This window comes from Capra hircus (assembly GCF_001704415.2).
Source record: "Capra hircus breed San Clemente chromosome X unlocalized genomic scaffold, ASM170441v1, whole genome shotgun sequence".
Lineage (NCBI taxonomy): Eukaryota > Metazoa > Chordata > Mammalia > Artiodactyla > Bovidae > Capra > Capra hircus.
In genome coordinates, this window is record NW_017189516.1 from 38956337 (window position 1) to 39244694 (window position 288358).

At 39.9% G+C, this 288358-nt stretch overlaps 3 protein-coding genes across 7 annotated transcripts in view; 1 reads left to right on the top strand and 2 right to left on the bottom strand.

The window, feature by feature from the left end:
- The first annotated feature begins 98013 nt into the window (after positions 1-98013).
- On the top strand, positions 98014-189571 carry TAB3 (TGF-beta activated kinase 1/MAP3K7 binding protein 3). Of its 5 annotated transcripts, XM_018043803.1 has the most exons (12): positions 98016-98159; positions 132392-132476; positions 132713-132834; positions 137172-137261; positions 151722-151829; positions 154849-155040; positions 160265-161726; positions 162641-162801; positions 168055-168148; positions 171592-171675; positions 177311-177412; positions 185624-189242. In XM_018043803.1, the coding sequence occupies exons 6-12, from the start codon at positions 154939-154941 to the stop codon at positions 185770-185772; spliced, it is 2154 nt and encodes a 717-aa protein (XP_017899292.1). In that variant the 5' UTR covers positions 98016-98159; positions 132392-132476; positions 132713-132834; positions 137172-137261; positions 151722-151829; positions 154849-154938; the 3' UTR covers positions 185773-189242. The 5 variants fall into 5 exon arrangements, with proteins under 5 accessions (XP_017899296.1, XP_017899293.1, XP_017899294.1 ...); XM_018043805.1 differs by lacking the exon at positions 137172-137261 and having other exon boundaries at positions 98015-98159; positions 177311-177422; positions 185624-185792; XM_018043802.1 differs by lacking the exon at positions 137172-137261.
- A 74207-nt stretch (positions 189572-263778) lies between these two features.
- The window catches only part of GK (glycerol kinase), a 50767-nt gene continuing 26187 nt past the window's right edge, over positions 263779-288358 (bottom strand). Inside the window, exons 4-13 of the mRNA XM_018043696.1 lie at positions 287771-287897; positions 281357-281936; positions 280367-280445; positions 279178-279274; positions 278315-278399; positions 277103-277223; positions 276851-276994; positions 274560-274640; positions 271491-271577; positions 263779-269670 (exon numbers count right to left, since the gene is read on the bottom strand). Coding sequence (XP_017899185.1) covers positions 269660-269670; positions 271491-271577; positions 274560-274640; positions 276851-276994; positions 277103-277223; positions 278315-278399; positions 279178-279274; positions 280367-280445; positions 281357-281936; positions 287771-287897 — 1412 coding nt within the window. The 3' untranslated portion in view covers positions 263779-269659. The remainder of the gene's footprint in view (positions 269671-271490; positions 271578-274559; positions 274641-276850; positions 276995-277102; positions 277224-278314; positions 278400-279177; positions 279275-280366; positions 280446-281356; positions 281937-287770; positions 287898-288358) is intronic.
- On the bottom strand, positions 281070-281923 carry LOC102169948 (adenylate kinase isoenzyme 6-like). The gene has a single exon (XM_005700965.3). The coding sequence runs from the start codon at positions 281852-281854 to the stop codon at positions 281336-281338; it is 519 nt and encodes a 172-aa protein (XP_005701022.2). The 5' UTR covers positions 281855-281923; the 3' UTR covers positions 281070-281335.

Genomic DNA, 288358 nt, shown 5'->3' on the forward strand with positions numbered 1-288358 from the left:
TATATCACAGTTAATTTATAATGTTGTTAGTTTCAGGTATACAGGTAAGTGATTTTGTTACACATAATACATAGATCCATTCTTTTTCAGATTTGTTTCTCATGTAAGTTATTAAAGAATATTGAGTAGAGTTCCCTGTGCTATACAGTTCAGTTCAGTCACTCAGTCGTGTCCGACTCTTTGTGACCCCATGAATCGCAGCACTCCAGGCCTCCCTGTCCATCACCAACTCCTGGAGTTCACTCAGACTCGCGTCCATCGAGTCCGTGATGCCATCCAGCCATCTCATCCTCTGTCGTCCCCTTCTCCTCCTGCCCCCAATCCCTCCCAGCATCAGAGTCTTTTCCAATGAGTCAACTCTTCACATGAGGTGTCCAAAGTACTGGAGTTTCAGCTTTAGCATCATTCCTTCCAAAGAACACCCAGGACTGATCTCTACTGGTTGGATCTCCTTGCAGTCCAAGGGACTCTCAAGGGTCTTCTCCAACACCACATTTCAGAAGCATCAATTCTTCAGTGCTCAGCTTTCTTCACAGTCCAACTCTCACATCCATACATGACTACTAGAAAAACCAATCCCAGAGTTCTAATTTATCCTTCCCCTCACCTGTCCAATTTGGTAACCATAAGTTTGTTTTCAAAGTCTGGAAGTCTGTTTCTGTTTTGAAATAAGTTCATTTGAATCATTTATTTATTTATTATGTATTTTTAAAGTTAATTTTTATTGGAGTATAGTTAATTTACAATGTGTTAGTTACAGCAAAGTGAATCAGTTATATATATATATCCAATCTTTTTTAGATTTTATTCCCATATAGGTCATTATAGAGTATTGAGTAGAGTTCCCTGTGCCATACAGTAGTATCTACTTTATATATAATAACATTTATAAATGTTATCTACTTTTTATATAATAGTGTATATGTCAATCTCAATCTCCTAATTTATCCCTCTCCCCCCATTTCCCACTTGGTGACCATAAGTTTGCTTTCTATATCTGTGACTCCACTTGTACCATTTTTTAAGTTCCAGATATAAGTGATAGCATATGAAATTTGTCTTTCTCTGTCTCACTTTACTCAGTATGAAGAACCTAAGTCCATCCATGTTGCTTCAAATGGCACTATTTCATTTTTATGGCTGAGTAATATTCCATTGTGTATATGTACCATATGTTCTTTATCCATTCCTCCGTCTGTGGACATTCAGGTTGCTTCCGTGTCTTGGCTATTGTAAATAATGCTGCAGTGAACATTGGGGTATGTATATCTTTTCAAATTATGGTTTTCTTCAAATATATGCCCAAGACTGGGATTACTGGATCATATGGTAGCTCTATTTTTTGTTTAAGAAACCTCCGTACTTTTCTCTATAGTGGCTGCACCAGTTTACATTCTCAGCAACAGTGTAGGATAGTTCCCTCTTCTCTACATCCTCTCCAGCATTAATTATTTGTAGAATTTTTTATAATGGCCATTCTATGTGTATCTTTATAAGCCAATACTATATGTATATCTTTTGAGGGCAATATTTTTTGATTACTATAGCTTTGAAATATAGTTTGAATTCAGGGCACATAATGCCTCTGGTTTTGTTCTTCTTTCTCAAAATTACTTTAGCTATTTAGAGTCTTCTGTGATTCCATACAAATTTTAGGGATGTTTATTCTGTTTCTGTGAAAAGTGACATTGGAATTTTGATGAGGAGTGCATTGAATCTGTAGGTTGCTTTGGTTAGTATGGGCATTTAATTTATTTATTTGAAGTATTGTTGAGTTACAATGTTGTACTAACTTTTGAGGTATAGCAAAGTGACTCGGCCACACACATACATATATCTTTTTTATGTTCTTTTTTCATAATGGATTATCCCAGGAGATTGAATGTAAGGCCCTGAGCTATAGTGTAGGACCTTGTCATTTATTCATTCTGAATGTAATAGTTTGCATCTACTAACCCCAAACTCTCGCTTCATCCCTCTCCCTCCCCTACTTGGCAACCTTAGTTTTGTCATCATTATCTGTGAGTCTTTTTCTGTTTTATAGATAGGCTTATTTGTGCCATATTTTAGATTCCACGTATAGGTGATATTATACAGCATGTGTAGGGAGCCCAGAGACTTGCTTGCAGCCTGTGGGAGGCAGATGAGTCTGGGGCTCAGTCTCTGGATGGGGAACCCAGGCACATCACAGGTGCTTTCAGGTGTCCCAGCTGCCCTGCCTGCCAGCGCTTAGGCCAAGACCACGGGGTGACAGTGACAGTGCCTTCCTTCTCAAGGACAGCAGCAGGCTGCAGATGACCCCACTGCTTTCGTGGGCTGCCCTCCTCCCCTCCTGAGCTGGTCCTCCCCTGTGCCTCCCCTGTGGAGGTCTGGATACTCAGCTGCCTGAGTGTCACTGCACCTTCAGGGGAGCAGGTTGGATCTAGAGCTGGAGCCAGTATTACCTAACTTCTAGTGCTGTGTCTCCCAGTCTGTTTGGTGCTCAAGACTTCCCATGTTATTTGTACCCCCCTCCAGCACCCTTCCTGTGTACCCCATGTTTTGAAAATTCAGTTCAAAGAGACTGTGTCGCCTAAGTTTACTTACTCCCCCTACCTCCTTTTTCTCCCTTAATCAGAGATGTAGCTACTAGTCTGAGCTTCTGATTAACTCGACATAACCAGCGTCACCTGTGGGTCTGGTGTCACTGTATGATAGTATGATAATCTTTAGTTGCAGCTATGTTGCTGCAAATGGCATTATTTCATTCTTTTTATGGCTGAGTAGTCATTCCATCAAGAATCTGCCTGCAATGCGGGAGACCCGGATTCAGTCCCTGGGTTGGGAAGATCCCCTGGAGAAGAGAAAGGCTACCCACTCCAGTGTTCTGGCCTGGAGAATGCCATGGACTGTGTATAGTCCATGGGGTCGCAAAGAGTCGGGCACAACTGAGTGACTTTCACTTTCACTTCACTTTTAGTATTCCATTGGGTATATATATACCACATCTTTATCCATTCCTCTGCCAATGCACATTTACATTATTTCCATATTGTGGCTGTTACAAATAGTGCTTCTATGAACATAGGGTGCATGTATCTTTTTGAATTACAGTTTTGTCCCAAATGTATGCCCAGGAGTGGGATTGCTAGATCATATAGTAATTCTATGTTTAGTTTACTAAAGAACCTCCATACTATTTTCCATAGTAGCTATATCAATTTACATTCCCACCAACAGTGTAGGAGGGTTCTGTTTTCTCCACACCCTCTCTTGTTGTTATTCAGTCACTCAGTTGTGTCCAACTCTTTGCTACCCCATGAACTGCAACACACCAGGCTTCCCTGTCCTTCACTATCTCCCTGAGTTTGCTCAAACTCATGTCCATTGAGTCATTGATGCCATCCAACCATCTCATCCTCTGTTAACCCCTTCTCTTCTTTCCCTCAATCTTTCCCAGCATCAGGGTCTTTTCCAGTGAGTCGACTCTTCACATCAGGTGGCCAAAGTATTAGAGCTTCAGCTTCAGCATCAGTCCTTCCAATGAATATTCAGGATTGATTTCCTTTAGGGAATCGTTTGATCTCCTTGCAGTCCTAGGGACTCTCAAGAGTCTTCTCTTGCACCACAGCTTGAAAGCATCAGTTCTTTGGATATATATGGTTGGTCAGGGACCAATGGAGAAAGTCGTACAAGATGGGGATAAAGAAATCAGCTAAGGCCTGATCATGAAGATTGTGTAGGAGTTTGGATTTTATTCTAAGTACAATAGAAAGTCATTGGATGGCAAAACCAATACAGTATTGTAAAGTAAAATAAAGTAAAAATAAAAATTTTTAAAAATGGCTGAATCAGGAAAAAAAATAAATAAAGTGAACTATTCTGATTTCACAAAAAAAAAAAGAAAGAAAGTCATTGGAGGTTTGTTTTATTTTTATTTCTACCATGTCCACACGTTTCTTCCTTATAATATTCTGTTGAAATGTTGCCTACTTTTTCCATTACAGTCTTTTTTTTTTTAATTTTTTTGATGGAGCAAAGGTGTTTTAATCAACATGGTGTGGGCATATATACTGTAGTTATTCTCAGCAAAGATAAACATTAAAATTCCATACTTACAAAACATAGGCGATCCATATTAAAGAGAGTGAAGTGAAGTGAAGTGAAGTGAAGTCACTCAGTCATGTCCGATTCTTTGCGACCCGTGGACTGTAGCCCACCAAGCTCCTCAATTCATGGGATTCTCCAGGCAAGAATACTGGAGTGGGTTGCCATTTCCTTCTCCAGGGGATCTTCCCGACCCAGGGATCAAACCCAGGTCTCCCACATTGCAGGCAAATGCTTTAACCTCTGCACCACCAGGGAAGCCCCTTATATTAAAGAGAGAGAGAGAGTTGTAAACAATCACTTTTACCGTATGGTTCACAAGAAGGAAGAGGGTGCTTATCACCATATAGAAAAACTAATGAAGGAAATGCCTGGATTCCTCAGCCCCAATTCCTGAGTATTCAGGAATTATTAAAGAACAGAGAAGTCCTGACAGATCCAAAACAGCACACAGGAAGCCTCCTGTTAAATGCTTCCTGACAGTTCCCCCTATTTTATTATATTTGTAAAAAGGCTCTTGACCAAATGAGTTTGGTTAGTATTAACCAACCTTATAGAAAGGCAATGGTAAACAACAAATATAATTATCAAGACAGTCACCAAAGTTACAGTTCCAGACCCGATACTGTGGGTAATACTTTGAAACCATCCTCACAGGTCTAGCCCAGGTAATTTGTTCAGCTAAAGTTTCCAAATTAGGGGAAGAGGGCAGATTTTTAGAGAAAGTTTTGTTATTTTTTTTTAGTTATTTCCTTTTTTTTCTTTTTTAAAGTTTTTTTTTATTTTTTTTTTAACTTTACTTTTACTTTACAATACTGTATTGGTTTTGCCATACATCAACATGAATCCGCCACGGGTGTACACGTGTTCCCACTCCTGAACCCCCCTCCCACCTCCCTCCCCATTCCATCTCTCTGAGTCATCCCAGTGCACCAGCCCCAAGCATCCTGTATCCTGCATCGAACCTAGACTGGCGATTCGTTTCTTATATGATACTATACATGTTTCAATGCCATTCTCCTAAATCATCCCACCCTCTCCCTCTCCCACAGAGTCCAAAAGACTGTTCTGTACATCTGTGTCTCTTTTGCTGTCTCACATACAGGGTTATGGTTACCATCTTTCTAAATTCCATATATATGTGTTAGTATACTGTATTGGTGTTTTTCTTTCTGGCTTACTTCACTCTGTATAATTGGCTCCAGTTTCATCCACCTCATTAGAACTGATTCAAATGTATTCTTTTTATTGGCTGAGTAATAGTCCATTGTGTATATGTACCACAACTTTCTTTTTTTTTTTAATTTTTATTTTTACTTTATTTTACTTTACAATACTGTATTGGTTTTGCCATACATTGACATGAATCCACCACGGGTGTACATGCGTTCCCAAACATGAACCCCCCTCCCACCTCCCTCCCCACAACATCCCTCTGGGTCATCCCCGTGCACCAGCCCCAAGCATGCTGTATCCTGCATCGGACATAGACTGGTGATTCGATTCTTACATGATAGTATACATGTTTTAATGCCATTCTTCCAAATCATCCCACCCTCTCCCTCTCCCTCTCCCTCTGAGTCCAAAAGTCCACTCTACACATCTGTGTCTTTTTTGCTGTCTTGCATGCAGGGTCATCATTGCCATCTTTCTAAATTCCATATATATGTGTTAGTATACTGTATTGGTGTTTTTCTTTCTGGCTTACTTCACTCTGTATAATCGGCTCCAGTTTCATCCACCTCATTAGAACTGATTCAAATGTATTCTTTTTAATGGCTGAGTAATAGTCCATTGTGTATATGTACCACAACTTTCTTATCCATTCATCTGCTGATGGACATCTAGGTTGCTTCCAGGTCCTGGCTATTATAAACAGTGCTGCAATGAACATTGGGGCACACGTGTCTCTTTCAGTTCTGGTTTCCTCAGTGTCTATGCCCAGAAGTGGGATTGCTGGGTCATAAGGCAGTTCTATTTCCAGTTTTTTAAGGAATCTCAACACTGTTCTCCATAGTGGCTGTACTAGTTTGCATTTCCACCAACAGTGTAAGAGGGTTCCCTTTTCTCCACACCCTCTCCAGCATTTATTGCTTGTAGACTTTTGGATAGCAGCCATTCTGACTGGTGTGAAATGGTACCTCATTGGGGTTTTGAATTGCATTTCTCTGATAATGAGTGATGTTGAGCATCTTTTCATGTGTTTGTTAGCCATCTGTATGTCTTCTTTGGAGAAATGTCTATTTAGTTCTTTGGCCCATTTTTTGATTGGGCCGTTTATTTTTCTGGAATTGAGCTGCAGGTCTTTAACATACTAGTCATAATTATTTTAAATTCCTCATCTGATTTTTTTTTAACATATGTCATACCTGAGTTTGGTTCTGAAGATTGCATCATCTCTTGAGAATGTGTTTATTCTTGCTCTTTTGTATACTTCATTTGTTGTTGTTATTGAAAGCCAAATGTTTTGTATAGGACAAAAGATATCACTAGAGGAATTTAAACCCTGTGGTGGTCTAAGGGTAACCATAGCAACAACAAATCTTACATCCTGACCAGGTTAAAACAAACCTCCATGCTAAAGGCCTAGGAGAAGGAAAGGCATGCTCATGTCCAAGCATAAAAATAATCACCTCAGTATTCACTATCCTACACAAAGTATCTGGCTTTCAGATTTTAAAAAAAAATGAAGCCTTTCCTGCTGAAGTAGAGCTTCTTTCTTTCCTCTGTATTTCCTAACTACAACTGATTTCCACCCGTGCCTTGAAATAACTGTTTTTATTGCTCTTCGCCCAACAAACTTAGGCTTTTGTTCCAAGAATGACAGGTTTTGAGTCTGCATTTCTGACAACTTCCCAAGTGACCGCTCATCCCAGCTAGAGCCTCAACCCAGGGGCTGGTACACTGTTTCTAACAGCAAATATTTTAGGCTTTGCAGGTGACATACAATGTTTATTACAGCTAGTCAACTCTGCTGCTGTAGCTAGACAGTACATAAATTAATGGGTGTGACCAGGTTCCAATAAAATTTTAGTTACGGAGACTAAAATTTGAATTTCGTAGAATTCTTTTATATCACAAAATATTATTCTCTTGATTTTTTCCATTAGTTATAAATATGAACCAGTCAATCTTAAAGGAAATTAATGCTGAATATTCATTGGATGGACTGATGCTGAAGCTCCAATACTCTGGGCACCTGATGTGAAGAGCCGACTTATTGGAAAAGACCCTGATGCTGGAAACGATTGAGGGCAACAGGAGAAGGGGGCAACAGAGGATGAGATGGTTTCAGACACTGCTGAAACTCTGTTCAACCCACAGCCATAGGAAAGATGGGTTGAAAAAAGTTTCGATAGAGGCTGCATTCCCCCCATCCAGCCAGCAGCATGATGGAGCTGTATCAGAATTCTCCTTGGTCTTCTGTATGAATGTATTGTGGTGTTTGTGGAGGGAAATCTTGCAAAAGGATGAAGTTGTTAGCCCAAACCTGGCCCTGAGCAATTCATGGAAAACATTTGGCTGAATGGAATCTAGAAAAAAAGTACTGATGAACCTGCTTTCAGGGCAGGAATAGAGACGCAGACATAGGGAACAGACTTATGGACGCAGCAGGTGGGAAAGGAGAGGGTGGGATGACTTGAGAGAATAACATGGAAACATATACATTACCATATGTAAAATAGCTAGTGGGAAGTTGCTTTGTAACACAGGGAGCTCAGCACAGTGCTCCGTGACAACCTAGAGGGGTGGGGTTTGGAGGTGTGGAAGGAGGTTCAAGAGGGAGGAGATATGTGTATACTTATGGCTGATTCACATTGTTGTATGGCAAAATCCAACACAACTTTGTAAAGCAATTATCTTCCAATTAAAAATAATAATTTAAAAACATTTGACTGAATCTTCTTACCAGCTTATATGGATTCCAGCAGCATCTGCCCCAGATAAGCAGATGTTCAGGTCCTATATCTCCCTGTAGGAAATCTGGCTTTCCTCAGATTTGGAGTTATATCATAAGCCTATAGAACTTCCCCGGTTGCTCAGTGATAAAGAATCCACCTGCAGTGCGGGAGACATGGGTTCGATTCCTGGGTCAGGAAGATCCCGTGGAGGAAGACATGGCAACCCACTCCAGTATTCTTGCCTGGAGAATCCCATGGACAGAGGAGCCTGGCAGGCTATAGTCCATGGGGTTGCAAAGAGTCAGAACAACTGAAGCAACTTAGCACACACACATAGCCCTATAACCTCAGATCTCAGATTTATTCAAGATAAGTCATTATTTTGGAATTTTATCAGATTTTCCTTGTTGTATGAATGGGAGAGAGTCTCATTCCAGGTCTGTACATCTCTAAGCTAAAGCCAGAAGTCCTTATTGGAGGGTTTAAAGCAATATAGTAATATGATTGAATTTGCATCAAAAGCTTATTGTGGCTGTTATGTAGAGAATGGATTGCAGAGATCTGGGGGGAGGACAATGGAAAAGTAGAAAAAATAGATAAAAGCTATTGCATTTGTTTAAATGAAACATATTGGCAACTTAGTTTGGCTGCTAGCAGTTTTCTACTGGAAAAGGGTGAGTATTTCAGGACATGTTCTTGATGCACAGTAGAAAAGATTTGGTGAAGGAGGGTGTATTATTCAGGATGTAATTAAGAGACAAAAACCATATCAGTAATTTTCAAACATCCCTGTCTTCTTGTCCCATCAGCAGTTTGAACAGGGAAAATTTAATATAAATAATCTTAACTAGTAAAAGGGATTTAACTACTTAGAAGAGTGAAGCTAACTCTACAGGAATGGCAGTTGAAGGAAACAGTCACTACCTGTAGGACACTTTGGAAGAACAGCCAAAGAAGGAAAAAATTTAGAGGAGGGCATCAGTTCAGAGATTCAAACCTTGTTGGTGAAGGTGGGCTGTAGCCCACTAGATGGCAGAGAAGTTTGCTAAGATGCCCCAGGCTTAGGATGGGAAGCAATAAACCACGGTGTGTGTGCCAGAGAAGATCACTAGAAAGCTGCCCCCTGTGATGCTGGCAAAGCTCATGAGTTCTTAAATTTGGTGGTAAATTCTAGGTGAATATACCTACCCTTTGCCCCAGCAATTGCATTCTAAGTATTTACTCAAGAGAAATGAGGGACAGGAGGGACAAGACAAGGAGCTAGGGGTGTTTGCAAAAGAAGAGTGATTTTAGTGATGATCCAGTGGGCTAGCCAATGGATTATAAGTTAACTATTTAAAGACACAGAATGTGTGTTTCACATAGCATGGCTTCAAGCACAAACCAGTTATTTCATCTGGTGCTCAAAAGAAAATTAGCCATCTCTTTCAATGATGGGAGGGGGAAATGTTTGCTTTGATTATAATGGTAACTGCCTAAGAGATTTCCAGTGGTAATTTTGACTTTACATGATTTTTCCCTTACACGTTAACTGGAAAACTTAACCCTAAAGAAATACATGACCCCATTATATATCAGGAGTACACAGTTACCTATTGCTTCAAACCAAACCACCATAAAACTTAGTGACTTAAAAAAACAGCCATATTATTTGTTCATGATTCTGTAGGTAAGAAATTGGGGCTAAGTTCAGCTATGTGGTTCTTCTGCTCATCTTGCCTTATGCAGTTTCAGTTTCTGGTGGCTCAACTGGGACTGAATGATCTAAGATAACCTCATTCATATGTCTGGCAGTTGGTGTTGGCTGGGCCACTTGTCTCTAGCTGACTGGACTGAACTTGTTCATGTGGAAGTTGGGTATTTTAAGCAACAAAAGAGAAGGCAAGACCCAAGGCACAAGCACTTTACTAGTGTCTGCTTGTATCACACTTGCTTATGTTTCATTGGCCAATAGAAGCCACAAGACCAAGCCTAATGTTGATGAGGTACAGACAGTTACGTGTGGTGCTTGGAGGGCCATTAATTTAACCATCAACAACAAGGAGATTAGGAACAGGGCTCTCTTCCTGCAGCCAATAAATAACAGCTAAAAACTAAACAGAAAAGTAAACCACTTATTCTTCTGGAAAAAGTCATTTTCCAAAGAGTATTATAACCTAGTCTAGAACATCTGCAGTTTTTCTCAATGTCATAAAATTCTAAAGACAACCAAATTGAAAAATATATGTGTCATAGAATATTTTGAGAAAAGAAAGATCATACAATTAGATGATGATAATGTCTAGCAGCTTCAAAAACATGTTAGCTTGGCCCTTATGCTTTAAATGAATATATTTGTAGTCAGGAGATTGAACCATCTGACCTTTAATGTTCTTTTCCAATACTGAGATTTTTATGATAAACCATTTATTAATCAGTCTATTACAGCTCATTCTATCTTGGCTGAGAAAAATGCCCTTTTTTATTACAAGCACATACACATACGCCTCTGCAGAAAACAGAGCTCTGAGACAAATGACAGTTTTGTTTCATAATATTTATCTCCTGACAGAACAGGACCAGCTCATGAGCTCTTGCCTCGTTAGTGAAAATAAAAATCATTGACAACTCCCAGAATTATGGGAATGCACATACTGAAACTTTGGTTTATAAGGGTTATTTCTGACTTTCCTTTTTCTTTTTTTAATATTTATTTGTGTATTTCGCTGTGCTGGATCTTTAGTTGTGGCATAGGAACTCTTAGTTGCAATGTGTGGGATCTAGTTCCCCGACTAGGGATTGAACCCCAGGCCCCCTGCATTGGGAGGGTGGAGTCTTAGCCACTGGAGCACTGGGGAAATCCCTTCCTTTTTCTTTGAACACCAGAAATTTGGATTTTTCCGCCCTTCTTCCTAGTACAATAGAAAAGCTGTAAAAGGAAATGTTGAAGGTTGGAAGTAGGAAAAAAGTTAGTAATGGATGAAGAAGAAAAAAGAGGTCACCAGGATCATGTTTCGTGCTGATTAGATGAGAAAATATAAATAATTTTTACTGTCCTCTAAAGAATTCCCTCTTATAGTTGAAAATCTTACTTCATGTAACATCAGGAAAAGAGAACTCTGCTGACCCAGAATTAGATCTCCAAGTTTTTTATTGGCACTGCTGGCACAGCAAAACTTATGGGCAGCTAGTAATTGCCTGAGTGCCCAAAGGTTATGGATCAATCACCCGGACTACCCGTCATGCCAACTTGCAAGCCTGGGAATACTCAGAGAGGCTTGGGTTCTTTTTTCAGTAAAGCACAATGGCTTATTGTTAGATTTGGAGGAAAAGGAGAGTGAAAGGAAAATGCTATTGAGTGTACTTAGTGAGAAACATCATTTATATCTGACAGTAGCACATTTTTAATAATGAGGCCAGCAAGGAGAAGATAGAGAGCAGGAAATACCTTACAAGGAGAGCTTGGCTTAGCAAGGCAGCTCAGCTGGTGTGAAGTAGACCCAAAAGTCCACAAGAGAAAAGAATATTATTTTTTTTTTAAGTGCAGTGTGCAGCATTTACTCTTATTTTTAGGAGAAAAATGTTGGGGAGTCAACCCCACCCGTTAACTTCATCTCATCTCAACTCTCATCTCTCTCATGTCAGCTAAAATATACACACCTGAAATCTTTTTAAATTGAGCTGATTTTTTTTCAATTATTCAAATATTTGACATCATCCTTTAATAAAAGGAGATTTCACTTTCAGTTCAGTTCAGTCGCTCAGTCATGTCCGACTCTTTGCGACCCCATGAACTGTAGCATGCCAGGCCTCCCTGTCCATCACCATCTCCCGGAGTTCACCCAAACTCACGTCCATCGAGTCGGTGATGCCATCCAGCCATCTCATCCTCAGTCGTCCCCTTCTCCTCCTGCCCCCAATCCCTCCCAGCATCAGGGTCTTTTCCTGATGAGTCATCTCTTCGCATGAGGTGGCCAAAGTAACTGGAGTTTTAGCTTTAGCATTATTCCTTCCAAAGAACACCCAGGGCTGATCTCCTTTAGAATGGACTGGTTGGATCTCCTTGCAGTCCAAGGGACTCTCAAGAGTCTTCTCCAGCACCACAGTTCAAAAGCATCAATTCTTGGCGCTCAGCTTTCTTCACAGTCCAACTCTCATATCTATACATGACCACTGGAAAAACCATAGCCTTGACTAGACGGACCTTTGTAGGCAATGTAAGTTAATTTTAGGTTGAGTCATATGGAACTGCCATTATTCTACTATTTCTTTACTCTAAAACAGCAACTTCATATTGCTTAGCTTCCTACAGTACCTATAAGTATGCGATACATTTGGCATTTTATATTTGTGATAATAGGATGGATTATTTAATAGCTGGTCCTGGGACTATTAGATAAGCATTTGGGGAAAAGTAAAGCAGGAGTCCTACATCAATCCATAGACAAAAGTTAATTCTGAATACTGCTATTTAATTAAATGTTAAAATGACTGAAAATTGACAGTTTGGATGAATATTTACGTATTTAGGGGAGGGTACAGAAAGCATTTATCAAAAAAGCGTAGGATAAAGCCATAATATATTTAAATAAGGTTTTTAAGTTAAATATGATGTTGATGCCAAAACATCAATACCTATCTTTTAAAAATTCCACAGGGACTTCCCCTGTGGTCCAGTGGTAAAGAATCTGCCTGCCAATGCAGGGGACATGGATTCAATCCCTAGTCCAGCAAGATCCCACATGATGCCATGGGACAACTAAGCCTGTGTGCCACAACTACTGAGGCTGTGCTCTAGAGCCCAGGAGCCACAACTCATGAAGCTCATATGCTCTAGAGCCCATGCTCCCCAACCAGAGAAGCAACCACAGTGAGAAGCCCACACATTGCAACTAAAGAAAGCCTGTGCATAGCAATGAAGACTCAGAACAGTTAAAAATAATTTTTTTTAATTCCACAAATAGGGAATTGCCTGGCACAAATAGAGAGTAACCTCTAGACAGTGGTTAAGACACTGTGCTCTCACTGCTGAGGGCCCGGGTTCAATCCCTGGTCAGGGAGCTAAGATCCTGCAGCCACACAGCACAGCCAAAAAGATTAAAAAAAAAAAAAGGCAAAAAACTCCACAAGTAAAAATAAAGCACAGTTTTTAAACTAGGGGAAATATTTGCAATGACACTGCAGAAAAAAATCAGAGACCCTTAATATCTAAAGAACTCTTAGCTATCAACACGAAAGTGATACACTGCAATAAAAAATGAACAATTTCCTGGGGATTTCTGTAGTTTTCCAGGGGTTAACACTCCGCACTGCACATGCAGGGAGTGAGGGTTCGATTCCTAGTCAGGGAACTAAGATCCCACATGCCTTGGGACATGGCCAAAACATTAAAAAAGAGAACAATTTCCAAAAGGAGACACACAAATCCCAGTAAACCTTACAATCAAAGATAGGGAAATTGAAAACATTATTGAAATACTGAGTCCCACCTTTCAAATTAATAAAGTAAAAAGAATGACGACACAAGCAATGGTAAGAGTATAGGACAATGAACGTTCTCATACATGGTTGGAGAGGTGAAGCTAAATTCATGCTTTCTAGTGGGCAATTGGTAATTTACATCGAAGATATTAAAACTCTGCATAACTTCTGAGCCCACAGTTCTACTTTTTTTGCAAGTTATCTTAAGGAAAAACCCACAGATATGTCCAAAGTTACATGTATAAGTATTTCATCAACTTGAAAAATGTGGGAACTAGCTAAATATCCTAAAATAATAGAATTTTTAAATTGTAAGAATTTGTTAGAATTGTTTAGAATTGTTAAAAGTCACAACACATGCAAAATAAAACACTATGCCAGGGATCAAACCACACTATAAAAATATGTCTAGGCCTGAAGGAAAGTATGTCACTTACATAAAAAGTAAAAGCTCAGACCATAAGTCAGTATGTTGGGACCTCCCTGGTGGTCCAGTGGCTAAGACTAGATCCCACATGCCACAGCCAAGACCCAGCACAGCCAAATAAATCAAATTATTTTAAAAAGTCAATATGTTACATACCTACATATACACATACCCATACTAATTTGTTGTTCACTTTTTTCTCTTAGCACTTTATTCTGAAAATCTTTCCACATAAATAAATGGCATCATCAAAAAAAAGTCAGTATGTTTACTGTACAACCCAGGTTAGGGGCAAGATTCCCACCATGATTTGAACAGTGTACAACAGCCCTGGTGTCTTATTTCCTAGTCTTCACTGATTACCTGATACCCGTGAGGTACTGAGAGGCATAATGGTGATGTCATTTCCTGCATAGAACATAATGATATCCCAGTTTAGCCTCCTTCTCCACAGTGGGGAGTAGATCATCTAGAATCATTTTGACATAGTTCTAGGTTGCCATGGCAGTGGCAGTGGAGAGAGGGATGAGATAAATCCCACTTTATGGGCCAGGTAAAATCTGGCTTTTATAAACACTGATTTTAGTAATAGCTTATTATTATCCCAGGGGTACGTCCCTCCCTGCCCCTAACACTCCTTATTTCTTTTATCCTGCTTGTTTTCCTTCCCCATATATACCACCTTCTAATACTTTCTATAAGTTACATATTTATAATTTGTAATCTGTCTCCCCCTACTGGTATGAAGGTAGAAGTTTTTGTCTGTTTTATTCACTGCTGTATATGCTCAGTGAGGCTTCCTGGTGGCTCAGTGGGTAAAGAATCTGCCTGCAATGCAGGAGACATAGGTTTGATCCCTGGGTCGGGAAGATCCCCTAAAAGAGGAAATGGCAACCCACTCCAGTATTCTTGCCTGGGAAATCTCATGGACGGAGGAACCTGGTGGCCTGTAGTCAGTCCATGGGGTAACAAAAGAGTCAGACACAGCTTAGCAACTGAACAACAAATACCATGCACTGGATACATTAATTCAATTAGATAAGGACAAGTTTTTGGAGAAGATCAGAAATGAACAACATGAGGGGTATTGGGGAAGAGAGCAGTGGCAATCCACCCTTTTCGCCTTGATCCTGATTGTGAGGGTGGTGTTAAGACTTAATTAGTGATAAGTGAGTCAAATATCTCGTTTGTTTATTGTTGCCTGTCCTGGGTCTTTGTTGCTGTGCAGGTTTTTCTCTAGTTGTGGTAAACAGGAGCTACTCTCTAATTGCAGTGTGCAGGCTTCTCCGCTTCTCTTGTTGCGGAGCACAGGCTCTAGGTGCTTGGGCTTCAGCAGTTGCATCACACAGGCTCAGTATTTGCAGTCCACAGGCTTAGCTGCTCCGCAGCACGTGGGATCCCCGCAGATCAGGGATCGAACCTGTGTCTCCCTGTGTTGGCAGGCAGATTCTTTACCATTGAGCCACCAGGGAAGCTCCAAACGTCTCTTTTAATGAAAATTCAGAAAGCTGCCTCTATCTCCCTACCAACTGTCCCTGAAAGACGCTGCCCATTGAATCCACAGTGAGGACCCCAAAGTGAAAGGGCTGGGAACACCCCTCTTAGCGACTCTACCTTAGGTTTAAAGCTGATGAGCAGTTCTCCAGTAATCCAGAGTTCCTCATCCAGGAGCAGAAAAGTGTGTGACAAAACAGTGAAACCGTGGCATTAAATTACATCTCAATAAGAAGAAGAATTGCAGTACTGAGCAGATATTTATAATGATGGTCATTTCTAATGGATTTTTTCCTTAATCCACACTTTTGGCCTCACTGCTTAGAATTCTTCTTTTACTTTCTATATACAAATTCATCGTTCTCAGAAGGATTGTACATTCACCCTAGAAAAACTAGTTCTTTGAATCGGACTTCATAATCATGTTCATTATATTTTCCTGCTGAGCAAGATCAGCTTTAAGCTTGTTTAGGTAGAAGCGAAGTTTAAGAATGTATGTGCTGCCCTTCTTTCCCCCTCCCCACGTAATCTGTCACAGCTCCTGGCTTTTGCCTCTTTGCTGATCGTTAGTTTGAATGCGCCTACAATGAAGAAAGCCTTCATTTTTCTGCTTGAACAAAAGGGGAAAAAAAGATGTCTCCTCCTGCGAGTACAAAACAGTCAGGTTTCACAACATGAACAGGAACTTCAAAATTGTTGCCAGTTCCTGACATACAGATAATTCTTCCAGAACTGCAGTTTTTCCAGTCCAAATTATACTTGAAAAACTACCAGCTCCCTAGAATAAGCTCTATGTAATGTCCAGCTCATTCCACCCCTGCCATAACAGGAAGAACACTGCTTCATATTTCTCCCTTGAAAGGCAATGCAGTTTAGTTGATAAGAGATCAGAGCCGACACGGGAAAACCTGACTGTATTCTGCGCTTAGAAGCTGCATTTTTTTTTTCTTTTCCTGTCTTTGCATCTCTTCTCCCCTTCCTTTTTCTCGCCTCCCATTTCTCCCTCCTCAATCCCTGTCTCTCCATCTCTCTCTGTTTCCTTCTCTCTCTCCCTTTCTCCTACAATGAAATATCTGTTATATTATATTAGGACTTACAGTACTGAGTGATGGCAAGGATGTAAACAAACTTGACCTTTCATACATTGCTGGTGGAAGTATAAAACAGCACAAGCACTTTGGGGAAAGGCTTGGCAGTTTCTTATCAAGTTAAAACATGAGGACTTTTCTGGTGGTCCAGTGGTTAAGACTCCATGCTTTTAATGCAGAGGGCACAGATTCAGTCTGTGGTCAAGAAAGTTCCAGATGCCCTGTGGTGCAGCCAAAAAATAAAAACAGCATCAAATGTGTGGCCCAGTCATTCTATTTCTAGGTGTTTACCCAAGGGAAATGAAAACATGTATCCACAGAAAGACTTTAATAAGATGCCAGAACAGCTTTATTCATAACATCCCTGAACTGGAAACTACACAAATATCTTCAACAAATGAATGAGTACACGAATTGTGGTATGTTCACTCAATGCATTACTTCTCAGCAATAAAAAGGAATAAACTGTTGATACATGCACTAATCTGGATGAATCTCATCAATATTATGTTGAGCGAAAAGGTAGACACAAAGGAACACATACTATGTGGTTTTCATTTACACAGATTTAGAACATGTTCAACAAATTTATGGTGATAGAAATAAGACCAGCAATTCCCCAGGGAAGAGTGATGGCAGTGGCGGGGCTGGGGTCGGGGGGTGGGGGTGTGGATTGCCTTAAAGGCAAATAAAGGAACTTTCTGGGGAAGTGAAAATGAAAATGATTTTTGTCTTTATTGATATGGTTATTTTGAGGCTGTTTATATTTGTCAAAATTCATCAGACCAGGGGCTTCTCTGGTGGTCTAGTAGTTAAGAACCCACCTACCAATGTAGGGGACACAGGTTCGATTCCTGGTCCGGGAAGATCCCAGATGCCACAGGGCAGTTAAGCCTGAGTGCCACAACTACTGAGCCCACTCACCCTAGAGCCTATGCTCTGCAAGAAGAGAAACCACTCCAGTGAGAAGCCTGGGCACCGCAACAAAGAGTAGCCCCCACTTGCCACAGCTAGAGGAAGCCAGTGCACAGCAACGAAGATCCAGCACAACCAAAAAAAAGCAAACACTTAATACCCATGCATTACATTCTGTGTAAATTATATCATAATAACTGTGACTGAAAAATTCATACTGGAGTCTAGTCAAGGGTTTAAATTATCTTTTCCCAGAGCGCACTGGTGGATTGTATATCAGCCTCTCTGTGAATCTGCATAGTTGTAGACAGGAGGAGGTGGATTAAATCAATGAGGTCATGGGTCTATTGGTAAAACTTCTACTATCTGCCCCTATTAAATTCAACAGTCACTGAGCCCTTCAGTCTGCCAGATAACATGGTGGGCATTATTAGACATATAAAGACGAATTATTCAGAATTCCCACTCTCAGGTGATTGCTAATTATTTTTGGCTTAGTGGTGATTTAAAAAAAATGGCCATGCACTTAACTAACCACTGTAAAATAAAGAATAATAAGTGGGTAGCATAGGACCATATTTAATGCAATCTTACTTAATACCAAGAAATGTCATGACAGATGAGAGGTCTTATTTATATGTGGTTGCTAAGCCCTCTAGGAAGAATTTTGAGGGGTACTTTGCAGCCCAAGAATGGATTAGCAAACACTGACATTACAACTCTTCCATAAAGAAGTTGGGATGGAGTTGCCTTCCTTCCCCTGGGAAGGATGGACAGCAAACTAGAAAACAAGCTTAGGAGGATGAGTCAAAGGGCAAACAGCATCTGCCTTGAGACACAGGGAATGATAGAAGATGGTTAACATAATTATTAAGATCAGGAAGCAGAGAAGAGTTTCACATGGTCTTGGTCTAGTTCATACTAAATGGAAAGGAGAGCAGCCAAGGTGGTGGGGTGGAACACTAAGCTCACCTCCTCTTATGAGCGCACCAAACTGCAGAGTACTCATGGTTGAAAAATTCTTAAACCAGAAAGGGTTTTCTACAACTAAAAGCATAAAAAAGGAACCACAGGAAGACTGGTAGAGGAGCGTGGACTGGCAATATAATCAAATCATATAACCCTCCCCCATGGACGACCCACAACGTGGATAATGACTATATTACAGAGGTTCAATGACTATATTACAGAGGTTCTCTCATAGAAGTAAGAGTTCTGAACCCCACATGAAGCCTCCTAGCCCAAGGGTCCAGCACTGGGAGGAGGAACCCCCAGAGCATTTGGTCTTGAAGGCCAGTGGGGCTTGATTGCAAGACCTCCTCAGGCTTGGGGGAAATTCACACTTCATTCTTAAAGGACACACACGAAATTTCACATGTATCAGGACCCAGGGCAAAAGCAGTGATTTCATAGGAGCCTGGGCCGGACCTACCTGCTGGTCTTAGAGAGTCTCCTGGGGAGCTGGGAGGCAGGGGATGGCTAGTAGACAGTGGTGACCATCATTATCAGGGAGTATTCATCTGCATGAACTCTCCTAGAGGCTGACATCTTGTTTGGGCCATTAGCTATATGACCCAGCCCCATCCAGCAGTCTGTTGACTCCAGTGCTGGGATGCCTAAAGATTTCCTGTCCCACAGACACTCTAGACACACTGCTAGACAGGGTCCTGCCTACCAGGAGACCAAGACCCAGCTCCACCCACCACTGGGCAAGCACACCCCATTGGGCCAGGACACCTGCACAGGCCTCTAGACCAGCCTCATTCACCAGGGGCAGACATCAGAAGCCAGAAATGTATGGGCCCACAGGCTACCAACCAAATTGGCAAACACAGGCCAGAAAATACTCTGGGACTGTCTGGCCCCTGGCTGTTAGATGATAAGAGAGGAGTGCACTGCTAGGATGCATAGGACATCTCCTACAGAGTCGAGAAACCCACAGCTAACATCATACTCGATGGTGAAGAACAAGTCAAGTTTGCCCACTCTAGCCACCTTTGGTTCCATATGTTTTTTGGAAGTCCTGGCCACAGCAATCGGAGAAGAAATAAAAGGAATCCAAATTAGAAAAGAAGAAGTAAAACTGTCACTGTCCACAGATGACGATGTTATACATAAAAAATCCTTAAAAGGCTACCAGCAAACTACTAGAACTCATCAATTAACTTGGTAAAATTGTTGGAAACAAAATTAATATACAGAAATATGGTGCATTTTTATAGAGCAGGGGTCCCCAACCACTGGGATCTAATGCCTGATGGTCTAATGTAATAACAAAAGAAATAAAGTGCATAATAAATGTAATGCACTTGAATCTTGAAACCATCCCCTCACTCGCAGCCTATGGAAAAACTGTCTTCCACAAAACCCGTCCCTGGTGCCAAAAAGGTTGGTGACTGCTACAGTGTATACTAACAATGAAATATCAGAAAGAGAACTCAATCCCATTTATCATCACATCAAAAAGAATAAAATGCCTAGGAATAAACATATCTAAGGAAGCATAAGACCTGTACTCCAGAATCTATAAGACACTAATGAAAGAAATTAAAGATGATATAGTAATAAACAGATGGAAAAATAAACTTTGTTCTTGGATTGAAAGAATCAGTATTGTTAAAATGACCATACTACCTAAGGCAATCTACATATTCAGTGCAGTCCTTATCAAATTACCAATGGCATTTTTCAGAGAACCACTACAAAACAATAATGGTACTGGCTCAGTAATCAGAACAGTATGGTACTGGCACAAAAACAGATATATAAATCAATGCAACAAGATAGAAAGCCCAGAAATAAACCCCTGCATTTATGGTCAATTAATCTACAATAAAGGAGGCAAGAATATACAGTGGAAAAAAGGCAGTCTCTTCAACAAGTGCTTCTGGGAAAACTGGATAGCTGCATGTACAAGAATGAAATTAGAACATTCTTTAATACCATACACAAAAATAAACTCAAATGAATTAAGCACTTAAATGTAAGACTGAATACAATAAAAGTCCTAGAGGAAAATGTAGACAGAACACTCTTTGACATAAATTACAGCAATAATTTTTTGGATCTATCTTCTAGAGTAATGGAAATAAAAATAAACAAATGGGACCTAATTAAGCTTTTTCACAGCAAAGGAAACCATAAGCAAAACAAATAGACTATCTATGGACTGGGAGAAAATATTTGCAAAGGATGTGACTGACAAGGGATTAATTTCCAAAATATACAAACAGCTCATACAGCTTAATAAAAAAATCCAATCAAAAAATCAGAATACCTAAATACACATTTCTTCAAAGAAGACATAAAGATGGCCAACAGGCATGTGAAAAGATGCTCAGTATCACTAATTATTAGAGAAATGCAAGTCAAAATTACAGTGAAGTACCACCCCACACCAGTCAGAATGGCCATCATCATGAAGTCTACAAATAACAAATGCTGGAGGGGGTGTGGAGAAAAGGAAACCCTCCTCCACTGCTGGTGGGAATGTAAATTGGTACAGCCACTATGGAGAATAGTATGGGGATTCCTTAAAAAAACTAAAAATAGAGCTACCATATGATCCAGGGATCCCACTCCTGGGCATGTATCTGGAGAAAATTCTAATTGGAAAAGATACATGCACCCCAATGTTCATAGAAGCACTATTTTTAATAGCCAAGACATGGAAGCAACCTTGGAGAAGGCAGTGGCACCCCACTCCAGTACTCTTGCCTGGAAAATCCCATGGACAGAGGAGCCTGGTAGGCTGCAGTCCATGAGGTCGCTAAGAGTCGGACACGACTGAGCAACTTCACTTTCACTTTTCACTTTCATGCATTGGAGAAGGAAATGGCAACCCACTCCACTGTTCTTGCCTGGAGAATCCCAGGGATGGGGGAGCCTGGTGGGCTGCCGTCTATGGGGTCGTGCAGAGTCAGACACGGCTGAAGCGACTTAGCAGTAGCAGCAGGAAGCAACCCAAGTGTCCATTGACAGAGGAATGGGTTAAAGAAATGTGGTACATATATACAGTAGAATACTACTCGACCGTAAAACAGAATAATGCCATTTGCAGCAACATGGATAGACCTAGAGATTATCATATTTAGTGAAGCAAGTCAGACAAAGACAAATATCACATATGTGGAATCTAAAGTATGATACAAATAAACTTATTTAGAAAATAGAAATAGACTCACAGACATAGAAAACAACCTTATAGTTACCAAAAGGGATAGCAGGGTGGGAGGCAGAGAGAAATTAAGAGTTTGGGATTAACATATATGTACTACTATATATAAAATAGATAAACAACAAGTATCTACTGGATTAGCACAGGGAATTACACTCACTGTCTTACAATAACCTACAATGTAAAATAATCTGAAAAAGTATATGTGTGTGTGTGTATATATATATATATCTCAAATTGCTGTACATGTGAAATTAAAATGCAATGTAAATTATACTTCAGTTTTTTTAAAAAGTAAAAAATATATTAAAGGGTGATGTAAAACTGAAAGGGCAAATATTCATCAGAGCAGACAATCTCAGTGACTTCACACAATAAAAGTTTCTTTCTTTCCCCCCTTAAAGTGCTACGCAAACATTCTTGTTTGGGCAGTTCTCCTGAACCTGTGTCCTCCAAGTGATGACCTGGGGATCTAGGTGCTTTCATTTTGTGACTTCAAGGTAGTTTTAGTGCCATGTAGCTAACAGACAAAGAAACAAACACATGGATGATTGTGTGGAATGTTTTACAGGTCATGCCTGGAAGTGGCGTATATCAATTCTGCCCACATTTCAGGACCAGAACTGAGTCACATGATCCCATATAGATGCAAGGATGGCTGAGAAATTTAGCTTAGCTGTGTTCCCAGCATAGAAAAGAGCCAGACTGTTGAACACCAACAACCCTGACCACGGCGAGACTACTTATTGAGCAATTTGACAGCCATAAATGCTCAGCATTCAACTGTTCAAGGGAAGCTCAAAGAGATGACATAAAGTTGTGGGGAAGGGGAGGTAGGAAGTAGTCTTCTCTCCAGAAAATGCTGTGTTCCTCATTGAGAATAAGAGAGCAAATCAACAGTTGAAACCAGAAGAGCAGCACTATGCCACAAATGTCATAAGACCCAAGAGCCAGAGAAGAAAAACAGCAGAGTTCTGTGGTCAGAATAAATCTGTCAAAAGCATTGTACAATGGCCCCTATGCTTTGATGACCTCCAAGCCTGGAGTTGGCACATTGTTTAGAGCAGTAGGAGATTGAAGAGGGTCAACTGATTTGAATTATCAGTTGGTATCCCTAGTAGTTCAGCTGGTAAAGAATCCACCTGCAGTGGAGGAAACCCCAGTTCCATCTCTGGGTCAGAAAGATCCCCTGGAGAAGGGATAGGCTACCTATTCCAGTTTTCGTGGGCTTCCCTGGTGGCTCAGATGGTAAAGAATCTGCCTGCAATGTGGGAGACCTGGGTTCAGTCCCTGAGTTGGGAAGATCCCCTGGAGGAGGGCACAGCCACCCACTCCAGTATTCTTGCCTGGGAAAATTCCATGGACAGAGGAGCCTGGCAGGCTACAGTCCATGGGGTCACAAAGAGTCAGACACAACTGAGCGACTTTCAATAGATAGATCATTCTAGAAGTTTAACTGGGAGCTCTGACCAGATCTCTCATACGTTATTAGTTGGGCTCCTGTTTTGTTTTTTTTGTTGTTTGTTTGTTTTTTTAGGACTTCCCTGGTAGCTCAAACGGTAAAGCATCTGTCTACAATGCAGGAGACCCGGGTTCGATCCCTGGGTTGGAAAAATCCCCTGGAGAAGGAAATGGCAATCCACTCCAGTACTATTGCCTGGAAAATCCCATGGACAGAGGAGCTTGGTAGGCTACAATCCATGGGGTCGCAAAGAGTTGGACATGACTAAGCAACTTCACTTTCACTTGTTTTGTTTTTGGTGTTTTTTTTTTTTATTTGTGTAGACTAAAAAATGAGGGACACTTCCTCAAAAAGTTAAACATAGAGGTACCACCTGGTTCAGCAATTTCACTTCTGGATATTTACCCAAAAGAATTAAAGGCAGGGACTCAAACAGATATCTGCACTCCCATGTTCATAGCAAAATGATTCACAATGGCCAAAAAGTAGAAACATCCCAAATACCTATGAACAGATAAATGGATAAAGAGAATGCAATGGAATGGATTATGCATGCAATGGAATATTATTCAGCCTCAAAAAAGAAGGAAATTCTGACACATGCTACACTGTCGTTCATACAGTAAAGAATCTGCCTGCAATGCATGAGACTTGGGATTGATCCTGGTTGGGAAGATCCTCTGGAAAAGGGAATGGCAACTCACTCTGGTATTCTTGCCAGGAAAATCCTATAGACAGAGGAGCCTGGTGGGCTATAGTCCATGGGGTCACAAAGAGTGGGACACAAATGTGCTGCTAACACTAACTAGCACAGCATGGATGAACTAGGCCAACACAGATGAACTAAGTGAAATAAGCCAGACGAAAAAAACAACTATTGTATGATTCCACTTATATGATGTATCTAAGACAGGCAAATTCATAGACAGGAAGTAGAATAGAAGTTACCAAGTGCAGGAGTTCCCTGTTAGTCTAGTGGTTAAGACTCCAAGCTTCCAATGCAGGGGGCCCAGTTTCAATCCCTGATGAGGGAACTAGATCCCACATGCCGCAACTAAGACGTGACACAGTCAAATAAACAGTTTAAAAAATGCTTTAAAATAAAATAAAATTTTTAAAAAAAGATGTTACCAGGGGCTGTGTGTTTTAGCAGGGAAGGGAGTTAATGTTTAATGGGTACAGAGATGAAAAAAATTCCAGAAATAGATAGTGTTAATAGTTGGACAGCGTTGTGACTGTACTTCATGCCACTGAAATGACTACCTAAAAATGGTTAAAAGAGTAAATTTCATGTTATCCATATTATACCATAATTAAAACTATTATTTTAATGAAGGACCTGGACTCTCCAACAGAGAAACAAATAATGTGTGCTAAGAGCCAGATAGAGAACAATTCTAGTCTGTAAATGGGGGTGGGTGGATCCAAGTAAAGCTTCATGGTAGAAACAACGACATCATCTTGGCCTTAGAGAAGTTCAAGCTGGATGTTGGGAGGAAGGGGAGACAGGGAGGACATATTCCAGGCAGTGAGGCAATGTGAGCAAGCACAGAGTCATAGAAGTATGTAACATTACCTGAGAAATGCTGACCAGTCCAGTTTATTCATTGCATCTCCTGCCTTCCCTATTGGGGCCTCTGATGTGCTCCCATAGGAGCTATATTAGGTGACAGCTGGCTGCTCAACATTCCCTGGATGCCAGGCCCTGGGTCCCCATGTTGGGCACAGTAAACTCCTACTTGACTTACTTTGGACAGGCATAACCCTCAGTGACATACACATGAATATTTTCACTTGATTCATACTAAGGGAGTTTACATAATTATATAATACACCCAAGTCAACAACCTCAGATATACAGATGACACCACACTTTCAGCAGAAAGTGAAGAACTAAAGGGCCTCTTGATGAAAATGAAAGAGGAGAGTGAAAAAGTTGGCTTAAAGCTCAACATTCAGAAAACTAAGATCATGGCGTCTGGTCCCATCACTTTATGGCAGATAGGTGGAGAAATAATGGAAACAGTGTCAGACTTTATTTTGGGGGGCTCCAAAATCACTGCAGATGGTGACTGCAGCCATGAAATTAAAAGATGCTTGCTCCTTGGAAGAAAAGTTATGACCGCCCTAGATAGCATATTCAAAAGCAGAGACATTACTTTGCCAACAAAGGTCCCATCTAGTCAAAACTATGGTTTTTCCAGTAGTCATGTATGGATGTGAGAGTTGGACTATAAAGAAAGCTGAGCACCGAAGAATTGATGCTTTTGAACTGTGATGTTGGAGAAGACTTTTGAGAGTCCCTTGGACTGCAAAGAGATCCAACCAGTCCATCCTAAAGGAAATCAGTCCTGGGTGTTCCTTGGAAGGACTGATGTTGAAGCTGAAACTCCAATACTTTGGCCATCTGATGGGAGGAACAGACTCATTTGAAAAGATCCTGATGCTGGGAAAGATTGAAGGTGGGAGGAGAAGGGGATGACAGAGGATGAGATGGTTAGATGGCATCACTGACTCAATGGACATGAGTTTGAGTAAACTCCAGGAGTTGGTGACGGACAGGGAAGCCTGGCATGCTACAGTCCATGGGGTCGCAAAGAGTCGGACATGACTGAGCGACTGAAATGAACTGTCACCTTTTTTAGGTAGACTTACTTTCTGAGGGATTTTGTCCTGTGAATCTGTTTATATATTGTCAGATGTGTGGATGTATAATATTTCTGAAATGTTAACTAAAATTTTTCTTCTCCTTGCTTCCTCCTTTGTTTCTTCCTGCTCAAGTAGGTAGGTGAGTGTGTGTGCACTGCTTCAAGGGAGGAATGTGACAGGTGGTCTTTTGTTTTGTTTTTTAACTGAGGTGTAACTAACATACCAGGGCTTCCTAGGTGGCTCAGTGGTAAAGAACTCACCTACCAATGCAGGAGACATGGGTTCAATCCCTGGGTTAGGAAGATCCCTTGGAGGAGGAAATGGCAACCCACTCAAGTATTCTTGCCTGGAACATCCCATGGACAGAGGAGCCTGGCAGAATACAGACCATGGAATCACAAAGAGTCAGACATGAATTGGCAACTGAATAACAGTTGACATACCATATATTCATTTCAGACTGGGTGGTGGTTGACATCCTTCCAAAAGTTGGGCATGGCTCTTTTCTCTGAACAAGGCAGCACTTTGATCCTCTTCAAATCAACATGATAGAAGTTTCTGAACACCAGTAGTCAGGTTTGCCTATTTGTGTGTGTTGGGGGGGGGGTGGTAGGGGTAGAATTTAACTCTTTATTCCCTGTCCAGGACAATTCTCAGTAACATAACGTAATGTATTGTCTGTGCAGTTTCCAACCTTCTGCTGAAGATGGCTTCATCATCGCACTCCTGGACTGCGCTGCGTCACAAGCTGCTGTAGTTCATTAGGTCTAGGGAGTGGACTGACCCCACCCCACAGCCAAGCCCTGCAGGCCCACCCAGCACACTGTTTGAAAGGAGGGAGATCTCTGACCATTTTATTACTCGTCCTGGGGCAGAAATGAAGGGCTGAGGGGACAGCCAAACTGACATCCATGCATAATCCATGGACAAGGATGAGGGCAGTCTCTCCCTAGTAACTGCCGACAAACAGCAAGTGGGCATAATTTCTCAACGCATATTTTCATAGTAGAAAACTCAAAGTGTACTTTAGCCAAGTGATCAAAAACAACAGCACCAGGAAAGGGCAAACAGACATGCTGTACCTCTAGCTGAAACACCCTAGGAAGACACCTTGTTAGTGTTAGTTGCTCAGTCGTGTCCGACTCTTTGTGGCCCCATGGACTGTAGCCCACCAGGCTCCTCTGTCCATGGGATTCTCCAGGCCTGAATACTGGAGTAGATTGCCATGCCATCCTTCAGGGGATCTTCCCAACCCAGGGACTGAACCCAGGTCTCCTACATTGAAGGCAGATTCTTTACTGTCTGAGCCACCAGGGAAGCCCAGGGAGACACCTTAGCTCTTCTGAGAAATATCCCCAGGATGCTTTCAGGGAACTTGGGAGCCTCCTTGTAATTAGTTCCCTTGGTAGAAAGATACACCCTCCTTGTAGCTCCCAAAGCAGTGCTTCTCAAACTTTACTGTGCTTGCCAATCACCCGGGAATCTTACTCAAAAGCAGATTCTGGTTCAGTACATCTGAGGTGGGGCTCAACATTCTGCGTCTCTCTTTTTTTTAAATTAATTCTTATTGGAGCATAGTTGCTTTACAACGTTGTGTTAGTTTCTGCTGTTCAGCAAAGTGAATCAGCTATATGTATACATACGTCCCAACTCTTTTTGGATTTCCTTCCCATTTAGGTCACACAGAGCACTGAGTAGTTCCCTGTCCTATACAGTCAGTTCTCATTAGTTAGCTATTTTACACATAGTATCAATAGTCAATCCCAGTCTCCCAATTCATCCCACCCCACTCCTTTCCCCCTTGATGTTCATACATTCTACTAACACCTATCGTTTTGAAATTCTTCCAAAAAATTGTAGAGGGAGGAACACTCATTGTACAAGGCCACCATCACCCTAATACCAAAATCAACACTCTGCATCTCTAATAAGTTCCTAGGTAACTTGAGTGTGGCTGATCTTGGAGTAGCAAGGCCCTAAAGCAATGTTTCTCAAAGTGCACCAGCAGCGTCTATAGCACCTAGAAACTGGTTAGAAACGCAAATTCTCAGGTCCCGTCTTGCTCCCCTCAGCCTAACCCAGATCTCCTCCTTTTCTGAATCAGAAACTAGGCGTGGGGGCCAGTCCCACTGATGCCAAACTCGCCCTTCCCTGATTAACACCTGCTTGAACCCGCCCTTTGGAACTCAGGGGAAGGTCACAGGAGGCTGAATAAAACCTAATTCGTGCAAACAAGAAACCGGGTCCTGCTCAGTTTCACAGCCAGGGCTAGAACTAGGATTAGGCAAAATTGAAAGAGGTACCTGCAGGGGTGGGGTTGTGCAAGTGTAAGGTCAGCCCTCATGAGCATCTTCTGTGCCCTCCAGGAGAGTCTGATGAAGCCAGAAGTAGGAGAACCATTGTCTCCTTTCTTTTCAATGAATCACCTCAGTGCAGAGCAGCTTATGGCGCCCCACTCCAGAACCCTTGCCTGGAAAATTCCATGGACGGAGGAGCCTGGTGGGCTGCAGCCCATGGGGTCGCGAAGAGTTGGACACGACTGAGCAACTTCACTTTCACTTTTCACTTTCATGCATTGGAGAAGGAAATGGCAACCCACTCCAGTGTTCTTGCCTGGAGAATCCCAGGGACGGGGGAGCCTGGTGGGCTGCCGTCTATGGGGTCGCACAGATTCGGACACGACTGAAGTGACAGCAGCAGCAGCAGCAGAGCAGCTTAGTTGTATTTAAATTATTTGAGCCTGACCTCAGATGCATTGAAATAGAACCTTTGGGGGGTAGAAAAATGTTCATCTGGCCCATAAAGGGATGTGGTGTGAATGAGAATGCTCTTCAAAGCCTGTTTGCCCTGGGAAGGATTTGAAAGAGAAAAACAATGTATCAAGCATGATGCACCGGGTAAGCAAAATGTGGGGAGGCATACTGCAGTTACAGGCAAGGAGCCAGAGGTACCGCAGAGCAGTGTGGCAAGGGCAAAAAACAAAGCATTGGATGAATATTGCAAGAAGCAATTCAGAGCACAACACCATTTGCATAAATTTCAAATGCATACTTTTAAAAAATACACTATTGGGGGGCTTCCCGGGTAGCTCAGTGGTAAAGAATCTGCCTGCCAAGGCAGAGGACATGGGTTCCATCCCTGGTCCGGGAAGATCACACATGCCACCAAACAGCTAAGCCCATGCACCACAGCTGTTGAGCCTGTACTCTAGAGCCTGAGAGCTACAACTACTGAGCCCACACGCTGCAGCTACTGAAGCCTGCGAGCCCTAGAGCCCATGCTCTGCAACATGAGAAGCCACCACAATGAGAAGCCTGCGCACCACAGCTAGAGAGTAGCCCCTACTTGCTGCAACTAGAGAAAGGCCGGTGCAGCAATGAAGACCCATCGTAGCCAAAAATTAATAAATAAATACGCTGTTTCTTTTTAAGCAAAGATCCAAGAACAGAGAGGGTTGCAGAGGGGGAAGTGGAATAAGAGTGAGGCCCAAGAATAAGCGGGGTGGGAGGGGGACATGGAAAGGAATAAGCGAACAAACAAGCATAAAAGACGAACTTAGCATGGAGATGACAGCATGCTCTGAACTGGGGACTATGAGTCACTCACCTCCAGCGCAAGGTCCACAGGTTGGCAGGGTGTGTAGCAATCACTGCCGATGATTGCTCTGCCGAACAAGAAATCCGTTGAAAACAAGAACCCAGAGGAGTCTTCTGCACACCGTGGACATCTTTAATTCCAAAGTGTTTTATTTTCTAGCACATCCATAATTTGGCTACCACATAACTTTCCAGTCCCCCTGTCTGACACTTTGCAATCCAGTAATCCAGCAAATGTCAGTTTCCCACCCCTAGATCTTTATTCATATCATGTCTCCTGCCTTAACACTTTTTAACTCTCTTCACCTGGGTAACTGTCATGTATTCTTTACAACTCAGCTCAGGTCCCGTCTCATCAGGACAATGTTTCTGACCCCTCTAGCTGGGTTAAGTTAATCCATGGGCTTTTGCAGCACTGGGTTATTTGGTCGTGGAGTATTATACTGTAATCACTGATTTGTATGTTTTTTAAATGTCTCTAACCCAAGAATATGCTCTTATCACCTTTGGTTTCTCAATGCCTGTCAATATGGTACCTGTAATTCAGTAGGTTTTCAAATGTGGTAGGGCTTACCCATAAAGCAGGTGTGATAGGGCTTAATCAGCTTTAGGAATATTATTTATGTATTCATTCACTTGAGCTTCCCAGGTGGTTCAGCGATAAAGATTCCACCTGCCAATGCAGGAGAATCCTGGAGACCTAAGAGACACAGGTTCAGCCCTTGGGTCGGGAAGATCCCCTGGAGGAGGAAATGGCAATCCACTCCAGTATTTTTGCCTGGGAAATCCCAGGGACAGAGGAGCCTGGCAAGCTATACTCCATGGGGTCACAAAAAGAGTTGGACACAAATTTGCAACTGAACAACAAAACAAAAAACAATTTACAAGACCTTGTTCAGAAAGCACTTAAGGCAGCACTTGAGAACTAAATTTCCAAGAAGAAGGTGGAATTTCACTGTAATAACCACCCCCAGTATCAGCTCTCTGCGGTCACAAGGATGCATCATGGCTGGCTGTCTGAACAGACAAAGATCCGGAGCAAGAGCCGGCGTTCTTGCTGTGGCTGGTTAGCAAAATATCTCAATCCCTGCCTGCTACTGCCATCTCCAGGGGACTGGTTGATTTTCACCCAGCTGCAAGCCTCCAGCTGCTAGGAGAAAGTCACAACTCTGAATTCTTCCTTTGTCTCGTTCAGGTTTCTGAGGGAGGGGTTGTGAACCTTTGTCCTCCAGTCAGGTAGAGACCAGAAGACCATTTTATGCTGTTTCCTCATCTACATCAACTATTTTCTGAGTTTATAGCCTCACATGATTGATGTAGAAAATTGGAAAGTTATGTCTTAAAAGATTCACAAACCCTTCATTGAGAAGAAATTTGTAATCATAGCCATGCTCCCCTCTCACAGAAAGGAAAATAAATCTTTTATTTAAATCAGTTATGTTAAAAAAAAAAAGCTGAAACACTGAGTCTATAATGAATTTGCCTCCAACATTGCTAATCATCAGGGAAACACAAATCAAATCACAATGAATTATCACCGCACACCTGTCAGAATGGCTATCATCAAAAAGAACACAAATCACGAATGTTGGCAAGAATGTGGAGAAAAGGGAACCCTAGTAATTTTGGTGGGAATGTAAATTGGTGTGGCCACTGTGGAAAATAGTGTGGTTTCTGAGGTTTCTCAAAAAACTAAGAATAAAACTGTTAGAGGACCTAGCAATTCCACTCCTGGGTATATATCTGAAAAAAGAAAATAATAAAGACACTAATTTGAAAACATATGTGCACATCAATGTTCATAGCACCATTATTTACAAATGTCAAGATCTGGAAGCAACCTAAGTGTCCATCAACAGATGAATAAAGATGTGGCATGTGTGTGTGTGTGTGTGTGTGTGTGTGTGTATATACACTTATATATATATTTATATATGTATGTACTAAGTTGTAAAAAAATAATGAAATTTTACCATTTGCAGCCACATGGATGACTTGGAGGGTATTATACTAAGTGAAATAAGACAGAGAAAGATAAATAATGTATGATATCACTTACATATGGAATCTAAAAAGTACAGTAAGCTGATGACTATAACAAAAAAGAAACAGACTCACAGATTCAGAGAACAAACTAGATGTTACCAGAGGGGAGGATGGAAGGGGCATTATAGGGGTAGGGGTTTAAGAGATACAAACCGCTATGTGTATAGTAAGCTACCAGGGGGAATTCCCTGGTGGTCCAGTGTTTAGTATTCTGCACTTCCACTGCTGAGGGCCCAGATTCAGTCCCTGGTGGGGGAAGTAAGAGCCTGCAATCTGTGAGACACCATCAAAAACAGTTTTAAAATAACCTGTAAGGATTTATTGTACAGCACAAGGAACATAGCCTGTATTTTATAATAGCTATAAATGGGGTATAACCTTTAAAAACTATGAATCACTATATTCTATACCTGTAACATGTAATACTGTATATCAAGTACATGTCAATAAAAAATAAAATAGAATGAATTTGCAGCTTGTATCCAGAATTTTCTTCAGTATATAATTATTTTCAAATAGAATCATCATAAACGTTTGGCTATTTTTTAATAGACCAAATTACATTTGCTTAATGATAAGAAAACATGATTTGATAAAATCTAAATTCAACTGGCTGGAAAACCTTTCCTATAGTCTGTAATAGACTGTCCTGTGCATGTGTGTGCTCAGGCACTCAGTCGTGTCTGACTCTTTGTGACACCATGGACTGTAGCCCGCCAGGCTCTTCTGCCCATGGGTTTCTCCAGGCAAGAATGACTGGAGTGGGTTCTCCAGGGGATCGTCTCAACCCAGGGATGCATCCCGCGTCTCCTGTGTCTCCTGCATTGGCAGGTGGATTCTTTACCACTCAGCCACCTGGGAAGACCAGTGTACTGTCTCAGGAGTCAAATAATCAAGGGGAAAAAATAGTATACTCACCAGAACAAGATTTCCCAGCGTTGGCACTATTGACATTTGGGGTGGGACCATTCTTTATTTTGGGGGTTGAAAATGTTCCTTGCCTGATAGAATGTTTAGCAGCATCCCTGGCCTCTCCCCACCAGTTGTCAGTAGCACTCATCCACCCTCAGTGATCGACAACTAAAATATCCCCTGGGAGGAGGAGGGGAGCCAAATCACCTCTCCATGGAGTACCACTGCCCAACAGGAAGGCGCAAAGCCACTCATGGAGACGTGTGCTGTGCTTAGTCGCTCAGTCATGTCTGACTCTCTGTTACCCCATGAACCGTAGCCCACCAGGCTCCTCTGTCCATGGGGATTCTCCAGGCAAGAATACTGGAGTCGCTTGCTATGCCCTCCTCCAGGGGATCTTCCCAACCCAGGGATCAAACCCAGGTCTCCCTCATTGCAGGCGGATTCTTTACCAACCAAGCCACCAGGGAAAACCATGGATAAGATAGAGTCTGTAATTAGAACTTGAGACAGAACACACAGGCCTTTCCTCTAACCCAAAGCCCAAGCATTGAACTCTCTTTAATTCAAAGGTGTCAAACTTGCCAACGCTGTGTGTGCATGTGTGTTCAGTCATGTCCAACTCTGTGCAACCCCATGGACTGTAGCCCTCCAGGCTTCTCCATCCGTGGGATTCTCCAGGCAAGAATACTGGAGTGGGTTGCCGTGCCCTCCTCCAGGGGATCTTCCTGACCCAGGGATCGAGCCCATGTTTTCTGCATTGGTAGGTGGGTTCTTTACCACTTCAGTTCAGTCAGTTCAGTCACTCATTCGTGTCCGACTCTTTGCAACCCCATGGACTGCAGCACGCCAGGCCTCCCTGTCCATCACCAACTCCCAGAGTTCACTCAAACTCGTCCATTGAGTTGGTGGTTCCTTCCAACCATCTCATCCTCTGTTGCCCCCTTCTCCTCCCACCTTCAATCTTTCCCAGCATCAGGGTCTTTTCCAATGAGTCAGCTCTTCGCATCAGGTGGTGAAAGTATTGGAGTTTCAGCTTCAACATCAGTCCTTCCAATGAATATTCAGGGCTGATTTCCTTTAGAATGGACTGGTTGGATCTCCTTGCAGTCCAAGGGACTCTCAAGAGTCTTCTCCAACATCACAGTTCAAAAGCATCAATTCTTCAACACTCAGCTTTCTTTATAGTCCAACTCTCACATCCATACATGACCACTGGAAAAACTATAGCTTTGACTAGATAGGACCTTTGTTGGCAAAGTAATGTCTCTGCTTTTTAATATGCTGTCTAGGTTGGTCATAACTTTTCTTCCAAGGAGCAAGCATCTTTTAATTTCATGGCTGCAGTCACCATCTGCAGTGATTTGGAGTCCCCCAAAATAAAGTCTGTCACTGTTTCCACTGTTTCCCTGTCTATTTGCCATGAAGTGATGGGACCAGATGCCATGATCTTCGTTTTCTGAACGTTGAGTTTTAAGCCAAAGTTTTCACTCTCCTCTTTCACTTTCATCAAGAGACTCTTTAGTTCTTCGTTTTCTCCCGTAAGTGTGGTGTCATCTGCACATCTGAGGTTATTGATATTTCTCCCAGAAATCCTGATTCCAGCTTGTGCTTCATCCAGGCCAGCATTTCACACGATGTCCTCTGCATATAAGTTAAATAAGCAGGGTGACAATATATAGCCTTGACGTACTCCTTTCCTGATTTGGAACCAGTCTGCTGTTCCATATCCAGTTCTAACTGTTGCTTCTTGACCTGCATATAGATTTCTCAGGAGGCAGGTCAGGTGGTCTGGTATTCCCATCTCTTGAAGAATTTTCCACAGTTGTGATCCACACAGTCAAAGGCTTTGGCATGATCAATAAAGCAGTAGATATTTTTCTGGAACTTTCTTGCTTTTTTGATGATCCAACCGATGTTGTCAAATCTGCCTTTTCTAAATCCAGCTTGAACATCTGGAAGTTCACAGTTCACGTACTGTTGAAGCCTGGCTTGGAGAATTTTGAACATTACTTTGCTAGCATGTGAGATGAGTACAGTTGTGCGGTAGTTTGAACATTCTTTGGCGTTGCCTTTCTTTGGGGTTGGAATGTAAACGACCTTTTCTAGTCCTGTGGCCACTGCTGAGTTTTCCAGATTTGCTAGCATATTGAGTACAGCACTTTCACAGCATTATCTTTTAGGAATTTAAATAGCTCAACTGGAATTCCATCATGTCCACTAGCTTTGTTCATAGTGATGTTTCCCAAAGCCCACTTGAGTTCACATTCCAGGATGTCTGGCTCTAGGTGAGTGATCACACCATCATGATTATCTGGGTCATGAAAATCTTTTTTGTATTGTTCTTCTAAATGGCAACCCACTCCAGTATTCTTGCCTGGAAAATCCCATGGACAAAAGAGCCTGATAGGCTACAGTCCATGGGGTCGCAAAGAGTCAGATACAACTGAGAGACTTCTCTTTCTTTCTTTCTGTGTATTCTTGCCACCTCTTCTTAACATCTTCTGCTTTTGTTAGGTCCATACCATTTCTGTCCTTTACTGTGCCCATCTTTGCGTGAAAGATGTCTGTGTCCCTGGCTCAGAGTGTAAAACGTCTGCCTACAATGTGGGAGACCTGGGTTTGATCCCTGGGTCAGGAAGATCCCCTGGAAAAGGAAATGGCAACCCACTCCAGTACTCTAGCCTGGAAAATCCCATGGACAGAGGATCCTGGTAGGCTATAGTTCATGGGGTCGCAAACAGTCGGACATGACTAAGCGACTTCACTTTCTTTCTTCTTTTGCATGAAAAGTTCCCTTGGTATCTCTAATTTTCTTGAAAAGATCTCTTATCTTTCCCATTCTGTTGTTTTCCTCTATTTCTTTGCACTGATCACTGAGGAGGGCTTTCGTATCTCTCCTTGCTATTCTTTGGAACTCTGCATTCCAATTAGTATATCTTTCCTTTTCTCTGTTGTCTTTCACTTCTCTTCTTTTCATAGCTATTTGTGAGGCCTCCTCAGACAACCACTTTGCCTTTTTGCATTTCTTTTTCTTGGGGATCACAGGGGGTCTTGATCACAGCCTCCTCTACAATGTCTTTACCACTAACGCCAGCTCTGTTTGGGAGGAAATCCTTTTCAAACTTTTTTTTTTTACTTAGTTATTTTTGGCTGTGCTAGGTCTTCGTTGCTTCGTGGGCTTTTCTCTGGTTGTGGAGAGCAGGGGCTACTCTCTAGTTGTGGTACACGGGCTTCTCACCAAAGTAGCTTCTCATGTTGCAGAGCACAGGCTCTAGGGCTCTTGGGCTTCAGTAGTTGCAATTCCCTGGCTCTAGAGCACAGGCTCAATAGTTGTGGAACTTGGGCTTAGTTGCTCTGCTGCATGTGGGATCTTCCTGGAATGGACCAGAGATGGAACCTGTGTCTCTTGCACTGGCAGGTAGATTTTTACTACTGAGCCACCAGGGAAACCCACAAATTCTTGTCTTAATCCATTTCAAAATCAAACCAAGAGACATCTGACAGAAGAAATCTATTTTTTCAATAGTATTTTTTCATTCAAAAACCTGACCCTTCAATTTTGGCTTCTGACAGACTAGTACCCAAGAATAACAGAGAAGCTATGTTGACCTCAGTGATCAAGCGCAACCATTCTTGCTAAGAAATAATTAAACATTCTTAATGTAGCAGCTAATTAATAAGTGACTACAATAGGCAGCATAATGCCTTCCCCCAAAGATGTCCATGTCCTCATTTCCAGAACCTGTAAACCAAAATGCTGTGCTGAAATTAAGGATCTTGCAAAGAGCAGTTATGCTGGATTATCCAGGCAGGCCTAATGTAAGGTTAAGGGTCCTGATAAGGGAAAGAAGGAGGCAGAGAAGGAGATGTGATGACAGAGGTCAGAAGAATATTATCCTTGCCTTTGAAGGTGGAAGAAGGGGCCATGGGCCAAAGAAATTGAATAGACAAGGAACAGATTCTCTTATAGAGCCTCCAGAGGGAACACAGCCCTGCCTACACCTTGATTTTAGCCCAGTGCAACTCTGACCTCCAGAACAATAAGATAATAAATGTGTATAGGTAAGCCAACTGAGGAGGAGGGCATGGCAAGCCACTCCAGTATTCTTGCCTGGAGAATCCCCATGGACAGAGGAGCCTGGCGGGCTACAGGCCATGGGGTTGTAAAGAGTCAAACACGACTGAACGACTAAGCACAGCCCAGCACAAGCCATCTAAACTTCTGGTGATTTGTCACAGCACCAAATAAAATCAATACAGTGACAGTCTATGGACACAGCACCATCATGAGGAACATCCAACAGGAATATTGCTGCCTGTGAAGCCAGGAAAGGGAGATCATTTTTTTTTTCATTTTAATAAGCAGAATTCATATTTTAAACAATAGTTGATTACCTCAGACCATATGACAACATACTATCTCTCCCTAATAATAGCTCATATACCTTGGAGGAGGACAGGGCAACCCACTCCAGTATTCTTGCCTGGAGAATCCCATGGACAGAGAAGCCTGGCGGGCTACAGTCCATGGGGTCACAAACAGTTGGACACAACTGCACAACTAAGCACGCACACACATATAGCTCTTGGGTGTCAGACACTATTATGAGGCTTTTTAATGTGTTAATTCATTTGACTATCATAAGAACACTATGATGAAAGCAATTTTCATTATCTCCTTTTTTCCAATGAAGAGACCAAGATCCAGAGAGGTTAAGCAACAACTCCAGGCACACACAGGTTTGAACACTGGAATTCAAATCCAGGCAGTCCGGCTCCAGAATCTAAATAAGTGCCACCCAGTGAAGTTCTGTGAACTTGAGGGATGGAATGCTTGAAAACCAAAACCGAGGATTTCTACACCCAAAGAGGATGCTTGATCATGAGCACTGTGGCATCTATGATAATATGTTTCAAAATGTAGGAGCATCTGCTGTTTTTGTCCACCCAGCATTCATGCCACATCATTTGGTGAGTAGTGTGTCAAGTTTCCTTGAACAATAACCTCCTCCCACATTGCATAGTCATGTGGACTGTCTATGAAGATGCCCCACACTCCCCCTGGCCAATGCAATACAAGCCAGACCAATGCACTCCCCTTCTCCTCCCACTTCTGGAATTTCTCCAAAAAGTGTCTTTAATTCCTGTTCCTGGTCCCTATGTTTTCTAAAGCCCATCAAGTTCTGTTTTTTTCCTCTGATTTGGTGAGCAACCCCATATCCTTCCAGTAAAGTCTATTTTCATATAAATGTAGAAGAGTCAGTTACTTTACTTCCAAACAAACAAACCTCAACTGAAGCTGAGAATTCAAAAAAGTTCATATTTGTTAAAAACCCAATCTGTAAATTCTTTCCCATCAACTGAAGAGAGGCTGGAACACTCCTCTCATCCCTAGAAGAGGCAGGTCATAGGAGGCTGATCAGAGAACAGGCAGAGCTGGTAGTGAAGGCAACTGAGGACTGCAGAGTTCTGCAAATGAATGAAGCTGCAGTCCGATAATCAGAGGCAGTTTGGGGAGCAGGCGATTTTCCTTAGCAATTACTGTCGCATAGACTGTATCTAGAGTGAAATGTGAACCATGCTTTAACCATCCTAGCATCCACTAGCCTGGACCCAAACAATAAAGGAGGCACTGAACCCAGACGACATAGGAGGTGAAGTGAGGACCCCACTGGCATAATTAATCCTTGTGTTGTCTTCATATATGGCTTTCAGCAGCTATCTTGATCCAGTGAACATTCATGACTGTTGCAGTCGAAATACTATTGACGGAGTTGACAGATCAACTGAGGATTACTTCCAACAGAATGCTACAGTAATAGGGCTCATTTCTTTTGTAGCTACCATATAAAAGTAGGACATGAATAAAACTTATTTTGGATTCCCCAGGCTTCTGCAATTCTGTGCATCATTGCACTCTAAAAGTGTTTCATTGGAATGCATTTTCACTCGGCAATTTCCCTCTGCAGTACCTATTACATGTGTAGCTAAAAATCCACAGCCTCCAGTCTCTCAACATGAAGAATGAAAACTTTGAGATCAGCAGCAGCTTCACTGACCTGATTTTAACAGGTCTTAAAGTCACTTTCAGTTGTCAAAACTTTTTTAATTACAAAAAGCTACATTTTTCCAATAAATGAAACGTCAAATGTTTTGAGATTGCCTGAGGCAGACTTGTTTAAGTGTTGTAGGTTTTCTTTTTTAACCTCTCCATTTGTGACAAATTCAGGGACACTGAAGTACTTATGTATATTGTCATCACCCCCTCATCTTTTTCAACAATTTTGTCCTAGATTCAGCCTATGGAAGACAAGTTTTACTGTCACTCTTTAAGAATGTCACTAAGAAGTCATTCTACTTTTCAGAGATAGCTAACTCCATGATTAGTTGAGCTTATGAGAAAAAGCTTCACTTTAGTCTTTTAACTGAATGTCATGCATTTCTAAGGACATTATGAGAATAAGAGCATATCAAGAGTACATTCAGATTTCAGTGTCTTTGTAAGAACAAAAATGTATTGCTCTGGGTCTAGAGTCAACAGTCATCAGAGTTGGCTTTTGTTTGTTTGCTTACATCCTCAGTATTTATCTTATAACTGGAAGTTTGTACCTTTTAGCCACCTTCATCCAGTTCCTCCACATTTCACTTTCTGCCTCTCATAAATACAAATCTGATCTCTTTTTCAATGAGTTTGTTTGTTTTTTGGTTTGGGTTTTTTGTTTTTTGCTTAAGATAACAACAGATAAGTGAGTTTCAAGGTTTATCTTTCTTTCTCTGAGTTACTTGAGTTATTTCATTTAGTATAATGCCCCCAGTGTCCATACATGTTTCCATGTTGTTGCAAAAGGCTGAACTTCCTTCTTTTTGTGGCTGAATAATATTCCAATTCTATTGAGTGTGTGTGTGTGTGTGTGTGTGTTGCAGAAACAGTGGGCAGCAAAGTATCAATCTAGTGTGTGCCCTTCCAAACATATATTACATAAAAGATTATATTATATCTTACTTGTTGCAGATATTATATGTTTTTGTTTTACACAAATGAAGTAATTCTAGATCTATTTTTTGCAGTTTTCTCTTTCACTTACCAATATGTCTTGGAGATCTTTCTATATCAGGCCATGTAGATCTGTCACATTTTTTTCAAATTGCAAAGGGAGTATGTACCATATTTTATTCAATCCTTCTCTTATCCCTGGACACTTCCATTGTTTCCAATATTTTACTGTAACAACATAATTATTCACATACTTTTTTTAAAAACTGCCTCAACAAATGTAATTATACATAATAGGGTTGTAAACATGAGAGCACTTCTATTTATAGAAATGGACATAGTTTTAACTTCCAAAAATACTCCCAAATTTACTCTCCCCAAAAAAGCTATTCCAAAGGGACCCCAGGATATGAGGGTCCATTTCTACAGTACAAGTGAATATCAGATATTACAGGTATTTTTTTTCCTAATCTAATTGGAGACATATAGCTTAATTTACATTTTCCTGATTTCAAACCATGATTATATATTTATTAGACAATTGATTTTCTTTCCCAGTAAATTACTAATTTATTTCCTATATTCAGTTTTAATTGGATTGTTTTTCTATTGCATATATATATGTATATGTGTGTGTGTGTGTGTGTGTGTGTGTGCGTGTGCGTGTGCGTGTGTTAGTTGCTCAGTTGTGTCTGACTCTTTGCAACCCCATGGACTGTGGCCCACCAGGCTTCTCTGTCTATGGGATTCTTCAGGCAAGAATACTGGATTGGATTGCCGTTCCCTTCTCCAGAGGAACTTCCCAACCCAGGGATTGAACCCTGGTCTCCTGCATCGCAGACAGGTTCTTTACTGTTTGAGCTACAGGGAAGTCCTATATATATATATATATGTATGTATGTATGTTTGTATGTATGTATGTATGTACGTGTGTGTGTGATGGGTATTGACTCTTTGATTTGTGTATTTAAAATATACTCCCAGACTGTCATTAATCTTTTATCTTTGTTTATGGTATGTTTCAATGTATAGAAATGTTAGATTTGCATGTATTCAAATAAGTCAGTAGTTTCCTTTATAGCCTCCAGGTTTTTAAAAAGAATTTTCTCCAGTCTGAGATTGTGTGTGTGTGTGTGTGTGTGTGTGTGTGTGTGTGTGTGTGTGTACCTCTAGTACTTCCTAAGGGTTTTTTTTTTTTAAAGAAAAAAAACAATTAGGTATTTAAGTCATCTGGAATGTATCGAGTATTCTATGTACAGAGGGCTCTGCTCTTTTAAAAATTGTTTCTTTCTTTCTTTCTGGCTGCATTGGGTCTTCGTTGCTGCATGAGGGCTTTCTCTAGTTGCTGTGAGTGGGGGCTACTCTACATTGTGGTGTGTGAGCTTTTGTTAGGAAACATGGGCTCTAGGGTGCATGGACTCAGTAGTTGTGGCACATAGGCTGTTACCCCAAGGCATGTGGGATCTTCTTGGATCGAACCAGTGTCCTCTGTATTGGCAGGTGCAGTTTTATCTACTGCACCACTAGGAAAGCCCAGAAGGCTTTACTTTTAACCCAATGAATTTTCAGTTTTCATAACACCATCTATCACTCACCAACGCCAAAGTATTTTTTATTACTTTAGCCATACAGCATGTTTTATGTCTGGTAGAGCAAGATCCCAAGATTATTTGTATGTTTCAAAAACCTCTTGTTATTTTTGTCCATTATCTCTTTTCCATGATATTTAGAATTACCTTATCAAGATTCTAATAGACACTGCATTAAATGCATAGTTAATTATGAGGGGAAATGACAGTTCTATGTGGTCGGCAGACTAATGAACCTCCTTGCCCGAAGATGTCCATGTCCTAATGCCTGGAACTTGAGAATATGTTATTTTACATGGCAAAGGGGAATTACGGTTATAGGTGGAATGAAGCCTGATAATCAGCTGACCTTAAAACAGAGAGATTTTTCTGGATTACCTGCTGGACCAAATATAATCATAAAGACCCTTAAAAGTGAGAGATAAAGACAGATAGAGATTGAGATTGTTGCAGGAGGTCAGAGAGAGGACATGTCCACCAGTTGACCCTTAAGGTGGACTCAGGCAATTGGAAGCTCCTCACCTCCGGCTTTGTCCTTGGAATGTGTCTTCTGCTTGCCTTCCCCACACAGAAGCTGCCCCAGGGACACCCCCTTGCGAAACTAGTGTGTTGTTGCTACCATCTGGATAGTACCTGTGACAGAACCCTGTTAAGGCCACCTACCAATATGGAGTGATCTTGCTCTTCCTTCCATTGCTCCATGCCCTCCGTGTATGAGGACTAGTTTCATATTTTACCTGGAAAGCTCCTGAGTTTGTGAACCAACAGGTGGAGACAGAGATGGTGATTTATACAGATACATCCTGCCTGCAATCTTTCCAAAAGCAGAAGACCTTTTCCCATGAGATAAGGAAATGGGTGACTTATTCACACAAAGGTCATGGATATTAAATTCAAAATCTCAAAATGTGAGTGTGTAAAGATGTAACATTTAAATCTAATGTGCAAATATGAGAAAACTCAAATATGAGACAGTGTATTTTTTGTAGGACCTCAGTTCCCTGACCAGGTATTGAACCCGAGCCCCCTGCACTAGCAGTACAGAGTCTTAACCACTGGACCACCAGGGAAGTCCCAATTATGAGACAATTTTCTTTATTGTTTAGAGTAATCACTATAAAAATCTTTTAAATAATGTATTTTATAAGTGAAAGTGAAGTCACTCAGTCATGTCCAACTCTTTGTGACCCTATGGACACCAGGCTCCTTCGTCCATGGGATTTTCTAAGCAAGAGTACTGGAGTGTGTTGCCATTTCCTTCTCCAGGGGATCTTCCCAACCCAGGGATCGAACCCAGGTCTCCTACATTGTAGACAGATGCTTTACCGTCTGAGCCACCAGGGAAGTCTTTAAAATAACTAAACTTTCAAATAACCTAGAAAAATGTAACTTTCTTCTTTTCTCCTTAACTATATTTAACATAGCTACTGATACTCCAAAGCAGTCAGTAGTGTAAAACTTACTCTTGCTGGGGATGGGTGGGGAATGGAGTTAGGGGGGTGGAGGTGGGGGAGGGATGGGTTGGGAGTTTGGGATTAGCAGACACAAGCTAGTACATACAGAATGGATAAACAACAAGGTCCTACTCTGTAGCACAGGGAACTGTATTCAGTATCTTGTGATAAATCGTAATGGAAGAAAATATGAAAAAAATATATGTATAACTGAATCACTTTGTTATACAGCAGAAATTAACACAACATTGTAAATAAACTATACTTCAGTAAAATTTAAAAAAGAGCCCTTACCCTTGCCAATTCAAGGTAACAGCTATTTTCAGCTTGAAACTGCAGCTCTTAAATAACTTTGTATTCACCATCCTTTGTTTTCAGAAATAAGCTAGTTCTTTCTGGTGACTTATTACAAATTAGGCTTTGATCTGAAGAGGGTTCTTGATATAGAGGTCCTATCTTTTACACGAATTAATCAGAATTTAGCTTGCTCATCTAATGTTCATGGTTGAGTTCTGGCATTCACTGCTTGAAGTCTCTAATCCCATCATGGCCTGTGGTCACCAGGACATAGTTCTGATTCTTCTCCACCCTCAGACCCACTGGTACGCTCTGAGAGGTTTTAAAACACTTCACCTCTTGTCCCCACAGCAGACTGAGGCACATGGGCCTCGGTGAAGGCTGACCTCAGGGCCATCTGCTGGGGACCTCTCTTAGCATGGTGTCCTCTTCTCTGGAGCCTGGCTATGTGAGAACCTTCTCTTAGAGGCTTGCAGTCTCCTGGATACATCTGAGATGTGTGGCATGCTTCCTTCCTTCCACCCTCACATCACCTCAAACCCATCAGAGGCTGGCATCACTCCCCAAGGGCCCAGGCCCACCCCAGAGAGTGGGGGCCAGGCCCCCAGCAACTCTCAGGGACACCCACTGATCTCTAACTCCCTCATTTCCCCTCTAGATTTTGAAACCAAGCAAGACCCTGTGGGGCTCCTGGGCAAGGAAGACTTTCCATGTACCCCATTTCTTGTTTGTAGGGAACAGACTCCAGCCTCTTAGATCTTCCCTGAGTCCCAAAGGGCAGATTCAGACAGTTGCTCATCAAGGAGGGGAGGGGATGCAGAGACAAAGGAGAAGCAGTCAAGAAACCACCTAAAACCAGATTATAGAAACCTGAGAAACTCATCAAGATTAGGAGAGGCAAGATTAAAGGAACCTGGAAATTCATCAAGATTAGCAGACTATCTGAGGCCAGATTAAAGGAGTGCAGGCCCTCCACACACCCTAATCTTATCAGCAATCCTTCCCTTGAACTATTGCTATAAAACTCCTCACCACATTCCCACAGGTTGGGACACAGTTTTCCAGGGCAGCAGCCCTCTGTGTCCCCCTTTGCCTGGTAAGGCAATAAAGCTATTCTTTTCTACTTCACCCAAAACTCTGTCTCTGAGATTCAATTCAGCACTGGTGCACAGAGGCCCAGTTTTCAGTATCAAAATCACTCTGTCCTTACTCTAATAGAATCAACCTGGTCTGGGATAGGAATTACTCTTACATCACCATGCATTCTTACTTACCTTGTAGTTTATGGCTAAGCTTCATGCTCTGGTTCACTTAGGAGTTTTTAAAGAGAGTGAAATGGAAAAAAAATTCTTTAAAAACTCTAAAGCTCTTTAAAAATAAAGGGTGACATTTCAACTACTGCCTTCATAATGGACAATATCTTCTTAATTTGAACGTAGTCTTCTTCAAACTTTTAGGGGAAAAGTAAAAACAAAGCAGTTTGCAATTGATGATTCTAAAATCTGAATTTGTAAACTTGTTTGGGCATGATATTCTTTACCAAAATACTTTGTTTCTCTAGGGCATGATTCCCTTTTGCAGAAATTTGCATTAGCTATAATAGCAGCTAATTTTTCTTCTAGGCATCAAAACTACTTTTAGGCTTCATTTTTCTTTTTGTGTCACACATAATTAGTTATAAGATGACTTCCTCAAAAAACATTGATCATACCATTAACATATTCAGGTCAGTCAGCCCAGACAGTCCATGGTTTTAAATTAAAATGAAAAGGAAAATGTGGACACTCAACTTGAGATCAGGAAGAAGGTGCCCAGAAAGTGTCAGGGGGCTTCTATAAGTTGGGAGAACTTTTCTTAATCCTTTCTCACTCTTGATCATGTATCAGGCTATCCCTAGGGTGGTTGGACCCACAACGCTTGATATTTGATGCTTCTTCCTTCTACTTTGAACAATTTTACCCTAATATAAGTGGATTTTAAAAAATCAGTTACAGCCTTAAAGAAAAACTGTTACTGTAAAGAGAGTGCACCAAAGATAGAAGGGATAAGTATATCTACCTGCTTTACTTTGATGATGACATCCTATAATAATAAAAGATCCCATTGGAGGTTACAGACATTGAGGAATTTATCCAGCTATTCCTATTACCCCTGGGTTGGGAGTTGTCCCTGGGGCCATCAGCTGTCCCCTCATAGGTTGTGCCCCCATAAAGCTGAGCAAGCTTTTGCAGTGCCAGAGAAAGCCCCAGGCAAAAGAGCAGAGATATATAGATACTTGGCAATGGGAAGCTGCAGCTTACTGGGAATGTCCATAGCTTCAAGTGACTCAGGCAAGTCCAAAGAATATTAAGCAGAATATCAAGGGCATTTATTATATTAGATACCCTATCTCCCCTAATGGCTCCTGTTCCAAGATCTCCAAGCAAATGTCTCATCACTTCCAAATTTAATATCTCTAAACTTATCATTCTCAATAACTCAGAAAGACCACAGTTCACCCCCACTTTCATGACTTTCCCCACCTTGACACCATACCTGAATAACTAGGAAAATGTTGTTTATTTTGTTGTTATATCCAAGTTCTTGAGGAGGAAATGTGGCTTTATTATTTTTTTAATATTTATTTATATATTTACTTATTAAGCTGCTTCAGGTCTTAGTTGTGGAACTCAGGAACTTCGATCTTCATTGCAGTATGTGGGTTTTTTCAGTTTTAGCATGTGGAATCCAGTTCCCTGAACAAGGATTGAACCCAGGTCCCCAGCATTGGGAGCTCAGAGTTCTAGCCACTGGACCACCAGGGAAGTTCTGGAAATGTGGCCTTAAAAACTCAAAGACTGAGATTCCTACTCCCAGCTATGATGGAATAACTGGAGCTCAAAATACCTTCCCATCATAGACCACAAAACTGGTCAAAATATATGAGGCAATAATTTGGGGACATTGAATAACAGGCAGTACAGGATCATAAGGATGTAAAAAAAAATTAAGGTAAGACATACAATTGCTTCAACTTTCTTCCTAGAGGCAATTTGCTGACTGTGAGATAGAATTCCAAGCATAGCTGGGAGGTGCTGCTGAAATTAAAGAGACAGTGAGTGTTCAGGAAGACTTCAGATGGCTGGAATTTGTGGGGAGAATACCAGGGAAGAGGGAGATGTTCAGAGAAAACAGCTGCAAAAATAAACTTCGGAAAACCACTGAATCTGTTGCTGAATACTAAGGTGAAAATACTTGATGTTGGTTAAAAGAGAAATTGGAGCTATAATCTGAATAATTCCCAGAGATCACATAGAACTGTGAGATGCTTAAATTCTGGGCAGCTAGAGAAGTTTCATGTTGAACATCCAGGCCTTCACTGAAGAGCTCAGAGGATCATGCTTTAGTAGAGGCTAAACTAGCCGTAGAGTAAAAGTTACTCTGCTGCTGTGGCTACTGCTATGTCGCTTCAGTCGTGTCTGACTCTGTATGACCCCATAGACGGCAGCCCACCAGGCTCCTCCGTCCCTGGGATTCTCCAGGCAAGAACACTGGAGTGGGTTGCCATTTCCTTCTCCAATGCATGAAAGTGAAAAGTGAAAGTGAAGTCGCTCAGTCGTGTCCGACTCTTCGCGACCCCATGGACTGCAGCCTACCGGGCTCCTCCATCCATGGGATTTTCCAGGCAGGAGTACTGGAGTGGAGTGCCATCGCCTTCTCCTAAATCCACCCTAATAAAGCCAAAAACAAGCCCCGATGGGATCAGGCTGATTTGTAAGTGATTTACATGTCTGTTAGTACAATGCCCAACACACTAAAGAAAACCATGACCTAGCATCCCACAATGTAATATCATAATATACCTCAACCAATCAAAAATTATTAGACATGCAAAGAAGCAGGAAGATGTGATTCATAACCAGGAGGAAAAAAATCAGTCACTAGAAATGGAAACAGAAATGACAGCTGTGATGGATTTAGCGGGAAAAGACTCTAAAAGAGCTGTTACGACTATGTTCAACTATTTAAAGTAAAACATGAACATAGAAGAGAAATGAAAGATATGATAAATGTCCTACCAAAATTTTGAGATGAAAAGTACACTATCTGAAAGGAAACATTATAGATACTGAAAGGAAACTCAATACATGGGGCACCATAGGTTGGACCTGAGACAGGAGGTAGATGCCCATCCCCTACCCCTGGGTGAGCGATTGGAGTTCATTCCTTGTGGACAGAACACCAGAATATCAATAGTAGGACAGTTGAGAACAAGATGGGCTCTGCCCAGATAAGAGATAAGAGACCACATATTTCTCATTCTAGAAGTCAAGAAAACCTTTCAACTAGAAAGCTTCTTGGAGGTCAAAAGGGGAGTGATGCAAAGCTATCCAAAAGCCTCTTTGCTGGAATCTATCTTGGTTCAGAGATGTACCTGCACACATGGAAAGACCCTGAGATGTACCAAATATGGGCTCTGAACCAGGCAAATCAAAATGACTGGTGAAAAGAAACCCAGAAGAAATGCCCCATAAAAGTGATCGATTTAAGGGACCCCAAGGCGCAACTCTGAGTCCACCCACTTTCTGAGTCTACCCATGTCTATCCTCACGTACTGTACTATTTTCCAACTGAGTGCGTGTGTACTGTCACTTCAGTCGCGTCTGACTCTTTGTGTCCCCTATGGACTGTAGCCTACCAGTCTCCTCTGTCTATGGGGACTCTCCACGCAACAATACTGTAGTAGGTAGCTGTTCCCTTCTCCAGGGGCTCTTCCGGACCCAAGCATTGAATCCACATCTCCAGCAGCTCTTGCATTGCAGGCAGATTCTTTACCACTGAGTCACCAGGGAAGCCCCCTTTTTCCTCCTAACAAACACCTGTTTCAGTACTTCCCATCTTCGTGGGAATTCTTTTCTGCAAAGCTGAAAAGCCAGGGCCTTGTCACTAACCACTGGTCTCCCAGCTAAGATTCAGTGCCCTCACCGCATAGATCCGGCTTCAGTCCCTGGCCTGGAACTGATATCCAGCTTCAAGCCGCTGCAGGCTGAGGCCACCCAAGATGCTTCATAGGGATCTCCTCAGTTGGGGGTGGGGGATGAGAGGAGGCCTTCTCTTGAGGCAGGAACAGCCACAGGTGTACCCCAGATCAGTCCTGGATGCATCGTCTCTGCGCACCGGCCACGGCCATCTTGAATGACAGTGTCGGGGCTGCACGAGGCCGGCAGAGCTGAGACATCAGCGCAGCCCTTTCTCACTGCGACCCAGGTCTGAAGAGCCAGGTGGAAGGGCTCCGCGCACGGCCTCCTATGAGCAAGCAGAACTAGACAAAGCACAAAGGCAAAGCAAAAGGTTAGACTTTGTTCCTCAGACTTTATTTTTATTTCCTGGGCTTGGTTAACGGGCTGGGCATGTGACAACCCCCTCCTCTGCCTTTCATCCTGCTCCTTGTGCTCGAGGGGTGCTGAGGGGTGCCGGTCAGGTCCGTTTTGTGTCACTGCCCCCTGATGCACGTGACCATCCTCCTGTCTGCGGGTGGAGGAGCAGAACTTCTCCCACAGCTTCAGTTCTGTCTGCTCATCCCCAACGGTTCATAGCTCTGAGTGACCCCCAATTTAAGATACATGGCCCAAATGTTAGCAAGAGAGCAATGGGCACATGGCAAAGTGTTCCTAAAAATGAAGGTCTCTAGTTTTTTGCCTGTAGGCAAAAGTGTGCTCTGGTGTCAAGGCTCTCTGCTGTTGCCTGAATATCCCTGCTCATGCTTTTGTGGATTTTCTGCAGAGAAGCAACACTGAAGAGAGGTAAAATATATCAGAGAGAATATATAGAGTTCTACAACTCAACAACCAAAAAATCCAAACTACCCAGCTCAAAAATGGGCAAGATTTGAATAGACATTTCTCCAGAGAAAATATCCAGATGGCCAATAAGTACTTGAATAGATGATAAACACTATTAGTCACTAGAATATAAATCAAAACCACAATGAAATACCACTTCATCTGGATTAAGATGGCTAACATCACACATACACACACAGAGAGAGAGAAAATAATCACTGCTGAGAATATGGAGAAATTGAAATCGCAATCCTCATGCATTGCTGGTAGAATGCAAAATGTTGCAAGCACTGCAGAAAACACTTTGATGGTTCCTCAAAAAGTTAAACATAGAATTACCATATGGTGTAATAATTTAACTTCTCAATACATACCCAAAAAGATTCAAAGTGGGAACTCAAAGAGATGCTTGTATATCAATTTTCATAACAGTATTATTCACAATAGCCAAAAGGTGGAAACAAACTAAATGTGTGTCCACAGGTAATGGATAAGCAAAATGTAGTATATACATAGAATGGAATGTTATTCAGCTTTAAAAAGGAAGGAAATTTTGACACATGCTACAACATGGATGAAACGTGAAAACATTTTGCTAAGTGAAATAAGCCACACACAAAAAGACAAATATTGTGTAATTTCACTTATATCAGGTACCTAGGATAGATAAATTCATAGGGGAAAAAAGTAGAATGGAAGTTACCAAGCGTTATGGTAATGGGGAATTACTACTTAATGAGTACAAAGTTTCTATCTAGGATGATGAAAAAGTTTTGGAGATGAATATTGGTGATGTTTGTGCAACACTGTGAACAAACTTAATGCCATCGAATTGCACACTTAAAAGTAGTTAAAATGTCTTTCCTGGTGGTCCAGTGGCTAAAACTCCAAATTCCCAATGCAGCAGCCCAGGTTCGATCCCTGGTCAGGGAACTAGATCCCACATGTCACAACTAAGAATTCAGGTGCCACAACTAAGACTCAGAGCATAAATTAAAAATAAATAAAAATATTTTACTTATTTTTTATTTATTAAAAAATAAATAATATATTTAAAAGTAATTAAAATGATAAGTAATTTTTCATTATGTATATTTTACCACAATAAAGTGTCAGAGAGAGGATAAGAGACATGGAAAATAGATTGTAAAGTTACATGATTTGCTTGATAGGGTTAGAGAAGAAGAGAAAAAGGGTATAGCAAAAAGGACAATATTTGAAGACATAGCATTTGAGAATTTTCCTGTGTTTAAAGAATTGAGTCCTCCATTTTTAAAAGAGTGTACCCCAAGTACCAAGCAAAATAAAGTGAAATCACAATAAAATACAGCTATATCTCATATGTATTGCACTTTGCATTTATTATGTTTTTTTTTTTTAACAAATTAAAGGTTTGTGGCAGCCCTGCATTGAGCAAATCTATCAGTGCACTTTTCTAGAAGCATTTGCTCACTACACGTCTGTATCAAATTTTGGTAATTCTCACATTTCAAAGTTTTTCATTATTATTTTATTTATTATGGTTATCTGTGACCGTGATCTTTGCTATTGCAAAAAATTATTACTTGCTGAAGGCTCAGATGATGGTTAGTATTTTTAGCAATAAAGTATTTTTAATTTGAGGTATATACATTGTTTTTTTAGACATAGACAGTATGTCTATGTTATAGAAATAATGCTGTTGCACTCTTAAAAGTTACACAACTTAAAAGTTGTATAAACACAATTTTATATGCACTGAGAAACAAAAGTTTGCGTGACTGCTTTACGTGATATTCACTTTATTGTGGTGGTCTGGAACTGAACCTGTAATATCTCTCAGGTACACCTGTATATTATAGTGAAACTGTAAAATATGAAAGATTGAAAGAAAATTTTAGCTACCTACTGTCCTACTCCAGATAAATAAAGCTAGATGCTAAATATAAATGCATGTATAAATTTAGGGACATTGTGCTAAATGAGATAAGTCAGACAGAAAGGACAAATACTGTATGATATCACTTGTGTGTAGAATCTAGAAAAGGTAAACTAGAAACAAAGAGTAAAATGATGCCAGGGGCCAGTGGGAAATGAGATGTTGGTTAAGGGCACAGACTTACAGTTATAAAGTGAATAAATTCTGGGATCTAATGTACACTATGGTAACTATAGTTAATAATACTGTACTGTATACTTGGAAGTTGCTCAAAGAGTTGATCGTAAATGTTCTCATCACAAGAACAAAAAGGCAGTTATGTAACATGATAGAGGTATTATCTAACACTGTGCTGGTGATCATTTTGTTGTATATAAGTGGATCAAATCAACACATTGCGCATCTTAAACTTACACAATGTCACATCTCAATTATATCTCAAGAAAGCTGGGGGAAAAAAGAAAAGCCTCTCACATGACCTTCTAAAAATCCTATATCTATTTGCTAGATCCTTGTGATCCTTGTGGTCTTCCACTAGGTACTGCTTTATCCAGTCAGGAGATAAGAAAAGAGCATAGCAGGTCTCAACTACATCATATCAGAAATGATCCATCACTTACAGTCACGTTACAGGGGCAAGAACTACTAGTCACATGGCTCTGCTTAGATGCAAGGGGACTGAGAAACGTAGTTTAGCTTTGCACCCAAGAAGAGAAAATTGGGTTGTTAATCATGTAGCTAGTCTCTGCCACAGCTATCAAAGAAAGAGAGAGAGAAAAGATCTACTTCTGAATGACAGTCTGATGACAAATTGCAAAACTAAAATTCAAGAGTGGGAAATAGTTTGACACAGACTTACAGACTGGCCCTAAAATATTAATACATAGTAAAGGAAAAAATTTGGCCCATCAGAAAATGAAACTAAAGAGAAGTAGTAAATGGAAAACAACAGTGATCATGGGAATTACTAATATTTTGGTAGATTTGTTATGGTTTTTTAAATATATATACATGCACACACACACACATATATATATATATTACCCATAAAACTAAGAAGTATTTAAAAAGAGAGATCTCATTAGCAACAATAACAAAAATGCTTGTGTCACTACCAATCAGTTCAGCTGTTATTAAAGGATGTAAAAAAGCGACTTCCCTGGTAGTCCAGTGGCTACAACTGCACGATTCCAATGCAGGGGACCCGGGTTCAATCCCTGATGGGGGAGCTAGATCCCATATGCTGCAACTAAGACCCAGCACAGCCAAATAGATAAAGGATGTAAAAGAATATCTAAACAGAGAGAGAGAGGGTGTTCAAGGATGTTGCATCAGTCAGCTTAGGCTAAATTGTGCTGATCTTACAGGTAGGAATCTGTTGCTTCTTCTATTCCTACAAAGTCCCAGAATCCAGGCCTCACTGTATTCTCTCTCATTCTTGATTGCAAAGTAGACCACATCTTGGTCAGGTATATATCTCTTACTTGTAGTATCTCCTCAGATGCAGCCAGTAGGTGTGAAGCCACATGGCTAATATTGTCTCCTGCCCTCTCTTCCTAAACCCACAGGCTCATTCAGCACAGTATCTGCCTCTCTGAAGGATCACTAGTGATTCTTTACTGAATGTTTGCCACTGCATAATATGAATGCTCTTTCCAGCCTTTAATAACTGTATCCTTTCCAAACACCACTTAACTCCAGAGCCAATGCCCCATAATTGGATGTGTTTTATGGCAGCACCCTCACTTTGGGTCCTGATTATCTCCTTTTGTTAGTTTAGGCTGAGTTTTAAAGCAGTAGCAAATGGCTCACAGAAAACTCTGTGCCTTACAACAACAAAGTGGACTTTTGCTTTTGTGCCATTTCTATCACAGGACAGCTGTGGCTTCACTCAAGTTCCTCTTCATTCTGGTATGCTGGCTAAAGGGGCAGCTGCCATCTGGGGCATGGCTGCTTGCATTGAAAGAGTGAAAAGAGACGTGACAACTAGAATTTTTGTTCAAATATGGTACAGGTCACTTCTCACATCAACTGGGTTAAAATAAGTCATATGGCCAAACTTGATCTCAAATGGATGTGAATGTATGATGCTGTCCTAGAAAGAGGAAGTGAACATTTTGAATAATTGTGTCATCAACCACACATAGGAAAAGTCAATTTTGAAAAGATGTCAGTTCTTCCAAAATAAAGTGGTTAGTTTGATGCAATTAAAAAAAATTCCAACTTGGTTATTGCTGCTGTTGAGGGTAGGAGCTGGGGGAATGTATGTATATGTATGTATCCAGTTTTGGTTTCTCTCATCTGTTTTGATTTTGCAGAACCTGCAAAGCTGATTCTAAAATTCTTATAGTTGTATACAGTACCAAGAATTGCTGAAGTCATTTGAAAGGAGATGATCAAGGAGGGGAGATTTCTTTTGTACAATATCCTTCCTTATTATAAAGCTATATAAACTGTGAGATTGGGACACTGGAACAGAAATAAACTTAGCAATTTCACTACTAGGAATATAGTAAAAAGATATTATTACACAGATGGTTGCGAAGAGATGTTGAAGAATTTTTATCTGTGATTTGAATTGTATTGTTTATAATAGCATAAAATTGGAAATAACCTGTATGTGGTAGAAATAACCAATAGTTAAATGCATAAATAATTTGTGGTACATCAAAAAGCAGAATGCTAGATTGTTTAAATGATCCAGAGTGACATATATCAATATGCCTAAATCTCAAAAACAGACTATAAATAGACAAAAGGAAGTTGCAGGACCCATTCTTTATAACAACATTTATATAAAGTTTTTTAACTGCAAGAAATAACACATATACATATATAATAATTACATTTATACATATATGGAGTTATCATATTCATATTATTATGTGTAATATGTAATTCTGGAAAGCACAACATTTTAGCAAATTCAGGGTAGTGGTGAACTTGAAGGGAGAGAGACGAATGGGTTCAAGGAGTCAATACAGAGGCTGCATTTGTCTCTAGTGTTTCATTACTTAAAATGTATCTGAAGCAAATACAGAAAAATGTTAACATTTGATAAAGCCAAGTGTTAAGTATGCAAGTATTTTACTTTCCATAACTTTGCATATTTGCAATATTTCATAATAAAATATTCCTAGTTTACATTTTCTGCTGTAAACTTCTAGACATTTACTATACATATATATACAAATAACTTGGTTCATGTTTTAAACAATATTGAGCTCCTAGTCTTCATAGTACCTTGTTGCATTCTGTTTTCACTCCAAGTATCATAAATAGCTTTTATGTTAATACATGTTGTTGTCATTCAGTCACTCAGTTCTATCCGACTCTTTGCAACCCCATGAACTGCAGCACACCAGGCTTCCCTGTCCTTCACTATCTCCCGGAGTTTTCTCAGACTCATGTCCATTGAGCTGGTGATGCCATCCAACCATCTCAACCTCTGTCAGCCCCTTCTTTTCCTGCCCTCAATCTTTCCCAACATCAGGATCTTTTCCAGTGAGTCAGCTCTTCGCATCTGGTGGCCAGAGTATTGAAGCTTCAGCATCAGTCCTTCCAATGAATATTCAGGACTGATTTCCTTTAGGATGGACTGGTTGGATCTCCTTGCAGTCCAAGTGTCTCTCAAGAGTCTTCTCCAGCACCATAATTCAAAAGCATCTATTCTTGGATGCTCAGCCTTCTCACATCCTTCTCACAGTCTTCTTACATCCATACATGACTACAGGAAAAAACAAAGATTTGACTATACAGGCCTCTCCTCTCTCATGCCTCCTCTCTCCTCTCGCCCATCTATGGTTCCTCTGCCTCTTCTAAATCCAGCTTGTGCATCTGGAAGTTCTCAGTTCACTTACTGTTGAAGCCTAGCTTGAAGGATTTTGAGCATTGCCTTCCTAGCATGTAAAATGAGCTCAATTGTGCAGTAGTTTGAACATTCTTTGGCATTGCCCTTCTTTGGGATTGGAATGAAAACGGACCTTTTCCAGTCCTGTGGCCACGGCTCAGTTTTCCAAATTTTGTGACATATTGAGTGCAGCACTTTAGCAGCATCATTTTAGGGTTTGAAATAGCTCAGCTGGAATTCTTATCACCTCCACTAGCTTTGTTCATAGTAGTGCTTCCTAAGGCCCATTTGATTTCACATTCCAGTATGTGACTGCTGGAAAAACCACAGCTTTGACTATACTGGCCTTTGTCAGCAAAGTGATATCTTTGCTTTTTAATATGCTATGTAGATTTGTCATAGCTTTCCTTCAAAGGAGCAAGCACCTTTAAATTTCATGGCTGCAGTCACCATCTGCAGTGATTCTGGTGTTCAAGAAAACGTCACTGCTTCTACTTTTCTACTTCTATTTGCCATGAAGTTATGTGGCTGGATGCCATGATCTTAGTTATGCATATATATTAATGCATATATATCTAAAATACCTTAATGGCTTATAATATTTTGTTATATATTTGTATCATAATTTCTAACCAGTCTTGTCATATATTTGTTTCCAATTTTTGCTGTCATAATCAAAACTATGACTTCCCTGGTGTCTCAGTGGTAGAGAATCTGCCTGCCAATGCAGGAGATGCGGGTTTGATCCCTGGATCAGAAAAGATCCCCTGGAAAAGGTAATGGCAACCAACTCCAGTATTCTTGCTTAGGAAATTCCATGAACAGAGGAGCCTGGCAGGCTACAGTCCATAGGGTTGTAAGAGTTGGGCATGACTTAGCAACTAAACCACCACAATCAAAACCATAATAAATATTATTTAATAAATGTCTTTTTTCAGGTATGTGATTATACTCTTATAAAAATTCCTTAAAGTGAAGGTACCTAGAGAAAATGCACTTTTTGAAGCTTCAACATATATTGCCTAAGTTGTCCTTCAGAAAAATCTATTCCAACTTACACTTCAAGTGTGCCTGAAATTGTGTTTTTCTCTATGTGTCTTTACCAATTTGAATATTCATTATTATTTAAAGATCCATTTTGTAAACCTTAACTTCGCAACTGACAAAGGGAAGCCAGGGCTATGTCTCCATAGCCTAGGAGCACTGTGTTTGCTTAAATGTAAAATTTCTCAACAAACTAATTATAAGTTACATTTTGCTGAGTGATAAGAAATGTGACACGTCTTGGGAAAGTATTGTCTATACCCTTGAGGCCAGTGCTCTATATTTTATTATAAGTATTTGGAGCTCTGTAGAACATGTATAGTTCTCTTTCACTTCAACTGATGACTTGTCTGGAAGTCTTAATTAGTCTAATTGGATAGGGAGATTCAAACATTGAGAAAAGTATTCCAAAGCAAGAAGGTTTTTGTTTTTAATTCCACTGGCAATTTCCTGCTGTTTCTTGAAATTGCCCTCAGTTCCTGAGTGACACTTCCTCTTTCATTTCTAACAGTAGACCAATGAAAATTAAAATAATGTTCTAGGTTTTGGTAAATGTGGGCCTCACCCTCCCAGTTTCTGGTTTGACAAGTACTATTGGGATGCAACAAAAGAAAACAAAACTTTAACCTACATGGTGGCATGTGAAATGAGATACAAAAGAGGTCACCTTGGAGTGTCTTATTAAAGTTACCCTTATTACAAACTTCTTATTGCCTGAGAGAAGTGTTTTAAGTAAAAAAAAATTATATAGGTAAAATATGTCCTTAAACTCACACTGTAAAATAGAAATATCAGTATTTTTTTATTGATATGAACTTAGTGATATCAACAGACAATTAGTTCTGTTATCTAATTATCATCAGAAATACTTCTTAAAACCATTTACTCTAAAACACCATTATTTGGGGTCCTATATCAAAATTAAGCTTAGCTGGGAGTGATAGCAACTCTAGAAACATTGCTTGAACCCAAATGAAGTTTCTCTCCCTCTCATATACTGAAGTATATCACTAATCTCTCACACTCCGGAGTGCATGAGACTTACCTTGGCCTCCAGCTCACTAACCACTTTCTTCCTCATCCTTCCCAGTTCAGCATATGTCATCAGTGTGATGGATCAATGCAGTATGCTGTGGGACTACCCATATCAGTTTGGACTATGTGATTATATAGGACGGGCAAGTTAATATAGCCTTGTGGCAAAACTGTGTATGTATAAAACAGTGCATATGTTTGTCCATTTCCACTAAATGAGAACTGCTTCTGATCCTCTTTACTGATTGGGATAGAAAGGAACACATTGGTCACATCAGTGGCTGCATATGATGTACCTGACATGTCAGTTTGTGATAACATATATACCAGGTCTGGCATGGCAGCTGTGGATGGGCCTGTTATGCAGTGGTCCAAGATCATTCCCCAGGATCTATCCAGTTTCTGCAGGCTTCAAACTAGCAAATTAAAGGATTCATGAGATCCTTTTAGATCCTTAAGGGTAGCAATAATCTATGCCATCCCCTAGGATACAATATTCTTTCTGAGTTACTACTTTAACTACTGGGGATGAGAGTGAAGGAGTGTTTCATCCACTTGATCGGCCCCATTATAAAAGCTCTTACCTCACACACTGGCCAAGTTCCAGTTAGGGTAAAATCAATTGCCAAATCTGTCCATCCTAGGAAAAATGAGGGAAAAAATCCCCCAAGATGGCCCAAACCACCACCTTAAATACCATCTTCAGCTAAAGACAAAAGATGCTGGGGGATTAGGGAGCCAGTTATGGGAAGTTCTCAGAAAAAGCACAGTAAATAAGGGTAAGGTCGTTATGCAGATGTAAGTCATTGCCTTCTCCATTGCTAAGAGTTCCTAGAGATTTAGTCATTCCTCTCTTCCTGAGGCATAAAGGGATACGCCCTAACAAATGAAGATTTCCCTGATAAATGTAAATGTCTCTTACAAAAGGATAACTTCTCTGTTTTCAGAGATTCTTCTTTGCCTACCATTTCTTAAAAACAATCAGCTCAAGATAATCCTTATGCTAAGGAGGCATATATTGGGTGGGCAGGTTCTGTCCCTCTTCAAAACCAAAGTGAGCAAGAACAAGGAAGTTGTACTGGGCATTTGCTGTGTGAGTAAAGCACGGTTACTTCCCTTATATGGCACAAAAGGAAGTCTTAGCGCTTAGTCAGGTAACTTGTGCTGAGCACGCAGGCACTGATTGGTTGACCCAGACCTTCCTTTTCTGGGAGAGATAGCATAGAAAGTTAGGAAAGCTTTGGTTTGCTCATGTGGGGCTTAGCATGAGCAACTCCATCTTGGGCCTAATCTTTTTTCTTAAACACTGGGAAGCCAGAATCTTTAGGAGCATCCCCCATACATCCTCACCCCATGTATCAGATTCCAAGACTGCCCAAAACAAGACTCTGACCTTGGTATCACATAATGCCTCAGTTGAGCATTCAATCATCTTTGAAGGTTCGGTTAATATAACTATTAAATCTGGAGTTTTGTCTTCAGCTTTTTTGGCTTTTCCACTGCAGGAGATAAGCGCCTCTTTGTAAACTACTAAAGAGGGCTTCAGGCCTTCACACCTGTATTTCAGCTATTTACTAACTGCCCTCAGTTTTGCATTATCTCTCTATAGAGTGTCACTGAAACTTAATAGCAACCAGAGAATTCCACAGCTCTACTTTCCTTATGTGCATTGCCACCTCTCCCCCTCTCCCTACTCCCACTCAACATCTCTGGACTTGTCAAATCTATCCTGGTACCAGCCTGAGTATTCCCCTCCCAACAGAACCTCCCTAATCACCACCAGTGTGAATGTTAACAATTAGACCACAACATGAGGCCTTGAACTGTCCATGTCCTACATACAACCCAAAATGGGGTCTTTATTGCCAGACAGGCAGTAAGTGACCAGTCACAAATTCCCATCTTTTTTTTTTTAATTTTGGCTGTACAGCATGTGAGATCTTAGTTCCCCAACCAGGGAATGAACTTGTGTTCCCTGCAGTGGAGGTGCAGAGTCTTAACCACTGGACTACCAGGGATGTCCCAACCACTTCCGATCTTTACTCCTGCTTTCTCAAACCACTTCCAGTACCAACTGTGTCAGGTGCCCTGGGGAGCAAATGGTGAGCCAGAGTTTATTGGGGCTGGTTGACACTTGGGGAAAATGAAGAAAGAGGAAATAGAAGCCACAGAGAAAGCCTTTGTTGCTAACTAGCATTCTTGGCTTCCTTAATCAATAGAAATTGATCAGAGGCCAGAGAAGAACTTTAGGCAAGGCTTTACTGGGGCCCTGTCTGCAGCAGAGGGGAATGAGAACAAAGGGCAGGTTCCCTTGCTTGCTTTGATGGCTAAGGGGGTGTGGGGTGGGGTAAGCTTGTTTTTCATATGGGGTGAGGGTAGGGAGTGTGTGCAGAGTGTGACTTCAGTGGTTTGCACACCCTTTAGGTGGTGTTGTATGCAGAGGACATGTGTACAGAGTACCCTGCTTTTGCTCCTGACCCCCTGCTTTTGCTCCAGGCTCTTCAAAGTGACAGTTGAGCAGTTGAGTTTTTTTGTCTATTTGTATCCTTTGTCCAGAATTTGTCCCAAATGGGCAGGCAGATAATTATTTTCAGTCCCATACAGTTCCTTTGTATTTTGTAGCTCTAGGAGAAATGTGTCCAGGTGCAGGCACTGCAACTCATCAGCAAAGGGTCCCAGGTTCCAGTCTGTGTCACCTTTAAACTGTGATGCAGATTAGACACCTATAGGGAAAAAATATGAAGGCAAAAGTATTAATAGAATCAGAGTGAGAGCACCTCAGGCTGCAATGCAGATCTGACAAAGTCTCAGTCAACCCATTGCAGAGCTCTGAACAAAGATTGCCTGTTAGTGAACACCTATGTTTGGCAGCAGTGGCTGGGTCCTTGTAGCCACATGATGCTCAGTCACTGGCTAGGGCTCAACCTGGAAGAGCTGGGCTTCACCATGATGCGCTGAGGCACCTGCTGTAGACATTGAATTTGGAGGCTATCAGCTAATTGCAGTCTTTCTTTTTTTTGCAGTATGTGGGATCCTAGTTCCTGAACAGGGATTGAACCTGCATCCCCTGCTGAAAGCACAGAGTCCTAACTACTGGACCACCAGGCAAGTCCCAGAATAAGTTCTTTCTTGATAGAAGATACAAGTTTGCCATCACAGGAGAAAACAGATGTCTCCCTCATTTTCATCAATAATATGAATACCTTCTATGCTAAACAAGTAAGTTACAGAGAATTTTATTCTCATAGATCCTTTTTAGAGAAAACTGCCTCACCTACAACCTGCACAGGGAGAAACATAGACCAAAACTTTGCAATCAGTATTATAATATGCATTAATACTATTTATTAAGCACCTGATATTTTTAAATACTAAACAACTTACCCAGTAGAAATTCTCTTTAACCTTTATACTATTCATTGCCCATCAGATCAGATCAGATCAGTCGCTCAGTCATGTCCGACTCTTTGCGACCCCATGAATCACAGCACGCCAGGCCTCCCTGTCCATCACCATCTCCCGGAGTTCACTCAGACTCACGTCCATTGAGTCGGTGATGCCATCCAGCCATCTCATCCTTGGTCGTCCTCTTCTCCTGCTGCCCCCAATCCCTCCCAGCATCAGAGTCTTTTCCAATGAGTCAACTCTTCGCATGAGGTGGCCAAAGTACTGGAGTTTCAGCTTTAGCATCATTCCTTCCAAAGAACACCCAGGGCTGATCTCCTTTAGAATGGACTGGTTGGATCTTCTTGCAGTCCAAGGGACTCTCAAGAGTCTTCTCCAACACCACAGTTCAAAAGCATCAATTCTTCGGCACTCAGCCTTCTTCACAGTCCAAGTCTCACATCCATACATGACCACAGGAAAAACCATAGCCTTGACTAGACGGACCTTTGTTGGCAAAGTAATGTCTCTGCTTTTGAATATGCTATCTAGGTTGGTCATAACTTTTCTTCCAAGGAGTAAGCGTCTTTTAATTTCATGGCTGCAGTCACCATCTGCAGTGATTTTGGAGCCCAAAAAAATAAAGTCTGATACTGTTTCCACTGTTTCCCCATCTATTTCCCATGAAGTGATGGGACTAGAAGCCATGATCTTCGTTTTCTGAATGTTGAGCTTTAAGCCAACTTTTTCACTCTCCTCTTTCACTTTCATCAAGAGGCTTTTTAGTTCCTCTTCACTTTCTGCCATAAGGGTGGTATCATCTGCATATCTGAGGTTATTGATATTTCTCCCGGCAATCTTGATTCCAGCTTGTGCTTCTTCCAGCCCAGCATTTCTCATGATATACTCTGCATGTAAGTTAAATAAGCAGGGTGACAATATACAGCCTTGACGTACTCCTTTTCCTGTTTGGAACCAGTCTGTTGTTCCAAGTCCAGTTCTAACTATTGCTTCCTGACCTGCATATAGGTTTTTCAAGAGGCAGGTCAGGTAGTCTGGTATTCCCATCTCTTGAAGAATTTTCCACAGTTTATTGTGATCCACATAGTCAAAGGCTTTGGCATAGTCAATAAAGCAGAAATAGATGTTTTTCTGGAACTCTCTTGCATTGCCCGTAGGTAACCCTTATTTCCAAGGATGGACCATCCCACACTATTGGCAAAAGTGAACAGATCAAAAGCTGCCACCTTCCATGACTCGGGTTCAGATTCACTCTGGTCCCTTCTCTCCCACCTCTTTAGTTTTTGAACTCTGAATCTATATACAACTTTGGCTGACACATGTTCCTGGTTTCATCTCCGAGTTTCTTCTCCTTTTGGCTACACCTGACTTTCCTTCTTGGCTCCTCACTCAGATACTGTGGTACAGGCCTTGGTCTATTTCCTGACCCACACCCTGGTACCCTCAGGTCTCTGCTCCCAGTCATGACAGTAAAAGGCACCTAGCTCCATCTTCTGCCTACACAGAGGTTATCCCTGCTTGGTCTCCTCTAGTTGGGGAACAAGAAAAAATAATTAGGCAAGATATATATTGTTATCCCAATTTACAGATGAATAAACTGAGTCCGAGGGAACTTAGGTCATTGCTCCAAAGATGCTATACTGTGCAGCTAGGTGTAGTCGTTATTAAGACACATTGTTTAAAACTTGAGAAACGAGAGGAAAATTGGGTTGCCTGTCCTTTCAGTGCTATCCTGGGATGTTGACAGGATCACCTGAGGATCTAGGGGATGTATGTGTATGCATTTGCCATTTACTATTAATTAAGGGCTCAGACAACAAAAGTTGTATGGTAATTTTTCTGTCTAGTAGAAATTATAAACTCAAAGTTATACTTTCCTTGCCCTTCCTTTTGACATTAACCATTTTTTTCTGTTAGTAAATTTATTTCAAACTACCTTTCCTGGTGGACAACAAATATGCTGCTCCTGAAATTGTCCTTTGAACCAGTATTACTTTCTTACTGATCCCCTCATTAACAAGTTGAATAAAATCATTGACATATGTCCATTCTGGATTGGTCTGAGAACCATGTTTTTAGCTTTGAAAAATCAATCTTTGGCACTATGGTATTTGACTTCAGTGTCCTCGGTCTTTCCCCATATTAGATGATCTTTCAAGATGAGCATTCTGGTATATATTGGAACAGAAAAAGAACTGTGACCTTCTGAGGTTAATTTTCTTTAGAATTGAGAGATTTTATACTGCATACCTCTGCTCACGACAAGGGTAGACCCCCATCTTGGGTCGTGAGTTTGAGAAGAGTTTTCCTCTTCCAATGATTTTAGAGGAGAGACTAGCTCAGGTACATTGACCATGTTCGGTTCAGTTGTTCAATCGTGTCTGACTCTTTTTGACCCCGTGGACTGAAGCATGCCAGGCTTCCCTGTCCATCACCAACTCCCAGAGCTTGCTCAAGCTCATGTCCATCGAGTCGGTGCTGCCATCCAACCATCTCATCCTCTGTCATCCCCTTCTCCTCCTGCCTTCAATCTTTCCCTGCATCGGGGTCTTTTCCAATGAGTCAATTCTTCACATCAGGTGGCCAAAGTATTGGAGCTTCAGCTTCAGCATCAGTCCTTCCAATGAATGTTCAGGACTGATTTCCTTTAGGATGGACTGGTTATATCTCTTTCCAGTCCAAGGGACTCTCAAGAGTCTTCTCCAACACCACAGTTCAAAAGCATCAATTCTTCGGTGCTCAACATTCTTTATGGTCCAACTCTCACATCCATACATGACTACTGGAAAAGCCATGGCTTTGACTAGATGGACCTTTGTTGGCAAAGTAATGTCTCTGCTTTTTAATATGCTGCCTAGGTTTGTCATACCTTTTCTTCCAAAAAGGAAGTGTCTTTTAATTTCATGGCTGTAGTCACCATCTGCAGTAATTTTGGAGCCCAAGAAAATTGACCGTGAGATCAGACTAAAAAAAATTGTTCCTGAGATTTTTGAAACCTTGAATCAAAGCCTGTGTGTTTGAAGCAGAGGCTTGAATTCCTCTTTGAGGGCTCTTTTGCTTTGGGAAGTCTTAGGGACACATAAAGGTAAAGCCAGGATCTTATTCCCGAGTGGACTATGAAGAATCAATCTATTCTGTCTAATGCAAAAAGAATTGTTTTTCTTGTGGGCAGTGTGAAATGCTGAGAGTTTATGCTGCTTTGTGTCATGGGAACTATTGATGCCTAGCAAGATACTGGAGCCTCTTCTACTCCTAACATGTAGAAATGCTAGATTAAATAGGAAAAAATTATTTTTTAAAGCATAGCTGAGTTCAAAAGTCGATTTCCAGGTGTCAGAAGAACAAGGAATTTTAGAGTCAAAGCACTGAGGAGGAATTGAAGGCACACAACTTTTCAAGTATTGGGCCTGAAGATATAACTCAGGGGCTGTACTGTCTACATGAGAACTGGACTGGATCCCAGGCTAAATGAGCCCGTCAAATCAAGAACTCAGGCCTAGGCTCTCTAAACAAAGGTGGGCATTAGAAAAGGGTTTCTCTGTCCTTAGTCAGGGAGTAGCAGTAGAATGTACAGAAGTGTCCACCGTGGGCCACTGGAGGAAACAGAGCTACTGCAAGAAACTAGAACCCTGCGCATGATCTGTGCCTGGAAGTGGGTACAAGTTTGCGCTACTTTAGAGTATGAGTTTCCTCTGTTGAAAAACTTATTGTTTGAAACTGATCTGGCATCTGTGAATTTCGCAAGGCCAAAGCAGAGGCAAATCTTAAACCATCTAACTGAGATACTTCCTCAGCCATGGCACACAGAGGACTCTCACGGAGGAGAATTCCCACTGAAAATGAGCTCAAAATGAGCAACAACAACAACAAAATAATTACAAAGTACATGAGGATACTCTCTGCCTGGAGGGTCTGCTCTGAGTGGTGCTGATAATCAAAGAAACCCTTGCAAGGAGCCACAGAGAAATGTAATACATGTGAGGGAATTATCCTGTCTGTTTTCCTTATTCTTAATGAGCATGTCAAAAAGGAACATTTGCAATGGAAAGGGTTGTGCTTTTGTTTGGGCACCATCAGAAGGTGATTCTGAGACATGCAATTTAGTGCAAGCAGGTCATTCCAGCTATACAGAAATCACCTGGGGGTAGGGATATTGATGAAGAGAAGGCAAAGCAGATACGGTCCTATTTTTTCCCACCACTTTTTGGCTGAGGTGAGGTATGTGGGATCTTAGTTCCCTGATCAGGGATTGAACACCCACCTCCTGCATTAGAAGCGCAGATTTTTAACCATTGGACCACCAGGCAAGTTGGATGAGGTGGATTTTTAAACCAACTACTATGAGGGCAACTCTGGAGAAATGGTATCAAATACATAGCTCTGAATTATCCCACCCAAGGGAAGCCAGAGCTGGAGTATTAATAATGAGATATGACTTATAATAATTTCAGTGAGAGTTTTGGCCGAGGGCTGCTGGCAGTGAGTTCATTCCTTGGCACTTCTGCCCTGCTGCACCAAACAGAGTAGTTCCAGGAAAAAGAAAAAAACAGAACAAAACCTTTAGACATAGAGATGCAGCTGCTGACCAGTGGAAGTCAGAAAGAACACAGTGAAATGATTAGGATGGGAAGGTGATGGACGTGGCACTGAGAGTGGGGCTGCGTCTCTGTCTTTCACTGGACTGTGGAATGTCTTTCATTCCCTTTCCCTAGGTGGGGGTGGACACAGTACAGGCAGAGTATAGAACCCCTTCTCAGGAGCACATTTATGAGTGTCTTTTTCCCCCTCTGACTCTCCTCTCTTCTAGTCCTGGGAAGCCTTTATATAGCTTTAGGTAATTCTGATTGATCTGGTTTCCTAGATATTTCTGTGTCTACCCTGAAGCCTTCAGGGCCTTGACTTTTGATACCCAAACCACTCAGGCTCTTGAGATCCAGACTCTTTTCTCTCCTAAATTTATATCAGTTCTGCAGAGAGCTTCAAAAGCATATTTTTGTAGCACAAAAGTAAATGATTCTTTTCTCTCTTTCTGCACCGAAAACGAAGATCGTGGCATCCAGTCCCATCACTTCATGGGAAATAGATGGGGAAACAGTGGAAACAGTGTCAGACTTTATTTTTGGGGGCTCCAAAATCACTGCAGATGGTGACTGCAGCCATGAAATTAAAAGACGCTTACTCCTTGGAAGAAAAGTTATGACCCACCTAGATAGTATATTCAAAAGCAGAGACATTACTTTGCCGACTAAGGTCCGTCTAGTCAAGGCTATGGTTTTTCCAGTGGTCATGTATGGATGTGAGAGTTGGACTGTGAAGAAGGCTGAGTGCCGAAGAATTGATGCTTTTGAACTGTGGTGTTGGAGAAGACTCTTGAGAGTCCCTTGGACTGCAAGGAGATCCAACCAGTCCATTCTGAAGGAGATCAGCCCTGGGATTTCTTTGGAAGGAATGATGCTGAAGCTGAAACTCCAGTACTTTGGCCACCTCATGCGAAGAGTTGACTCATTGGAAAAGACTCTGATGCTGGGAGGGATTGAGGGCAGGAGGAGAAGGGGACGACTGAGGATGAGATGGCTGGATGGCATCACGGACTCGATGGATGTGAGTCTGAGTGAACTCCGGGAGATGGCGATGGACAGGGAGGCCTGGCGTGCTGCGATTCATGGGGCCGCAAAGAGTCGGACATGACTGAGCGACTGAACTGAACTGAACTGAACTGCACCTGTTAATAAGGGAAGTGATGTGAGGTTATAAAGAAATTACTAATAAAGAAGATCACATTGCTTTAAATTGCAAAATACTATTCTGCTATAGGAAATATGGCACTGCTTTGTTGTCTATAGGTAGGTTTAATTCCTCAGTTGTGTCCAACTCTTGTGGACCCATGGAATGTAGCCTGCCAGGCTCCTCTGTTCATGGGATACTCCAGGCAAAGATATTGGAGTGGCTTGCCATTCCCTTCTCCAGGGGATCTTCCTGACCTAGGGATTGAACCCACATCTCCTGCATTGCAGGCAGACTCTTTACTAACTGAGCCACCAGGGAAGCCCTGGTTGTTGTCTTTAAATCACATTAAATTCTGTTTTGTTTCCATTCCCACTGGGCAGATAATCTCAAGCATTCCTGTGGCAACTCCCCTTTTGCCATTACATCAGAATCCAAGAGTCTTACAGAGAAAGAGGGGAAAGTCCTTTGCAGTAAGGAATTTGATCTTTCCAAATGAGTGGTCAGGTCTTTGTCCTGGCTCTTGGAGTTAACTATTGAGCACTGGGAAATTTCCCTGTGATAGGAGTGTCTTTGTTATGCATAGTGATCTCCTTGGACCACAGCTAGTATTTTATGCTAATAACTTAGGGTGGGAGGAACTAGAGATCTCTTCAAGAGAATTAGAGATACCAAGGAAACATTTCATGCAAAGATGGGCTCGATAAAGGACAGAAATGGTCTGGACCTAACAGAAACAGAAGATATTAAGAAGAGGTGGCAAGAAAACACAGAAGAACTGTACAAAAAAGATCTTCACGACTTAGATAACCACGATGGTGTGATCATTCACCTAGAGCCAGACATCCTGGAATGGGAAGTCAAGTGGGCCTTAGGAAGCATCACTACGAACAAAGCTAGTGGAGGTGATAGAATTCCAGTTGAGCTATTTCAAATTCTAAAAGATGATGCTGTGAAAGTACTGCACTCAATATGCCAGCAAATTTGGAAAACTCAGCAGTGGCCACAGGACTGGAAAAGTTCAGTTTTCATTCCAATCCCAAAGAAAGGCAATGCCAAAGAATGCTCAAACAACCACACAATTGTACCCATCTCACACGCTAGTAAATAAATGTCAAAATTCTCCAAGCCAGGCTTCAACAGTACATGAACCGTGAACTTCCAGACGTTCAAGCTGGATTTAGAAAAGGCAGAGGAACCAGAGATCAAATTGCCAACATCTGCTGGATCATGGAAAAAGCAAGAGAGTTCCAGAAAAACATTTATTTCTGCTTTATTGACTATGCCAATGCCTTTTACTGTGTGGATCACAATAAACTGTGGAAAATTCTTCAAGAGATGGGAATACCAGACCACCTGACCTGCCTCATGAGAAACCTATATGCAGGTCAGGAAGCAATAGTTAGAACTGAACATGGAACAACAGACTGGTTCCATAGGAAAAGGAGTACGTCAAGGCTGTATATTGTCACCCTGCTTATTGACTTCTATGCAGAGGACATCATAAGAAATGCTGGGCTGGATGAAGCTCAAGCTGGAATCAAGATTTCCAGTATAAATATCAATAACCTCAGATATGCAGATGACACCACCCTTATGGCAGAAAACAAAGAAGAACTAAGGAGCCTCTTGATGAAAGTGAAAGAGAAGAGTGAAAAAGTTGGCTTAAAGCTCAACATTCAGAAAACTAAGATCATGGCATCTGGTCCCATCACTTCATGGGAAATAGATGGAGAAACAGTGGAAACAGTGACAGACTTGATTTTTGGGGTGTCTAAAATCACTGCAGATGGTGACTGCAGCTGTGAAATTAAAAGACGCTTACTCCTTGGAAGGAAAGCAGAGACATTACTTTGCCAACAAAGGTCCGTCTAGTCAAGGCTATGGTTTTTCCAGTAGTCATGTATGGATATGAGAGTTGGACTATAAAGGAAGCTGAGCACCAAAGAATTGATGCTTTTGGACTGTGGTGTTGGAGAAGACTCTTGAGAGTCCCTTGGACTTCAAGGACATCCAACCAGTCCACCCCAAAGGAAATCAGTCCTGAATATTCATTGGAAGGACTGATGCTGACATGGAAACTCCAATACTTTGGCAACAATGAAGACCCAGCAGAGCCAAAAGTTAATGAATTCTTTTTTTTTTTTTAAGAAAAATGGGAGTGGGAGATGGGGGAATTGGATGAAGATGGCCAAAAGTCACAAACTTCCAGTTTTAAGATAAATAAGTAGAGATAGTCTCTGACTTATGATGATTCAGCTAACCATTTTTTGACTTTACAATGGTGTGAAAGTGATAAACATTCCACAGAAACTATATTTTGCATTTTGAATTTTGATTTTATTCCCAATTAGGGATATGTGCAACAATCTTCTCTCATGTTGCTGGGCACCAGCAGAAGTGATCCATGGCTCCCAGTCAGCCACATGATCATGAGAATAAACAAGGAGAGCACTAACAGTCATTCTGTGCCAGTGTAGCCACTGTGTTTTCCACTTTCAGTAGTGAAAGTGAAGAGTGAAAGTGAAAGTTGCTCAGTCATGTCCGACTCTTTGTGACCCCATGGACTTTATAGTCCATGGAATTCTCCAGGCCAGAATACTGGAGTGGGTAGCCTTTCCCTTTTCCAGAGGATCTTCCCAACCCAGGGATCGAACCCAGATCTCCCGCATTGCAGGTGAGTTCTTTACCAGCTGAGCCACAAGGGAAGCCCCACTTTCAGTAGAGTATTCAATAAATTACATGAGATTATCAAACAGGCTTCGTGTTAGATGATTTTGCCTAAGTGTAAGCTACTGTTAAATGTTCTGAGCACGTTTAAGGTAGGTTAGACACAGGTGTGATATTCAATAGGTTAGGTGTATTATGTGTATTTAATTTAATTTATTTATTTATGGTTGTGCTGGGTCTTCATTGCTACATGGGCTTTCCATAGTTGTGGCAAATAGGAGTTACTCTCTAGTTGCAGTGTGAGGGCTGCTCATTGCAGTGGCTTCTCATGTTAAGGAGCATGAGCTCTAGGGTACACCAGCTTCAGTAGTTGTGGCACAAGGGCTCAGTAGTTGCAATTCCCTGGCTCTAGGGCATAGGTTCAATAGTTGTGGTGCTGAGGCTTAGTTGCTATGTGGCATGTGGGATCTTCCCAGAGCAGGGATTGAAACCATGTCCCCTGCATTGGTAGCTGAATTCTTAACCACTGTGCTGCTACTGCTACTGCTGCTAAGTCGCTTCAGTCATGTCTGACTCTGTGCGACCCCATAGATGGCAGCCCACCAGGCTCTGCCATCCCTGGGATTCTCCAGGCAAGAACAGTGGAGTGGTTTGCCATTTCCTTCTCCAGTGCATGAAAGTGAAAAGTGAAAGTGAAGTCGCTCAGTCGTGCCCAACTCTTAGTGACCCCATGGACTGCAGCCTACCAGGCTCCTCCGTCCATGGGATTTTCCAGGCAAGAGTACTGGAGTCGGTTGCCATTGCCTTGTACCACCAGAGAAGTCCTAAGTGTATTTTCAACTTACAGTGTTTTCAACTTGCAATGGGTTTATCTGGAAATAACCTCATTGTGGGCTTCCCAGGTAGCGCTAGTGGTAAAGAACCCGCCAATACAGGAGATGTAGGAGACGCCAGTTCAATCCCTGGGTCGGGAAGATCCCCTGAAGGAGGAAATGGCAAACCACTCCAGTATTCTTGCCTGGGAAATCCCATGGACAGAGGAGCCCGGTGGGTTACAGTCCATAGAATCGCAAAGAGTTGGATACGACTAAAGCAACTTAGAAAGGCAAGGCAACTTCATTTTAAGTCCAGGAGAACCTGTATCAGAGATGTAATGTAAAACATGATAGTTTTCACTGTTTTATGATATATTTGAAAGTTACTACAAGCTGGAATCAAGATTGCTGGGAGAAATATCAATAACCTCAGATATGCAGATGACACCACCCTTATGGCAGAAAGCAAAGAGGAACTGAAGAACCTCTTGAAGAAAGTGAAAGAGAAGAATGAAAAAGTTGGCTTAAAGCTCAACATTCAGAAAACTAAGATCATGACAATCTGGTCCCATCACTTCATGGTAAATAGATGGGGAAACAACGGTAACAGTGTCAGACTTGATTTTGGGGGGTCCAAAATCGCTGCAGATGGTGACTGCAGCTATGAAATTAAAAGATGCTTGCTCCTTGGAAGAAAAGCTATGACTAGTGTAGATAGCATATTAAAAAGATGAGACATTACTTTGCTGACAAAAGTCCATCTAGTCAAAGCTGTGGTTCTTCCAGTAGCCATGTATGGATGTGGGAGTTGGACCATAAAGAAAGCTGAGCACTGAAGAATTGATACTTTTGAACTGTGGTGTTGGAAAAGACTCTTGAAAGTCCCTTGTACTGGAAGGAGATGCAACCAGTCCATCCTAAAGGAAATCAGTCCTGAATATTCATTGGAAGGACTGATGCTGAAGCTGAAACTCCAATAGTTTGGCCACCTGATGTGAAGGACTGACTGATTGGAAAAGACCCTGATGCTGGGAAAGATTGAAGGCAGGAGGAGAAGGAGACGACAGAGGATGAGATGTTCGAATGGCATCACTGACTTGATGAACATGAGTTAGAGCAAGCTCTGGACTTTGGTGATAGACAGGGAAGCCTGGCATGCTGCAGTCCATGGGATCACAAAGAGATGGACATGACTGAGAGACTGACCTGAAAGAGAGTGCTGCTAAGCTGCTAAGTCACTTCAGTCGTGTCCGACTCTGTGCAATCCCATAGACGGCAGCCCACCAGGCTCCCCCGTCCCTGGGATTCTCCAGGCAAGAACACTGGAGTGGGTTGCCATTTCCTTCTCCAGTGCATGAAAGTGAAAAGTGAAAGTGAAGTCGCTCAGTTGTGTCTGACTCTTAGCGACCCCATGGACTGCAGCCTACCAGGCTCCTCCGTCTATGGGATTTTCCAGGCAAGCCCTGGAAAAGTACTGGAGTGTGGTGCCATTGCCTTCTCCTGAAAGAAAGTAGTAGATCCTAAAGGTTTATATCTCAAAAAAAATTTTTTTGGTAATTATATGAGGTGATGGAAGTTAATTAAACATTGTAGTGATCATTTTGCAGTATATATATGTCAAGTCAGTATGCTGTACATCTTAAAATTAGCCAGTATTGTGTGTTAATTAGAGCTCAGTAAAACTGCAAAAACAGAAAAAAGAAACAAACTTCTTCACTTGTAGTTAGTGTCAGAGTTCTTGGGCAGAATTGGCAATCTCTTAGACTATGTCTTTAACCTTGCAGTCTGGCTAATTCCAAGTAGGCCCCTAGTCTTCATTTCATGATAGCTGATTATTCTGTAGTCATATATTGAGTTACCCTTGAGATACAACAGTTGTTTGCTGTTTTTATAAATGCTTTTGTTAAATACCTTTATATGTGTGTGTATGTATGTATAGATATATAGAATATATATGTAAGTTGTGTCCAGTTCTTTGCAACCCCATTGACTGAAGCACACCAGGCTCCTCTGTCCTTCACTGTCTCCCAGAGTTTGCTCAGATTCATGTCCATTGAGTTGGTGATGCTATCTAACCATCTCATCCTCTGCTGTCCTCTTCTCCTTTTGCCTTCAGTATTTCCAGCATCAGGGTCTTTTCCAGTGAGTCATATATATATTTATTTATTTGGTTTCTCCAGGTTTTAGTTGCCACCATGTGGGATCTTGACTTGAGGAATTAAAACTCTTAGTTGCAGCATATAAGAACTAGTGTTCTGACTAGGGATTGAACCTGGGCACCTTGCATTGGGGTCATGGTGTCTCAGCCACTGGGCCACCAGGGAAGTCTCCAGCCCTTTGCTCTTGTGCCCTGCATGTGTCACAGAATTTGCAGAGGTAAGAACCACACCCCCATGGCTATGCCCACCTTGCACTAACCTCTTTGAATGTTGCTGCCTCCCTGAGATTTTGCCAAATCACTGCTCCCTTTCTCTCCTTAGCAACAAAAGTTTTCACAGTAACACTGTCCATAATAGCCCCAAACTTGAAACAGTCCAAATGTTCATCAAAGGTAGAAAGGATAAGTAAATTGTGGGATAGTCACACAGTGGGGTATTATACAGCCCCAAGAGTGAACAAACCGACATGCCACACAACAATATGAATGAATTTCACAATGTTAAATGAGAGAAACTAGAAATAAGAACATTTAGGTGAGTAGAATTTGTCACCATAAAATATGTCTCTCTGGCATATTAATTGTTTTAACAACTTATTGACCAGAGATATATTAACATGTCTTTTGTTACCCAAAAATTATTGACCAAAGTGTTTCAATATTCACTTATATAACAAATCACTGGCCACAGGCATTAGTTTCTATAAAAATCCCCTAGTCAATATGTGTTAAACTATTATTTTCTGAGAAACAGCAGGCATAGAAAGCTTCCATCTCTGTACTTGGAAAAGGATGACCAAAAATCTAGAAACCTATCTGTGGAGAAGGCAGGGACTTAAATCTGCACCACAATCACCCTTGTTTACTGTGAAGGGAACCTTCCAGGGAACCTCCCATAACTGACTCGCCCACCCTTAGTCATCCTCTTTTGTGTTTAGCTGTAGATGATATTTAAGGTGAGGGCTTTGGCCATCTTGGTGAGTTATTCAGTATTCCTGGGTCTCTCCCATGTCTACCTTTAATAAATTTGTGTTTGATTGTCTCCTGTTAATCTGTTTCTTGTCAATTTGACTTTTAGACCAGCCAGAAGAACTTGGAATTGTAAAGAAAAATTTCTTCCTCCCTAACAAGTAAAAACTGTATGGTTTCATTTATATAAATTTTAAAAACAGGTCAAACTAATCTAAAGTGTTTAAGGATACTAGTTGAAGGAGAGCAGAACATGCTACCCCCAAATATGCCTCTTTGGCATAAAGATTATTTTGAGTTGACATATTTTTGAGAAAAAAGTAGACAAAGGAGAGGGGCTTCCTAGGTGGCCCTAGTGGCAAAGAACCTGTTTCCCAATGCAGGAGACATAAGAGACGCAGGTTTGATCCCTGGGCCGGGAAGATCCCCTGGAGAAGGAAACAGCAACCTACTCCAGTATTCTTGTATTCTTGCCTGGAGAATCCGATGGACAGAAGAGCCTGGCAGGCTACAGTCCAAGAATCACAGCGTCGGACAAGACTGAAGCGACAGCAGGACAGACACAGGAGAAGCTCTAAAATCAGAGGAGAATTTACTCTTTTGTGAGGAAAATTTACATTCCGAAGGTTAATCTCCATTTTTAAGGGTGTCTCTCTCTGTACCAGGAAGAAGAGGATAACTTAAAATCACAAGGAACTCTCATTGTGGAGAAGGCATGAACTTAAATCTACTAACAGTCTGTGTTTTTCTGGTAACCTTCCAGAACCGGTCTCCTTGCATACGTGTTCAGTTGCTTCAGTTGTGACCCCGTGGACTGTAGCCCACCAGGCTCCTCTGTCCGTGGGATTCTCCAGGAAAGAATACTGGAGTGAGCTGCTGTGCCCTCCTCCAGGGGATCTTCTCGACCCAGGGGTCGAATCCAAGTCTCTTACATCTTCTGCATTGGCAGGTAGGTTCTTTACTACTAGCACTTACCCACTCCTGAAAATGGTATTTAAAGTGGTGTCTTGGGCCATGTTGGATAGCTTTACTCAGTTTCCCTGGGTCTCTCCCATGTACACAGAAGAAATATATATAAATAAACTGTTTTTTTTTTCCTCCCGTTAATCTGTCTCTTATTACTGACAGTCTCAGCCAAGAGCTCAGAAGGGTAAAGGGAAATTTATTTTTCCTCACTCATGTGGTTTATTCAAGGGAAACAATGTGCAAGAGGGCTTCTGGAACCCTGAACATATTCCCTTTCTTGATCTGTATACTAGTTACATGTATGTGTTCACTTGGTGAAATTTTGTATAGCTACATGCTTATGATTTGCACCTTATATATGTTATATTTCAATTAAAAGTTTACATTAACATGGTATCCCACTCTCCCTGGCCCCTCAGGGCTACTTCTCTTCAGTGAACTTGGAATTTAGAAAAAATTCTGGGACGGGAGGTATCTTGTACTAATGTTTGCCTGGGGTGACCAACTTGTCCCAGCTTGCTTGGGACTTTCCCACTTTTTGTACTGAAGTTTCACATGCCAGGAACTCCCTCTAAGCAAGTCCTGGACAAACTGAGAGAGTTGGTCCCCCTATCTCAGTCTACAAATACAAGTTTGAGAAGGAGCATAAAAAGAATTGACTAATCTTCTGGAATGAGGGGAGGAAGAACATACATTATGCTGTCAGTAAATTATCTCACCACAATATTTAGAGTTTACTCATGCCCATAATTAACAAAAGTTCTCTCTGTTTGGGCAATCAAAGGAACACTGTATCGCTTTAAAAGTAAGAATCTACATTAATCTAAAAGCTCAGGGCACACATACACACAAAACCGACGTCTGAACCTAGATCCAGAGGGAGATATTCAGCTGGAAAGTTTACTTTTAGAAAGGTCAAGTAATTCTCCCTGAAGTCCCTGTAGACAAGTGATTTTAGAGATAGAGGCCCCCTGAGATCTGAAGGAAATGCTGTTATAATACAAATAAACCTTCATGCAACCCAGCTGTGACATTTGATACCAGAGAGAATATGAATGAAAATATCCAGCACCACTCTGGCTTTTCTCAAATGCAAAGGGAATTGTCAGAGACAACTATAATTTGCAAAGACAAAAACCGAAACGTGAATTTCCATCTTTAGGTCAAAGGATGAAGATGCAGCTACCAGAAAGATTGAGTTCAATCCTGGCCAAACAGTTCCAAAATGAGAAGGCAGAGAAGAGAGGACCTAGTTTAAATGAACTTCTCAGTCAGTAAGTCCCTTAAACAAAGTATTGTTCCTTTAACGTCTTCCATTGTCCAGTGATTAAATAGGCTCCCACACAGCCCTGATTAAAAACATTTTCTGGGGCACATTTCTCCAATTCCAGTTCTATAGCACTTAATGTTCCCTCCAAAATTGCTTTGGGAAGAGCAATCTCATGTCAGCGAAATGAATTCAAAAGTGCTTCCTTACAAGGGCTGAAGGAAATTCGTACCTTCAATCCCCAACTTGCAAAATACCAAGCTTTAGATTGGTTTTGGAAAAAAAGTTCACAAAGTAAATTCAAGAAGCCTGATATTGAATGAGATAAGTTTTAGTGAGTCTATACACACATTTAGTCTTTAAAACTATCATTTTAAAGTGATTACCAATATTTTTCAACAGAATGTCCCTTTTTACCCAAGTAAACTATTTGGAGAGTGTGTTTTATAAGCATTAGCTTTTATAGACTGTCTCCTTTTTAGAGGCAATACTTTAAACTTTTGCCTTCACAACATCTTGACACACTATATATTTAAATCCTGCAGCCACACAGCTTAGTATTCAGACCTCAAAGGGACCCCATGTGGGTTTATGGATCTTTTCTGTCTAATGCCTTCTAGTACTCTGCCCAGCATACACATCTTCCTCCACTGGAGAGTCTTTCTGGTTTTGGTTTTTTGATGTTGTTTTTTATTTTTGGCTGCATGACACACACAAACCCATGCCCCCTGCAGTGGAAGCTCAGAGTCCTAACCACTGGACAGCCAGTGAAGTCCCTGGACAATTTTTCTCGATTCACGGGTGAAAGGAAACAGAATTTGCCACCCCAACATATGCCTCTTTGGCATATTGATTTTTGAGGGCTGATTATCATTATGTTTTCTCATTTCATAAACTTCCTTTCTTCTGGGGTAAAAAACACGACTATCCGCAGAGGTAAGGGTCAGTATGAGCCTTATTTCTTCTAAGGAATCCTGTAAAGGTTACCTTTCTAGATGTATAGCCTCAATTCTCATTCTCACCTGGCTATTCAGCTTTTGACTTAGACTTCAAACTGAAGATGTCCAAAACTAGGTTCCTGCTCCCATCTGCCAACCTCTGTCTGTGTCCTGTGCCCTTTATCTCAAAGGGAAAAACAGGCTTATAGCTGCTCAGGCAAATTCTAGGTTCAGTCCTTTATCTCTCACCACCTGACTTAAATAGTGGCTGGGGAGAACATACCTGGATCCAACCAGTTTTCTCCAGCCCAGCTCCACCAACCAGTCCAAACTGGCCCATGCCTGAGTGGCCGCAGCCACCTCCTCTGGCGTCTCCTTCCTGCCCATCTCTTTTCCACCAGGTGCTTTTAAAAGCAAGTCCGAATGTTTCTTTCCCCAGCTCAGAACCTTGGGAAGTCCCCATCCCCTTAGAAGAAAACTGATTCTTACTGCTTCTTCCTTTTACCTGAAGCTGCAGAGTAGGACTAACCTGGGAGCCCTTAAAAATAGTCATGCCATTCAGCTGAGCTGAATGAAATCTGCATCCTTAGTGAAGGCGTCTGCAAATTGTTGAGCTGATTATTTTTGAGAGACTTCAGTCAGGAGAATCTCTGAAAACAGAGAAGATACACTTTTCTAAGAAACGTTTACATGTATAAAGGAAATCTCCATTTGTCAGGGCTCCTTTTTCTTTGCTTCAGAAAGAGGAGGATGACTTTGAAGTCTCTAGAACCTGTCATCAATGGAGAAGGCAGGGGCTTAAATCTGCAGAACAAACTTATCCTTGATTCCTTACCCTTGATTCCAGATAGCCTCTCATAACTGGCTGCTCTCCCATCCCCCCAACATCATCCTTTCTCTTGACTTGGAGATGGTATTTAAGGTGGTGGCTTAAGCCATTTCAGGGAGTTACTCACTTTTCCTAGGTCTCTCCCATGTATACAGGAGGAAGATATGTTACTAAATTTATGTTTGTTTTTCTCCTGTTACTCTTTTATTTACGGGGGGGGGGGTGGTTCTCAGACAAGAACCTGGAAGACTAGAGGGAAAATTAGTTTTCTTCCTCTATATGCACAATGATGTGACTTGGGACAGGTTGCTTCGCCTGTGTCCACTTTGGAACAGATCCCTCACAGCCTTTTTCATGTGTGACTCTAATTCTTCCCTCCAAAGGGATCCATAGCTTAGCACAATTCTGGGGAGCATCATTCACATACTTGATCCAAAGAGTGCCATTCAGTTAGAGCTATATGCTGTGTAGACCCTGCCTCACCCTCCAGTTCTATTTCTGTGCACTCAAAATGGGTCACTTGTTCACATTGCCTTTAAAGCCATGGCTTCCATGACTTTTTTTTTAATATTTAATTTTTAAAAATTATTTTTGGTTGCACTGGCTCTTTGCTGTAGTACACAGGCTTTCTCTAGTTGTGGCCAGCAGGGGCTACTCTTCATTATGGTGCTTGGGCTTCTCATTGTGGTGGCTTCTCTCAGCCTCTAGAGGGTAGCTCAGTAATTGTGGTGTGCGCGCTTAGTTGCTCCGTGGTTTGTGGGATCTTCCTGGACCAGGGATGGAATCCATGTTCCCTGCATTGACAGGTAGATTCTTAACCTCTAGACCACCAGGGAAGTCCCTCCATAAATTTTTTATTGTTTACCCTATTACTGAAAAGATTTTTGATCACACTCTCTAATATATATGTGTGTCTGTGTGTGTCTCTTTATAAAATATATGCTTAGGCACACAAACACAGTAAAGCATTTTTAAATGCTTAAAATAGAAAATAAGCATGTGTAGAACTTCTAACAATTTTTGAGATCATCAGATTGGATGCGAAAGCAAAGTCCAAATATGTGGCCTTCAAAACCCCAGTTTGGATTTAAAGATTATTTTTGTTGCTGTTCAGTTGCTCAGTCGTGTCTGACTCTTTGCAACCCCATGGACTGCAGCACAGCAGGCTTCCCTGTTCATCACCAACTCCTCGAGCTTGCTCAAACTCATGTCCATCAAGTTGGTGATGCCATCCAACCATCTCATCCTCTGTCATCCCTTCTCCTGCCCTCCATCTTTCCCAGGATCAGGATGTTTTCCAGTGAGTCAGCTCTTCATATCCGATAGCCAAAGTATTGGAGCTTCAGCATCAGTCCTTCAAATGAATATTCAGAGTTGATTTCCTTTAGAACTGACTGGATTTAAAGATGCAAATAAGTTAAAAGTGTAAGCAAAGCATAGAGAAATACATACCATATCAAAATAACACTTATCAAAATAAAGCTACAGTGGTTATATTCATTGTTGTTGTTTAGTTGCTAAGTCATATCTGACTCTTTTGCTTCCTCATGGACTGTAGCCCACCAGGTTCCTCTGTTCACAGGATTTCCCAGGCAGAAATACTGGAGTGAGTTGTCATTTCCTTCTCCAGGGGATTTTCCTGACTCAGGGATAGAACTCACATCTCCTGCATTGTCAGGCAGGTTCTTTACCGCTGAGGTACCAGGGAAGCTCAATTATATTAATATTAAAGTAAATTTCAGGGAGAAAAATAGTACCAGCGGTGAAGAGGGAGACAAACCTTCGGTCTGTAATACAGTGTTTGTACTAAACAGCTTTCCCAGAAATGTGTAACATGGCAGATTGCTTGTGGGGAATTCTGGGACTTTGGCTCCCATCATCATTATTTCCTTCTTGAGGACGCGGAAAATACTGTGTATCACTTTGGACATTAAGAGGAAAGAAGCCCTTTATTAACTTAGAGCACATAATGACAGTACAACATTAATACAATATTCTTAACAAGAAGAAAGGGAGGTATGCTGCAGAAGTGGGTGAGGGCAAAGAGAGAACCACAGAATCGCTGCATGCCAGTGGAGCAAAAGCATGAATTTTATCAAACATGCACTTGGTTGTTAAAGACCTCTGGATCTTGGCTCTACCAATCATGAGCCATTATGGGACTTCAGGCAATTTATTCTCCTGTGTGAAGCTCATTTTCTACATTTGTAAATACGGATAGAATAGTCATAGAAAGCACTTCTCTAATTTGTTGTGAGACCAGGAGACTATATGAAGAGCATGAAAATGTGAAGTGTCATATTAATGTTGCCAGTCGTTTGGTCTGGTGTCTTCTCAGCCATTATCTCCCACCAGAGATACAGAACTGAGATGCTGTATCACATAATTGTGTTTCCACAGTTTGTATCCTTAGTCCTCTCTCTTGGTTGAATATTCAGAGACATTAAAGTGAGGTTAAATGTCTTTTTACCCAGTGTGACTGCCTTCATGAATTTTAATAGTCTGAATTATATAATCCCACCATGCCTTCTCCTTGTTAGACTAGAAAAGATCCAACTCTCTTGCAACTACTTTGGTTAAATATATTCCGGTATATTTTAGGATTATTAAAAGGAAATACATTAATTCATTAACCAAATAAAAATTTATTGAGTGTCCACCAAATAACGTTATAGGTACCAGGTATAGACCAGTGAACAAAATAGACCAAGTAGACCCTTATATGTCATACCAGTATAAATAACTATAATAATGCAAATTTCTTAAAATCTGTTGACTTTGTTCCAGAACTTCCTTTTAGAATGGTCATTGTCTCCATTCTCAAATAAAATTGGTATTTAATTTGTATTTAGACAGTGCAAATTGATGAAGCTATCTTTAGTACGAGAAGAGATAAAGGAATCTAGGATATATTTAGCATACAAAATGAACATCAACAAAATAACATATAATAAAAATGAATGTGCTGAGAAGAGAAAGAAAAATCTCTTTGTGACAATCATTAATTTTTCATCCTTTTTAAAGGTTTATTTTATAAGAAGGGAGGAAACATTATCAGGTACTTGGAATGTGTTCCAAGCTCCAAATTTGCATCAAATATATCTGAAAGAGAATAAGACGATTTTGGGAAGTAATATCAGCAGTCTGACAAGCATATTAAAAACTTATAACGGTGCATGTCTTTCTTATGTTTACAGTTACTGAAGTCACTGTGTTGCTGTTTTACTCAACTTTCAAAATCAAGTTTTTGACAGAGCCCAGAGAGTCAGTTCCATCGCTAGTTTATGAGACACAATTTGAGCATTTATACCAATCATACCAAAACTAGCAAAAGTTTAGCTGCAATTTTTTTTTGTGGGAGGAGCTATTTCCTTTTTGAAAGTGAGTCCTTTGCTACTGTATGATATGGCAATCTATGGCTGCCAGTTTTCTATTTTGCTGGCCCCTGTGCCTTCTGCAAGTTGCTGACTCACTTTATGGGGTGAAATTAAGAACATTTCTGAATCAATAGGTATTTGTGGCAGAAAGTGCTAGTTCTCCCCTGGCATGTATTTGCTCTTTCTTTTAAGGAAATAGAATCTTAGCTGGGCACAGCATTTACCAAGGTTGGCAAGATCTTGGAAAGCAGCTCACAGGCATCAGAAGCAACAGCATTGGGGTAAATAAGAAAGATTTACAAGCTGAGTAGTCTGTGGCTTCTTCCTACTTTTAGCAACATCCTATAGAGGGATGGACCCCAAGTCAGAGCTAGCCAGACAACAACCCAAAATGGAAGAAAACCTAGCTCAGTTAGGAGTCATTCTTTGCATATGGCCTGTGATTTCAGAGTCCCACACAATTGAAAAAGTCATCTGCTTTCTGCAACTCCACAGTGAAGCCGTTTAAAGGGGCTGCTGAAGAGGAAGACTTGGCCAGAGATAATACTGTGGCTCCCCAAGGACCTTCCCTCTCAACCAGTAAATGAGAGCCAGAGCAGAGGTAAAGACCATATACCTCAACTGCAGGATCTGTATCTGTGGATTCAAACAATCTAGGATAGAAAATTTTCAAGGAAAAAAAAATTCCAGAAAGTCTCAAAAAGCAAAATTTGAATTTACAACACTGGCAAATATTTATGTAGCATTTTACATTGTATTTGTAACTATTTCCATAGCACTTGCATTATATTAGATATCATAAGTAATCTAGAGATGATTTAAAGCATATGGGAGAATGTGTATGCTGCTGCTGCTAAGTTACCTCAGTCATGTCCGACTCTGCGCGACCCCATAGACGGCAGCCCACCAGGCTCCCCCGTCACCAGGATTCACCAGTCAAAAAGGGTTACAGGCAAATACTATGCCATTTTATATAAGGGATGTAAATATCCATAGATTTGCATATCATGGGGATCCTGGAACCAATCTCCCTAAGGTACTGAGAGACAACTGTATTAAGGATGACAATTGCCCACCCAAACCTATTAAGAAGAGCTTAAGAAAGCAGCTATCAAGTTGAAGGAGAGGAAGATGAGTCAGCACAGAGAAGAGTGGCATAGTTAAGAGAATTTGCCTGGAAGAGATCTTGGGCTGTGGTTACTTCTTTCTTCTTTAACTTTTCTGTTTTGATTATCTTTTTACATTTTTTAAAAAGTGAATGTATTATTGTTGGATCAACCTTTTCCCTCTGGAGCTGTGCTTGGGGCCACTCTGACACTGTCTACTCATTACCAGTCAAGGAGAGAGGCTTTGACATAAGGCATAGCTGCAGCGCCTTCTGGAAATACTTGGGAAACAGGAAGGCATTAGCATTCCCTGGAATCAGGATCACCACACTGACGGAGAGGAAGAAGGGTATTTCATCTGCCAGGGCCAAGGGCTCATTAATGAACACGGCCGCTTCGCAGTTTGGCTGCATGCCACTGACGACACCATGATCCCCAGGGAGCGTGAGGTGAGGCAGATGCATCTTCCCCAGCAGGACGGGCCTTTGAGCAGGATGGATGGCCAGTAGTGCCACAGTGTGCTATAAGCAAGCATCCACCGCACGGCCTGTGGGGTTACCAAGGGTATCAATCAGATCCAGACCCAGATTGGCCGAGATGAGAGCCAGTGTTGGGGTCCCCCAGCTGCAGGGGGGACCACTATTTCCCCCTGGTGTCCACTCATTGCTACACATCTTCAGCTGAGAAGCTGCAGAACTGGGACAGCTGTAGGAGGGTGCCTGGGACAGGATGGCTGTGGATCCATTGGAAGTGCAGCTCCAGAGGGCCATGACAGGTCATAGGACCAGGCCTTGGGCACTCGCACCTTGTGGTCTAGTTCCTGGGGACTGTGAGCCCATTTATCCCTGGGCTGTTACTTCCTTCTGCCTCCTTCATCCAGAGAAGTTCATGGTCAAGACAGACTTCTGCTGCCTAGCAGCTCCTTCCTTCTATATGTAATTCACAAGCAGCAAATAGAACAGAAGCCTATTAAGTGGTAGAGGAATTTGAAAGCCAAAGAAACCAGAAACCTGGCAAATGACCATGATTATTATTAAGAGTCACCGTAGGGGAGGAAAAGTCATTTTCCCTCTAATCTTCTGGTTCTTGGCTGAGACCCTCCTGTAGTAAAAGACAGGTTAATGGGAGAAAACTGGAAGTTTAGCAACATGTGTACTTCCCTGTATACATTTGAGATACCCAGGAAAACTGAGTAACTCCCCCCAAATGACCTGAACCATCACTTAAATACCATCTTCAGCTAAAGACAAAAGAAGATGGGGCTGGGGCAGGTGCACGGGGGACAGAGCAGGGGCAGTCAGATTGGGGAGTTTACCAGGCAAAGCAGAGTGAATAAGGGTATGCTGGGTATATAGATATAGGTCATTGCCTTCTCCTTTGATTACAGTTTCCAGATATTTAGAATCTTTCTCCTCGTCCTGGTACAGAGAGGGAGTGTGTTTATGTGTATGTGTGTGCGTGCGTCATCGTGTCTGATTCTTTGCAACCCCATAAACAGTAGCCTGCCAGGCTTCTCTGTCTGTGGAGTTTTCCAGGCAAGAATATTGGAGTGGGTTGCCATGTCCTCCTCCAGGGGATCTTCCTGACCCAGAGATTGAATCCACAACTCTTTCCTCTTCTGCATGACAAGCAGATTCTTTACCACTGTGACACCTGGGAAGCCCACAGAGTGGGAGACACCCCTACAAATGGAGCGTTCCCTTATAAATGTAAATATCTCTTTAAAAAGGATAAATAACTTCTACTTGGTTTTCAGAATTTTTCCTGTATCTGCTGTTTCTTGAAAACAATCAGCTCAAAATAATCTTTATGCCAAAGAGACATATTTGGGGATGGTAAATTCTGCTCCCCTTTACCTCCAAGCTTCCCGGGTGGTGCTATTGGTAAAGAATCCACCTGCCAATGCAGGAGACACAAGAGATGTGGGTTCAATCCCTGGGTCAGGAAGATCCCCTGGAGTAGGAAATGGCAACCCACTGCAGTATTCTTGCCTGGAAAATCCTGTGCACAGAAGAGCCTGGCAGGCTATGGTCCAGGGAGTCGCAAAGAGTTGGACATGACTGAGCATGCTTTACTTCCAAGCAGTGTTAAGACCCTCAAACTGCTCAGCAGGAAACAGGCTGTAAAAATTGAACAAGCCCCAAGAAAGACCCACTTCAGATGTGGCCGTAATAACCAATAGAGATGAAACTTCCAGAGGGCAAAGACAAAGGCCATAGAGGAAAACAGACATGGCGTTCCTTTAAGAGAGTAAAGCTAAAGATTGTTAGATGAGCTAATTAAGGGATTTAATCCAATGCCAGGACAAGCAGCTTTTGCATTTCCAAACCAGGACTCAATAATTGCCATGAACAGATGACTGCTGAGTGGTTCCACTTCTCCCTTTCTCCGTTGGTGTTTCTGTGTTTGTCACCTTGCTCCTACTCCACCATGATGATATGGATGGGGCACATCACTATCTTATTTTTTACAGAGTTTTTAGAGATTTCAGGATCATAAGGAAACACATCTGCTCCTGACATTGGGGGTCACATATCACTCAGAGGTCCTGGATTTTGACCTGTATGTAGTTTAGGGGAGGAAAAATCACTTTCCCTCTCTCATTCTAGGTGCTTGGCTGAACATCCACCTCCCTGAATAAAAGACAGATTAGCAGGAGAAAAACAGAAGTTTAATAACATGGATACCTCCTGTAGATATGGATGAGACCCAGGAAAACTGAGTAATTCCCTGAAATGGTCCAAGCCACCAGCATTTTCAGTTAAAGACAAAAGAAGGATGTTAGGGAAACAGGGAGGCCAGTTACGGGAGGTGACCAGGAAAAGCACAGTAATCATGGGTAAGATTGTGAGGCAGATCTAAGTTTTTGCCTTCTCCACTAGAAGACTTAAGTTTTAGTCACCTTCCTTTTCCTGGTACAGAGAGGGAAAAACCTTTACAAATGAAGATTTCCCTTATAAATGTAAATATCTCTTACAAAAGAGTAACTTCTACTCTGTTTTCAGAGCTGCTCCTATCTTTTCCCACTTGAGCTTAACTAGCTCAAGATATTCATATTTTGGGGGTAGCAAATGTTGCTCCCCTTCAGTAGAATGGGATTGTACTTGAGAGTTTCCCTTGGCAATGGGTATGTTCCATTAATACATATGGGAAGAAGAGCACTCATAAATGTTCGCATGGCCAGAATGGCAGAATGGGAGAGGCCAGTAGTTCCCCCCACCCCATGCCTGTTTGCCACTTCTATTATCATAATAGAAGTTTGAGCTGAGTAGATGGCCACCTAAAATAAAAAGTTCATTTCCTAGCCTCCGTTGTACTTAGATGTGGTCATGGAACTAAATTCTGGCCAATGGTCTATGAGAGGGAGGGGGAATACCAGTTATAGGGGAATTGACATCAGGTGGGTTCATTATTAGTTACCAGGGAAACAAATAGAGGGGCACACCAAAGATGATAAGATAGGGTAAGAACAATTATTAGCTGGGGCCTGAGGCAAGTATCAATACAGAAGGTCAGCTTGTGTGTAGGGTAGAAGTGAAGCAGGCACAGTGGTCAACCAGGGGATGTACAGAGAGCAAGAGAACAGCTATCATGTGTGGCCTGACCAAACAAGCTATCTCATGCTACACATTATGCTAAGTGTTTTGTATTTATATTCATGTATTTAGTCTTCACATCTTGTTTTCTGACCGGGCCACATGGCTTGCAGGATCTTAGTTCCCTAACGAGGAATCGAATCCTGCAGTGCAAGCATATAATCCTAATTACTGGACACCAGGAAGTTCCCATCTTCACAATATTTTCTTTTCTTTTTTTTTTTTTTTTTTTGCCATGCTGCATGGCATGCAGGATCTTAGATCCCCATCCAGGGATTGAACCCATACCGCTTGCAGTGGACGCATGGAGTCTTAACCACGGAACTGCCAGGGAAGTTCCTTCACAACAATTGTAAATAAGAGAATCTGAGGTTTAGCAAATCACCCAAGGTCATGTAACTAGGAAAAGCCTTGAGCAGGTTTCAAATCCAAGAGTGACTTCAGTGTCGGTACTCTTAGCTACTAAATTACATTGCATCTCATGCCATGATAGCTACTTTTATAACAATGATAATGCACAATGCTGGGAAGACTGGTTAAGTGGTTTACTTATCCATTACTGTCCAGTTTGCTTTCAGACACCTCACTGCCCTTCTCTTGCCCTCTGTGTCATAGAAAACTATATTTTCCAAGTTCCTTTGTTCTCTGGCTTCAGAGTAGGTTTGCTCAATGGACAATACTTGCAGAAGATTGGATAGAAGAGTCCAAAGTATTTTTCTCTGTCACTTTTTCTGTTTTCTACAGCATATCTTCCATGGGTCCACCTTTTCCCAAGCCATACCTTCCTTGATGATCCCAGCTACTAATGGAGAGTCTGACCAGACAGACTCCATCATAGTTCTATTTCTGTTTAGATGGTCCTAGTTTCTGGCCCCGGTAATACCAGCTCATCCAAGTGTTCCCTCCATCCCTAAGTTTGGCAGAATCTTTCTGCTATTGCCAATCTCTGGGTTATTTCACTCTTGACTTCTTAGCTTCCCCATTACTTATAAAGCCAATTTTCTGCTTTATTTTCCCTCTGTTAAAAGTATTAGAGTGGTTTTCATGACTTTTGCTGAAATGTGACTCAATACACAGACAATATACCCCTTTGGGGAATAAGAGCTGTAATGATGTTCATACATGTTGATCCAGTTTTCTGTGCTGAAAACTGTTTCCTAAGGAAATAACTGAAGAGAAACAACAACAAAAATTGTACATAGGTGTCCATTTCTGCATTATTTATATTAATAATACAGTATCAGAACATTGAAAACCACCAAAATGTCCAATATTGGAAGAGTGGACTAAAAAATCAGGGTACGTAACACAATGGAATAATAAGCAGTTGTTATTGTACCAGTCAGCTTTTGCTAGATTTTGCTGCAGTAGCAGATAATCCCCAAATCTCAGTGATTTATCACAGTTATTTCTCACTCAGTTACCTATCCTTTGCAATTCAGTTGCAACTCTGCTTCATCCCAGGACCCAGTTGGAAGGACTAGCTCCATATTGGTCTCAAGGCAATGAAGAAAGAGCAAGGATAGATTAGTATAATAATTTAATAATAATTTAATAATTTAAGAGCTAAAGCTTATGCTCAGATGTGGGATATGTCAGAGTCCACTGACCAAAGCAAGTCACATGACCAAGCCTGATATCAATGGGGCAGATTCCATGTCACTACTGCAGGGAGGCCCACCAGGAACTGGCTCTGTTAGGGATGGCCCCAGAGGAAAAGGATAACAAATATTTTCAGAAATAATAACATCTTCCATGATAATGAAGACTGAAAATAACAGAAAATGTTTGATATAATGATAGGTAGAGTAAGAATCTACAAAAATACATATACTAAAATCCATTTCTAACCTGCTTCATGGGCATATGAAGTTAGACGTCATATGACTAAGTTCTAGCAATGACACCATCTACCTGGAGATAGTGTTAGATCCCACCAGACTGTCCCATCCCTTTCCACTTCAGATACCAATTCAAAGTCCAGGTTATCACCTATGCTTCTGAATGACTGACTGTGAATTGGAAGTTCTCATAACCCCCTCCTTGGGTTTGATTAATTTTGCTAGAATAGATCACAAAATTTAGGGAGACTATTTACTAGACTACCTGTGTACTACAAATGGATATAACTCAGAAACAGCCAGGTGGTAAAGATGCCTAGGGCAAGGTATCAGGAAAGGACACGGGGCTTCTCTACCCTTTACCAACTTGGAAGCTCTGCCAACCCTGTCCTTTTGGTGTTTTATGGAGACTGAATTAAGTTGGCGTGGTTGATGAAATCATTGGATATTAGTGACTAATTCACCTCCAGTCCTTCTCCCCTCAGCTCCAAAATCACTGTGGACAGTGACTGCAGCCATGAAATTAAAAGACGCTTGCTCCTTGGAAGAAAAGCTATGACAAACCTAGACAATGTATTAAAAAGCAGAGATATCACTTTGCCAACAAAGGTCCATCCAGTCAAAGCTATGGTTTTTCCAGTAGTCATGGGTGGATGTAAGAGTTGGACCATAAAGAAGGCTGTGCACCAAAGAACTGATGCTTTTGAATTGTGATCCTGGAGAAAATGCTTGAGAGCCCCTTGGACAGCAAGGAGATCAAACCAGTCAATCCTGAAGGAAATCAACCTGAACATTCATTGGAAGGACAGATGCTGAAGCTAAGCTCCAGTACTTTGGGCACCTGATGTGAAGAGCTGACTCACTGGAAAAGACCCTGCTGCTGGGAAAGATTGAGGGCACGAGGAAAAGGGGGTGACAGAAGATGAGGCAGCTGCATAGTATCATCAACTCAATGGACATGAGTTTGAGCAAACTCCAGGAGATAGTGAAGGATAGGGAATCCTGGTGTGTTGCAGTCCATGGGGCCACAAAGAGTCAGACAAGACTGAGTGACTGAACAACAACACAGGTTGGGGGATGGGACTGAAACGTCCAACTCTCTAGTCGCTGTTGTTGGTTTCCTTGGGAACCAGCCCTGGTGACGGAGCTTCACTTAAATTCCAAGGGTTTTAGAGTTCTGTGCCAAGAATGGGGACAAAGACCACATATATTCCTTATTATAAATTGCATTAAAAAATAAAATTTGAGGACTTCCCAGGGTTTCCCTGGTGGCTCTGACAGTAAAGACTCTACCTGCAAGGCAGGAGACCAGAGTTTGATCCCTGGGTCCAGAAGATCCCCTGGAGAAGGGAATGGCCACTCACTCTAGTACTCTTGCCTGGAGAATACCATGGACAGAGGAGCCTGGTGGGCTACAGTTCATGGAGTCACAAAAGAGTCAGACACAACTAAGCAACTGACACACACACTGGTGGCTCAGCGGTAAAGAATCTGCCTTGTAGTGCAGGGGACATGGGTTCATCCCTGGTCTGGGAAGATTTCACATGCAGCCATGAGTAAGACTCAATACAGCCAAATAAATAAGTAAATTTTTAAAAAATGAACAGATATTAGCTAACAAATTTTAAAAATAAAATTTGGGATGTCCCTGGTGGTCAGTGGTTTAGACTATGAGTTTCCACTATAGGGAGCCTGGGTTTGATCCCTGGCCTGAAAAATTCTGAATGCCATGCAGTGCAGCCAAAAAAAAAAAAAAACCACCACACCAGATGCATCAGAAAGAATAAAATATGTATGGGTAAATTAACAAATAAAATTCAACTGAGTAAAATTGTCTTTATTCAACAATTTTTGGGGGATTTCCGTGGCAGTCCAGTGGTTACTCCACACTTCCAAAGCAGGGGGCACGGATTCAATCCCTGATTGGGGAACTAAGATCCAGTATGCTGTGGCATGGCCAAAAGGAAAAAGAAAACAAGGCATGCCTTGGGCAGCATCCCATCTAGCAGATAGAAAGGAGCTCCAGAATGCTATAAAAAGTGGAAGACTTACAGGCAGAAGGAGGCAGGACTAGGCAGTTATTCTAGCAAAGAGCTGATTGTTTCAAGCCAGGTCATCTTTCTTTGGGGGACAGAACGGGATCTATCAGATTACCTCACTACTACCGACCAGGTAGTTCTAGATTGACTGGTTTAAGGTTCCATTTCTGAAAGAGGTTGAAACTGCAATTTAGATATTAAGTCTCGGTTTGGTGTTGTGAGCTTAGCACAAGTGACTTCATTTTAGGCCTGTTGTTCCCTTTTTAACAATCACAGTATCACAAGAACTCACTGTCATATACCCTGATTTATCATCTCCCAGCTATCACCTCCCAATTTGGTATGCCGATAACCACAGGTCAGAAGATTATACAATGAGAAGTTAAGGAAGAGTATCTTCTGATTGGGAACATAGGATTTGAGAGACAATCAGTGATCTTTCTAGGTATGAAAAGGACAAATTCTAAAAAATTCTCCATACAATTTCTCCTTGGTAAAATTAAAATAACAATATACTTTAACTGAATATTTATTGTTTCATTTTTAAGAACTGAGCATATATTTACTTATTTTGAGTTTACACATGACCTCTTTCAAGACAGTCTCCCCAAATGTCTTCTTCCTGTAACTTTTCCCAATTTTCCCTCTCCCAAACACTTTCTCTAGACCCATAGTTTCTAGAACACCAAAGGCATGAACTATGGCTTCATTTTCTACACTCCATTACGTTTATTGGGCTTCCCTTGTGGCTCAGCTGGTAAAGAATCTGCCTGCAATGTGGGAGACCTGGGTTCAATTCCCGGGTTGGGAAGATCCCCTGGAGAAGGGAAAGGCTATCCACTTTAGTATTCTGGCCTGGAGAATTCCATGGACTATATAGTCACAAAGAGTCAGACACGACAACTGAGCAACTTTCACTTTAATTATATAGTTATCTGTTGATGTGATATTTTTCTCCAAAAGACTGGAAAATACCTCTAAGTCAGAAACTTTGCCTTCAGTTAAGTTCAGTCCCCGACTCGTGTCTGACTGTGCGACCCATGGACTGCAGCACGCCAGGCCTCCCTGTCCATCACCAATTCCTGGAGCTTGCTCAAACTCATGTCCATTGAATTGGTGATGCCATCCAACCATCTCATCCTCTGTCATCCCCTTCTCCTGCCTTCAATCTTTCCCAGCATTAGGGTCTTTTCCAGTGAGTTAGTTCTTTACATCAGGTGGCCAAAGTATTGGAGCTTCAGCTTCAGCATCAGTCCTTCCAAATTCAGGACTGATTTCCTTTAGGATGGACTAGCTGGATCTCCTTGCAGTCCAAGGGACTCTCAAGAGTCTTCTCCAACACCACAGTTCAAAAGAATCAATTCTTCAGCGCTCAGCTTTCTTTATAGTCCAACTCTCACATCCATACATGACTACTGAAAAAACCATAGCTTTGACTAGATGGACCTTTGTTGGCAAAGTAATGTCTCTGCTTTTTAATATGCTGTCTACGTTGGTCATAGCTTTTTTCCAAGGAGCAAGCGTCTTTTAATTTCATGGCTGCAGTCACCATCTACAGTGATTTTGGAGCCCAAGAAAATAAAGTCTGTCATTGTTTCCATTGTTTCTCCATCTATTTGTCATGAAGCGATGGGACCAGATGCCATGATCTTAGGTTTTTTGAATGTTGAGTTTTAAGCCAACTTTTTCACTCTTCTCTTTCACGTTCATCAAGAGGCTCTTTAGTAGTTCTTTGCTTTCTGCCATAAGGGTGGTATCATCTGCATATCTGAGGTTACTGATATTTCTCCCAGCAATCTTGATTCCAGGTTGTGCTTCATCCAGCCCAGCATTTCTCATGATGTACTATGCATATAAGTTAAATAAGCAGGATGACAATATACAGCCTTGATGTACTTCTTTCCCAATTTGGAACGAGTCTCTTGTTGCATGTCCAGTTGTTGCTTCTTGACCTGCATGGAGATGTCTCAGGAGGCAGGTAATTCCCAGCAAGGGACATAGATGTAAGCTGTTGGAAACCGGTAGCTCCAGTAACTCAGGAACACATACATTGCCCTGAAGAGGGGATCTTGGTGGCATCACAGTATTCGCTACATATGTCCTGTACCATTGCTGTAATCTTAGTGAGGTCGCTCCATATGAAATTCTTCCTAATTTACCTATCCATTCATTCTCTTCTACCTGTCTAGTCAGAAATGGTGTTTTCCTCTCCTGTCTTGGTAGGATCCTGTATACCATTTATCAATGCACTGGATCTGTAGCAAACCTACCTTGCTGGCTTTCTACAGAAGGGATTTTTTTTTTCCAAAAAAAAATCTATTTGTGATTCTTTCAACCTAATGGTTTGGGAAAGTGAGCTCTCTCAGCCTGTGTTATGAGGATTCTTTTACAGCATCATTGAGCTGATCTAGCATGAAGGAAAGTCACAATACATTTATTTAAGAGTAAATACAGAGCATATATTCTATTTGAAATGGACTTTAGGGAAATGAAATTAGAGATAACTTTTTACTGGTTTAGAGAACTGACTCCCTAAATGTTTTTATTCCTATTATTAATTGACTTTTGACTCCAGACAAGAAAAAGATGATGAGCCAGTTTTAATGAGACTCTTTCTTCTGAGAGAAAGGTTATCACTGCTGAGATGACTGGCTTGGTAGAGATGATCCAGTGAGGAACTGACTGCTGGATAGGAGCACTGGTGTTTAGAAATGGGGGCTAGCAGAGAAAGGGGGGAATGTGAAAGGATTGATCCTGGTCACCAGCTGAAGTTGCTGAGATTGCTATACTATAGGCATCCAGCTCAGGTCACATCCTGAGATCCAACTCTATTCCTCTGGGTTCTTCCAAAAATAGTCCTTGTGAGTGTAGGTGAGTCATGTTCCAGGAGGAGCACTAACCCACTATCCATCCCCAGATACACAACTGTCAAGTTAGAGAATTTTGAAACAATGAGTACATTCTGCCCTGGGATCAGGGGTAAAAGGGTGGGGGTGATGGGCAACTGGTGTCTCTTCGTTCTTTGTCTTTTGCACTTCATTGATAATTTTCCCCTCTTTAGGTGTCTTGTTATAAAAAGGCTCAATTTTGTTGTTCATTGTGGTTATGATAGGAAAAGTAAGTATAGGCTACCTTTAGTTCTTTCGGCAGGCTCAGAAAGCATTCTGACACCCTCATTATTAGGATGCTGGCCAATACCGAGGGAAGTGCTAAGTGAAGCTTAGGTGGGAAGCAAAGTAGATTATAGGGGAAATTTTAGATTATAAGGAACTCCTTTCTCATTGAGAACCACCAAATCACAAGGTAAAAGTAAATCAAGGGCCTACACAGAAGTGAAAATTAAACATTTTTTAAATACAGTACTTTTAATACAAATTTGTCTGAAAGTGATTCTGAAAATTCATGCTAGGAGAGGACATATGTATACCTATGGCTGATCCACGTTGGTGTATGTCAGAAACCAACATAGTATTGTAATTATCCTTCAATTAAAAATAAATTTAAAAAAATTCATGCTGGGTTTCAGGCATAAAGCTAACTAGAACCAGAGACCTGCCCTTCTCCCAGAGGGGTGGGTTGCACCGGAGCTCAGTTTCCCATGGGACTTCTTCTCTCACAGGACTGTCACGTCTCTTCAGCCTCAGAGTCCCAGACAATGCCTCTAAGCAGCTGGCACCCCAAATCCAGATTTCCTGGCACCCAGCCACCTATCACCAATGTTTCCTCATAGGCTTGCTCTACGAGGACGTGGAGCCAGTGATCCTGTCAACAGAATCCAGGCTGGCTCTTCAGGTTCGACAAGGGTTCCCTCTCACTCAGGCACAATTAGCCACTGCTGGCCCAACCCACCACCTGCAGAAACCAACACTGAGCCACATTATGGCACCGTTTCTCAAGGAGACCAGCCAGCCACTTGAGCAAATTGATTGCTTTGGATCCCTTCCACATGGGGTGTGTGTGTATGACTGTGGGGCAGAAATTCATTCTTTCCAGAACTGATTCATACTCTCATTATGAGTTTGCCTTTCCTATTCACAGTTGCCCCAGCAGCACCACCATTCAAGAGTTTACAAAACGGTCACCTATTGATGTGGTCTCCCACACCATATTGCTTAAAAGCAATGGACCCATGTTAACTGCAAAGAAGTTGCACATGACCATCAGAATCACTGGTCTCATCACATACCTTAGACAGCCTAATGACATGGCCCATTAAAGGCCCAACTAACATTTTAGCTTTTAGACCATACTCTGTACAGTTGGGGTGACTGGGTGAGAGGGAGCCCTTGTTGGTACTATGAATTGCCTCTATTCTTATCACCCTAAGTGACCTTGGGTGAGACCAGAAGTGCTGCCAGCTGAGCCCAACCCAAATTGCAAATCTATTGCATAATGAGCAAATAAAATGGTTATTATTCTAGGCTGTTATGTTTTAGAGTGCTTTGGTTACGTGGCAATAGTTTATTAATTCAATAAATGAAGCCAAAAATATCTTAAATGGTACATGTCTCTGAAACAACTGAAGAGGATATATTACAAATTCTATCACATTCTTTTTTTAAATTAGTTTTTATTGGAGTATAGTTGCTTTACAATGTTGTGTTGCATTCTGGTGTGCAGCAAAGTGAATCAGTTATACATATACATATATCCACTCTGGTTTCTTTTATTATTTATTTTTATTTTTGGCTAGGCTGGGTCTTTGTTGCTATTTGTGAGCTTTTTCAAGTTGCAGCAAGCAGAGGCTACTCTCTAGTTGTGGTGTGCGGACTTCTCTTTGCAGTGGCTTCTCTTGTTGTAGAGCATGGGCTCTAGAAGGTGGGCTCAGTAGTTGTAGCACACAGGCTTATTTGCTCTGTGGCATGTGAGATCTTCCCAGCTCAGTTCAGTCGCTCAGTCATGTCCAACTCTTTGCAACCCCATGGACTGCAGTACGCCAGGCCTCCCTGTCCATCACCAACTCCCAGAGTTTAGTCAAACTCATGTCCATTGAGTCGATGATGCCATCCAACCATCTCATCCTCTGTCATCCCCTTCTCCTGCCTTCAATCTTTCCCAGCATTAGGGTCTTTCCCAATGAGTCAATTCTTCACATCAGGTGGCCAAAGTATTGGAGCTTCAACTTCAGCATCAGCCCTTCCAATGAATATTTAGGACTAATTTCCTTGAGGATGGACTGGTTGGATCTCCATGCAGTCCAAGAGACTCTCAAGAGTCTTCTCCAACACCACAGTTCAAAATAATCAATCAATCTTTAGTGCTCAGCTTTCTTGATAGTCCAACTCTCACATCCATACATGACCACTGGAAAAACCATAGCTTTGACTAGATGGACCTTTGTTGGCAAAGTAATGTCTCTGCTTTTAATATGCTATGTAGGTTGGTCATAACTTTTCTTCCAAAGACCAAGTGTCTTTTAATTTCATGGCTGCAATCACCATCTGCAGTGATTTTGGAGCCCAAGGAAATAAAGTCTGTCACTGTTTCCATTGTTTCCCCATCTATTTGCCATGAAGTGATGGGACCAGATGCCATGATCATAGTTTTCTGAATGTTGAGTTTTAAGCCAACTTTTTCACTCTTCTCTTTCACTTTCATCAAGAAGCTCTTTAGTTCTTCTTCACTTTCTGCCATAAGGGTGGTATCATCTGCATCTCTGAGGTTATTGATACTTCTCCTGGAAACCTTGATTCCAGCTTGTGCTTCATCCAGCCCGGCATTTCTCATGATGTACTCTACACATAAGTTAAATAAGCAGGGTGACAATACACAGCCTTGACATACTCCTTTCCCGATTTGGAACCAGTCTCTTGTTCCATGTCCAGTTCTAATTGTTGCTTCTAGTAAAGTTGTGGGATCTTCCCAGACCAGGGATCAAACCTGTGTCCCCCGCATTGACAGGCAGATTCTTAACCATGGACCACCAGAGAAATGCCTATCCACTCCTTTTTAGATTTCATTCCCATTTAGGTCACTACAGAGCACTGAGTAGAGTTCCCCATGCTATACAGTAGGTTCTCATTCTCTGCTTAGTCACTTAGTTGTGTCCAACCCTTTGTGACCCTATGGACTGTAGCCTGCCAGGCTCCTCTGTCCATGGGATTCTCCAGGCAAGAATGATGTAGTGGATTGCCATTCCTTCTCTGGGGGATCTTCCTGACTCAGAAATTGAACCCGGGTCTCCTCTATTGCAGGTGGATTCTTTATCATCTGAGCCACCAGGGAATAGTTACCTATTTTATACAGAGTAGTGCATATATGTTAATCTCAGTCTCCCAATTCATTCTGTTTCCCCTCTTGGTAACCATACATTTGTTTTCTATATCTGTGACTCTATTCCTGCCCTGCAAATAAGTTCACTTGTACCATTTTCCTAGCTTCCACATACAAGCAATCTTATAATATTTGTTTTTCTTCCTCTGACTTACTTCAGTCTGTATGACAATCTCTAGGTATACCCACATTTCTGCAAATGGCACTATTTCTTTCATTTTTATGGCTGAGTAATACTCCATTGTATATATGTACCACATTTTTATCCATTCCTCTGTGATGGACATTTAGGTTGCTTCCTGCTGCTGCTGCTGCTGCTAAGTTGCTTCAGTGGTGTCCGACACTTTGCAACCCTGTGGACCATAGCCCGCTAGGGTCCTCTGTCCATGGGATTCTCCAGGCAAGAATACTTAAGTGGGCTGCCATGCCCTTCTCCAGGTTAGGTTGCTTCCATGTCCTGGCTATTGTAAATAGTGCTGCAATGAACACTGGGGAGAGAGCTTCTAGGCCCTTCCCTTAAGGCTCATCAAGAGGTGGCAAAACTGGTTCTGTGACTAGGTATAACTTAAACACTTCCTGTAGCTTAAATGAGAGAAGACTAGAAGGGAAATTTTTATTAGTTATCACCTTTGAGAGTGTTGTAGATTTTCTCTCCCATTGGGGAAAGCAAAGCTAAGTGAGGGGACTTCTGAGAGCTGAGCAAGAGTGTCTTCAAGATGTATCATTGTCCAGCTGCTTGTTTACTGAACTGTAGCTGTTAATACCTATAGGTCCAATCTAGAGAGAATTTTAGGGAGAGTCAACCACGTATCTTTGGGGTTTGGAGACCTGTGGCAACATAGACAATACTGCCTGCTTCTTGCCAGAATTCTGAAGGCTGGAAGCTTGCTGAGCAGCAGTGACAGGGTACCACGTCTGTTGTTCAGCATGGCCAGGACATGTGAGTTTCTCACAGATCTAGTGACTTTCACAGAAAGCAAAAAAGGTTGAGTCTCTTGCTTGTGCCCTGCCAGTGGATGAGGGGATACCGGAAGTAAGAAGTTGTGGGTATTCTACAGGAGGCAGGAAGTGAGAAATTAGAAATGCTTGATTCATATCAAAGAACCAAGTCACAAGGAAGGTGCTGAAGAATCGTACTCACCCCCTGAGAGAGCATTTGGATGAGCCAGCATTTGGATGCCTGTCACATAAAAAAATTGACAGCCTAGAGAGGACTTAAAATAGCATCAAAAAGTAAAAGAGACAAGGGGCTGAGGAGAGAGAGGCCAAATAGAAGAAAGAGCATCATTTATGTCCTAGGATGTGCTATCACATCTTCTCAATGGGAGCCTAAGAAGAACCCCCAAATGAAACAGAGAAAGAGCTAATTTTAGACATCTGTCATATCCAGAAAAGACAAAGCTATCCTATGATTGTACCTGTAAAGCAATAATTTACCATCTTCATTGCCACTCTCTTCCCTAGAAAAGGCTGTGGTTAGCAAAACAAGGGGAGAAATAGAAGCCTAAGGAACAGAAAGATAAGGCTTATACCTGCTTCTTTGACTTTAAACTCCCCACTGAGGGCGGGACCAAACTGGAGAGAGAGGAAACAATTTTAAATCAAGGTCTGAGTTTTGATCATTTTATGGAGCTGCTGGTTGTGTTCCCAACCTTTTTTCTAAAGTCATAAGACTGCTTAGAATAAGACCCCATTTTCCAGTCTACCCTGCATGTAGATAAAATAACATGGTTATGTGATGGTAATAACCCATGGTAGTGGCCTTAAAAGAAATGAGGAGGCCTTCCTTTTCCTAATGTCTAGAATGTCATGTGGTGCTCAGCCATACTGGACCAAATATACCAGGATGGCAGTCTAGCGATGGTGAAGAAACAGGATAGAAAGAAACTAACTCTTGCTCAGGGCTTCCCAGATGGCCGGGTTTGATCCCTGGGTCGAGAAGATCCCCTGGAAGACGGCGTGGCAACCCACTCCAGTATTCTTGCCTGGAAAATTCCATGGACAGAGGAGCCTGGTGGGCCCAAGTCCATAGAGTGTCAAAGAGTTGGACACGACTGAAGTGCATGAAGAGCATGCAGCTCTTGCTTACTTTTGTGGGACAGAGCTGCTGTATTAGTCCACTTATGACATGTAATAAACAAAAGCCTCAGTGCTGTAGTACAATACAGGTTTATTGCTCACTCATGGTTTTGTGAGTTGGCTGAGTCAGTTCTGTTTGGTATGAATCCTTGAACTTGAAGCAGGTTTGCTAAAAATGTTTTAACACATTGGTTCCCACTATGTGTCGGTGTGACCTGACTGAATGGCCCCCTTTCTGACCACACCCAGCTTCCAAAATAAGTGGTTCTCAACACCGCAGCTGCTCTGCTTCAGAACGTGGATCAGGTTCAGCTTTGCACTATGTGTCTCATTCTCATTCCCAGGCTGGAAGGATTCTAGAAGCTCTCAGGACACTGGCTCCTTCCCATAGCAGCAGTTGGAAGCAGTTTGCCGTTTTCCCACTTGCAGACATAGCATCTCAAGCCTCCCTCAGAGATTCCAGCGTCAGGAGATGCTGCTTCCAGCTCAAGAGGTTTCAGCTCCACAATGCCCCTGGTCTAAATATCCAAGTTATAATGACTGGAATAATCCTAACCGCTTTCTTTGGTTCCACCAGCTCTAGCCATAGGAGCTGCTTCACGCAGTTGCTACATCAACAATATATTAAAAGAGTTCTCTTGCCTTTTCAGTCATCTAACGATCAATTCTTTAAATTCTCTCCGTGAAAATATTCGGGATGGTTTGTTTCCTGACATCTCCCCGACTAATTCACTGGACTAAATCCCATGACTGTGAGACACCCCTCAAGAATTTTCTCGCCCGGAGTATCTGTCTCTCCTCATTTTTATCACAGAATTCACTTTGCCGAACTATCATAGTTTTTTTCTTGCCCGACTCCATCCTAGGCCAACAAATCCATGAGGTCAGAGCACATGTTTCCTCAGTGACTGGCACATAGGAAAAACTCTCAAAAACACTGAGTTTGAATTAATGAATAAATGAAAGAGCGAGGAAAAATAAAACAGGAACAAAAGCAGCTGTTTTAGTATGAGATTTGGAAGGCTCCTGTAGCGCCCAAATGAAAGAGAAAGTTAGATGGTGCCGTGGGAAACAGGAGGACTGTGGCTGCACACAGCAAGCGAACCGAGAACAGGATAAAGGGGCAGCTGGGGCTTTTTGCAAAGAATACTCGGTGACAGGGAGAGTAGGGAGAGGAAAGGGTTGGAGGATTCCCAGAGCCTCCAAAGTGTGCAGGTTGTTTGAGCTCTCGAGGGATGACCAAGCCTTAAGTGACGTCGCTCACTTCGCCTCCGGGTCCCGCCCAGTCCTTGCCCGGGTTTCAGTTTAGGTTACTCCGCCCCCTCCGTCTCTGCCCCGCGCCTCCGGAGGAAACAGGTAAAACACGGAGAACCGGGTACTAGTTCAGGAGTTGTTTTGGGCATGCGTCCTCATCGTTCCGCGCGCAGGCGCAGTAACTTTCGTCTGGTGCTGCCGGTTTCCGATTTGGGGTAGACTTTGAAGTCAGTTCAGGCTATCCTCATTGACCGCCTTTCCCATGGGTCCCCGCCCTCCCGTGTGTGTGTAGGAAGCCTCGCGAGATCGCCATCGGCCGTCCCCGGCGGCGCCATCTTTGTGCCTGGCGAGCGACGGCGCTCAACGCGAGCCCTGAAGCTGGAGGTTCGCTTGCCAAGCTCTCGCCGAGACCGGATCCAGGAAATACGAGGCGGGCCTCGGTGGGAGGGACGCACTGAAGGAGGAGGGAGGGAAGGGGGCGGCGGCGGCTCTCACCGGACTCGGGCCCCGCTCGGCGCGCACCCAAGGGGGGTCGGGCGGGGAAGCGGCGCCGGGCCCGGACCCCCCGCGGGAGCTGGCGACTGGTGTGAGGGCGAGGCGGCGGCAGCGGCGAACAGGGAGCAGCGGCTGCGGGTGAGTGTCCGCGAGGAGGCCCGGCACCTGCCCGAGCCGGGGCGTCGGGAGTGGCCCCGGGGTCGTCTCGGTGACCCCGCTCCCGGGCGGTGGGCGTGTGCTGGTCTGCAGGTGTCCCGGGGACTCGTCTCGGCCTGAGGCTGCGGCGGACTCGGAGCACTGCAGGGCTGCCGGAGGTCTGCGCAGGGCCTGGCGCGCCCGCCCGGGACGCCCCGGGAGGCCGAGAAGAGAGGGAGTGGCCGGGGGCCTGGGTTGGCCTTCGCCCCCCAGCAGAGGGGATGATGTCCTTCCTTGCCGGCACCCTGTGCATTGCAAATAGTGAACCTCTGTGTACTGGCTTCAAGCCCCCCAAAAGCGTTTGGGAATGAAGACTAGCAAGGTTGGGGTTGTTGAGGGTGTTGAGAGAACCTGGGGAAGACTAGTAGCGATAGGAGTTAACTGTTCGAAAAGACGTTTGCCAATGATTGTTGGCAGGTGTGGGGTAAGGCGAACATACTGTCGACATTCTTTTAAAGAAGATCACACAAGCAGTCCTCTGAGGTCCAAAACAGAGTTATTCCCAGTTGGAGTTCTATAGTTTAGTGCTGTGTGGCAGCTCATTAAAGTGCCTAAATAAACTCAGGACTTGGCGGGGCGGGGGGTGGATGGGGGACAAGGTAGGTTAAAAAGTAAGCTGCATGTAAAATCAAAAGTTCATACTGTTGATGCAAAGCATTTTTGTCCTTACTGAAACGTAATTTATTTTTAATTGTTTAAGAAAACTTGTCACCTTTGGTCCAGACACGGCTTGTCAATTCCATGAGTTCCTCAGTGACATTTGTCAATCAGACAATAATTTTGGCTTGTCATGCATTCTGGTTTGTAAAAGAACAAGAATGAATGGGAAAGAAGAACTACTTGACAAACTTCGTTTCTTTTACACACTTTTTCCTTTTGGAACGATAAGGGGATTTAGTTTATGTCTTTGCTTTGCAGATATTTTGCAATAATATACCAGAACATTTGTAAGAAGAAAGAAACATTTCTGTTAAGAAAGGGCTTTTGAGAGGAGAGTTTAATGTTTCACAGTATTCGCTTTTAAAGGCATCATCCTAGCTTTTAAAAGCTGTACCATAGGCATCACCCCTGGTAAGGTTTTTTTTTTTTTTTTAACGAACCTAAAATTTTTTTATTGGAGTAAAGATGATTTACAGTGTTGTATTAGCCATGGTAAGTTTTGTGATGGTATCTTTTATGAATACCTGAAGGATGCAAACATATATACATACATAATTTTAAATGCCTCCATGATAGGAAGTGTTTGAATTTTAGCACGTTCCCCCTTACAGCTTTCTTAATCAACGGACTTTAGTGAAGGTAAATATTACATAGGTGATTTTTATCTTTACGTTTGACAGGACTTAATAATCTGTGTTCTGTCACTCTGAATTTTCTTCCACATGTTTCTTTGATACTGTCAACACACTCTGTACAGTTTGTATTGGAGCAAAGGGAGCAGACATTGAGTACTCAGACACTGGGCTTGGTGGGTTATGTATGTTTGCATTTAATCCTCATAGCTACCGTGTGCTAAAGGTAATAATATTATCTTTGTTTTACAGATAAGGACACTAACCTCCAGTATTCTTCAGTAACTTTCCTGAGTAGGTCATATAGCTGGTAAATTGTCGAGCTAGAACTCAAAATGATGTGTGTCTGATTCTAGAATATGTGCTTTTTCTGCTGTACTCTGCATAAGTATATGTGCTGACTAATACACATTTTGGGAAAATGGAAATTTTTATTGCAAAGAAATCTTTCAGTTCTGTTGGTAATCTTGAAAGCAGTCAGTGTCCTTGGTTGAAAATTATCTGTTTTTTTTTTTTCCTTTTCATATGTGACAATTTTCTAGCCAGGATAACATTTTAGCACAAGCCTGCTGATTAGTGAGAATTCCTAGTAGCCGGTAGTGACCTATCTGAAATTCAGATGTTTTCAGTAACTTTGCCTTCAGTTTCAGCCTGCCAAAGATACTTCAGAGATCAAATATCTTGTTTATTCTGGTCCTGAGTAGTTTTTGAAATTATATGACTACAATAAAATATAAACTATTTATAAGGATTTGAATTTGCTTTATCATAACTTGGAGGTTTATGCACACATATCCACACACCTACTCACCCAACCACCTATCTTCTCCAGCAAGTGAAGTACTTGATAGCAGATGCTGTTTTTCTTCTCTTTAATTTAGTACAGAGGTTTTGGACTGAGTTTGTATTTTGCAGAAAAATACAGCAGCTGTTCTGGGATCCAGCATAATCTTTAACGGGGCTAGGGAGTGAAAGACCATGTTGGTGAAACAGTAGAAACATCTTCCCAGTGGCCCATTGTTCACTTTTGTCCCCCCACTGGTCTGTGCTCTGGCATGTTTGTCATGATGCTGAGCTTGCCTACCTGACCGTTATCTCTGCTCAAGAGAGAGTTCAACTGGAAGAGTAACCACTGAAAGCTGAAATTAAAAAAAAAAAAAAAAAAAGAAAACAAATGCTAAGTGCTGGCACTCATCTTCTAGCAGGTCATTCGGTTAAGTTTACCTGTCAAATTAATTAACCCAGGCTGGAAGTTCTGGAAACATGGGCATAAGAGGGTGGAGGAAAAAGAAGTCCTGTGCTCCTCAGCATCTGTTCATGTTTTATGGAGTTTGGAGCTTTGCTTGTAATAAAATATCTTGAAGTCTTCATGGGTCATATTTGGTAATGATTGAGCAAGTTTTTCTTAATAGGTACACTCCCAAGAACGGGTTAAATAATTCCTTATTTGTGAAGGTTAATTACTCATGATATTTGGGCTACTGGGCCAAAAAAGTCAATAAATGATAATGTAAGTGAGTGCTCACCAAGTAAATAAAAAAGCCTTTCTGAAATGATTTATATTGCCACTGTATTAAAAAAGATACCAGGAAATTGTCTTATATGTATTTAGAAGTTTAGCTTCATACCTTCTTCATAATAAGCCTCAGTTTATTACCATGACCACAAATATTCATGTCAGAAAGTGAAATGGTCCTGATGAAATATTTGAAACTGTCAAAATGAATTCTAAATATTTAAGAACATATGATACTTTGATCCATTGGCAGCGCTGTTAATTTATTTGTCTGACCCTCCAATATCTTACTTCCCCCCTGCTTCAAATTTCTGTCCTTACTTTCCTTCCTCTCTTTCTGACCCTGTTTTTGTTGGTACCTGGAGCTTTCCCTTAGTTCTCAGTTGACACTGAGGTCCTCGGCAGAATGGATGATGACAAAGAAGGCAACAAAACTCTTGTAGGTCCACTCCCCTTCTCCAGATCCATGTGCTCTATGAGGTCAAGAGGGACCTGGTCAAGACCCCTTAACTCACTGCATTCTTGCACAAGAGTAGCCAGAAAGAGGGAGGCTTTGTCAAGACTCTTCCTGTGGTTTCTTTCTTCTCCTGGTCTCTCCTAAGCATTAGGGGGGAAAGCTTGTAACAGCCCATCTGCTGTGGGAGTAGCTGCTATTCCCTCATTGTCTTTTGCAGTCCAGCCCAACCCTCACAGGCTTTGCCTTGCTCCTTTTAGCTGCCATCCCACCCTTCTTCCTTTACTCCCAAGTAGGTGTTGCCTTCTCATCCCAGGATCTCCTTCCACCACAGCGCTGTCTTTTTGTCTTTCTAACTCTGGAGCCTAGTACACTGTCCACTGCCCTCTTTTATACCTTTCCTCTTGCTTGGCCTTGATCATGGAAGCCTACGCCTGTGGTTCTAGGGGAGCTGACTCAGTTAAGAGGAGGGAAGAATTCTTTTCTACTCCCAAGGTTTAGTGGGGCAAGGATACTCTTTTAAAATTCTTGACTGCTAAATGAGTTTTCTGATAGAAACATTGCTCATGAAGGTTCAGTATTTTATTATACGTCTGTATCCTTATGGTTAAGATTTAGTGGACTGTCTTGGAAGCTTGGCACATTGGATCTTTGTTTCCTGGGAAGGCAAGTTCGAGGCTCAGGTAGATGACTGAAAAAACCAGCTTGCGCTCCAGAAGTTGTTTGGGGTGGTGTGCTTTTTGTTACTCAGTGGAATGGTAGGGAGCAGATGTTTAGCTATCCAAAATTACATGTTAGGGGAATCAGGTGGCTCTTTGCAGAGATAAGCTGATAGTCTTTTTAGATGGTCAGTGGAGAATTTCTGAATTTAGACACGTGTTTTGAAATACAATTGAAGTTCAGTCTGTCCGGGATTAATGTTTGTCCTTGGAGCAGATGTTACAGTGTTGTGGAAAGAACAGAGTTTTTCTCTATCATGAAAGAATATCTTGTTCCCACTATTTCTTGCTGCTGTTCTGAAACTTTTCAAGGGTATTGGAACTATTGCAGTTATTTTACCCAAGTTTCTTTACTTAGTGATAAACACGGACAGTGTGTTTTAAGTTTACTAGTTTGTTGTTAAAGTTGCATGCTGTTACCACCGTTTGTATTGTTCAAACAAGGAATTTCAAAGTGATAAAAGCAAAGCAAAACACATTTAAATTTTGTTATTCCTAAATGTGTTCAGTCTTAGCTTGTTTGAAGGACATATTGCTAATAAGTGCTTCCCTGATAGTTCAGTTGGTAAAGAATCTGCTTTCAATGCAGGAGACCCGAGTTTGATTTCTGGGTTGGGAAGATCCACTGGAGAAGGGATGGGCCACCCACTGCAGTATTCTTGGGCTTCCCTTGTGGCTCAGCTGGTAAAGAATCTACCTGCAATGTGGGAGACCTGGGTTTGATCCTTGGGTTGGGAAGATCCCCTGGAGAAGGGAACGGCTACCCACTCCAGTATTCTGGCCTGGAGAATTCCATGGACTGTATAGTCCGTGGGGTTGCAAAGAGTCAGACACAACTTTCACTTATTCCTACTAAAAGGCAAGATGGGCCCTGCTTTTTTGTCTCCAAGCCAGTCGTTTAGAAAATGAATTAGAGTTAAGTGCCCTTTGTTGAAGGTGGTGAAGAATCCACCGACCAGTGCTGGAGACACCAGTTTGATCCCTGGGTCGGAAAGATCCCCTGGAGGAGGGCATGGCAACCCACTCCAGTATTCTTGCCTGGAGAATCCCATGGTCAGAGGAGCCTGGCAGGCTACAGTCCACGGAGTCACAAAGAGTTGGACATGACTGAGCCACCAGGTGCACTCTCATGCCCTTTAAGAGTTTACCAAATTATTTAGTTGCACACAGATTGCAGTGGTTAAAATATACTCTCTAGGGGTAAAATGCTCAGATATTCAAATCTTACTTTTCAAACTAACTAGCTCTGTGATCTTGGGCAAGTTGCTTAATCTCTGACCTGTTTCCTCATTTTTGAAATTGGGATAATGTAATATCCACCTCACAGGACTTTCATGAAGGTTAAATGAGCCAGAGGATGCGTAGTATTTAAAACATGCCTGGCAATGGCAAATGCTCAAAAAGAGTTAGTTCTGTGTTACTTTATCATCATCATTATTGCTGCTGCTATTACTACTTTAACTACCTTCTGATATGATTCCTGTTCTGTTCTGTGGGTTTGTGTGTATGTGTAAGATATATTTGTTTATTCTGTAATAGTTTTTTAATGCAAAACTTGGGGGGGAGTGGCAGTGAGAGCAGTATATTCAATGTTGGATACGTCCAAAATCGGCCACAATGCAGAAAATCCATAAAATATTAAACTAATTTTTTCCAGTAACACTTTCTATTATGTTAGATAAAAGGAACTGTGCCACTTTGACATTATGAGCAAAACTGGGTTATTTGAATAACCACAGAGTCTTTATTAAAATTTGTGTAAGTATAAGGCCAGAATAGAGAGAGCCTTAATTTCTAAATGGTTCATTTATAAGTATTACTTTTTGAAAATCGGCACCAATTTCCCACAGAAATAATGTCCCATATGGCCTTCTGATTCCCAGGCCAGCCCAGCATATCTGAATCTGAGGACTGATAGTACTATAAAAACGAACTTCTATGTATAACAATGTCTCAACAAGAATATGCACTGAGTTCATCGGGTACAGAGAGATTATGAGCACAATCTTGAAGATGGTGTGTTGGGGTCACATTCGTTCACAATTCTTGCAGGGACTCCCAAGCCTTGGGCAGAGAGCTTTCTTTTGTGGTGGAAGCTAAGCACAGGGTAAGTAGTGGGACCTGGTTTCTAGAAGGGAGGAGGTTTTTCTTGGCTTGCCTCCTCAAACAGCTGTGTAGTGTAGTTGTTGTTCAGTCGCTAAGTTGTGTCTGAATCTTTGTGACCCCATGGATTGCAGCATGCCTAGTGGTTGCCATCAAATTTCTGTTCTGTCATGGAACCTCTCATGTAAAATGTAGATGTAAGTACTGCTTACTTTACAAGGTTTGGGGCAGTGTTAAATGTGTTAATAAATACAAAGCAATTAAAACAGCACCTGGCCCATTGGCCCATTGGTGAGTACATAAGAAATGTTATATATGTGTGTGTGTGTGTATGTATTATTAAACTTTGGCTGTTCATTGTACATATCTGCTGTAGTCAAATAAGATTATTCTCCTCCTTTTCCACTGAAAAATACTTTCATAACTTTTCATTTTCATCCCTGCCTAAAATAAGCATCTTTTTTTTGAGGCTTTTCTGGGAGTTTATTTTATAATATTGAAGCATTGGAGAAATAGGTGACTCTTTACTCTTTAAGTAAAGAGTCCCTTCTGTGTGTATCTTCTCATCCCCGTTTTAGGCCTTGTAGGGATGTGGAGATGCATTGCCTGAAAATACTGACTGGATCAGAATTGAGGTATAAATTTTTTGACTTCTGGTAGTTCTTGCTAAGACATTTTTTTAAAAATAGGCAAAAATAGAACAGAGTTCCCATATACTCTTCATCCAGGTGTATGTAGCAATGGTACGTTTGTCAAAACTAAGACACTAACATTGGTATATTATTATTAGCTAAACTGAGATTTATTTGATTTCACAAGTTTTCCCACTAATGTCCTGTTCTGTTTTAGGATCCATTTGAGGGTACCATGTTGCATTTAGTTACTAGGTCATTTTTAACCTTTAGGGGATAAGTTTCTGTGGCCATAAAACCATTTTCTGATTTAATCTTTCTGCAGGTCCTCAAAAGGCCAGGTGTTTCCCCTGGGGATGTCTAGTTCAGGGATTCATCTTGGCAGTGAACTTTATAGTTTGAAATAAAGGAAGAGTCCTATGATAGAGGAAAGAATGCTGTGGTGTTAGGGTGGAGACTAAAGCATTTTTATAATTTAGAAATATGTTGAACTGAATGGGTTATTTCATGTACTGTTTGTTGGATTTCAATGGATTTAGCTTCAGAATGACAAGACATCTTTTAAAATCGTTAAAGATATATAGAAGACATACTTCATATTAGATATAGAAGCTAAGTGGAATGAATTGCAGAAAGTAGTTGTAATTCTGGTTGAGAAATTAATGTTAAGTTTGTACAATAACTTGTTAATTTAGCACATTTGTTTATTTATATGTATTGACCTCAGTGTGAGGTCATGATTGATCATTATTTTGTCTTTTTCAGGAGTACTGTATGCTATAGGTGCCATTGTCATTCTAAATTATCACTTATGCCTTACATTTGATGTCACAGTCATCATTTAGTGTAAACAGAAAGTTATCTGTTAGGTTGCACATCATGAACTTTACTTTAGGAAGTCTTATCTTTTCTGCCCCAGAAATAGTATTTGGCTATTAGTCATGGATGGCAAACAAATTAATTTTGTGTTGGTAACATTTGGATGAGAATGTTTTCATTGAATGTGGTATGTATTAAGGGACCCTGCCAATAAACAAACCCTTGGTGGGTTGAAGTGCCCTAGAACTTATGGAAAACTGGGAGAGGGGAGAACTTAAATAGCTTCAGTTGTTTCTACTTATCAAGAGCTGCTTATGACCTTGGGCAAATCACCCAATTTCAAAGGACCTTAGTTTCTTCGTTTGTGAATTTAGGAGATTTGACTAGATGTGTCAGTCTATTCATTTCTAAGATTTGAAAGAACCTCTTATTTAATGAAAAGCTATATTGCACAGGGAACTATATTCAGTATCCTGTGATAAACCATAATGGAGAAAAATGTGAAAAAGAATGTATATATAACTGAATCACTTTGCTGTACTGCAGAAATTAAGACAACATTGTAAATCAACTTACTTGAATAAAATAAACTAAAACCCTTATAAGATCGTGTTGCTTGTCTTGCATCTTTATGAATCAGCATTAGTCACTAATCTAGATATAAATCAATTTATCTTTTGAGGTTTGAATAATTACAAACGACTGTCACTGTAAGTTTAAGAATCTCCAGTTGGTTTGAGAGCTCTAGCAATATTTTTTGGTAATTAGCATATTGTATGATACCTGCTTTTTAAAATTTTTATTTAATTTCTGTGCTTTGCCCTGAAAGCAGTGGACTTCAAACTTTTTTGCTCTCATATCCTCTAATCAATTTTGAAAATTAGGTACCCCTTTTTGTACCCTTTTGGTCACTTACTGCCCTCTAACCATTTCCCTGACTTTAAACATCAGAGATTTTTTTTTGCCTATTTTGTATTTTATATAAATAGAATCCTACTATAGTCTCTTGTGCAGCATTAGAATATAGATAAACCTCAAATTATGAATAGGAGATTTATCTACATCGTGTATAGTTGTTACCTGTTCTTTATCCATCAACTAGTGTTGATGGGTATGTAGGTAGGTCTCAGTTTTTGACTTTGGAGTAGGCAAAATTTCTTAAATGGGACTTTTTCAATGATACATATTTGTTTTAGAGTTGTGACTAGAGGATGAGAAAACTGGCTTGGCATCTGACAGTTTTGCAACCGTTAATATATGGTAAAGTGTTTTACTTTATAAATCTTAAAGTGTCAATATTTATAACTAGATCTAGGCGTTGTGCTTTTATAACTGTTTTCAGTAGAATTCCTTCAGAAATGTGTCATGTACGTCCTTGCTTATTTTGACTTGCTGATTTGTAGAAGTTCTTTACTATATGCTAGAAATGAGCTCTCCCTGTGTATATATACCATAGTTTGCTTCGTTCATTCCTTGATGGACACTTAGGTTGTTTCCATATTTTCACCATTATAAATAATGCTGCAGTGAACATGGGGGTGCATATAACTTTCCAAATTAGTGGTTTTGTTTTCTTTAGATAAATACCCCAACAGAATCGCTGTACTATATGTTAGTTTTATTTTTAATATTTCTGAGAAACCTCCCTACTGTTTTTCATGGTGGCTGCACCAATTTACATTACCACCAACAGTGCACAAGCATTCACTTTTCTCTACATCCTTGCCAGCATTTGGTATGTCTTATCTTTTTAATAATAGTCATTCTGATAGATGTGAGATGGTCTCTCATTGTGCTTTTGATTTACATTTCCCGATGGTTAGTGATGTTAAGCAGCTTTTCATGTACCTTTTGGCCATCTGTGTGTCGTCTGTGGAATAATGTCTATTCATATCTTCTGCCAATTTTTTAATCAGATTTTCTCCCATGCTATTGAGTTACGTGAGTTCTTTGTCTATTTTGAATCTTAGTCCTTTATCAGAGACGTGATTTGAAAATATTTTTTCCCATTCATGTTGATGTATGGCAAAACCAATACAATATTGTAAAGTAAAAATAATAAATAAATGATAAATGGTTTAAAAAAATAAAAATTCTCCCATTTTATAGGTTGCTTTTTCATTTCTTAATGGTTTCTTTCTCTGTGTAGAAGCATTTTTGTTTTGAAGTAATCCCACTTGTTTTTTTGCTTTTGATGTCAGGTCCAAAAATAATTACCAAGACCTATGTCAAAGAGCTTACTGCCTATGTTTTCTTCTAGGACTTTTATGGTTTAGAGTATTATGTTCAAGTCTTTAATCCATTTTGAATTAGTTTTTGTGCATAGTGTAACATTAGTGGTCCATTTATTGTTTTGCATGTGACTGTCCAGTTTTCTCAACACCATTTCTTGAAGAGACTATGTCATTTTCCCAATATATATTCTTGGCTTCTGTGTTGTAATGGACTGTCTATCTGTTCCATTGATCTATATGTCTGTATTTATGCTAACTCCATACTGTTTTGATTAGTATAGCTTTGTAATATAGTTTGACACTGGGAAGCATGATGGTTCCAGCATTTTTATTTCTCACAATTGCATTGATTATTGGAGGTCTTTGGTGACTGCATGTAAATTTTAGGATTGTTTGTTCTCTGTGAAAAATACCATTGGAATTTGGTATCTGTGGATTGCTTTAGGCAGTATGAACATTTTAACAATATTAATTCTCCCAATTCATGGGCATGTACTATCTTTTTTTCTGTCTTAAGTTTCTTTCAACAATGTCTTGTAGTTTCAGGAATATACGTCTTTAACCTCCTTCATTAGATTTATTCCTTGGTAGTTTGTTCTTTTTGATGTGGTTGTAAATGGGATTGTCTTAATTTCTCTGTGCTGTGCTGTACTTAGTTGCTCAGTCGTGTCTGACTCTTTGTGACCCCATGGACTATAATATAGCCAACTAGGCTCCTCTGTCCATGGGGATTCTCCAGGCAAGAATACTGGAGTGGATTGCCATGCCCTCCTCCAGGGGATCTTCCTGACTCAGGGATCTAACCGAGGTTTTCTGCATTGCAGGTGGATTCTTTACTGACTGAGCCATCATTTTATTAGTATAACAAATGTTTTTTCTGTATTGATTTTGTGTCTTTTAGTTTTATTGAATTCATTTATTGGTTGTAACAGTTTTTTGATGGAGTCTTAAGAGTTTTCTATATATGATGCCATGTCATCTGCAAATATTGATAGTTCTTCTTCGTTTCCAGTTTGAATGCTTTTTATTTCTCGCCTAATTTTTTGGCTAGGTCTTCCAGTGCTAGGAAGAAAATGGCAGAAAATGGAGAAGGAAATGGCACCCCACTCCAGTACTCTTGCCTGGAAAATCCCATGGACAGAAAAGCCTGGCAGACTACAGTCCATGGGTTCACAAAGAGTCGGACAAGACTGAGCGACTTCACTTCACTTCCAATGTTACATTGAATAAAAGTGATGAGAGTGGACATTTTTAGCTTGTTCCTGATCATAGAGGAAAAACTTTCAGCTTTATACTTTTGAATATGATGTTAGCGGTAGACCTGTACATATATCTTTCCACTCCCTCTGTACCCACTTTCTTGAGAATTTTAATCATGAATGAATGTTGAATTTTGTCAAATGTTTTTTCTGCATCTATTGAGATGATCATATGATTTTTATCCTTTATCTTGTTAATGTAGTACATCGTATTGACTGATTTGCAGCTATTGCACCATCCTTGCCTCCCTGGAATGAACCCTTTGATTATAATATATGGTTCTTTTAATGTACTGTTGATTTTCATTTGCTAATATTTTGTTGAGAATTTTTCCTCTGTGTTCATCAAGGATATTGGACTGTTGTTTTCTTTGTTTTGATATCCTTGTCTAGTTTTAGTATCAGCCCAATTCTGGCCTTTTAAAATGAGTTTGGAAGTGTCCTCTTCTGGTTTTTATTATTGTTGTTGTTGTTTTTTCTCTCTTCTGTTTTTTGGAAAGAGTTTGGGAGGGATTTGTGTTAATTCTTTGAATGTTTGGTAGACTTCACCAATGGAGCTCTCAGATCCTGGGCTCTTCTTTGTTGGGAGATTTTTGGTTACTGATTCAGTCTCCCTAATAGTAATTGATCTATTCACATTTTCTATTTCTTCATGATTCACTCTTAGAAGATTGTGTGTTTGTAGGAATGTATTCATTTCTTTCATGTTGTCCCCTTTATTGGTATTTAATTGTTCATTGTGATCTCTTATGATCTTTTGTATTTCTGTGGTATCCCTTGTAAAGGTTTGTCAGTTTTGTCTACTTTTTCAAAGAACCACCTCTTAGTTTCATTGATCTTTTCTGTTGTCATTTTGGTCTCTATTTCATTCATTTCCACTCTGATCTTTGTTATTTCCTTCATTCTACTAACTTTGGACTTCATTTTTTCTTCTTCTAGTTCCTTGAAGTGTAATGTTCTGTTGCTTATTTGCATCTTTATTGTTTCTTCAGGTAGGCCTTTGTTACTGTGAACTTCCCTCTTAGAACTACTTTGTTGAACCTCATAATTTTGGTGTATTTTATTTTCATTTGTCTCAAGGTATTTTTGCATGTGTGTGTTAGTTGCTCAATCGTGTCTGACTCTTTGCATCCCCATGGCCTGTAGCCCACCATGCTCTTCTGTTCATGGAATTCTCCAGGCAAGAATACTGGAGTTGGTAGTCATTTCCTTCTCCAGGGGAATCTTCTCAACCCAGGTCTCCTGCATTGCAGGCAGATTCTTTATCTGAGCCACCAGGGATTTTTCTGTTGACCTATTAGTTGTTCAGTAACATGTTTAATCTCACATGTTAGTGAATTTTTCAGTTTTCCTCTTGTGATTGATTTCTAATTTATACCATGTTTGGGAAAGATGCTTGACATGGGTTTATTTCTTTGTAAAACTGTTTGGTAAGTTACATTTTTTAATGGCTGAGTTATACTCCATTGTATATATGTACCACATCTTCTTTACCCATTCCTCTGTTGATGGACATTTAGATTGCTTCCATGTCATAGTTATTGATAATAACAGTGCTGCTGTAGACACTGGGATGTATGTATCCTCTAAAACCATGTTTTTCTCCAGATATATGCCTAAGAGTGGGATTGCAGGGTCATATGGCTTTATTTTTAGTTTAAGGAATGTCCATACTGTTCTCCATAGTAGCTGTACCAATTTATATTCCCACTAACAGTGTTGGAGAGTTCCTTTTTCTCCACACCCTCTCCAGCATTTATTTGTAGACTTTTTGATGATGGCTGTTCTGAGTGGTGTGAGGTGATACCTCATTGTAGTTGTGATTTGCATTTGACACCACTCTTATGGCAGGAAGTGAAGAGGAACTAAAAAGCCTCTTGATGAAAGTGAAAGAGGAGAGGGAAAAAGTTGCTTAAAGCTCAACATTCAGAAAACTGAGATCATGGCATCTGGTCCCATCACTTCATGGGAAATAGATGGGGAAACAGTGGAAACAGTGTCAGACTTTATTTTGGGGGGCTCCAAAATCACTGCAGATGGTGATTGCAGCCATGAAATTAAAAGACGCTTACTCCTTAGAAGGAAAGTTATGAACAACCTAGATAGCATATTCAAAAGCAGAGACATTACTTTGCCAACAAAGGTCTGTCTAGTCAAGGCTATGGTTTTTCCAGTAGTCACGTATGGATGTGAGAGTTGGACTGTGAAGAAAGCTGAGCGCCGAAGAATTGATGCTTTTGAACTGTGATGTTGGAGAAGACTCTTGAGAGTCCCTTGGACTGCATGGAGATCCAGTCAGTCCATTCTGAAGGAGATCGGCCCTGGGTGTTCTTTGGAAGCAATGATGTTAAAGCTGAAACTCCAGTACTTTGTCCACCTCATGCGAAGAGTTGACTCATTGGAAAAGACTCTGATGCTGGGAGGGATTGGGGGCAGGAGGAGAAGGGGCCGACAGAGGATGAGATGGCTGGATGGCATCACGGACTTGATGGACGTGAGTTTGAGTGAACTCCAGGAGATGGTGATGGACAGGGAGGCCTGGTGCAATTCATGGGGTCGCAAAGAGTCAGACACGACTGAGCGACTGAACTGAACTGAATAATTAGCAATGTTGAGCATCTTTGCATGTTTCTCTTGGTTATCTGTGTGTCTTCTTTGGATAAATGTCTATTTAGGTCTTCCACTCATGTTGCGGTTGAGTTTTTTTGGTATTGAGCTACATGAACTGTTTGTAGATTTGGAGATTTATCCCTTGTTGGTCACATAGTTTGCAAATATTTTCTGCCATTCTGTGAGTTGTCTTTTCATTTTGTTTATGGTTGCCTTTACAAAGGCTTTTGAGTATAATTAAGTCCCATTTGTTTATCTTTGTGTTTATTTCCATTACTCTAGTAGATCGAGAAAGATACTGCTGTGATTTATGTTAAAGAGTGTTCTTCATATATTTTCCTCTAAGAGTTTGATAGTATCAGGTCTTGTATTTAGGTCTTTGATTCATTTTGAGTTTATTATTGTAAATGGTATTAAAGAATGTTCCAGTTTATTATTTTTATTCATTTATTGATTGACAGTTTATGGCTGTGTTGGGTCTTTGTCACATATGGAGTTTCTCTGGTTGGTGTGAGCAAGGGCTACTCTTCATTGCTGTGTGTGGGCTTCTCATTGCAGTAGCTTCTCTTGTTGTGGAGCACATACTCTAGGTGTGCAGGCTTCATTATGTGCAGCTCATGGGATCTAGAGTGCAGGCTTAGTAGTTGTGATGCATGGGCCTAGTTGCCTTGAGGCATGTCGGATCTTCTTGGACCAGAGATCAAACCCGTGTTGCCTGCATTGGCAGGCAGATTTGTAACCATTGGCCCACCAGGGAAGTCGCAAGAATCTTCTAATTTAATTCTTTTACATCTAGCTGTCATGTTTTCTGAGCACCACTTACTGAAGAGACCTCCATTGTATATTCTTGCCTCCTTTGTTGTAGATTAATTGACCATAGGTGGGTGGGTTTATTTCTGGGTTTTCTGTCTTGTTCCATTGATCCGTATTTCTCTTTTTGTGCCAGTACCATAATACTGATTTGATGACTGTAGAAGGCAATGGCAACCCACTCCAGTACTTTTGCCTGGAAAATCCCATGGACGGAGGAGCCTGGTAGGCTGTAGTCCATGGGGTTGCTATGAGTCAGGCACGACTGAGCGACTTCACTTTCACTTTTCACTTTCATGCATTGGAGAAGGAAATGACAACCCACTCCAGCATTCTTGCCTGGAGAATCCCAGGGATGGGGGAGCCTGGTAGGCTGCCATCTATGGGGTCTCACAGAGTCAGACACGACTGGAGTGACTTAGCAGTAGCAGTAGCAGCTTTATAGTATAGCCTGAAGTCAGGGAGCCTGATTCTTCCAGATCCGTTTTCTTTTTCAAGATTGCTTTGGTTCTTTTGTATCTTTGTACAAATTTTAAGATTTTTGTTCTAGTTCTTTGAAAAATACTGTTGGTAATTTGATAGGGATTGCATTGAATCTGTATATTGCTTTGGGTGGTATACTCACTTGACTATTAATTCTTTGTATCCAGGAACACCATCTATCTATCCATCTTTCTATGTCATGTTAGATTTCATTCATCTTTGTCTTACAGTTTTCAGAGTATCAGTGTTTTGCCTCCTTAGGTAGGTATATCCCTAGGTGCTTTCTTCTTTTTGATGTCATGGTAAATGGGATTGTTTCCTTAATTTGTCTTTCTGGTCTTTTGTTGCTAGTCTGTAGATATGCAAGAGAGCTCTTTATATAAATTCTGTATCTTGCAACTTTATTGAATTCATTGATAAACTCTAGTAGTTTTCCGGTAGCATCTTTATGATTTTCAGGGCTTTCCGGGTGGCTCAGTGGTAAAGAATCCTCCTGCCAATGCAGGAGACTGAAGAGATGTGAGTTCAATCCCTGGGTCAGGAAGATCCCTTGGAGTAGGAAAAGGCAACCCACTCCAGTATTCTTGCCTGGAAAATTCCATGGACAGAGGAGCCTGGTGGACTATAGTCCATGGGATCGCAGAAAGTCAGACATGTCTGAACATGCACACATGTACATGTACAGTTACCTGTAAAGAGTTATCATGTTATCTGTAAAGAATGACAGTTTTACTTTTTTTTTTTCCAATTTGGATTCCTTTTATTTTTTCTGTGATTGCCATGGCTAGGACTTCTAAAAGTGTTTTGAATAAAAGTGGCAAGAGTAGACATCCTTGTTTTGTTCATGATATTAGAGGAAATGAGTATGATATTTGCGGTAGGTTTGTCATATATGGCCTTTATGATGTTGAAGTATGTTCCCTCTATGCCACGTTTCCAGAGTTTGTTTTTCTTTTAATCATAAATGGGTATTGGATTTTGTCAAATGCTTTTCCAGCATCTACTGAGATCATTCAATTTTTATTCTTCAATTTGTTGATGCATTATACCACACTGATTTGTGAATATTGAAAAATCCTTGCATCCCTTGGATAAATTCTTCTTGATCATGGTGTATGATTCTTTTAATGTGCTATTAGATTCAATTTGAAGGTATTTTGTTGAGGATTTTTATGCCTTTGTTCATCAGTGATACTGGCATGTAATTTTCTTTTTTGTTGTTGTTGTATCTTTGTCTAGTTTTGGTGTCAGGGTGATGGTGGCCTCACAGAATGAGTAACCATTTACATTTAAGGTTAATTATTGATGTCTATTTTGTTAATTGCTTTGGATTCGTCTTTGTAGGTCTTTTTTCTCCCCTTCCTCTTTTGTTCTTCTGTGATTTCATGACTATGTTGTATTGCTTTCTCTCCCTCTTCTTCCCCCTCATTGAAGGGTGTTAGTTCCTTGACCAGGGATCAAAGTGTGTGTGTGTGTGTGTCTCTGTGTGTGTGTCTGTGTGTGTGACCAGGGATCAAAGTGTGTGTGTGTGTGTGTGTGTGTGTGTGTGTGTGTGTGTGTATCTGCTGTAGATTTTTGGTTTGCGGTTCCCATGGATTCTGATATAGTGGTCTGTATATATAAACAAGATCATTTTAAGGTTCCTATTATCTGAGTTTGTACTCTCCTCATGATTGTCGTTTTGATACCACATTTATGCATAGATGCTGTCCTATCTTTACTGTATGCTTTCCTTTACCAGGGAGTTTGTAGTATTCTTGTTTGCAGTTGTCCCCCCACCCCTTTTTTCCCCACCTAGAGAAGTTCCTTTAGTATTTTGCAAAACTGTTCTAGTGGTGCTGAATTCTTTTAGTTTTTGCTTGTCTGTAAAGCTTTTGATTTCTCCGTCAAATCTCAGTGAGAGCCTTGCTGGGTACAGTATTGCTTGCAGGTTCTTCCCTTTCAGCCTTTAAATGTATCCTGCCACTCCATTCTGGTCTGCAGCTGCTGCTGCTAAGTCGCTTCAGTCATGTCCAACTCTATGTGACCCCATAGGCGGCAGCCCACCAGGCTCCCCAACCCCTGGGATTCTCCAGGCAAGAACACTGGAGTGGGTTGCCATTTCCTTCTCCAATGCGTGAAAGTGAAAAGTGAAAGTGAAGTCGCTCAGTCGTGTCCGACTCTTAGCGACCCCATGGACTGCAGCCTACCAGGCTCCTCCGTCCATGGGATTTTCCAGGCAAGAGTACTGGAGTCTGGTGCCATTGCCTTCTCCTTCTGGTCTGCAGAGTTTCTGCTAATAAATCAACTGATAATCTTGTGGTAATTCTCTTATAGCTATTTGTTGCTTTTCATTTTTTTTCTTTTGTCTTTATTTTTTGTAAATCTTATTACTGTGTACCTCTGCATGCTTCACCTTAGGCTTATCCTGGCTTTAATGCTCTGTACTTCCTGAACTTGGGTAATTGTTTCCTTCCTGTGATAGGGAAGTTTTCAGCTGTTATCTCTTCAGATATTTGCTCAGGTCCTTTCCCTCTCTCTTCTCCTTCTGTTACTCCTATAATGCTGCTGTTGGTACATTTAATGTTCTCCGAGAGGTCTCTTGGCTGGTTGGCTGGTTTGATCAAACCTGTCAACCCTAAAGGAAATCAACCCTAAATATTCATTGAAAGGACTAAAGCTGAAACACCAATACTTTGGCCTCCTGGATGCAAAGAGCCAACTCACTGGAAAAGATCCTGATGCTGGGAAAGATTGAGGGCAGGAGGAGAGCAGGTGACAGAGGATGAGATGGTTGGATGACATCACCGACTCGATACTCATGAGTTTGAGCAAGCTTTGGGAGATGGTGAAGAACAGGGAAGCCTGGTGTGCTGCAGTCCATGGGGTCACAAAGAGTCAGACATGACTTTTAGTAACTGAACAACAACGCAGAGGTCTCGTAGATGGTCTTCATTTTTTTCCATTCTTTTTTTCTTTATCATGTAGCCGTGATTTCCACCATTCTGTCTTCTAGATCACATATCCTTCACTTACTTTGCTGTTGGTTGCTTCTAATATATTTTTTTTTTATTTTAGGTATTTGTATTATTCATTTTGTGTGTATGTTCTTTAGTTCTTCTAGGTCTTTGTCAAGCATTTCTTGTATCTTCTCAATCTGCATCCATTCTTATTCCAAGACCTTGGATCATCTTTACTATCATGACTCCAGATTCTTTTTTGGGTAGTTTGCCTGTCTCCACTTAGTTGTTCTTCTAGAGTTTTATCATTTTTCTTTTTATTTATTTTTAAATGAAACAAAGATGAACATTTTTAATGATAAAAAGTACAATTCACAAGGAAGATAGATCTCATAAACCATTAGACACCTTATAACTAAGAAAGGTACATAAAGCAAAAATCAGAAGAAATATAAGGGAAAAGAAAATATATATATATATATAATCATACTGAGACATATTAACATTCCTCTGAGAATATTTTATCAAGTGCAGAAAAAATAAGAATTGGAGCATCTTGAATGATGTCACTAATAATTTAAATATAATAGATTTGTATTTACATCAATTTATATTAATCTTCTGTCCTACACAAATATACTTAAAATATTGTATCTCATACCTTGTTACTAGATTTCCACAGGACATTTTGAAAAACTGGCAAAAAAATAAACACTCCTAAATTTCAAAAAGTAGAATTCTTTTTCTTTGTGATTTAGTTATACATATACACATATATTCTTTTTGAAATTATTTTCCATTGTAGGTTATTACAAGATATTGACTATAGTTCCCTGTGCTATACAGTAAATCTTTGTTGTTTAGTGTTTATCTAATTTTTAAATTAGAAATCTAGCATTCTGGCAATAATTGAAACAGGTGGAATCAAAATGTCATAAATTGCTTAGCTAGGCAAAAATTAATAATTCTTCTAAAATACATATATAATACATATTATTCATATATGTCTACAAAAGCTTTTCTAGTATGCTTGATAAAGACTTGAGAAAGAAAAATGAAAGTCTCTCAGTCATGTCCGATTCTTTGTGACCCCATGCGCTGTAGCCCACCAGGCTCCTCTCTCCATGGAATTCTCCAGGCCAGAATACCAGAGTGGGTAGCCATTCCCTTCTCCAGGCGATCTTCCCAACCCAGGATTGAACCCAGGTTTCCCACATTGCAGCTGGATTCTTTACCAGCTGAGCCACCAGGGAAGCTGGAGTGGGTAGCCTATCCCTTCTCCAGGGGATCTTCTGACCCAGGAATTAAGTCTCCTGCATTGCAGGTGGATTCTTTACCAACTGAGCTATCAGAGAAACCCTAGAGAAAGAACATCAAAACAAAAGAGATGGAGAAATTGGAAAACATAAACTAAGTGAAATGGGAACACTGAATATGAAATAGATAAAGTGAAACAAACTAGATAAAACTAAAAGATCCTTATATAGTCTAGTTGTTTTTAAACATAACTGCTCTCTAGAAACATATCTGGAGCTCTGGTGAAAAAAAGCGGTATCTGGGCATTTATATTTTTCAAAAAATTCCAAGATAATTCTGGTATGCATCTTGTTTTAAAAAGTGATTACAGATTTTTCTATTGAATGGTAGTTTGGTGATACAGAGTTCTATTATTTTTCTGTTGACCAGTCATGATACAATGGTATTGAGTAATAGTAACATAATCACAATAGTAAAGTGAAGTCACTCAGTTGTGTCCGACTCTTTGCTACCCCGTGGACTGTAGCCTACCAGGCTTCTCTGTCCATGAGATTCTCTAGGCAAGAATACTGGAGTGGGTTACCATTTCCTTCTCTAGGGGATCTTCCCGACTCAGGGATCGAACCCAGGTCTCCCACATCGGAGGCAGATGCTTTATGTTTATTATTTTTCACAATCAATAGCCAGACAAAAAATAAAAGATAATTACAACTGCAAGCCATAATAGGAACATGATTAACCTAACAATCTAAAATAATTACATACAATTTCAGGGGTCAAGCAGAGCGATATGCTAAGTGGAAGTTCATACATACACATGTTTTCTTCTTCTCAGCCAGTCTGTGTCTTTTGGTTGGTGCATTTAATCCATTTACATTTAAGGTAATTATCGATATGTATGAGACTTCCCTGGTGGCTCAGATGGTACAGTGTCTGTCTACAAAGCAGGAGACCCGGGTTCAAGCCCTGGTTTGGGAAGATCCCCTGGAGAAGAAAATGGCAATCCACTCCAGTACTATTGCCTGGAAAATCCCATGGACAGAGGATCCTGGTAGGCTACAGTCCATGGGGTCGCAAAGAGTTGGACATGACTGAGTGACTTCACTTTCACTTTCATGAGCCTATTACCATTTTTCTTAATTGTTTTGTGTTTATTTTCTATAGGTAAGTCTTTTTCTTCTCTTGTTTCCTGCCTAGAGAAGTTCCTTTAGCATTTGTTGTAAAGCTGGTTTGGTAGTGCTGAATTCTCTTTAACTTTTGCTTATCTAGAAAGCTTTTGATTTCGCTATCAGATCTGAAGGAGAGTCTTGCTGAGTAGAGTATTCTTGGCTGTAGGTTCTTCCCTTTCATCACTTTAAATATATCATGCCATTCCCTTCTGGCTTGTAGTTTCTGTTGAGAAATCAGCTGATAGCCTGATGGGAGTTCCGTTGTATGTTGTCATTTTTCCCTTGTTGCTTTTAGTATTTTCTCAGTGTCTTTAATTTTTGTCAGTTTGATTACTGTGCGTCACACTGTGTTCCTCCTTGTGTTTATCCTGCCTGGGACTCTCTGTGCTTCCTAGAGTTGGTAGGCTATTTCGTTTCCCACATTAGGGAAATTTCAGCTATTATCTCTTCAAATATTTTCTCCGGTCCTTTCTCTCTCTCCTCTTTCTGGGACCCTTATAATGCAAAGGTTGGTGTGTTTAATGTTCTCCCAGAGGTCTGTTAGGCTGTCTTCATTTCTTTTCATTCTTTTTTCTATATTCTGTTCTGTGGCAGTAATTTCCACCATTCTGTCCTCCAGGTCATTTATCCATTCTTCTGCCTCAGTTATTCTGCTATGGATTCCTTCTAGTGCATTGTTCATCTTTCTGTCTGTTCTTTAGTTCTTGTAGGTCTTTAGTAAACATGTCTTACATCTTCTCAGTCTTTGCCTCCATTCTTTTTCTGAGATCCTGAATCATCTTCACTTATCATTTTTCTGAATTCTTTTTCTGGAAGGTTGCCTATCTCGACTTCATTTAATTATTTTTCAGGGGTTTTATCTTGTCCCTTCATCTGAGACATAACTTTCTGCTTTTTCATGCTGATTAATTTTCTGTAATGTGGCTTTTCTTTTAGTCTCTCTGGGGCTGTGGTTCTTGGTTCTTCTGTCTGCCCTCTGGCAGAGGAGGAGGCTCAGAGGCTTGTTAGGCTTCCTAATGGGAGGGACTGATGGTGGGAATAACTGGATCCTGCTCTGGTGGACAGGGCCTTGCTCAGTAAAGCTTTAATTCAATTATCTGCTGGTGGGTGGGGTTGCAGTCCCTCCCTGGTAGTTTTTTTGGCCCTGCGACAGCCGAGCCCTATGGGCTCTGTGGTCTGTGGGCTCCATTTTTGGGTTAATGGCGACCCCTAAGAGTGTTAACACCGAGGGGAGTCTTCCAGGACTGCAGCTGCCAGTTCCCCCATCCATGTGGTGAGCCCCTGTTGACCCATGCCTCCACAGGAGACCCTCCAACACTAACAGGTAGTTTTGGCTCAGTCTCCTATGGGGTCACTGCTCCTTTCTTCTGAGTCTTGATGCATGCAAAGTTTTATATTTTCCCTCCAAGACTGGAGTCTGTGTTTCCCCCAATCCTGTGGAAGTATTATAATCAAATCCAGCTGGCCTTCAAGGTCAAATTCCCTGGGGATTCCCAGTCCCTTTGTCAGATTCCCAGGCTGGGAAGCCTGACATAGGGTTCAGAATCTTCACAACAGTGGGAGAAGTTATTTGGTATTGTTTTTCTCCAGTTTGTGGCTACCCACCTGGCAGGAATGGGATTTAATTTTTAATCATGATTATGCCCCTCCTATCGTCTTGATGGGGTTTCTTCTTAGACTTTGGATGTGAGAGTATCTTTTTTTGGTGGGTTCCAGCATCTTGTCGATGGTTGTTCAACAGCTAGTTGTGATTTTGGTGCTCTCATGGGAGAAGAAAAGTGCACTTCTTTCTACTCCACCATCTTGAACCCGAAGCCTGGGGTTTTATCTTATTCCTCCATTTGGGACACACTCATCTACCGTCTCATTTTGTCTTAACTTTCTGTGGTAGTAGTTTCTATCCTGCAGGCTGCAGAGTTGTGGTTCTTGCTTCTGCTGTCTCCTTTGGTGAATGAGGCTGTCTTAGATGCTTCTGCAGGCTTCCTGGTGGGAGGGACTTGTTCCTGCCCATTGGTGGGTGCAGCTGGGTCTTGTCCCTCTGCTGGGCAGGGTCCTGTCAGGTGCTGTGCTTATCAGGCAGCTGTGGGCTCCAGAAAGCTTTATAAACAGCCTGTCTGCAGATGGGTGGGGCTGTGTTCCCGCCCTGTTGTTTGGCCTGAGGCATCCCAGCACTGGAGCCCATAGGTTGTTGGGTGGGGCCAGGTCTTGGTGAGAAGATGGCTACCTCCAAGAGGGCCCATGTCAACGAGTACTCTCCAGAACTACTGCCCCCAGTTTCTTTGTCTCTGCAGTGAGCCACAGCCACCCTCTTCCTCCACAGAAGGCCCTAAAATACCAGCAGGTAAGTCTAGCTCAGGCTCTTATGAGTCACTGATCTTGTGCCCTGGGTCCTGGTGTGCACAGTAAGTAAGTAAGTAAAGTCGCTCAGTCGTGTCCGACTCTTTGCGACCCCATGGACTGTAGCCTACCAGGCTCCTCCCTCCATGGGATTCTCCAGGCAAGAGTACTGGAGTGGGTTGCCATTTCCTTCTCCAGGGGATCTTCCCAACCCAGGGATCAAACCTGGGTCTCCCGCATTCCAGGAAGACACTTTAACCTCTGAGCCACCAGGGAAGCCACAAGATCTTGTATTAACCGTCCTCTGGAAGTTTCTGTTTCTCCCAGTCTGGTGGAATTCCTACAGTCAAAGCCCTCTGGCCTTTAGAGCTAGATTCTCTGGGTGTTCTCCTGCTGCCCTACTCTCAGGCTGGGGAGCCTGACTTGAGGCTCAGACCTTTCATGTCTGTCGGAGAGCTTCTGTGGTATAATTTTTCTCTTAATTTGTGGGTTGTCCACCTGGCCGTTAAGGGATTTGATTTTATCACGATTGCATTCCTCTTACCATCTTGTGACTTCTTTGTAGATGTAGGATATCAGTTTGGAAGGTTCCAGTGTTTGTTTTTTTTTGTCAATGGTCATTCAGCAGTTAGTTGCGATTTTGATCTTTTTATAAGAAGAGGTCAACTCTTTCTTCTACTCTACAATTGTGTCTCCCTTCCCTTGCTTTTCAGTCTTGATTCGTATTTTCTCTGCATGGGAATGAATACTAGGTTGGCAGTTGTTTTTCTTTTTGCTACTTAGAGATTCCATTACACGTGTTTTTAGCATCCATATTTATTGTTGAGAATTAAGTATTGTTGCTTCTTTCAAAGTAATCATCTTTCCACCTTAGGATGCCTTAGTGGCTTTTTCTTTGTTCATTTTCAGCTAAGAACTCATTGATATTCTTAAATTTGTGGCTTGACACCTTTCATCAGTTTTGGAAATTTTCAGCCATTCAAATGTTGCCTCTACCCCATACTCTCTCTCCTTTCCTTTTGGAATTCCAGTTCACTGTACTGTATGTTAGATCTTCACACCATTTCCCCATGTTTCTTTCTGTCTTTATTCTGAGGTTTTTTCCTACCAGCCCTTCTCTGACTCACTCAGCTGTGTCCATTGGCTGTTAAACCTGTTCATTGAGTGGTTAATTTCATTTTCTGTATTTTTCAACGAAAAAATTATTTGCTTCTAATGAAAATCTGGTATATCAGGTTTTATGGTTTCACATTCATTGTTGAGATTTTAAAGTTTTCATCTCCTTGAACATGTTAAGTATAGTATAAAGTCTTTGTTAATTCTATTTAATTTGGAGTCTCTGTGAGCCTCTTTTTGTTATTTTATGTTTCTTTTGCTTTTGATCTTATGTGTCTTGTTTCCCTAAGTGCCTGGTTGTCATTAATTGTTTACTGGGCATTGAAATTGGAAAAATTACTTGAGAAATCATGAGCCACAAATGATATCTTCCAGGAAGGGTTTTTTGGGGTGGGGGGGATTGGGGGTAGTAGCATCTGCTTGAGGGAATCTAGGATTACTTAGACAAATCTCTGCTCTCAAGATATTTTTGGCCTAACCAGATGACTCAGGGCCAAATTGCTTTCAATTTATGGACTGTTTAATTTCTGGCTCACCTGTATTTTTAAGCTCCCTTCAGGTTTCTAATCTGAAGTTAGTGAAAGGGATTTTCCTGTTGTCCCTCTGGGCCTACCTAGCTGTAAGGTACAATTTAACTTTTAGTTTCTTCTGAATCGCTGGTTTCACCTCTCTGAATTCCAGTCCTTTAATGGATCGGAAAGCACTATCCCATTTGTTCTTTGATCCTTTAAGAAAGTCATTTTTTGTATTTTGTCCAGCTTTATTATTTGTCTTTAGGGGGAAGCTTGGTTCAAATTAGCTAATATCCCATAACCAAGAGAAGGAGCCTTCCCATTGGCTCTTATGACAGAACATGGTTTTGTCTTATTTTCTAGGCCAGACTCAGACCCTTGTTTTCATTAAATTTTGTTTTATGTAGCTGTAGTCACTTGGTTAACTTTGTTCATTTTAATTAAAAGGTTACAATCCATTTGTGTGTGTGTGATTATAAATAAGTACTTGAATAGTCAGCAGAATTTTAGTCCCTTCCACCTAGGCAGTTTCTAGTCCTTGACAATGGACAAATTAAAGTTTCAGCTAAAAATAAGTCTCTGGAATGACAGAACATGAAGTCCCTTTTAATTGATATTGAAATTGGGGTATACAATATCAATTAAGTTTTTTTCCCTGCTTGTTGATAAGAATGGTTTTCTGGTTCTACTATTACCATTTGACTTCTGTTTTAGTGTGCCCATTTGTAAATATAATATGTGTTTGTCATGGTGAAATAGAAAAAAGGCAGTTCTGTTGAGATTCTTGTTTGCTGCATTATTAAAGCTCTCAAGCATCCTCTCGGAGAAGGCAGTGGCACCCCACTCCAGTACTCTTGCCTGGGAAATCCCATGGATGGAGGAGCCTGGTAGGCTGCAGTCCATGGGGTCACGAAGAGTCAGACACGACTGAGCGGCTTCGCTTTCACTTTTCACTTTCATGCATTGGAGAAGGAAATGGCAACACACTCCAAATTCTTGCCTGGAGAATCCCAGGAATGGGAGCCTGGTGGGCTGCCGTCTATGGAGTCGTACAGAGTCGGACGTGACTGAAGTGACTTAGCAGCAGCAGCAGCAGCAAGCATCCTCTTGAATGAATATGGTACTTTACAAATTACAGACATTTTCTTTCTGTGTAAAACTAATTTCTACAACATCTTGTGAGGTGTGGTATTAAGCAAAGAGTTTGGAAACAGGAGCTAACAGAGGTTAAGGAACTTGTCTGTGGCCCCACAGCTGGTGAGTGGTTTATGTCGTCTGTGACTATTGCAGTGTTTCATTTCAGCTATTGTGGCCAGTTAACTCTTGCCTATAGATGTCACTGATTTCCCAGTTTTGTCACATTATGCTTTCTTTTTTCTGTGCACCGTGTAATATAATGATCTCATGACTTGTATCCAAAGACTGAGATAATTGGAACATTATTCTCTCATATCCCATCCTCACTGCCTCTCACCTTAGCGCGTTTCTAGAATATGGTCATGCACTAGAGTTTGCCAACCCCTCTGCCCTGTTGTAAAGTTTGCTTTATCACCCTACATGTATAGTTAATCCCATTCCCTATTTACTCATGCCTCAATTTTTCTAATTGTAAAAAAGATGCCTCTTTTGTTTCCAATGTATCTTTCTTGTCACTCATGGTTAACCTCAAAGTCTCTAACCTTACTGGGTATTTTCTGTAAGCTTTCCTTTCTTTTCTAATCACTGTTTATGTGATCCTAGCCTAAACCTTACTTGTTTTGATCCTCTGAATCTTACGGAAAGCAAAAAGCTTTTATGCCTCAGAAGCTTTTCCTAGCTGTAGTGTCAGTGTTTCTATATGTCTGGTGGTGCTTCTGCTTCTGAATGGTGCTCACATCTTATTTTTAGCATCCTTATAATGAAAGCCTTGAACAGTTATCTTACATTTTCATTGTTCTTGCTCAGTCGCCAAGTTGTGTCTGACTCTGCGACCCCACGGACTGTAGCACACCAGGCCTGCCCGTCTGTCAACATCTCCCGGAGTTTGCCCAAGTTCATGTCCATTGAATCACTGATGCCATCCAACTGTGAATGTCAAATGCCCTTGTTTACTTGAAGCTGTTTCATTTACATAGTGTTCAGTTATTACTTGTTAACAGGTATGAGGATGCATCCTCTTCAAATTTAGTACTACTCCATTTTCTCTTGAGAACTGTTGTCACTGTAATTTTTTGTCCCTATCCAAGGATTTTTTTAATGTTTAATTAAATTTATTTATTTTTAATTGAGGGACAGTTACTTTACTGTGTTGGTTTCTCCCAAGCATCAGCACGAATCAGTGGTTCTGGTGCTTCTCCTAAGTCACTTCAACTCTTGGCAACTCTTTGCAACACCAGGGGCTGTAGCCCGCCAGGCTCCTCTGTCCATGGGATTCTCCAGGCAAAACACTGGAGCAAGTTGCCATTTCCTTCTGCAGGGATCTTCCCAACCCAGGGATCAAACCCATGTCTCCCATATTGCAGGCAGATTCTTTAGAGTCTGTGCCACCAGGGAAGCCCTCCCTCTACCTATCCAAGGTTTTCTTGGAAGTTCATTCATTGGGTTTCTTCCCCATCTCATTCACAAAACTGTCATGCTTTAAAATGTTGATAGAAGGTACCAGTATCTTTTGAATGTCCTCCTATTTCAGACCTTTACACTTTCCCCTCTTCCTTCTCTTTTAATCCTGTATCTTTTCTGTTGTCTACTTTGTTTTTCTTCAGTATACTTGATTTACTTGAATGCATCTCTCCTTTCTCTGAACTCTTTTTGTTATCAGGGTACAGAGTGTGTATGTTGTTTTTCACCAGCTCAAGAATAAGCTTTAAGACATGGCATGGGCAGCTTAAAAAAATTAAAAGGGCATGGGCTTTACCGTTTTGCCTTATCACTTATTTATTGCAGGGCCTTGCATATAATAAGATCCAGTAAGTATTTAAAAGTTTGAATTTAACATAACTATAAACTATGCTTATAATTTCTGATTAACATAATTATTAACCATAATATTAGTTAATATTAACTGACTTTAAATATAATGGTTTTGTCTCTTTAAGGATTTATCATCTCTGGACTGCCTTAAGAATCCTTTCAGTAGTTTTATATTTTTAGCTTCTTTTTTTGTGATCTCTATACAAAAGAATGAAAATCATCAGCTTTTAAGTATTATTTTGAATACATTGTTTTTTTTCCTTCCTTAAAGGACTTTGTAGTGACCTTCAGTTGATCATTTTCTTTTGAAATTTTGATTTGGAACATTTTGAAATGTACAGGAAAAAAAGTTCAGTGAACATCTATGCTACATTCATCGACATTTCACCATAGTTGTGTCATAGTCCCCTTACCACTCTTTTTTGCTGAGAATTTATGGCATACCCAAGACATTATTTCATCCTTAGGTAACATGTATGTAAAACAACACATTTTCATACGTGACTGCAATGTTTTGTCATATATAACACACTTGATAGTGATTCCTTAATTACATGTATAATACTTCTTAATCCATGTTCAGGTCTTCCCTGTAGCTCAAAGGGATAAGAGTTATCCTGTAGTGTAGGAGACTGCGGTTCGACTCCTTGGTCAGGAAGATCCTCTGGAGAAGGGAATGGCAATCCACCCCAGTATTCTTGCCTGGAAAATCCCATGGACAGAGAAGCCTGGCAGGCTACAGTCCGTGGGCTTGCAAAGAGTCGGACGCAACTGAGCGACTAACACTACTACTGCACCATCAACACTACTAATCCATGTTCACGTGTTCCTAGTTATCTAAAAAAAATTTCTTTTTGTAGTCAGTTTGTTGAGAAGGTTCAGATGTTGACAGCCTGATCCCTTCACGAAGCCCCAATTTTCACCTAATGCTTTTACGATTCATTATCTGCAATTGCATGGTGGTGGTGGTTGCTGTTTAGTTGCTAACTCATGGCCGACTCTTTGCGACCCCATGGACAGTAAGTAGCTCACTGGGCTCCTCTGTCCATGGGATTTTCCTGGCAAGAATACTGGAATGTGTTGCCATTTCCTTCTCCAGGGGATCTGCCTGATCCAGGGATCAAACCCTAGTCTCCTGCTTGGCAGGTAGATTCTTTACTGCTGAGCCACCACAGAAGGAAGCCCTACAATTGTATGGATTAGTTATTAAATTAAAAATTGCAAAATAGTGTTGTAAATTGGTCACTTCTGCCATTATTAGCTGAAACTTTTATCTCAGAGAACTTTTTACTCATTCACTTAAACTAGTTGGTTAACCTAAAATATCTCGGTAGTTCTTGAGTTGTTAATATCCTCTGTGGGGAAAGAAGACTGCTTTCTTTTTTAGCTAAGACTTTATGTTATTTCACTAAGGCTTATAATAAAGTACTTTTCTTCCTTCCTGAGGAAGTTAAAAGTTATTCTTGAGTGGAAGATTAATGATTTTGTGGATTGGATTATTGGGAGGGCCTCCCAGTCCTAAGTGAGCAGTCACAATTCTCTTAAGGTATAGTGGGGTGTGGGGGATGGGGAGACAAAGGGGAAAAAAAACCCCAAACATACCCTATTCACTGTTGGGTCTTGCACTGAGGATGTGGTACTCACTTGAGGTATGGAAATTTTTAAACATTCTTCTATTTTCCCAGAGAATAAATTAGACTCAATGTAGAGTCTGTATAGACTCATATAGAGTCATTTAAAGATCTCTGGCCTTTAAACTGTCTTGGCACAGTTTTGTAATCAAACACATCAAAATTTAATAATTAGTATATCATGCAGTGCTGCAGGGACCTCTGCTGGTCTGCCAGGGATGAAGCAGAAACCTCAGAAAACCTTTGGCCATTCCTTCAGCTGTTGTGAGCTGTGCCTTAGGCACTAGAGGTGACTGACTGGGAAGGGGATCAGAGTGGCTCAGGCAGTCAGATGAACATTTTGTTACTGATTGAATATAAGCATCGTTCATTGAAATTTCAGGTAGTAAATATGTACACATGGCTGCTTTCCTTTTTCTTGATCTTTTATTTGTATACTGTATCACTTGCTTATGTAGCCTTCCTTAAGTCTTTCATAGTTTGAATCAGACCTCTTCAGTCTTTCATTTGTTTAGGACAGTGTCTACAGCATTTTCTTTATTTTTTTTTATCCTGAATTGTTGCATGTCAAACTGGACAAGGTGTTTTAGTTGAAGTTTCACCAGTTCAAACATTGAAGATAAGGAATGTATTATCTGTGTTTGTGTATTTTTATGATCACATTAGAGCAGAAAAGTTTTGAAAACTAATCTGTATTGCTATCAGCATGTTTGTTTACTCTATCTCCTTGCCCCCATCCCTTTTGTACATTTAATAAAAAGGATGAAAAAATAAAAATAGATGTCCAGATAGGTTCATATGTTAAAAATTAGGCCCTAAATCAGGACTCAAAGCAAGTTCTTTGTCCATTTCATTTGCTATTAGAAACTTCATCAACAAATGAAAGAGTAACGTAGCCATTGATTTTGAATAAAGAGGACTAATCTTACCCATGACGTTAAAAGATACTTGCTCTTTGGAAGAAAAGCTATGACCAACCTAGACAGCATATTAAAAGGCAGAGACATTACTTTGCCTACAAAGGTCCATCTAGTCAAAGTTCTGGTTTTTCCATTAGTCATGTGTGGATGTGAGAGTTGGATTATAAAGAAAGCTGAGCGCAGAAGAATTGATCTTTTGAACTGTGGTGTTCGAGAAGACTCTTGAGAGTCCCTTGGACTGGAGATCCAGTCCGTCCATCCTGAAGGAAATCAGTCCTGAATATGCATTGGAAGGACTGATGCTGAGGATGAAACTCCAATACTTTGGCCACCTGATGTGAAGAACTGACTCATTAGAAAAGACCCTGATGCTGGGAAAGATTGAGGGCAGGAGGAAAGGGGGTCGACAGAGGATGAGAAGGTTGTATGGCATCACCGACTCAATGGACGTGAGTTTGAGTAAACTCCAGGAGCTGGTGATGGACGGGAAGGCCTGGAGTGCTGCAGTCCATGGGGTCGCAAAGAGTTGGACACAGCTGAGCGACTGAACTGAACTGAATCCTACCTAGGTCCCAGAACCCCAATGGTTTGAGCTGATGACATTTAAAAGACATTTTGCCCCAAGGAATAACTGGGTGTGTGCACCTATGATTATCTTCCAACTTGCTGGGTTTTATTGTAATATTTCTAGTCTCAGATATGTGTTCAATAAATGAGTTGTATAGATGAAAAGTCTAGTATTATGGAAAAAATAAGGGTATAATTTTAAAATGGTATTATAGCCTAATTCCGTTAGTACATCTATATTGAGAAAGACTATATAACAATATGGCAGAAAGTGAAGAGGAACTTATGGGCCTCTTGATGAAGGTGAAAGAGGAGAGTGAAAAAACTGGCTTAAAACTCAACACTCAAAAAAACAAAGATAACGGCATCCAGTCCCATCACTTCATGGCAATAAAAGAAGAAAAAGTGGAAGTAGTGACAGATGAAAAACTGTTTACTCCTTGGAACAAAAGCTATGACAAACATAGACAGTGTATTAAAAAATAGAGACATTACTTTGCCAATAAAGATCTGTATAGTCAAAGCTATGGTTTTTCCAGTAGTCATATATGGATGTGAAAGTTGGACCATAAAAAAGGCTGAGCACTGAAGAATTGATACTTTTGAACTGTGGTGTTGGAGAAGACTCTTGAGAGTCCCTTGGACTGTAAGGAGGTCAAACCAGTGAGTCCTAAAGGACATCAACTCTGAATATTCATTGGAATCACTGATGCTGAAGCTGAAGCTCCAACACTTTGCCCACCTGATGCAAAGAGCTGACTCATTAGAAAAGACCCTGATGCTGGGAAAGCTTAAAGGCAGGATAAGGGTACGACCGAGGATGAGATGGTTGCATGGCATCACTGACTCAACACACAAGAATTTCAGCAAGCTCAGGAAGATGATGAAGGGAAGCCTGATGTGCTGCAGTCCATGGGGGTGCAGAGTTGGACACGACTGAGTGACTAAACAACAAGAGTATAATAGTGTCAGCTTTGATGTCTATGGATAGTTTATTTTTCTTCCTTGTAATAATGTTCCTATTCTTTTTAACATCTGTTTTCTAATATATAATAACATATGTGGGTGTGTGTTGTGAATTAAACACTGGAGAGGTTATGAGACCTGTTTTGTAGTCTTAGCTTTCTAGCAAAGTTTTAAATCCCTCTAGCCTTCAGTTGTCGTCTTGTGTAAAACAGGAGCATTGAATGGAGGTTGGGTTTAGGATTCTTAGCCTCGGAACTCTTGACATACTGGGCTAGACGATCCTTTGTTGACAGGGTTTGTCCTGTTTACTGTAGAATGATGAGCAATATCCCTGGCCTGTGCCTGCCACATCCCAACAGCAACCTTCCCCAGTATGGCAAACAGAAATGTCTCCAAACATTACCAAATGTGCCTTGAGAGGCAAAACTCATCCCCAGTTGAGAAACACTATGTTAGATGATGTGTAGATTTCTTTCCAGCTTTATAATTCTATGGTTTTTATTTTTAAAAATCCTGCTCTTTGCAACCCAGTTTAAATGTCGTCATCTCCATGAAGCTTTGCCCACACACATCCCCCCCCCTTTTTTTGGTTCATTCTTAATTCTTTTACTGGCAAGTTATAGGACTTATGGAGAAGGAAATGGCAACCCACTCCAGTATTCTTGCTTGGAGAATCCCATGGACGGAGGAGCCTGGTAGGCTACAGTCCACAGGGTTGCAAAGAGTTGGACACGACTGAGTGACTTCACCTATAGGACTTAACCTCACTCTATTGTCTCTCTCAGTGCATTTCTTTCACTTTGAGGGCATGGGCCTTCTTTATCTCCAAGCTGAGTGCTCTGATTTTATTAAATGAATGAACAGTGGATTCAGGAGTATTGAAGGTTAGACATTGTAAAATAAATGATTAAAATGGCATTTTTTTTTTGGTTATTCTTTCAAATCTCTGCAGTCAGAAATTACCACAGTTTCTGATCTTTAATTTCTTGGTTAGTGAGATTGACAACTCATGTTTCTTTAAGAAAGGCAGGAATCTCCTAAAGTGTTTGTGGGAGCTACACAAAACAAATTGAAGTTGCTTTTGTGAAAAATAAAGTCTCATGAAAATTCAAAATAGAATTGTTCCAACTGTCATATCCAAATGTGTTTCAGATGACTCCACTTTGTTAATTAGAAAGGTGCCATCTATTCAGATAATAGAGAAAAAGAAAGGTAGTAAATAATTTTCCTACAGAACCTAGAATATCTCATCATCATTCATAGTCGAAGTCAATATTTCTCAAAGCAGCCCATAGTAAGAAATACATTTTAATCTTGATCTAGTACACACATACCAGTTTTTTGAGTCAGTATTTACTGAACTAAGTGAGAAGCCATGTCCAACTCTTTGCGACCCCATGGACTGTAGCCTGCCAGACTCCTCTGTCCATGGGATTCTCCAGGTGAGAACACTGGATTGGGTTGCCATTTCCTTCTCCAGGGGATCTTCCTGACACAGGGATCAAACCTGGGAAGCCCCAAGTTTGAAGCACTCTGATATTTTCTATTATATTTTCTAATTTAAATATTTCTGATACTTTATAGTATATTTAATATATTAAACTTATTATACAGTTGTCACAGCCAACCATTGGTAAAACACTGTTCAAAGTAAACTCTTGAAGTAATAAAATGTCAAGATGATTTGCCTCTTGTATACGTTACCAGTAGGTTGTTCTGTGTCTTTTTAGATGATGTCTTTTAATAATTGACCTAATGAAAACGTTGGAACACCTCAACCAAAGCAAATTAGATTTGCACTTATTTGGAACTTTATACATTTATTTATTTAGTGTCCACAAGGCACTGTAGGTCAAAGAACATGTTTGGTTCTCTTTCTCAAGGTTTACAGTTATAAAACCCAGAGGAAAATGAAAAGTTGATAAACAGTATTTCAAGTGCTCAATATGGTAACAAACACACAATAGCTTTTATAGTCATTTAGGAAGGAGAGAAAACCGTTTTGATTAAAGTCAATGGGGATAAGGTTAACATGAATGTAGGTTGGATTTTTGTCATGTCAGAGATCTGAAAAAGTTATTTCATGTGGTAGAAAACAGCCTTCACCTAGGTACAAGCACTTCTTGCTCATACTTGAAGTTAAGTTTTCAGGTACTATTTAAGATAAAGTAACTGAGAAGTTAAAATTTTTTTTTTAATAGAGTAAAACACTGAAAAAAATACATTATAAACAGAAAATGCTATTTTAACTCTGCTGTGGTTATAAGGAGTTTGAGTCAGTAGATTAATTGGAAACATATGCATGATGGCTCTGATATGTAATACAAGCCAGTATTTGCCCTAAAATGATAAGGTTAATGTTGAAATATTAGATTTACTAAGAATGAATATAGTTTCTAAATGACGGAGAGAGAATGCTCATCTTTGTCAAAATAAGCCAGTAAGATCACTATTGTATATAAAAATTGTTCTTCATGGAGCAGAAATGGGTTATACAGTAGCAGTGTTTTAAAAGTTATATACTATTTTGCCTGTGCAATTGAAAATTTTGTACATGCTTGATAGGCCTGGGCTGCTTCATTTCTACTCTTGATGGAATGGGGACCTCAAGGTGGTAAATCACAACCAGGTGTGTTACAAAAGCCTTATGAGAAAACAGGCAGTGGACTTTTTGTCTTTCTGAACTGCTCTATTCTGTGGGATAATGTAGAATTTACTGTAGAAAATATTTGTGACCTAAAGGAAAAGAAGAGTCTAATTGTGATGATACTTGGAAAAGAACCACTTGCCCCCAAAGTGTGGTCTAGCACCCTGTCTGCTTAAGTCACTGTATTGAATTAGGAAGTTAATAAAAGGACAACTTATCTCCTCATTTTGTCAGATTTCCAGTCTACTGAAAAGAATGTGCTTTGAGAGCTGGAGATGTGAATAAGAGTCCTGTGCCACGACTCATAAACCATTTTGAGGTAATTTAAAATCCAAAGTTTATTTTTTAGAACAGTTTTAATTTTTCAGAAAAATTGCAAAGTTAATAGACAGTTCCTTTATACCCTGCACTCGATTTCCTTTGTTACTAATAACTTACAGTAGCATGGTATACTTGTTACAATTAATTAACCAATATTACAACTGTTATTAACTAAAATTTATATTTTATGCAGATTTCCTTAGTTTTTAACCTAATGTATTTTTTCTCTTTCAGGATCCCACCAGGGTACCCTATTTCAGTTATCGTCATGTCTGTTTAGGCTCCTCTTGGCTGTGACAGTTTCTCAGACTTTCCTTGTTTTGATGACCTTGTCAGTTTTGAAGATAATTGATCAGGTATTTTGTAGAATGTCCCTCAGTTAGGATTTATCTGATGTTTTTCTCATGGTTAGACGGGTTATTATGGGTTTGGGGGAGGAAGACCATAGAGGTAAAGTACCATTCTCATTACGTTATATAAAGGGTACAATGCTATCATCATGATTTATCACTGTTAATGTTTACTCTGTAACCTGGCTAAGAATATGCTTGTCAAGTTTCTCTGCTCTAAAGTTAACTTTAAAAAAAAAAAAAAAAACCTCTGTTCCATGCTGTGTTGTTTGGAAATAAGTCACAAAATCCTGTCTTAGTCCTAAGGAGTAGGAAGTTTGCTCTGTCTTGAGGGTGTTCTACATAAATTACTGGGAATTCTACATGGGAAATTTATTAACTTTTTTATTTATTTAGTCATTTGTTTATCAGTTTGGGCTTATGGATATTTCTTTTCTATGGTGGGTGATAATCCAATACTACCTTATTTATTTTGTTGCTCAAATTTTTTATGTTTTGGCCATTAGGAACTCTTTTGGTTGGCTCCTGTTTCACTCTGGCATGCCCTCATCTTCATGTGTTTCTTGGTTTTTCTTTGTGTTTTTTGTTTTGGGAACATGTCCTTACTTTCTGGTACTAAAAGACCAGGTTTCTTTTATTAGAGAATGCTATTGGAAATGAAGATCTAGATGCTAGGTGTGCGTGTGGCTACTAGGGTTTTCCTGTTTCTAGGCCCTTTTAGCTGAAATCCTATGTATATGTTACCTGTATATTTATGCATATCTATAAGTATTTCTATGTATTCATTTCTCTCTCTCTCTCTGTGTAGGTAAACATGAGTTCATATTGATGTCTCCAAGTCTAATCCATTACCACATAGGTCATTCTAGCCTCCTCCCCTTAGTTTTCTGCAACCTCCCACTCCAACAGTGAGAAATATGGCTCCCACCAGTCACCATCCATTTACTTAGTTGTTTAATCCCATTGTGCATGCATAGTTGTGTATCAGTTTTGTTAACCTGTACCCGTGTGGCAGCTTGATCACTGGAATACAATACTCATGTACAGTTCCTTTTCTCTTTAGCTTTACAGACTACTCCAAAGTTATTTAGATTGGCAACTTTCCTCCATCCCCTGCAGTGATAACTGTTTCGTATACTAGTAATACAGTTAGATTTTATCATATGGTCTCCATTCCTTCGTGGAACTCCCTGACTTTCTAAAAGATTTTTAAAAACTTCTATACTTTAAGGTTGGTTCTTTGTGTTAAAAAGTCCTATGGGTTTTGACAAGTGCATAATGTCATGTACCTCCCACTAGAGTGTGATGCAGAATTATTTCACTGTCCTAAAAATCTCTTATGTTTCACCTATGAGCCCTCCTATCCTCCCCAGAAACCTCTGGCAACTGTTGGTCTTTTTACTGTCTTCTGTCGTTTTGCCTGTTCTAGAATGTTCTTGAAATATTTTTGAAGTCACTTTATAAAGGAAATCTTTGATTTCTCTAACCAAAATACCATTTTCTCCCCTACCACCAACTCATTCTTAATTGAACAAAATATTTCTAATAAGTAAGAATCAAGGCTTTCCTACTTCCTTTGTCCATTACCACTATATAAGGTCATTAAGCTTTGTTTATCTTTTAATATCCTACCTCTTTGTTACCAGCCTCGGAATTGGGAGGAAATACCAAGTACCTTTATTTTTATTTCTGTTGGGGAGATTGGTGGGGGAAGGCAGGCAAGTGGCATGTATGGTATGTCCTGTATAGGTGGCAGCTGGCAAATAGATACTCATGGGAAGGGGCGTTAAGCTTCAATTTAATCTGAATATGCTTCTGTTTCTTTCTGGGGATTTATATTTAACTTGAAAATAGCTTTGATGAATCTTTGAATATGAATATTACTTTGGTCTGTAGTCTCTTGAGAATATAACAATTTGAGATAGGTGCAGTGAATATGTGACTATGTCAAAAAAGTTTCTAATATGAATGAAAATCCCATAGGATGATAGTTTTAGAAATTATTTGGAAGGGTCATTTAGGAGAAATAATAACTATCCTGTTCCTATTTCTCACTTGTATTTTGGTAGCATCCTTACAGGTATATGTATGAAAAATCTTCTTAGCCTTCCACTGAAAGATTATCTTAAAACTTCTCTCACGATAAGGCTTTTTTTCAAACCTGGGAAATGCTCACCTCACTAAACTTAACATGCTAGCAGTGATTGTCAGCCACAGATATTGTTACCTTTCCTGGGGCCATTTGGAGGTGCTGTTGGGATTTTACAGGGGGAGACCAGGATGCCAAACACCTTGTGTCATGTGCAATGGACTTGCATGATGAATCATTGTGCCCCACATTACCACATCAATAGCATACTGTTGAGATGCACTAGGTAGACTAATACATGTAGTACTACCTTTCAGCTTCTCTATTGAACACATTTCAGCTGTCAAGAGACCCAACAAATATGTCAGTGAATGGAGCAAGGCATGGCCTCTGTCTGGAACATGCGAGGGGAGTGTAGGGATTAGGCACGCTAGAGAGTATGTCCTTAGGTTCAGCTGGTTATTGACTACTACTGGTAGATCTGACTTTTCGGACAAAAGCTAGATACCCAAGGTTTAATGTAAAATTGTCCTAAACTGTGGCTTTTTTCTTTTTATCACACCAAGGCCAAACCCAAGATTGGTGGGCTGGTTTTGGCCCACAGACCATTGGGTTATAACCTGTGATGTAATTATCTTAGAAAGTGAGCTAAAATTTTGGCAGAGGTAAACAGTCAGGGTCATCATAGCCCTCAGTATTTGCTGAGCTTAGAAAAGGCTGTGGAGACAAAGCGCTAGGTGTTGAGGTCATCTTCTGTAGTGTAGAGAATTGTGGCATAGGAGTAGAACTCTGAGAGAACTTCCTCTCTGCTTGGATGGGGAAATTCTGTTGAGAGAAATTCTGCACCACTGAAGGAAGCCTTAGGTAAGCATAATATCCCAGCCCTTCAGTTGCTGTAGTGCCTTAAAAAATAAGGAATCCTACAAAGCTTGCAGGCAACAAAGGCTCAATGCTACAGAATCTCCTGGTTTATATGGCTTTCGAACTGTGTGACAAGTCGTAGGGTTTATGCCTTCGATATTTGTTCATTCTTGATCTAGGGTTACTGCCTACACAGCTCCACAGTCCACAGCTGTGGCCATCTGTGGTGTAGTTGGGGTGTTTCAGGGGGTGTCCCAGGAGTTTGGTCATGTCCTGTTGCTACTGCTAAGTCGCTTCAGTCGTGTCCGTCTCTGTGTAACCCCATCGACAGCAACCCACTGGGCTCCCCATCCCTGGGATTCTCCAGGCAAGAACACTGGAGTGGGTTGCCATTTCCTTCTCCAATGCATGAAAGTGAAAAGTGAAAGTGAAGTCGCTCAGTTGTGCCCGACTCTTCGCGACCCCATGGACTGCAGCCTACCAGGCTCCTCCGTCCATGGGACTTTCCAGACAAGAGTACTGGAGTGGGTTGCCATTGCCTTCTCCTGGTCATGTCCTAATACTAGTACAATTCAAATACTACTTGCATCTTCTGGCTGGTTTTGAGGTGTCACATCATGACTCATTTTAATATGATATGAAAAGTAGCAGCCCATTATAATATTGTTAAGTTATAAAGTCTGTACGTGTTTTGCATAGTTGAATACTATAATATATATGAGCAGGAATTGATTGTATGTTTTAATCTGAATTGTTCAAATCTATAATATGAGATCCTATATGACAGTGTATAATTTTAGTTGTATTCTATGAGATTAAATACACAAGCAGTAACTAACATGAATAATCCAGTGTTAACCTCCCTCTGAGCAGAAAGGAAATAGCTTTTTAAAAAGTATTTCAGTATTTTATCATCCCCAAAAGTCAGGTTTATTTGAGAATGTTATATATTGTGAAATACATAATGATTATTCATGTTAGTTACTGCTTGAGTGAGTGAGTGAGTGTACAGAGCAGACTACTTATCACATTTGAGATTATTGACACAATCCCTTGAAGAGAATGAGCTTTTATCAGTTTAGATTCCTACTCCTTGTGAAAAGTAGGTCTACTATTAATCATCTTTTCAGATGGTAGCCATCTTTGTGGGTTAGCAAGCTGTTGGCCTTGATTGTAAAGATGCTTTTTAATGTTTTTTCGAAGGCAAGTATTTGTAATCCTTAAAAAAGAAAATGGCAGCTTTTCCCCTTCAGCTGTTTCTTGTATGTCTGAAAACAGCTGATTTGCAGAAGGATTCTTTCCTGCCCTCTCTGCCTTCCACATCCTACACACCTTTACCCTGCTATTGGGATGATAAATTGATGAGAGTTTGCTATCTTTTCCCCCCTACCAGCTAGTGAAAGAAGAGTGCTTGTCATCACTCAGCTGGGAACATCCTTGTTAGCTACCAATGACATTGTGGAAAGAAAAGACATTGAAGAAGGTAGGCTTGGGTTTGAGTCATGAATCTGCCATGTGCCCATTCTGAGTTTGATTTCATATTTGTAAAGCGGAGGTAATTATAACTATTTTTCAGGGTATGCCATAGTTGTTCAGTAAATGGTAGCTGATAAATAATGGTGATAAAGGCAGTAGTAACTTTGGTCTCAGTGCACCTGAGGTTCTGAATGGTAATAAAGCTAGCCAGGAGGTAGAAACCCCAAAGAGGTGTGAAACAGTCTGTGGTCCCAGGCTCTTGACATCTGAAAAATCCTTGTTTTTATTGACCTTTGTTTTTCTTTCTTATAAAAAGGCAGTTGCATTGCCCTTATATTTTAAGGACTTGAAAGTAGGGTTGAGAAATTAATAAAAACTGTTCTTTGAAGCCCCCTTGGAAAGCTTAAGTGAAGCCTTTGGATGCTTCTGAAGCTCTTTATTGACAATAATTAAATAGCTATCAGGTTGTCTGGATGTGGTTAAATCCCTTTTTGGTAGGAAAGCCATTATCATTTCTATAAATACCAACCGATTTGATTACCTAAAGTTATGAAGGAAGGGAGGAAGTAAGTGAAGTTGCTCAGTCGTGTCCGACTCTTTGCGACCCCATGGACTGTAGCCTACCAGGCTTCTCCATCCATGGTATTCTCCAGGCAAGAGTACTGGAGTGGGTTGCCATTACCTTCTCCGGGGGATCTTCCCGACCCAGGGATTGAACCCGGGTCTCCCGCATTGGAGGCAGATGCTTTAACCTCTGAGCCACCAGGGAAGATAAAGCGTGAAGCAAAAGTCTGTCAGTTGTGTCCGACTCTTTGCAACCCCATGAAATTCTTCAGACCAGAATACTGGAGTGGGTAGCCTTTCCCTTCTCCAAGGGATCTTCCCAATCCAGGGATCGAACCCAGTTCTTCCATATGGCAGGTGGATTCTTTACCAGCTGAGCCACAAGTAAGCCCAAAATTACTGGAGTGGGTAGCCTATCACTTCGCCAGTGGATCTTGGCCCAGGAATTGAACTAGGGTCTCCGACATTGCAGGCAGATACTTTATCAACTGAGTTATGAGGGAAGACCATAAAGTCATTCCTATCATTAAATTAAATGAATTGCATTTTGTTCATTTCACCTAAGAAATATTGAATACCTCGTCTGTGCTAGACCCTGTGCCCAGTCAATAATGTACTCTTAAAGAAGATACTGATTTGGGGAATCTTAAAAGTTGTAGCTCTTAGCCTGTAATTTAAAATCAAAATCCGAAGGCCTTAGAGTTGTGCTGACCAGTAAGGTCAGTCAGTTCAGTCGCTCAGTCATGTCTGACTCTTTGTGACCCCATGGACTGCAGCACACCAGGCGTCCCTGTTCATCACCAGCTCCTGGAGCTTGCTCAAACTCATGTCCATGGAGTCCATGATGCCATTCAACCATCTCACCCTCTGTCATCCCCTTCTCCTCCTGCCTTCAATCTTTCCCAGCATCAGGGTCTTTTCCAACGAGTTAGTTCTTTGCATCAGGTGGCCAGAGTGTTGAAGTTTCAGCTTCAGCATCAGTCCTTCCAATGAATATTCAGGACAGATTTCCTTTAGGATGGACTGGCTGGATCTCCTTGCAGTCCAAGGAACTCTCAAGAGTCTTTTCCAACACCACAGTTCAAAAGCATCAAATCTTCTGCGCTCAGCTTTCTTTATAGTCCAACTCACATCCATACATGACTACTGGAAAAACCATAGCTTTCACTAGATGGACCTGAATATGCTGTCTATATTGGTCATAGCTTTCCTTCCAAAGAGCAAGTGTCTTTTAATTTCATGGCTGCAGTCACCATCTGCAGTGATTTTGGAGCCCCCCAAAATAAAATCTGTCACAGTTTCCATTGTTTCCCCATCTATTTCCCATGAAGCGATGGGACTGGATGCCATGATCTTTGTTTTTTGAATGTTGAGTTTTAAGCCGTCTTTCTCACTCTCCTCTTTCACCTTAATCAAGAGACTCTTTAGTTCTTTGTCGCTTTCTGCCATAAGGGTGGTGTGGTATCTGCGTATCTGAGGTTATTGATATTTCTCCTGGCAAGCTTGATTCCAGCTTGTGCTTCATCCAGCCCAGCGTTTCTCATGATGTATTCTGCATATAAGTTAAATAAGCAGGGTGACAATATACAGCCTTGATGTACTCCTTTCCCGGTTTGGAACCAGTCTGTTGTTCCATGTCCAGTTCTAACTGTTGCTTCTTGACCTGCATACAGATTTCTCAGGAGGCAGATTGGGTGGTCTGGTATTCCCATCTCTTGAAGAATTTTCCACAGTTTGTTGTGATCCACATGGTCAAGGGCTTTGGCATAGTCAATAAAATAGAAGTAGATGTTTTTCTGGAACTCTCTTGCTTTTTTGATGATCCAGCGGATGTTGGCAATTTGATCTCTGGTTCCTCAGTCTTTTCTAAATCCAGCTTAAACATCTGGAAGTTCACAGTTTACGTACTGTTGAAGCCTGGCTTGGAGAATTTTGAGTATTACATTGCTAGCGTGTGAGATGAGTACAATTGTGCGGTAATTTGAACTTTCTTTGGCATTGCCTTTCTTTGGAATTGGAATGAAAACTGAACTTTCCCAGTCCTGTGGCCACTGCTGAGTTTTCCAAGTTTACTGGCATGTTGAGTGCAACACTTTCACCACATCATCTTTTAGGATTTGAAATAGCTCAACTGGAATTCCATCACCGCCACTAGCTTTGTTCATTGTGATGCTTCGTAAGGCCCACTTGAGTTGGCATTCCAGGATGTGTGGCTCTAGGTGAGTGATCACACCATTGTGGTTATCTGGGTCATGAAGATCTTTTTGTACAGTTTTTCTGTCTGTTGTTGCCACCTCTTCTTAATATCTTCTGCTTCTCTTAAGTCCATACCTTTTCTGTCCTTTAATTGTGCCCATCTTTGCATGTAATGCTCCCTTGGTATCTCAAATTTTCTTGATGAGGTCTCTAGTCTTTCTCATTTTGTTGTTTTTCCTCTATTTCTTTGCATTGATCACTGAGGAAGACTTTCTTATCTCTCCTTGCTGTTCTTTGGAACTCTGCATTCAGATGAGTATATCTTTCCTTTTCTTCTTTGCCTTTTGCTTCTCTTCTTTTCACAGCTATTTGTTAGCCCTCCTGAGACAACCATTTTGCCTTTTTGCTTTTCTTTTTCATGGTGATGTTCTTGATCCCTGTCTCCTGTACAATGTCACGAACCTCTGTCCATAGTTCTTCAGGCACTCTATCAGATCTAATCCTTTGAATCTATTTATCACTTCCACTGTATAATTTAAGGGATTTGATGTAGGTCATACCTGAATGGTCTAGCGGTTTTCCCTACTTTCTTCAATTTAAGTCTGAATTTGGCAATAAGGAGTTCATGATCTGAGCCATAGTCAGCTCCAGGTCTTGTTTTAGCTGACTGTATAGAGCTTCTCCATCCTTGGCTGCAAAGAATATAATCAGTCTGATTTCGGTGTTGACCATCTGGTGATGTCCATGTGTAGAGTCTTCTCTTTTGTTGTTGGAAGAGGGTAGTAACTTCAGGTGGACACTGAGCACTTGAAATGTGTTATAAATATAAAGTATACTGCACTCCCAGGACTTAGTTTGAAAAAAAAAATTGTAAAATATCAGTGATGTTTATATTGAATTTATGTTAAAAACAATAGTGTTTTTGCTGTCTTGGATTAAATATATTAGAATTATTAATGATTTCACCTGTTTCTTTTTACTTAATGTAACTCCTAGGATAATTAAAATGAATCACATTATGGTTTAACCCCACTCCAGAACTCTTGCCTGGAAAATCCCACGGATGGAGGAGCCTGGTAGGCTGCAGTCCATGGGGTCGCTAAGAGTCGGACACAACTGAGCGACTTCACTTTCACTTTTCACCTTCATGCATTGGAGAAGGAAATGGCAACCCACTCCAGTGTTCTTGCCTGGAGAATCCCAGGGACAGAGGAGCCTGGTGGGCTGCCGTCCGTGGGGTCACACAGAGTCGGACACGACTGAAGTGACTTAGCAGCAGCCTTAGTTCTTCAGTGACTTGGCAAGGTTACTTATCCAGTTAGGACTCCTGTGGCTAGTGCAAGGTATAGATCATCTGTGAAAATGGCAAGGTAGTGTTTGTTTTGATCAAAAAGGTGGAAAATTCAAACCTTGTTTCTTAAAAAAAGGTTAAATAAACACTAAAGATTTTAAATACTTACATTTTATTTTATTTTTTATTTATTTTAATTGGAGGCTAATTACTTTACAGTATTGTAGTGGTTTTGCCTTACATTGACAGGAATCCGCCACGGGTGTACATGTGTTCCCCATCCTGAACCACCCCCCAACTCCCTTCCCATCCCATCCCTCTGGGTCCTCCCAGTGCACCAGCCCTGAGCACCCTGTCCCATGCCTCGAACCTGGACTAGAGATCCATTTCACATATGATAATATACATGTTTCAATGCCATTCTCCCAAATCATCCCACCCTCGCCCTTTCCCACAGAGTCCAAAAGACTGTTCTATACATCTGTGTCTCTTTTGCTGTCTCGCATATAGGGTTATCATTACCATCTTTCTAAATTCCATATATAGGCATTAGTATACTGTATTGGTGTTTTTCTTTCTGGCTTACTTCACTCTGTATAATTGGCTCCAGTTTCATCCACCTCATTAGAACTAATTCAAATGTATTCTTTTTAATGGCTGAATAATATTCCATTGTGTAAATACTTACATTTTAAATTAAAGCTTAAACTGGTAGAATCTCTTAGCATTTCAGATCTGGGATGCTTTAAAAGGGGCAAACTAGAAACTATACCCAATGATTTAGTTGCCTAAACTTATTTTTCATTTTCCCTTAGCATTCACAATTCATTACATAGGTGATCCCTGATCCCCCAGTTTTTTATTGGGAGATGGGGTGTACAGAAGGTAGGGGGCAAGGTTCATCTGTATATTTTTCTTATCTTACTAGCTAGTTTGCTTTAGTATTGTGAAATTCATTCTTCATTATGTAGCAAACATTTGAGCAGGTACTAGGTCGCACTCTGGAATGCAGTGGTGAACAAGGGATAATCCCTGAATAGAACTACAGCCTTTGCTTTTGGTTTTGTCCTGTTTTGGCTTTGTTTTTGGGAAATAATTCTAAACCTAGAGAAGTTGCAAGAATAAATGTGGTACAAAGAATGCTGCATGCTCTTTACACAGATTTATGTATTGTTAACATTTGTCACTGTTTGCTTTTTAAAAAAACTGACTTATAGTTGATTTACAATATTAGTTTCAGATGTATGATATAGTTATTCAAATTTTTATATATTGTACTCCACATATAGTTACTATAAAATATTGGCTGTATTCCCTGTCCTGTAAAATACATCCTTGTAACTTATGTATACCTAGTAGTTTGTTACACTTCTTATCCCCTGCCCCTATTTTGCCCCTCCTCCCTTTCCTCTCCCCATTGGTAGCCACTGCTTTGCTCTCTGTATCTGTGAGTCTGTCTTGTTATAGTAATTAGTTTGTTTTATTTTTTAGACTCCACATACAAATAACATACACATGTCTCTTTCTGACTTATTTCACTAAGTATCATACCCTGTAGGTTCACCATCTATGTTGTTGCAAATGGCAAATTTTCTTTTTTTATGGTTGAATAGTATTGCTTTATACACACACATATAGAACATTTTGATCCATTCATCTCTCGACGAGCACTTGGGATGCTTCCATATCTTGGCTCTTGTCAGTAATGCTGCTGTGAACATTGGGGTGCACATACCTTTTCAAAGTGGTATTTTTGTTTTCTTTGGATATATATCCAGGAATGCAATTGCTGGATCATACGTAACTCTATATTTTCATTTTTCTGAGGAACCTCCATACTGTTTTCCCCAGTGGCTGTGCCAATCTGCTAGCAGTGTACAAGTGTTCCCTTTTCTTCACAGTCTTGCCCACATTGGTTATTTGTGGTCTTTTTGATGATAGCCATTCTGACAGGTGTGAGGTGATATCTCATTGTGGTTTTTATTTACATTTCTTTGATGATTAGCAGTGTTGAGCATCTTTTCATGTGCCCGTTAATCTTTGGATTGACATGTCTATATGTCTTCTTTTGAAAATTGTCTATTCAGGATGTCTGCTCATTTTTTAATCTAGTTGTATGAGTGGTTTGTATATTTTGGATATTATTAAGAGCTCCTTACTGGTCATATCATTTGCAAATATTTTCTCCCATTCAGTGGGTCTTTTTCTCTTAGCAGTGGTTTTCTTTGCTGTGCAAAAGCTTTAATTATTTCCCATTTGTTTATTTTTGGTTTTGTTTCTTTTGTCTTAGGAGACAAATTCCAAAAAAATGTTGCTATGATTTAGGTCAAGGAGTGTTCTACTTACGGTTTACTCTAGGAGTTTTATGGTTTTCAGTCTTATATTTTGGTCTTTAATCAATTTTGTGTTTGTTTTTATGTATGCTGTAAGAAAATGTTCAAATTTCATTCCTTTATTTGTAGATAGCAGTTTTCCCAGTACACTTATTGAAGAAACTGTATGTTCTCCTTTGTCATAGATTAATTGACCGTATGTGGTTTATTTGTGGGCTCTCTGTTCTGTTGATAGGTGTGTCTGTTGCTGCCCTGGCTCTCTTGTTTTCATTTGTTTGGAATACTGTTTTCCATTCTCTCTCTTTCAGTCTGTGTTTGTTGTTTGTTTGTTTTTAAATATTTATTTATTTAATTTGTTAGTTTTGGCTGCACTGAGTCATAGTTGTGGCACGCAGGCCTAGTTACTCCATGGCATGTTGGATCTTGGTTTCCTGACCAGGGATCAAAACCACATCCTTTGGAGAAGGAAATGGCAGCCCATTCCAGTGTTCTCGCCTAGAAAAGTCTATGGACAGAGGAGTCTGGAGGGCTACAGTCCATGGGGTTACATGACTGAGCACGCATGCCTGGAGAGGATGGAGGGAGATGGGTTGGTGGCAATAAACTAGAAGAACTAAAAAAAAAAAAGTGTCCCTTGTATTTCAAGGCGAATTCTTAACCACTGGACTACCAAGGAAGTCCCCCGTGTGTGTCTTTAAATCTGAAGTGAGTCTCTTATAGGCAGTATAAATATGGCTTTTGTATCTGTTCAGCCATTCTGTGTCTTTTGATTGGAGCATTTAATCTACTTACATTTAAAGTATTATTTAAAATAATAAAATTGAAAAAAAAATAAGATTGGCTTTATGTATTTATTTAATTTTAGTTACCTTTATTATTTTTGGCTTTGCTGAGTCTTCCTTGCTGCTCTTGGGCTTTCTCTAGATGCCATGAGCAGGGGCTACTCTCCAGTTGTTGTGCCTGGGCTTCCCATTGTGTTGGCTTCTCTTGTTGAGGAGCATGGACTCTAGGGCCCATGGGCTTCAAGAGTTGCAGTGCATGGGCTCTAGAGCACAGGCTCAGTCACTGTGGTGCATGGGTTTGTTTGCTCCATGGCATGTGGAATTTTCCCAGACCAGGGATGGAACCTGTGTCCCCTACACGGGCAGGCATATTCTTAATTATTGGACGGACTCCCGGGGAAGTCCTAAAGTAATTATTGATAGTTATTGATATATAATTATTGCCACTTTTTAAGTTGTTTGGGGGCTGTTTTTCTGTTTTTGTTGTTGTTTCTTTTTTTCTCTTCCACTTTGATGACTAAATTTAGTGTTATGTTTAGATTCCTTTCTCTTTTTCCTTTTCCATTGCAAATTTTTTGGTTTGTGATTATCATGAGGTTTATATGTAGTCATCTATATATATACATGATTGTTTCAAGTTGCTGATCTCTTACTTCAAATCCATTATATCAACCTTTATTTTTACTCCAGTCCTCCTACAATTACTGTTTTTGGCATAGTATTTTATATCTTTTTGTTTTTGTATCCCTTAATGAAGATATAGATGATTCTACTGCTTTTGTCTTATGAACTTCCTACTAGTTTTGTACTTGATTGATTTGCTATCTTAACTATGCATTTGCCTTTACTAATGAACTTTTTATTTTCATAATTTTTTATTGAAGAATAGTTGATCTACAATGTTGTGCTAATTTCTGCTGTACAGCACAGTGATTCAGTTATAAGCATATATACATTCTTTTTTATATTCTTTTTCATTATGGTTTATCCCTAGAGATTGGATATAGTTCCCTCTGCTGTATAGTATGATAGAATAGAGTTGTTTATCCATTCTCAATGTAATAGTTTGGGCTTCCCTGATAGCTCAGTTGTTAAAGAATCTGGCAGCAATTCAGGAGACCCTGGTTCGATTCCTGGGCCAGGAAGATCCACTGGAGAAAGAATAGGCTACCCACTCCAGTATTCTTGGGCTTCCCTTGTGGCTCAGCTGGTAAAGAATCTGACTGCAATGCAGAAGACCTGGGGGTTTGGTTCCTGGGTTGGAAGGATCCCCTGGAGAAGGGAATGGCCACCCACTCCAGTATTCTGGCCTGGAGAATTTCATGGACTGTACAGTCCATGGGATCACAAAGAGTTGGACACAACTGAGTGACTTTCACTTTCAGTGTAATAGCTTGCATCTACTAACCCCTAACTCTCAGCTCATCCCTCTCCCTCCCCCATTCCCCCTTGACAGCCATGGGCCTGTATTCTGTGTTTGAGTCTCTTCTTATTTTGTGGATAGGTTCATTTGTGCCATATTTTAGATTCCATGTCTAAGTGATATCATATGGTATCTGTCTTATTCTTTCTGACTTATTTCAGTTAGTATGATAATCTATAGTTGGATTCATGTCACTGCAAATGGTATCGTTTCATTCTTTTTTATGGCTGAGTAGTAGTCCATTTTTTATATGTAACAGGTCTTCTTTATCCATTTGTCTGTTGATGGACACCTAGGTTGTTTCCATGTCTTGGCTATTAGGAATAGTGCTGCTGTGAACATAGGGCTGTGTGTATCTTTTTGAATTACAGTTTTGTCTGGGTATATGCCTAGGAGTGGGGTTTCTGGATCATATGCTAATTTTATTTTTCGTTTGGTAAAGAATCACCATACTGTTTTTCACAGTGGCTGCGCTAACTTATATTCCTACCAGTAGTGTCGGAGAGTCCCCTTTCTCCACACCCTTTCCAGTATTTGTTCTTTGTAGACTTTTTAATAATGGCCATGCTCACTCGTGTGGCGTGGTACCTCATTGTAGTTTTCATTTGTGCTTCTCTAATAATAAATGATGTGGAGCATCTTTTTATGGGCATACTGGCCATCTATATGTCTTCTTTGGAGAAATGTCAGTTAAGGTCTTCTGCTTTTTTTCTGATTGGGTTGGTTCTTGTGTTGTTGAGTTATATGAACTGTTTCTATGTTTTGGAGATGAAGCCCTTGTCCATTGCATCATTTGCAAGTATTTTTTCCCATTCCATAGGTTGTCTTTTCAATTTTGTACTGTTTCTGTAAACTTGATTAGGTCCTATTTGTTTATTTTTATTTATTATTTTAAAAATACCTATTTGGCTGTGCTGGGTCTTAGTTGCAGTGATCTTCAATCTTCATTGCAGCATGAAGGCTCTTTAGTTGTGGCATACAACCACTTAATTGCTGCATATGGAATCTAGTTCCTTGACCAGAGATCGAACCTGGGGCCCCTGCCTTGGGAATGTGGAGTCTTAGACACTGAACCACTAGGGAAGGTCCCAGTTTATTTTTTGTTTTTATTTCTATTGCCTTGGGAGATGGCAGTGGCAGCTCATGCCCATACCAGAGCTTGTGTAGGTGGTGCCCTGTTGCCTGAAAGCACATGCAGAGAAAGAAACTACTATGGCGATCCCTCCTCTTCCCTTGTGCACCCCCTCTGTGGTGGGCACCTTCCTCTGTGGTGGGTCCAGTCTTCTTCCAGTACTCCCTTGGTGTGGTGCACCACCCCCTAGCTCTGTCAGGCTATCTCCACGCAGCCAAGTGCAGTCCTCTGCCCGGTTCTGACCTCCAAAGCCCAAGCCTCAGCACCCAGACTCTTGACTGCCCCAGGGGACACGTGTCTCAGGCTGAAAAGTGCTGGGTGTCCAGACCAACCATCTTGACAGGCCTCAGTCTGCTTTACCCTCCACAGACTGGTTTTTGCACTGTACTCTGAGGCTCCGAAGCTCCCTCTCTGTCCCAGATGATCTTCTTACCTCTGAGAGAACTTCCCAGTGTGTAGGAACTTTTTCTTTTTCACAGCTCCCTCCTACAGGCTCAAGAGCCCTCCGAATTTCTCTTTTTTTTTCCCTTTTGTCCTGTCTAGTTACATGGAAATTTTCTTGCCCTGTCTGCATTGAGTAGATGTTCTGTGATAATAATTCCTCATGTAGGTGTATTTTTGATGTGTTTGTTGAAGAAGGTGAGATCCATGTCCTACTCCTCTGCCATTTTGATCCTGCTTTGTCTTTCATATTTTTCATGTTTCTAGATGTGGCCTTTTCTTTTTGTCAGAAAAGACCCTTGAATATTTCTTGTAAAGCTGGTTCAGTAGTATTGAAGTCTTTCTAGTTTTGAACTCTCTGTAGAAGTTTTGATTTCTCCATCAAACGTGGATGAGAGGCTTGCTGGTCAGAGTATTCTTGGTTGTTGGTTTTTCCCTTTCCTCACTTTAAAAAAGATCATGCCACTTGGTTTTGGCCTGCAGAGCTCCAAAAAATCCCAGCTGATAGCTTTATTGAAGTTTCCATATACATAACTTCTTGTTTTCCTTGCTGCTTTTCCTTTTTCCTTGCTGCTTTTAATATTCTGTCCTTGTCTTTAATTTTTGTGAGTTTAATTACATTATATCTGGGTGTGACCTCTTTAAGTTTATCAGTTGGAGAGTCTTTGCTTTCTAGACCTGGATGTCTATTTCCTTTCCTGGGTTAAGGAAGTTTTCAGCTATTATGTCTTCAAATATGTTCTGTGCCCCTTTGCCTCTGCTTTATCCTTCTGGGGGGCTTCCCTAGTGGCTCAGACGGTAAAGCGTCTGCCTGCAACGTGGGAGACCCAGGTTCAATTCCTGGGTTGGGAAGATCCCCTGGAGAAGCAAATGGCAATCCACTCCAGCACTCTTGCCTGGAAAATCCCATGGATGGAAGGAGCCTGGTGGGGTCGCAAAGAGTTGGACATGACTGAGTGACTTCACTTTGACTTTCTTTATACTTCTGGGACGTTTATAAGTTGAATGTTAGTATACTTGACAGTATCTTAGAGGTCCTTTTCAACTGTTGTCATGTCTTTTTTTTTTTTTTTTTTACATTTGGTTAGCTCAGTGATTTCCGTTATCTGCTCTTCAGCTTGCTGATTCATTCCTCTGTGTCATTTAGTTTACTGTTGATTCCTTCTAGGGTAATTTTCATTTCACTTACTATGGTCTTCATTTCTGTTCGGTTCTTCATTATGTATTCTAACTGTTAAACTTCGCACTGTGTTCATTCTTCTCTCAATTCTTTGATCAACTGTAGTTTATTGCCTTGAATTCTTTATTAGGTTTATTTCCACTTCATTTAGTTCTTTTTTCTAGGTTTTATCTTGTTCCTTTGATTGGAGCATGTTACTCTGTTGATTCAGTGTTTCTAATTTGCCATTTTTATTTCTGTGTATCTGGTAGATCGGTTATATTTTCTAGCCTTGGAAAAGTGGCCTTTTGTAGGAGACATTCTACATGTTTTAGCAGCACACTCCCCTCTGGTCATCAACTATATTCTCTGGGGAGAGCCCCCTATGTGGGTTGTATGGGTCCTTCTCTTTTGGCAGGCTGACTATGTCGTTTTGTACGTGTGTCTGGGCCCTGGTCTAGTTGGGCACCAGGCCCTGCTTTGTGCAGACATTGGCTGGGTGGGCTGGGTCAGGAGGCAACTGGCTGTGGAATGCCAGGTGTCCTCGGGCTAGTGCTGGCTCACTGGTGTAGACAGACCCATGTTCATGGGTGGGTAGTTATGGGGCTGGGGTTCCCTGCTCTTGTGTTGGCCTGCTAGTTATTAGAGTCGGTTCTGCACTCAACTGGCTGTGGGTTCCGTGGTGTTCAAAGCTGATGCTGGCCCACTGGTGAGTGGGGTGGACCCCAGGGTGGCTGTCTGATGGACTCAAGGTGTCTCAGAGCTGGTATGGGCCTGGTGGTGGGTGGGGATGGGACTTGGTGGGTCTTGTGGGTACTGCTGCTCTGCTGGTAGGTGGGGCTGGTCCCACCTAGTTGCTTGGCCTAAGACGTGTACTGGTGCCTATAGACTGGTGGAAGGGACAGAGTGGGATCCTGAGGCTTATAAGCTAGATAGAGGATTCCAAAATGGCACATCCAGCCCCAAGTGTGTATATAATAGAAGAAACTTCCCAAAATGGTGGCCGCCAGTTTCCTCTGGGAGAGTCTCTAAGGTCGGTGGGTGTGACTGACCCAGGCTCCTTCCCAGTTTCTTTTTCTGTCATGGTTTATGGGAGCTTGTGAGATTTTATGTGTGACTTTAGAGAGTAGAGTCTCTCTTTTCCACTGCCCTTGGTTCTTCTGAAGGTGAGAACCGTCAAAGCCAAATATTCTGTGGGCTTGTCTTCCTGCTGCAGCACGCCAGAGCTGGGGAGCCTCATATGGGGCTCATATCCCTTGCTACTTGGGGAGAACCTCTGCGGTTGTAATGATCCTCCTGTTTGTGGATTGCCCACCCAGGGTTTTGGGTCTTGAGTGTACTGCGACTATCTCTTCTACTCATCTGTGTGATTCCTTCTTTATATCTTTAGTTGTAGATCTTTTCTGGTAGATTGCTGACTCTCTCATCAATAGTTGCTCTGTAAATAGTTGTGATTTCAGTGTGCCCATGAGAAGAGGTGAGCTCAGGGTCTTCCTCCTCTGCCATATTGTTTTATGTCCTGTCCCTGTGTGCTTTGTAACTTGCTCCCTCTCTGTACATGTGTGTGCATGCATGATGTGCATATGCAGATATAGATATATGTTGGATTTTTTTTTTCACAGAGCATTTGAAACTAAGATGTTTATGTCATGTGCTTTACTCCTAATGGCCTAGTTCCTAAAAATAGGGATACTCTTGTATATAACCACAGTACAATTATCAAGTCAGTAAATTTATTCAGTTCAGTCTCTCAGTTGTGTCCGACTCTTTGCGAGCCCATGGACTAGTCCATCACCAACTCCCAGAGTTTACTCGAACTCATGTTTGTTGAGTCGGTGATGCCATCTAACCATCTCATCCTCTGTCGTCCCCTTCTCCTCTCGCCTTCAATCTTTCCCAGCATCAGGGTCTTTTCCAGTGAGTCAGCTCTTCACATCAGGTTGCCAAAGTATTGGAGTTTCAGCTTCAACATCCTTCTAGTGAACATTCAGGATGGATTTCCTTTAGGATGAACTGGTTGGATCTCCTTGCAGTCCAAGGGACTCTCAAGAGTCTTCTCCAACACCATGGTTCAAAAGCATCAATTCTTTGGCACTCAGCTTTCTTTATAGTCCAACTCTCACATCCATACATGACTGCTGGAAAAACCATAGCCTTCACTAGATGGACCTTTGTTGGCAAAGTAATATCTCTGCTTTTTAATATGCTGTCTAGGTTGGTCATAACTTTTCTTCCAAGGAGTAAGTATCCTTTTATTTCATGGCTGCAGTCACCATCTGCAGTGATTCTGGAGCCCCAAAAAATAAAGTCTGACACTGTTTCCACTGTTTCCCCATCTATTTTCCATGAAGTGATGGGACTGGATGCCATGATCTTCGTTTTCTGAATGTTGAGCTTTAAGCCAACTTTTTCACTCTCCTCTTTCACTTTCATCAAGAGGCGCTTTAGTTCTTCACTTTCTGCCATAAGGGTGGTGTCATCTGCATATCAGAGGTTATTAATATTTCTCCCGGCAGTCTTGATTCCAGCTTGTGCTTCATCCAGCCCAACGTTTCTCATGATGTACTCTGCATATAAGTTAAATAAGTAGGGTGACAATATACAGCCTTGACATTGGTAGAATACTTTTCCTGATGTATTGTCCACATTTCAGTTTTATCCATTGATCCATTCATTTCTTTTATAACATTTTCTCCATTTACTGTAGGATACAGTCTGGGATCCGATAGTACATTTAGTTGTCATGGTTCTAGTATTTTCTTTAATCTTTTATTTTTTCTAGCCTTTGTCTCTTAGGACATTGGCACTTTTTTAACATGACATTCTCACCTTCTCACTCCCTGGGTTTTATTTTTAATAGCATGTTTCTTATTTTGGATTTGTCTATTTTTCATGAATAGTTTTAGATGATGTATTCCTAGCTGGAATATTAGAAAGTGATATATTCTTCTCGGGGTATCATATCTGGTGGTGTATGCTGTCCATCTGTCCCTCATTGGTGATGTTAATTTTGATTACCTGAGATGTTGTTCAGTTTCTCCATTGTATAGGTAAATGTCCCCCTTGCAGCTAGCTAATAAGCAGTTCTCTGGGGAGACACTTTAAGACCATTAATATAGCCTAACTTAATCCAAATTTCCCCTTAGGTGCAGCATCCATTGGTGATTTCTTGAAGTAGTCTGTACTGTGATGGCTGCAAAATGATTTCTCCAGCTCCAGCGCTTCCTGCACATATTTACCAGTTGGATTCCACTGTAAGCAAAAGCCCTCCTTTCTCCTTTTATTTGTGCATGTGTGTATTTAACTGTTTACTATTGGGCTATGTAACTCTTATGTATTAGGACTCATGGGTTCTTCTTTCATACAGGTCTGTAATTCATTATTTTCCATTATTGCTGCTCAAATTGTCACAGAGTTGGCCAGTGGGAACCTTTTTAAGCTGACTCTCAGGTCCTTATAACCAGCTCCAATCATCATTTGAGTATTTCCCCTCTCTCTGGAATAACACATTCTAGGTGGAGCTACACTTCCATATGCAAGAACTTCATATACTTGTGGTTTCAGTATACTGTGTTTGGCTCTCCTGTGAGAATTAGCACAGCCTGCTGTGGGAGTGTAGTGGAGGATCCTATAGCCCAGTGTAGGAGGAGGAGAGTTATAGCAGCAGGACTAAGTTGGGGGAGGGTGGTTGTCAATGGAAGCCTCTTTGGAGGAGGAAGAGCCACCAATACTGACTTTTGCAGCATCAGTATGGCTTGGAAAAGCATTGAAGAGGGAGGAAAATAGAATAGCAACTCAGGCAGATGGAATATCATGGGCTAATGCCCTGAGAGGAGGCAGTGTGGGACAGCCAAGCACAGGATCACACATAGCTTTTCTGTTTGGTTGAGAGTAGAAAACAGATATTCTGGCTATGATGTGGGGGAAGGCAAGACCTGAGACAGGAAGAGCAGCAGGAAGTTGCTGGTGTAATGTTGATGAGAACAGTATTCAGACATGCCCTAAATAATAGTAACTAATGCTTCCTGACTTATTACTGTTTGGTATTTAAATTTTGCTACAACCCTCCAACTATTTCCAATTTAAATATGAAGCTTTAAAGGCATAAAGCTGGAGTCTCTTTCGTAGATACTACTAAATGGCAGAACCAGAGTATATACCATCACCCATTTGATTTACTATTTCTGTTTAGTTGGTTGTGCAAGAATGGGAAGTCAAGGAGCACACTCTGGTTTCTAGTTATGTTAACTGAATAGTAGTAGTATTTATAGAACACTGTTTGGGTAAGGATTGTGGTCAGGAGTTCTTTTTTTCGCCTACTGGCTAATATCTTTGCAAATATCCAGGTGGGGCTGTGTGTAAGCAGTAAACTGCATGTCTGGAGTCCTAGAGGAAGCTCACATGGTACTTAAGATAGCAATTTGGTAACCATCACCTTTAAATGTTTTGAAACATTAGTAGTGGGTGCCATTACTGGGCACAAAGATGTAGAATGAGAAGAGGGCAAAATCCAGGCAAGCATTAATGTGATAAGAAAGATCGGTGGAAAACAGGCTGTTGTGATGTTATAGAGCCCAAGAAAAAAAAAAAGTTTGATCAGTAGTGTCAGATGCTGCAAAGGTTAGGGGCTATAGAATCCAGAAGATATATCATCTGGATTTAGCAGTGGAAAGATGATGCAGAGACAATTTCAGTGAACAGTGGTTTGAGCCAGATTAGAGCAGACTTACTGCAGGGAGCAGAATTGCATAGGGAGACCAGAAAGCCTAAATCTGTGCATGTATGTGTTATCTGTATCTGTATTCTTTTCCTATATTTGTATTTTTTTAGGTTCACTAGTCTCCATGTTGATGTTGGACATCATTAAAGTGGTCCTAATAGCTGTTTTTACCTATGGTTAGGCAGAGTCTTACACATAGGGTTTTGTTGCCACCTCATAGATACAAAGAGTGTAGATTACTCTTGACAGTCTTGGCTTAGAAGGAAGAAAATAGAGAGCTTGATGCCCAGTAAAAGTCAACAGATTGCATGCAAAATGAAGGTCACTGCTTATAATTAAGGTCAAATTAGAGTTTACATGGTATTTTTTTTCTCCTTTTTTCTTAAATTTATTTCTTTTTAGTCGAAGGATAATTCATGGTATTTATTTTTAATTATATACTTATTATAAATCAGCAAAAGTAATTCAGTATTTTCCTTTAGCATTTTAAAGTTGTAAAATATTCTCTGTAGTTTCTATAGTGCCCCAGACAATGGTATTATTTAAAGTTCAGGGGGAACCTGTGTGCAAGAGACAGATTTCCATGCATCTTAGGAAGATGCTTCTTAGTGCTAGAAATATTTAACCCTATCATGAGTGATCATAGCAGAAATACTGTGAGATTGTGTGGTATACACTGAACAGTTTTCCCCTTATAAAAATGGAAAACAGAGACTAAAAAAGGGATCCGTTAATGATATTTGATGGTGCCACTTGATTTATGATTTCATTATTAAGTTCATGAGTTGCCTTTATTACATGGGTGCCTAACTTGACTTGTACCAGTGAGATTGGGGGTCACTTGCCTCTACTCAAAGTGTGCCCTCAAATCCTGGCATCTTAGCACCTGTGCCAGTTGCACCATAACTAGGTGAGAGCATAGCTGGGCACATCGGGCTACTGACAGGCCACCAGCATTGTCTTTGAAAACAAAGGATTCTGCATGTCCATGTTTGTTCAGTAGTTTCATTTAGACATTGACTTTCCTTTACTCAAACTGCAAATTCAAACCTTTTGACTTCAAAGTACAGGAAGAATGTAAGGCAAACAGGACGTGTTTGATTTGTGGTGTTATTATGAATTCCTGTTGCCTGATTGTATTACTTCAGACACTCAAAATGATTAACCCCCTTTAGAGGAGTGACATGTCATAGGCCTTAGGAAACCATGAGTGATGATATGTAAGTAGGACTTGTCAAGACTTGGAAAAATATGGTCCCCAAACAGTAATACTCTATATTTTTTAATGTAGCTGCTGCTTTTTTCAGTTTTTAACTATTAAAATGGAACTGAAGTTTGGGGACTTTTTTGTTGTTATTATTTTGAAACCAGTAATTAGCTATATATTACATCAGAAAAATCTTTGGCTAAGTAGAATTTGTCAATGTCTCAACTGTAGAATTTGGTATACTTAGAATATGTAGATCTCTCTATTTTATGGTATTGATGGTTTCTTTTAAAGAATAAAGTGAAATATGTGAAAAAATCTAACCATACTTTAATTTTTTTAATAGAAAATGACTGCAGTATTGGAAGACCATTACTATTGGAAGGCCGGTTAGCATCCATTTCCTAAGAGAAACTTGACCTCCGTTTGCTCTGGCATGGCGCAAAGCAGTCCACAGCTTGATATGCAGGTTCTCCATGACCTCCGACAACGTTTCCCTGAGATTCCAGAGGGTGTGGTGTCTCAGTGCATGTTACAGGTAGATTACCTGCCAACGATAGTGATATTACATGACAGTTTTCCTTATTAGAACTGGCTTTGTATTGTAGTGAGAACTCAGTTTTCTTGTTTATGTTGGGAGACATCTAGAGGAGGATTTCTCAACCATGGCACGGTCGAGATTGTGGGCTAGATATAGTGTCTGTTGTAGGGATCTGCCTGGTGCATTGTAGGATGTTTAGGACCCGCTAAATGCCATTAGTATCCCTGCGCTTGTGACAACCAAAAATGTTTACATGGTAGACAAAATCTCCATGTTCCACAGGAGGCAAAATCTTTCCCACTGACAACCAGTCATGTAGAGAAAAGAACAAAGGCATGTAGCAAAAAGAAGAAAAGAGTTTTTATGCATTTCACTTCTTACATTTTGAGCTTTGTGTCATCAGTCCCAAAGTCATTAGAACTGAATTTTGAATTGTAAGATTATCGTTATAACTTCATAGACCATATACCTTTTTAAGCCTATTTTTTGAAGTTTTTAGAGCATTCTTGCCGCTCGCCGTTTTTTTTTCCTGTTTTTCTAGTTGATAAATGCTGACTAATATCTAATTTTAAGTATAAGACTTCTTTCTTTAATTGTGTTAGTTTTGTCTTATTGTCTTCTATTGAAATGAATCTTTCATCTCTGATAGAATGTGTCTTTCCACTCAAGGGGCAGTAGAGAAACAGGTCTAATGCTCCACCTGTTGAGTTTTGCATCATCCTTCACAGAATCTCAGTGTGTTTGGGGTTGTAGCATTTCCCTAGTTGGTTGAGCTTTGAGAGCAGCAGTTATACCTTCCCCACTGAATTTCCTTACTCAACCAGTTCAAATTCCACCTTACTGGATATGATCTGCAAGCTCTCCCTTACAGTGTGAGTTGCTCGGGATATAATATAAACCTAGATGTAGCTGAGGTTATTTGAGGCTAGAGACTCCCAGATCAGTGGTGGTAACAGAGGTGCTTCCTTTGTTTGCAAGCCCTTCTAATAGATCTTGTTTTTGTGTTAGAGCTTGTCTTTATTTTCCCACACATAGAATTCCCGTGTGAATTTCCACTCTTTAGCCCCATTTTGGTTTCTGGAGTGAAATCCTTGTAGTGTAAGCCACTTCCTAGCCGTCAGTTTCCTAACTTACCTAGGGCCCCACCTAGGTCTGACCTTGTTTTTTTAATATAATTTAATTTAGCCCTTTATTATCTGTAGTCTCCTCATGGCTTGTTTTCATCTTACTAAGTTGAAAGAATGGAACTTTAACTCAGCTCAGTAAAGATGTATTGATAACTTACATTGTCGTCAGTTTTTTAGTCTTTTCTTCATCTGGGATTACTGTTGTTTATCAGTATGGAGACTTATCACCTACTCTCTCTGGAAAATTTCTGTCTGTGGGTAATAGATATAAGACACAGTAGTTTACCTTTTTTTCCCCTTTAATTATAGTACAGTTGATTTACAATGTTGTGTTAGTTTCGGGTGTACAGAAAAATGATACAGCTTTTATATATATAAACACACACATATATAAAGCCTTCCTCAGTGATCAGTGCAAAAAATAGAGGAAAATAATAGAATGGGAAAGACTAGAGATCGCATCAAGAAAATTAGTGATACCAAGGGAACATTTCATGCAAAGATAGGCACAGTTAAAGTCAGAAATGGTATGGACCTAAGAGAAGCAGAAGATATTAAGAAGAGATGACAAGAATACACCAAAGAACTGTACAAAATAGATCTTCACGACCCAGATGACTACGATGGTGTGATGACTCACCTAGAGCCAGACATCCAGGAATCCAAAGTCAAGTGGACCTTAGGAAGCATCACTATTAACAAAGCTAGGGGAGGCGATGGAATTCCAGTTGAGCTATTTCAAATCCTAAAAGATGATGCTGTGAAAGTGCTGCACTCAATATGCCAGCAAATTTGGAAAACTCAGCAGTGGCCACAGGGCTAGAAAAGGTCAGCTTTCATTCCAATCCCAAAGAAAGACAATGATTAAAGAGCCTCTTGAGGAGAAAGTTGGCTTAAAGCTCAACATTCAGAATACTAAGATCATGGCACCCAGTCCCATCACTTCATGGGAAATAGATGGGGAAACAGTGACAGACTTTATTTTTCTGGACTCCAAAATCACTGCAGGTGGTGACTGCAGCCAGGAAATTAAAAGACGCTTGCCTCTTGGAAGAAAAGCTATGACCGTTGTAGACAGCGTATTAAAAAGCAGAGACGTTACTTTGCTGACAAAGGTCCGTCTAGTTAAAGTTACGGTTTTTCCAGTAGTCATGTATGGATGTGAGAGTTGGACTATAAAGAAAGCTGAGTGCAGAAGAATTGATGCTTTTGAACTGTGGTGTTGGATAAGACTCTTGAGAGTCCCTTGGACTGCAAGGAGATCCAGCTAGTCCATTCTAAAGGAAATCCATCCTGAATATTCATTGGAAGGACTGATGCTGAAGCTGAAGCTCCAATACTTTGGCCACCTGATGTGAAGAACTGACTCATTGGAAAAGACCCTGATTCTGGGAAAGATTGAAGGTGGGAGGAGAAGGGGATGACAGAGGATGAGATGGTTGGATGGCATCACTGACTCAATGGACATGAGTTTGAGCAAGCTTCAGGAGTTGGTGATGGACAGGGATGCCTGGCGTACTGCAGTCCATGGGGTTGTAAAGAGTCGGACACAACTGAGTGGCTGAATTGATATATATATATCCCTTGTTTTTCAGATTCTTTTCCATTATAAGTTATTAAAGATGTTGAATATAAGATAGTTCCCTGTGCTATACAGTAGGTCCTTGTTTATCTGTTTTATCCCAAACTCTAAACATATTCCTTCTTCCCTCCCTCCCTCTTTCTCCAGTAGTTTGAATTTAATATACAAACTTTAAAGGATCCCTCTAGGCTGTCATCCCCCAACGGAGGATCAGTTTTGTGGGGTATGATGCCTTATTGCCTCAGTCCTTTCAGGAGTGTTCATATATGTTTTCTTAAAAGTTCTGACCTCTTTGTCTGGCTAAACAGATTATCATTTTTTTTAATTTTTATTTTTACTTTATTTTACTTTACTGTATTGGTTTTTAATAAATTTTTTATTCTTTTTTTCTTTTTAAAACATTTAGCAGGTCTGATACAATGTTTGAATCTGTTGTGGTATTATTATTAAAATATTTCCATAAAGAAAACACTTAACTATCTTTTATTTATGGTTTTAAATTTTTCTTCCTAAGAAAATATACTCAGCCTGTCACTTATAGACATGTGTATGAATAGGCTGGCTACTTCCAACTTTGTATCATTAGAATTTTGTTCTTTTTTTTGTGGAAACTAATTCAGTGTAGAAAACATGAAATTTTAGGGTAATTGATAAAAAAATATCAAATAGTAAAGTGGCTGTAACTGCTTTAGATTTCAAATAAAATTCTAGATTTTGTTTTCCTTTTAATCCATAGATTTGTACAAACCTTGAAGGAGCTATTTTATTTTCTCCCTTTTTTTCTTCCCTTCATGTATCTGTCAGTGGCATTGTCTAGTCAGCAACCAGTTTGAATCTTTTGGCTCCAAATTCACTGAATATCTAACAATATCTATCTTCTATCTTAATATCTGTGTCCTCTCCGCCCTTGATCAGCATGATTTAAAGCAGGATAAGAAAAAGCCCAAACGTAAATCTTTTCTTTTTCAATGTCAACAATTTGTTTTTTCCTTGGCTTGGGTAATATAAAAAGTATTTGAATTTTAGTATCAAAAGGTTTATAGAAGGCAAAGGAGAAAAGTTATTGTGGCATTTTGATAAAGCCAATTTGTTGTATTTCCGAGAATTCATCTCACACAGGTTTGCTTGACTGAATTTTCTTTCACTCCCTAAAGTTTCAGTATAGCAATGTACTTTTGGCATCGTACAGTAGCCCCTGAAATTACTGTATGACAATGGAAAGAGCACTGGGTGTCCGGAATTGAAGAATCTAGAACTGGCTCTCCAGCTAACTAGTTAAGTACCTCTTGTCAAGTCTTGGAACTTCCCAGGCATGTCTTTTTTCACCTGGGAATGAGTTGAGTTGGAGTCAGTAAACCCTAAGAGTTCTCCCTCTAAAATTAAAGCATTTTATGTCATGCTTTTTATTTAGCTGTATTCAGTTCTCAGCAGAAGTGAAGTGTTTGCTTTTATTGCTTTTGATAAAATGTACTTCTCCCTAAAGTACAGTAATATGTGTATATGTGCATATTTGTATATATATTTATGAAATACAGAGATGGTCATGATAATTGAGAAACTTTAACAGATTACTTCAAAGGCCATGAATAAATGTGTTTTAGACTAATACAGTAGTTCTGAATTCTATTGGTTAATGGAATACTGCTTTATTGCTGTTGATTGAACATCTAAAATGGCAGTTTGTTATTTACCATCTTTGTGTGTGTATGTAATTCTAAAAATTGAAACTTTGAAAGTTTACCAAGCTACTTTTGAGTAAGTAAAAACTTTTGAGACTGTGGGAATGTGAATGAATTTCATTAAGGCAGTCAAGACTGGGTGGGTTTTGTGTTAAATTACTGTAAGTTTGGCAGACTCTTAGAAACATAATTGAAAGAGTGAATTTTTTTTTTTTTACTGATTTCTTCTGTTAACTTAATCTTTCATAATAAAACAGTTGAAGTGATATAGGGATAACTGTGGTGAAATAAAAAGTATAGGCTGCTTGAGAATTGTTACTGTTTTGAATCTTTAGGAGTTTTATTGTTATTTTTTTCACTTTGGGGTTTGTTTGCCTTTTGAAAACTAACGCGTGGTTATTTTCCTGTGTATCAGTATAAATATTAATAATGGATATGACTTATACTTGTAGATTACAGCAAGTGTGGTGAATCCAAGATTAGCCCAACATTGTAATTTGTTGAGATGCAACAAGTGTAAGATGAGTCCTGGATTTGGAGTCAGAAAAGTTGGGGTTGAGTCACAAGGTTCATTAGTAGGTACTGTACATTTCTGTAGCAGTAGCAGTAGCGGTAGTACTTGTTATGTGAGCTAAATGTCTGTAAAATAATATGAATGGTTTGGGATCTGCCTTTCAGGATCAATGACCGTGAAGCTTTTTGTGTGTAAAAATACTATTGTCTACTTATTTTCTGACAATTGTGTTTTCATAAATCTGTGGCAAAGCTTCAGTTCCACTATTAGGATCTGTTAATGTTCCCAATGTTCTGTGTACCATTTTTTTTTCCCCTAGAATAACAACAACCTGGAAGCCTGTTGCCGAGCCCTTTCCCAGGAGAGTAGCAAATACTTATATATGGAATACCATAGTCCAGATGACAACAGGATGAATAGAAACCGCCTTTTGCATATTAACCTGGGTATTCATTCTCCTAGTAGCTACCACCCAGGAGATGGCGTGCAGCTTAATGGCGGTCGAACGCTGGTACATAGCTCAAGTGATGGACATATTGATCCACAGCATGCAGCAGGTAAACAGCTGATATGTTTAGTTCAGGAACCACACTCAGCTCCAGCTGTTGTCGCTGCTACTCCCAACTACAATCCTTTTTTTATGAATGAACAGAACAGAAGTGCAGCTACTCCTCCTTCACAGCCACCTCAACAGCCATCTTCCATGCAAACAGGAATGACTCCATCTGCTATGCAAGGGCCTTCACCACCGCCGCCGCCACCTCCTTCCTACATGCACATACCTCGGTATAGTACCAATCCAATTACTGTTACAGTATCCCAAAACCTCCCTTCTGGACAGACTGTACCAAGAGCTTTACAAATTCTTCCACAAATTCCGAGCAATCTGTATGGGTCTCCTGGTTCTATTTATATTAGACAGACATCTCAGAGTTCATCAGGAAGACAGACTCCTCAGAATACGCCGTGGCAGTCCTCACCACAGGGCCCAGTGCCTCATTATAGCCAGCGTCCTTTACCTGTGTATCCACATCAACAAAACTATCCACCTTCTCAGTATTCTCCCAAACAACAGCAGATCCCTCAACCTGCTTACCATTCACCACCTCCTTCTCAATGTCCTTCACCCTTCAGCTCTCCTCAGCATCAAGTACAACCGTCTCCGTTAGGCCACCCCAGTTCTCATGTCTTTATGCCACCTAGTCCTTCAACGACGCCACCCCATCCATATCAACAAGGACCTCCTGGCTATCAGAAACAGGGAAGCCATTCGGTAGCCTATCTCCCATATACAACATCTAGCTTACCCAAAGGATCCATGAAGAAGATAGAAATTACAGTTGAACCCTCTCAGAGATCTGGAACAGCCATGAATAGGAGTCCTTCCCCTATCAGTAACCAGCCATCTCCACGGAATCAGCACTCATTGTACACAGCCACCACACCACCATCAAGTTCTCCTTCCAGAGGGATCTCCAGTCAACCGAAACCTCCGTTTACTGTCAATCCTGTGTATATTACATATACACAGCCCACTGGACCTTCTTGTGCTCCATCACCATCTCCTCGGATGATACCAAACCCAACGACCGTTTTTAAAATCACCGTAGGCCGAGCCACGACTGAAAATCTGTTAAATTTAGTGGACCAAGAAGAACGTTCTGCAGCCCCAGAACCTATTCAGCCCATTTCAGTGATACCAGGCTCTGGGGGAGAAAAGGGAAGCCATAAGTATCAGAGAAGTTCCAGTTCTGGATCTGATGACTATGCCTATACACAAGGTAATTTCAGTCCTTTTATATGACATGTCTTTGTGGGGTGATGGCAATCTCCTACTCAAAAGTAAATAATTTATATTAGGTGTTTAATTAATGTACTATGTATTAAATATTTGGCAGTAACATTACTATTAAGAATGGGGTTAGTGCTTCAAAATTATCTACAGATTTTACTTTAAAATAGAAAAATGCAGTATGATAAGAGTGCCTTCAAAGACTGTATGTTAAGAAGTGCATTCATCGGGAGAAAATCATAGGCCAGTGAAATCAACATGGTCCAAAATGCCAACTACAGAGTAGGAAAAAGCAACTCATAGAGGGTGGCCTAAAGCTTATCACAGGGAAAAATTAGAATATTTTTTAAGCGGATGGACTGAAGGGGGTGAGGAAGTTTTAAGTATTGTGTATTTATGGGAAGTAGGGTTGGTAATGAAGAACATTATTTGAGTAGTTCACAGTGGACCTAACTCAGTATAAAGAGAAGAAAGTAACTTTTTTGTTGTTATTGTTGTTAAATATTTATTGTTACTTTATTTTACTTTACAATACTGTATTGGTTTTGCCATACATTGAGAAGAAAGTATCTTAAAAGTTTGTTAAAAGATAGGGGAGAATTGACTATTCTTTCAGTATATGTGAAATGACACCCAGGGATCGTTGAAGAGAATCTTAGGGAAACTAAGGACAATAGAAGAGTAGGAATGTATAGATGATATTATGTTGGCAGAAGGAACCGGATCCAAATTAAAGCACACAGGAAGGCCAAATCACATTAGCCAAACTTTAGAATAAATGTCAACTGAAGTTGAATGACCGGGGTCTTTATGGGTATTTCATACATTAGCCATGCATGTACAGATGTCCCTGTCACTTGTTCAGTGTTATTTTCTGCAATGACTTTGTCTGTAATGCTATAGCTTTGCTGTTACATCAGCGAGCAAGGATGGAGAGGTTAGCAAAGCAATTGAAACTTGAGAAAGAGGAGCTAGAGCGCTTGAAGTCAGAAGTTAATGGTATGGAGCATGACCTGATGCAGAGGCGGCTCAGAAGGGTCAGCTGCACCACGGCGATCCCAACGGTAAGTAGGATCTACTAGGATGTATTGGGTGGGGACAGGGGGGCCATGTTGCCTGTCTGGGCTTTTTCTTCTGAAGTTAAGTTCTCTTCCCAGTAGAGTTTTGTTCTGTCAGCAGCACATGAAGGATGTTTGCCTTTTGTTCTCAGCCAAATAAATGGATAGTTTCTTTTGTTCTCTTGGGGGAATTCAGTAGTTTCATGAGTATTTTCAAAGATAATTAATGTATGGCAGCTCAGTCACTGTAGATTGCTTTCTGTTAGAATAGAAATGAGAAGTAAAACTTGACCAAATGCTTTATAAGTGTTCACAGGTATTCAACTATGCTTTTGTGTATTATGTACATATATATTTAAGACATATTTTTCTCAGTACATTCATGCACATGAGTTAGAGCAAGATCAGTATGCATCTTGGGAAAGTGTTGACTCTAGATCATTATCAAGCAGAGTTAATTTTGAAGTGTAGATAATTGTAGAAAGTAAGATAACAGTATGAACAGGAGTTGTAACAGGGGTTATAGGAGTACTGTCATGCATAGATTTGGGCCACATACTGTTAACAAATTGGTAGCTATGTAAGTTCAACAGTTCTTAAAAACCTCAGATCCCAAATATCATTTGACTCTTCAACATTGATTTAGCAAGCAGTTTTTACAGCTTATAAGTGTGGTCCAAAGTGAGGAGTTTAGTGTATACCTGTTAGAGGGAAGAATCGAGCCATCCCTCAAGAAATAACTTATATGGTAAGTGATCTGTGAGGTCATGTGAGAAGTCACTTCAGCTAGTCGATCTGCATCCTCCATGTACTTTGCTCTCTCACTAGTCGTCCTCTGAAGCTCTCTGTGTAGAACTCGTGTGTTCTTAAAGAATCAACTTGCTCTGTTCTTTTACCTGAAGGCATTCTTAACCTCTTTTGACCAAGGTTAAGTTCAGAGACAAAGAAGGGAAAGAGAAGCTAAGGGTTTGGGAGCTGCTAGCTGGTAGATTGGTTAGGACTTTGCCTCCAAAGGCAAGGGATATGGGTTTGACTCCTGGTTAGGGAAGTAAGATACTAGCTCTAATGGGAGACAACAGGAGACTTGGGGATTGCCAAGGTGATGCCATATCCTTCTCTAGCATCACTGGAGACTTAGGGATTGCAAACCTCATGCAGTATCCTTCTTTAGCATCGTCTCAGGAGATTGGGGGACTGCCAACCTAATGCCATATTCTTTTCTAGCATCACAGGATACTTAGGGATTACAAACCTCATGCAGTATCCCTTCTCTAGCATCATCTCAGGAGAGAGGAGATGCCTAAGGGATGGCAAACCTCATGCACTATCCTCTCCCATCGTCTCTGAGACTTAGGGACTGCCAACCTGATGTTGTATCCTTCTCTAGCATTGTCTCAGGAGACAGGAGACTTAGGCATTACAAACGTTATACAGTATCCTTCTCTAGCATCATTTCAGGAGACAGGAGACTGAGACGACTTAAGGATGGCAAAACTCATGCAGTATCCTTCTCCTGCATCATCTCAGAAGACTTAGGGATGGCAGGTCTGATACAGTATCCTTCTCTAGCATCATCACAGGAGACTTGGGGACTGTGAACCTGTTGCAGTATCCTTCTCTAGCATCCCAGGAGACAGGAGATTTAAGGATTACACACCTGATCCAGTATCCTTCTCTTGCATCCATCTCTGGAGACAGGAGACTTAGGGATTGCAAACCTCATTCATTATCCTTCTGTAGAAACCCTCTATGGAGACAGGAAGCTTATTGTGTACAAACTTCATTCATTGTCCTGCTATAGAAATGCTCAATGGATACAGAAAAGAGGAGACTTATTGATTACAAATCTGATTCATTTTCCTTCCTTAGAATCCCTCTATGGAGATAGGATACAGGAGACACTTTTATTGATTACAAACCTGATTCATTATGCGTCTATAGAATACCTCTGTGGAGATAGGAAACTTATTTATTAGAAACCTGATTCATTATCCTTCTATAGAATCCCTCTTTGTAGACAGGTAACAGGAGCCATATTGGTTACAAACCTGATTTAGTATCCTTCTCTAGAATCGGTGTATATAGACGGGATACACAAGACAGGAGGCACAGGCAACAGTAGACAGGCGATTCAGGAGACAGGAGTCATAGGAGACTGTCAACAACAGACAAAGGAGACAGGAGACAACACTTATTTATTACACACCTAATTCAGTATCCTTGTATAGAATCCCTCTATGGAGACAGGAAAATAGGAAATGACACCCTTTTATTGATTATAAACTTGATACATTATCCTTCTATAGACTCCCTCTATGGAGACAGGAGACACTTGATTACAAACATGATTCATCATACTTCAATTCAAAATATGGAAAAACCTTCCCAGTACACATGTGACTTTGAATCCCTCTTCTCCTATTTCACTTATACCTCCTTGGATTAGCTACTTTCTTTATATTTGTTTTTTCTTCTACAATATCTATGACTACCCATCTCATAGAATTTTTTTAAATTTCCAGAAGAACCTAAGATAATATACATTACACAGTTTATATAATGCCTAATAAATAGTCTTCTGACTACATAATTTTGGTTTATAAGACAGTGGGAAAATGTGCTTAAATCTGAAATATTTTGAAAATATTTTTCTTTTCACTTTAGGAACCTGTATGACATATAAATATCAAAGCATTTAGTCAGAATTCCCTTTTTGTTCCTAGAGGCTCATTGCTAATGCTTATATCGCTTCTTTAACTAGTAGTGCATGAAAACCTGGTTAGAAACCCATGTGCCTCGTCAAACTGAAATGCATATTTGTGACCAACTATAGGTACAGTTGCAGAAACTTAGAGGATCAGCAAAATAATCTTTCCAAGGAGGACTGAAGTGAAAAATGCCTAATAGCCATCATTTCTCTCAGGCTGTTGTTTGCAAAGCCTTTTATTAAATGCTGTGAGAGATGTCATCGCTTAACCACATCTGTATGCAAAAAGACGTACATAGATCCATGAACCTGTACATGGGGGAGGAAAAGCTAATGTAACACAGTGAATCAATAGTGCTGGCCAACTACATGGTAATGATATTAACTACTTTGAGAGTTCTGAGATAGAACTCTGAAAGATGTGACAATTGCATGGACAAGGGGGAAATTTAAGTTATACCTTGAAGGATAACAAGATTTTACTCATCAGCGCTTCCACTTACTTCATCCCACAAGTTTTTTTCCTCTTCATTGGTCGTCTGATTAATTGGGTGGTGGCATCAACCAACCCACAGTCCCGGATGCATAATCAAGGCCAAACCATGAAAGAACATCACCTTCTCTCTGACAAATATTCTCCAACTGATAGAACAGGTGAATTAAGGTATTTCTGCCACGTTTTGTACAAGCTATTTTTTTCCTTAGAAATGTCAGATGTTAAGTATTCTGGAATTTTACAAACAAGCAAGGTTAAATTACACCAAACCCATCTTGAAACCCCACCTTCATGAAAATACACTATAGTTTCCTACAAATATTAGTGATGGTCCAGAAACAGCTATTGTCCCCTCACTCCAAAGCTGTTAGGAGACATAGGAATCTGACAGAAAAAATCATAGTTTAGTGAGTACCAAGGGTTCTGTTGTCTTTGGAAATGAGCGTGTTGACAAGAGCCTTTTGGTTGTTACCAACAAATGTGCAGTGGCCTCTTGACTATAACGTTTATTATAGTTATTTCCATACCTGATTACACAGCTTCACTGTTCAAGACCACTCTGCCTGAAATAGCCCCCTCTGCCCACAAATATGTTAGAAGGATTTGCTCCTTTAGGTACTTGATTTTCTCCAAAATTCTACAAAGCAAAGACTAGATTTTTTTCATATATTCCTGGGAAGACAGCATCACTTTTTGAAACCCTTGAACAAGTGCTTTACTACAATGTTCAGATGTGTTTTACAGTTTTAATAGTTAATATAGACAAGGTATAAGCATTTATTTTACATGTTAACATAGGAATGAGAAGAGCAATCTATGATAACTATTTCTCAATGACGTTTTTATTCCCCTGTCATTCCAAGGGATTGTTGCAGTTATTATAGACTGCCTGTTACATCACTTTTTTAAAACTTTTGACACCACCTGATTTAATGGACATTCCCCAGATATTCTGAGATGTCCTAACAGGATAGTATCTTGCATCATTTGGAATTAACCCATTTCCCAGATTTTCCTTCACTTTTATATTTACCCTTTTAGTAAAAGACCATGTTTAGCAGAAGGTGATTTTCTTCTGTCTTCCTGTGATAGCAGATATTTATCTTTTACTTCACGTAGTTACAGTCACCTTAGTAAGTTAGCTGTACTGTGCTGAAAGCTTCATTACCTCTAGAGTCTAAACACTTAACTTCATTTTTTACTGTACTTATATGTAAATAGTAAAGACATTCAGAACGTTGGGGGAAGTAGAGGCTTCCAAAAAGCTTTACCTAATCGAAAAATAGGGCTCTCCTCACATTTCAGCGTCTCATGTTCATGTCAAGGCAGAAAGAAACAGACTTGGGGGGAGAATGGAATCTATTTGTTCCTGCAATTTCCATGCAGTAGGTTACTAGCTTCCTTTTATGTAGGAAAAACAGAAGATGCAAAGATTTCTAGAGAAGTTTCTAAAGAAGACTTCTATATAAATTCTGGATCTGCCCATTATGAGTTTTTAAGAACCTTGGGAAAATTATATGACCTGTTTGTGCCTCAGCTTCATATGTACCCTGGGGGTGATATCAGTACTTACCTGGGAAGATTATTTTGAGGCAAGAGTGAGAGACTTCTGGTGAACATAGTGCCTGACAGTAACTATTCATTTAAAAAAGTACCACTGTAACTTTTACCAGCCTTGACAAGACTGAAATCATGGAAACTGCTTGTTTACAAGGTTGATGCTTAGTTTCCCTTACCATGCAAATGTAGAAAGAAAATATTCTCAATGCTGTGTGATTAATATATGGTAGTATTTGTATGAGAGAACATAGTGTAGTATGATAGCCCCGCCACATTATGTGAGGATTTTGTTTTTATGTGTCCATATTGATGTCACCATTTCACCTATTCCTTGGAAAACATAGTATAAAGACTTCTTAAACATGCCCTTTAAGGGATTAGGGCCATTTTCTTGGTAATAACCTATCAGAACAGTTAACATGAATACCAGTTCTTAAATGTTGGGTTTGATAATGACTTTCCCACAATTGCTATTTTGGGTCCTTTCTTACTATAGCCTGAGGAAATGACAAGATTGAGAAGCATGAACAGACAACTCCAGATAAATGTTGACTGTACACTGAAAGAAGTTGACCTCCTTCAATCTAGAGGTATAGACTTGATTATTTGGTAAACCATAAGTAATACTGTGGTGTGTTATGCTGCTTCCAATAGCAATCATTTTGGTTTTACAGATATAATGGGTTAAAACTACCTTTTACAAGATCACAGTCGTGGTATAGACATCCCTTACCCCACAGTCAGATTAGATGTAGGTGATCAAAAATAATTTTACTTAACAACTTCATCATTAAGTTCTTACCATTTGGACTGTTTTATAAAAGGTGGCACTCTTTATTTATCATCTTTTAATCATAGACTATTTCATAAACTGTTGGGTTTTATTTCTAAAACACAGTAGATTTATGTGATAGTCATCTAAGAAAGTGAAAGAAAGTGAAGTTGCTCAGTCGTGTCCGACTCTTTACGACCCGTGGACGGTAGCCCAAGCTCCTCTGTCCGTGGGATTCTCCAGGCAAGAATACTGGAGTGGGTTGCAAACAGGGATCCCAACTTAGAACATCAGATTACTCAGTTTAAAAGGAAAATCTGTATGCCATTTTGTTATCTGTTACATGAAAACATTCAGCTATATCTTAGAGACTTCATTTTTGTGGCTTTCTGATTGAAGTCTACTACAGTAAAAGCTCCCTGAGTTCACTTAATTTACTCAGCTCACCAGGTTAGAGATATGCTTCATTTTCCTCTGTAAACTATCCAGCCATGAGGCTGCATTCTGGCAAGTCCGCATACTATTGCTCCCATCAGCTGAATTGTCTGCTTACCAACAGACAGTTGTGCCTGTTCTCAAACCTGCTTAGATTACAAAAGGATGATAACTGGCGTAATGTTTTTAAAATGGATATGGATGTAAGAAATGCTGCTCTTTCTATTAAAATGATAGGCAGATGCTTTATAAAGACTCAAGGGCAGACACTACAAAAACATAGAGACTGTGAATTAGATATAGTGAAAACAACTGAAAAAGGCTATGAAGGAAAATCATAAACATCTAATAGGATTCTAGTCTCAAATTAACTGTTCTTAAAATATCTTTTTTTTTTTCTCCATTCTAAAATGAAAACAGGAAATTATAGATTGCGGTGGAGCAAACTAGCCTGCTGTCTGTTTTTGTAAATAGTTTCAGTGGAACATAGCCACACCCATTTCTCTACATATTCTCTGGGCCTGCTTTTGTGTTTGAACACCACAGTTGAGGGCTTACAGCTGTATTTCAGGTCTACAAAGCTTAAAATGTTTATTGTCTGGCCCTTTACAGTAAAAGTTTGCTCACCCCTACTTTAAGTCATCATTACAGGTAGCATTTATTTCTGAAAGACAATATAGAAGTCTGGTCAACACACACAAAGAAAAGGTCTTGGTCTAACATTGAAATATTGCTTTGATCCTATTTTTCTATCCTTAAGGTTGCTGTGTTAACAATTCTGTATGCGAGTCAGCCAACCCAACATTACTTACTGTTCTAATTATGGCAGCTGAGAGAGCTTCTACTCTCTTCTCAAGTACCCCATTACCATTTTAAAGCAAGATTACACAGTAGAGGTAGGAGAATAAAAAGATATAGAACTTTGTACAATAGACAGAAGCACATTTCTATGTGAAACCTGAGCACTCTGGTTGAGTACCCTTATTTTCAGAAGCCTAGGAACTCTACAGCCTAGTAGCTATAAGCAGTGAAAGACACTGTATGAGAGATTATATAAACTACTGTTAAGATATTAGAAGGTTCCATCCATTATTTTGTTTCTGTGTTTGAAGATAAACAACAATCCCTGAAACATTGCATTAGGATATTTTTAGTAAAGGCCTTATAGGATCTAGAAATTAAATCAGCAGCTGTAACTCAAGAAATTGAAGAAATAACATATACAGCATCGTAAACCATAAAAAGATCTAATAAATAAATTAAGTACCATTATGGCTTTCATGAGCCATCATGGGATTTGTTTTCAGAAAATTATTAAACACAGCATACCTAAATGTAATAAAAAGTACTTCTATAGTAGGACGTGCAAGGAAAATCATTCTCAAGGTTTTATAAACAAAGACCTACCTGTGTTTTTGGTCTCCAGTGGGCCACAAAGAGCTCTTTTTGGTGCTGTGTTAGTCGCTCAGTGGTGTCCGACTGGGACCTCATGGACTGTAGCCTGCCAGGCTCCTCTGTCCATGGAACTCTACAGGCAAGAATACCGGAGTGACTTGCCATTTCCTTCTCCAGGGGGTCTTCGCGAACCAGGGCTCGAATCTGGGTCTGTTGCATTGCAGCAGATTCTAATCTCCCTTCATAAGGGGTCCAGATATATCTGTTTTATACTAAGTTCCATAAATTTTGTACTGAGTTTCCAACCTCAGCTTTTCATGTAGAAATTCTAGACATTTTCTGATGTGCAGCATTTGGATTTGATAGTTATCAGTACATGATTGATAAAAGGCAGCTTTATTTTTACTTTTGGTGAGCAAAACTTTCTTAGGGAAAAAAACTGGGTTTAAAATTAAGGAGATTCAATATATTTTAGCTATCAGTACCATACAACATCCTCTGTGAATAAGCATGGATACAGTTTAAAAGCTTAACTGGAATTGTGCAGAACTACTGGCAGGTTGCAATGACAGGTTCACAGATGTGAACATAGGGACCCAAAGCTGGCATTGGATCAAAACCGACCTTAGAGGAATCATGTCAGGAGAAGGAGCTGAAACAGAAACTGTATCAGGGAGTAAACAGTTTAAATGAGAGAGATGAGATTGTTCTGTTACCCTGAAATTGACAGCATATCATTTTTTTTTATTATTGATAAGTCTATGGGCAACGTTCGGAGAAGGAAATGGCAACCCACTCCAGTATTCTTGCCTGGAGAATCCCAGGGACAGAGGAGCCTGGTGGGCTGCCATCTATGGGGTTGCACAGAGTCAGACACGACTGAAGCGACTTAGCAGCAGCAGCAGCAGCATAGGCAACATTTAAGATTCTCCTTTTCTTAAAGATTGGAATCCCTAAGCTGCTGATATCATAACAACTTCAATAATCTTTGTCAGTGTATATGTATAGATTCTTCTTTACCTGAATTTATAATGAATAAAAATTTAAGGTAAATACAACAGACACAAATGTAAGCTGTGTCATGGTTTTGTTTATTAACATCAAAACAAATAGGAAAATCAGTTCAGTCATCCTTTCATTTCTCTTCTTCATTTACCTAGCTGTGCCACATACTTAATCCTGTGAAGAGAGAAGCTTTATAGTTAAAAAATGTTCCTTTGCATGATAGATTATAGAAGGACACTTGGGTCCTTTCTCAAAATGCTTAAACGCTTTCAGTGAGAGAACAGTAGGACAGTATAATGAACTATAAACTCCTGGAAAAACAGCTCCACTTTTTACGTTTTTTTCCTCCTATATTTTCCCTAACAAAAAAACGCATGTAACAGGAGAAAGACCCCTAAATGCCTGCTGATTTTATTTTCTTTATAGGAAACTTTGATCCAAAAGCTATGAATAACTTTTATGACAACATAGAACCTGGTCCAGTTGTACCACCCAAGCCACCTAAAAAAGGTGAGTAGCAAAATGTCACAGACGTCACAGAAACGCATGTGAAAACCATTTCGGAGTTCATCTAAAAAGCTAAAGAAATTTCATTAGAGATAGCATTTTAAATGTTATGCTATTGATAAACTTTACTTTCTAAAAAACTACAAAAAGCGTAACTAAAATGGAATATATAATTTATTTTTTTAAATAGCTTTCAGTTCAGTTACTCAGTCGTGTCTCTTTGCAGCCCCACGAACGGCAGCACGCCAGGCCTCCATGTCCATCACCAACTCCCAGAGTCCACCCAAACCCATGTCCATTGAGTCGGTGATGCCATCCAACTGTCTCATCCTCTGTCGTCCCCTTCTCCTCCTGCCTTCAATCTTTCCCAGCATCAGGGTCTTTTCCAATGAGTCAGCTCTTCGTATCAGGTGGCCAGAGTATTGGAGTTTCAGCTTCAGCATCAGTCCTTCCAATGAATACTCAGGACGGATCTCCTTTAGGATGGACTGGTTGGATCTCCTTGCAGTCCAAGGGACTCTCAAGAGTCTTCTCCAACACCACAGTTCAAAAGCATCAATTCTTAAAACCATAGCCTTGACTAGACAGACCTTTGTTGGCAAAGTAATGTCTCTGCTTTTTAATATGTTGTCTAGAATGGTCATAGCTTTTCTTCCAAGGAGCAAATGTCTTTTAATTTCATGGCTGCAGTCACCATCTGCAGTGATTTTGGAGCCCAGAAAAATAGAGTGAGCCATTGTTTCCCATCTATTTGCCATGAAGTGATGGGACCAGATGCCATGATCTTAGTTTTCCGAATGTTAAGCTTTAAGCCAGCTTTTTTCACTCTCCTCTTTCACTTTTATCAAGAGGCTCTTTAGTTTTTCTTCACTTTCTGCCATAAGAGTGGTGTCATCTGCATATCTCAGAGAAGGCAGTGGCACCCTACTCCAGTTTGCTTGCCTGGAAAATCCCATAGATGGAGGAGCCCGGTAGGCTGCAGTCCATGGGGTCAGAAAGACACGACTGAGCGACTTCACTTTCACTTTTCACTTTCATGCATTGGAGAAGGAAATGGCAACCCACTCCAGTGTTCTTACCTGGAGAATCCCATGGACAGCGGAGCCTGATGGGCTGACGTCTGTGGGGTCCCACAGATTCTGACATGACTGAAGCAACTTAGCAGCAGCAGCATCTGCATATCTGAGGTTGTTGATATTTCTCCCGGCAGTCTTGATTCCAGCTTGTGCTTCTTCCAGCCCAGCGTTTCTTATGATGTACTCTGTGTATAAGTTAAATAAGCAGGGTGACAATATACAGTCTTGATGTACTCCTTTTCCTATTTGGAACCAGTCTGTTGTTCCATGTCCACTTCTAACTGTTGCTTCCTGACCTGCATACAGGTTTCTCAAGAGGCAGGTCAGGTGCTCTGGTATTCCCATCTCTTTCATAATTTTCCACAGTTTATTGTGATCCACACAGTCAAAGGCTTTGGCATAGTCAATAAAGCAGAAATCGATGTTTTTCTGGAACTCTCTTGCTTTTTCCATGATCCAGCGGATGTTGGCAATTTGATCTCAGGTTCCTCAGCCTTTTCTAAAACCAGCTTGAACATCTGGAAGTTCATGGTTCATGTATTGCTGAAGCCTGGCTTGGAGAATTTTAAGCATTACTTTACTAGCATGTGAGATGAGTGCAATTGTGTGGTACTTTGAGCATTCTTTGGCATTGCCTTTCTTTGGGATTGGAATGAAAACTGACTTTTCCAGTCCTGTGGCCACTGCTGAGTTTTCCAAATTTGCTGGCATATTGAGTGCAGCACTTTCACAGCATCATCTTTCAGGATTTGAAATAGCGCCACTGGGAATTCCATCACCTCCACTAGCTTTGTTCATAGTGATGCTTTCTAAGGCCCACTTGACTTCACATCCCAGGATGTCTGGCTCTAGGTGAGTGATCATACCATCGTGATTATCTGGGTTGTAAAGCTCTTTTTTATACAGCTCTTCTGTGTATTCTTGCCACCTCTTCTTAATATCTTCTGCTTCTGTTAGGTCCAGACCATTTCTGTCCTTTATCGAGCCCATCTTTGCATGAAATGTTCCCTTGGTATCTCTGATTTTCTTGAAGAGATCTCTAGACTTTCCCATTCTATTGTTTTCCTCTATTTTTTTGCACTGATCACTGAGGAAGGCTTTCTTATCTCTCCTTGCTATTTGGATCTCCACATTCAAATGGGTATATCTTTGCTTTTCACTTCCCTTCTTTTCACAGCTATTTGTAGAGCCTCCTCAGACAGCCATTTTGCTTTTTTGCATTTCTTTTTCTTGGGGTTGGTCTTGATTCCTGTCTCATGTACAGTGTCACGAACCTCGGTCCATAGTTCATCAGGCACTCTATCAGATCTAGTCCCTTAAATCTATTTCTCACTTCCACTGTATAAGTCATAAGTAAGTGATTTGATTTAGATCATACCTGAATGGTCTAGTGGTTTTCTCTACTTTCTTCAATTTCTAGGATTATTTGAGAGGCCACAAAAGAATCCTTGTGTATTTAACAGGAGGGCATAGCAGTTAGAGTGACACTAGGTGTCTCTTCATCAAGGGCAAAATAAATGCTACATAACCAAGATTTGGAGGAGTCACTTTTGCATCATTTTTAAATCATTTCCGTGTGATATACTGAACTTCCAATTAATCATTTTCTTCTCCATTCTAATAATTTTCAAGAATGTCATGAACTATGCATTTCATATCTTAATGTTTTTTTGCTTAATCTCTTTTTGCTTTAAGCAACTCAAGATAAACTGATCATCAAGACATAATATTGATATTGGAAAATGCATTACCTAAGGATGTAACATTTTATAATCTCAAAACTTAAAGCAGAATTGAAAATTCTACACAAATGTTACCTTAGCTACAGTACTTAAATTTTGGTTGAACAGCTTTGTGTACAACACTCAGTACAAAGTGTTTTAAGTATTTCATTTATAGGTTGCAATGGAGTACATGTTTTTTTCTTTGTTTAATAGTACTATGGATATTTCAACTGACCTGAATTTAAAATAGCCTCCTGCTGTCTAAAAACAGTGTGAAGAAGAATCTTAATGGATGACTACCAAGTACTAGATTTGTGTCTAGTGAATTGATTCAAGGGCTGTCATGGAAGAATCACCCTATTTAAGGGATATATCCAGTGTGAACCACCTTATTAGCATAAATTCTATGGTTTGAAGGGCCCACCATATGTAATAAAAATACTTCTATTTCTTGGGACATTTCAGGATTTTAGAGGTAATCTTCCAGGAGCTAGGGACAAAGCTAGACCTCTCTTTGAGCAAGGCCTGATTCTTTACAGTAGTACATAGAAGGAAATTTATAGCTTTAAATGCTCATGTAAGACAAGGAGATCTAATATCAGTGACATACAATTCTACCTAAGAATCGAGAAAAGAACCAAAGTAAGTGGAAGAAAGAAAATACAAGAACCATTGATGACACAAAAATAACAGAGAAAGTTAAAAAAACAGATTACCAAAATCAGAAATGAAAAGCTAGGATGAAATAACTTAATAGTTGTGTATGTAATTAAATAAATTGAATCCATTATCAAAAGTTTCCCCACAATGAAAACTTCAGAACTAGATGGTGACACTGGTGATCCTCATAGAAATCAAGTATTTAATGAAGAGATAATACCATACAAATTCTGAGGAAACAGAGAAGGAAGGAAAGCATCTAATTTTCTTATGAAGCCAGTAGGACTCTGATTCCAAAACCTGATGCACATTACCTACCTCCCCAAAAGAAAACAAACTTACAGATCAAATCCTCATGAACATAAAAGCCAAAACAAAGAATATTCACAATATAAAAAAAGATAACACATCATGACCAACTTGGGTTTAGCTCAAGAATGCAGTGTTCAGAAAGTAAAGGAAAAAAGCATATAATAATTTCATTATACAGGAAAAAACATCTGATAGAGTTCAGCAGCCATTCCAGATGACATGATTATTTGTGAAGAAAATCTAGAGATACCCAGAAATGACAATTAGAATTAAAAAGTGACACACTTACTAATAAATTTAACCAGATATGTACATTGAATATGATAAAACACTACCAAAAGAAATCAAATAATACCTAAATAGTCATAAACCATGTCTCTTTTAAATCAATAGTTAAGATACCCAATTTTAACTGTAACTTTTCTTTTTTTGGTATGCATTAATCTGATTCTGAAATTCATATGGAAATGCACAAGACTTAGAATATCCAAGTGGAATATAGATGTTTATCTGAATAATAAGTGTGATAATTTAAGAGAAAGAAGGAAAGACAGAGAAACCTTTTTGGACTAGACTTTGCAGTTAAGCAGCATGTGTGTGTGTGTAAGCTCTTCAGCTGATTCAGAAAGTATCCCCCCCACCTTGACTTACAGTGGAGAGGGCACTGACCTTGCTGTCATACAACTTTGGCACTGGTTCTGATTGTCTTGGCCACCTGACCTTGTTTATATCCAGTTTGTACACCAATAGAGGTGATCAGTCCAAATATTTAGCTTCTTTACAGGGTTGTTATAAGAGTCAGTGAGAAGGAGGTATGTGATGGGGTTACAAATCTAAGAAATAGAACTTATTTCTTTGGCGCCTAAAGGAGATGTTTACTTTGCTTCACAACACTTACCATTGTGAAACACTGGTCTCCAAAGGTTGGTTGAACTAGAGGACTGCTTATAGGCTCAGAGCAGATTACAAAATTTAAAATGTTTTTCTTAAGGTTAAATAATATGAAGTCTGCCTTTTTTTACTTTTGTGTATGTGTTAGTTGCTCAGTTGTGTCCAACTGTTTGTGATCCCATGGACTGTAGCCCACCAGACTCTTCTGACCACAGGATTTCCCAGGCAAGAATACTGGAGTGGGTTGCCATTTCCTTCTCCAGGAGATCTTTCCAACCCAGGGATCGAATCCAGGTCTCCCACATTGCAGCCAGACTCTACTGTTTTTACTTAATACAAAACACTGCTTTACTGATTACCTAAAAATTAATAGAAACAGTATTCTAGCCAGAAATGGGTATGCCTGCAGTCCATGTTGTGAGGGCTGCTGGACTTTTGCACACATAGGTAACTGGAATTTATGAACAACTGGGGAGTATGTGTTACCAGTACATAATATTACTTTCAGTTGGTTTTGATTTTTCAAGTACTATTTTGGTTCTTTATTTATAAAATGCTGTAGTCTACTGTTACCTTTAATATGGATAGTGGACTTTAAACCCATAATTTTCTAGTAACTATTGGTTAATCAGGGAATTGCTAAAGTATAATGTCCCAAATTTTGTGTGCATACCGACATTTAATTATTAGCACTAAGTTTGCACCCTAACTCACTCGAACCTGGGAAATTGGTGAAATCAGGCATGCATTCCAGATAATGAGAGAGGATGAAAAAACTTTTAAGAGCCATTCTGGATAGGTTGTAAAAGCAGTATTAAATACGGCCCTTGCCTTCCTGGGAGAACTAATGGTAGCATCAAGTAACACAAAGAATAAATACTGCATGTGTCCTATGAAAGATTCTTGAGAGCCTGTCCACTCTCTTCTAATGAACGGCTTGATCCCTTCTTCCTGGCTTTGCTTCTTCTCATGCAGACTCATCAGACCCCTGCACAGTTGAGAGGAAAGCCCGAAGAATTAGCGTGACCTCCAGAGTACAGGAGGACGTCCATGACACCCAGGCAGCAGCTGCAGATGGTTTGTACTTGTATGTCTAGACTTGTGTAGTGTCCAAACACATGTGTTAACCCATGTAGAGTTATCATAAGTAAAGGCCAACCTTGTTTTCCTTTAACACATTACTCTTTACTGAGTTTCTAAGGCTGTGCAGTCCAATAGCAACACAATTAGAGCCACATACATGATTTAAAATTTTCCCTTAGCCAAAGTTTAAGAGTGAAGTATTTTTTTGTACCTTCTTTATTTCATACTAACTTTTCAAAATTTGGTATATATTTTCTATTTACAGCACATCTCAATTCAGAGTGACTGCATATCAAGTGGCTAGTAGCCCACCATATTGGACAGATTCTTAGTGTTTAGTCTTCCCAGGTGGCTCAGACAATAGAGTCTGCCTGCAATGCAGGAGACCCAGGTTTGATCCCTGGGTCAGCAAGATCCCCTGGAGAAGGAAATGGCAATCCACTGCAGTATTCTGGCCTGGAGAATTCCATAGATGGAGAAGCCTGGCAGGTCCCAATCCATGGGGTTGCAAAGAGTTGGACATGACTGAGTGACTAACACACTCAACACAGAAAACAAGGCCACACATGATACTTCTTAAATTCCCCTTAATGCAGAAATAGTATATAACTGGGTGAAAAGGTCTCCACCATAGGAACAAACCAACCATGAAACTACATTGTACTTCATATAATTACAGAACAAACCCTTTCTTTGCCTAGTTGGCATATTTCCAGTTATTTGAAAAATAACTTTTCTATGAGGTTATCTGTAAAACTATAGAAAATGTTGAGAATTTTTTACAGTTTGAGTTGTATCCTTTTGATCAGTTTCTCCTATGTTTCCATTATTATATAATACAAACAATATGGATTAACCTGTAAGTTGCTAACTTTTGACATTTGTAGGGACAGTCATTTTTATGAAAAATTTCCCAATTAAGTTTAATCCATTTAAAAATAGTCTTAAAGGAAACATTCAGTTCTTATTTGTATATAAATATACATATTCTTTAGATGTTTTGTTTTCCACGAGGCATGAGACATCTTTGCTTTTTAATATTCCATAAAACATCTCACACCTTAAATCAAATGAAAGCAAACATCTAAAATGTCTTTGGGATTTTACATGCTTTTATTTAAGCAGTTTCCCTACAATGACTGTTAGTTGCTGAGCAGTGTCCAACTCTTTGTGACCCCGTGGACAGACTGTAGCCCTCCAGTCAAGAATACTGGAGCGGGAACCCATTCCCTTCCCCAGGGTGTCTTCCCAACCCAGGGATCAAACCTGGGTCTCCTGCATTGCAAATGGATTCTTTATCATCAGAGCCACCAGGGAATGGGTGCTAGTGGTAAAGAACCCACCTGCAGTGCAGGAGACCCAAGAGACACTGGTTTGATTCCTGGGTCAGGAAGATCCCTTGAAGGAGATTTAAGGCATGGCTCTCCAGGAATCCACTCCAGGATTCTTGCCTGGAGAATTCCATGGACAGAGGAGCCTAGCGGGTTACAGTCCCTAGGGTCACAGAGAGTCGGACACAACTTAAGTGACTTAGCACACAAGCACGCACCCTGTGATGAAATGAGCAGTGTCTTTTTTTAGGACCAACAATAATTCTTAGATGCCTTTTACATATTTTTTTGATTAGTTACTTTACCATGACTTGCTGTTCCAAATTACATTGTTATGGTATTGAAGAGTAACATAACATGCCATCCCAAAATATGCCTCTTTTTGGCATTAGGATTATGCTGAGCAACTGCAGATACTAGAAAGCTCGGAAATATTAGTTAAACCCTTTTGTAAGGGACATTTACATTTATAAAGGCAGTCTCCTGTGTCTCTTTTGTGACTCTAAATGACAAGATCATCAATGGAGAAGGCACTGACTTAAATCTGCATAACAAACCTTGTGTTTATTTACTCTGCTTTTCCTGGTAAACTCCCATACACACTCCAATCTGTTCTGTCTTAGCTAAAGATGCTAAGATTTCAGCCATCCCAGCAAGTTACTCAGTTTTCCTGGGTATCACTCATGTATACGGGAGTATACATGTTAATAAACTTTAATCTTTTATTGCAGGGGTGTCTCAGCCAAGAACTCAGAAAGGTAGAGGAAAAAGAATTTTTCTCTCCTACAGTCAAAACAGTGAAGAGAGCCCCAGGTACCCTAGATTAGTTAGTTTAAAAGATTTTCCAGTTATTTCTGTAGGTTAGAAAAAAAGGAGTTTGAAAAACCTTTACATATTAAACATTTGCATTGCCACAATCTAAAACTGAAAGCTGTGTTTGGAGTTAGCACAGAAAGATGGAGTATAATAGTTTATGGGTTTAACATCTGAACTTTTCTGACTATGATAAATTCTTCGCAAAATAACAAGTTGCCTGCCCTAGAAAAGCATAAAGACTACTATTCAAGAGAGGCCCTTTTATGGAAATGGCATACAGCACATTTTTCCTCAAACAGAAGCTTCAACAGAAGTGTCTTTTATTCCTCCATATAAGACAAAAGATACAACTATTACACTTACATCTTTAGGAGTCGTGAGCCTGTAGATGCAAAAAAAATAGTTGATCTGCAGAAGAAATGAAAAATTTTATTTGAACTAACCTGAGAATTATAATCTGGGAGAGAGTCTTTGAGAAAGTACTGAGGGCCATTCCATCCATGTGAAGTCAAAGCACAGTTATAAGCAGGAACACCATTGGGTTCATAAGCAAGCATGTGAACAATTATTAAATTAATTGGCATACTGGCCTGGCCCAGCGTCTTGGATCAGCTGTCTACTTCCTGCGTGTCTTCTCCTCATCCTGGTGATCTGGTAGCACTGGTCTTCATCAGTTTGGGATGTCAGAAGTAGGAGTTGCAGAGCCTGATACAGCCCCTTCTAGTGTGGCTGTAAAGAATCCTTTATCTAATGTATTTTCCAGTATGCATACTCTCCTCGTTGCAGGTCATGGGACATTTGATCTTCATCCAAAGATAGATTACTGAAACAACCTTTACAGTAATTAGTCTTGAGCAATAAATACAAAAACCTTAAAGACAACATGAAAACATAATGTCCTTAGTAGAATTTTTCCCTCTAAAATTACCCTCATTTGTATAGAATATCACCAGATTAAGATTTGCAAAATAAGTCTGGCTTCAGTAAACTTGGCCTGATTATTTACATAAGTATAATTTATCATACAGACTCTTTAAAGTTGTGCTTGAAAGTTGCTGTAAGTCATGATTAGCTTGAAGGGAAGGGTTTCCTTATATATGGAAAATACAAGTTCAAACCCAAAATATTTCAGAGGGAAAAATACTTATATTCATCAATTCACTGAGTCCTATGTAACTAATCTTTGGTCTTGTTATTCTGTTAATCAGATTTAAGAAGCCATCAGGCTTGTCATTCTTTTAATTTCTTACCCAGTTCAGTGGTATGATCTGAAAGTTACTAGAAACCTATCTATACCAATCAGAAAGTCCTTTCTATATATCTTCTTGAAGATGAAGCTTTTTTTTGCAGAAATCATCAGAATAAAGCAGTTAAAGGTCTCTACAGGACTTACAAAGGCATCTTTAAAAGATGTGACTGCAATGCAAATGAACAAAAATTTTCCTATTTCTGTGGCATACCACGATTTATGATAATTACGATTGGTAACATTTTGCTAGTGTGTACCATGTACCAGGTTTTTAGGAGCTCGACATAATTTCTATATCTGCCCATATAATATAACCTAAGAAGATTTGTCACCATTTGACCATGCTTCCCATGTAATTTAACATACCAGATAAGCCTAATTTATTATCTTTTCTTTGATAAGTAGAGGAAACATTTCTCTTGAGGTGTTCAGGGGCCCTTTGGAAAAACCTCAGTTATCTAAGAAGTCAAAAGAATTTCACTTAGAATGTGATCTTAAGGAATTTTGTCAAAAATATTAAGATTTCAAAGCACTTAGTCACAAACAGGATCATTAGTAGTTCGTGATTGTGCTTCACGATTACTATGAAGCAGTACTTATTTTCCCTTAAATGACAAAATGACAATAAAAGGTTTCAAACCCAAATACAGAAAGGTATAACAGATTGCTTAAAATGTAAAGGAACTTTACAATATGTTATCAGAAGCAGATTAATAGTAGAAGAAAATTTTGAAAACCAAATTCCGGTTTTGTACCATTTTTCCCTTTAATATTAAAATTGATATACTCAAATTTACTTAGTCCTGACCACCCGTAGAATTCCATTCTAAAGATTCTTTTCTCATAAACTTTCTTCAACTTTCTATATTCATATTAATTTGTTCCTTATTTTCTTTCCCATTTAGAAATAACCAGCTTTATGACAAAATTACTTACCATTCCATTAACAAAACATTTTCATTTCTTATACCTTTTTCTTCCTTGTATACAAAGATGTTTCCCTTATTAGAAACCTTAAGTTTCTAGCAAAAACTTAAGAAACAAGTAATTATGAACTATTTGCCAATCAGGAAATGCTGGTATGACAAACTGTGGACATATACGATAACCCAGTTTCTTTCTTTCTTTTTTTTTTTTTTTTTAATTCACACAAGCCTCTTAAGATAAATAGAAGAGATTTGGGGCATGTTAAAGGATTGTGGGCTTTGGACTGTTCCTGGAGCCACACCTCTGGTTCTGTAAAAACTTGTTTTGTAAAACAAGCACAGCTCTTTTTAATTTCTCAAAGAAGTGCATGGCCCCCTTAATGACATCAGAGGACTGATATGCCCATCCACCTTTGGTAGAATGTTTCTCATGTCCTCATTTAACTTAGTGTGTGCGTGCACACCCATTCATTCAATCATGTCTGACTCTTTGCAGCTCCGTGGACTGTAGCCCACCCAGCTCTTCTGTCCATGGGATTTCTCAGACAAGAATACTGGAGTTGGTTGCCATTTCTTTCTCGAGGAGATCTTCCCAACCCAGGGATCAAACCCGTATCTCTTGTGTCTCCTGCATTAGCAGACGGATTCTTTGCTACTCAGCCACCTGAGAAAGCCCCATTTAGTTTGGGGAGAAGCCAAAAAAAAAATCCAGTCAGGCTTTGAATATCAGATACACGTCAGTTTAGTCAGAAGTGGCCTCCCATCTTGATTATCTGTTTACAAAAACTTTTGAGGGTCCACCCTGGGTTTAAGAAATTCTTTACCTAGGGCACTCAGTTCAGCCTTTGATCTGAAGACGCTTGCATACAGTCTTAAGTTGTCTCATTTCTAATAACCATTTAATACTCTCTTCAGAGTGGAACGGTAACTCAGAATTACTAGAATACAAGGACTCAAAGGACAGAGGAGAGCATAATTATGTCAGCTTATAAAGTTTTTGTTTGTTTAGGTACCTTTCATTGAGGTTATTTTGGGAGTTTTAAAGCCTTTGGGGGCTTTGCATACCAATTAAAATAGCTATTAATACAGCATTTCAGGATGAGAGCTCTCTAAAATGTTAACAGTTTAGAAGACTTTATTTAAAGGATCCAAGGAGCTAGCCCTATATTTTCTCCTGCTAACCTCAGTTTGGAAAAGAGAACGCCTCTCATCACTTTTATTTCCAGTAGAGGAATCCAGGAGATAGTGACATGACAAGCCTATTCTGCTAGGCTTTCTCTTCAGTGCAGTTTTGGAGTGCCCAAGAATCCCATCTTGGCCATTCCAGGGTGGGATTTCCTTTATTCCTAATTATGTAAGTACTTGTAAGCATACAGAAACCCAGCTGGTATCCCAATAGGTTGCTGCCCACCTGGAATCTGTTGGGCCTGAGGCACAATTTCCCAGTATTGATTTAGTGGTTGAATTTCAATATGCATATAATCTGAACTTTCTGAGGACATTGTGGTGGATCAGATAGATGCTGCTTCTGACTGTAGTTCCCCAAAGAGTTGCCCTTGGCTCAGTTTCTCCCTCTGACAGTCTACTGTGCCTGTGGGTCATCAGAGCACTGGATGATTTATCCTTACCGTATGCATCCTTAGAAGAGCAGTGTTTAATTTACGGTTGTAGTGGAGTTCCCCTGCTGGACCACCACTGCCAGTCACAAGGATTGATCTTCAGACACTAACGCTAGGTTGTCAGTCACCCGAGAACACCATGTGGCTGAAAGGAGCAAAATATCCTGTGTTCTTAGGAGCTAAATAATGAAGTCTCTGTTTTACTACCAGAAGTTTTTTTCCAGCCATATGGCAACTTTTTTTCTTTAGGCCAGTTTACCAAAAACACAACCATCTGTGTTTCCCTGTGTCTCCTGCCCAAGATCCCCTCCATCCTTGTGTAGGAAATGCATGTGGGACTCTTAAAGAGTCCAAGTCTTAAATAAAAACAGTTCAAATAGAATTTTTAGGATTATCAAGGCAGTAAGGTCCAGATATCAGAAGAACTCACTGAACACCTAAGAAGTACCAAGAAGCTGGTGGGGCTTAATGGGCCCATGCTGGTATCGAGTGCTGATTCGGGGTAGACTCCAGCTGTCCTCATGGGTGTATCTGATATCCTGCCAGCTTCACTATGCATATTCAATGAAAAAATCAGTAGGTGATCTGAGAAAGAAATGGAAAATTTTTTTGAACCCACCTGAGGATTATAACCTGGGAGACAGAAAGCTGTGAGGACTGTTAGAAGTCCAGCTACAGTTCTGCAAGTTGTTTTAGACAAAGAATTACACTTCAGATGATGTGTCAACAGTTTATACAATCCAGAACTGCATGTAGAAAGTGAGGAGTGGGTCATCCTGACCCTTGACAAGATTAAGAAGGAATGGTATCTCCTAAGGAGATTGGGTTGATACAAATGCACAGTACACGCTAAAGGGGAAGGAGGAAGCCCAAACAGGCAGAAAATTAATTTTCTGTTTAAATTCTTCTGGGCATGCCATAAAATACAACTATTACTTCATCAAGCCAAAAGATACAAGGTGGATGCTAATGGGCAGTTAAAAGCAATAGTTGAAGCCAGAGTCAACAAACCCATCTCTTTTTATAGTCACTAATAGGCTGGAAAAGCCAGTGTTTTTCTGTTCTACTAGAAGGTTGAGAATACCTTCCTGATTGAGCCTGAGCCTTACTATACCTGCAGAAAAGTTCAGGGTCTAAACTCAGTTCTCATTACCTCTTGGGGAATAGTCACACAGAGATTTGTCATTAAAGACCAACTGATAAAAGCACATTTCCAATGGACAGTGTGCTTAACCCCAGATGGTAACTGATTAAAGCTTCCCCAGATCTCAGTTTCTTTTGTCACCTGCGTAGGAAAGCTGCTTACCTTAGATGTTAATTCCATTTGCAGTTTTTAGTGAGGATTTCTAGGTGTATGGGTAGATTTCCCCCGCCTGCTGACCTTGTTCATATTCCAGGGTGGTTTTCCAGCTGGAACTTGGGAGCCTGCTAGTCCCTAACTCCACTTTCAGTAGGTACTGTTCATGGAAGGCAACTCTAAAAGCAAAGAACCTTTTTGAGTACAAGGCCAGAGAGAATGAGGACCTAGGAGGAATATAAATTTTAAGTTTTTTTTTTAATCCTGAGGACCACCATAAGGCTGCCAGCATTTATATTGCCAGGTATAGACATGTTTAATAACTCATATCTGAAAGATTTAATTGACAAAAGGCAGGGAATAATTGAGGATAAAAGTCATATTGAATGAATTTAGCTGCATGAAAAACCACAGTCTTTTATATTTCTGTTTTAACCTTTCTGGGAGAAACTTTTATGAACTGTCACACCATTGACAAACCATTATTGTTAAAAACATGAATATTTTGGAGCTGAAAGTCTCAAGGAAGAAGGCACGCATTTTATGAGATGTTTGATATAGTATGGCTAGTACTGTGGGTGGTGGGAGTCACTGCCAGGCTGAGGTGGTGAGGGAGAACTTAGAAGGTAGAATTTAACATGCTGTATAACATTTTTCCATTTGACTGGAATAGAGCATAACTGTCCACTATCTAGAGACAATAAACTTGGAAGGTAGTCTGTGCTGGACTTCTGGCTACTTGGAGGAATAAAATAAACTGTTGAGAACAAATTAGATTGTATATCCTAAACTTACTGTTTGGTTCTGCATTTCTAGCACCTGTGCATACAACTTGGCTTTCTCGTTTCACAAAACCTTTTCCCTTGCTTTTGGTGGGGGGTAATTTTCAATTTCCATTTGGATTATACTTTGAAAAAAAATTCAGTCTATTTTTTGTTTTCTCTCTTTCATTCCTAACTTCTCTTAGAGCACCCAGGTGGCTCCAAACAGAGTCCTCGGATGCAACCCCGAGATGAAGACTATGAAGGGGCTCCATGGAATTGTGATAGCTGCACCTTTCTGAACCACCCCGCACTAAATCGCTGTGAGCAGTGTGAGATGCCACGGTACACTTGAATTCCCAAGAGTCTGCACTAGGTTGAGAGTGTAACTTTGAGCACCTGTTAGAAGAAAAGGAAACCTGGGGAATCTGTTCATCTACCCGGCCTTTTCATTTCAGATGACATGGGGTGGGGGGTGGGGAGAAGGACACTGTAGCCACTTGTGCTCAATAAAGGAAAAATGGGGAAGGATTTTTCCCCCCACTGTCTTAACTCAGTGCAGTTAGAGATAGAAAGGGATACTTGAAATGGGGAAAGGATTCACTCCTGAAAGAATGTACACAGAGAAGTCAAGAGCTCTTCTGTGAAACCCCAATCATTCAAGTTACTGCTGAGTGACCCTTATTTTATAAACTAGAACTTTGAATCATGGTGTAACATGTTACAGTTTATGCAGACAAACTGTGAATTGCCAGAGCAGACTTACCTGGTCACAGATCTCTGGAAAACCCAGGCTCCCCAGGCTTCTTCCTGTTGCTTCCTACTGAGGAAAAGGACGGGAAAAGCACTCAGAGGGTGTTTTTGGTGGGGGGCAAAACAATAAGGGTATTTGTAATTGCTGCTTTTTTCAGGGGTAATTTCAAACACAGAAATAAGATGTTTTAAAATGTGACTTGTAGCAGTCAGGAATTCGGCATATCATGCCCTTTGTTTGAAAGTACAATCAGAGGTGATAAGATTCCTTTTGCTTGTACAATGATTCATCAAGCTATATCAACACTGGTAACTAAGACCTAATTATGCCGCAGAATAGATAGATTTTTTAAGTTACTGCATGCTTTTATTAGGCCACTGGTTTTTAAAATAACCAACAAGTCCTTATAAATTCTGATTTTATGAATGACCTTCTCGTAAAATTGCGCTTTGCCAATAGCATAGTGAATGTATGCCGAATGTAAATCCATTCCAAAATCCACTTGGAATCTTGAGCTCAGCTGTGGTTCTATAAGAAACGTTTGCAGTCCATAGAGCCGCCCCGCCTTCCAATTTTGTGATGAGTTCATGATGTTTACAGCACAGAGAACACTTGTGCCATAATCCTAATCTAGCTGAAAAAAATTACTATTACTCGTTCAATAAAGATGTATTTGCACATATGTTAACAAATCAGTGTGAGGAAAATTATAGTTAGCCAATATCATAAAGTTGCACACTGCGCTATTCGGGGAGGAAGAAAAGGCTAGTCAAGAAATAAGATTAAGAGAGAGGTGAATACAAAGGACTTTGAAATTTAGAACTTAATTTTTACCATACTGTATTCAGAGATGATACTAGGTTTGTTCAGATAGTTCAGATGATACTAAAGCACTCCTTATTTATGAAACTAGAAACTTAGAGTATAAATAACTGAGGAGATATAAAATCATTTGAGTCACTAAAGTGCACCACCAGAAAATTATTAATAGGACACTGAATTAGGGCGGTTGACGTTTCTTCCAAGCTCAGAATTGGATTTTGGAATCTCCCCTTATTTGGGTACATATAAACAGCAATAAAATTGGTAAGTTTCCTAATCCTAAAGGATTTTACCTCAGGTTATCACCTGAGGAGTATCTGCTCTCCCATACCAGCTGTCCCCCTTCTCTTTCACTCACACACAGGCACGCACGCTCGCTTCAAGCTGTCATTATATGCTAATTTAGCAGTAATCTCTGGCAGATCTGGAAAAACAAGCTGCACTTAATAGCATAATGAAACCAAAGGCATAATAACTTATCATAGCTTTCCATCAAAATCACAATTTCACACTGTACCTGCAGCTCTGAAAACATTTTTTTCATACGTGGAAAATGTCCTGAAAGTATCTACTTGTCTCACAGAGTTAGCGTGGCTATGTAGTTACACTGATAAAACATCTCTCATATAACAACTGTGGCAAAACTGTGAAAATAAAGGTGAGAAAGCAGATGGGCTTAAAAGCATTGATCTGAAAATAGCACTCATTCTCTAAAAGCTTTTGTAGCACTGGTGTCTGTCAGTCTCCAGTAAGTCTGTCAGTCCTCCTGTTCTGTAATAATGCCAATGCCTTTGCCTTTGTATGGTTTCATATCTCTTTAGAGATGGTAAACCCCACTTGGTATTAAGTAACAATATAGGGTAAAAATACATATATTGCTTGATGTTCTAGCTAAAGGTTTACCCAGTATTCTTAGTGATATGCTGAAGTGGCAGCAGTTAACTTGGCAGTTGTCAGTTGAGGGTGAAGGTAGCATGTATGAAAACAGTTTGATGCTTTATTAAAACCATGTAGATGACTTTAAAACTATTGCATGAACATACATCCAGGTTATTGAACTGTTATCACACAGTAGATGCATGGTTCCAGTCCTCTGGTGATCTATCTAGTAAATTATTGTTTTCACCTGCCAGGAAAAATGAGATACCAGTCTTATTTGATAGGTGTAGAGGGTGGGGTTTGAGACATCAGAGATTGATGTTTATGGGAGTTTTGTATACGTTCATTTCTGGTTCTGCACACGTTTCATACACCAACATAGGCTGTAGTCAGTTTTTTTAATTAGCAAAAGTACTTGACACCAATATATTTGATATATTTAACTATGTCCCATAAATAGACTACTTCTGGCTTATGACCAGTTTGAACAAGAATTCTGTCATCTTTAAAGATGCCTTTTAAGAAGGATCTGGCTGCTGAGGTGCCTATGCTTTTTGGATCAGTTGGTGCACTTCTTGTTCCTAGAAAAAGGTGTTTTCTTAAATTACAACCAGTTTGATGTATCTGGTAACATAGACCTGACTATACATTTTACATTATTTCACTGTTTTGTAACTGAGTTTTTTGACAGCACATTTGTCATTTTGTCCAAGTACATTGCCCCTTATGTTTTGAGGTAGGTCTTAAAAGTTTAAAGTGGCAAAAGAGGAGCCAGAAACTTTCTAAGCCTTGTAAAATGTTTCAAATAATGACCTTGTTTGAGAGAGTTAGAGGCGTGGTGTTTTAAACAAAAGAAATGCATTGTAATAAAGGTAGTTTTAGAGCAGATTAATGATGGTGGGGAAAGTGTTGCTAATTTGTTTATTTCCCTGAAAAAATGGGAGTGTGATGAGCAGTTTAATAATTTTTAAGGAGCTGGTCTCAACTTTAGTACTTATAATTATTATAAGAAATCAATGTTTCCTTAAATTTTGACATTGCTTTGTCCCGGTTATCTAAGGTTCATATTCCAACTTTCTGTGGCAACTGAACTTTATATAGTATTTTAAAAGGTAACTAATCTTTTTGACAGTATAAAACAAAAAGAATATAAGGCCTAGAAAAATTGTCCTTCGAAAATATCAACGATGTACCCTGGAATGTGAAGATGTCCCCTTATAGTTTAAATTGATTTATTTGAATATTGTAATCATTCTTCAGACTTTGAATGAGTCGTTACAGTGTGTATCTGTATATCTGTAGAGAAAAATGACAACTGAAATGTAACTTTAAAATCAGAATAAATTTGGCACTGTCTGTTGCACCACTACTGTATCTTTTTGAAAGAATTAACAGTATTTTCTTTTTTTTAAAGGTAATTCTGATGATTCCACATTCACCCGACATGTATTTTTTTCCTGTATTATTTGCATCCCCAAATATTTAATACAAGTAGGTTTTGAATGGCTTGAGCATTCAGAGATTAACAGAATGACAACTCAATTTTAATTTCTAAAGCCATGAGATGTTGCTTTGAGACTGAACAATTCTGAATTTTTATTTATAATGACACCCAATGTCCATGTTTCCCTACTGTAAAAGAACTGATCAGTTTCTTGCCTACCACAGCAAGAACTTATTAAATCTTGTAAATACCGTGTCTCTTTTAGATTTCTGTGTATGCTGTGAATCAAATTATTTTGAGGTGAAATTGTATTAAGACAAAGGCATTTGAAAAGGCTATGCATGCATCAAACCTCCAAACAGTACATATTCGGAAAGTCAAAGATTCCTGCGAAATAAATTAATAAAGTAAAAGCAAACACTACATTCTGTATCCTTTCTGTGTAGCTAGAAATGATTTATAATATCAAACCAGTCTAGTTCGTACATTCATATTTCTGGACTGAAATATGCTGTCTCAGAAACCTCATCTTTCATCACATCTCTGTTCTTCTGTTAGAATATGTACTCATGTTATTTTGGGGGTATTCAGTATTTGTACATTACTGTAACTTAGAAATTGGCTAAAAGTATAAATAAGCAAATTTTATATAACAGGTGGCATATGTTAAGAATTTACATTTTTCACTCCACATTAATACATGTTACTTACAAAAGAATGACTGGTTCTTTTTCTTTATGTCATTTGTAGTTAGTTTTTCAAAGGGAAATAATCACCCTCCTAATCTCTAGTCACTCTTCCCAAACTTGTGCACAGAGAATATTGCACATGAATTTTTGAAGCTAGCTTTTTCAATGATTAGGCTTTATTTAAAGTCAGAATCACTTCCATTACATTTTTTACATATATGAAAATTGGCAGACATACATACACAAGTTCAGTTCAGTTGCTCAGTCATGTCCAACTCTGCGACCCCATGGACTGCAGCACGCCAGGCCTCCCTGTCCATCACCAACTCCTGGAGTTTAACTCATGTCCATCCCACCATCCCATCCCACCCCACCATCCCCATCCCACCATCTCATACTCTGTCATTCCCTTCTCCCACCTTCAATCTTTCCCAGCATCACGGTCATTTCCAATGAGTCAGTTCTTCGCATCAGGTGGCCAAAGTATTGGAGTTTCAGCTTCAGCATCAGTCCTTCCAATGAATATTCAGAACTGATTTCCTTTAGGATGGACTGGTTGGATCTCCTTGCAGTCCAAGGGACTCTCAAGAGTCTTCTCCAGCATCACAGTTCAAAAGCATCAATTCTTCGGCACTCAGCTTTCTTTATAGTCCAACTCTCACATCCACACATGACTACTAGAAAAACCATAGCCTTGACTAGACGGACCTTTGTTAGCAAAGTAATGTCTCTGCTTTTTAATATGCTGTCTAGGCTGGTCATAGCTTTTCTTCCAAGAAGCAAGCCTCTTTAAATTTTATGGCTGCAGTCACCATCTGCAGTGATTTTGGAGTCCATAAAACTGTCACCGTTTCCATTGTTTCCCCATCTATTTGCCGTGAAATGATGGGACTGGATGCCATTATCTTCATTTTCTGAATGTTGAGTCTTAAGCCAACTTTTTCACTCTTCTCTTTCACTTTCATCAAGAGGCTCTTTAGTTCTTCTTCACTTTCTGTCATAAGGGTGCTGTCATCTGCATATCTGAGGTTATTGATATTTCTCCCAGCAATCTTGATTCCAGCTTGTCCTTCCTCCAGCCCAGCGTTTCTCATGATGTACTCTGCATGTAAGGTAAATAAGCAGAGTGACAACATACAGCCTTGACGTACTCCTTTTCCTATTTGGAACCAGTCTTCTGTTCCATCCCCAGTTCTAACTGTTGCTTCCTGACCTGCATACAGATTTCTCAGGAGGCAGATCAGGTGGTCTGGTATTCCCATCTCTTGAAGAATTTTCCACAGTTTCTTGTGATCCACACAGTCAAAGGCTTTGGCATAGTCAATAAAGCAGAAGTAGAAACCATAATCACAAAACTAACCAATCTGATCACATGGACCACAGCCTTGTTTAACTCAATGAAGCTATGAGCCATGCAGTGTAGGGCCACCCAAGACAAATGGGTCATGGTGGAGCGTGCTGACAAAACATAGTCCACTGGAGAAGGGAATGGCAAGTCACTTCAGTATTCTTGCCTTGAGAACCCCATGAACAGTATGAAAAGGCCAAAAAGATAACACAAGTACAGAAGGATCCTATAATCCCCATTTACTCATTTCCCCACTTCCAAAATTATCCATATATAGGCAATCTTATTTCATCTACATTCTCATCCACCACCATCCCCATTATTTTAAAACAAACCCTAGACATTGTAGCATCTCCTCTGTAAATGAACATAAGCATGTTATCACATCTTAACAAGATAATACCCAGTGTGAAATTTCCCTAATGGTTTCACCATTTTTTATAAGCATGTCTGAACTGGGGTCTCAATATTGAGAATACTTGAAACTGATTATTCTGTATTGTACATCTTTAACCTGCATGTATACCTTCGCTCCGTCTCAGATGTTATAAGGAAACTACCTCATCAAATATTTGGTTACCTTCTACCACATCTTAGTGTAACGTAATACACAGAACATCAAAGATAACTTTAAACATAGTATGTGAGGTTTGTTTTTTCCCCCTCTTCTCATCATTTCCCACATCCTGTGTTGTCCCTTTTAAACAATCTGTTTTGAAATAGAAACTTACTTCAAATCTCAGTACCATAACAGTGATTTCCTTATGTTGCTCACTCTGCTACTTAGGCATCTGTGAGACCTCCACCATCTATCTGTCATCCCACTACCCATATAGTGATTTCCCTTCAGGTACTCACCAGTTCCATTTCCCACACAGAAGTGTGGGGAGACTGCTGGGTGTAGCATGTGTCTCCCACTCCGATTCTTCCAAAGACTTCCTGACTTCACTTGGACCAAGAGGCCTTTTCCTAAGGCACTGTCCAAGTGGTATGTAAAAGGGGAGCTTCCAAAGGTTTTAATATGATATAGAATGTATGGGTGGGATTTGGGTTCGCCAGTTTCAGACTCAGGGTGTTCAAACCATCTCACTTGTCCTGCCTTCAGAAAAGCAATGGGTATACTTTTAGCCAGCCTCTCCTGATATTCTAGTGGTAAGAAAGAGAATGTGGGAACATCAGGTGATGCAGCCTAGGTTACTCGGTTTCATATGGTGATTTGGGAACAATATAATACTAACTTTTCACTTGGAGACTGAACCTGATTTGAGGGAACCTCCTGTTCCCTTAGGACTTCTGTGGTGGCTCAGATGGTAAAGCGTCTGTCTACAATGTGGAAGACCCGGGTTCAATCCCTGGTTTGGGAAGATCCCCTGGAGAAGGAAATGACAATCCACTCTAGTACTACTGCCTGGAAAATCCCATGGACAGAGGAGCCTGGTAGGCTACAGTCCATGGGGTCGCACCACTAACAGCCATTTCTAAATTCTGTCCCCCAGTTATTTAAGTCAGTAAAAATAGTCTGCTCTGGGTGTACATGACTCAAAAAAAGGTCTTTATCTGAAAGGCACTTGAGGCTTGGGGCGGAGAAAATTGGATTAGCATAATGAAATACATTCTGTGTACACTGTCACAATGAATCAAATGGTCACAGCTGGCAGGGGTACTCCAATTTTGAGAGTCTCATTTGAGTATCTCTTCCCAAATTCTACTGAAATAACTAATGATAACATTTTTAAGGGTTGGAAAACAGGGCAGGCTGCACTTAGGGTAGGAAATGACAAGATGCAGATGTTCAGTTACTCAGTCATGTCCAACTCTGCAACCCGATGACGTGCAGCATGCTAGGCATCCCTGTCCTTCACCATCTCCTGGAGTTTGCTCAAACTCATGCCCATTGAGTCAATGGTGCCATCCAAACATCGCATCCTCTGTCACTCCCTTCCTCCTGCCCTCGATCTTTCCCAGCATCAGGGTCTTTTCCAATGAGTCAACTCTTTGCATCAGGTGGCCAAAGGAAGCAGATGAGGGGTGTACTGAGGGTGCTAGCAACCAGTGTCAAGCAGCACACAGTGCCAGCTGCCACTGAAGGTTAACCTATAAATCAAGTCTTTGGGGCTCGCAAATGGAGGCTATAAAGAGCCCTAGATTCTGAGTAGCACATGGATCTGTGCTGAGCAGAAAGTGGGGAGATTGTGGCAACTGCCTTCTGTCTCACTTGCACCACAGCTAAGAAAGGTTTACTTAGTGCAACTTGTTTGCTCCCTTTCTTAAGGAGCCTGAGGCACTCAGTCACTTCAAGCTGCCATATGAATATGGAGGAAAATCTTAGCCTAGCTCAACGTTGCAAGGAACAACCTTCAACCCTGCAGTAAACACCTAAAATCAGCACCCATTGGCATTTGCTTATTGACTAGCTAGAAGCAAATGCTTAGCACAACATTGTACGTCAGGTGGTGCTAGTGGTAAAGAACCTGCCTGACAATGCAGAAGACATTAGAGACTCAAGTTCGATCCCTGGATGGGGAAGATCCCTGGAGAAGGAAATGGCAACCCACTCCTGTATTCCTGCCTGGGAAATCCCATGGACAGAGGAGCTTGGTGGGCTACAGTCTATGGGGTCACCAAGAGTAGGACATGAGTGAGGCGACTTAGCATGCACACGTCTTCCCTATACTCTGTAACCAAGTAATTTCTGAGAAGAAGCTACAGAAAAAAGTAGAAAACAATGTTATCTTTGTCATTTAGGATTAGAAGATTTAAGCAGTATGACCACATTATCTTTTTAAACATTCCTTAAAAATCAGTCAACAGATGAAAACATTTAGTGTCCTGGAAAAGGGACTTCATTCTAACCAGAATCAGAGCAGAAGAGCAAACTTTGATTTCTGATTTCAATTCAAAACAAAATTTACTGCTATGTCATATCTCTCAAAAACAGGAATGGTTGTTTTTGAATAAAATTTTTCCTGAAGTTGTAAACCAAAAATGTAGGTAGTGAGACTTCACAAAACTGAGGCAAGAAAGAAACTATTCTAGAATTCAGAGCTAACACAAAAAATAATGTGATTTCTAGATGCAGGAAATACAATAAGGCATGCCAGAAGGAACGAACAACAGATAGAGGAGAGGCAAGAAATACAGAAGAAACATGGGGATGAGAGGGTTTTAAAATATTACCTATCAAGATAAACAGTAAACAAAGGTGACATCAGAATTCTAAATTTGTAAAACTTGAACATATCTAATTTTGACATGCAGAACAGACTAGTACATATTATAATCAGTATAATTAAATCTCCATATAATCAAATTTTCTATCTCATGTGAACTAAATGTTTTTTTAATTCACCATTTACAAAAAGATTTATCAAGAAAACCTCAATTTTTACAATAATTATACAGGCCACATTTTTCTGATTGTAAGACATTAAAGCTTTAAAATTTACTTAATCAAATCAAGCCACTCAGTGGACATGAATTTGAGTCAACTCTGTGGCTCAGATGGTAAAAAAAAAAATCTGCCTGCAATGCGGGAGACCCAGGTTCAACCTCTGGGTCAGAAAGATCCCCTGGAGGAGAGGGCATGGCAGCCTACTCCAGTATGCTTGCCTGGGAAATCCCATGGACAGAAGAGCCTTGTGGGCTACAGTCCATGGGGTCTCAAAGAGTTGGACATGACTGAGTAACTAAACAACAACATAAAAGGAAAAAAAAAAAGCGAAAGCTCTTCATCCAAAAACTAGAATTGAAAACAAAGATTTAGTGCAGGCAAATCCTCAACAAGAGGCTTTGGCAAAGATATTATGTTGAAAGCAAGCTTTGAACTCCCAGAAAATGGCAGATTAAAAAGTGCGGTATCTCAGTGATGTTTTAGAAAATGCATCTACTGAATTATTTCTAGATACAAATACATCATCCACACTTGTAACAGAACAAGCTGCACAAAGAAATAATTCAGAACTTGAGTTGATGAAATACATTTCCAGGATTAGATGTCTTTGTGCTAACTAATAGTGAAACCAAAATGTGCAAAGTCAGTTCAACTATACTCCAGGAGAAAATACACACTGTACCTAATACAGCCAGTGTTAAGAATCCTTAGAAAAGAACTGGATTGGAGGTTTTCCAAGGGCCAGCTGATGTGCAACATGTATGGAGAAGTGGTTTTAGAAGCCAGCAGCTTGAGAAGGCACATGAGTATACATAAAGGGCTCAAACTCTACCTCTGCTACATGTGTGGGAAGAGATTCACCCAGTGCAACCAGCTGAAAACATACTGGTGAGAAACAATATGAAAGAATTATGTGATAGATGCTTTGCTCAAAAATGCCAGGTTACTCATCATTCATTGTGGTGAAGAAAAAACCCTTTAAGTGTGATTTATGTGATTGACAAGTTACAGCTTCTGCAATTTCAAGATTCACATGTGGACAGATAGTGGAGAGAAGCCTAAGTCTAAGACAGGAGTGGACAAAGATTGACCCAGCCCAGAACGCTGACCTCTCACAGTCACAGGCTTACTGAGGAAAGCCTTCCAGGCCTCAAGGAGACCTGTGCTCTCTAGCTCTCCTATCCCACACTCTCCAAGTGCACAGGGGAAAACCCTAATAGGCAGTTGTCTGTGGGAACACTTCAGCACAAAAAATCTTTTGATCTCATGATTAAGGCGATTTGTTATGTAGAAACACAAAGCTATTAAAAATGGAAAGAATCATAAAATCCAAGTCCAGTCAAGGCAGAACTCTATATTCCAGTGCTAGATTCCCTATGGAAACACCCAGTATTGGAAACTATAGCTGGGAGGCTTTTTGAAAAACAAAAAAACAAACTATAGCTGGGAGGCTTTCTAAAATGACTTAACCAGATGATAATCAGTCTCTTTCATCAGATACTTATTTGGTTAGCTAGAATAAGAGTTAATTTGGAGAGGGTGGTGGCCACAGTTAACTGACTTTGTGAGCAAAAGAAAATTGCTTGTGTGTCTGTTAGGTGTTAGGAAACAAAAGCATCTCTGGTAATACTTTCTGCACCTTCAGTGTGCAATGCTTGTTTCGACGTTTTTGCTTTTGAAGTCTAGTTATACACACAGCTTTTTAAGGAATGAATGACTATGGCAATACATCTGAATAGAGTGCTATTTTGCTTTTTAGTTCGTTAATTTTCAAGCTGCCTTCATTCCATTTTTATTTTGCATTCACTATTGCCTTTCATTTATTTAAGTAGAATCAGTCTTAGTGGTATCAACATATAATCTATTCATGATTCATTTTTGACCTAGGAAATTTTTTTCTCTCCTCAAAATGTAAGCAAAATTCTTAACAATATCAGCCCAAGAGTGTTGTTGTTTGTAAGCCCAATAGACCAATATATAACCAATGGAGAAAAAATGAAATTTCACACTTCTAAGATATTTGGGCTATTTTTCTTAACATATTCAACTAGAGTATAAATGTTTCTCATAAAAAGCAAGACAGTATATAAGTTTTAACATTGTTTTATTGAAGTAGAATGGATATGCTTGTACAGAACTCAGTATTACAGAGAAAATTCAAAGACACTGGTTTTGGTTTGAGACATTTTCAAAATTAATTTTAAATAACTATCTGGTGTTTTTATGTTGCCAAAGACAATTCCAAAATTCAACTTGTTTCATTTTTAATAGATCAATTTGATGAAGATAAGGAAAATATACTGAGTTTTGAAATTTTTTGAGAATCCCTTGGTGTACCTTTAACACATTTTTTTAATGCATATTAAAATCTAAATATAAACAATGCATAATTGGAAATCCCTTGTTTTCTGAATCAGATGCATTATCTTCTATAAAGACTGAGAAATTAATTTTGATATTTTGAGCTACTAGAAGGCAAATTTATTTTACATTTGAGTGTCTATAAGCTGTACATTTAAAATTTTTCATGTATTGAAACATAGCATTTGGTTATTATAGTTTCAAAGGGCCCTTTTCTTACTTAATGGATATTTTTAAAATGTAGGATTATCCAGTGTTAATTATTACCCTTCCCCTTTATTCTTTGATCCTACACTGATTTATTTCACTGCTTGTTCTTTCTTCATTAAGTAATCAGTTCCACAAATTCAGTTCCTATACTGCTGACCAAACCACCAGTGACAGTATTATTTCTGCCCAGCATTACCTGTGGTTTATTTATTTCCTAGTTTTAAGCTACACCTGTAATAAAGTTAGTGTATTTTCTACTGGTGGCGATTTCTTTAATTGTAATTTTCTCTGTTTAGAGGTCCAGGTCAAAAGAATCAATCTAATATAGCTTGAATTCAACAGTAATCTATTTGAACAAATACTACAGTAGATACATAAAAAATGTAATACCCAGAACTTGGGGGCCTTCCCACACTGCTAGACATCAGTTTGGCAACATTTGAACTAAGTCTAAATGTGGGTCCATCGACTTCCCTGGTGGCTCAGTGTAAACAATCCGCTGGCCAGGGCAGGAGACACAGGTTTGATTCTTGATCTGGAAAGATCCCACATGCCAAGGATCAGCTAAGCCTGTGCACCACAACTACTAACCTGCAGTCTAGAGCCCTCAAGCCACGACTACTAACCCTGAGCGCCTAGAAACTGCGCTCCCCAGCAAGAGAAGCCACCAGAATGAGAAGCCCACACACCACAACAAAGCGTAGCCCCTGCTCAACGCAACTAGAGAAAGCTCACATGTAGCAACAAAGACCCACTGCAACCCAAAACAAATTAAAAACTGAATGTGGGTCCAGTTCTGGCAAGTTAAAAAAAAAATTGAACTGTTCTTATTTTATGATGCAAAGTGACAGTGAAAGTCCCTCAGTCATGTCCAACTCTTTGCAACACCATGGACTATGCAATCCATGGAATTCTCCCGGTCAGAATACTGGAGTGGGTAGATGGTCCCTTCTCCAGGGGATCTTCCCAACCCAGGGATTGAATCCAGGTCTTCCACATTGCAGGCAGATTCTTTACCAGCTGAGGCTCCAGGGAAACCCGGGCATGTAGTAATTTTGTAATCACAAGTATCAAAAGGTCTAAGGAAAGGAAATTGGCCAAGATGGCAGAGTAGGAAGACCTTGAATTCATTTCTTCACACAGGCACACCAAAATTATATCTAAGAACACCTAACAACAAGAAAGAGTAGAACCTACCAGCAAAGACCTTCTACAACTAAAGATGGAAAGAAGAAACCTCAACATGGGTAGGAGGAGTGGAGCCATAGTATAGTCAAGACCCTAACCCCAGGTGGCTGACCCACAGATCAGAGGGTAATTACAATTGCAGACGTTTTCTCCAAGGACTGAGGGGTCAAAGCCCCACGTCAGGCTCCCCGGCCTGAGGATGCTGCACCAGTAATATTAAACTCTGGAACACTTGGCTTTGAATGCCAGAAAGGCTTACCTATGGGAGTCCCAAAGGGCTGTAAGAAATAGAGACTCCACTCTTAAAAGACCAAAAAATGCATACACTCTGAGACCCAAGGCAGAAGCAGTCATTTTAAAGAAGCCTGGGTCAGACTTACCTGCTGATTTTGGCGAGTCTCCCAGAGAGGCAGAAGGCCAGTGGCACTCAACCTGGGGTCATAAACACTGGTGGCAGCCATTTGGGGGAGCTTGTTCTATCATGTGGGCACTGGTACTGGCAAGTGCTATTTTGGAATCCCCCCATTTACCTTATGAGCCTCAGGACTCTGCCCTACCCTCGCCTATTAGCCTGTAGGCACCAATATTGAGAAACCTCAGTACAGTCAACTAGCCAGGTGACCACTAGCAGACAGGCTGCTGGAAGACCCCTTGCGCCCAAGGATGCCCCTAGACATAGTCCTATCCAATGCTCAGTTGAGTCACTCAGTTGTGTCCAACTCTTTGCGACCCCATGAACTGCACCATGCCAGGCCTCCCTGTCCATCACCAACTCCTGGAGTTTACACAAACTCATGTCCATTGAGTCAGTGATGCCATCCAGCCATCTCATCCTCTGTCATCCCCTTCTCCTCCCACCTTCAATCTTTCCCAGTATCAGGGTCATTTCCAATGAGTCAGTTCTTCACATCAGGTGACCAAAGTATTGGAGTTTCAGCTTCAGCATCAGTCCTTCCAATGAATATTCAGGACTGGTCTCCTTTAGGATGGACTGGTTGGATCTCCTTGTAGTCCAAGGGACTCTCAAGAGTCTTCTCCAACGCCACAGTTCAAAAGCATCAATTCTTTGGAGTTCAGCTTTCTTTATAGTCCAACTCTCACATCCACACATGACCACAGGAAAAACCATAGCCTTGACTAGACGGACCTTTGTTGGCAAAGTAATGTCTCTGCTTTTTAATATGCTATCTAGGTTGGTCATAGCTTTTCTTCCAAGGACCAAGTGTCTTAATTTCATGGCTGCAGTTACCATCTGCAGTGATTTTGGAGCCCAAGAAAACAGTCTGTCACTGTTTCCACTGTTTCCCCATCTATTTGCTTTTCAATATGCTGTCTAAATTGGTCATAACTTTCCTTCCAAGGAGTAAGCATCTTTTAATTTCATGGCTGCAATCACCATCTGCAATGATTTTGGAGCCCAGAAAAATTAAGTCAGCCACTGTTTCCCCATCTATTTGCCATGAAGTGACGGGACTGGATGCCATGATCTTAGGTTTCTGAATGTTGAGCTCTAAGCCAACTTTTTCCCTCTCCTCTTTCACTTTCATCAAGAGGCTCTTTAGTTCTTCTTCACTTTCTGCCTTAAGGGTGGTGTCATCTGCATATCTGAGATTATTGATATTTCTCCTGGCAACCTTGATTTCAGCTTGTGCTTCCTCCAGCCCAGCGTTTCTCATGATGTATTCTGCATAGAAGTTAAATAAGCAGGGTGACAATATACAGTCTAGACGTACCCCTTTTCCTATTTGGAACCAGTCTGTAGTTCCATATCCAGTTCTAACTGTTGCTTCCTGACCTGCATACAGATTTCTCAGGAGGCAGGGCAGGTGGTCTGGTATTCCCATCTTTTGAATAATTTTCCAGTTTCTTGTGATCCACACAGTCAAAGGCTTTGGCATAGTCAATAAAGCAGAAATGTTTTTCTGGAACTCTTGCTTTTTCAGTGATTCAGCAGATGTTGGCAATTTGATCTCTGGTTCCTCTGCCTTTTCTAAAACCAGACTGAACAACTGGAAGTTCACGGTTCACGTATTGTTGAAGCCTGGCTTGGAAAATTTTGAGCATTACTTTACTAGTGTGTGAGATGAGTGCAATTGTGCGGTAGTTTGACCGTTCTTTGGCATTGCCTTTCTTTGGTATATCCAACGCTGCTGCTGCTGCTGCTGCTAAGTCACTTCAGTCGTGTCCGACTCTGTGCAATCCCATAGACAGCAACCCACCAGGCTCCCCCGTCCCTGGGATTCTCCAGGCAAAAACACTGGAGTGAGCAGGAGATTAGAAATAAACTACAAGAAAAACAGGGCTTCCCTGGTGGCTCAGATGGTACAGAATCTGCCTGCAAGATGGGAGACCTGGGTTCAATCCCTGGCTTGGGAAAATCCCCTGGAGGAGGGAATGGCAACCTGTATTCTTGCCTGGAGAATTTCCATGGACAGAGGAGCCTGACAAGCTATAGTCCATGGGGTCGCAAAGAGTTGGACATGACTGAGTGACTAAACACAGCACAAGAAAAACAGTTGCAAAAACACAAATATGTGAAGGTTAAACAATATACTACTAACCAACCAATGGATCACTGAAGAATTCAAAGAGAAAATAAAAATAAAAAAACCTGGAGACAAATGAAAACAAAACCAGAATGATCTAAAACCTATGGCACAAGGCAAACACAGGTTTAAGAGACAAATTTGTAGCAATACAAGCTTACCTCAGGAAACAAGAACAGTCTCAAATAAACAACCTAGACTTACACCTAAAGCAACTTGAGAAAGAAAAACAAACAAAACCCAAAGTTAGTAGAAGGAAAGAAATCATAAAGATCAGAGTATTAATACATGAAAGAGACTTAAAAACAAGAATAAAAAGATCAATGAATCTAAAAGCTGGGAGATAATGAAAATTGATAAATCTTTAGCCAGACTTATGAGTCCTTGCCCCTTGTTTCTTGATATCAATAAAATTAAAAATCAGAAAGGATTAGGTACAACATACACCATAGAAAAACAAAGGATCATAGACACTACTACCAACAACTATATGCCAATAAGATGGAAAACCTAGAAGAAACAAATTATTAGAAAAAAATCTCCCAAGAATGAACCAGAAATAGAAAATATGAACAGATCAATTATAAGAACTGAAACTGCAATTTAAAAACTTTCAACAAACAAAAGTCCAGGGTCACATGGCATCATGGGTGAATTCTATCAAACATTTATCAAAGGGTTAACACCTATTCTTCTGAAACTATTCCAAAAAAACCGCAGAGGAAGGAACACTTCCAAACACATTCCATGAGACCACAATCACCCTGATACTAAAACTAGACAAAGTTACAAAAAAAAAAGAAGAAAATTACATGCCACTATCACTGATAGTGTATCACTATCATACACTGATGAACAGTATATGCAAAAATCCTTAAGAAAATACCAGCAAACAAAATCTAACAAATCATAAAAAAGATCATATACCATGAACAACTGGGATTTATCCCATGGATGCAAGGATTTTTCCATATTCTCAAATCAGTGTGATATATCACATTAACAACTTTAAGAATTAAAAGCATATGTTCAACAAAATAGATGCAGAAAAAGTTTTGATAAAATTCAGCATCCATTTATGATAAAAACTCTCCAGAAAGTGGGCATAGGAGGAACCCACCTCAACATAATAAAAGCCAAATATGACAAGCCCATAGCTAACATCATACTCAACAGTGCAAAGCTGAAAGGAGGAATAAGACAAGGTCCACTCTCAGTATTTTTATTCAACACAGTTTTGGAAGTCCTAGCCATAGCAATCAAAGAAGAAAAAACATAATAAAAGGAGCCCAAATTGGAAAAAAATGTAAAAATGTCACTGCAGATGACATGATACTGTACATCAGTCAGTCAGTTCAGTTGCAGAGTTGTGTCTGGCCCTTTGCAACCCCATGGACTGCAGCACACCAGGCTTCCCTGTCCATCACCAACTCCCAGAGCTTACTCAAACTCATGTCCACTGAGTTGGTAATGCCATCCATCCATCTCAGCCTCTGTCATCCCCTTCTCCTCCTGCCTTCAATATTTCCCAGCATCAGGGTCTTTTCAAATGAGTCAGTTCTTCGCATCAGGTGGCCAAAGTATTAGTTTCAGCTTCAGTATCAGTTCTTACAATGAATATTTGGGACTGATTTCCTGGACTGGATGGACTAGTTGGATCTCCTTGCTGTCTGAGGGACTCTCAAGAGCCTTCTCCAACACCACAGTTCAAAAGCATCAATACTATACATAGAGAATCCTAAAGACATCACCAGATAACTACTAGAGCTCATCTATCAATTTGGTGAAGTTGCAAGATACAGAATTAATACACAGAAATCTATTTCATTTCTACACACTAACAACAAAAGATCAAAAGGAGAAATTAAGGAAACAGTCCCATTTATCACTGCATCAAAAAGAAGAAAATACCTAGAAATTAATCTACCTAAAGAAGCAAAAGACCTCTACTCTGAAACTTGTAAAACACTAATGAAAGAAACTGAAGATGAAACAGATGGAAAGATAGCCCATGTTCTTGGATTGGAAGACTCAATATTGTCTAAATTCTATACTAAAGGCATTCAATGCAAGCCCTATCAAAATACCAATGACATTTTTCACAGAACTAGAACAAAAAAAATTTAAATTTGTATAGAGACACAAAAGACCCTAAATAGCCAAAACATGTTGAGAAAAATAACCAGAACAATCAGGCTACCTGACTTCAGACTACACTACTAAGCTACAGTAATCAAAATAGTATGTATTGGTGCAAACCAGAAATATAGATCAATGGAACAGGATTCAAAGTTCAGAAATGGACCCACACATCTATGGTTAATTAATCTATGACGAAGGAAGCAACCATATACAATGGAGAAAAGACAGTCTCTTCAGTAAGTGGTGTTGGGAAAACTGGACAGTCACATGTAAAATAATAAAATTAGAACATTCTCTAGCACCATGTACAAAAGTCAACTCAAAGTGGATTAAGGACCAGATACTATAAAATTCCTTGAGGAACATAGGAACAATACTCTTTGACCTGCATCACTGCAATATCTTTTTGGACTCACCTCCTAGAGTAATCAAAGTAAGAACAAAAATAAACAAATGGGGCCCAATTAAACTCAAGTGTTTGCATAGCAGAGAAAACCAGAAATAAAATGAAAGGAAAACCTAGAGAATGGGAGAAAATATGTGCAATACAATGCAATCGACAAGGGATAAATCCCCCCAAAACACACAAATAGCACATATAGCTCAATATTTATACAAAAACACACACACACACACACACACACAAAAACAAAGCAACCACAAATTGGGCAGGATATCTAAATGGACACTTTTTCAAAGAAGAGATACAGATGGTTAAAATGCACATGAAAAGATGCTCAACATTGCTAATTATTAGCAAGTGCAAATCAAAACTAGCTCACATCAGTCAGAATACCCATCATCAAAAAGCCTGCAAACGTTACATGTGGGAAGGGATATGGAGAAAAAAGAACCCTCCTACACTGTTGGTGGGAGTGTAAATTGATGTAGCTGCTATGGAAAACAATATGGAGGCTGCTTTAAAAACTAAAACTAGACTTATCATGTGATCCACAATCCCACTCCTGGGCATACATCCAGAAAACACAAAAGTAGTAATTCAAAGAGACACATGTACTCCAATGTTCACAGCAAATGTATTTACAATAGCCAAGACATGTAAGCAACCTAATTATCAACTGATGAATGGATAAAGATGTGGTGTATATATACACACACACACACAATGGAATATGACTCAGTCATATAAAGAATGAAAAAATGCCTTTTGTAGCAACATAGATGGACCTAGAGATGACCATCCTAAGGAAAGTAAAGTCAGAAAGAGAAAGAAAAATATCACATGACATTACTTATATGTGGAATCTAAAAAATGATACAAATGAATGGATTTACAAAACAGATTCACAGATTCACAAACTTATGATACCAAAGGGGAAAGGTGAGGGGAAGGATAAACTAGGCATCTGGGATAAACACATACAGACTACTAAATGTAAAATAGATAATAAACAAGGACCTAGTGTATAGCACAGGGAACTCTACTCAATATTCTGCAATAATCTAAATGGGAAAATAATCTGACAAAGAATAGATACATGTATATATAAAAGCGAATCACTTTGCTATATACCTGAAACTAGCACATGCTGAATCAATGTACTCCAATATAGAATAAAATATTTCTTAAAAAAAGAAACAACTGTGACAAAGGAAAAAACTCAAAAAATACAATGAGGACATAGAGATGTCCAAAATGCACATGAAATATGCTCAACATCACTAATTATTAGAGAAATGCCAATCCATCCACACTACAATAAACTATCACCTCACACCAGTCAGAACGGCTATCATCAAAAAGTCTACAAATAATAACTAGAGCGGATGTGTAGAACCCTCCTACACTATTAATGGGAATGTAAATTCATAAAGCCACTATGGAGGTTCCTTAAAAACCTAAATGTAGACATAGCATATGATCCTCCAACCCACTACAGGGCATATATCCTGAGATAACCATAATTCAAAAACATACATGAACCCCAATGTTCACTGCAGCCTAATTACAATAGACAAGACATGGAAGCAACCTAAATGTTCATCAACAGAGGAATATATAAAGGCGTGGTTATGTGGTAGCACATATGCACACAGTAGACTATTACTCAGCCATAAAAAAGCATGATACAATGTCATTTACAGTAATATGGATGGACTGACAGATTATCCTAAGTAAGTCAAAGACAAATATCATGACATCATTTATATGTGGAGTCTGAAAAATGATATAAATGAACTGATTTATAAAACAGAAACACTCATGGATTTAGAAAAGAAATTTATGATACTAAAGGGGAGAGGAGTGGGATTAACATATACACGTATACTGTATGCAAATCAAGGACCTACTATATAACACAGGGAACTCTGCTCAATATTCTGTAATAACCTGTATGAGAAAAGAATCTGAAAAAGTTTCTTAAATCTTAAAGGGAAAAAATACTGAGAAAGGGGAAAAAAAACTCAGAAAAAAGAGAGACACATAGATGGCCAAAAGGCACATGAAAACATGCTCAACTTTGCTATTTACTATAAAGATGCACATCAAAACTACAATGAGGTATCACCTCACAGTAATGAGAACAGCCATCATCAAAAAGTGAACCAACAATACAAGCTGGAGAGGATGTGGAGAAAAGGGAACACACTGTTGCTGGAAATGTAAATTTGGGTACAGTCACTATGAACTTTCCTTGAAAAACTTAACAGAACTACTATATGATCCAGCAATGCCACTCCTGGGCATATGTCCAGAGAAAACCGTAATTTGACGACATAATTTGACACCCCAATATTTTTTGCAGCCCTATTTACAATAGCAAGAGATGGACACAATCTAAATGTCCATCAACAGATGAATAAAGAAGGTGTGATATATTACCCAGCCATAAAAAATGAAATAATGCCATTTGTAGCTACATGGATGGTTCTAGAGATTGTCATACCGAGTGAAGTACATCAGACAGACAACTATCATATGGTATCACTTATATGTGAAATCTTAAAAATTTGTACAAATGAACTGCTCTTCAAAACAGAACTACAGTTAGAGGTGTAGAAAACAAACTTATGACTACTAGAGGGATACATTGGGAGACTGGGATTGACATATATGCACTGCTGCTAAGTCGCTTCAGTCGTGTCTGACTCTGTGCGACCCCATAGACGGCAGCCCACCAGGCTCCCCCGTCCCTGGGATTCTCCAGGCAAGAACACTGGAGTGGGTTGCCATTTCCTTCTCCAATGCATGAAAGTGAAAAGTGAAAGGGAAGTCGCTCAGTCGTGTCCGACTCTTTGCGACCCCATGGACTGCAGCCTACCAGGCTCCTCCGTCCATGGGATTTGCCAGGCAAGAGTACTGGAGTGGGTTGCCATTGCCTTCTCTGCATATATGCACTACTATAAATAAAATAGATAACTAATAAGTACCTACTGTGTAGTGCAAGAAAGTCTACTCAATACTCTGTAATGACCTATGTGGGAAATGAAAATAAAAATGAGTGCATATGTGTATATGTATAACTGAATTACTTCGCTGTACAAGGGAAACTAACACGTAGTCAATCAACTATACTCCAATAAAATTTTGAAAAAAAAATAATACAAGAAAAAAGAAACCAACAAAAGAGAAAAATACTTTTAAAAAAAGACATAGGGATGGCCATAACACATATACAAATATGTCCAGCATTACTATTACAGAAAAGCAACTCAAAACTAATGAGGTATCACCTTACACTGGTCAGAATGGCCATCATCAAAAAAAAAAAGCCTACAAATAAGAAATGCTAGAAAGGGGAACCCTTCAACACTGTGTTGGTGAGGCTGTGGAGGAAAGGAACTCTCCTACACTGTTGATAGGAATGTAAATTGGCTCAGGGGCTATTGAAAACAATATGGAGGTCCCTTAAAAAATTAAAGTTACCATACGATCCAGAGTAAACAAAAACTTCAAAAAGATACATGCAGCCCAATGTTCACAGTAGCTCTATTAACAACAGCCAAGACATGGAAGCAACCTAAATGCTCACAAGTGGATCAATACATAAAAATGTTGTGTGTATGTATCTGTGTGTGTGTGTGGAATATTACACAGCCATAAAAGAATGAAATAATACCATTTGCAGCACCATGGATAGACCTAGAGATTATCATCCTATGTGAAGTAAGTCAGACAGAGAAAGACAAGTATCATATGATATCACTTTTATGTGGAATGTAAAAAATGATACAAGTGGCCTGATTTACAAAGCAGAAATATGATACCAAGAGGAAAACATAAGAGGAGGGATAAACTAGGCACCTGGGATTAATATATACACACTACTATATGTAAAATTGGTAATCAACAAGGACCTACTTTATCACACAGGGAACACTACTCAATATTCTATAATAACCTAAATGGGAAGATAATCTGAAAAAGAATAGATACCTGTATACATATAACTGAACTACTTTACTGAACCCCTGAAATTAACACAACATGGTAAATCATCTGAACTCCAATATAAACTTTTTTCAAAAAAGAAAAAACAACTGTAACAAAAGAGAAAAAGCTCAGAACAAAAGTAAGACATACAGATGGCCAAAAGTCCCATGAAAAGATGTTGAACATCACTAAATATTAAAGAAATGCAAATCAAAACTACAATAAGGAATCACCTCAGACCAATCAGAACAGCCATCATCAAAAAGTCTACAAATAATAAACGCTGGAGAGGGTGTGGAGAAAAAGGAACTCTCTTACACTATTGGTGGGAATGTAATACTTACAGTCACTATGGAGAACAGTATGGAGGTTCTGTAAACTAAAAGTAGAGCTAATATATGACCCAGCAATCTCATTCCTGGGCATATATCCAGAGATAACCATAATTTGACAAAATACACCCTATCATTCATTGCAGCACTATTTTAATAGTCAAGACAAGGAAACAGCCTAAACATCCATCAAGAGATGAATGGATAAAGAATGTGTGGTATATATCCAGTGGAATATTACTCAATAAAAAAGAATGAAATAATACCATGTGCAGCAACATGAACGGACCCAGAGATGATTATACTAAGCAAAGTAAGCAAAGCCCAGTAAGACAAAATGTTATATGATATCACTTATTTGTGGAAGCTAAAAAATGATACAAATGAACTTATTTATAAAATAGGCAGTCACAGATGTAGAAAACAAATTTATGGTTACCAAGGGGAAAGGAGAGTGGGAGAAGGGATAATGAACAGATACACATTACTATATATGTAAAATAGATAACCAACAAGGACCTACTGCACAGCACAGGGAATATACTTAGTATTTTGTAATAACCTATAAGGGAAAAGAATCTGAAAAACAATGTGTGTTGCATAACTGACTCACTGTGCTGTACACCTGAAACTAACCCAACATTCTAAAACAACTACACTTGAATATTAAAAACTCACCTGAAAAAAAATTTCTAAAGCTTACCTGATAACTTAACAAATGCAAAAACAAAACAGTGGCATTATTCCAACCACAAAAGGAAGGGATAATTATATAACATGATAGGGGTGCTAGTTAGTGCTAAAATGGCAATCATCTTACTATATATATCCATAAATTTATCAAATTTACACGCTGTATCCCTTAAATGGACACATCACATATAAAATATATTTTAATAAAAAATAAGTAAAAAAATATTTTTCAAACAATAAAAGAAACATTGCTTAATTCATTTTAAAAATCTATGGCATTAAAATTTGCATGTAGTTTTTCTGTTGGGGATATGTCTTTGTCACATCCTGATTTCAAACTATTTAAAAACTCTATAGTATAGATTTTCCTGGTGCTCCAGTGGCTAAGACTCTGCACTCCCAATGCAGGGGGCCTGGGATGGATCCCTGGTCACAGAACTAGATCCCACATGCTGCAACTAAGGGCCTGCATGCTGCAACTAAGATCCGACATGGCCAAGTAAATAAAATTAACGAAAAAGGTCACTCTTGTTTCTAAGTAACCCTTGCATTCAAGCCAGTGGTACTTGAAAAATAAATAAATAAAAGAAAAAAATCTATGTTAATCAAAACAGTATGGTACTGACAGAAAAACAAAACACAGATCACTGCAACAGAAGACAAAGCACAGAAAGTAACCCATGCATACATGATCAATTAACTTATGACAAAGGAGCCAAGAATATACAATGGGAAAAGAACAATCTCTTATACTCATTGACAATCTCTATACTGGTATAGAGAAAACTGGACAGACATATGCAAATGAAATGGGAACACTGTCCTACTCTGTACACAGGATTTTCTCAAAATGGATTAAACACTTGAATATTAAGACCTGAAACCATTCGATTCCTAAAAGAAGGCAAAATTGGCAAGCTTCTGGACATTGATCTTGGTGATAATTTGGGGGGATGTGACACCAAAAGCCAAGGCAAAAATAAATCAGACAACTTCAAACAAACAAAAAGCTTCTGCACAGCAAAGGAACCATCAATAACATTATAAGGCAGGGGCTTCCCTGGTGTCCATTGGTTAAGAATTCACCTTGCAATGTAGGAGACACAGGTTCGAACCTGATCCAACAAGATCCCACACGCTGCAGGCCATCTAAGTCCGTGTGCCACCATCATCGAGCCTGCGCTCTAGAGCCCACATGCTGCAACCGATGAGCCCGTGTGCCCTAGAGCCCATGCTCCACAACAAGAGAAGCCACCACAGTGAGAAGCCGGAGCACCACAACTAAACTGCAGGCCCTGCTCACGCAACCACAGAAAAGGCCACGCGGCGACGAAGACCCAGCACAGCCACAAATAAATAAAAGTATTTTAAAAAATGAACAGGCAACCTCCTGAATGGGAGAAAATATTTGAAAATCATATACCTGATAAGGGGGTAATATCCAAAATATATAAATAACTCATAAATATAACTAGCAACACCCCCAACGCCCACCCCAAAGAACAATCCAATTTAAAAATTGGCAGAAGATCTCACTAGACATTTTTCCAGTGACAACCTACAGATGGCCAACTGGTACATGAAAAGATGCTCAATATCATTAATCATCAGGGAAGTGCAAATTAAAACCACAGTGAGACACCACCTCATACCCGTTAGAATGGCTATTATCAAAAAGACTTTAGATAACAAGTGTGGTGAAAATGTGGAGAAAAGGGAACCCTTGTGCAATGGTAGTGGGAATATAAATTGGTATAGCTGCTATGGAAAATAGTATAGAATTAAAAAATTAAAAACAGAACTTACCTTCTGACCCAGATATTCCAATTCTGGGTATTTATCTGAAGAATATAAAATGCTACTTTGAAAAAATATATGCACCCCTATGTTCATTGTAGTAATATTTACAACAGCAAGATATGAAAACAACTGTGTCCTTTGATGGGTGAATGAGTAAAGATGTGGCATAAACAATACTAAACCATAAACAAGGAAATTCTGCCACTTACAATAACAGGGATGGACCTCGAGGGTATTATGCTAAATGAAGTAAGTCAGAGAAAGACGATATTGTATGATGTTACATGCATGCAGATTTAAAACAAAAGCAAACCAAGTTCATAGTTACACAGAACATATTGGTGGTTACCAGCGACAGGGGCAGAGGCAATAGGGGTGGGCCAAATGGATGAAGGAAGTCAAAAGGTACAAACTTCCCATTAAAACATAAGTCATAGGGATGTAATATATGGTGACTATAGTTAATAGTACTGTATTGTGTATTTGGATGTTGCTAAGCAGGTCAATCTTAAAAGTGCTAATCACAAGGAAAAAATTCCTGTAACTATGTATGGTGATGAACGTCACCTAGACTTATCAGAGAGATCCTTCTGCAACATACACAAACATCAAATTGCTGTGCTGTACCCCTGAAATTAATGTAATATTGTATGCCAATTTTGCTTCAGTTTTAAAAATTACATGACCTTGTGCTCTCAGGGCTTCCCAGGTGGCACTAGTGGTAAAGAACTCTCCACCAAGGCAGGAGATATAAGAGACACAAGTTCGATCCCTGGGTCAGGAAGATCCCCTGAAGGAGGGCATGGCAATCCATTAAATTATTCTTGCCTGCAGATTCCCATGGACAAAGGAGCCTGGCAGGCTGTAGTCCATAGGCTTTCACAGAGTCAGACACGACTGAAACAGCTTAGCACACATGCAGGTACTCTCGGGAATGTGCAACTTTGTTCCATTCATAGAGAAACACAGGACACCAAAACGATGTACCCTATCTGCTTACATTTCTACTTTCCCCCAGAATTACTATGTGTGTCCTAAAGACAGCTTCTTACACATATGCCTTACTTCCCTACTGGAAATTAATTCCACATACTCTCTCCCCCAGGGAGCTGAAATGAAATAAATGAAGCCACGTGTATGGTAGGTGTAAAAGTGTGTATATGTCTCAAAATGCTATCACTTAAAATGTGTCTACTTTTTAATGCTTTTGAATTTTTTCACACACCAAAATAAATAAATAAATAAAAAGGTTTACAAAATTGTAACTGAAGCTCACAGTTTCAAAACCAAGCTAAAAATCATGAGTTTTTCACAGGAGGAGAATTAGGCAAACTTTGGCCGCAGATGACTTCACAAGATGTGAAGAAGTTAGGATTCTTCAAAGGACTGCTTTTTTATGTTCCTTAGTGTGATGTACCTCACAAATGAGTTTTGCTTTTTTTTTTTTTAAACAAAAGCACCTGCTGATCTCATTTCTGATCTCTAGGTCTCCTCTGAGAGAACCCTATGTCTCATCTCCAACAAGATGGAACTAGCCCATCTCTATCTTAGAAACTCAATGAGATTAAGTTTTATACCCCCAGCTTTGAGCAGATGACCTTTGTCCTTGGTTCAGTCTTTAAGGACATTTGCTTGGAGGATGATACCTGATGATTGGTTCCCCTAAGATTCCTGGAGTTATGGAATTTCAGTTGATGGATGGCTTGTCGTTTTAGTCCCTTTATTATCTTTTTAGACCAATGTGGATGACAAAAATTTATTTCCCAACCTTCTAAGGCACAGTGCTGCTCTACAGGGTTAGATCTCAGTCAGACCTCACCCTAGTCCACCTGAATCAGAACAGAATCAGTATTTTAACAAAGTTCTCTGGGCAATGGTAATCTCTAGCCAAGGATTGGAGAAGGAAATGGCAACCCACTCCAGTGTTCTTGCCTGGAGAATACCAGGGATGGGGGAGCCTTGTGGGCTGCCATCTCTGGGGTCGCACAGAGTCGGACACGACTGAAGCGACTTAGCAGCAGCAGCAGCAGCCAAGGATTAGAACCACTGGACTAGACCAGCCTCTTTAAAATGTCCGAGCACTAGGATTTTGTCCTCCTGACATACCACATACCTCAGTGAAATACCTGAGATCCTGTGTGCATGAAGCAAGTGTCTCAACAATTTAACTTTGCCAATCTTGTGGGAGTGGGGCTCTTTCCCTGTGAGACTTCTGAGCGTATCCTCATTGGAAGTGAGTCATAGATTTGGTTCAATCACATGCTCATCAAAGTATATTTGGCTTGAAGTACCCTCACATTGGGGCACAGTGGTAAAGAATTGCCTGCCAATGCAGGAGATGCAAGATACGTGGGTTTAAAACCTGGCCCGGGAAGATCCCCTGGAGAAGGAAACGGTATGCTGCTCCAGTATTCTTGCCTGGGAAATCCCATGGACAGAGGAGCCTGGAGGGCTACAGTCCATGGGTTTGCAAAGAGTCAGATACAACTGAGCACGTGCACACACATGCTTACATCATTAACTCTTTTTAAACTGACAAATTTTGTGCTGCTGTTTTTGGCAAAAGTCAAATTGAAAGAACTCTCTCTCATTCAAACATTTACATACATGCATACACAACCCCCCACCCCCCAACCCCACCCCCCCCACACACACAGGCTTACTTTTCTCAGTTGTTTTCTGATAACTAGTTATCGGAATACTATAAACATGAGAAATGGAATATTTCTGGCCATATCAGAAAAGAAAGGATTTCACAGTCATTAAAGATTGCAGTCCTCAAATGTGAGCAGGCAAGCCCTGAGGACACTTAGGAAGGAAAAGAACCGCCTACCAGCTATCAGGCTGCAGCCACTCCCCATGGTGAGCCCAGAGGGAACTCAGGATGTGATAACACAGGATCCTGACCCCAGATGGTTGAGGTGCATATCAAAGGAATGGCTTCTGTGAGCCCAGACTCTTGAATCTTCCCACACATAGAAAAGTGCTATATTCCTTGAGATATCTGATTTTAACTAATGATAATCTTTTGCTGCTATGCAAGCTGGATTGTGGAGGAACCAGAGTTCAAATTGCCAACATCTCTTGGATCATAGAAAAAGCAAGAGAATTCCAGAAAAATGTCTACTTCTTCTGCATTCACTACACTAAAGCCTTTCACTATGTGGATCACAATAAAGTGTGGAAAATCCTTAAAGAGATGGGAATACCAGACCACCTTACTTGCCTCCTGAGAAATCTGTATGCAGGTCAAGAAGCAACAGCTAAAACCAGACATGAAACAATAGACCAGTTCTAAATTGGGAAAGGAGTACGTCAAGGCTGTATATTGTCACCCTTCTTATTTAATTTATATGCAGAGTATATCATGCGAAATGCTGGGCTGGATGAAGCACAAGCTGGAATCAAGATTGCCAGGAGAAATATCAATAACTTCAGATATGCAGATGACACCACCCTTACGACAGAAAGTGAAGAAGAACTAAAGAGCCTCTTGATGAAAGTGAAATGAGAGTGAAAAAGTTGGCTGAAAACTCAACATTCAAAAAAATAAGATCATGGCATCTGGTCCTATTACTTCATGGCAAATAGATGGGGAAACAATGGAAACAGTGACAGACTTTATTTTCTTGGGCTCCAAAGTCACTGCCACAAAATTAAAAGAGGCTTGCTCCTTGGAAGAAAAGCTATGACCAACCTAGACAGTATACTAAAAAGCAGAGACATTACTTAGCCAACAAAAATTCCATCTAGTCAAAGCTATGTTTTTTCCAGTAGTCACGTATGGATGTGAGAGTTGGACCATAAAGAAGGCTGAATGCCGAAGAATTGATGGTTTTGAGCTGTGGTGTTGGAGAATACTCTTGAGAATCCCTTGGACTGCAAGGAGATCAAACCAGTCAATCCTAAAGGAAATCAATCCTGAATATTCATTAGGAGGAGTGATGCTGAAGCTGAAGTTCCAATACTCTGGCCACCTGATGTGAGGAATCAAGTCATTGGAAAAGACTTTGATGCTGGGAAAGACTGAAGGCAGGAGGAGAAGGGGGTGACAGAGGAAGAGATGATTGGATGGCTTCACCGACTCAATGGACATAAGTTTGAGCAAGCTCCGGGAGATGGTGAAGGACAGGGAAGCCTGGCATGCTGCAGTCCGTGGGGTTGCAAAGAGTTGGACATGGCTAAGCAACTGAATAACAACAACAATCTTTTGATGTTCCTGAGTACCTGCCCTTTGTTGCAAAACTTGTATATAATCTGGCTCCTCCCTTACCTCCTGGAAAGTTTCTCAGAGCTATCTGAAATGCTCCCACTGGGGCTTCAGTCCTTGTTTTGCCTCAAATAAAACTTAACTTGCAACTCTCACATTGAATTACTTTTTTATTTTTAACACATTTACTTTGAGTAATGAACAGGCTTTCCATGTGGAATAGTCTAAATTCTCTGTCTCAGTTATAAGAAAATGTAACTGAGCATTTTGGCTGACTTTGGGCTAGGGCTTGATTCTTCTTCCAGTAAGTAGATTTGAGCAACACCTTCTTACCACCTAAGTCCATCCTCTGATAGATGTGCTGCTAAAGGACAACTCAGGGCAAGAGCAAGTCAACCTACATCCCTACTGATGTTTTGTATATACATATGAAGTGTATAAATTCCCTGGTAAACATTAATAATAAATGCTTAATAAAGACTTGGTTGAACGAATGTATGGGATACTTGAGTCAATGAGCAGAGGGGCCTGCTGGGAGACAGGATGGGCAACTGAATACAGTCATATTTTATGAATGAACAATGGCTGACTTCCCTGGTGGTCTAGTGGTTAAAAATCCACCTGCCAATGCAGGGGACATAGGTTCAGTCCCTGGTCCAGGAAGATCCCACATGCTGCAGGACAACAAATCCTGTGCCCCAAACTACTGAAGCCTTACAGCCTGTGCTTCACAACAAGAGAAGCCACCATAATGAGAAGCCTGCACACCACAACTAGAGAGTAGCCCCCACTCCCCGCAACTAGGAAAAGCCAACATGCAGCAACGAAGACCCAGCACAGCCAAAAACAGATTAACTACACCAATAGCAGCAAACAATGGGACCACTGAGAAAGATTTTGTCATAGGGTAAACAGAAGCTTGGTACAGCAAGCCAGTCTCAGCTGAGGGTTGAAAGGAAGTGATGATTTTGACCCTACGGTGACAATAACACTTGTGTGGTGGTGCCAGAGCCATGCTGGCCTAAACTTCCAAGGAGGGGTGCCTTGCCCTGAGAACAAAGCCTGCAGGCATGAGCTGAACTAACTATAAACATTCCCAGGCCCCAGGACTCTTCTCTGGGACCCTCCTTTTTCTGAGAAAAACACCAGAGGGTCCTATGCCCTTCCTTTTTAGGAACATAACTAGTGGAGAAAGTTTTACATCATCAGGAATGAACAAGACAGCACAGCTGAGAGCTGTAGCTCCAGAGGCACGGTTTGTTGCTGAGACACCAGCTCCTCTAGCCAGGATGGCCTTCCTTACCAGAACTGTGGACACATATAAAGGGGCTCAGGCTCCCCAGAAACACTTGGTCTATACAGCCTCCTAACTGTGCCACAGAATTCATTTTCCTCATCTTCCTCTTAGTTCTAGAACCCCCCAAGTTCCAGTTTATAGCATATAAGTATATGGCTTCTGTTTGTGGTATATATGTGGGTTTTGTTGTTATGAAAAAGAAAAAAGAGGAATGAGCTTTTTTTTTCCCTTTTCTGAGAACAAAGAAGATAAAGAGAACAGTGAGCAGGCCTGAACATTCTTAGTTTTTCACTTTAATTGCTCCTAAGTCTGCATGTCTGTGACTAAGTCTGCTTTTTTGCCCCCTAACTCTGCAAGAGATGTAATTCACATTTTCTCCTATTGGTTCTATGTTAAATGCATCCCCTATCTGGTGTTTTACCCTTACAACAACGCTTCCCCTTGTAGTTACATATCAGAAAGTAGGTCGCAGGGCCACCGAACTGCTAGACTCAATAACTGGGTTACTGATTCCAGTTTATGGGTGTCTTTGAAACGATGCAAGAGGAAGAAATCAAGATCCTATTACCTCATTACCAACTCCTGATTCCGAGCCCTTGCCTTATATAAGCTCCTAGACTCCCCATGGAGAGGGGGTGCAGTGCTTGAGGCATGAGCCTACTCTGTTCCTCTCTCCACTGGCTGAGAACAAAAGCCCCCTTTCTATTTCCCCCAGACTCTCTCTCCGTGTATTTCATTCGGCTTCAGTGGACAGAGAAGGCCAAGATTTTGGCCAGCAACAGTTTCTGTTATTTAATGAAAAATTTTAATTCTCCACATTATTCCAGTTTACTCCAGAATCCTGACCACAGTACCAGACCAGGGATTTTACTAATATTCTATAATGCAAAGCCAGAGGGGAATGTACAAGAGAAATTTGGGGGAAAAAATACACGTGTAAATAAACATGGACTCAAGAGACCAAGTGGAACATGAGATCAAGTGGAAAAGAGAGAGGCCGGTGTCTGTTTTTTCATAACACCACCCCAGTTTTCAGTGGACAATGAGCAATGTCCCACAATTCAACTCAGTCTTGATACTATCAACCTGAAGATAGCATGAGATTACATCGGTTAAGGGCTCAGGCCTACAAGACTGCTCCTCCCCAACATATACACACACACTTTAGATGCCAGTCTCAAATCCAGGTTGTCTTGCTCTGACCCACCTGTCATAGGTCAGAGGTTCCCACAACTCCCTCCTCAGGCTCTATTAATTTCCTAGAGTAGCTCGCAGAACTCAGAGAAACATCTACTAATGGATCATGGATGAGATGGTTGGATGGCATCACTGATTCAATTTACACGTTTGAGGAAACTCTGGGAGATAGTGAAGGACAGGGGAGCCTGGTGTGCTGCAGTCCATGGGGTCGCAAAGAGTTGGACACGACTGAGTGACTGAACAACAATATGATAGAAGGCCAAAATTCAGGAACAGCAAGATGGGAGAGATGAGTAGGGCAAGGCATAAGGAAAGGGGGTGGAGCTTTCATGCTCTCTCTAGGTGAGCCTCTCCCCCCAAATCTTCCAATGTTCACCAACCTGGAAGCTCTACAAACTCTGTCCTTTTGAGTGTTTATGGAGGCATGATTGATTAAATCATTGGCCACTGGTAACTGAACTAAATTCCCAGCCCCTCTCCTCTCCAGGAGACCTGAGGATGGGACTAAAATGTTCAACCCTCTCATCACCTCATCACCCTGTGGATTCCCCTGGCAACCAGCCCCCATTTTTGGAGACAGAGGTTTTCCAAGAACTATCCTTAACATAACAAAGGCATCTTTATCACCCTCATTACTAAGGAAATTCCAAGCATTTTAGCTCTGCGCCAGCAATGGGACAAAGACTAAATATACATTTCTCATTATAAATCATAATGTCACAGATGTCAAGAAAAGAATTATTTTAATGAGAGAGGATAAGGGACTGTTTCCTTAAGTTATTAATAGTATGTGAAAGTACATAAATTTTAAGAGCACAGTCTGGGTATGTAGAGTCTCATGTAACCACCAACCACATCACAGTATGGAATATTTTCAGCACCTAGAAGGTTTTTTTTTTGTGTCCTCTCCACGTTGATTGTCCCCAAAGGGTAACCATTATTTTAATGTATCATCATAGACTAGTTTTGCCTATTTTAACCTTTATATGGTTAAATGTAGTTAATGAATGGATGAATGAAATAGAAAATGGAACACTAAAACAGATTCATATACTAGTAAAAGCATGTGTTTTAGGTAACTGAGTTCAAGGCTTAGTTCCTTGATTAACTGCATATGTAACTTTAGTCACAGATCAAAAAGGTACTGTAAAGTTCATCATACTAGTTGAAATGAATCTAGCTGGAAAATAAAGGTACCAACTAGAGGTGCCTATGATTTCATAAAGAGTTGTGGCCTTATGGCTGTGATATGAATGCCACAGCTTATGCATGACAGGGTGTACATGTGGGGAAGAAGTTCTCCTTACATGCCCTGCCCCTTTCATGGTGGGGATGGGTGGGAGGGAATCTTTCCCAGAAGCCTCCTATAATTTCCCTTTTATCTCACTGGCCACAACTGAGTCACATTGCCAATTCTGACTGCAAAGTTGGCTAGATAGTGAAGACTGGGTATTTTCAACCTCTATATGGAGAGAGGCAAGGAAGAAGACTGGGAATGGCTGTCGACCAGCCAGTCGACAGTCTGCCACAAGTCAGCTCACTGGTTTTAATGATGATGAAGATGAGTCCAGAGAAGTGACTTACAGCAATTTACTTAGGGCCAGAATCAAAACTAGAACTTATACCTTCTCATTGTGCAGTTCTGAGCATCCCCTAGTAGCCATAGTGCTTCTTCAAAGGTACCATACTGGGACTTCCCTCATGGTCCAGTGGCTAAGAATTTGCATGCCAAGGCAGGGGACACACATTCAACCTCTGGTCCAGGAAGATCCTATGTTTTACGGAGCAACTAAGCCCATGTACCACAACTATTGAGCCTACGTGCCTAGAACTGGTAAGCCACAACAAAAGAAGTCACCACAATGAGAAGGCCCCAGTCATCACAACTAGAGAAAGCCTGAGCAAAGCAACAAGGATCCAGTGCAGCCAAATATAAAAATAATTTTAAAATAGTGAAAGTGAAGTCACTCAGTTGTGTCCAACTCTTTGCGACCCATGGATGGAGAAGCCTGGTAGGCTACAGTCCATGAGATTTTCCAGGCAAGAGTACTGGAGTGGGTTGCCATTTCCTTCTCCAGGGGATCTTCCTGACCCAGGGATAGAACCTGGGTCTCCCACATTGCCAGCAGACGCTTTACCCTCTGAGCCACCAGGGAAGCCCTTATTTAAAAATGTTATTATTTATTTTTAAAAAAGGTATCATATCTTCAGCTCTGAGATAAGGGGGTTGACTAGAAGCAATTGATTCAGAAATGCATAAATGGGCATCAATTGAGCACTTAATATATTCCAAATAATGAGTGAAGTACAGGAGATCAAAAGATAATAGTTTCTTCCCTCAAAATCTGAATGATGTTACTATTTTACATTCATAGATAACAATTATAATTTTAAAGCAATAAAGTGAATCAATTATCCATTCTGAGAATAGGTTTAGAAGGTACATATAAATCAGAAAATATTGCTACTAGCTTACAATATTATCTAAGGCAGGGGTTAACAAACTAGCCTGCGGACCAAATCCAGCCTACTGTTTGGATATAAATGAAGTTTTATTGGAACATAGCCATATACATTTATTCTATGACTGCCTTCCTAATACAGTGGCATAGCTGAGCAGTTGCAACAGAATCGAACAGTTGAGATGGAAACCATAGATTGCAAAGTCTAAAATATTTACTATCTGGCCCTTTACAGAAAATGTTTGCCAATCCCTTTAAGGGGGAAAGGAAGAATGTTTATATAAAATACTAGATGGCTCTTGTTTATCTCATCATGTCCTCCAAATGTTTTAATGACATTTGACTCTCCAGTTTCTGGCTTCCTACCAATTCAGCAGATTGGACATCAACATCAGTAATATAACACTTTGATTACTTGTGCCACTGCTACTTTGAAAACATTCAAAGAATGCTTCAGTTAGCAGATGAGTTATTTTTGTTTCAGAGAGCAGTTATTCACTCTGTTCAAGATGATGAAGATTTGATTTGGTTGGCTTAAATGACATTTTTGGAAAACTTGAATTTATCAGCGCATATATAAGTATATTGTGTGAGGCAAGTCAAATTCAGCTGACTCCAGTTTGTTTCCTGGCATCGGCCAAGACACCTGGAAGTTTCCCTTCCTCTGGTGGCTGAATATCCACACCTAAATGCTTGTCCGTGTCTCAGATACAGGTTTCAAGTTCAACTCAGCCCTTCTCTCCACACTGTTTATAGTATCCCCCACCTAACCAGATGTTCCACAGGCTGGGGTTCTCATTCTGACTTCACCACTCTTGGAATTTGGGCCCACTTTTCAAACTGTCTCAAGCTTCAGTTTTCTTTTTTGTACAATGGAGAGAATTGTATTCACCTCTCTTAGGATTGGTGTAAAAATTAAAGGAGACATTGAGTATAAAGTGCTTGGCACACAGCAGATATAAAAAAAATTACTTCTCCTTCCACACACTTCTCAAAACATTAGGCTTTAAATCTCAAGAATTCAGCTTCTGCTTCAGACTTCAAATGTTTTCCAAAAATGTAGCTATCACCTTGCTTCTTCCCTGTGTATGTGCTAAGTCGCTTCAGTCGTGTCCATCTCTTTGAGACCCTATGGACTGCAGCCTGCCAGGCTCCTCTGTCCATGGGTTTCTCTAGGCAAGAATACTGGAGTGGGTTGCCATGCCGTCTTCCAGGGATCTTCCTGACAGAGTTCAAACCCACATTTTCTGCATTGGCAGGCTGATTCTTTACAACTAGGGCCACCTGGGAAGCTTTTCCTCTAAATGGCTGCAATTATCTCCCATCTCTTCTTCCTTGCTCTGATTGCATGCTTTTTGAGCCATCTTACTACAATTTTGCTTAGCAATCTACATTTACAACAAAATAAAACTCCATTCTTAGTTTGCTACATTTTGATCAATTCAATCATGATCCGCTTTCCTCTCCAAGCCCATCTCTGCTCCACCTGGTGTCTCACCTTCCAATCGGCCAGCCCAAGCGTCATCCAATGGTGGACTTGGGGTCCCAAAGAGCAGAAGAAAAGTTCCAGTGAGCCAGCACTTTTCGAGTCTCTGTGTCTTTTTCTTATTGCAGTATATTTAACATACCTGCTTGTGTCTTCGTTTATGTCTGATTGGATGTAACAAGTTACATGGCCTAGAGTCAGTGTGGATAAAAGAGTATGTGTATAAGGAGAAGTTCTTCTTGGGGGGGGGGCATTACTGTAACAATTAGCCCAGTCACTTCCTGCTTATGTGACACTTAACAAGTCACTTACCTCACTGACACTGTTTCTTAAATGTGTACAATGCAGACACCATTCATAAGATCCCTGTAAAGATGAATACTTTTAAATTTCTTACATATATTGTGCCCTACACATAAACCCATTGTTATACGACCTTGCTAGGAACTAAAGAGAACTAAAGAAAAACAAAAGGTGTCAGTAAATATCTGCTGTTTATATAAATGAAATGATTGCCTTGAGAAATGGACTAGTTGTAATATGGTCTTTGTCAGAGACGTTTTCCACTTTAATGACTTTTTTCCTCCTGATTTAGAAGTGTATCTTTAGAGTAGAAAAGTAGAGGAAAGTACAGAGGAAGGTAACATTAACTAAAATCCCGTTCATAAGAGAACCACTCTTAACATCCCATCCGATTCCTCTTTAACCTTGTTTTCTATGGATTTTTTAAATTTGGATTTCAAGCTTATTAACAGCTTACAAGCAAAGTTGAAACATCTTCTGAAAAGAGAAAACGGGTTTAATTATTTCCACTTTTAAACCTTATTAAAAACATTTGTGTGTCGAAATAAAAGCCAACTTATTGACATGCCATATAATTTTTGTTAATAAGGCATCAAGAATGGTGACTGAGAGATTGCCAGGAGACAGGAAAACATTCACTTGCTTGTTTGGGAGCTAAGAAGTCACAGCCATAAAACTTACAATAACTGACAAGTTATAAATATGCCCTATTTTCCTTCTTTGAAAGAATTCGTCATAATCAAAATCATTTCCTTTACTTGACTCATCACAGGCGCCTTCTGCCAAGGGTATCTTCTCCATGCAAGAGTGAAAAAGCAGCTCCACCTTTTTAAAGTTTCTTGTTTTTCACATAGGCTACTATTGTCTAATCTTTCGGTAGTTCCTGGTTTTTTATGTGTTCCTTATTCATCTCTTGGCAGCCCTGATCAATTTCACTGAACTTTTATCAAGTGTATTGGTATGTCCTTGGGGTCTTTCCCTTTCATAACTGTTGCAAATACACATGAGCCTCATGAACGCAGTTTAAACTGTCTCAGTTTATCAGATTTCCACTTCATTAGTGAGACTTTATGCATGGTTAAAAATGTAATATGGGCAAATAGAAAGAACTTTACCCTAATTACAAACCCATCATTGACTTAGTGACCTGCTACTAATCTAACAAGGATGATTTCAGAGGTATTACATTTATTACCAATATACTGGAAGGGAGGAAGGGAAGAGGAAAGGAAGAAGGACTAGTAAATAATGTCTAATTTCACTATCGTGAAGAATTAAGTCATCTTTCCATGTCTATGTCAATACGCATCTTTTAGGAATGAATTTGCAAAGGTAACCAAGTAAGCTTTAGGACTACTCTGTTTCAAAATCATGATCATGGTTGAATGGGTTGAGGGAGTTCAGATAGCCTAAGGGGTAAGTTCAAATAATTGATTTTAGAGGAGTTGGAAAAAATGTTTTTGGCCAACCATATAGATTATTTGGCTGGGACAAGGCTGGGCATACGCTTTCACCAAGACATCTGTTGAGTAGTGACCAAATCTCTATCTGAAGTTAGTTGATCTCACCCATCAAGCAATCAGTGAATAAATGAGGAGCACCATCAAAAGCTGGGGCTTCCCTGGTGGCTCAGAGGGTCAAGAATCTGCCTGCGATACAGGTTCGATCCCTGGGTCGGGAAGGTCCCCTGGAGAAGGAAATGGCAACCCACTCCAGTATTCTTGCCTGGAGAATCCCCATGGGCAGAGGAGCCTGGCAGGCTGCAGTCCATGGGGTCACAGTCGCCACTGAGTGACTAAGCTCATACACGTGGCCAAAAGTTGCTCTGCGTTGTTTCCTTTTCAAAAGGTAGTTTCAAGTGAAATCCTATCAAAATGGTGAAGTCACTCGAGGCTAATCCCTTCCTCCAAGGTTTACTCCCATCCCAAATGTGCCTGCTTTGTTTCACTCTCTGGAGCCTTTAGGCAGTTATTTCCTATTTTATTCGAGTTGTCAGTTCTCTTTGCTGAGTCACTTTATTAGGAGCCTCCTTGGCCACACAGGAAGTGGAATTCCAGGTGAATCACGTTTAGCTCAGAGAACATGACCGGTATGGTACTGATTTTTGGCCTATGTTGATACCTCTTTCATGGACCAATTTTCCCAAACTGTGTGCTTGAAAAGAATGTGTAATTCTGCCACTATTGGGTGCAGTGTTTCCTTCAGGTCAAATGGGATTGTATACTTCAAATTGTCCGTGGCCTTAATGGTCTTTATCTTTGTGATATAGTAAATCAGAAGAGTACATTAATATTTTCCACTATGATTGTCGATTTGTCTACTCATCCTTGTACTTCTATCAATTTTGACTATATATTTGCAGTCTGTATTAACTGCATAACATTTTTAGTTGTTTTGACTTCCTGGCATATTGAAACTTTTATCATAATAATCATTTTTAAAAGTCTTTGGAAAAAAATCTTAAGGGAGGGTAGGAAAAAAAAAAAGTCTTTGGGGCTTACCTCATGGTCCATTGGTTAGGAATCCACCTTGCAATTCAAGGGACACTGGTTCAATCCCTGGCTTGGGAAGCTCCCACATGCCAAGAGGCAACTAAACCAGTGCACAACTAATGAATCCCTCACATTCTAGAGCCTGTGCTCCACAACAAGAGAAGCCACCACAATGAGAAGCCTGCACACAGCAGCTGGAGGGTAACCCCCACTTGCTGCAATGAGAGAAAGCTCGTGTGCAGCATGAAGACCCAGCGCAGCCCCCCAAAGAGTCTTCACAGAGGTTCTTTGCAGTGTAATTGTATTCTGTGCTCTGTCTAGATCTCTTGTTTCACAGCTGTATTATAGACTTGATTTAGAGAACATTTATCATCTATCTCATCAGAACAATGACCTTCTTTAAGGACATGCTCCTTCCTCACTCCATCCAATTTCTGGAATTGCTGATCATAGTCTCTCTGTCCCCTTGTCCACAGTATGTAGTCTGAGAAGTAAGCAAATGGCCCCAGCTGGGCCAAAGTCCTTCCCGAGACTTCTCTGGATCATTAGCTAGACAGAAAATTTTCTGTCTTCTTCAGTAGTCAGAAAACTACTGAGATGGGTGCCCAGGATTTCCAGGTGAGGTTACACTCTCTCTGGAAAATTCTCTCTGCCTTGGAAGAAAATACCAGCAGTGAGAGAGCAGCAGAGATAACATATTGTGTGTGTGTACGTGCGTGTACGTGCACGCTGGGGGCTTACGTGAGATGGTAAATTTCTACTTTAACATATTGTGTGTGTGTGCACACACACACGTGCGTGCGTGTGTGTGCATGCGCACTGGGGGCTTACATGAGATGGTAAATTTCTGCTTCACCCTTTCCCCACAAGACAGTCTATGTGTCCGTTGCAATGGATGAACACCCTCATGAAGTACTTTAAAAGGGTACTATGAAATTCTGGCCAGAGAAGACAGTGTCGTAACCAATAGCCATCTTCATCATAAGTTCTAAAACTTCATAGGAAGGAAAGGAGTGCTTTTCTGTTTAATAATAAAAGTATTCATACTTATAGGAATGCAGTGATAAAATCTTCAAGAGACTTCCCTGGTGGTCCAGTGGTTAAGACTCCCCACTCCCCTGTGCAAGGGGCCCAGGTTTGATCCCTGGTCAGGGAACTAGATCCTGCATGCTCCAAGTAAAATCTCTCATGCCATAACTGGAAAAAAAGAATCCTGCATGCAGCAACTAAGACCCAGCACAGCCAAATAAATAAATAAATATTTTGAAAAATCTTTAAAATATGTAGAGCTTCCCTGGAGGCTCAGTGGTAGGGAGTCCACCTGCCAATGCAGGAGACACAGGTTCAACCCCTGGTCCAGGAGGACCCCACGTGCTGCAGAGCAACTAAACCCACGTGCGACAACTGCTGAGCCTGTGCTCTAGAGCCTGGGCGCTGCAACTACTGAAGCCTGCACACCCTGGAGCCCGTGCTCGGCGACAAGAGAAGTCACTGCAATGAGACCCTCCCCGCCCCCACCCCACCCCCCTTACTGCAACTAGAGAATACCCCCTGCTCACCACATCACTGGGACTAGAGAAAGGCCTGCACAAAGACCCAGCACAGCCAAAAGCAAATGTAAATAAATAAAAATGTGCAAAAAAAATTTAAATGCTTAATATACCTGAATACGTGAGTGCACATAATTTGTACTTTTGGACTATACCAGGCAATGACTTGAAGGAAAACATACTGATTTAATCAAAAGATAGAACTAATTTTAAAAATAATAATTATGATTTTATGTAGGTGGTAAAGCAATTATGTCATTTATAAACACAAAAGCCACACAAAAATAGAAAAGTGAAGTCTGGAAGCACTACAGTCTTGATATGAAACAGGGTTTTGCATAAACAAACTAATCAAAAAAAGGCCAAAGTTTAATTTACTGGTAACATAAATTATTTTTAGCATATGCAAAAAATAATCATTAAAATGCCCTTTGAAACCAAACTGCGTGTTTCAAAAAGAACAAATCTATTGAGCAAGATCAGAATCACTAATTTTAAGCTAAATTCAATTGTCACAGATACAGACAGATACTTCTCACAACATAAATATTATATAATCCAATACTACTTTATGCAAAACCTATTCAGCACATTAAATAAACTCCATAATATGCCATATTTTTTAGTAATTATATGTATCTCTCCAGCATGCAATATTTAATTCAAGAATAATTTACTGAAGGAAATACACAAAACTTGGTAAATTTCTGATTGAAAAAAGCATGTTTATTATCTCAGTTTGGATATCTTAATGATTCTTGCTTATAATCACATTCTGCCTGCCCTTTATCTCCCTGTCTTCTATTTTATCTCAAGGAAAGAGAAATGAGATAAAGAGAAGCAAGTTGCTGGACTAGACCTATACTGGAATATTGCTTTCAGTTCAGTTCAGTTCAGTCGCTCAGTCGTGTCCGACTCTTTGCAACCCCATGAATCGCAGCACACCAGGCCTCCCTGTCCACCACCAACTCCCGGAGTTCACTCAGACTCACATCCATCGAGTCAGTGATGCCATCCAGCCATCTCATCCTCTGTCGTCCCCTTCTCCTCCTGCCCCCAATTCCTCCCAGCATCAGAGTCTTTTCCAATGAGTCAACTCTTCGCATGAGGTGGCCAAAGTACTGGAGTTTCAGCTTTAGCATCATTCCTTCCAAAGAAATCCCAGGGTTGATCTCCTTCAGAATGGACCAGTTGGATCTCCTTGCAGTCCAAGGGACTCTCAAGAGTCTTCTCCAACATCACAGTTCAAAAGCATCAATTCTTCGGCGCTCAGCTTTCTTCACAGTCCAACTCTCACATCCATACATGACCACTGGAAAAACCATAGCCTTGACTAGACTGACCTTAGTCGGCAAAGTAATGTCTCTGCTCTTGAATATAGTATCTAGGTTGGTCATAACTTTTCTTCCAAGGAGTAAAGCGTCTTTTAATTTCATGGCCGCAGTCACCATCTGCTGTGATTTTGGAGACCCCAAAAATAAAGTCTGACACTGTTTCCACTGTTTCCCCATCTATTTGCCATGAAGTGATGGGACTGGATGCCATGATCTTAGTTTTCTGAATGTTGAGCTTTAAGCCAACTTTTTCCCTCTCCTCTTTCACTTTCATCAAGAGGCTTTTTAGCTACTCTTCACTTTCTGCCTTAAGGGTGGTGTCATCTGCATATCTGAGGTTATTGATATTTCTCCCGGCAATCTTGATTCCAGCTTGTGTTTCTTCCAGTCCAGCATTTCTCATGATATACTCTGCATATAAGTTAAATAAGCAGGGTGACAATATGCAGCCTTGACGTACTCCTTTTCCTATTTGGAACCAGTCTGTTGTTCTATATTCAGTTCTAACTGTTGCTTCCTGACCTGCATACAGGTTTCTCAAGAGGCAGGTCAGGTGGTCTGGTATTCCCATCTCTTTCAGAATTTTCCACAGTTTATTGTGGTCCACACAGTCAAAGGCTTTGGCATAGTCAATAAAGCAGAAATAGATGTTTTCCTGGAACTCTTGCTTTTTTGATGATCCAGCGGATGTTGGCAATTTGATCTCTGGTTCCTCTGCCTTTTCTAAAATATTGCTTAAGTCAAATGCAAGGCCTAGACTGCTTCTAAACATGGTCACTTTCTTCCATTCAGTTTTTGCTGTAGGAGTAATATTACATAAACAGAAAACACTGATACATATATATATATATACATACACACACACTCACTTTATGTAATACATATATATTTAAAGCAATACCTGACATGTTATTCAAATCTTCGTTGTGTGAAATGAATCAAACTTTTGACAGTGACTGTGTGTGTGTGTGTGTGTGTGTGTGTGTGTGTGTGCAGCTTTCAAATACTGTGGTTCATACTATTGGGTAAGAATATGCCCTAAAAGTAATATTCCATAACTAACAAGCAAGCTCATTTCCTAGGAGAGATCAGTTAGCAGCTTCTAGCTAACCCCACTTGTGAATTGCCCTTCATAGCATTAAGATCACTAAGAAAGCAAATTTTAATATAGAGGACACCAATTATTTTTCAGCTTAAGTTCCCTTTTCCAAAATTGCCCATGTATTTCTGTCATGGAAGGATAAAGAGAAAATCATCAAAGGCTGTGGGGACTTCCCTGGTAGTCTAGTTCCTAAGATTCCATGCTCCCAATGCAGGAGGGCTGGGTTCAATCCCTGGTCAAGGAACTAGATCCCACATGCTGCAACTAAAGATCCAGCATGCCACAACTAAGGCCCAACCCAGCCAAATAAGTGAATAATAAATATTTGAAAGAACAAAAAAGGCTGTGAAAATCAACAATATTCACATTTGCCAAGATAGGTTAGGTTATGCTGTGATAACAACCCTCCAATCTCAGTGGCTAAACAAAACAAAAGCTTATTTCTAGCCTCTGCTCAAAATGGTCATCTCACTGAGGTAGACGCTTGGATCTACAATCACTGCAGCAGCAGGAGAAGAGTGTTGTGGTGTCTACCACTGGCCATTTAATGGTGCCTCCATGTGCAACTGTGTCCGACTCTTTGAGACCCCATGGACTGTAGCCCACCAGGCTCCTCTCTCCCTGGGATTCTCCAGGCAAGAATACTGGAGTGGGTTGCCATTTCCTCCTCCAGGGGATCTTCCCGACCCAGGGACTGAACCTGTGGCTCCTGCATTGGCAGGCAGATTCTTTACCACTGAGCCACCTGGAAAGCCCAAGCATTGTAACCTCTAAAACTCGGGCAGCTATGGGCATCTCAATTAGTACCCTGTGACTTAGATCAATTTGTACCCCGTGACTTAGATCAATTTGTACCCCGTGAATTAGAAGCAGTGACAGAAGAATACTCTTTGCCTGCAGAGAGACGACCAAGTGGCAAGGACCTGATGGTGATCTAGCTCTTAGTTATAACATAACCCTGAGGCTGACAAACCTTCCTATCTTTGGGTCCAAGATAAACCTGAAGGTCCAGCCAATAAATGCCTTTTTTTTTCCTTTGGCTGAAGCTAGTTTCTGTTGTTCAGAAACAAAAGCTTTACTACTGAATCAATACTGTTTAATCCAAGTGCCTCCTTACTAAGTAAAGTGAACTGCTTCCTTAGGTTCAGGCTTGTGCGTTATTGAGGTACATACTGCCATCTCAGTTCAAAGGAAATAAAGCATATGCTGATGTAGATACCTTCTCTTCTAAATTCTCTTACCACATGCTCTCGTACATGATGAGTTTTTTTCCCCTCAATCTCAGAGACTAAAGCTTTCTTTACTGATGCCCTAATTAGAACAGTAACTCAATGTGTCAAAGTGTTTAGCATTTTAGGCATTATGCTAAACACTGTGGAGTTAAAGGAAGTGTGGCTTAGTTAAGTATAATGTCCAGTGTCACAGGACTAGATAGCAGCACAGGTGATCTTGACCCTATCTGTCAGACTCCAGAGCTTCTGCTTTTAATGGTTCTCGAAATCTCAACCTAAGCTAAACATCTATATCTCAAAATCATGAGAACAGATACATGTACATTTTTCCCAATAAGACTTATGTTTTATTAAGAAATCCTAAGAGCATCACCATGACACAAGATGTTCCTCTTTTTTGTCCCTCCCTTTCAATAAAGAATTGGACATCTATCCATGAACCAAGAATTGGGCATCTATCCATAAACTTCCCTGGTGGCTCAGACGGTAAAGCGTCTGCCTACAATGCGGGAGACCCAGGTTGGATCCCTGGGTCGGGAAGATCCTCTGGAGAAGGCAATGGCAACCCACTCCAGTACTCTTGCCTGGAAAATCCCATGGACGGAGGAACGTGGTAGGCTACAGTCCATGGGGTTGCAAAGAGTCGGACACGACTGAGTGACTTCACTCACTCCATGAACCAAAGCGCCTTTGCAGGAGTTGTGGGATCCAGCATGACACACCAAGGGACTTGCCAACCTGTGCATCAGACAGCAGGCAGAAAGACCAGTACGTGCTGTTGAACTGGTAGAACAGCAACCTGTCCCATATCATCTCATGACAGTCAAGAAAAAACTTGCAAAGTGCTGAAACTGGGCAGGTACCCACGGACAAGACAGAAATTGCAGAAGATGGCAACCCACTCCAGTGTTCTTGCCTGGAAAATCCCAGGGACGGGGTAGCCTGGTGGGCTGCCGTCTATGGGGTTGCACAGAGTTGGACACGACTGAAGCGACGCAGCAGCAACAGGCTTCCCTAAGGGAGATTCTAGCATGCCATTGGAGTAAAAATATACAGCATGCATTTTTGCAACATGTAACTATATGTAATATGTGAATGGGTTTGGACACAGGGGCGACAGTAAGAACTTTACCTGTGCTGTCCTTCATCCCTCAAGGGGATGAACAAGCAGTGGGCCTCCACCTCTCTAGTAGCAAAGAACTAGAGCGGGAAATGAGTGCTGACTTCTCCAGTTGTACCCAATGCAGCTGGAGAAACCCATTTTTCTCTAGCAGCACCCAGAGTACAGAGATCGGACCTCCATGGCTGGCAGGAGCAAAGAGAACAAGCAAAAAGGCAGACAAGAATACCGTATCAAAGGGCATTAAAGGGACATGGTTCCTACTGGATTCACCCGGCAGGAAATCTACTCACAAGCCTCTGGGAGTAGCACACCTGGGGACCTACCTACCTACCAGGTCCCTGGGCACCCTCAATTTCTTGAATGCTAGAGACACACCGCCCGCCACGCTGCAGCTGGTTGCCTGTACACACTGCCCAGCACAGCAGTGACAGCTAGCTCTAGACAGTGAGTTCAGCAAACAGGCCCGGGTCTATTGGCAAGGAAGACGGCAGAAACGTGAGCTATAGTGCCACCTTCTGGAAATGAGGTGTCCAGCAGCCAGCCTGACGAGTTGAAAGAACAAGACATAAACGTTCAAGGATTCGGCCACAAGAGGGAGCAAGAGAGTGGAGCAGGTGTACCCATACAAACGTGGAGAAAACCCCAGATAACAGCACTAACAACCGGAATACTCTATTTGAAAGCAACTGCTGCTGCTGCTGCTGCTAAGTCGCTTCAGTCGTGTCTGACTCTGTGAGACCCCATAGACGACAGCCCACCAGGCTCCCCCGTCCCTGGGATTCTCCAGGCAAGAACACTGGAGTGGGTTGCCATTTCCTTCTCCAGTGCATGAAAGTGAAAAGTGAAAGTGAAGTCGCTCAGTTGTGTCCGACTCTGAGCGGCCCCATGGACTGCAGCCTACCAAGCTCCTCCATCCATGGGATTTTCCAGGCAAGAGTACTGGAGTGGGATGCCGTTGCCTTCTAGCATAAAGATATATTTGCTAGTTCAAATGTGAAAGCAAGCGGTGCAAAACTACCAGCAATATGAAAGACAAAATCAAGGAATCATGTCATCAACAAAAGATACTTCTTCAACAATTAAGCTGTAATGTACAAAATTCTGTGAGCTAGCTGATAAAGAATTCAAAATAGCTGTTTTGAAGAAACTCAACAAGCTACAAAAAATATCACAGAAAGACAATTCATTGAAATCTCTCTCTCACACACACAATCATGATTATCATAGCAAAGGAAATCATCAACAAAATAAAAAGGCAATCTATTGAATGGGAGAAAACATTTGCAGGTTAAATATCCTGAAGAAGGCTAATATCCAAAATATATGAAGAACTAATGAGTAAAAAAGCAAACAATCGGATTTTTTTAAATGGGCAGAAGATCCAAACACAGTTGACCCTTGAATAACATGCATTTGAACTGTGAGGTCCACTAGTATGCAAGTTTCTCTCTCTCAGTAAGTATGTGCTATCATATTATTACACGATCCACGATTGGTTGAATCCCACAGATGCAGAACCAGGGATACAGAGAGCTGACTAAGCAGTTATTTGCAAATGTGACTGACAGAGGGTTGGCATCCCAAACCCCTGCTTTGTTCAAGGGTCAACTGTAGGTATTTTTCCAAAGAAGACCTACAGATGTTTACAGAAAGATGTTCAACATCACTAATTATCAGGTAAATGCAAATCAAAACCACAATGAGATATCACCTCACAACCTGTTAGAATAGTTATCTTCTACAAAAGATAAGAAGTAAGTGTTGGCAAAGATGTGGAGAAAAGGGAACCCCTGTCCACTGTTGGTGGGAATGTAAATAGGTACAGCCACTATGGAAAACAGTATGGCGGTTTCTCAGAAAATTAAAAATAGAACTACCATATAGCCCAGCCATTTCACTTCTGGATAATTATCCGAAGAATATGTAAACTTATTCAAAACCATGTAGGTACCCCTATGTTCATTGCAGCATTATTTACAATAGCCAGGTTATGGAAAAACCTAACTGTTCATCAATGTATGAATGGATAAAGATGAGAGGTGTGTGTGTATGAATACTACTCATTCATAAAAAGAAAACTGTGCCTGTTGGGACAGCATAGCTGCACCTTGACGGTATTATACTAAGTGAAATAAGTCAGAGAAAAACAAACACTGTATGATTTCACTTTGTGTGGAATATAGAAAAAGGAAAGAACTTCTCACAGATACTGAGAACAGATTGGTGGTTACCAGAGAAGAGAGTTGAGGCAAAATAAGTAAATAGGGTCAATTTGTATGGTGATGGACAGTAACTCGAGTTATGGTGGGGATCCCTTTGTAGTGTACACAAACATTAAATTATGTTTTAGGTCAAGTAAAAAATAAATGTTCAAAATGAGATCTTTACTGAAGAGATAAGTCATTTAAAAGAACTAAGCAAAATTTCTGGAGCTAAAAAAAAAAAATCAATGAATGACGTGAAAAATGCAATAGAAAGCACCTGGAATAAAGCCGAGCAAACAGAAGACAGAATAAATGAGATGATAGGAATTTTGAAATAAAATAACCCAGTCAGAAAAGAACAAAGGAAAAAGAATGAAAAAGAGAAGAAAGTGTATGTGACTTGTAGGAGTCCAGCAAAGAAGTAAATATTAGAATATTCAGGGTTTTACAAAAAGAAGAAAGGGAGAAGGGGGCAGATAGCTTATCTTAAAAAAAAAAAAACAGCTCAAGTACTCAAACCTGGGATGTGAATTAGACATCCAAATTCATGAAGCTAATAGATTAATTTATTACCTCAATGCAAAAAGATCTTCTCCAAGACATTAATATAAAACTGTCAAAACTCAAAAATAAAGAGAATCCTAAAAGCAGCCATGGAAAAGAAATTATAATCTACAAAAGGAAGCCCCATTAGGTTATCAAAGGGTTTCTCAGCAAATACTCTACAGGTCCAGATTAAGTGAAATGACACATCTGAAGAGTTTAATGAAAAAAACATCACCAGCCAAGTATATTCCATCCTTCATTTTGAAAGAGAAATGAAGACTTTCCAAGACAAACAAAGGCTGAGAGAGTTCATCACCACTAGCTCTATCTTGTAAGAAATGTTGAAAGTAGTTCTTCAAGCGGAAATGAAACGACACTAATCAGTGACATGAAAATATATGAAAGTACACAACGCACTGGTGAAGAACAATAAGCAGTCGGATGAAAAACTCTAATTATATAATGCAACAGTGTGTTAACCACTTAACTACAGTACAGAGATAAAAGGAAAACAATAACTATAGCTACTGCAATTTGTTAATGAATATACAATATAAAAAGAAGTAAATAATGGCATCAGAAATAGAAACGGGGGGAGTAAAAGGGTGAAGCTTTTGTAGACAATTGAAGTTAAGTTGCTGTCAGCTTAAAATGGACTGTTTTTTTAATGAGATGTCTAACATAAGCCCCATGGTTACTACAAAGTAAAAATCTAGAATAGATGCACAAAAGATAATCAGAAATAGAGCCACAGAAAAATCACCTACTTACAAAGATACATATAAACAGAGGGGAAAAGAATCAATGGAAACACAAAACAGAAAACAGAAAGACGCCATTAGTAAGTTCTTAGGTGTCAACACTGACTCTAAAGGCAAGTGGACTGAATTCACCAAACAAAATGCACAGTGACTGAATGCATTTAAAAAAATCAAGACCCAACCAAATGCTGCCTACGAGAAACTCACTTCAACTTTAAGGACACACACATAGGCTTAAAGTGAAGGGATACAAAAGATATATTTCGTAAGTGGAAAATGAAGAAAGCAGAGGTAGTTACACTTTTATCAAACAGTGCATACTTGAAGTCCAAATTGATAACAAGACAAAGTCATGTAATGATAAAGGGATCAGTCATCAAGAAAATATAACAATCATAAATATCTACATATACAACAGAGCACATAAATATATTAAGAAAATACTAACAGATCTGAATGGATAAATAAATAATATAATAATAGTAGGGGATTTCAGTATCCAACTTTCAGCGAGGGAAAGGGCATCCAGAAAGAAACCCAAGAAGGAAACACTGGATTTGAACCATACATTAGACCAAATGGACTTAACAGACGTTTGTAAAATATCCCATCCATTTTTCCATTTTTTTTCAAATGCACATGGAACATTTTCCAGAAGTGATCAAGTGATAGTACTCAAAACAGTATAGCAAATTTAAGAAGGCTGAAATCACACCAAGTATCTTGCCAACCACAACTATATGAAACTAGAAGTCACAAGAAGAAAGCTGGAAAATCTAGGAATATGTGGAAATTTAACAACAACTGTAAGAAGCAATGGTACCCCACTCCAGTACTCTTGCCTGGAAAATCCCATAGATGGAGGAGCCTGGTGGGCTGCAGTCCATAGGGTCGCAAAGAGTTGGACATGATTGAGCGACTTCACTTTCACTTTTCACTTTCATGCACTGGAGAAGGAAATGGCAACCCACTCCAGTGTTCTTGCCTGGAGAAGCCCAGGGACTGGGGAGCCTGGTGGGCTGCCGTCTATGGGGTCGCACAGAGTCGGACATGACTGAAGCGGACAAAAACAGATTACAAATAAACGACTTTACACCTCAAGGAACTAGAAAAAGAAAAACTAAGCCCAAAATGAGCAGAAGGAAGAAAGTAACAAATTTGCAAATGGAAATAGAGACCAGAAAAATAGAAAAAAATAAACTAAGAATGGATTATTTGGAAAAAAAAGCGGAATTGATGAATCTTTAAGTAGACTAAGAAAGTAAGACAACATCAGAAATCTAAAATATGACACAAATGAACTTATCTACAGTGTGGAGGGGGAGGCACGGACCGGGAGTCTGGGGTTAGTGGATGCAAACTATCACATTTAGAATGGATAAATAACAAGGTCCTACTGTATAGCACAAGGAACTATATTCAGTATTCTGTGATAAACCATAATGGGAAAGAAGATGAAAAAAAAGTATATATGTGTAACTGATTCACTTTGCTGTACACTAGAAATCAACAAACACTGTAAATCAACTACAATAAAATAGTATTAAAGAATAACATCAGAAATAAAAGAGGAGACATTACAACTGATACTATAGAAAGAATTATGAGACTCCTCTAATTATATGCTGGGAGACTACATAACCTAGAAGAAGAAATGGATAAATTCCTAGAAACACACAATTTTATACCAAGACTGGATCATGAAGAAATAGGTAAATTGAACACACCAAGTAAGGAGATTGAATCAGTAATCAAAAACTTTCCAACACAGAAAACCTCAGGATCAGATGGCTTTACTGGTGAGTTCTACCAAAATTTGAGAGAAAAATTAATATCAATCTTTCTCAAACTCTTCCATAAAAGCCAAGGAAGAGGGAATACTTCCAAAATTATTTCATCAGGCCAGCATTATCCTGATAGCAAAGTCAGGTAAAGGCACTACAACAAAACTACAGATCAATATCCTCATAAATACAGATGCAAAACCTCTGTAACAGCAAACCAAAATTTATAACACATAAATACAGATTATATACCCCAAACAAGTGGAGTTTATCCCTGGGGTGCAAGGCTAGTTCAACATATACAAATCAATTAATATCATATACCACTTTAATAGAATGAAAGGAAAAAATCATATGATCATTTCATTAAGATGCAGAAAAAGCATCTGATAAAATGTAACATCCTTTCATGATTAAAAAAAGAAACTGGGTATATAAAGAACGTGGTGGTGGTAATTTAGTCACTAAGTCATGGCCAACTTTTGTGATCCTATGAACTGTAGCCTGCCAGGCTACTCTGTCCATGGGATTCTCCAGGCAAGAATACTGGAGTGGGTTGCCATTTCCTTCTCCATATAAAGAATTATGTCAATATAATAAAAATCATATGAAACAACACTGCAGCTAACATTGTAATTCAAGGGTGCAAAACCAAAAACTTTCCTGTAAGACCAGCAACATAACAAGGGAGCTCATTTTCACCACTCTTATTGAATGTAGTACTGGAATCAGAGAAATTAGGCAAGACAAAAAAATAAAAGGCATCTAAATCAGAAAGGAAGAAGTCAATTGTCATGATTTGCAGATGATGTAACAGGAAATCCTCAAGGCTCAACCAAAATAATGGCTGGAATAAACTGACTCAATAAAGTTGCAGGATAAAAATCAACACACAGAAATCAGTTTTTATACACTAACAGTAAAACATCTGAAAGAGAAACGAAAGTATCCCACTCATAATACAATCAGAAACAGTGCTTAGGAAGAGATTTAATCCAGGAGATAAAAGATCTGTATATTGAAAACTCTGACTTTGATCAAAGACATTGAAGACAAACAAAGGAAAATATTCTGAGTTCATACATCAGAAGAATTATTATTAGAATGTCCATACTATTCAAAGCCATCTATAGATTCAATGCATTTCCTATTAAAATTCCAATGGGATTTTTCATAGAAATAGAAAAAATTCTAAAATTTGTATAGAACTACAGAACGCCCTGAATAACCAAAAGGTCAACAATGGAAGCATCACACTTCTTGGTTTCAAACCATACCATAACGCTATAGTAACTTAAACAGTATGCTACTGGTATAAAAACAGCCATTTTGAGCACTGGAACAGAATGACCCCCAGAAATAAACTCTTGCATTTACAGTCAAGTAGTATTCGACCAGGAGCCAAATACACTCAATGGATAAGTGTAGTGTATTTATTTAACAATGGGGTTGGGTAAACTGGATAACCATGTGCAGAAGAATCAAATAAAAATAGTATATAATATCATTTATATTGAAAATCTAAGGGAACTCCCTGGCACTTCGGTGGTTTGGATTCCAGACTTTCACCGCTGAGGGCCCAGGATCAATCCCTGGTTGAGAAAATAAGATCCCACAAGCTGCACGGCATGGCCAAAAAAAAAAAAAAAAAAAAGCCAAACTTGTAAAATCGGAGAGTAGAATGGTGGTTACCAGAGGCTGGGGAGTTAGGAGGCTCTGGAATTAGGGAGATGTTGTTTAAGGGTACAAACTTGCAAAAAGCATAGAAAAATAAGTTTTGGAGTTCTAACACACAGCATAGTAATACAGCCAACAATACTGTATTATAAATCTCAAAGTTGCTGAGAGTTCAGTGCTTAACTGTTCCCACCACAAAAAAAGAACTAGGTGATATAATAGAGGTGTTAGCTAACACTATGGTGTTAATATCACATTATATGTAAATGTATTATGTAAACACATAGATCTTAAACTTATACATGTGTGCTGACTCTTTGCAACCCCATGGACTATAGCCCGCCAGGCTCCTCTGTCCATGGGGGTTCTCCAGGCAAGAATACTGGAGTGGATTGCCATACCCTCCCCTCCAAGTGATCTTCCCAAGCCAGGGATGGAACCCAGGTCTCCGGCATTGCAGGCAGATTCTTTACTTTTTGAGCCCAGGTTGTGTCAATCAGTTCAATAATAAATTTTTCACATTGAGAAACTATAGAAGTCTACACTTTTTGAAATATTTGCATATACTCATTAGTATACATAATTCATGTAAATTTTATTTTTGCATTCAAAGGCAGTCCTTGAAAGCATAATACATTTTTTAAAAAGTCTGTGTGGGCCCTGCAGTGACTCATGTTTACTAATGGAGAAGATTCAAAGGAAACAGTCTGCTGGGTAACAGCTTCTATAGCTAGTATATATTTGCCTTTCATGAAAAACCAAGCCTGCACCAGGACCCCAGCTGAAGGCTGAAACTGCTTGCTTAGTATTCTCAAGCAGTACTTGCACTGGTGAATACGGACAGGGAAAATTTGCGGGGCCCATCAAAACAGATTGTTTCTTTTGCTCTAGTCATGCAGGGAATATTTTCAGAGTGGATAGGGAGTTCTTTGGGGGTCGACATTGGAGTTTCTATTGTTTATCCGCTTTCAAAATACCTTCACCCCACATGATGGTGAGTCATTTTGTGCTGATGTTCAAATTCCTAGTCATGAGTTTGAGCAAACTCTGGGAGATGGTGAAGGAAAGAGAAGGCTGGCGTACTGCAGTCCACGGGGTCAAAAAGAGTCGGACACGACTGAGTGACAGAACAACAAATTTTGTGCTGATGTTCAAGTCCCCAGTACTGGTTGTTCTGAGGCTCAAGTTTATCCTGCCCTTTGCTCCACTTGGTTCAGCCTCAAAACACGCAGGGGGCTTCCAATGACTCTTTCTTTGGCTGAAGCTATATAGTAGTTAGCTTTTACTACTTGACAAACTACTGCAAAACTCTGGCTTAGAACCAACATTAATTGAGCTCACGATACTGTGAGTCAGCTGGCTGATGCTGAGCAGCCCGGGTTGATCTCGTCCAGCTGCAAGCATTCTTCAAACCCCTGATGGCCTCAGAATTTTTCAGCTCCCCCTGGCCAAAGCAAGTCACATGATCATCCCAGATTCAAGAGGCAGATAGACTATCCCCTTGTGAAGAGAGAAAAATAATTACGGCCAGGTCTGCAATCCACCACAGTTTGCTTAAACTGATTTCCTATAGCTTGTGATGAACCACTGATGAAAACTTTTAATTAATTTTTTTTTGGCCACATCACATGGCTTGTGGGATCTTAGTTCCCTGACCAGGGAGTGAACCCAGGCCCTCAGCAGTGAAAATGTGGAGTCCTAACCACTGGACTGCTAGGGAATTCCCTAGTTTTAATTTTTAAAGTGTTAATATAATGTTTTTATAATCATATCTCATTGGCACAGTGATCACACAGCTAATCAGGCAAACTTTACAAGAAATACATTAAGCTGATAAACCAACAGTGACTACAAACCAATTTCCTGCTGGCATTTTAGCCCTTAAAAATGGGTAATCCCACTTTCAAAGACTTTAGATGGGCTACTTAATGATCTTGGAGACTCACATTGTATGTATACATATATGCTGCGTCCTGAAACTATTTCCTTTATAAATTTAGTCCATAATATTCCTAAGTGCTTTTCTACTAGTAGGCAAGGAGGGAAAGTTCTAGAAACTGCTGCTGTGGCAAACACAATAATGGCTCACACATTCTGTTGCAGAAGAGAGCAGTTCTGATGACTTTGTCACACTTGGTGTATATTTTACTAGAAATGTTAGAGGTTTACATTTAAAACCCCTCCCAAAGTGGTAGAAGTGGCTCGGCACATAATGTTGAATCTTCCAGCTCAATAAAACACTTCTGTATCCTCAAGCAGTGATGAGGCCATCTGGAGCCTGGCATGACCAGACCAACAGGCAACACTGGTTACTACTCCTTTTCCTCAAGGAACATTAACTGAAATGTCCTTTTAAAGCAAAGCATCTGGACCTATTTATCACTGTTTAACAATGCAAAGGGGGTTGCATCTTAACAAGAGAGCTGCATTAAGATGCTGAGGATACAGCGAAAAGAAATTCAACAAGGACAGAAATGACTGTCAACATTTCACCTTGCCCAAGACTTAGAACTCAGTGTCTTGGATGGCAAAAAATCCCCAATCTTTGTTTCCGTATTTGAGAGTCTCCTCGACTTTTCAAAATAAGATAAAAAGTTGCCCCTATATTAGATTCTTCAGAAACAGATGTCACTTCATAAAAAATGAGCATTTCCTGACCCACTCACACACATATACACAGAGATCTGACCAAAGCTGACTTCTCAGAGGCCTCCTCATCCAGCCCCTGACCCCCAATTGATGGTTCCTTCCTCAGGGCCAGTACTGAATCTTAAAGGCTCTTCAGTAGTACAATAACACCTTAGGTTCCTGTTTAGAAAACTGTTTGAGCCTCAAGACTAGGAGCTAGTTTCTGCTGGGTTAAAGAAGGAACCCCAAACAGAGATGCTTAAAGAAACAATCATTTCATTCCTCATGATCCTGTGGGCAAAGCAAATCACGTGGCCAAACCCTGAATCTGTGCCCGTTCAGTTCAGTTGCTCAGTCGTGTCCGACTCTTTGCGACTCCATGAATCGCAGCACGCCAGCCCTCCCTGTCCATCACCAACTCCTGAAGTTCACTCAAACTCACATCCATCGAGTCGGTGATGCCATCCAGCTATCTCATCATCTGTCATCCCCTTTTCCTCCTGCCCCCAATCCCTCCCAGCATCAGAGTCTTTTCCAATGAGTCAACTCTTTGCATGAGGTGGCCAAAGTACTGGAGTTTCAGCTTCAGCATCATTCCCTCCAAAGAAATCCCAGGGCTGATCTCCTTGCAGTCCAAGGGACTCTCAGGAGTCTTCTCCAACACCACAGTTCAAAAGCATTAATTCTTCATCGCTCAGCTTTCTTCACAGTCCAACTCTCACATCCATACATGACCACTGGAAAAACCATAGCCTTGACTAGACGGACCTTTGTTGGCAAAGTAATGTCTCTGCTTTTCAATATGCTATCTAGGTTGGTCATAACTTTTCTTCCAAGGAGTAAGCGTCTTTTAATTTCATGGCTGCAGTCACCATTTGCAGTGATTTTGGAGCCCAAAATAATAAAGTCTGACACTGTTTCCACTGTTTCCCCATCTATTTCCCATGAAGTGATGGGTCCAGATGCCATGATCTTTGTTTTCTGAACGTACCAGTTAAAGGTGTGGCTAAGGGAGGTGGAAACAAACAGGGGACCAGCACTGCAGTCATTTACTGAAGAGGGGTTCATCATTTCACCTGTGAGTTCCCTCAAAACTTGTGGCTGGATTTTCTACGACTCTGGTGACTTTTTTCTTTTGACATATAAGGGACAATGAGGCTTTGTTAGTTGCTCAGTCATGTCTGACTCTTTGCAACCCCATGGACTGTAGCCTGCCAAGCTCCTCTGTCCATGGAATTCTCCAGGATGAGGAGGATAATCAGGGGACAGGAAAGTATGTATGTTCTCTTTTCATTTCTATTTATGTTTAAGTTGACTTCAATGTATACTCTTTTTTTTTTAAACAGACTAGTCTAGTGTTTTACAAACCAAGAGAATTCATCCTGCCAAGTTTATAGAAACATTAAGTAACCATGACCACGTTATGGTCATGGGCATGTTATCCCCTAGAACCTCACCACTGCCTGTAGTTCTACATTCAGAGAAGTAGCCATTTCCATTTATTTTTTTTGTTTACAAGTTAGTTCTCTATTTACACAAAGGACACCACTTAATCAACTGTTTCAAGTATAAAAAAGAATTCTTGGTTTTTTTGGTCACTATTAATATCTCTTGGAAATGCTCTAATTGGATGATTCATTCATTCCAAAAATAGTATTTAGCTTGTTATGTGCAAGAAACACAATGCCATGGAAAATATTGTTTTCCTATTTGCTCTCCCCTCCCTATCCCAAACTAATTCATTCATTTCTTATTTGTTCAGCAAATATATACTGAGTATATTAGAGGCCAAGTGCAATGACAACTCTGAGTAGCAAACTCATACATTCAATCCACACCTATGTACTGAGTGTCCGTTATGTGGCAGGTACTATACCAGGCACAGCTCCAAGGGTAAGCTAAATTCGGCAGACTTTTCTTTCTGTGGTTTACAGTGAACTTGGTAATACAGACAATCGGAAAAAAAAATCACACAAACATGAGTATATTCAATCACAAAATAAGATAAAAATACAACAAAGGAAAAGAACAGCCTGCACTAGGGAGCTACAAATTCCCTAAGTGATGCCTGAGGTGAGATGAGAGGTCTGGGAGAAGCCAGCGGGGCAACCAGAGAAGAATCCATGGCAAAAGCCCCAGCCCAGAACTGAAGGAAGGAGGGGAGGGGAGGGAGGTGGAGGCGGGAAGGTGTGAGAATGAGGCTGGAGGTGGGGGATGGGGGATGACTGATGCTGTTGAAACTGAGTAGGACCTTTCTGGGTACAAAAGCTTCTCTGTTTCTCCCGTTTCTTATTGGCAGGAAAAGGGCTTGAGCCCCCTAGACCTTCTCTGAGTTCCAAGGGTCAGAGGCAAACAAGTACTAGTCAGGGAATGGAAGGGATGCAGAAACTGTGCATGCTAACTTGCCTCAGTGGTGTCCGACTGTGCGATGCCATGGACTGTAGCCCGCCAGGCTCCTCTGTCCATGGGGATTCTCTAGGCAAGAATACTGGAGTGGGTGGCCATGCCCTCCTCCAGGGGGTCCTTCCTGACCCAGGGATCGAACTCGCATCTCTTATGTCTCCTGCAGTGGCAGGTGGGTTCTCTACCACTAGCGCCACCTGGGAAGCCCCACAGAAACAGAGGAGCAATCACTAGTGACAAATGCATGACCTTATGGTATCATAGAGAAAACTTCCATCACCCCCCAAATGTCCTATGCTTCATCATTTCATGCCCCATCCCCTCCCCTCCAAACCTCACCCACCCCAAATAAGGAACCAACTCAGCAGCCCTGTCCTCCTCAGGGAGTGAGCAAGCCACCTGTTACTTGTTCTCCCTCTGTGAATCCCAATAAAGCCTTGCCTGGAAAAAAAAAAAAAAGCAACTATAGTACAGAGATGGGGCAGTGTCCTGGTTCCTTCTCAAGGAAAATACTTAACACTTTTGAGCTCTTCTACATTAAGGCCCCGACCCAGGTGGAAGATGGGAACTTCAGGCTGAGCACAAGAGTCTTGGAGTATCTCCCTGTTAACTCATCACCCACCAGTCAGAACAAAGTCACACCACCTGCAGCCCTGACCCCAAATACTGCCTAAAAACATTTCTTCCCCCGAACCACCGGAGAGTTCCAGGTTTTCTGAGCCCAAGGCACCCTTTCTCCTTGTTTGGCCCTGCAATAAACCCTTCTGTGCTCTAAACTTTGTCGATTTGATGTGTTTGGCTTCAGCTGGGCGTGGGCACACACACTCGCATTTGGTAATACTATGAAGGGCTGTCAGTCACAGTAACTACATGGGCTTTTATCTTAAGATAAATGACAGTGATGGAAGGTTTTAACTGGCAGGGGGACATGGTCAGATTTGTTTCCAAAGTGACTGCTCTGTTATGTTGGAGAAGACAGTGGTGTGGGGGCAGGGAGATGAGGAGGAGAAATCCCTGTTGAGTAGTCCAGGAGGGAGCCTTGACTATGGTGGTGCCAGTGTCAGTGGAGAAAGGAGATGGATTGTGGATTTATAGGAGGTAAAACCAACAGACTCAGGTGATGGGTGTGCACAAGCTTAGAGAGAAGGGGGTATCAAAGCTGACTCCAAGATCAATGGCTCAATAATACCTTTAGTAAGCTTTTTACCTCTAATCTACACCCAATTCTAATCTGTGTTTTTAATTCTAAACTGTGTGTTTTTTTTTTTCCTCACCACCACCCTCTTAAGGCAACTCAATTCTGATGCCATCTACCTGGAGATGCATAAGATCCCACAGGTTAAGGGCCCCTTTCAGACACCAATCACAAATCAGGGTTGTTACCTGTGCTTCTGACCCACCAGCTATAGATCAAATCATGACCCCCTCCCCTCAGGTCTGATTAACTCATTTGAGCAGCTCACAAAACTCAGAGAAACATGTGACTTACTAGAGTATGGGGATATGAGGGAAGGCCACAACTCGGGAACAGCAGGAGAGAAGATAGGCACGGGGAATGTGGAAAGGACTGCAGAGCTGCCATGCCTTCTCTAGGCGTGCCACTCTTCTCAGTGCTCACCAGCCTGGAAAAGCTCTGAACCCCATCCCTTTGGGTTTTTCTGGAGGCTTCATTACATTGGCCATTGGTGATAGAACTCAACCACCTGTGGCCCTCTCCCCCAACAATCTGCAGGGGTGTGGGTAGGACTGAAAGTCCCACCCTCTTATTACCTGCAACCAGCCCCGCCCCAAGCTTAGATGCTTTCCAAATAACCTTATTAACATAACAAAAGACACCTTATTAATAATACTACTTTCATCGCATGCAATTCCAAGGTTTCAGGAGCTCTGTGCCAGAAACAGAGCCGAAGACCAAATATACACATTATTATAAATCACAGTATCACATTACCAACTTGTTAGGAACAAGACACTTCCTTTTGAGTAAGAACTGCAGAGGCCAGCCACGAGGTCACCCATAAGATGTATCCACTAGTTTCTACTGTGACATAAACCACTTCCAAAATGTTATGGCTTAAAACAACAATCATTTATTTACTCACAGTTTTGAGGTTTGGCAATTGGTGCTATGCTCATGTGGGTCGTTCCCCTCCTGCGGGCCTCTGCACTCAGGCTGGTGAGTGCAGTCAGCTGGAAGTTTAACTGACTAAGGGCCTTCAGCTGAGATGACCTAGTGACTGGTTCCACCTGATCTCAGCTTCCAGGGGGCAAGCCTGGCTTCTTTCCACAGCGGTCTCAGGGCTCCAAAGAAGAACAAGAGGTGATTCCCAAAGGGCTATCACTTTCAAGCTTTTTTGCTTGCACTTTATTTCCTTTCACCTCACTGGACAATACAGGTCACGCAGTCAAGCCCATAGTCATTGTACAAGAGGCTCACTCAGGGGCATGAATATAGGGAGCTGTGACCCAACAGAGGAAAAACACTGAAACACTGCCACACATGTTTTGTTTTGTTTTGTTTTGATTTTGTACTTTTTGGCCAAACTGAACAGCATGTGGGATCTTAATTCCCTGGTCAGGGATTGAACCCACACCCCCTGGATTGGAAGCACAAAGTCTTAACGACTGGACCACCAGGGAATTCCCGGTTTCATTGTTTTAACTGTGAATGACTTGAAAACTTCTGGGAGGATTTCCTACTATTTCCTACTATAATATCTCAGGGATTTACCTACATTTATGTAGAATCAATGCATTGTGACTGCCAACTAAAGAATGTCACTCACCATCTAGCTCTACAAGGATTGTCATCACCTACTGCAGTCACTGACCTTCAGCACCCCCTGAAAGGCATTCAGGGCAGAAATCTGGAATGAGGCACTCTGTGAGCTGGGAAAACTGGCAGAACAGGCCTTCAGATATGTGTTTTTGACACCAATTTCCTACATCTTCCCGTATTTAGAAAAGCACTAAAACCATTAACTAAGACGTCTGTTCCTCGTGACACCTTCTACCAAGACGTGCCATGATAGCATGTAAGCCTTCTATAAAACCAGCATAATCACAAAATACTCCTCTTTGGAATAGTTCCCCAGAGCTGAGAGGCTGTCTCCTGAGCTATAGTCCCAGTAAGTCCCCAAATAAAACTCAAACCCACAGCTCCCATGTTGCGCGGTTGTATTTTGGTCAACATTATCTAGGTACAACTACTGTTTGATCTGCTGTTCTTCATATAGTGTCTCACACACAGTGTATCAAGTAAGTACTTTGCGTAGTAAAACACCCCCTTACTCCCTGCAAAATTTCATACTTTATATACCTATTGTTGCCCTGCTGTACCCTCAAAACAAGGCAAACTATATTAAATATACAACACTTAACTAAATCACCTAACAAACCTTTATTTCATGAGACCAAAGTTAATAATTACCCCAAACTAGACTCCTAACTATATCTATGCATTACTTAGGTATGTAAAGTTCAGAAAGACAGACAACTCCCTCAATCTGCCATTTACTGCCAACAAAATCAAAATGAAAGTACATTTTAATAATCTCCCAAAGAAAAAAATCTCTCAATACTAATTTTAACACAAGCCAAACTACAATACCAAATACCAATGTTATTACTTAAATACATGATTTTTATACATATAAAATCCAACTCAACTTGTTAATGTTGCTTAATAATTAAAGCAAGGCACTGAACTTCCCTGGTGGTCCAGTGGATAAGAATCTGCCTGCCAGTGTAGGAGACATGGGCTTGATCCCTGGTCTGGGAAGATTCCACATGCCACGGAGCAACTAAGCCCTCAAGCAGGCCCCACTGTGCAGACTGCGAGCCAGAACTACTGAAGTCTGACAGTCTAGAGGCTGTGCGCTGCAACAAGAGAAGGCACGGCGATGAGAAGCCCATGCACAACTAGAGAGTAGCCCCGGCTTCCCACAACTAAAGAAAAGTCCATGCAGCAAAGAAGACCAACCAAAAAGAGAATAAATAATGTTTAAAAATTAAAAAAAAAATCAAGGCACTGAAAAATACTTAGATGAGTTTACTAACTCTGAAAACACGTAAGGTTTGGCCCCAGCCTTTCTATGAATTTCAGGTAAAATTACATATACAAGTACCTGCAGCCCAGTAAGAATGCCCTCTAAATCATAAAAGATCAAAAGGAGCAGGCATCAAGCACACTAAAAAGTGGCTCACAACATCTTGCTTAACCTTACCCCACAGGAAACAGCAGTGCTAAAAAGTAAGCTTGTAACCGAAAGTTTAAGCTACGTTAACTTAAACAGCACAATTGCACTCAACTCACACGCTAGTAAAATAATGCTTAAAATTCTCCAAGCCAGGCTTCAGCAATACGTGAACCGTGAACTTCCAGATGTTCAAGCTGGTTTTAGAAAAGGCAGAGGAACCAGAGATCAAATTGCCAACATCCGTTGGATCATGGAAAAAGCAAGAGAGTTCCAGAAAAACATCAATTTCTGCTTTATTGACTATGCCAAAGCCTTTGACTATGTGGATCACAATAAACTGTGGAAAATTCTGAAAGATATGGGCATAGCAGACCACCTGACCTGCCTCTTGAGAAACCTGTATGCAGGTCAGGAAGCAACAGTTAGAGGTGGACACGGAACAACAGACTTGTTCCAAATAGGAAAAGGAGGATGTCAAGGCTGTATATAGTCACCCTGCTTATTCAACTTATATGCAGAGTACATCATGAGAAACGCTGGGCTGGAAAAATCACAAGCTGGAATCAAGATTGCCAGGAGAAATCTTGTCATCTGCAATAACCTCAGATATGCAGATGACACCACCCTTATGGCAGAAAGTGAAGAAGAACTAAAGAGCCTCTTGATGAAAGTGAAAGCGGAGAGTAAAAAAGTTTGCTTAAAGCTCAACATTCAGAAAACTAAGATCATGGCATCAATTCCCATCACTTCATGGCAAATAGATGGGGAAACAGTGGCTGATTTTATTTTTGGGGGCTCCAAAATCACTGCAGTTGGTGACTGCAGCCATGAAATTAAAAGACACTTACTCCTTGGAAAGAAAGTTATGACCAACCTAGACAGCATATTAAAAAGCAGAGACATTACTTTGCCAACAAAGGTCTGTCTAGTCAAGGCTATGGTTTTTCCAGTGGTCATGTATGGATGTGAGAGTTGGACTGTGAAGAAAGCTGAGCACTGAAGAATTGATGCTTTTGAACTGTGGTGTTGGAGAAGACTCTTGAGAGTCCCTTGGACTGCAAGGAGATCCAACCAGTCCATCCTAAAGGAGATCCGTCCTTGGTGTTCATTGGAAGGACTGATGTTGAAGCTGAAACTCCAATACTTTGGCCACCTGATGCAAAGAGCTGACTCATTTGAAAAGACCCTGATGCTGGGAAAGATTGAGGGCAAGAGGAGAAGAGGACGACAGAGGATGAGATGGTTGGATGGCATCACCGACTCAATGGACATGGGTTTGGGTGGACTCCTGGAGTTGGTGATGGACAGGGAGGCCTGGCGTGCTGCAGTTCATGGGGTCGCAAAGAGTCAGACCCGACTGAGCGACTGATCTAAACTGAACTAAAGAGGGTTGGTAAATTTAGGCCAGCCGCCGCAGTCAGATAATTTACCCAAATTAATAGAAATCCACTATAAAGCTTGTCAAAGAGTACCTCAAAATAAAGTCCTAGCTATGCTACCATAAGCCAAATAAAATTAAATAATAAAATTAAATAAAAAATATAAAATTAAATAATAAAATAAAAATAAGTTGTAAAACTGACCTTAACATTTCTGATTACACAACAGCTAAGACCGAAACGGGGGTTAGATATCCCACTCTGTTTAGCCCTAAACCCAAATGATTCTAACAACAGCATTATTTACCAGAGTACTACTGGCAATAGCCTAAAACTCAAAGGACTTGACAGTGTTCCATACCCTTCCAGAGGAACCTGTTCTATCATCGATAAACCCCTATAAACCTCACTAACCCTTGTTAATACAGTCTATATACTGCACACCCTAAAAGCAATAATAGTAAGTGTAATGATCAGGCATAAAAACATGGTCAAGGTGTAACCTATGGGATGGGAAGAAATGTGTTATACTTTCTACCTCAAGAACATAAAATATTTTCTAAGAAAGCTTTTATGAAATAAAAAGCCAAAGGAGGATTTAGTAGTAAATTAAGAACAGAGCACTTAATTCAATCAGGCCTAAAAGTACACACACACTGCCCTTCACCCTCTACAAACTTCAAAAACTTCTTTGAACTTATTAACAAGTATCAAACATATAAGCAGAGATTAAGTCACAAGGTAAGCATACTGGAAAGTGGGCTTGGATGAATCAAAAAGTGTGGCTTAAACAAATGCACTTACTTTATACCCAGGAGACTGCATGCTGTGTGAACACTGGGAACTAAAACTAGCCCAAACTTCCCACCAAGCTCAACTATTAAAAGGAAATTAAATAAAACACTTTTCTTAAGTATAGGAGACAGAAATTTTAATTTGTTAGTTTAGAGAAAGGACTGTTAAAGGAATGACGCCAAAAAGCAGTAAAAGTAGCAAAAACCAAAGTTTACCCCTTTGACCTTTTGTACCGAATATGATGATTTAACTAGAAAACTTGAACAAAGAGAACTTCAGTTAAACCCGCTAAAACCAGAAGAGCTATTTATGAACAGTTTATAAGGACAAACTCACCTAACAGACAAAACAGTAAGATCTGAGAGTAGAGGCGACAAGCCTAAAGGCCTGGTGCTGGCTGCGGTAACATGATGTTGCATCCCCAGCAGCCAAGATCAGAGGGGAGAGTAACTGAACGTCCTCCTTCCACGGACTCTCTCCTTCTGGATCCACCACCATACCTCTAAAGCACTGATTCCCTAGCAAGCTCTCCAGGCCCTGCAGGATTACTTTCGGTTGGCTTTGGGATTCTAAAGAGGAAAGCTTGAATTTTTTTTGGTCTCCATTCTCTTGTATTTGACCCAAAGGGTTTCTGGGATCACTGTACATATGCTTATGTCAGCTTTCCATTGTAAAAAAAAAAATAGCCCAACAGACACAGCTATTGTATTGGTCAGTTATTAGCATGTAATTGATGAAACAAAATCTGTTGCATACAATCAACAGTGATTGTGCTCACAGGGCTGTGAGTCAGCTGGGGAGTCTGTTGATCTAAGAGCATCTGAGTCAGCTCCACATCTATCTTATTGTCCTGAATCCACAGGGTTAGCTAATCAGGATTTTTCAGTAATGACTTATCTTTTAAATCTACTGGCCACACTGAGTTCCCAGGTTGGTTGGTTTGCTTGTAGGTTTTTTCATTTGCCTCTTTCACCTTCCTTCTTCCCCTAACCCGACTCCCCTGTGTTTAAAATGTGGCTTTATAAAAGTTTTAAGACACAGTAGTTTGTTTCTCTGACTTTTAAATTCCAATTTTTAAAAAGATTTTTTTAAAGATGCCTTTTCTTTTATCTAGTACATTTATGAAATTTACAGAGACATTTTAGTTTATTATTTCTACACCTGTCAATTCCTAGAACAGGTGGGTAAGAAATCTGTTTATTACACTAAGATATCAAGGGCTCTTTTTATTACAACTATATCAAGACATTCTTTTCTTTTCTGGTATTATTATTCACAGAGGAAGGATCACCTTTTGTCCTTTACTTGAAATGAAAGTTCTAGCTAGACATTTATCAAACATCCAGCACTTTCAAAGGCTTCTCAGGCTATTTTGCCAGTTATCTGAGAAGGAATGATGATGAAAAGAAGCTCTGAAACCTCCCCAGAGAATCAGTGATGAAAAAGTAAATTAATCCTAGAATGGATAAATCTTCTGTGGTTGATGGGATGGGAGTTTGCTAATTTAGGGTCACCTACTTAGGAATGACTTCGTATGCTTTGCGGATTAATCATAAATATTAATGGCAGAGGTTACTGAAGTAGAAAATAAAGGCTTACAAATACATGTATCTGCAAATATTCATCATGGAAACTTTATTGAATGAAAATGAACCACATTTCCAGCTTGGATGGGAGGGGAATTTGGGGGAGAAACAATACAGGTATATGTAGGTCTGAGTCCTTTTGCTGTCTACCTCAAACTGTTGCAATAGTGTTAATTGGCTATACTCCAATACAAAATAAAAAGTTTAAAAGAAAAGAAAATGAGCCACATATCTAGGAAGCAAGCCTACATCAAAGACTAGAATATGGAATCAAAGTTCACCCAGGATAACTTCAGGGCATGTGGCTCAATTGCACATGACCTTCCACTCTTCAACCACCATTTCTTGCTAACACTTCTGAATGTGTATGTCACCCAGCTTTGGGCCCCAGAAATGCATATGGAAGAACAACAGTTAATTGTGATCTGAAGAGACTCAGTCATGCTAAGAAGTCTGGTAGTGTGGTTCAGAGCATCAGTTCTGGAGTCTGACATACTCAAACCTGTGTCTTCCTCTTAGACTTTGGGCAAATCACTCAACACCGTCGAGCCCCTTCTAGGGATTCAGAGAGCTTGTCTCTTCTGGGGAAGATTCTAGTCCTAGGATCAGCCTTCATGAGCACCACTCCATCTGCCCCTCCCCACTCCTGCCCACCCACGAGGCCTCTGAAATTCCCTCCTGGCGTTTTTGCAGGGAGAAGAACCTGAACCTTCCCTCTGGTGGAGACTTGGGGCTCTGGGCCGTTTATTTCCTAACTCACTGTCTTTAGAAGCATTTATCTTTGCCCCTTGCACCCCACTCAATCAAGCATAAAGCCCTCCAAGCATTAAAAGGAAAAAACCAGCAGAAAAACACTCAATAAATTATCTAGTCAGAGTTAAATAGTATTAACTAATTTTAAGGATATTGATGAGAATTCAACGTGATAATGTATGACAAAGCATATAAAGCACTTAACGTGGATATACAATAACATCTCAATATTATTATTATTGTCTACTGATCACCTTATAGGAGCAACATTTTATAAACCTGAGGATCAACACTTGATATTGAACCTCTTGGGCAGTTTGCCTTCCCAGGTGGCTGAGTGGTAAAGAACCTACCTGCCAATGCAGGAGATGCAGAAGACATGGGTTTGATCCTTAGATGGGGATGATCCCCTGGAGTAGGAAATGACAACCCACTCCAGTATTCTTGCCTGGGAAACCCCATGGACAGAAGAGCCTGGTGGGCTACAGCCCATGGACTTGCAAGAGTCTGACACAACTGAGTGACTGAGCGCTCAAAGCACACACAAGACAGACTTAAATTCAAATTCTGGCTCCTTCTTTTTAAGGACATGCAAGGGCTTCCCTGGTGGCTCAGACAGTAAAGAATCCGCCTGCAATGCAGGAGACCTCGGTGCGACCCCTGGCTCGGGAAGATTTCCTGGAGTAGAAAATGGCAACACACTCCAGTATCCTTGCCTGGAAAATTCCATGGACAGAGAAGCCTGTCAGGCTGTCATCCATAGACTCACAAAAGAGTCGGACATGACTGAGCACACACACACACACACACACACACACACACACACACACACACACATCTTATCATGACTATTTTCCCTATCTACTAAAAGATAATAATAGTTAACATTTATTGAGCAGTTACTCTGTGACACCCTTGTTCTAAGCAATTTGTTTAACCCTCACAGCTCTTAAGAGGTGAGGACTGTTATTATTTTTTAGATGAGGCAACAATGCAAACAAACAACTAGACAAACAGCACACAACTAATTATTGTATGTCAAACCCAGGCAGAGAGCCCAAAAGCTTATCCATGTCATCCTTGTTCCCCTTAGTTTTCCTCTGATGTTTTAGAAATGTATTTTATTTTCCCTCAAGATTCTTGCAAATTGAGATTTGCTTTCTATTTGTTTTCTATTAGCTGCAATTCTTACAAAACCTTTTAAAAAGTCAAACAATGGAAATGTATATACAGTAAAAGGGAAGGGACTTCCCTGGTGGTCCAGTGGGTAAGGCCTCACACTCCTCATGCAGGGAGCCTGGGTTCAGCCCCTGGTCAGGGAACTTGATCCCACATGCCACAGCTAAAGATCCCACATGCTGCAACAAAGATCAAAGATCCTGCACGCTGCAATTAAGACCTGGTGCAGCCAAATATAATAAATAAAAATAAATATTTTAGAAATAAATTGTAAAAAGGGAAAGTCTCCTACTCCATACTAAGAAAAGTATGGTCCTCTTCACACACTAGGAAAGCACCATAAATTGTTCAGTGTAGACCTTTCTTAAAAATCCCAATAGCATTCTCTACTGACATCACAACGGCCATAGTAGGAGAAAACCAGTGTCATGAGTTTATAATAGCATGACTATAATACGCAGGAATTATGTCCAGAATCGCTTTCTGGCTTCTGATAATTTCTGCTAAACTTTCTTCACTTTACCTCAACCTTTAAGGAGAATTTGGAAGAAGAAAAAAGTGACTCTGGAGGTAACTCCTAGGAGATAAAATGGCAACTGAGCCCTCCTTCAGACCAGACTCTGGGAAACTGAACACTGATGATATGAACACTGGTGATATGACCGATCACCATATACACGATGAAAAATTATTACCCGAGCCACCAGAAGGCCCATCATTCATAAAGCAGCATTCAAAAATGGCCATCCCCAAACCACCAGAACAGTCTTTTGCAGCTAAAGGTAAATTCTTAGAATGTGATTCATTCATTTATTCTACACATATATATTCAGCATCTACCACATGCTACACACTCCTACATAATATGACTTAAGAAACAGACTTAATCAGAAAATTAGAAAAAACTCTGTCTTCATGGAGCATACATTCTAGAGAATGGTAAGAGAAACAAACAAGCAAAGTCATTGAATAAAATACATGATGTGTCAGACGGTAATAAATATTATGGAGGAAAAATATCAGAGTTAAAAGTATTGGATAGGCCCAAGATTTTATTCATGTTGCTTATTTCTCATTTAAGATATTTTCTTCTATGGTCTTAGCTGTGTTTTAAATTTTTTGGCTTTCCTATTGTGAGATAGAATTGAGATACAGAAAAGCACATATAAATATAAATAGGCAATTATATAAAGTATATATTATTATAGGGTGAACACCATGTACCCACCAGTCCACTCATGAGATAGAATGGCCTGCTATACACTGAATATTTGCGTCCCCGCAGAATTCATATCGTTGAAGCCTCATTCCCAATGTGATGGAGTTGGGAGTTGGGCCTTTGGACATGATTATGTCATGAGGGTGAAGCCCTCATGAATGGGATAAGTGCCCTTATAAGAGAGACCCCAAAGAGCTCCCTTGTCTCTTTTACCTTGTGAGGACAGAGTGTAAAAATGGTTGTCTGTGAACCAGGAAGCAGGCCCTCTCCCAACATCAAATCTGCTGGTGCCTTGCTCTTGGACTTCCCAGTCTCCAGAACTGTGAAAAATAAATATTTGTTGTTTAAGCCACTAGTGTATGATATTTTTGTTATCACAACCCGAATGGACTAAGACATGGCCCAACCACAACACCCTCCACAGACTTTCAGAGGTATCCACTATTTTGATTTCCACATTAGTCACTCCCTTGCATTTTAATAGTGTAACTACCTATATATACCTTCCTGGGCTTCCCAGGTGGCTCTAGTGGTAAAGAACATGCTTGTCAATGCAGGAGACATAAGAGACCTGGGTTCGATCCCTTAGCTGGGAAGATCCCCTGGAGGCGGGCATGGCAACCCACTCCAGTGTTCCTGCCTGGAGAATCCCCATGGACAGAGGAGCCTGTCAGGCTACAGTCCATAGGGTCACACAGAGTTGGACACGACTGAAGTGACTTAACACACACACACATATACTTCGCTAAAAAAAGATAGTATAGCCTTTGGGATTTCCTCTGTGATGAGGTGCTTCTTCCATTTAACCATTTTTCTCAATTGGGTTGTCTCTTTTTTTCTTATTGATTTACAGAAGTTTCTTTCAATTTTGGACACAAGTGCTTGGTTTTATATACATATATATAAAATGCAAATATTTGTCCCTTCTCTGACTGGTGTTCTCACTTCTTACAATGTCTGTGACAGGCACGGAAGGGGCTCTGACCACCTGCGAGGAGGGAGGTTAGCTGATAGCCTCCTGCTGCTGGGTCCTCTGGGGTCCTTCTCAGTGTCTGAACTGCACTTAGGCTTTTTGGGGTGGCCACTGGCCCATGACTGAGCACATGGTGGTACTCAGGTCTGGCCATTTCTTCCTCTTTTAAAATTAAAACAAAAGTTATTTGATATATTTACTTTTGGCTGTGCTGGGTCTTTGCTGCTGCAAGGGCTCCTCTCTAGTTGCAGCGAACGGGGGCTACTCTCTAGTTATGCTTCTCAGACTTCTCATTGTGGTGGCCTCTCTTGTGGAGCATGGACTCTAGGGCCCACGGGCTCCAGTAGCTGTGGCTCAAGGACTCTAAAGCTCAGGCTCAATAGCTGTGGCATATGGGCTGTTCCATGGCATGTGGGATCTTCCTAGACCAGGGATCAAACCCATGCATCCTGCATTGGCAGGCAGATTCTTTACCACTGAGCCACCAGAGAAGCCCCTCAGCAGGTTATTTTTCATCATGTCTTGCCTTCCAGTGGTTTCATGAACTCCAGCCTGGTAGATGCCTTAGGAAAATTATTTCTGGTGGCTTCCAATGGCCTCGGGTCGAGAGGCTTTGTGGTTTGATTAGGCCAGACACCTTGCAGGCATTTCCTGTCCACATTTCATCAACTAAGTTCAGGGCTTGAGGGACCCAGCTCATTGGAGCTAGGAGTTCTGGGGGTACAAATTTGCATGAGACAGGCATGTGCCAACTTCTCAGGGACTCTTTTCCTTCTCTCTTCTACTCTGGCTGTGCTGAGAGCCAAGGCAGCCTTCTCTCTAGTTTCCTGGGATAGGGAATAAGGGAATGGATCCTGGAGATGCAGTCTTCTTGGGTCCCTTCATAATGCTGCAGAATCACAAGAGACTCCCTTTTATTGTGACTGTGTCCTGCTCCTGGACATCTGGATCCCAGGTGTAAAGCTTATTCATCTTCAGTGCTCTGAGAGCTTATATCATGGACTATAGGCTACCATCCCCACGTTAAACATTAACCTGGGAGTTCATATATATATATGAACTTTCTTTATATATATATAAACGTTTATAAAGTTTATATATACATATAGAAAGTTTATATATATATATTTAGATCTTCCATAGTTTTAAGGTATTATTTCAATATTTCCAATGAAAAGGTTGATCCAAATCACCTAGTGTGATAAATATGGCCACAAATTATTTGCAGCTCTTTCTGTCAAGAGACAGGAACTATTTTCCCTTCCTCTGACTTCAGGCTGGGCATATGATCTGCTTTGATCAACAGAAAGCGGCAGAAGTGACACTGTAGGATTTCCCAAGCCGAAGCCTCAAGGGGCCCTACAACTTGCACTTCTGCTCAGTTGGAACCCAGCCACCATGAGAACAGTGAGCACCTTAGGTGCTCTGGTTGACAGAGTAAGCTAACTGTCAGATGTGTGGGTGGGGTCACCCAGGGCCAGCCAGCTCCCAGCCAACTTGTCGTCTCACTGGAGGCCCATAAATGATCCAAGCAAGATCAACAAAACTGCCCTCAATGAGCCCAGGCCAAACAGATAGTCCACAGAACTGTGATCAATACAACTGTTGTTGTTTTAAACCATAAAGCTTTGAGGCAGTCTCCTATGCAGCAATAGATAACTGACACACCCAGCTCACCAGTTATTAAAAACTGCAACTACCCTAAACTGAAATTTTGATGCTAAAAACATCAGTAACTTAAAACATAGTAACTTAATATTTTGAGAAGATATTTATGCAAAATTTGTTAATAAGCTAAGGATATTCTACTTTAGGAAGCACATATTTGTGGCATAATTGGATTTTTAATCTTTTTCCTTTTGATTCCAGAAAATCTTTAAGCATACATGATTAGAATGCCCAAGTCCATTTGGATATACTAAAGCCAAAATTGATCAATAAAATATAATAAGAAAAACTCTACTTTACATTCTCTAATCCCTTCCCCAAGTGGCCTAAAAGTAGCTCCACAAAATGCAACTTTAAAAATAAAAACCACTGGACCTAGAGTTTATCATACTAAGCAAAGTCAGAAAGGGAGAGACAAATACCATAGATATCACTTGTATGTGGAATCTAAAACACAACACAAATGAACATATCTATGAAACAGAAACAGACACACGGACACAGAAAACAGACCTGTGGTTGCCAAGATTGGGTGGGGGAGGGAAGGATTGGGAGTTTGGGGTTAACAGATGCAAACTAGTATGTATAGGATGGATAAACAATGAAGTTGACTGTATGGCCAGAGAACTATAGTCAATATCCTGTGATAAATCATAATGGAAAATATATGAAAAAGGATATATATGTATAACTGGATCATTTTACTATACAGCAGAAATTAACACACTGTAAATCAACTATACTTCAATAAAATAAACAAAACTCATTCTTTAACCTAGAAACCTGAGTGTAGAGAAAGGAATAGTCTAACTCTAAGGCCATTCACTTTGTTTCAAGTTAACATCCTAGTCACATGTTTTGGATAAAATCCTTCTTAACGTCTTTCCACAGCAAAGCACAAAATATTTTGGGGAGCAAAGAATCTTTCCCTATGTCTTCCTACTTCAGTATTTGTTTTTTAGCGTCTATGCATCTACAACTAAATTTCTTACTTTTACTACATTGCAAAGCAGGATATCATTACTTCTCTTAGACAAAAATTAATTTGGATGACTCAGTTCTAAAGTTGTTTATGATTCTTTTTAGATTAGTACATTCAAGGAAACGTTTCAAAAATGTTTTATTTTACAGAAAAAGAATTCCATTTAAAATACAATTTATTCAAAAGATACCTAAGGAATAAATTGTTAAAACAGTTGGCTCAACAACTATTTTATGATTGAAGGAATTTAATCCTATTTGTCGCTTATTAACATCGATATGAGTCTATTATGATTTTTTTTCAAAGTATACCCTTTATCTCATGTAATTTTATGTGGAAAGTATTTACAAATTATTCTATAAATTATTCATCAATTTCCAGATGAATTGTATTTTATTAGATTTGGATGCTAAAGTGCTATAGTGGATATATGATCAAAGTGCTGAGGGACTACAATAATAAAAAACATTTTCTTAGAGATTTTATAAAACTCAACATGTAAAAAGCTAATGAAAATGATAATGGAGGTTTTTTCCATTTAAAAGTTATAATTTTTTAATGAAAATCTTAAAGTTTATACTCCACTTACAGTGCTTACAAAATACTGGCTATATTCCCCATGCTGTACAATACATCCTTGTAGACTCTTACATACAACATTTTGTACCTCCCACTCCCCCATCCCTATATGTCCCTCTTCTCCCTCCCCATGGATAACCACTAGTTTGTTCCCTACATCCATAAGTCTGCTTCTTTTTGTTATCATCATTAGTTTGTTGTATATATATATTTTAATTGAAGGATAACTGCTTTACAGAATTTTGTTGTTTTCTACCATACATCAACGTGAATCAGCCATAGGAATACATGTCTCCTTCCTTTTGAACCTCCCTCTCATCTCCCTCCCCATCCCACACTTCTGGGTTGACACAGAGCCCCTGTTTGAGTTCCCTGAGTCATACAGCAAATTCCCATTGACTATCTATTTCACATATGGTAATGGAAGTTTCCATGTTACTCTCTCCATACATCTCACCCTCTCCTCCCCTCTCCCCATGTCCATAAGTCTGTTCTCTATGTCTGTTTTTCCATTGCTTCCCTGCAAAAAATTATATATATGCATTAGTATACAATATTTATCATTCTCTTTCTTACTTCACTCTGTATAATAGGCTCTAGGTTCATCCACCTCATTAGAACTGACTCAAATACATTCCTTTTTATGGCTGAGTAATATTCCATTGTGTGTATGTACCACTACTTCTTTATCCATTTATCTGTCGATGGACATCTAGGTTGCTTCCATGTTCTAGCTATTGTAAATAGTGCTGCAATGAACAATGGGATATGTGTGTCTCTTTCAGTTTTGGTTTCCTCAGGACATATGCCTCGGAATGGGATTACAAGGTCATATGGTAGTTTTATTCCTAGTTTTTTAAGGAATCTCCATATCATCTTCCATAGTGGCTGTATCAATTTACATTCCCATCAACAGTGCAAGAGTGTTCCCTTTTCTCCACACTCTCTCCAACATTTATTGTTTGTAGACATTTTGATAATGGCCATTCTGACTGGTGAAAGTTGATATCTCATTGTAGTTTTGATTTGCATTTCTCTAATAATGAGTGATGTTGAGCATATTTTCATGTGTTTGTTAGCCATCTATATGTCTTCTTTGGAGAAATGTCTGTTTAGGTCTTTTTCCACTTTTTGATTCAGTTGTTTCTTTTTCTGGCATTGAGTTGTATGAGCTGCTTGTATATTTTGAAAATTAATCCTTTATCAGTTGTTTAATTTGCTATTATTTTCTCCCATTCTGGGGGTTGTCTTTTCACCTTGCTTATAGTTTTCTTTGCTGTGCAAAAGCTTTTAAGTTTAATCAGGTCCCACTTGTTTACTTTTATTTCCTTTACTCCAGGAGGTGGGACATAGAGGATCTTGCTTTGATTTATGTCATCGAGTGTTCTGCCTATGTTATCCTCTAAGAATTTTATAGTTCCTGGTCTTACATTTAGGTCTTTAATCCATTTTGAGTTTATCTTTGTGTGTGGTGTTAGGAAGTGTTCTAATTTCATCCTTTTACATGTAGCTGTCCAGTCTTCCCAGCACCATTTATTAAAGAGGCTATCGTTGCCCCATTGTATATTCTTGCCTCCTTTGTCAAATATAAGGTACCCATAGGTGTGTGGGTTTATTTCTGGGCTTTTAATCTTGTTCCATTCGTCTATATTTCTGTTTTTGTGCCGGTACCATACTGTCTTTTTTTTTTGTTGTTGTTGTTGTTGTTTTATTTATTTATTTTTAATTTTTTTATTTTTTTTTAAATTTTAAAATCTTTAATTCTTACATGCGTTCCTTTGAAGTATAATCTGAAGTCAGGAAGGTTGATTCCTCTAGCTCCATTCTTCTTTCTCAAGACTGCTTTAGATATTTGGGGTCTTTTGTGTTTCCATATGAATTGTGAAATTTTTTGTTATAGTTCTGTGAAAAATGTCATTAGTAATTTGATAGGTATCACACTGAATCTGTTGGAGAAGGCAGTGGCACCCCACTCCAGTATTCTTGCCTGGAAAATCCCATGGACAGAGGAGCCTGGAAGGCTGCAGTCCATGGGGTCGCTGAGGGTCAGACATGACTGAGTGATTTCACTTTTCACTTTCATGCATTGGAGAAGGAAATGGCAACCCACTCCAGTGTTCTTGCCTGGAGAATCCCAGGGATGGCGGAGCCTGGGGGGCTGCCATTTATGGGGTCGCACAGAGTTGGACACAACTGAAGTGACTTAGCAGCACACTGGATCTGTAGATTGCATTTGGTAGTATAGTCATGTTCACAATATTGATTCTTCCTACCCAGGAACATGGAATATCTCTCCATCTGTTTATGTTGTCTTTGATTTCTTTCATCAGTGTCTTATAATTTTCTGTATACAGTTCTTTTGTCTCCTTAGGTAGATTTATTCCTAGATATTTTATTCTTTTTTGTTGCAATGGTGAATGGGATTGATTCCTTGATTTCTCCGATTTTTAATTGTTAGTATGTAAGAATGCAAGTGATTTCTGTGTCTTGATTTTGTACCCTGTGACTTTGCTAAATTCGCTGATAACTTCTAGTAATTTTCTGATAGTATCTTTAGGGTTTTCTATATATATTATCATGTCATCTGCAAACAGTGAAAGCTTTACTTCTTTTCTGATCTGGATTACTTTTATTTCTTTTTCTTCTCTGATTGCCATAGCTAGGACTTCCAAAACTATGTTGAATAATAGTGGTGAGAATGGCCACTCTTGTCTTGTTCCTGATCTTAGGGGGAATGCTTTTAGTTTTTTCACCATTGACAATGTTTGCTGTAGGCTTATCATATATGACCTTTACTGTGTTGAGGTAGGTTCCTTCTGTGCCCATTTTTTGAAGAATTTTAATCATAAATAGGTGCTGAGTTTTGTCAAAGGCTTTTTCTGCATCTATTGAGATGATCGTAAGGTTTTGATCTTTCAATTTGTTAACATGGTGTATCACACTGATTGATTTGCCTATATTGAAGAATCCTTTCATCCCTACAATAAACCCAACTTGCTCATGGTGTATGAGCTTTTTGATGTGTTGCTGAATTCTGTTTGCTAAGATTTTGTTGAGGACTTTTGCATCTATGTTCTTCAGTGATATTGGCCTGTAGTTTTCTTTTTTTGTGTTGTCTTTGTCTGGTTTTGGTATCAGGGTGATGGTGGCCTCATAGAGTTTGGAAGTGTTCCTTCCTCTGCAATTTTTTTAAAGAGTTTTAGAAGGCTAGGCATTAGCTCTTCTCTAAATGTTTGACAGAATTTATCTGTGAAGCCATTTGGTCCTGGGCTTTTGTCTTTTGGGAGATTTTTTCCATAATTTCTATTTCTTCCCAGTTCAGTCTTGGAAGATTGAACATTTCTAAGAATCTGTCCATTTCTTTCAGGCTATCCATTCTATTGCCATATAGTTGCTCATAATAGTCTCTTAGAATCCTTCATATTTCTTCATTGTCTGTTGTAACCTCTTTTTCATTTCTGATTTTGTTGATTTGATTCTTCTTTTTTCTTAATAAGTCTGGCTGAAAGTTTGTCAATTTTATTTCCTCAAGGTTTGTTATATATTTTAGTTCCTCGTATATGAGATCTCATACAGTACTTGTTTTTCTCTATCTGACTTGTTTCACTTAGCATATTGTTTTCATCTTAGTCACTAAGTTGTGTCCAACTCTTTTGCGACCCCATGGACCCCACCAGGCTTCACTGTTAATGGGATTTCCAAGGCAAGAATACTGGAATGGGTTGTCATTTCCTTCTCCAGGATAATGGAGTTTTAAGATACTTGCTTGGTATTGAGACAATAATGTTGTGATCAATATCAGGTACAATTAACACAATTTTGTCTTGATTTGGTCATATTTGTGGATTGCTATAAACAGATTCTTTATAATATTCTAGAATCGCATAAGTGAGGCAGAAACAAAATAAAGAATGAAAATAATTTGGTTGGTATTAGGGAAAAGAACGGGTGCACAATTTTTCCTTGGAACTGGTTGATTCTATTATGTCATCCCAAGAGTCAACTATGAACAGAGGTGTTTTAAAAAGCTTTACAGAAAATAGGCTAACTAAGAAGACAGTACAATGCACAGCAGAATATCACTACTTCTCTTAGATAAAAATTAATTTGGATGACTCAATTACAAAGTTGTTTATGATTTTTATGATTCAATTTTTATGACTGAATAAGTTTAGGAGAGTTATAATGTGTAATTAGCAGAGATATTTCAGCTTTAAATTGTTAAATGTTAAATTATAGATGATGAAGAAAAGTATCTATAAATTCGAGTTTTTTCATGAGCTGAAAAGCCTAAGAAATATCAGAACAGTAGGAAAGTATAAGTGGAGTAATGGCTTCACTGAAGCCTTTGGTTTTTTACGATCCTAGCATGAAGGCAGAGAAGGCGATGGCACCCCACTCCAGTACTCTTGCCTGGAAAATCCCATAGACAGAGGAGTCTGGTAGGCTGCAGCCCATGGGGTCGCGAAGAGTCGGACACGACTGAGCGACTTCCCTTTCACTTTTCACTTTCATGCATTGGAGAAGGAAATGGCAACCCACTCTAATGTTCTTGCCTGGAGAATCCCAGGGACGGGGGAGCCTGGTGGGCTGCCGTCTATGGGGTCGCACAGAGTCGGACATGAATGAAGTGACTTAGCAGCAGCATGAAGGCATCCTGGACATCATTGTAGCAATCGCACATGATCACTATAATGCTATCATGTAATTATGATTAACCAAACAAGTATACTAGCCACTTCTGCAGCACACAATGATGGAAAGGAAGGCTACCTAAGACAGAAATGCCTTGAGTGTTGAGAACAGCGCCACCTAGCCGTTGAATTTGTTTCTAACAAGCCAGCTTCTTTCTAGTCCACATGACCTTTAGCAAGGGGGCAAAAAATTTTAGACTTCAAGTGATCGACTTTGAAAACAGGGATCTTGTATGGTACACACTGTGATTGTATATCTGAGACAATTCAGTAGAAATGGCTCAGCATCCTTACATGTTATAATTACTTAATATTGCCATTACAGCTTCCAAAGTACAACTCAACTAAAGAAAAACAAACACATTATATTTGAAATCCTGTCTACTATGATCAGATGAAAGAAATCCATGTTAACACTTGTGCCTTCACCAGTTCTTCCAGTTGTGGGACACAAATCCTTAAAAAATCTATTAGATAAAGCGACTAAACACCAGTCTTACCTCCCAGTGAGTAAAGAGAAGTGAAATACCCAGCCACAATGGGGAAAAGAAATCCAGCATAGGTGAACAGCTCCCAGCAATTCATCCTCTCTGCTTCTCCGGCACCCTTTCCTCAGTGCAACACCTCCTTGGTTCTTACTGTGTATGACTTCTCCAGACAGACCGCAGGGTCCTTGAAGGCAGGTCAAGCCCTCTTCTCTTGGGTGCCCTAGTGCTGCTGGCGCTGAGCTGAGCACCCGGCGATGGCTTATTGGTTGACTGATGTCATGAGGGGATGGGCTGGAAGGGCGGGCGATTGATTCCAGCTGAGGAACCGGAGGCGCGAGGGAGGCAGGTGCAGGCTTGAAGGGAATGGGTGCCAAGAATGGAATGGTGGTGGCAGGAAGCTCAGTAGCTCTAAAGGAGTCTGTCCCCACCCCCCAAGCCTCTGACCTAGGAACTTGGGTTAAAAAAAAGTTTACAGAAGTAATCCCAGAGGGAATAAATAAATTACTGTAACTCCCGAGATGAAATATGACAGCCACTAAAAGTTCTTTGAATATTGTGGGGATAATTGTTCAGTTTCCGAGCCCAATTTTCCCTCCACAGAAGGTGTTAATCATTTCGATTGTCACTGAACCATTTTATTTTAATCATGTCTTTGTGGTCTTTTAAACACGTTTGAAAGGAAACCAATTTCATCCAATTTTATAATTCAGTGCTTTCTTTCAACTGTAATGAACTAGAACCTGAAATAGAATAAAACAGGTCTTGTGCCCGATTTGAAATTCAGTATAATGGCAGTGCTCTTTCTCCCTTGATATTAAACCTATATCTAGAATGGAGACTTTTTGGCCCAGAAATTTTCTAGCCTTAATATGTAATTCTGAATGTGGTGGGCTGACAGTAGAACAATTCAAATTGTTGGAAGGTTCTATACTGGAAATAAGACAAATAAGTATTTTTTCTGAGTCATGGAATTCACAACAAATGGATGGTTAAGGATATAATTTCTAATATATATTATTAATTCTGAATATTGATGCTTTATATGAGGTGCTTGAAATAATTGTGCCAAGAAGATCAGTAAGATTTCAGCCCTTTTAATTTGTAAAGGTGTCAGGATAAACAAGATTACACTAATGGACTTGATACATATAATTCAGACGATGATACATTGTCTTTTTTTTCACCTTATCTTTTTACTATGAAATAGTTCAAGAATACAGATAAGTAGAGGATACAGTAAAAAAAAAAATCCATACTATCACTCAGTCAACTCTTAAGATTTTTCTGTATTTGCTTTAACTCTTTTAATTTTTTAAGAAACACAGTTTTTCAGGTTCCAGTGAAGTCTCTTGCCTGATTCCATGCTCTGCCTTCCAGAGGTAACCACCATCCAAAACTTGGTTATCTATCATCCCTGTCCAAGTTTCATACTTCTAGTTCAACTGTATGTGTTCACATACATGATACGTTGTGTTGTTCTGCAGGTTAAAATTTTTATACAACATTTATGAACATCCAAGATCTGTGAAAATACCACCTTAAAGTTTAGGGGAAAAATTAAAATAACCACAGGTATTATTTACGAGTCTGGATAATTTTCTACCCTTCTTTCTAACCTTTTATTTTCCAATTTTTCTAAGAACAGTATTATTCATTTCCAACTAACAATTTGATCAAAAAATTAAACGGACAAGAATGCTCATTTTACAAAGAGGTCCCTTGGCTGTTGAGAAACCAGTGATGTAGAGAATGAACTTGCAAATATTCACTGTCATTTGAATTATATTTACAATTATTTGAAGAGGTAGGTGGCAAACAGACATTGTTCTCTCCTATAAACACTGTAGTAAAGAAAGAGACGTGGAGGTAAATTAATAAAAGGCTGAAGGTTTAAAATGAGCTTGAGGAGAAAGAAGATGAGATTAAACCTTCAAGAAAATTAAGACACAGCACAGTTTCTTAACTACAAGTCAAGTTACTGGTGATTATTGTAATATGTTTTACTTAATATGTTCAGAAGACTGCCTCCTCATTTACCAAGTCTTTGGGGAAAATGAGTTAGCTGTATCCTTTTGATCAGTATATTCTATTGGACAAACCATGAAAATCCCTGGGAAGCTGAATGGGAGCCCAGATCTTCTATTTCTTCATAATCTTTTATGTATTAGTGACTAAAGGATTTTTCTTATTTTCAATATTAGATACGTGAAAAAGAGTTAATGAAAGTGAAATAAATAGGGGATACATTTATTAACCTCCATATTTTTGAGGAGCAAATAAAATTTATTTCCTTCAGAGGGTTCATTTCAGGGATTATAAGCTAACATGCTGTCAGGGACTGGTCAAATATATTTATTTTACATAAATGCAAATTACATTTTCATTGAGGTATAATTCATATACCATAAATGCATTCCTTTAAAGTGTATGCTTTTCAGTTTTTAGTATATTCACAAAGTTGTGCAATCATTACCCCGAAAGAAACCCTGTCCATTAGCAGTCATGTCCCTTTTCCCTTCTCTGCACCCCACCGCCCCCCTGACTCTGGCAGCCACTAATCCACCTTCTGTCCCTGCGGATTTGTCTATTCTGGACATTTCGTGCAATCTGAATCATACACTATGTGGCTTTTTGTATGACTTTTTTCACTCTGTGCAGTTTTCAAGATTCATTTATGTTGTAGTATGTGTGTGGTACCTTATCATTTTTACATGTGAATAATATTCCCTTGTATGGATATCTCACCTTTCATTTACCATTCATCAGTTGATAAGACAGTTGTTTTCTCTTGTGCTATTATGAATAATGCTGTCATGAACATTCATGTACAGTGGCCTCTGAACTTAAGCTCAAAAATTTAGATTTGCAGGGGCTTCCCTAGTGGTACAGTGGTTAAGACTCTAAGCTTCTGCTGCAAGGGGCGAGATTTCAATCCCTGCTTAGGGAACTAACATCCTGCACCGCAAAGTGGCATGGCCAAAAATTAATTAAAATTGATTGAGCAACCAGTTTTTAAAACCTTTGTAAAAAAAAAACTTATTTCATATCGGGGTATAGCCGATTAACATGAGCAACTTGTTTTTAACCTCTCTTCTGCTTCTCAGAATATTTATCTTTATACTCCCCAAATTTAAGTTAATAGGTCATTTTCACTAACTCTGATGACAGGGAAATCTTTAGAAACACTGGTGAGAGTTCTTTGTCTGTGATACTTAACACATTTTCTCCTTTAACATAAGACCAGAGCTAAGATATGTACCTATAAAGTATAGATCAAGTAGCAATCAAGTTGGTTTTGAAACTCACTCAGTTTTCCAGTAATGCCTATTATGTGACCTGATGAATTGTTAGGTTGCAAGAACAGATCAAGTAAACTTCCTTATTTAAAAAGTACAGTTAAAACAAGCTATTACAAAGTTCTAGTTAAAAACTAATTCTTGGAACACTTTTACACTGTTGGTGGGAATGTAAAATGGTGCAGCCACTATGGAAAACAGTATGAACGATTCCTCAAAAAATTAAAAAATAGAACTACCATATGATCTAGCAATTCTACTTTTGAGTATATAGCCCAAAGAATCGAAATCAGGATATCTACACTCCCAGGTTCACTGCAGCATTATTCACAAAAGCCAAGATATAGATAGAACCCAAATGTCCATTGACAGATGAATGGATAAAGAAAATGTGGTATATACATACAATGGAATCTTGATCAGCCTTAAAAAGAAGGAAATTCTACTGTTTGCAACATCAACGTACCTGTAACACCTTATGCTAAGTGAAATAAACTGGACACAAAAAGAAATATTGTGTAATCTTACTTTATGTGTGGAATCTTAAAAAGTCAAACAGAAATAGGATATTGGTGGTTAGCACGGGGTGGGGTGAGAGGGGAAATGGGGAATTGTTCAATGGGTATGAAGTTAGTTACACAAGATGATTAAGTCCTAGAGACTGCTGTACAACTTTTAGTGCCATAGTTAACAATATGCTATTGTGCATTTAAAAATTTAAGAGGGTAGATTTCATGTTAAGCATTCTTAAACATACAAACACAAAGCAAAGGGACACAAGGAAATTTTTGGAGGTGACTGGTATGTTTATAACCTTGATTTTGGTGATGGGATAATGGGTGTATGCATTAAGTCCAAGCTCATCAAAGTAGATACATTAAATATGTACAGTTTTCTATATATCAATTATACCTTATTAAAGCTATAAAAATAGTAATTTTTGCACTTCTCTTTATGATTAGACACTATGAGGTAAAAACTACCTACTTGACTACCATTGCTGTTATAGTTTCTGTGCTATGACATCTTTTGTCTCATGGTTCCTCCTAAATTGCAATCATTCTTCATTCCCACAGGATACAAAATACCTATAAGCCAAAGAACTGAGACTTAGGCATTTTAAAAGAAACACACTAAAAAAAAAAATTCTAAGGTATTATTACAGAAGCAAAAATGCATTATTTATGTTACTGATTACCTGGAGAACAAAAGATTGAGGTGTTGGTGATGGAGTTCAGAGAATAATGGCGTACTTGACTCCACCAACTCACCCAGGTAGAGAGGAAGTGAAGCAGAGAGTGGAACCAGTAAGTCATGGTTAGCCATGACTGCAAGACCCGACTGAGAATAGCTGCTGACCTCACCGGGGCATTTTCTGGATGCTGAGATGGGACAATGTAGTCTTTTTTGACAGAACAAGTAAGGTGCTCATCATCCCAGAAACTGCTTCTTCAACTGTTGGTTAATTCTTCAGTATGTGCCTTATCAATGGCTAACAGCTGAGCTGAACGTTTCCTGAACCATCTTTCTCAATTAACTTTGATCTAAGTTCTAGTCTGGAAACGAGAAATGCAAGTAAGAATGAGGGTCAATTTATTTTAAGTAAATTTATCATTAAATATCAACGTGTATCATTTCAAACATTTATAAATATCACAATTTATAGAAAATTAATGTAATCTTAAAATTATTGGAACAATGCTTTTCACAGATATTTACATTAACTCAAACTACCTTTGTAGAAACAAATGATGTTTAAAAGTGTCCTTGCCACAAAGTAATAATTTCATAGTACCTTTCTGTAACATTTATGTCACTAATTTCATAGTACCTTTCTGTAACATTTATGTCACTAAAGTGGCAGCTGCACCAATAAAACCCAGCAGATTCAATAATTTACAAACAGCATAATCAGAACTGAAAACGCAAGCTACCATTCATTCCAAACAAAACAAAACCTTTTATATTAATATATATAAATATTTTTCCATTTTCATTACTGAAGAAAATAATTAGGAGGCAGTATTTTCTTGTTTGTAGTAAAAAAATTAATCTTAAGATTATTTTAAAATTGACATTGAGAAGCTAGATTAGGTAAGTTGTTATAATGCCTCACATTAAATTTTTTGAGAATTTCTTGGTTGTGGGTGCAGCGAGAAGGAAATTCTTGGGTTTACTGGAAGCTTTTTCTATCAATTAAACCATTTTTCTGTTGTATTAATAATATGTCCATAAGCAGAGATAACTACTTGTCATCTCAAATAGAAAGTTTAATTGCCTATCAGCCATTTATAACACACTTAGATGGAAAGAGATTCTTGGCTTTTTTTTTTCTACTTAAGTTTGTAAACTTTTTTTGATATCCCCTCAAAAGGATCCTAAATAGATCTAAATATATGTCAAAGGAAAAGCAAACTTTATATGGACTCAGTGCTTGTATTTGAAAACAATATATGCTATATTATTCCACAGGTTTTTTTAGCATATAAAAGTATGGTATAAGAAATTATAGTCACAATAAAGTACATTTTCTTTTATTCACATAGAACATATACTTAAATTTTAAATGTTGGCTCTTCAAGAAAGCCTCTCCTGGTAAATAATATGTATAACCGTTGCCCAAAAATGTATACAGCTGTTTTCCCCAAAATATTTATACACATAGTGGTCCACTTAAGACCAGCCCCATTAGAATCTACTGAATACAATGTGTTCTTAATTTATAAATGGGCTACCCTCAGTATATAAAATATAAACGCATGTATGTTACACATACAAAGTAAGAAATATAAAAAGGAGAGATGAAAAGAAAAGGAAGTGTTCTTCCCTATAAGATCCTGACAGAAACTCAGTGTAATTAGTGAGAACATGTACTCTTAATTTATAAATGGGCTACCCTCATTATACAAAATATAGAGGCATGTATGTTATACACAATGTAAAAAATATAAAAAAGAGAGATGAACAAAAAAAAAAAAAAAGGAAAGTGTCCTTCCCTATAAGATCCAGATAGCAGCAATTCAGTATAATTAGTGAGACCATGTAAAATACATGAAGAATTTTCAGTTTTGGCAAATACTTTTTAGAAAAATGCCTAAGGAATGAGGGTACTAAATTTCTATATTAAGAATTTAGTAGAGGCTTCCATTTAAGCATTTAGTGAAGATGTTGTGGTCTCCCTAATAAGCAGAAAAGAGGACTTTGGGTAGGGGAGTCTGTTAAAAAGAAGCAAACAAAAAACCACAGATTTTTAGCCGATTAGTAATAGCCCCTTAATGAAGTGTGTGTAGTGCAGGAATCAAATCCTGGCCCATCAGAGTTTGAATATATGTGATAAAAAAATTCCAATGAACAGGATCTGAATTCTTCCTAGATCTTACAGGGAATGAGGCAGGAAATGATTGCAAAAGAGGGGGTCAGCCCCAAAGGTGGCTCGTCCAATCTTAACTAGTGCTGTTAAAAAACACACCAAATGTTTCTATAGCATTCTTTCTGCTGCATTTTCTTTATTTCAAGCCACAGGTCTACTTGGAGTATCATGCAGCAAGTGGCTTATAAATAAAATCAGTCTATGAATAGTGTCATCACATTAAGAGACAGAATCACTGGACTCTCTCCATAGGTAAAGAGCTCGCATCTTTGGAATCCATGAGTTGGTAGTATTTACGGCATACCTAAAATGGGACAAAAATCATATATGTCAATAATAATATACATGTAATTTAGGAGTTAAAGCAATGAAGATGATTCAATCATTATTGAGCTAGAAATTCCATATGGTTCCTAAATATTGCTTCACAGGTAAAATGCAACAAATACAACTGGGACAATTTCAAAATTAGCAAATGAACACTACTGCTAACTGTTTACCAAGACAAGTCATTCCAATTTTTCTCAAATCTCAGCATATGTTACCAAGAGAGATCCTAAAGATGGCAATCATATCTATTTTGGAAGTCTAGGAATTTGGACATTTACTGTATCCTTCAGCTTAGAGATATGTTATATATCCTATTTTTTCAAAGACCAAGCTTTTTCATTCTGTACTGGTATCAAAGGGAAACAGAAGGGAAAAAAATATCAATGAAAACATTCAGCTGCAATGCTATTTTCTTTCCTTTTCCAGACCAACATAATGCAGCCAAAAACAAACAAACAAAAACATAAACAAAAACACCTCAGGATAAAGAAAAAAAATAGAACTTTTCCTAAAACAGAATTTTTAAAAATTTAAATTACAGTTCTTCTGGGGAATACTCAGACTCTTCCACCAAACATTCCTGAGAAGCAGAAAGAAAATAAGCATCTGCTAATTCTGTACAGATTTATGTATACAGAAGCCTTTTGTAGTGTGTAAAGCACTAATACCAACATAAGGAATGGGTATTATGGAAGAAAAATATTTGAACAAATTTATTATAAACATGAAGAATACAGAAAATGGTAAATCTAATTTTAAATTCTCATGCACATAACTGAAATTTTATCATGATTTAAAAGATAATTTAATGTTCTGTTAATGTAGATAATTTTTATTCCCTTTCTGCTAATGTAAATAACTTTTCATTCCATATTTATTTATAGTGCTTTAGTGATGATGCCAATCTGATTAATGCTTGTCAGACTTCTAAAAACAGATGTTCTCCCATATCAATAAAAAATTTTTACATTTTAAACCCAGGTCATCTTGCAATTAAGAGAAATAATTCAACTCCCTAGTTAAGAAGATTTTTTAAGTGTTTCACTTTCTTGGCAACATATGAAATACGTCATTTCCATTTAGGCCACTAATTTGGAGAAAAACTGAACTATCATTAGCAACAACTTTCAAAAATGATTATTATATTTAAATTAATGCTGGTTATGCAGTGAGTTTTATAATGTACTGAGCAATTTTACTTTTATAAGAATATTCAGAATATGCGAAAATAATAATTCAGTTTGAATTTCACCAATTTATTTCAGCAATAATTTTTAAAAAATTTCAGTTCACCAATGTATTCTCTTAACTAAAATAAAAGTTACGATAACTTTTCCCCAGGTTTAGAGTTTTACAGAAACTCTGCTAACATACTCTGGCCAAAAGTCTTACCAGGATTGAAATATTAAGACTTCTATAGCAGATTTTCATAAGTATGAAAAACAACTTAGGTACATTTGAAAGACAGTTCAATTGATTTCAAATACTATACATTTCATCTACCACTCTGAACATCCTTTCATTTAAGCATGAACAGTAGTACTTGTGCTTACTGCTGCACTTGCCAGCAGAATGTAGCCCCTCAAAGAAAATCATCTACTAAAAATCAAAGAGAATAAAAGCAGAGTCACAGTCCTTAATTCTGAATTAAATAGTCTATTAACTAGACCTTTAATAGATTTTCCAGGTTCCTAAGAACAGGAAGAAGGAAAAATAGTGAAAACTTTCTGTTCATTTATACACAAAGACATTAATGCTAACTCATATAATTGTCTAATTTAAAGAGGAACTGACCTGAGAGGTACCTTGCTCCGATTAACATTACCACGCTACTCACTATAAAAAAGCCCAAGGGTAGACTACAGAAGATACTAGGGTCACCTGTTGTCATCCGAGTAGGAGGGAATTCCAGTCAAGCAAACCAAAAGAAAGACACATAATTACAATATTTGTGTTAAGAATCACATGATAGCAAAAAAAAGTTATAAAAATAGTATATTCATAAAAGCTAGCAAAGAGTTATTACTTTAAATCAAAACCAGAATCAAAATTGAGGGCTTATGACAGTTAACAAACAATACAGATAGCATGCCACAAATAGCAAGAACATAGAGCATATAGACCAACATAAACCTTCCACTGGCAAAGCCAAAGAAAGCTGAAGGAGAACTTTCTTTTTGGGAGGCTGCTGATTTTAGCTTTCTTCGTTCTTCCCCAAAAGATACTAAGTGAGCAATCCCATTCCCCATCCAGATTAAAATTATAGATCCTTTGGCTATCAGAGAAGAGTTATATTAGTCCAACTCATTAGTTTGAAAATAAATTTCAAACCCTATTGGTTTCATTTTCTTTTTTACACACAGTTGGTATAACAAAATGAACCTGAAAATTAATGTTACTATATAATTTAAAAACTAAACTGTATTAATCTATATTTTAAAATATTGTCTGAGAACACAATTGTTTTGATATTTTCTAACCTGATTGAAAACATTTCCTTTAAAGAATAGCTAGAGAGATACAGACATAGGCTTTTCTTGAATTTAAACATTATATATCTTGAACATTTAATACTTTTTGGAAAAAAATGTTATTTTGGTGGGTTTGGAGTACAAAGTCATGAAGTCATTATTTATCATAAGCTCTCTCCAAAAAATATTAAATCCCCAATCATTCCTATATTTTAAACATATTAAATGTATGTTAAAAATTCTTTACAGTCCATTCAAATATAGTTACAAACAAGCAAATAAATATGAATGCTTCAAAATTGGCGATATGCTTTGGAAATTAAGCTAACATAATATTCTTCCCATAAATTAAAACTATTTAAAGAGGATAAGAGGCCAGGTAGCAATTTGAATAGATTTATGAGATCATCAAAATAGGATTCTATCTGTACTATTATTACATAGCTTACATTGCTTGAGGAACAATCAGCATTTCACTAATTGATTGAATATTGTTATCTGGATTATTATACAGTTTTAGAGACTCTCAAAATGTTGTACATGAGTGCTTTTCATAAATCTGCTACAAACTGTTTTCACACTTTGCCTTAAATACACTGCAGCCTAACTGAAACAAACACCAAGTTTGGAAAATCGAAAGCTCTCAAAAAATCAAATTATTTTATCATCAATTCTGAAGGCAGAAACAAAAAAATCATGTAATTTTCTTTTATCCACTTTTTCTTGGCATTTTAAGTTCCCTGACAGTAAGGTAAAGCAAACAGAAAATGATCAATTGGCTTTGTGGGAACTTGGCGATCAAAATTATATCCTCAACTGCAAGTAAGGAAGAAGTATGTGTGGCATCGACATGGAGGCGGATATGGCGAGGGAGGGAAACAGGTTGAATTGTGCCATTTTATTTATTTATTTGGCCATCTAATTTTTTTTGGCCATAAAATAAATAAAATACATTTTATTTATTTATTTTTTGGGAGCATGCGGGATCTTGTTCACTGACCAGAGATGAACCTGTGCCCCATGCATTGGAAGTGTGGAGTCTCAACCACTGGACTGCCAGGGAAGTTTCTGTGCCATTTTAAAAAATACAACTAGTCAAAGAAATCAGAGAACTCATTTTCATCAGCTTTTAATTGAGGGTAACCAGAAAATAAACCAGGGTGCACAGCTGCTGCGTCCTTCAAAGCAGCTAGCACTGTGCTACAAAAAATACCTATGATTGAGAATTTTAACTATAAAAGGTCTCAAAACTGCAAACAGTCTTAGCAAGAAAGGCTTTGTCATCATCTTAGAAAGAAAGGTGGGTCTCAGAACAAAGGATTTAAAGACAATGGATATTAAGCCTAAAGCTTATTTAGGAGAATAAACAAAAGCTTCAAGTAAGAAACAGGATGATCCCAGAAGCTTCTCTGAAAAGCTAGATACATTAAAAGTGGTTCTTGGGACTTCCCTGGTGATCCAGTGGCTAAGACTCTGGGCTTCTAATGAAGGGAGTCCGGGTTTGACCCCTAGACAGGGAACTAGATCTCCCATGCTGCAACTAAGCACCGGTGCAGCCAATAAATACATAATTTTTTTAAAAAGTGGTTCTATACTCACTTTGGGGTTGGAAAGCAGGCTATATTTCATTTATAAACTCTTCTCTCTTAAATTATATGCTTCAAAATATTATTGACCATTGTTTCATTCATTAAATTCCAAATCTTATATTTAGCAAAGGATTACAATATTAAGCCACATTAAAGGTATGTTAAAGGCTGTTTCAATATTAAAGGCAGCTCAGAGCTGTTTACAACTAAATATTTTATTTATGGTAGATACCTTCCCATCTAAGTGATTAAAAACAAAAATTCTCTAATTTCTGCCAAGAGCATTTCCCAATTATGACATTTCTAATTTACTATGTTTGGTACTTTTCTTCCTCTGATTTCAATGAATTCTTACAACATACACTCACTAAGGACTTGGGAGCAGTCTAGGAAGTAATGAAATGTATTCTGAAATCAATATAGCTTTTGGTCAGTTCAGGTCATGAAGACAGCCCCCCAAAAAGGCAAAGTCAGTCACGAAGAGGATAAAAAAAGTTTAGTTGATTTTTTTTTTCATTAGGAAGAAACTAGAAATACTTTTACTTTTAGAAAACTAAGTTATCAATGGAAGTACCAGAAATAAACTAATAAGGAAAGGTATGGCAGGACAGAGTTAAGCACATATATCAATCTGATAATTTACATTTTATGTTTAGAACTTTAAAGTGTTTTCAAAATGTTAGAAACTATGAGCATATGATAATGCTATTCTTCAGAGCAGCCTTGCTAAGTATAAACAGATACTTAAAGAAGCTATTTAACATACTAGGACAAAGTGGCAATAACAATAAAAACATTTTTACCACTTTCTGAAGACTGAGTTGTAACCCAACCCATTGATTTCATCACAGCTTTCTTCCATGTAGAATAACGAATTTCACTTTCTAGAAATAGAAGGTAGGAAAACCATACATAAGAAAGGCAGTTTACTCAATGTTATGTGGCAGACTGGATGGGAGGGGAGTCTGGGGGAGAATGGATCCATGTACATGTATGGAATAATCTACCAGGAGACCCCAGTTCGATTAATAATCTACCAGGAGACCCCAGTTTGATTCCTGGCCTGGGAAGATCCACTGAAGAAGGGATAGGCCACCCACTCCAGTATTATTGGACTTCCCTGGTGGCTCAGATGGTAAAGAATCCACCTACAATGTGGGAGACCCGGGTTTGATCCCTGGGTTGGGAAGATCCCCTGGAGAAGGGAACGGCTACCCACTCCAGTATTCTGGCCTGGAGAATTCCATGAACTGTACGTGTACAGTCCATGTGGTCGCAAAGAGTTGGACACGACTGAGTGACTTTCACTTTCACATGTATGGCTGAGTCACTTTGCTGTACACCTGAAACTATCAATAACAACTGTTAGTTACTATACTCCAATACAAAATAAAAAGTTTTTTAAAAAAGAAAGACAGTTTACTAAGATGTTTTAAGTACTATACTTATATTCACTCATCATTCTTGATAAATTGTTTCACTTATTAAACTGACGCTTGTTACACTGTATTTAACTGACATGGAGCTTTACCAGGACTCAGATCCCGGTATGGTTGCCAAAGACTGCCAGTGACTGCAGAGAGAAGCTTGTGTGGAAGTTGGGGGGAAATTTAGCCTGCTCTGCAAAATGAAAGGAGATGCAGAGACAGGCTATCTGCTAAGACCAGGTCATTCATAAGCAGGTGGTGATGAATTATAAAGGAGAATCCTATTTGATCTGCTTTCTCTTTGGGGGAGGGCAGAGGACCTTGGAAAGTGAAAGTCGCTCAGTTGTGTCTGACTCTTTGTGACCCCATGCACTGTAGCCTGCCAGGCTCCTCTGTCCATGGAATTCTCCAGGCAAGAATACTGGAGTGTGTAGCTGTTCCCTTCTCCAGGGGATCTTCCCAGCCCAGGGATCAAACCCAGGTGTCCCTCATTCCAGGCAGATTCTTTACCATCTGAACCACCACAAAATCCACTATGATGCCATTTTTTTTACATATAAATTTATTAATTTTAATTGGAGGCTAATTACTTTATAATAATGTATTGGTTTTGCCATACATCAACATAACCCTGTATGAGAGACAGCAAAAGAGACAGAGATGTATAGAACAGTCTTTTGGACTCTATGATGCCATTTAATACACAGCTTTTTAAAAAGGTTTAAAACCAAACTGAATATATAAAACCTGACTTTTATACACAAACTTAATTACAGGTATTGGGGCTTCCCAGGTAGCACAGTGGTAAAGAATCTGCCTGCCAATGCAGGAGATGCAAGAGACACGGATTTGATCCCTGGGTCTGGAAGATCCCCTGGAGGAGGAACTGACAACCCACTCCAGTATTCTTGCCTGGAATAGTTCACGGACAGAGGAGCCTGGCGGGCTACAGTCTATTGGTCTGGCTTGTGGCTTAGTTTTGTTTGTTACAACAGTGAGTCAAATATTTAATGTTCATTGATTTAAATTGTTGCTGATTTTGTCAGGCTAGCCCTGCTGTGCTTAAAAGTTACCAGAATGGTCCTTAGCCAAGTAAATCCTGTCCTAAAACTAGTCATTGGCACTAAAGATGACCCAATGCAGACACAATGTGGTCTATATATCTCCCTTGTCACTGTCAGCAAAGGTTACACTAACAGGCTATTAATAAAACTGATAATGTGGCAGTGTTATCCTCGTACAAGAAGAGACTATAAACAGTAGAAGTGAATGGTAAAAAAGTGATTATAGAAATTTGTTTTTTTTAAATAGGGAACTATTTCTCTTATTCACATTCATTCAGATATGAAGCCAAATATGTTTAGCAGCTGAATATGAAATTACCTTCACATTTGCAATCTTATTTCATTTCTTGATTTGTGACTAAACCACCAAACTCTCTCTCCCTTTTCACAGTACACCAATCTTCAGTCTTTACGAGTACCCTCACTGAAAAAGGTAACTGTAGAGCACAGGGAACTATACTCAATATTATGTAATAACCTATACGGGAAAAGAATCTGAAAAACATAGTATATATGACTGAATCACTTTGCTGTACTGCTGGAACTAACACAACATTGTGTTAGAAATCAACTCCACTTCAATTAAAAAAATAAATAAAATACCCTCAGCGTTGATCTGAGGTTCAAATCGCTCCATTGTGACAGCCGACAAGTCCTCAGGCTCCAGGCTCCAGACGCCAACCCCTTCTGCAGCCCCTGCAGCCATGGCAGCTCCCAGGGCAGTTGTCTCGGGCATGGATGGCTTCACTGAGGGGAGCGAACAACATCACTCTCTTAGCAGTGACATATGCCTGAAAAATCAGTTCTCCAGAAAAACATGACTATTGGGGTTTGAAGGAATGAGGGCTTACTGACCTACTGGAATATACAGAATGTCTGCTTGTAACTGCATAAGGATTTTGTTGTTGGTCATTCCACCGTCTACCTGCAAATGGCTGAGTGGAATTCCACAGTCGCGGTTCATGGCGTCCAAAATCTGAAAAAAAAAAAAAATGCAATGAACATCATCAAAGTACCACACAGTAATATCCAGAAAATAGTCATCTTCTACTTAAAAACACACAAAAGCTCCCCAAAGCCTACAGAAGAAAAAGATTTCTTCTAGGTCCTCCTTGATTTGGTTACCACCAACCTTTTCTCTGGGGAACTTCCCTGGTGGCTCAGACGGTAAAGCATCTGCCTGCAATGCGGGAGACCTGGGTTCAATCCCTGGGTCAGGAAGATCCCCTGGAGAAGGAAATGGCAACCCACTCCAGTACTCTTGCCTGGAAAATTCCATGGATGGAGAAGCCTGGTGGGCTACAGTCCATGGGGTTGCAAATGGTCAGACACGACTGAGCGACTTCACTTATTCACTTATAACCTTTTCTCTTACCACTCCTCTGCACTCACCTCTATATCCAGGCAAGCCAGACAACTCTATTTTGCACCCTGATTTCCTGCCATGGTGTCTATGTTTGTGCTACTATTCAAATCCTTTACCTAATATGTGTTGCTCAACATCCCCTCAACTGTAAAATGCCCAGTGCCCAGCAGCTAACAGGAACTTAGAGAGTAATGACAGCTGGGAAAAGAAAACAAACTTGCATTTATTACATTACTGTTTAGGCAGGCTTAATTAATTTTTTTTTTCTTTTGGCCTTACTGTACAGCCCATAGGATCTTAGTTCCCTGACCTGGGATGGAACCCAGGCCCACTGCAGTGGAAACATGAAGTCTTAATCACTGGACTGCTAGGGAAAATCCCCAGGCTTAATTTCTGATTATGCTGGGAAGACTGAAGGCAAGAGCAGAAGGGGGCGGCAGAGGATGAGATGGTTGGATGGCATCACTGACTCAATGGACATGAGTTTGAGCAAACTCTGGAGATGGTGAAGGATAGGGAAGCCTGGCGTGCTGCAGTCCATGGGGTCACAAAGAGTCGGACATGACTTAGTGATTGAACAACAAGAATAAGCTTATTAAATTTTCATAAATTTCTGGCATATATAAATATATATATATATATAATTTGTATAGGAATAATAAAGGTGGATTAAGTACAGGAAAAAGGCCCATATTGATTACCTCTCGAGTTTGGAAACAAACAGCTTCTAATGCAGCAAAAGCAATATGGCATTTATTGGTGAACTGAGTGAGCCCACAGATGATCCTAAAAATATACACAAAGATTTTTAAGATTAGAGCAGAATAAATGAGTCATTAATCGGGAATGTTCTAAATATGGAAAGGTTGAATTTGGTACATAGAAGTGTATGGGGGGGGAAAGACATTAAAAAGCCAAAACTGGACACAAACATTAAGTAGCTGGCAAAATCCTTACAGTCTACAATGTTGCATCCAAATATGAAAAAGTTCATGATCTATCTGAATAGATGACAATAATATAAAACCAAATCAATACTCATCTAGATGATGGCCTTTTGATATATAACTTACAGGTGCCTTGATAAAAGATAATAATACTAACATGAATAGGAATATAGCTGGGGCTTATTGTCAGATGACATAACTTCATGGAATTTTTTCTAATATTTATTTATTGATTTGGCTGAACCAGGTCTTGGTTGTGCCAGGTGGGATCTAGAACCCAGGTGCCCTGAACTGGGAGGGAGGGCAGAGTTCCAGCCACTGAGCCACCAGGGAAGTCCCTGGAGTTCTTGTTTATGTCATGCCAAGGGGCACGCAGTGCAGTATCTTAGTTCCTCAACCAGGGATCGAACCCATGCCCCCTGCAGTGGAAGCGTGGAATCCTAGCCACTGGACAGCCAGGGAATTCCCAACTTCTAAAATTATACTTCCCAAGTATAAAAGGTTTTCTCCATACTTCAAAATCATTTGAAAATAGAAAACTATTAACCAATAAGTTCTTAGCTAATATAGTAAATAAATCAAGACTGACAAAAGCATACCTTATTTTCAATTCTTACCCTCTTGCACTAGGCTCCCAATAAGGTGCATACAGCCCCGAAAATGCTGGGACGAAATAGCAGCCATAAGAAGTACCTACTTCTTTAGCAAGTTTTTCTAATGTTGAAAACAAACAGCAAAAACAAAAAAAAAAACACACACACACAAAAATCATTCCAATATATACTACTTCTTTTCAAAAACAAGCACACATGTTTAAAAAATTAGGACAGGACTTTTGGTTTCCTAATATGCAGTACAGCAAAATGTTGCCAATTGTAGCAGAATACGAGGAGCAACAAAAGCAAATTTCTCCACAAAATATAACCCAATCCAAGAACGAAAGGAATTGGATTAGTTTTGTTAAGGTATTGTAGCTCATTTCCACTATTTTTTTTAAAAAATATTTAACTTATTTTCAGATGTGCTGGGTCTTTGTTGCTGTGCACAGGCTTTCTCTAGTTGCAATGAGTGGGAGCTGCTCTCTAGACATGGGGCACAGGTTTCTCATCACAGTGGCTTCTTTTTTTGTGGAGCACAAACTCTAGGGCATGTGGCCTCAGTAGGAGTGGTGTAGGGGCTTAGATGCCCCACGGCATGTGGGATCTTAGTTCCTGGACCAAGGATTGATCCTGTGTCCCCTGCATTGGCAGGCGGATTCTTAACTACTGGACCATCAGGGAAGTCCCCATTTCCACTATTTTTAAGGTTGCTGACTAGCAGATGAAGAAGTGGCCTTCACTGCATTCCTAATCAGAAATGTGTCCCTGATTGTCTCACCTTCAGGTGAAATGAAACAAGCAGAAGGAGAGTGGGTAGGGAGTTCAAAATAATTACCTATCGTTTGAAAATAGCCATAGTAATACTTAAATTACAGGTACTGGAGTTTTAATTCTCACTCTAATAAGAGTTAAAGCTCTTTCTTATCAGATAAATTTAACTGCAGATTCTGGCAATCTTCGGTGTTCAATTTTACACTTGGGTAATTTTTATGCCCTACCGTGCCTATTTATGAATAAGCACCACTAATTATGTCAATTTGTTGTTTTATAAATCTTCACAAAGAGTCTTTTATATATATATCAAACTCATAATAGGGATCCATATAGTTTAATGTCAAATACAGGGCAAAGCATTAACAGACTGCAAGGGTAAAATATTTACAATTTTCATTATTTAGATTCCAGCCCTTTGTTAGAACATACTCACCAATTTCCTCAGAGCTTTTTATAATTCCAAGATTGTCTCTAAGCCAGCGAATAACAGCACCAGCTATAGCTACTGAACCCTATGGGAAATAAGGAATCCAAGAGAGAATATATTAAATATGTTATCAGTATATAAAGTTCTTATTGAGCATATTCTCTGTGTATGATTCTACCAGATGGATACGATTCAAAAATTTCAACTTTGGGACTTCTACAAACGTCATAAACCAGGTCTTTCAATATAAACATGGTTTTATCTAAGTCATTGTAGAAATTTTTCATGAGGCAGAGAAGCAAGCCCTCCAGTAGACCTTGGACCTGTTCCCATAGATGGACATAACTGTGGTGAGCAATCTATTTCTTGTACAATTGTTCTGTTGCTAAATGACAAAGGTATATTATCACCCAGAATACATTCCCATTGTAGCCACAGAGTTATTCGGAAATGTTATGCGAAGAGTTGACTCATTGGGAAAGACTCTGATGCTGGGAGGGATTGGGGGCAGGAGGAGAAGGGGACGACAGAGGATGAGATGGCTGGATGGCATCACGGACTCAATGGACATGAGTCTGAGTGGACTCCGGGAGTTGGTGATGGACAGGGAGGCCTGGCGTGCTGCGATTCATGGGGTCGCAAAGAGTTGGACACGACTGAGCAACTGAGTTGAACTGAACTGAACCCTGAAAGTTTTTTTTTTATTTTATCTTTAACCTGTGTTTTATTTTAAGAGATCATCTTGATTTTCTTCTGTAATAAACTTTTACAGTTTTAACTCTCAATCCTTAATAGTACTATTCATTATATTTGAGTTTAGCTTTCTCATAGAGAAAAAAACCCAAATATAAACGTTTATACTATCCACCTCCTAGTCTAACAGCACAATTTCAATAAGAAAGTTTTATTGATAAGAATAATTTATGTGACATCGGCAGAGAGATGTCAAGAGTGATTGTGCAGTGGCCATTCTTGTTAAGAACTGTGATCTTTGACCCACTGCTCAATCCATTTCAGTATCTGATTGATATTATACTCTAGATCTTCTGGTTTATTGCTCGGCAGTTGATGCACTATTTCTTCCTTGTAGGATGCTACGGCTTCTTCATGAAGAACTTGAAAAATTTCACACTGAACATTATCTTTTAGTTTCTTCTCATTATAACCCCTATTTTCAAGTATTTTGTACAAAATACTGTTATCTGTTTTCAGGGCAAATACTATATGAAACCAGCGTTCAAGGAAGAAATCACAACCATGGTAATCAACAATAACTCCACCTTCACTCATTTGGTTTTCTAGCTCATCAACTACTCTATCTTCATCTAAAATGGGACAGTCATACTCTTCATCATAGCCATCATATAACTGCCCTTCTCGAGCTAAATCACCCACATTAACGTATTTCAGTCCTGATCTTGATGCAAGTTCTTTGCCTAATGTAGTTTTTCCAACCCCTGGTGTACCGGTGAGCAGGATGTTCGGAAGCAACATGGTCCTTGCCGCGCTGGCTCCATACGCCTCTCTCCCTGAAAGTTTTTTAAGCCCGTTTCCCAAAGTAAACAGTATATTAAATCTAGCAACCACACACAAAAATAGTCAGCAAAGAAGGCTAACTGCAAAGTAATTATTCTTAGATAACTAATGAGGACCTAACTGTATAGCACAGGGAACTCTACTCAATGCTCTGTGGTGACCTACATGGGAAGGACATTTTTAAAAGAGTGGCTATTTAGTTCTTTGGCCCATTTTTTGATTGGGTCGTTTATTTTTCTGGAATTGAGCTGCAGAAGTTGCTTGTATATTTTTGAGATTAGTTGTTTGTCAGTTGTTTCATTTGCTATTATTTTCTCCCATTCAGAAGGCTGTCTTTTCACCTTGCTTATATTTTCCTTTGTTGTACAGAAGCTTTTAATTTTAATTAGATCCCATTTGTTTATTTTTGCTTTTATTTCCAGAATTCTGGGAGGTGGATCATAGAGGATCCTGCTGTGATTTATGTCTGAGAGTGTTTTGCCTATGTTCTCCTCTAGGAGTTTTATAGTTTCTGATCTTACATTTAGATCTTTAATCCATTTTGAGTTTATTTTTGTGTGCGGTGTTAGAAAGTGATCTAGTTTCATTCTTTTACAAGTGGTTGACCAGTTTTCCCAGCACCACTTGTTAAAGAGATTGTCTTTACTCCATTGTATATTCTTGCCTCCTTTGTCAAAGATAAGGTGTCCATATGTGTGTGGATTTATCTCTGGGCTTTCTATTTTGTTCCATTGATCTATATGTCTGTCTTTGTGCCAGTACCATACTGTCTTGATGACTGTGGCTTTGTAGTAGAGCCTGAAGTCATAGACATTTCTCCAAAGAAGACATACGGATGGCCAACAAACACATGAAAAGATGCTCAACATCACTCATTATTAGAGAAATGCAAATCAAAACCACAATGAGGTACCACTTCACACCAGTCAGAATGGCTGCGATCCAAAAATCTGCAAGCAATAAATGCTGGAGAGGGTGTGGAGAAAAGGGAACCCTCCTACACTGTTGGTGGGAATGCAAACTAGTACAGCCACTATGGAGAACAGTGTGGAGATTCCTTAAAAAATTGCAAATAGAACTACCTTATGACCCAGCAATCCCACTTCTGGGCATACACACGGAGGAAACCAGAATTGAAAGAGACACATGTACCCCAATGTTCATCGCAGCACTGTTTATAATAGCCAGGACATGGAAACAACCTAGATGTCCATCAGCAGATGAATGGATAAGAAAGCTGTGGTACATATACACAATGGAGTATTACTCAGCCGTTAAAAAGAATTCATTTGAATCAGTTCTGATGAGATGGATGAAACTGGAGCCAATTATACAGAGTGAAGTAAGCCAGAAAGAAAAACACCAATACAGTATACTAACACATATATATGGAATTTAGGAAGATGGCAATGACGACCCTGTATGCAAGACAGGAAAAAAGACACAGATGTGTATAACGGACTTTTGGACTCAGAGGGAGAGGGAGAGGGTGGGATGATTTGGGAGAATGGGAATTCTAACATATATACTGTCATGTAAGAATTGAATCGCCAGTCCATGTCTGACGTAGGGTGCAGCTTGCTTGGGGCAGGTGCATGGGGATGACCCAGAGAGATGTTGTGGGGAGGGAGGTGGGAGGGGGGTTCATGTTTGGGAACGCATGTAAGAATTAAAGATTTTAAAATTAAAAAATAAAAAATAAAAAATAAACTGGAATTGTTTGTAAAAAAAAAAAAAGCATCTTCACATGAGATTTAAATAATTTGGGCATATATTCATTATTCTTCTAAAAAAATTCTTCTTGGCGCTGCTTTTCAAGGCCATGTGCTTTTCCCATTCTTAGTTTTAAAATCTTGGAGGTGCTTTTCCTGCTATCATCCACATCTGGCCTTCTCACCCTTCCATACAACAACATCACTTGGATCATGCTTTTTGATTGGAAAGCATTTTCGATTTGCTCCTTTCAAAATTCTGGTGGGTCAGGAAGGACAAGTAAAAAAAAAAAATAAATAAAAAATAAAAGAGTGGCTATACGTATAACTGATTAACCTTGCTATACAGCAGAAACTAACAGCATTGTAAAGCAATTATACTCCAATAAAAATTAATTTAAAAATAATTATTCTTTATAACAAAATCACCAAGGGATGGAGTGGAGGGGGAATGTATGGCTGTGGCAATAAGGAAGAAAACATACAATTTGTAGTCAGATGAACCGGGTTTAAGCCTGAATTCTATTTTTTAATAGATACGTAATTTTAGGTAAATTAGTTGGGCTTTCCAAGACTATTTATTCGCCTATATAAGGGTAATGACTATAATAATAGTTACCTAAAGAAATTACAAGGAGGCTTAACACAGGAAGTATACAGGAATATACAGGAAAGTTATTACTGAATGTAATTATTAGTTTCACTAGTTAGGTGTTAAAAAAGCATATCAGCCAAATTCCATTGACCGATGTATGGATAAATGTAGTAAACCTACACACTGGAAAATTATTTGACCATGAAAAAACATGAAATTCTGCTACAACATGGGTGAATGTTGAAAACATTATGCTAAATGAAAGATCATATATTGTATAACTCAACTTATATGAAATGTCCACAATACACACATCCATAGGCACAAAGAGTTGATTAGTGCTTGCCTAGGGTTGAGGTGATAAAGTTAGTCTTTGGGGAAATAAAAATGTTCTCAGTTTAGACTGTGGTGATGACTGCAAAACTCTGTGAACATACTAAAAACCACTGAATCATACACTTTAAAAGAGTGAATTGTGTGATATGGGAAGAACATCTCCATAAAGCTGTTTATAAAAAAAAAAAAAGATTCTGAGGCCAAAAGAAGTATTAGCACAAACCACTAGGAGTTCCATAAAAGGTTTTTTGGTTCTGATGTTTCATTCGTACACATTTGTTCATCTTCCGTGGTTTTCTTTTCCATATAGATTATTAATGTAAATTACTTGATAGAGTCGCTCCAAACCAAAACATCAGGTAATATAGTTAAGTATAGGAAACAGAATTTTTTTAATACGTTGCTTGCCTCTCTATCCCCAGTAAATAGAATTGCAAATGGTCATCCCTTCTTGCCATCAGTTTTCAGGATGTAAACAAACTAGACGCTGAACATGTTGCTATTAATACATTCTACCATTCATGGCTGCTATGAGAACAAGTCACTATATTCTACTGAAAAGCTGGCAAAACACCAGTCGCTCTTTTTATACAGTGAATTTTCAGCTATAAAAATTATTTGAGGAACTGATTCGACATCTCTGTGAAGATAGGACCAGATTTTAAAAGTGGGACAATGACAATTTAGCAAACACCTGACAAGGGACCCTAACCCAATGCCTCTCCTCAAAGAATACACTTCCTAAGTTTGATATATTATATACTTAGGTAGGGAGTAGGACTATTAAGGAGAACTAAGTACATTTTTTGCTTTTGGAGACAATTCAACTCTGAAACATCCTTTGGAAGCAAACAATTCAGATATACTAGTTGCCAAAGACTAGAAAACACATAAGATTCTCTAGACCAGTGCTGTTAACAGAAATATAATGTGAGTTGCAGATATAATTTAACTTTTTTAGTTACCATAGTTAAAAAGGTTAGATTAATTATATTTTGTTTAACTCAATATATTAAAAATATTATCATTGCAACATTGAGATATGTTTATATATATATAATTCACTAAGTCTTTGAAATCAGGTATATATTTTCCACTTACAGCACATTTCAATTTGGACTAGCCACATTTCAAGTGTTCAATAGTCAGGTGTGGCTAGTGGCTACCATACTGGACAGCACAGTTCTAGATCTACATGGAAATACAGATGTTCTTTCTCCTTATACACTCAAAAAGACACTGGTCCTACATGGCACCTAACCAAGAAATGTGTATGTTTCCAATGGTTTTAGGTGAGTAAACAACAAATTTTAAAAAGCTATTGAGCTGGAAGTCTAGTGGAGTGGTCTTATGGCTATCAGCTAGTGGAACTTCATATTTTGGGAAATCAAATGTTGGTGTACCTCCTTTCCACTGATGAGGGCAATATGTTACATGCTCAGATAATTTTTTTTCAGAGGAAGCAATGTGGTTGTAATAAAAGGAAAATCAAGATTTTCATTAAAGGTAACTGATTGAGAACATTATTGAGGACATTATTTAAAGCCACTGTCAAGCTTCCAGAAGAAAATTATTTTAAATTTGGCCATCAGGAGTATATAGGAGTGTTCTATTGTTGAACAAAGAAGTAGGTTTAATATGAAAAACACTTATCTGAAATAAGTATATAATTTTGGTATCATGATATCATACTTGGTATAGCTCTTTACAAATTAATAAAAATAAGAGAAACCTCCAAATTCACAAAAGATGTAGTCTTCTGAATCCAAAGGCAAGAGATAAATTGGAAGGTGGTATAATGCTTTGAAGATGGGCAGGGAAAAGTGTACAGGAATGGAAACCTAAAATGATAGATAGAAGGTGACTGTCTAGTTGTAATCAAATAAGTTACTGTCAATTATATCATAAATATAAAGATTCAATACTTCAGCTCATCAACTACAAATATGAATCAACCCTTATTCTAAGTCACGATTCACTGGGAAAGCTACACAGAAGCCTAACTGAGGTTTTCTAAGAAAAACAAAAATATAATAGAAAAGAGAGGGCTTCTCCAGTGGCTCAGTGGTAAAGAATCCACCTGAAATGCCGGAGACATGGGTTCAATCCCTGGGTCGGGAAGATCCCCTAGAGAAGTAAATGGCAACTCACTCCAGTATTCTTGCCTGGGAAAACCAATGGACAGAGAAGCCTAGCAGGCTAAGGTTCATAGGGTTGCAAAGAGTCAGATACAACTGAGTGATTGAGCATGCACAAAGAAAAACATAATAGAAATTAGGGGTAAAAAGAAGTTCAATGATAACTGGACAAGAGAAATAAATTACTAAAAACTAGACAAACAGCCTGGAAAGTGAAAAGCTAAGGAAAAGGCTATGTGAAGATTATATTAAAAATAATCAAGTAGCTCTGATATAATGTCATAGCAGGCAAACATACATTCCCTCAAAAGTTCCTTGAGATGAATGTTACTGCCATGAACAGTATTATAAGGTAGATTATTTCAGGATGTAGGATGTGTCTTACAATGCAATTATGGTTAAAATCAGTACATGTGGAGAAAAATTATGTAAAATTTAGGTTATCCTTAAATTGCTCAAAATCAACCATTAGGCACAGGAAACAGTTTTGTGTATGCTACAGTAATACACAACACTATATAATTTATACTGTACTTAATTTATATATGATTACAAATGCAAAAATCTAAGTACAGCATTTTTAATTGCAAAGAGAAGACAACAGGAGCAGAGAGGTGAATTGGGGAAGCATTTTTGAAATGTAATCTGTATCATTAATACTTTGGTAACCAGTTAGAGAATTAAAATTAAAAGCACTCATTTGTCAGAAAGTATACACCCGTGGCGGATTCATGTTGATGTATGGCAAAGCCAATACAATATTGTAAAGTAATTAGCCTCCAATTAAAATAAATACATTTATATATATATATAAAATATATACATTTATATATATATACATAAAATACATATATATATATATATATATATAAAGAAAGAAAGTATACTTTCTAAGAAAGTACATTAGAAAAGTCCATAAACAATGTTTATAGGCCCCCATGATCCTCAACTCCTGCTATTCATACTCTTCCATGATCCTTTCCCTTTAAGTCAGGTGGGATCTATGACTTTCTTTTAACCAACAGGGCCTCTCAAAGGTGACAGGATGTATGTGGCAATATGTATGTGATTACATTGCATAAGATTATCACACCTGTTTTCTGGACTCTCTCCCCGCCTTGCTGGTGTTAAGTCCTCACATAGGAAGGAACTGCAGGTGGCCTCTAGGAGCTGAGGACAGCCTCTTGCTGATTGCTGGTAAGAAACTGAAACCTCCAGTTCTACAACCACAAGAAACTAAATTTGGTCAATAACCTGAGTGAACCTAGAAACAGACGGAGTCTCAGATGAGACTGCAACCTCAGTCTACACCTTGTGCAATCTCAGTCTAAATCTTGACTGCAGCCCAGTAAGACCCTGAGTAGAAGATCCAGCTAAGCTTTGCACGGAATCCTGACCCATGAAAACTGTAAGATAATAAATGGGTATGGTTTTAAGCTACTTGCATCAGTGGTAGTATTGTTATGCAGCAACAGTTAACTAATAAATAAGGCTTATACCTAAAATGAATATCTGGCTCAAGAGCGATGAAAAACTCCAAAAAAAGAAAAATTTGACACCAAAATCACAAATCACATCAAAGAGATGAGAAAAAGGACATTTAAAGAAAACAATGGGTTGGGGGTGTTAGCCCCTATGGAAGATGGTATGGAGATTCCTTTAAAAACTAGGAATAAAACCA

Bases quoted from the DNA above. Each gene is read 5' to 3' on its own strand.
- TAB3 (XM_018043804.1), top strand. From the start codon at position 154,939: ATGGCGCAAAGCAGTCCACAGCTTGATATGCAGGTTCTCCATGACCTC. The intron at 161,727-162,640 runs GTAATTTCAGTC...GTAATGCTATAG, and splicing joins TGACTATGCCTATACACAAG to CTTTGCTGTTACATCAGCGA. The intron at 177,413-185,623 runs GTTTGTACTTGT...AACTTCTCTTAG, and splicing joins CCAGGCAGCAGCTGCAGATG to AGCACCCAGGTGGCTCCAAA.
- LOC102169948 (XM_005700965.3), bottom strand. From the start codon at position 281,854: ATGTTGCTTCCGAACATCCTGCTCACCGGTACACCAGGGGTTGGAAAA.